Here is a 286,102-nt window from a genome sequence, read left to right on the forward strand (position 1 = left end):
GAGCCTGATGACACACGCCTGTAATCTCAGCTACTAGGGAGGCTGACACAGGAAAGCGGCACTTCAAGGCTTACCTGGGCAACTTAGTAAGACATCATCTCAAGACAAGATAGATAGATAGATAGATAGATAGATAGATAGATAGATAGATAGATAGATAGATAGATAAAATAAAAAATAAAAGGAAGGCTGGGAATGTGGCTCAGTGGGCAGGTTTCCCTAACAGGCATAAGGCCATTGCTTCAATCTCAATTCTAAAAAACACCAAAAAACTGGGTTATCTTATTTCTCATTCAGACCAGTTTCTGGGCTCCTGTGGCTTGCCCCAGATCTCCCTCTCTGCTGCTGGTAACCGGTGGGAGGGAGCATGACTTTCTGGGGAGACCTCCAAGAATGCCACAGAGTGATGGAAACCCAGCACAACAACGTGGGAAAGTGCCACAAAGTGTCTTATGTAATATATATATGCTATGTAAACATGTTTTATATATTGTATAAATATGCATGCGCACTGTATAAAATATGTATTTTCTTAATTTCGGTTCTCTGGTTTGAGAGAGAAGCAGTGTAGCGTGTGTGTGAAGTGGCGAACGTGGAAGGAAATGAGTTCAGCACGTAACAGCGTGCACAGAAAACCTGCCACTCAACTGCCTTCCACCCCTTCATTCAGCATCTACTGACACCCGCTGTGTCCCGTCCAGGGGCTCAAAGACAGACAAAGGTACGAAAGTTCTGCCCTTAAGCATTTGGCATCCAGTATAAACTTCCTCTCAAACTTTAAACCCAGAGAAAAATCCAGTAATTTCTATAGAGTCCCAACCCCCCTCTGAGTTAAAGTTCATGGGGTCATGGGGTTCATGGGGTCATGGGGTGATAGTGTACAAACGGAAGCCTGGCTGGCCCTGGCCCTTCTCTACAGAGGGAGCTCTCTGGGAATTTTTTTTCTCCCTGGATCACCAGGCTTCACAGTCCTTTGGCAGCCTGGAAGGTTCTATAGTGTTTAAGACCTGGAGAGTGCAGGTGGTGGCCCAGGTGAGGGGCAGAGAGAGGGGCAGAGGGGCAGAGGGGGGGTGGGCAGAGAGGGGCAGAGAGAGGTAGAGAGGGCAGAAGGGAGTCTAGGGGAGAAGTGAGGGGCAGAGGGGGCAGAGGGGGCAGAGGGGGGGAGAGGTGGAGAGAGAGGGGCAGTGGGGGAGGTCCTTGCATGCAGAACTGGAAAAGCAGGGACTCTCATCTAGGGTGGGGATGGGAGGTGGAGGTTGATGAGAGTCGTCAAACTGAAGTCTCTCCAATTCACTTTCAGGAAGGAGCTCCATTAACAGGAGCGTTTGGGGAAAAAGACAAAAACACTAATCACCATCCGAAATGTACATGCTATTTCCCATCTGGTGTGCGGAATTGGATCGTCTCGGGAGTCTCGGGGAAAATGCGGCAGATGGGCTGGGCTTGGAGCTCCTCTCCCCACAGGCAGCGGGGGAAAAGAGGAAGTGGCTTGGCACAGGAAGCTGGCTGGAGTGAGGGGTGGTGGGCCTCTCACAGGGTGCCCATCTACTGTGGCCTGGGGAAGCTGCCCCACTCTCTGATGCCCGATGCCTGCAGCAGCTGTGCTGGCTGCCCCGTGGATTTGGATCCGATCTGGGAAGGGAGCTCCAGGTTTACTGAATCTAGACTTAGTCTGCAGTGGTGCTGGAAAAAAGATTCACGGGCGTCAAACACCGCTGGTGTGCTTTTCTCCCTGTGCTCCATCACTCACCATGGGTCATAGGTGTTTGTCAGTCTCAAAGAGGTCCCAATGAGGCCACTGACAAGTGCTCTGTGCCTGCAGGTCACTTCCTGCCTCAGACACCCTGATCAGGACATCTTGGCGTTCTCCATAGAGAATGGAGCCTAATGACTGATAGACTCCAGCAGGAAGAAGACCCACTCTAGAACTCCTAGCCTGCCAGGCCAAATGAAGAGCTGTCCAGGGTCCCCATGCTGTGCCACAGACTTGTGAGTGGTATGAGGCAGAAAAGCCTCACTGGCAGCGAGCAAGAGACCGGACCTTTTCCTGGCAGGTAGAAAGAGAGAAAGTGGGAGGAATAAGGAGGGTGGAAAGCAATGTCTCGGGCAGGAAGGACCAGAGAGAGTGGAGGCTTCTGGGACTATCTACTGCTAGGGCCCCATCTAGAGAGGAGCTGGCCCCTCCTATGACTCACTCATGACTTCTCTCCTACCAGACAGCAGGACACTACCAACACTCTTTCTCTCTGCTGTGACTTTCACTCTTTCTCCCCTGGGCACCCCTCCTCCAACATCTAATTAAAGGGAGGAAAGTAATTAAGGAAGGGCATGTAACATTCCCTGTAATGCTGAACCCAGTAACACCCCTGGCCCCTCCTCCACTCCCAATCCATCAATATAACGTGCAGAACAACTCAACCCAACACCGTGTTGTTTATTGCTTGCTAAGCTGGAAAGCACTTGAATTAACCTCCTGAATAAGTGGAGTTAGGAAAGATCCCAGCGTCTTTAAGTGGAAAGAAGATGAGAGCCAGCCAGCCAGACTCCTTTAAGGGAACTGAGGATGGGGCCCCATTCACTCATTTACCCCAGTGTTTTTCTCAGTGTCCACTATGGACCAGATCATGTGTTCACACTCAGGATGCTGAGGAGATGAAGAGATAAATTAGCATGGCTTCTACAGCTGGAAACGTGTGGTCCTCTGCAGTTTGAAAAATGGCAGCTCAAGCCCTGGGGAGGGAAGGGGCTGCTACATTGGAGAGGAGAAAGACACTTCCTCCGTTGGATCTAAAATGAGATGGATGCATAGCCTGCTGCATTCCCCCCCTCCCCCCCCCCCACCACACACACACACACACACACACACACACACACACACACACACACCCTGCTCCTGGCTGGGCCATGGCTCTTCACCAATCCTATCCTACAGTCCAGGCACTGTGGGGGCTGTGGACACTGGGTGATCATTGCCCTTGATCTGGAGGAGATCATGGTCAAACTGGGGAGCTAGACAGCGGCAAGGCATTCATTGTCATATAAGGAAATCCATTCCTTAATTGAGATGCCTGCAAAGCACAGGGGGAAGGCGGGGACTGACTTTGTCTGGGGAACTTGAAGAAAGGATCACAAAGGCACTGACATTGAAGCTGGAGTTTGAAGCATCAATGGCAATTCCCGGTGGAGGAGAGGGTGTGGGGAAAGCTAGGAGGAAAAGCTTGTGCAAAGGCCCAAAGGCATGAAAGGGTAGGTGGCTTGTTTGAGTAGCAGTGGGGGGTGGCGGCGGGGGGGGGGGTGAGGGGGGTGGAGGACCAGTGGACACAGAGCCATGGAAGATACAGGGCAGTCTGAAAAGTGATGTGTCTGGGTAAGAGCTGGGATGATCACTCTATCTCTCTGTATTATCCATCACATGAGACTCTCAATAGGACCCACCCCAGAGGAGAATTGTGAGAACTTAAGAACTAATTTATGCTAAATGCTTAGAATTGTAGCATGAATCTTAAAAGTTCTTATTAATAAAGTCAAACCTGAGCCAGGTATTGGGGTGACCTGGAAGATCAGAGAACCAGAACAAGCCACAGCTAACCTCACCTGGCCAACTTCTCAGCTGGTCTTGTTTCCTCAGACTGGATGCTTCTGTGTCCTCATCCCAATGGTTCTCAGATGAACTGCTGCTCGAAAGCCTGAAAGCTTAACCAGCCAAATGCTTCTAGTTTCTGTTCTTCACGCCTTATATATCTTTCCTTTCTACTATCACTCCCTGGGATTAAAGGCTCGCTTTCTGGGATTAAAGGTGTGAGTCACCATGCTTGGCTGTATCCTTGAACAGATGGATTTCTGCCTCTGGAATGCTAGGATTAAAGGCGTGTGCTACCACTGCCTATCCTCATGTTTAATATTGTGGCTGTTCTGTCTCTGATCCCAGATAAGTTTATTAGGGTTCACAACATTTTGGGGAACACAATACCACCACATTTGTATCTGACTATGATTACCCTTTGTGTGTGTGTGTGTGTGTGTGTGTGTCTGACTGCAGGGCCCATGGGTGCAGTGTCGTGATCGACAGAGGCAGAGTAAAGCTTGCTCAACGCTATCCAGGAATAACTGGAGGGTTAGGAGCAAGAGCACTCATCTCTCTCTTTCTATTTTAGAAAAGTCCCTCCAACAAGCCTTTCCCGGGCTGATCCTGATCAAGGTAGCCATTGGCGTTTGCTGGGGCCTGTCTCTTCCGCTCCCACAGCACCAGCCTGGGAGTGCTTGGTCCAATATATGGAAGCTCTGTTGCCAGGCCTGGCTCTTCAGGTGTCCTGAGAACTCCTGCAGGACAGACACCCAGAGCTGTGCACAGAGTGGGTAGCCACAGAACACGTACTGGGTACCCTAGCAGTATACTGGCCCCAGTTTCCCATGTGGGGCACGGATGGTGCTACCGACGCTTCATGGGACCCCAGGTTTCTGGACTGTCTGCATCTTCCTAGGAGAAGAAGAGAAGCTTGGTCTGCTGCTCCTGCTGTCTGCTGCTCCTGCGGTCCACAGCAGCCGCCCTTGGCAGGACCATCTCCATCTTCCTTTTCTTCTCCACTCATGCCAGCGTTTCCCTTGCTGGGGGCTGAGACCTGCTTGTGCGGGAGAGGCCGTGCCTCTGATGCCCCAGTCTTGGGCTTTGTTCCCTCTGCTCTCCTCTTGGACACCAAACGCCCACCCGTCTTCCTCCTGCACTGGCCTGGGCTCCAGGCGTTCCTGCTTAGGCTTGTCTTCTGTCGTGAGATCACAAGTTCTCATTTGTCCCCTGCACGCAATGTCTTTGTCCTTTCCTCTGTCCCCAGGAACTCTACCCGCCTCCCTTCTACCGTCGCCTGTGCGCCTTGGCTTGCCCACATTGATCTCTTGAAACCTCAGTGACTCTCCAGCCTTCCCGTCTCCGCTCAGCCCGCCTGAACTGTGCTTTTTCCTGTGATGCTTGGACTCCAATAATGAATGGGAGAGGGAAGCAGCTGGGCAGGTTTGGGAAGTAAATTGTACTGTGATTGGTGCTAAAGTGCTCTCCCTTGGATGATCTAGAAACTCGATTCTATTTTTACTCAGTGGCGTGTGTGCCGATGTGGGCATGGCCCCAAGCTTCCCAACATGGGCCTCAGGATTCTTTCTCCTTCACACCTCTGCCTTTCGGTTCCTGCCTCTGGTCAAAAGAGTAAGAATCAGCAAGTCCTTTAGCCAGGGATTCTTGACACCCCGAGACAGGTGCCCTGAGGCTCTCTCGGGGACACCCAGCAGAAGAATGATGGCCGAAACCATCCTAGGTCTCTGCTGTGTTCCTCTCCTCCCTGAGGCAGGGAGGGTAAGCAGCCTGATGAAAGCAAACCGCTTCAGCAGGGTGGGTCAGTAGACTGTGTCAGAGTTCCCTGGATGCCTGAGGGGTGAAGAAAAGACGCCTGTTCTGTCCTCCAGCCTGGCCCCCACCTGGCCCCAAGCTCTGAGTATCCTGGGGCTTAGAGGGAATGTGTGTGCACACACAAGGGGAAAGAGACTAGGCTGGCTGAGTTTACATAATGAAATGGAGCCAAATCAGAGAAATGAGCCTGTGTACCCAACCGAACCCAGGTGGAGGGTAGATCCTGAGATTAACTGATTGGCAGAGCTCTGTTCGCTGTCACTCTGTCCTCCTGCTGCCTCAGAGATAACGGAGCTGAGCCTGGCTCCAGCAGCCCAACCTCCTCCATCACGGTCCCAGGTTTGCCTCCGGGCTCCTCTCCACTGCCCCTGCAGCTGCCTCCATTTCTTCGGTCCCTAGAAACACCGAGGGACATCACATTCAGCAGCCTGGCCTTCTGACGGCTGTTTGGGGTCTTCCAGGCCTCCATCCTAGGGACAGGGACTTCTTCTCTTTCTAAATGGCTCTTCTGAAATGTCCCTTCAGCTCAGAGGTCTGGCAGCTTCCCAGGGGAGGAGTAGGTCTTGGGCTGAGACAAAGGGAGACAAAGGGAAGGGACAACAATGGGATCAAGAGGAAGCCCATGGAGGTGGGACCAAAGGCTCCACATAGAGGGAGCTAGAGAGATGTCCAAAGGTGACAACCTGGTGTAGTGGCACTTGCCTTTAATCCTAGTGCTGAGGAGTTTGAGGGCAATCTGATCTACAAACTGAGCTCCAGCTTAACCAAGGCTATATCGTGAGACTCTGTCTCAAAAACAAAACACAAGCCGGGCAGTGGTGGCACACGCCTTTAATCCCAGCACTTGGGAGTCAGAGCCAGGTGGCTCTCTGTGAGTTCGAGGCCAGCCTGGTCTCCAGGGTGAGATCCAGGACAGGCACCAAAAACTGCACAGAGAAACCCTGTCTCGGAAAAAAAAAAAAAAAAAAAAGGTGTAGCAGCTGAAAGGCAAATGCATGTGTGTGCATGTGTGAGTGCATATGTGTGTGGTATGTGAAAAGTATGTATAAATGTGTGTGTGTGTATAATATATAATGTGTGTGCTGTGTATGTAGTGTATATGTATGCTATGTGAACATGTATGCATGTGGTCTGTGTAGTATGTATAACGTGTGTAGTATGTATAATATGTATATGTGTAGTGTGTGTAGTGTGTGTGTGTGTGTGTGTGTGGTGTGTACATACATGTAGGAGCACATACAATAATACTGTTCTTCCTACTAAAGGTTAGAGAAGAATGTTTCACCATGGACCTGACTCTGGAATCTGACAAGTCCAAGCAGCCAGGACAGTTGACTGCCAAGTGCTACTTGCCTTCATAAAGTGCCGGCACAGTCCTAAGCACACTGCACATATCAACTCACGTAATCCTCCAAACGGCTCTGCAGGAAAGATCATATTATTATTCCCGTTTTACAGACAGGAAGCAGACGCATAGAAAAACCCGTCCACAGCTGGGGATGCTCACCTAGGAAGGGATTGCAGCCATGCTATTGGAGTTTGTGGTTTCTTTCATCCTGGGTGGGTAGTAGAACTTGGTAGCATGTGTATGTGTGCAGTAGCATAGGCATGCATCTGCACCTGTGTGCTGTGCATGACAAAACACAGCTCTGGGGATGGATTCTCTTTCTCACACAAGTCTGTTAGTTCCCTTTAAAGAAGTCTTTGAGGGATTTCCTTCTGCTCCCATCCCCCACCCCCACCCCCGCAGTGAGACTGTCGCTTTCCCCTCTCCAGACTGTCTCTACCTCTGGTCAGTTCTACAAGGCTCCCTGGCCTCCTAGCTACAAACAAACAAACAAAAAACCAAGGCACATCTGCACGCAGAGGTACTTGTGTGTGGAGTGGGCATGATTCCCATCATCTGCTGTGGCTGAAATTTTGGCTGCCTTCAGCCCTATTCTGGGCACAAACCCCAAGTGTTTTCTCCAGCGTTCGCCCATTGCTAGAAATCCCTTCTTTCCCTGGAGCAAGGTGGGACAGGGGGTGGATGTATCACAGGGGATCTGCTATCCATGACAGTGGTGGGGTGCACAGTTAGGCCTGCAACCCAGTGGGGCTGCAGCAGCATCTCCCTCAGCCTGCTGTCCCAGCCTCCTCCTTCTGAGTGTCCAGGGCACGTGCTTGTCTCCACCGGCAGCCTGGCTGCTTGCCTCCGAGCCTGTCTTGCGGGCAGAGAAGCACCATACCTGTGTGCCAGAGAGGCACAGGTGTGCCCGCGCCACGCACACAGTGTACCACCTGCTGGAATCTTGGCGGAAGGCGGGCTTGGGATGGGATCCACGGGAGAGGCAGTCTGTGGCATAATTAAGAGGGAGCAAAACAGAAAACAAAACAATGTTTTCCTTCCTCTCTCTTTTCTACCACTTGCCCTAATTATTTTCCCACTTTCAAATTCTACATCAACTTTAATTAAGCTGGCCTCGGGCAGGGAAGTCTGGCAAACTTGGAGAAGTTCACTTGTTTATTTTCTTATCACTCAGTGATTGGATTTTCACAGTGCACTCTGTCTCCCTCTCTCTCTCTAAGGAGGGGTGGTGGCAGCCTCCTGCCTACAGAGGGGGCGAGGATGGCAGGTGCAGCTGAGAACTGGTTCTGCAGCCTTCCAGGAAGGTGCTTCTCCACCCAGATCTACTGTTGGCTAACTTATGCTTTAGTTCTGCCTCCTGTCCCTCTCCCGCCCCCACCCAGCCTGCCTCTGGCTTTGCCCTGCAAGCCCATGAAGTAATAGAGAATGCAATCTCTAAGCAGCGGAGACAGCACTGGACTCGGGGGTTAGAGATGTAGGTTGGAAATTCTGTTCCGTTACTTACTGGGGTGGGGAGTGGAATGTCATTCATGCACTAGTTCATTCATTTACGTGTTCATCCGTGTACATATCAACTCATTCTTCACGGCTCTCTCCCTGGCACCAGCAAAGGGAATGGCCTGCTTCCCCTCCTCACTGCAAGTTCCAGGACAGAGGTTCCTTGGCTCCTCTGGGCCTGTTTCTTTGTCCCTGTGTGCTTAGGTTATTTCAAGGACAAGAAGAGAGAGCTGCAACTGGAAGCCAGTGTGACTCCTGGCTCCGTATGGTGGCACTACGTGACCTCGCTAATGTTCCATCCATCACCAGGCACAGGCGCTGGGTCTTTCTGGACCTCCCTCATCTTTCTGAGGAGGACAGATGCTGAGACCATTCCCAGGCTAAGATGCAGACTGAATCCTGAAAGTTGCTGAATTCTGTAATACAGTGGGAGGCAGGAGGACCAGGGCTCTAAAGGATGCCTTGATGGGGAGCTCAGCACATTTCTGGGGTGTCTTGGGTTGGCAATGTGGCTGAGGGTCAACCCCAAGTGACTGGGATAAGTAGCAGGCAGGTGTCTTTGCTGGGTCCGCTGGGGAAGCAGTGTGAGGGAATGAAGGGGTGTGTGAATGGGCGATGGGACAAAGGACCAGTGAATGAGTGTGTGAGTGGACAAGTGAATGAATAAAGGAGCGGATGAGTGAGGGAATGTGTGAATGAAGGAACTGGTGAATGTGTGGGAATGAATAAGGAGGCAAGTGAGAGCTCTAGTGAGCAAGTAAACAAGCAAAAGCCTCATGTAAGTGGATGTCTAAGTGGATCAATGGGGGGACTGGATGAATTAATTAGGGATTGACTGTATGAATGGGTGAGGGGAGAATTTGGTAAGGGATTTTAAAAAAACAATCAATGAGTGAATAACTAGGGGGATAGAAATGAATGGATGGTCTTATGAATTAATGAATGAATTATTGCATAAGTAAATTAATTAGGGACAGTGAATGACTGGTGGAGTAAGCCAACTAGTGGCTGTGGTCCCCATTGCTGGAGTCAGGAAGCCAGGAGGTGCTGGTTCCTGTGGGCACTCAGTGCCTTTCCCTCATCTCACATCAGTGGCGCCCCCCCCCCCCACGGTGGGGCCTCTTACCCGTCAGCAGCTGTTTTGTTATGTACACACATAATAAGGCTCTCCGTGTATGGATATATGTGTATCGTTTACTTCTCCGCCAGAACTGTGCCCTAACCACTGAAAAGCAGACGTCAGTAAAATAATGTATCTCCGGTGGCTTGTCTACCTGTCTCCCTCGCCGCTGAGAAACAGCTCAGCAGCAGCGGGTTAAGCTGACAATAAACACAGGAATTGACTTCAGTGGGAATGAACTTGCTTGACGGTTGACAAAAATCTAAGGTGATGCCCCTTTCCCTGGCTCACCGCTTGCTCTGATGGCTCTTGACCAACGCTGCTTTCTCCCTTCTTGGGACAGGAGGAAGGCATAAAGGCCCAGGCTGACGTGCCTGCCTCTGAGCCTATAGGTCACAGTGTCTCGCGCAGGGCAGAGGAGTCTCGGCTTTTGTGGTGGGCATGCATTTGGCTCACTGAAAGGCTACGGGTAGAGTGAGGACTGGGCACAGAGGCCTCCATCCCCCTGCCTCCTGCTTGAGCAGTCTGCAGAGATCACTTGTGGGGGTGGAGGCGTGGGGGCGGGGGTGGGGGGTTGGCAGCCGCCTTTTTCCAAGCCTGAACCCCTGGGGCCAGAGGGGAGAGGTATTCCTCCCCCGTTCTCACTAAAGCACCAGGAGAGTGGATTGCAGAGCACAACCCCAGGAGACCCTATTCTGAGACACAGAGGGGAGGGTCTGGAGCCCCCACCCCCAGGGCAGGGTGGCCCTGCAGTGTCCAGCCCATTAGCACCTGCGGGCAGCGGGCGAAGGAGCTGACAATAAGCAGGCTTCAGCAGAGGGCACTCAAGTCCTAGGAATCTGCACTCAGGAACTGCGCGCTCTGCTCAGTGGCTTCCCGGGGAACCGGAGTCATGAATCTCAGTAACTCGAGCCCAGGGCCTCATCACTCACAGTGATTGTGGAGGGACTGAGAGCTGAGTGGATCAGTCTAAACAAAACACGCACACAGGGGACTCATTCAAAGGAGCTAGCTTGGCCACCCCTGGGGGCTCCCCTACTTAACCACAGAAGTAGGGAGTAGAGGGAGGGACTGGAGGGCTCGGGAGCCCTGAAAGTATCACCCCCTTCTTCCAAGCCTTATCCACACCCCCACCTGTGAGCCAGTGGGAGGCATGAATCTAGCTGGCAGCGGCTTGGGCCAGCTCAGCCGTTTTAGGGGATGTTAATGAAATTCGGGAGTACTTGTCCTTTCAGACAGCAGCCCCTTTTATTTGGGAATGAAAAGCTGCATTAGTCTGAATGAGGTTTGGAGGCCTCATAAATCCAGTGCTGGCTGCCTCATGGGGGAGCGGGGAGCTGAAGCCTGGCTGGTGGATAGACTTGTTTACCAACAATTCCAAAAGCCAGGATTGGCGGCTCCCAGTCTCCAGAGATGGGGCTTGAGATCTTGCCAATCCTGCTATCTGCTGGCTTTGGGGTGGCCCGAAGAGGCATGTGAGAGGGGGCTTCAGAGCTCTCTTAAGATTTGGGGAGTAAGAGCCCTCCAGTCGACTCCAGCTAAGGACTCCATTCCATTCTGCTTTCTGGCCTGCCCTCAGGCAGCCAGAGGCTCCAGGGGCTTCTGCAGGGGTCAAGAGGCTCGGGATGGAGCTATTCCTGCTCAGTCAGTCCAGGTGGTGAAGGGCACCACAGGGGCGATGCTGTCAAGTTAGCAGCCTGCTGGGTCTGTGTTTGAACCCAGCCTGGCAAACAGTGATGCCTAATAAATATTAGTGGAAGGAAGGAAGCCGGAAAAGAAAGAAGCAAGGGAGAGAAGGAAGGATGCTAGCCGTGTGTGTGTGTGTGTGTGTGTGTGTGTGTGTGTGTGTGTGTGTGTGTTTGGACTTCTTAACCCCTCCCAGCTTAGATTCTTCATCTGACGAATGGAAAAATAGCAGAGACTATCATGGTGCGTCACAGAGAGGATTGGATGAAGTGATAGGAAAGGTTGCGAGTGCTTTGCCTGGAACGCAGAGAACATGTAATAAACACAAGAATCATGGCTGTCATCAAGGCTGTTTGTCGTTGTGCCTCGAGTCTCGCCCTTCCCCCGTGGCAGAAAGGGATCGACGCCGCCATCAGTTTGGAGCTGTTGGATTATACGATGACTTGCAGTTGGGGCAAGAACAAGGGTCAGGCCCTGGGCTGGGAATAGCAACTCCTACCCAAATCTATCCCAGGGTTCCAAGAGGGCGTGCCGAGTCCTGCCTGAGCCTTACAACCTCTGCAGCCAGGAGGCCGGAGACAAGCCTCTATCCTTAGCTAGGAAAAGCCACCTGCTTGGGGAGGCAGCTGGCTGGGCTGCCTGCTTCCTGGGGGTGGTGACAAGGCTTTGGTGACAGAGCCATACTCTCCCCTTTGGGACAGCCCTGATTTCCTTCTTCATCCATTTACTGTAATGGTGCTACTGCAGCTAGCTTTTAGGGAGCCTGCTCATCTCCCCGACCCTTTAGCTCTCCCTCCAGCTGGCCTCAGAAGTGTCCCTCCCTCCGGCCACGGTTCAACCTTTCTGCTACTTCTGTTTCCTGCCAAGCCACTTGTCCCAGCCTGCTCAAGTCGGGGGAGGGGGGGGTTCTGCCTGCAGAACAGGCAGCCTATAGAATTAGTCAGCCTGGGGCACTGGTCGCTGCACGCCTTTCAGCCCTCTCCCTTTCTCCATCGGGGCACAGAATTATCTTCCAGGAAAAAAAAAAAAAAAAAGAAAACAACAACAAAAAACACAGCCAAGTCCTTTTGGTTCCAGGAACCAACCAAACCTAGCTGTGGAGTCCGAGCTAGCGCACAGGCAATGGGCTGCCTCCGTGTGTCTCCAATGAAGAGGCTCCCAGCTGTGTCCAGAGGTTCTTAAGCACGCCTCCACGCTGGGTCCTTGGGGCCTATCCTCTAAGATCTCCACTCCCCGTGAAGAGGTGACAACTTCGGATTTGTGTTTTCCCCTGCTTCTTTGGGCAACACTTGTTCAACACGAGCCATTCTCGATCCAGGGAAGGCCCAAGTATGGCAAATTCGGAGGCCTCCGTATAATACCTACGATGTCCGCGAACAAGGCACACAGCCTCTCTCTTTCCTCGGGCAGAGTCCAGAAACTCTTTGCTCCCAAGGCCACTGGTGCAAGTTCAGATGAGATGGAGTCCCTTCCTATTTGCCAGTTGGCTATACTGCCCCATTCACATCCCCACACAATGCCTTGGTCCCCTGCGCTCAGATAGGGCGGGAAAGAAAAGATGGGAAAATTAACAGGCGGGTTTGGAGCGCAACACATTATCTATTTGTAAGAAAATTAAAGATTTGCTCTTCAGATGTAGGGGGCATGCTCTTACCAGACAGCTGGCAAATGGAAGAGATTGGAAGTGATTGAACAGATCAAATTATTTAAATGAGAAAAATAAATTCGCACACAGCCTAGCCGCTGCCCGGTGACAGATCCGTTTATTTATCTACTGTATCGGTACCGCTTTGTCTCTGTCAAAAAGGTCATTAAACTCGCCTAGCTGCGTAATTCGCTGCCTCCTGCTCCTGCCTCGCTCCACAGCCCTTCTCTTCCCTCGACACCCAGCGCCACTTGAAAAAAAAATTATTATTGGTAATAAACAACATTTATTTTTAACCCTTTTAAGGCTTGCTCCCTTGCGGGTCCTACTCTGTCCCATGGAAAATCAGTTTTTCTGTATTGTTTCTCTGGAGGAATCCGGGAGGGGGCTCCAGTTCCTCCCGCATAGTTGCGGAAGAGGACTGAGAAATCAGCCGGCTCCAACTCTAGCGGCCCTCGGAAGCGAAGGCTTTGGCGGTCCTTCTCCGCAGCCCTCCTACTGACCGTGCGTGGTCAAGTCTTACCTTCCACGCAGAGAGTCTGGCCTGGTCTCTCCCTCCGGGTTAGTTCCTGAAGCTCCGCACCCCCTAGCCCAGCACTGACAGTTCTCTGAATTTTATCCCCCGCCCCTCATCCTGCCCTGCAACCTCCAAGCTCAGGGCCAACCCCGCTATCCTGTGGGCTGGAGATCAGGAGGGAAACCAGCTCCGGGTCAGTCTCCTGCCGCTGCCGTCCGGCCAGCTCCGGCCTCGTGGGAGCTGAAAGGCGAGGCTCCGCAGACGGCAGGCTTCGGGTCTAGCCGCTCCCGGCGGGCGCATTTCCTCCAGCTGGTCCGGCCGCTGGGCTGTCGCCGTCTCCCGGCTTGCGGTGCCAGCTCTGGCGCTCCACGCTTGGCTCCCCGGCTCGGATCCTTGCCCTGGGGGCGGCAGGGTAGACGGGGGACGTCTGAGCTGCGGAGGAGAGTCTCCATTCTCCGGGCGTACCCCCCTCCCAAACCCAGTCCAGGGTCCCCTTCCCCGCCCTCTGCGCAGGTGTGAGCGCGCGAGTGTGCACCCGGGCGAGTGTGAGTGGGAAGCGTGTGTGCGCGGGGGAGTACGCGGAGGGAGCGCGGGCGGCGGGCGGCGCGGGAGGCGGGAGGCAGGGCGCGGGGGAGGGGGCTGGGAGGGAGTGTGTGCGCGCGTGCAACTCCACTCCGGGGCTTTGTGCGAGCCCGGGCGATAGCATCGGCGGCGGCTGGAGGAGGAGCGGCCGGAGACGAGTGCAAGCCCGCCCGGCAGCCGGGGCAGGTGGGAAGCCCGCGCGGGAGCCGAGCTGACACGAGCCGGAGACGCCGCAGCCGAGTCCGAGCGGAGCCCGGGCGGAGCCCAGGAGCTCTCGCTCGCGGGCGGCCCGTGGGCGGCAGCCGAGGCGGGGCGGGCGCCGGCGGGGCGGCCCCCCAGTAAGATGTGCGCAGCGCCGCGGGGCGCCCCCTACTCGCAGAGGCGCTCGGGAGCCGGGCGGCTGGGCCAGGCGGCGCCTCGGGGGCTGCTGCGCGCCCGCGCCTAGAGCTGCCGCCCCAGGGAGCCCGCCACGGCCGCGCCCCGGGCACGCTCGGTGGCGCCCAACGATGACCGCTCCCTGGCGGCGCCTCCGGAGTCTGGTTTGGGAATACTGGGCCGGGCTCCTCGTGTGCGCCTTCTGGATCCCAGACTCGCGCGGGATGCCCCACGTCATCCGGATCGGTAAGGGCTCCCCTGGAGCCGGGGGGGGGGGTCTCTGCGCGCTCGGGTGGGGACAGGAATTGGGGTGGGGGTGCTCTGAACGTGATCTGCGAGATTGTCCCAACCTCCCTCTGGGCTGCAGGGCTTGGGTGTCTGCTGGGAGCTCTTGGCAGGGAGGACAAAGTTCCAAAGCCCGGGTCGCCGGCCTTACTTACGGGGAGGAGGCCACCGGGCCGCGGTGGGCGAGGGGCCCTGGGCACACTCCGGGGAAGGCTACGCGGTGGAGTGTGGCGAAGGTTCCAGCTCCAAACCCCGCGCCACGGGGGAATTTCGTCGCGACTGTCATCACGGATGGCCGCAGACCGAGTTCTGGGACAGGCTTCCGCGCAGAGTGGGAGCCCTGGGGAAGGCGCCAACTTCTCTCCCCTAGTCGCCCCCCATGGGCGCCTTGCCGGAGCTCGGGGACAGTCACGGGCAGGGGTGCAGGGGATGGATTCGCCGGACGAGGGCAGCTGATCTCCTTGCTCCTGACTGGCCAAGGAGCGGGGCAGGAGAGGGGTAGTTCCCTGCATGTCGCTCCAGAGGGTCCCCCAGGCCCAGGCCTCTTTCGACCAGGCGTAACCGAGGCTGGGGAATGGGAGAGCCGGAGGCCGCCTAGCGCTGCCAGGGACGGCGCCCGAGGGATGCGAGTGGCTTTTAAAGTTAGCCGAAATCCCTCCGCAGCTGGCGGCGGCTGGCAGTGTACGCGCGGCTTCTGGGGCTCTGGCTTCTCCGCTTCTCTCACCGCCGCAGATTTTTTACTCTGGGCTTTAACTTTGTTGTGGCCATCCGAGGCACCCTGCGCGGCTGCTCTCAGGGCTGGGCTGGAACCGGTGCGTGTCCCTGGCCAGCTGACCCGCTGGGCTGGGCCAGGCTGGGCTACCCAGGAGCCTCCGTTACCGCGGGCCCAGCGCCTGCGCCGGGCCAGAGACCTGGGCAGCCCGGGTTCGCGAGGCACCAACATCTGGTGCGCCGTCAGCCGAGAGCTCTACCCAGCCAGGGCCACCGTCCTCCTCCTCCTCCTCTTCCCGGGCTCCCCTCCAGGAGCCGACTTTGCTCCTGCAAGAGCGGACTTTGGGGTGACGAGCGGTTTGATAAGGATTCAGGAAACTCGGGCCAGGCTTGGTTATCTGTACTTGAGGTTTTCCCTAAGATGCATCCCTCTCGCTCACTCTCCCTAGAGCCACGTCCTCTTGAACTCAGCTTCTGAATGGGGACAGAAAACATTCAGCTCTGCAGATGTTGAGGTCTTCCAGTGCATGCTCAGGACCCAGGACCAAGCTGGGCAGGCATGCACCCAGAGGGAGGCAGAGAAGGCCGGGCACCTGAGGGGACTCTGGGGACAGCCCTCACAGTCAAGCTTAACCCTTTGAAGTCTAGGTTTCTCTAGGCCAGCCAAAAATGTTTTCTGTCTGTGTTCCTGCCCCAGTACTGGCCTGCTCACCATTTCAGCTAGTCCCTTAGGAGTGGGCCACTGTTTTCTTTATTCCTGCTCTCATTTCTTGTGGTTTTAGGGGACCTTCACGGTAGTGTCCTTGAGATAGAAAGGTAATATCAAAAGGGGCTGTGTGCCCCTTTTAGGCTTTGCAGGTCTGCCTTTCTTGGTCTTCCCTCTATAGAGTGGGGTAGTTGTGTTTCCAGACCAGTTTCACGAATGGAAATCTTTGGAGGCCTAGAGAGACAGGCGCAGATAAGAAGAGCCTCAGAGGCGTGGGTTGCAAATGGGCAGGGTATGTAGTCCTCACCGGCCCTTGTCACCGTGACAGTACATAGAGCTGCACTGGGGTCTCCTCATTGGCCCGAAGGGGAGCAAATTCCAAACCTGCGGCCCTTTCTTGAGCCACGGTATAATAGCGCAATTAAGGATGGCAGATCCCCCCCTTTCTAATCTTCTTCATATTAAGCCCCAGGATTAATTAGCGTGTCGGCCCAGGCCATTTATATCCAAGAGCCCTGCCCTATTTGACTCCCAGCCCGAGGACTGGGGTGCTGTACTGATGCCAAACGTGACTACTGGAGCAGGGCCAGCTTTGGGTGGAGGATGGAAAGGCTCTGAGGCCTCTGGGCTTCTTTGGAGCTGCCCTGGGAGCTGAGCTTCTGTCCTTCCGGAGCTTGAGGTTGAACCCCAGCTGGAGTCAGGGCACGGGAGGCTGTGGGGTGGGGGGGAAGGAGGGTAGCGGGGGGGGGGGGTGAGACGCTACAACCCAGAGATACTGCCTTGACTAGACTGGATGCCATCTCTCCTTTCCCATCTCTGGGATCTGAGACCTCTTGGCTGGAGCTGCAGGGATTGAGGCCCTGGAAATTGGCCTCCTCTGAAGCATGCTGGGTGCTTCTGCCAGAACTGCTGGAGCTTGGATCCCGAATCCCTTCTCCAGCAGCCAGGCGTCGCTGAGCACACCGGACCAGAGAGGGTTTACCTGCAGGTGCAAGATGGGCTCTCTGGCCTGGGGAGCATGGTACCCGCCCCTTCTCTTTGTGCCTCTTCTGGGGGCTGAAATTCCTTCTTAGACAAGGAGATGGATAGCTCAGCAGTGTGACAGAGTGCTCAAACAATCTGTCTTGAATAGATGAATTGCATTGCTCTGTCTTTTTGTAATTGTGTCTATCAGAGGGAGAGGTCAAGGCATTGATTGCTTGGATGGTTTGCAAGTAACAAAGGAGAGTGGGGGAGAGAGCGAGGGAGAGAGAGTAATTGGATTGTAGTCTGCGGGGGGAAAATGATCATTGATTATTTTATATGAATATGTGGAAGATGTATTCTGCGTGTGATTATCAAGGGCTGCCATCGAAGCCTTGTGAGGCAGATTGTTCTGCATTGTATTATTATTGTTGTCCTTGTTATTGTTGTCCGAATGGATCCTGGTCTTAACTTAGGATAGGCAATTAGATGCAAGGTCTTCTCAGCCAGATGAGCTTTAGCGACCTTCCCTGGGGACTTGAATTTGCAGGTTCATAACCTTAAGCTGAGGAGGAGAGGTGATGGACGTAGAAGCCAGTGGCTTGGGTTTTCTCTTCTATTTGCTCTTAGTGGACTGGATCACTGTGATACAGTCCTCTTCTTCCCACTCAGGTGCTCAGTTTCCCCAGATGCACACCATTTGATTGACATAAACTGTGATGTCAAGTTCCCTGGAGAGCGGGCTGGCAGGAGATGGTTATGGTCCTTGTAGGTTTCCTGGTTGTATCTTCCCTAGGACTACAGATAAACTATAGGATTGAGGGCTGCTTGGGATTTGAGAAAGGACCCAGGCCGTGGTGGCAGCCGCTGGAGAAAACTGGCGAGTCTTCCTTGTGATGAGGAGCCGGGTGGCTGGTAGTGAACCCCGGCCAGCCAGTGGGGAAGTTCAAAGCCAAATGACTGCAGAGACATAAAGCAGGTGTAAAGGGGGGTGGGGTAGGAGGGAAGGGCGCACCCGGCTCTGCGTTCTTGGAGCATCCACAGACTGGGCAGAGCTGAGCAGTTTCTGAACGTACAGGGATCCAGAAGCCCTTCCCAGGGGAATGAAGCCCCCCCCTCCCTTGTGCCACTCCCCTGGTCAGATCATCCAAATTGTCCTGAACACTCGCCTCTTGAGTTGGAGAGTCACTGCATGTAAAACAATGAGGGATTCTCCTGACTGGCGATGTGCGGAGACATTGCGCCTTGTAGGAACAGACAGCCGCTGAATGAAGATCAATAGGGTTTTCCCCCCAGAAGTAAATAGCTTCAGACAAAACCTGGGAGTGGCCCGAGGGGCCTTAGAAAGCATTAACTTGAGGAATTTCTGCTCACTTTTCAGCCCAGCTGCTCTTGTCAGCTCAGGCTTCCCCCCTCTTCTCCAGCTGGAGTTTAATTTCTCCTCGATGCTCGCACTGCGCTGAGCAGTCTTTTGACGCCAGGATGACCAGGGGTTTTTAGGGATGGTTTATGTGGGGTGAGCCAGGCCTGGTTAAGCTTTTCCGAGGTCATGGGCATCCCCCTGTGGCTGTGCATGATGGGTTGAGTTTAGAAGTCTTGACCAGTAGTGCTGTTTTAAAGAGGTTGATCTCTGCTCCGCACCTCTACAGAGGTGCAGGAGTGTTTGGCCCCCTTTGACATCCTTTGTGACCCCCGCGAGCCGCCATGTTCACACAGGCACAGTGTTCTAGCACTGGGAAGTAGAGCACCCTGCAGAGACAGAAGGCCCAGGTCAACCTGTAGGTATTAGAACTAGAACTACCCTTCCTTGGGAGGCAAGGGCCTATGGAAAGGGAGCTGCAGACTTCGGGTAGTCTTGGAGAGGGAGATTTGTGCTTTATGGCTAGGGCTGTTTCTAATGCATTGAGGCAAGGCCTCCCCTATCCACTCACAATCGGCCACCCCTCTCTCCCCCTTACAGCTCACCCTGAGCCCTGTCATCTTTGCTCAGGACCTTCTAGAGGCAAGTGAGATCTGAGACTTTACTGGGTCATGCAAAAGCAGGTAGGGAATGGAGGTCTCCAGGCCCTGCCTGGCAACAGAGAGGACTGAAATCCAAGAATAAGGACCCTGGAGTGTCCTCCACAGGCTGGAGTGGTGAGGTAGGAGCCCTGGGTGGGTAGAGTCCCCCAGAGGATCAGATGGAGCTGGCGCCTTGGCCTTGGCCTTGTTTCCCCGGAGCGCTTTTCTTCCAGGTGCTGATTCCTCAGCAGCAGCACCAGAGGGCAGTGTGTCTGTGCTCAGATGGCCACCAAGCCTCCTCCTGCCTGGGGCCCCACTGAGTCTGGAGCATAATCAAAATAATAAAACAGCACCAATACCATGGCCATAGTTTATTGGGCACTTAATAGCTGCCAGGCTGTTTGGAACGCTCTCCAAACAATGACAAGAAGCAGAGAGATAGTAAGTGCTCAATAAAGGTTGCTGCAGCATTTTCTCCGTTATCTGATGGAGCCTCTACGATGCTGCTGGTGCCCTCCCCATCTTTGCAGACAAAGAAACGCAGCTAGGTGAACTCCTTACTCAGGAGCCTGTGCCCAGTGCTTGGTGGACAAGGGACTTGGACTGCAGTCAGCCTCCAGATCTGGCGCTTGGAGCTGGTTACGTCGTTGGGAGATATCAGCAATTTATAAAGGGGTGAAATGCAGGTCTCATGCCCGTGGTTCTGGAAGCTGAGCAAGGTCGTGCTGGGTGGTTCTGGGGCTCTCACTGGCCCGGGATGGTTTCTCCACCACGGTTTAGCTCCAACAGTGTTCTCGTGCAGCATCAGGCTGGCCTTGCTGATGAGCCATGTGGTCAAATGCTTCCTTCAGTGAAAAGGGGTGGATATCCAGGGAGACACACACTCTTATGTTTTTCTGTACCCCACCTAGCCTCGGCTTCTTGACGGTCCAGTGCTTTCATCCAAGCCCCAGGCTGAATTCTTCCGTGGGTGAGGCCACTCTAGGCACAGAAATCCCTCTGCTTGGAGTTTTCCAGGATATCCTCAAAGACGAGGAATGTCAAAGCTTTGAGCTCCAAGGGCCCTGTGTGTATCTCACCTCCATCCTTTATCACCCTTGTGCTAGCAAAAGAAGATGTGTGGTGGGTGGGCTTCTCTTTGTTCTTCCTTCCCGTGGTCTCGCCTCCCTTTTCCTACCCTGGTCTCATTCCCTCTCCGCTCCATCATCCTTTGCAGGCTACCGATAGTTTTTATGTTGTTCTATTTTTAAGCAAGAATCACATGCCTATCTTCTAAATGGAGCCTATTTGGTTTGGAACCGAGACTGGTGGGCAACGTACAGGGCATGGTGGTTGCTGTCAGCAACTGCCACTCTGCTGGTAAATGGAGCTGTGTCACCTACTCACTGCAGCAGTGACACTTTCAGGACTGGCTCGGACAGAGGGGTCGGCATCTCCTGTACTGTCCAGTTTCCCTGTCTGCAAAGTGGGGAAATAAAAAATGCCTGTCCCCCAGGGTCAGACAGTTGTGATGTCTTTCCAAACAAGCTTAAGTGGCTCCAAAGACTGACATTAGTTCTTGGCTGTTATTCTTGTAGCCAGAGACCTGGACTGGGGTGAAACTTCCAGGGTGTCAGGATTTAAGGAAGCTCCCCAAAGATGAGGACCTTGAGCTTGCCTCGATGATGCGACAGTGAGTGCTTCCTTAAATCCTGGCTCTGCCCATCTTCCGGGTGGGCTTCTGGTTTTACAGTTCTTGGATGTAAAGATGCATAAGCTGGAAGACACAGCTCTCACCCATGGGGTGTGGAGAGGGGAGACTGGAGGAGCGGCCAGGGAACTGCAGAGGAGGGCAACAGGCTGCTTGATTTGTGTTTTTCTTCCCCCTTTAACACATTTTACTGCAGCCAGGCCTCAGAGCCCTCGGTGCCCGCACCCTTCCCCCCACCGACTTGGCTTTGTTTCTTTGGAATTGCCTCCAGAGTCCAGGCTTGCCTCTCCTCTACCTGCCTCCCCTCCCGCTGGCATTTTCTTCTCCTCACAGCTCATTTACAGCGCACGTTCCTGTGTCTGCTTCCCTTGACCTTTATACCTTGTTTGCTAGTGTTATTGACCTTGACTGTGGTTAGGCTTGGGGATGGATTTGGGCTTTCTCTAACGCTTGTGATCCTGCCACCTGCTTTAGACAAGGATCTGCCCAAGGTTGCCCATAGCCATCTTTGCCACATCGCTACCAAAAATGGATGTTTCATGATGATGTATTCTGTGGATGCTAAGCTAGCTTTTTTTTTTTTCCTTTATGTTTTCACATAGAAGCTAGCATGGGCCTCAATATGCCATGTCTGTGTTAACTTAGGGATTTTTTTTTCCTGGCACCTCTAAATAATGATGTGTCTGGGTTTGATGAGATGTAGCTGACTGTCATTTCAGTGTGAGGCTACTCATGTGTGCTTGCTTCATGGCCTCGGGTGAGTCTCTTCCCCTCCGAGCCTCCAGTTCTTCTTTGGCTGAGAGAGAAGTATTAACATGTAGGGTGATTCTTGTCTGTTGTTTTTGACCTACAAGCACTTTGTGTGGTTGAGCCTTGTAGGACTGCCTTCACAGGACTGCCTTATGGATTAAAGGAGATCAAGTCTGTGGAGCTCTTTGTACAGGGCCTAACGTTTAATAACTGAGAAGAAGGAAGGGTTCCCCAGGGTGGAGGCCATGCCTCTGCCATCAGACGAAGCTCTGCTCGGTGCTTTGTGTTTACCCTGGTGCTCATCCTCCCACGCAGCTCCCTGTGTGGCATTGGTTCATTTCACGCATGCCAGGGTACCCTAAAGTGGAATGGGCAGGTCCAACCTCTGGGCCAATTACAAGAGCAAGAGAGGTGCCCTTCCTAGGACACTCCTGGACCGTTGTTTATCACACACCTGCAGCCTGGGGCGTTGCATTTGCAGCGGTTTAATTGAACTGCATTTTAAAAGCATGTGTTCAGAGCCGGAAAGACCCAGGGGATGGTAGTGGGATGCTCTTGAGGGATTAATCTGGGGAGTTCTGGCTAGCCCGCCCTTTTTAAGTGGGGTGTTCAATGTTTGTTTCTTGGACAGGTCAGGGGGCATGAGAGATGGTCTGTGGCTAGGTCAGAGGGACAGACCCCGCTCTTGGGGGGAAATGCCAGGTAATGAAGGCTCCAGCATGAGCTGGGGAGAGGAGTCCCCATCCCCGTGGCGATGGAAGGATTGGAGATAATGAACTGGGTGAGAACAGGGGGGAGTGTCGGGAGCCTCTCCTGCAAGTCCTTTGGTGCTGTGCTGAGTGGTGGTTAAGGACTGCAGATGGAGAAAAGGAGCGAAGTAACCAGATTCCTGTTTTCTGTCAAGAGGGTTCCAGTCCATAGGAGACAATTAAGTCTCATGCTATTCAAGAGGCGATACAGACAGGCTGCTGGTGGAAGGGGTTTTATAGAGTTCTCAGAAACACTGCAGGACGAGCTCTTTAAATATGGCAACGCCAGGGACCTCTGCAACAACCCCCCCCCCCCCTCTGCTTTGCAGAACTGAATGCGCTATTCCAAAGAGCTGCCCAATTGGGCGGAAAAGCGGGAGCGGGAAGCCAAGGACTTCCCAGGGCTCCAAGCATCCCGGTTTCCTGTCTACAGTGAAGAATCGCAGAATTCAGGCTGCAGAGAACTCCAGGGGTTGTTCTGGGCTTCTGGTTCTCCAATATTAGCTTTCATCAGAATCATGGAGAACTCCTTCAAACACTGACTGCCAGGACCCCAGCCCCAGAGGGCTGCCACTCAGCCGGTCTAGGGTGAAGCCTTTGGGTTTTTTGTTATGGGTTCCCTGATAAAGTGAGTGTTGCTGACCTGAGATATATGTCCTTCCTTGTTTCCTTCCTTCCTTCCTTCCTTCCTTCCTTCCTTCCTTCCTTCCTTCCTTCCTTCCTTCCTTCCTTCCTTCCTAACTCTCTCTCCCCCTCCCTCTTCCCGCCTCTTTTGTTTGCTTGCTTCTTTGAGTCAACGTCTCACTTTGCAGTCCTGGCTTGCCTCAGATTCTCTGCTATCCTTTTGCCTCAGCCTCTGGAGTGCTGGCATGCTAGACCTCCATTGTGCCCACCCTGAGTGCCACCCTATGAGACACCGCTGTTGCAACACGGTGGAGGATCTCCCTGGAGCCAGCCTCTAGCTGAATACCTACAGTCTCGGGAGCTTGCAGCTTTTAGCTCCCACCCATCCTTTGGTGCAGTGTTGGCTGCAGATGCCCACCTTGGAAGCAGAACTCCGTCTGCTGGCAGTTCTGGGAAGGCAACAGGACTCCTATCTTGGGAACGTGAACTCTAGCATCCAGCTATCTGGGCTTAAAATCCCTTCCTTCCTGGCTATGTGAATTTGGATGAATCCCTTCTTACAGTCTAGATTCCCTCACCTGTGAAATGGGAACCAGTAGCTTTCTCCTCGAGGGATTTTATGAGAACCAGCAGGCTTGGCATGAAGCAGAGGAGGCGGGAAGCACAAAGACTTTTTCTGTTGAGTGCCGTGGATAAGTTTACAGGTTCTAGAATCCGACAGACTGACTCTAAAGCCTGTCTTTGTGATTCCCCACCTTTGCAGTCTTGGGCAAACGGTCACATATTTCAAAATACTACTCACAATGATCATACCTGTCTGCTGACATTTGGTAAGGACTGGGCTTGTTAATACATAGGAAGTGCTTAGAATTCCTCATGTAGGTACTCCCGGGGAGCTGCTCCCCATTGCTCTTGCTGTGAGATCACCAGGACACTGGTTGAGGTGGGCTTCCTATCTTACAAATATAAAGGAATCTCTTTGTTCCAAAGATGCCCAGCTCCATCACCTCCATGCCTTCCATTACACTGCTTATTTACTGAAACTAGTAAAGTCACCATCTCCCTGGATCTTAGCCTTTGCCTCTAATAATGCATCTCCCGGTTATATCAGTCGGTTAAGCGGCCATTTCATTTTATTGATCTGTACCAAGCTTTTGGTCTTCTGAGATAGGAGGTGTGGCTTTTTTGTTGTTGTTTGTTTGTTTGTTTTTGTTTTCTTTTGATACAGTGTATCAAATGATGTAGCCTAGCCTAGAATATACCATGTAGACCAGGCTGGCCTCTTAACTCATGGAGATCCATCTGTTTCTGCCTCCAGAATGCTGGGATTAAAGGCATGCGCCAGCACACCCAGCTCCTGAGGTCTTTGCCACAAGATTCACTGCCAGTGTATGACTTCTCTCATCCTCTTGGTGACAATGATCTTCTAAGCTTTAAGGCAGGACCTGCCATTTATCTCCAGGGAGTTCTGTCATTGAGTCTCAGTGTAGTTTTTCTTCCTTCCTTTCTTTTTTTCTTTTTTCTTGTTCACTGTTAGTGGACCACCCAGGCCTGTTTCCACAGCCCCATCTCAGAAAGGGGGTATAATTTCACCATCCCCTCCTCCTCTGGCTTTCTTCCTGGGGTCTGTAGAGATGAAATGCCTATGGGCTGGAGCCTGGGACCCCTCTGCGGCAGCAAAGCTTTGGGGACCGCCTAGCACGCCTCATGCGGGTCAGAGCCTGGGGTGGACAGGTCTTCCCTACAGCCATGCCTGTTTTGCCTCAGGACATGGCTGACATCAGTGCCTGATGGATTCATCATCTGACCTTGGATTCTCCCACCCTAAGTCACCTTAACCAACTGCAAATAAGCATCTTGTTTAGGCCTTTGTGTTCTCCATGGCAGTGGCCACAGTCTGTGGACTCAGGCTTGGCCCATCCTCACCTCACATCTTCTGTTCCTCTCTACCAAATGTTTAAGGCTTCCCAGAAGCCTCTGCTCCTCCACTCTCACCCCTGACTTCTGCCCTGCTTTTCTATCTGGCCAACTTCTACTCGTACTCAGCTCTCAGCAAACACGTCTTTTCCTCCAGGAAGCCTTTCTTGATCTCCACTGCCTTCTGCAAGTCCCCACAGCCCCGTTCACTGCCCCGGGTGTGATGCTCATTGCATTGCTCTCGGTCACTGCAGAGATAAGTGCAGGGAAGGCCTGGAGCGCGTTGGGCTTGCCCTCTGCTGGACTTTGTATACTGTGCAGTTTGTGCTCGGCTCGTCATAGACAGTGAGTAAACACTTGTTGATCAAATGAATACACCCGTGACAGTGGTCACGGGGACAGAAGGCCACTTCACTGCCTTGTCATTCAGTTCAGCACCTTTTCCACGAGGACTTTATGAACGTGCGTTCTTCTCTGAAGTCAGGGGACTCACGAGGCCTCTGGTATTCTCCCACCACACAGGTTGGCCTCTTCTTTGCCAAGACCTTTCCCATCTAGTCTACCGGGTTACACTGGAGTGGCTGGAGGTGGTGAGCCCTTCCTTTCCAAGACCAGGATTATCCCATTCTTTGTCTGCTCCATATCGTGATAGCTCTCCTCTTGAGAGAGACACAGCTGTCCGCTCCCTGAGGAGACTGAGGATGCAGTCATGACCCCTCGGCTCTTCTGACCTCGCCTCTCCCCTTCTCACTTGTTCTTCAGCATCTTCGATGCTCTCTTGGAGATTGGTCCAAGGACAGGAACTTGTGCCATCTGGTCCTTAATAGTCTGGTTAATCAGGATGACTGTCGGGCAGGGCTGTGATTGGGCTGCTTGCAACTCTGCCAGTCATAGATAGGCTACCCCTTCTTCTTCTCTTTGCCACCTGTCTGGAGTCTGCTAGGGTGTGTAGACGTAGATTGACAGGACAGCTGAGGTGTAACATGGAGGTCTGCGCATCCCCACTGGGTACTCACCTGCTATCTACTTGCAAGAGATGTCCCGGGGGGGGGGGTTGCTTCTGTAGAGCTAGATTACCAAGTTGGGGCTTTGTAGGTGTTCTTTGTCTGAATGAGTGACAGCAGTCTTCCCTTTTGGATTGCTGGGGAAACTGAGGACATTGGTGATGGTCTCACTTCCTGAGTGTCTGGATGACCTGTCCACCGCTGTGGTATAGCTGAGAGTGATATGAGATCATGAAGTAGCCCTCCCCACGCCCCTGTAGATATAGCAGAGGGAGGCAGCCGCCTACTGAAGCCAGGCACTCCGATTTTCTCATGTCCTTCCGTAGGGAAATAGGTGACACTTCCTGAGCAGCAGGAGCCTGTGCTGACAAGGCCACTTTTCCTCCAGTTTAATAGAGGTGACAGCCGTCTATTTTACTTGTCTCGCAACATCCAATCAGTAAATAAAATATGGGGGAACTCTCGGGTTTAACTGAATTACAGCTGATCCCTGGGGAGTGAGGCCTGGGGGAGACTCTAACAGGAAGATTAAGTCCCTGACTTCTTGTAAGAGAAGTAGAGCCTGGGTATTTCTCCTGAATCCTGGAAGTCCCTTTTCTTGTGGGAGGGGACCAGGTCATAGTGTTCAATGTTGTCAGAGTCCATGGAAGAACCAGAGTTCCAGTGGGGGAATGGCCAGTGTTGGGGACCACATGGCCAGTGTTGGGACCACATGGCCAGTGTTGGGGACTACATGACCAGTGTTGGGACCACATGGCCAGTGTTGGGACCACATGGCCAGTGTTGGGACCACATGGCCAGTGTTGGGACCACATGGCCAGTGTTGGGACCACATGGCCAGTGTTGGGACCACATGGCCAGTGTTGGGACCACATGGCCAGTGTTGGGATCACTCTCATTTGTCACTGGACACTGAGGACACAAGAAAAATGACCTGGTCTATGCTTTTTGGTGAGCTGTGGGGGAAAAGTGGGGCTAAAGCATAGACTCCTGGTCCTGGCCTCTTAGCACGCACACAGTCACACATATACACAGTCACACACAGACACACACAGACACACACACACAGTCACACACAGACACACACAGTCACACAAGACACACACACAGACATACAGACACACACACACACACACACACACGACTTTGAAGCTTTAACTTCATAGGTTTATTTATTAGTAGAGGCAGGATTTCACTTTGTTGCCCAGGCTGGCCTTGAACTCTTGAGTTCAGGTGATACCCCTGCACCAACGACCTGAGTAGCTCTGGCTACTAATACAAGCCGCTATACTCGACTAGACATGCAGTCTTTAGAGATCTACACAGACGAGAGTTTTCCAGTGTGGAAAAAAAAGCACCTCTGAAATATCTTTCCACAGAGAGAGAATGCAGATTGGCTCTGTATGTGTTTATAAAAGCTCCCAGATAATAGTCCTGCTAGACTTACTCAGAGGCAGGGGGATGGAAGGCTGCCCTGGAGCCACTGCTGCCTTCAGCACCACGGAGAGCAGCCCGTTTCTGGGCTAGGACGCTTCGCGCTGGGTTGCTCTTCTTTCTAGCCCTGGTGTGGCTAAGGTCACACTTGAACAGGTAGTCTGCCTTCCAGTGCAGGTCCCCTAAGGCTCTGGTAGTCACATAGAGGACAGAGGTCCCTAAGAAGCCCACAGCTGGTGAGGAAACACTAGGAATTTTGTTAAGTAACACATGGTTAAGGGAGGTGAAGCCTCTGGGTAGAATTTCTCCTTTTTTTCCCCTTCCACGTAAATGCTTCTTAAATCTTTGGTGCCGTGTACGACTTGTCTGCTAGGGAGCGGTAGCAGATGACAAAATGCATGAGCATCGCCTGTCAGATAGCACACCTGATAACCACGAACCGCCGCCTGGCCTGCCGCCGTCATCTTTCACATTGCATTTGGTAAGTGGGCTTCCGTAATGTAGTTTTATCCTGCTAAATGTGATTTCTTAAACGTGTTTTCTGTGTTATTGTTTCCTGAGCTGTGGAGCCCTGCACACCTGTAATAGAACCTTATTTACTGCTAATAAATAAAATTACTATTCATTCAGGTGATGGGAAGCCAGTGTGTCACAGCTTCGCGGTGTTCCCTCAAAGAGCCCCAGCTCCAGGTGCATCGTCACCTGGATGTGTCAGAGAAGTCTGGTGACGGGGGGTGGGTGTGACAGAGGCAGCTCCTAGACAGGAAGATCCTGCCACGAGAGAGGGTCACATGTCTCAGAGGACGGAGGATGGGGGAGCTGTTGTCCATCACTAGGGGACTGAGAATTGGCTGGGAGCACTTGCATCAAAACCCAAAGAGACAGAGAAGGCCACACAGGTCAGAACAGCAGAGGAAGTGCCATTTGGACTCTTGGGACTTCAGAGGAAAGATGGCCCCAGAGGCTGACAGCCTTAGAAAGACCTAGAACGTGAGCCGGAGAGTGGGCTGTGGCAGCTGCAATTAGAGCTGCTTTGGGGGCCTTGGCTTGAGAAATGTCAGCATCAAGGGATTGGGGATTTTTGTTGTTGTTGCTGCTTCCCTGAAGAAAGCAGCAGCAGAAGAAAAAAAAAAAAGCTGCTTTAGAAATGTGGCTATTTTTATGCTGTTTGTAATTTTGTGTTTATTTCCTGTCTTTTTCACATGGATTCTGGGCTGACTCAGTGATTCACCAAACATTATCGGAGCGCCCACTCTGTATCGCCGAGTACACAGGACAGGGAACTGCAGGGGTGGGGTGCAGCTGCATCCTGAGCTAGGGAGCATCTCAGGGCCCTCCCTGGTAGATCCAGGCAGTGATAACGCCAAGGTCCCTCACACTGAGGTGTGTGGGGCCTACATAAAAGCCCTGTGCTTGGAGCTTCCTTCTTTTCCTGTATCCTGGGGAAGAGTAACAAGCTCAGAGAGGCTCAGAGCTGAGCTGCATGCCACACAGCAGACGTGAGAGGAAATCCCATCTTTTCCAGCCCCCTTTGTTTCTGCCTTCCTAGCATCCCTTGCCTCTTCCCGATCATTGTTTTCAGTTTGTTTTCTGCCAGGAACTATCAGGCCTCACCTTCCCCTCCAGGATTTATTGTGGCTCTACCCTTAGACAGAAATCCTTCTAACTTTTCTAGATGGGAAGAGATCAACGTGTGTGTGTGTGTGTGTGTGTGTGTGTGTGTGTGTGTGTGTGTGTGTGTGTGTTGGTACTTGAGTGTGTGCAGCTTGGGGCTAACCCCTGCAAGAGTGCTTGAATGTCTCCTTCAATTGCTTCTCCACCTTAGTTTTTGAGATCTCGTGTCCCTCACTGAACCTGGAGTGCACCATTTTGGCCAGACTGGCGGGCCAGCAAGACCCTGGGGTTTGCTCGTCTCCACCCTCCAGCTCTGGAGTTACAGATCTTCACAGCCATCTTACATATATGCTGGGCTTCTGAACTCAGGTCTGCGTGCTTGTGAAACAGACACTTTACCCACTGAGCCCATCTCCTCAGCCCCCACCATCCACCTTTTGAGTGTCTCAGGGATGTGATTCTCCATTATTTCTAGCTAATCCAGATTCTTCCTGATGCAGGGCAAAGCTCTCTGGTCCAGGGCATGACCTGGCCTTTCCTGAGGGCATAGGAACCTCTGGCTCGAAACACATTTATTTTCAGGGCTCTTCTTCCTGGAGTTACAGCAAAGAGGCTCGCAGACAATTAAATTGAAATGGCTACACACTTTCCCTCACAGGGCTTTGGACAGATTTATAATATTTTCTTTTTTAAAAAATTGGGCCTTTTTTCATGGAGACACTGATTTATGGAATAATCAATTTCTTTATCTACCTAATACATTGGAGTGATCTGTCAGTTCGGGCATCAATCTCCCTGGGGCTGGGGAGGGCCGACGGTCTAACAGCCTGGCTCATCAGGCAAAGGGCAGGTTTCCATGTGAGCTGCTTTGCTGCCGAGACTGGACAGAGAGCCTTGGGAGGAAGGCCTAAGCCTCCTGTAGACTCCTCTTCCAGATAACAGGTAGTGCTTTCTTCTCATCAATCTCTGCCACCCCAGGGGAATGGGCGCAGTGCACACTGTTCCCATTACACAGATTTGGAGACTGAGTACCCGAGGAAAGAGATGGCTCAGCTGGTAAAACGCTTGCCTGGCAAGCATGAGGGCCTGAGCTTGATTCCCAGAACCCATATAAAAATGCCAGGTGTGGTGGTGCACACTGGTAATCCCAATGCTGAGCAAATGGAGACAGGAGAGTCACTGGCCCACTGGCCAGCCAGCCTATTCTACTTATGGAGTTCCAGGAGAGCAAGAGACCCTGGAGATAAATTGTCTCAAAGGAGGTGGATGCCTGTCCTAAGGATGACACCTAAAATCATTGTTCTCTGATGTTCCATGTACATGCATCTGTGCATGTACACCTGCACATGCATATGTGAGTGTCCAGCCTCACACACATGCACGCATCAATGCACACACACACACACACACACACACACACACACACACACACACACACACACACACATTCACACCACAGAGGGACACATAGGAAAAGGGCAGGAACTTGAAGACCTGAAGCCGAGAGTGACTGCCTATAAACCTCTAGGTTCAGGCTGGTGAGATGGTTCAGCCAGTAGAGCCATTTGTCAGCCAGTTGACCTGAGTTCAATCCCCAGGACCCACGTGGTGGTAGGAGAGGACTGACTTCCACATATCGTCTTCTGACCTCCATGTGGTGGTATTGTGTTCCACAAAATATTGTGTACCTTAATAAATTTATCTGGGGTCAGAGAACAGACAGCCACTAGATACAAAGGCTAGAAAATGGTGGCACTCACACCTTTAATCCTAGCATTCCAGAGATAGAAATCCCTCTGGATCTCTGTGAGTTCAAGGCCAACATTGGAAATAGCCAAGCATGGTGACACGCCTTTAATCCCAGAAAGCCAGCCTTTAATCCCAGGGAGTGGTGGTAGAAAGTAGAAAGAGATATAAGGCAAGTGAGGACCAGAAACTAGAGGCATTTGGCTGGTTAAGCATGTGGCTGGTTAAGCATTCAGGCTTTTGAGCAGTAATTCAGCTGAGACCCATTCCGGATGAGGACTCAGAGGCCTCCAGTCTGAGGAAACAGGACCAGCTGAGGAATTGGCAAGGTGAGATAGCTGTGGTTTGTTCTGTCTCTCTGATCTACCAGCATGGACCCCAATAATTCGGCTCGGGATTGATTTTATTAATAAGAACTTTTAAGATTCCTGCTACACCTCCACGTGTGCGTGCCCCCCACCAATATAGAAATGAGAATGTAATTTTAAAAAGTCTCTGAGGTCTATAGAAAGAGGGAGGCAAAGCTGGCCTGAGCGGTCCCTGTAGGACTGAGACCAGTGAGTGCTGGCCAGTACCAGCCACTTCATCTTTTGTGCTATTTGAAGATGCAGTAAACTGTCTCATGGGGGTAGTGGGCTTCCTGTAATGGAGACACACAGCTTGGCTGCCGACGTCACAGAGGAGCCCGGGATTCTCTCCCTGTGAAACTCTAAGTCTGCCCGGCTGTATGTCTAAGGCTGCTGAGGACATCCAGGTTTTCTGAGTTCCTGAAAAGGCCAAGGCTATGCCAGCTTCATCTTCTGCTCACCCCATGGAGGCCAAACTCAAGGCGATGTTTGCCGAGAACACTCAGAGCACAGACTCCACTGCCTCCATGGCTCATCTTGTGGTGATGCCACGCATGGGTCAGCGAGGACACCGGTTGCCATAGCCTGCTGGAAGCCACAGCAAGCGGCAGCTTGCTTGGTTCCCGTCTCTGATGTGTGGAGGTTCCTTCTGCAGGGGTGGAGACTGACATCTGAAACAGAAGGTCTGAGGTCCGGCACAGCGTCGGAGCTTCATTCACAGGGTGATGGCTGACCACAAGTGGTTTCACTGCATGTTCATTGTGGGTCAGTATAATGCCAGATATCAAGGTGAACAAGGCAGAAAGGGTCCTTGTCCTCCAGAAGCTCACAATCTGGCAGCAGAGGCAGATATCAAAGCAGGTTCCAGGAGGAAAGTTCGGGATTAAGAAAATGCCATGAGACTTCAAAGCAGCAAGGTGAAGGTGAAGGGGGAGGGATGGGGAAGAAGAGCTCTCGGTTAGCAGATGTAATGTGCCCAAATGCCCAAGGGACTGGTAGTGGTGTAAGCTGCACAGTGTGAGACTCCGAGCTTTGTAGGCAAACACAATCAAATACTAGCAGTTTCACATTGCAAATTAGTGTTGAAAACCTCAAGGAAGTCCAAGTGTGAGCAACACTCATGGACAAGTGGTCCAGGTGACCCTCCTGAAGGATGTTTGGGTGACAGTGATGGACAGGTGGTCCAGGTGACCCTCCTGAAGGATGTTTGGGTGACAGTGATGGACAGGTGGTCCAGGTGACCCTCCTGAAGGATGTTTGGGTGACAGTGATGGACAGGTGGTCCAGGTGATCCTCCTGAAGGATGTTTGAGTGACAGTGATGGACAGGTGGTCCAGGTGACCCTCCTGAAGGATGTTTGGGTGACAGTGATGGACAGGTGGTCCAGGTGATCCTCCTGAAGGATGTTTGAGTGACAGTGATGGACAGGTGGTCCAGGTGACCCTCCTGAAGGATGTTTGGGTGACAGTGATGGACAGGTGGTCCAGGTGACCCTCCTGAAGGATGTTTGGGTGACAGTGATGGACAGGTGGTCCAGGTGACCCTCCTGAAGGATGTTTGGGTGACAGTGATGGACAGGTGGTCCAGGTGACCCTCCTGAAGGATGTTTGGGTGACAGTGATGGACAGGTGGTCCAGGTGACCCTCCTGAAGGATGTTTGAGTGACAGTGATGGACAGGTGGTCCAGGTGACCCTCCTGAAGGATGTTTGGGTGACAGTGATGGACAGGTGGTCCAGGTGACCCTCCTGAAGGATGTTTGGGTGACAGTGATGGACAAGTGGTCCAGGTGACCTTCCTGAAGGATGTTTGGGTGACAGTGATGGACAGGTGGTCCAGGTGACCCTCCTGAAGGATGTTTGGGTGACAGTGATGGACAGGTGGTCCAGGTGACCCTCCTGAAGGATGTTTGGGTGACAGTGATGGACAGGTGGTCCAGGTGACCCTCCTGAAGGATGTTTGGGTGACAGTGATGGACAGGTGGTCCAGGTGACCCTCCTGAAGGATGTTTGAGTGACAGTGATGGACAGGTGGTCCAGGTGACCTTCCTGAAGGATGTTTGGGTGACAGTGATGGACAGGTGGTCCAGGTGACCCTCCTGAAGGATGTTTGGGTGACAGTGATGGACAGGTGGTCCAGGTGACCCTCCTGAAGAATGTTTGAGTGACAGTGATGGACAGGTGGTCCAGGTGACCCTCCTGAAGGATGTTTGGGTGACAGTGATGGACAGGTGGTCCAGGTGACCCTCCTGAAGGATGTTTGGGTGACAGTGATGGACAGGTGGTCCAGGTGACCCTCCTGAAGGAATGTTTGGGTGACAGTGATGGACAGGTGGTCCAGGTGACCCTCCTGAAGGATGTTTGGGTGACAGTGATGGACAGGTGGTCCAGGTGACCCTCCTGAAGGATGTTTGGGTGACAGTGATGGACAGGTGGTCCAGGTGACCCTCCTGAAGGATGTTTGGGTGACAGTGATGGACAGGTGGTCCAGGTGACCCTCCTGAAGGATGTTTGGGTGACAGTGATGGACAGGTGGTCCAGGTGACCCTCCTGAAGGATGTTTGAGTGACAGTGATGGACAGGTGGTCCAGGTGACCCTCCTGAAGGATGTTTGGGTGACAGTGATGGACAGGTGGTCCAGGTGACCCTCCTGAAGGATGTTTGGGTGACAGTGATGGACAGGTGGTCCAGGTGACCCTCCTGAAGGATGTTTGGGTGACAGTAATGAGGCTGGGCCAGATCCTGAGGACACTGGGCAGCTACTGAGGACTTTGTGAGGGAGAGGAACAGAACCAAATCGACACCTCTAAGAAGTCATCCTGGTGGCTGTGGGACATGACTTCAGTGGAAGCTGGAGGCCTATTGGATGCTGTTTCAGAGGTCCAGGTGAGAAAAAAAAATGCCTTTGTGGGTGAGTGGAGGGCTGTTTTAGAGAGCTAGCATCCTGAGTCACTGCATTGAGTTCTCCCATAGGCCTGACTGTCCCTTTGCTCTGGGCCTAAGCAGTGGATGCAGGCTGGGTATGTATGAGGGGCCTGGACCTTCTGAGAGCTCTGTGTCCATGTCTCTAGACCTCTTCAATACGTTGTACAGCATGGATGTCATCGGGTGCAGCTGGGCCTTCAACCCTATTCACAGCTCTCTCCTCTGAACTGAAGATCTACTTTAAGTTCTGTCCCGACTGCCCAAGGAGCAAGCCCTGCTCAGATGGCAGACTACCCATCTCACAGCCTCCTCTGGGTATCACACAGGGCCTGATGCATCTGGCCACCACCTGGACCTGCAGTGGATCCCAGGGCCTCCCAATGACCTGGCAGGGAGGTCTGAAAAAGAAAGTGGCAGGGTCATTGCCCGGCTTAACCCTTACCGTCTTCTTGGGGTCTGGAGCCCTTCTGTGTGCTGAGCGTGGAGCAATGTTCTCGTTAGCAGATGGAGTGGAGGAGGGGGAGAACAATCCACAGGGCAAGTGTAGGGCAGTACCGAGGATGCTGGGCCAGGGCATCAGCTCCGTGAGACCTGACTGTGTTGGGCTTTCTTCCCTTCCACTTTTAATTTCCAACCCTCTCTGTGAACACAGTGCCACTTGATGAATCCAGACAACCGTGATCCGTTAACAGACAGTAGTGACCCATTGATAACAGCGACCCATTGACAGCAGCAACCCATTGCGGACTTAGCACACGTCAGGCGCTGGGCTAAGAGTGTTCCAGAGAGTATGTCATGCATGCAGCACCTTTAAGAGGCAGGATGCATCTCTGCCTCGATGAGGAGCATGTGGACGCAGGCTAACTCATGTAGAGAGGACTCAGTTCATTCAGCCCACATGGACATTGTATTCCTTATCACCATTGGGGCAGAAGCTTGGTTACTTTTGAGGCAAAGTACTTTTATTTATTTCTTTGTTTCAATGTTTTTAGCTTCTAATGAGAAATCGTGGCTGTCTATATTACACGGGTGGAGACACAGTGCCATGTTCTGATACATTGTTGCTATTGTTATATCCAATAACAGCAGATGTGGAGACTCACTGCCCTGCTATGCCCTGCTTGGGGTGCTCTGTGTGTGTGTGTGTGTGTGTGTGTGTGTGTGTGTGTGTGTGTGTGTGTGTGTGTGTGTGTGTGTGTGTGTTTCCTTGGCAGGAAGCTGGCTGAATGGTCCAGTTCAGCACCAGCTAGAGAAAGAGCTATTCTACACACACACACACACACACACACACACACACACACACACACACACACACACACCAGTGCCCTAGTGGTTCCCACTTTCATTCCCCCTGCTCATCCCTCTCTCCTGGTCCAGCCTGGCCCCTTTCGCAGTTACAGGAGCTGGCCCTGGGAGGGCAGATGTTGCAGGATCCTGCTCCTTCGGGATTTCCCTGCAGTCGCCTCACCCCCCACCCCACCCCACCCCCAGCCAGAGGTCGCTAAGATCTCCCAGGAACCACTTCACTTCGATGGGAGCAGCTTGGCTCCAGCACCGCGGTTCCAGTTCTGTCTGGTACTGTGCCTTGTGGACGCCCCCACGTGCAATGCCGTCCTCTTCTTACTCCTGTTGAACCACTTCTTTCTCTGACTTCATGCCGAGCAGAAGCCCTAGCACCTGCTCTGGGAAACCCTTAGAGATGTACATCTCGCCCCCAACCCCTAGCCTGTCTGGGACCGTCCCCCAGCCTTCCCTGGGGCACCCTGTCCCATTGGTCTTGCTGGACGTCCTGGATCTCGGGACTCTAAGGCTTGTGGGCCTCATGCTTGCCTCAGGCTGTTATCATTTTAGGCTTTTTTGAGTTAGACTCATATGTTGAAGAGATGTAGCTTTCTTTATTTGGTTTTTGGAGGTCTTTTTAAAAAAAAAAAAAACTTTATTTTATGTGCATTGGTGTGAAGGTGTCAGATCCCCTGGAAATGGAGTTACAGACAGTTGTGAGCTGCCATGTGTGTGCTGGGAATTGAACCCGGGTCCCCTGGAAGAGGAGCCAGTGCTCTTAACCGCTGAGCCATCTCTCTAGCCCTTCCTTTCAGGCTTTTTAAAATGATATTTTTATTAAAACAAAGCAACACACCCACTGTTTGCGGGGTCATGCAAACAATTCTCCGTGTGGACCTAATTTTTTATCTGTTCCCCTCTCATTGATTCAGTTTTAGGTTCCATTGAGATTTTGTTTGTTTGTATGTTTGTTTTCTGAGTCAGCCGACATTCAGACATTGGGACTTGTCCACACAGTTCGGGTGTCCATCTTCTTTCTTCACCCTCTCCAGAACCACAGCCCCCCCCACACACACTTTCTGTTTATCCCTCGTGACAGGATGTCCCCTGTCCCGCTCCAAACTGGCTTTTAGTCAAGTTCAGAGAGAAAAGGAATGTTTTGTGGACCTCTGTTTTTATTTCCAGGAGGAAACAAAGGACAGAGACAGGACTGGTTTCCTACCTGCCCTCTCTGGCCTTACCTGCTTCTGTTTGGCTGACTCCTGACCTCCCATGTGGACAGGGACTTCTCTAAGGTGGGGAGGAACTTGGTCTCAGTCTGTTGTCATTTTCACAGCTAGGGAGCCCCCAAGCTTTTCCAATCTCCTGTAACCCTCATGGTCTCCTCTGGTGAATGGAATTGTTCCTGTAGGAACAGGAGCCTCAGATAAAGAAAGCCAGTAAGATGCCCAGGCTGGGTGTCCCCAAGAAATGATTCCTGGTCTTCCTGGATGCAGTGTAACCCCTTTGCTCGTTCCCAATGGCTGCTCCAGCTTGGTTCCCAATGAGTGATTAATAAGTACTAATAAGTCAGGTTGAGTGGCAGTCACAAGGGAGATGGACCAGACAGGACCTGCCCCCTCCCTGAGGAAGGGAGCAAGCGGCATGTGTCTGATGATCCCAGCTCTACCTCCCTTCATCGGGAAGCGTTGTGCCTTTCTGGGGTGGTGGTTCCTTAAGTGAACACGTGCTGGGTGGAGATATCCTGAGAGTCCCCCAAGCACTACCATGTCTTTGAGGCAGGAGGACATGGTGCAGGTGTCAGGCTCGGCAGGAGCATTTTAACAACCCCTGTCCTTGTTCCCTCTCCTTAGTCCTCGAGGTGGCCGCAGGCTCATCACTCTAACACGGTCTCGGCCACTAATTGGGCCCAGATAATAGGCTGTGCATGCACCCTTTCCGATCTCCTTCTGGACTGGAGCGTAGTTCTGCAAAGCACAGCCTTCTGCTTGGACAGGAGTTGAGGAGGGCTGCGGCTGGAAGGCAGATGGTCCCTTGTTCCAAGCAGGCAGAGGAAGGCTGCTGGAGACCTCACATGACCCAGTGGATTCTCTGTAACAGGAGTAGAGGTCGTCTGTTGTCAAGAGTGCTCTGTAGACATTGTCAGAAGGTGACTGCTAGAAAGGCTTTCCCCGAGCAAGCATCTGTGGATGTGCCCAGTCCTGCCATTATATCATCCCGCTGGCCCCTTGGAGCAGGTGGCATGGGGAAGCTTGGGCAGTGTTTTCCCTGCCCAGCTCTGTGCAAGTGGATTAAGTTCTGGATCAAATAGGGCCTCTCGCTTTCTTGGCGCTCAGGGCTGGCTTTGCTTTTCTGCCTGCTGGGATACATGTTGGATGTGCGGATTATCCCCCGTATCTAAACTTGGGGATCCTGAGCCTCCAACTGTTCCAGTCTGGGATTCTAGACATCTGGCCTTGCTGGCCTAGAAACAAGTCCCACTCTGGGGATAGTGTGTCCTTGGCTGACGGTAGTGGATGTCATGTTAGAGATGTGGAGTAAGCATCCTGGTCCTGATGCCACTCAGGAGAATCCCTTCTGCATGCTGCCTAAGCCCTGTGTTCTTGGTCTGTGCTATGACCACAACCCACCATAGGAAGGGAGGGGTCCTGACTCCAGGGAAGTGACAGTGGCCTGTGAGATCAGTGGAGGCTCAGCTTCTGGGAAAGTCCGTCTCAGTGTCCCTCACTGTTCCCAGTGTCTGGGAGTCATGCTGGGGTCACTTACCCACCCAGGAGGCAGCCCATCTGTATGGCCTCCACCTCCCAGATGCCTTCCCTGGGGCCTACCCCCCCTTCCTGCTGCTGCAGCAGCCAGTGTGGCAGGAGGTGCCAAGCCCTTTCCTTGGTCCCCTCTAGGGATGGAGAGGAAAGGAGTCCACCCAGGTGGGGGTGCCCCCTGGGGTTTCTGCTGTAGCACATTGTCCCCAGGGAACTGGGGTCTTGCCTTTGTCTTTCACCCATGGTGACAGAACTACCCGCCCTTATCGGCCCAGTCCAGGCTCCAGACCAGCACTCCACCCAAGCGAGCCAACAGAAGAACTGTACTGAAGCCGGCTGTATCTACTGGAACCACCCATGTCTCCTGAGCGTTTGCGACACACTGGCAGCGTTTCCCCACTTTCCAGTGTGTCCCCCAAATTGGCACATGAGGAAACTGAGGTCCTGTGAGATCAAGTCAAACTAGATAAAGCTGTGTCAGGAGAACCCTCCGTGTGGGGACCGTCCCTTCACTTGTAATTGCCTTGTCCCTCTGGGAACACAAAGCCAGCCTCATCTGAAAATGCACAAAAGTCTCCAGGTGTCAAAATGTCACATGAGGGGTGGGGGCTTGGCGAACAGGTGCTTCGTCCATGTAACCCCTCTTCTGCTCTGGCCTCGGCCTTGGGGAGTGGGGGTGGAGCAACTTATTTTCTTCTACCCGCTCATCTTTCCAGCCTCACGGGCTCTAGGTTTGCTCTCGTGACCTTGTTCGGGAAACGTCTTGATATTTGTTACCAGGTAGACAACACATCTGGAAGATTGACCCATCTGTTTACTTCGTCCAAATGTTTTGGTGTCATGAAGATAAAGCCACAGAGATGTAACTGCCAGGGCCCGGTTCCCAGAAGGCCATAAAACATGGGTGATCCTGCTGGGCCCCGAATGCCACAATCCAGCAAAGTGCTCCTCGTACTCAACACATGGTGATTTTTTACAAAATCGCTGAACTAGCCATGTTCTCTGTATTGATCAATAAATTACTTTGATGAAAACTCAATAGGCAAAGGCCCCTGGCACTCATTCCCTCGCCAAGGAAGGGCCTGTACGCTTTTCCATCTCAAAAACCTTGCAGCTGTTTCCAGACCCATATTTTCTTTTCTGGGTGTCACTCCCAGGGACTGCCGTCTGGGCCAGTACCTACTCAGACAGGACTCTGACGGTTTGGGGGGGTCACAGGCAGGGAGACTCTCTGACCTAGAGCATGGAGGCTTAATGGTGTGAGAGTTGATCCACCTGTCAGGCCCCCAAAGAACTGTTTTGTTTTTTTTTTTTAATTTTTTTATTTTTTGCTTTCTGGGACACTGGGTGTACACACTGCCACTTCTGTGTCTTGGCATTGTGAGACCCATGTCCTCCTGGGCTCAGTAGGTACCATGTCACTGGAAGAGCCAGGAGTCAGAATGGACTCACGGGCTGCATCTAAAGTCACCTCCTCATTCATTTATTCGTGTCACATCCTTTGAGCCCCTCAACCTTGCTGGAACTTTCTGTGCATCTTGCAGAATTTGATACCCAAGATGAACTTTGTACTCCTGAGACACAACAGCCTTCACGGTGTGCATATGAGGCAAGAAGCCCTGTGGGTTGGAGGGGGCCACAGAGCATGGTGGTTAAAACCCTGGCTCACAACCTTCCTCAAGTTCTTAACCTTACCAGTTCATCCATCCATGAATGAGGCTACAGTCTGTGTGTGTGTTGGGGGAGGGGCAGAGTGAGGTCTGGGAGGGGGTACCCCCCATGGGAACTGCGTTGGCCAGCTAGGACCAAATGAACAAATGCACACAGTTCACAGACCAGTGTCTGTCACCCAGAGATGATGCACAGGAGCCAGCCCCTGCTCATGGCGCCATCACACTGCTACACGCAAGTGCTGTGAGGCTCCCTGATCTGCAGATGGGAAAACCGAGGCTCTCGGAGGCCAGGTGGGTGTCTCAGATTGCACAGGCCTGCCTTGACCTCAGCTCACAATTTCTCCTGCGTGCTGCTGGGACCGTCATCGCTCTTCGGAGCTGGGAAGGGGCTGGAGGAGGCTGAGTCAACAGCTCGAGCATGGTACATCTGCACACTGACTCCCAGGGAGACTGAGCATGTAAGGTCGCTTCAGGGCCTCACGCTGCAGTGGGCACATCTGAGTGGCAGACCGTTTGCCCTGGTGCCCCAGGGAGGTGTGAATAGAGCCCCCTCGGCTCCAGGGCATCTTTTTCTTTGTTACAGATGTGTGCCACCGTGCCAGCCAGCATCGGCTTTACCCCGCGGTGGCGTAGCTGTTAAGAGAATAGGTTCTTGAATCAAAACCACTGGATTGAAATTCTGAACCCCTCACTTCGTGACTTTGTTTCCCTAGGGCTATAGCAAGGGTCCAGGGGCTGTGATCCAAGCAGATAGAAGTGTATAGAAAGCTCTCACTGTCTGCTGATATATATATATATATATATATTTACTTATTATTTATTTATATACACAGAGTCTTACCATGTAGCTGGGCTCACCGTGAGCTCTCGGCCATCCCCCTACCTCAGCCTCCAGCATGCCGGGATTCCAGGCGTCCGTCACTACACTCAGCTTCGTTTATTCTCCCACTAAAACGAAAACAGTAATTGTCCGTTTTTGCAGCTCTAAATATATTTCTAGCCCAGTCTGACCCCAGATAACACTGGGAGACTGAAGGGTAGAGCTTAGCTTTCTTGGGGGATTCATTCTAAGTTACACAGCTGGCCAGTGAACTAGGCAAGACTCAGGCTGCCAGCTGTGGGTGTCTTCCTCCTGCGCCACATCTATCTGCCATGTCAAAGCCCCGGGCTGCAGGGGAAGCCCAAGCCTCCACAGACAGCTGGTATCTGCAGCGGAGTTGGCCTGGTCCCGTCTCCGGCCCTTGCCTCCGTAGGGTGACTCTTCCCCTCCACTGCAGTCCCCACATTAGCCACCCTCCTCCCATTAAAGGGACATTAGCTGCCCCGCCAGGCCCAACACCCGTGCCCTGCTCCCTCCCGCAACATCCTCAGGACTGTGGCTTTGGGCCAAGGGACATTTTTCCCAATTACCTCGATAGCCTAAGTTCCTGCTGCAGCTGGCCAGGCCCGGCCCCATTTGCATACCATTAGCTATGATGCCATGCATTATGGATTCATATTTAATTTTAGTACTTTTTGGAGGCAACTCTAACCTAATTAAAATCTCCTTCTCCAAGAATCTGACATTTCCCCGAACTCTGGCTCTGCACGAATGGACCACACACACACACACACACACACACACACACACACACACACACACACGCACTCCCATCTTGGTTTAGCCGTAGATGTAATATTGCTACTTCAGCCCTGGCTCTTTAGGTTCTTTTCTTAAAAAAAAGGAAATAATATTTTCCTCCCAAGGAAATTTGCCAGCCTGTTTCCCCTCCTTCTGTAAATAGTAAGAAGACAGCGGTTGTAGCCCACACCATACTCATATCCTTAGCTCATTTGCATGTGGAAACGATGAATTGAATTACTTTTAAGCTTCTTCCTTCCTCAAATCAAACCTAATAGCTTAATGTTTTCTGGTGGTTTGCCACATGTTAATCAGACACCTTAATTCTCACAACAGTTTGAGGTTAGCATCGCTGGTTGTTACATGCCCATTTTAGAGATGGGAAGACTGAGGCCCAAAGGTGTAAGTTCTTTTCCAGCACTGGTGGAGGCTGGAGTTGACTGCACACTGCTTAAGAACCTGAGCCTTAACTAGCCTACAGTTTCCCCCTTCCTTTTGAAAGAAAGGAATGGGATAGAGGGCTGGAGTTGCTGTCCTGTTCCCATCCCAAGATGATGACGTCACTGCCCTCGGATGCAGACCAATGTGTGACTGCCATTCTTCTCCCTGCCGTGTCTCAGCAGTTAGCTGGTCAGGGTCAGCATCTTCTCACCTTAGCATCCTGGAGCAGCAGAGCTTGGGCGGCGCCTGGTGAGCTGGACAGACCCCTGGGTGAGGTACAGAACATGCAGCGCTCCCAGAGAGAGGGGTCGGGCCACTGCCCACCTGTGCCCAGGGCTGCCTGCCCATGCTCGAGTCCCCGCTTCTTCATGTGGACAGCAGAAGGCTGGGGGGGGGCAGGAACTTCATCCGGGCCTGATTGGAAGGAAGAAAATAGGGTGTTCATCACCCCCCAGTCTCCATGATCCAGCACGGTCCCAGATGACTCCAAACAGCCCCTTCAGTCCTCACACAGGCTCGGAGCGGTGTGGCTTCTTGCTCCCATCGTACCGAGGAGCAGGTTGGGGCACAGCTGACCAAAGGGATGTGTTCAGAGGGTGAGATCCACAAGAGCCAGGGCCAGGAGTGGCCCCAGAGCTCTCCACCCTCAAAGCCTCGGTTCTTCCCTCTTTCCCATTCTGTTGTCAATGCAGAACACAGTCCCCAGTGCAGGAAAAACCCTTCCTCACATAGACCTCTCTGGAAGCTGGGTGCAGCCTGAGGAAAGATGTGGGTGCTTGTAGTACTCTGTTCACGGAATGACGCATGGCTTGGGAGGGAAGGCACACCTCAGCTTGGGCTGGTGGGTTCCCAGAAGTTCACCCCGGCTGCTGCCACGGTGAAGGCCTGGCCTGGGCGGCATTCCAATCGCGCCCTCCTAAGCCTTCCATGGCTCCCTCTATGGCCACCCAGGACCAAGTCTCTTCGATGCTCCTGGGGTGGCCATTCTTCTGCTGTGAGCCAGATAGGTGGTTGACAGTGCTGAGAAAATGCCTCGGAAGCGCTGCTTCACCTGTGGGGCGGGGGGATGCTCAGTGGGCAAAGTGCTGGCCGTGCAAGCACAAAGACCCAGGTTCACATCCCCGGCATGGAGATAAAATCCGAGTGTGGCAGTGTGTGCCTGTCACCCTGCTGCTGGAGGGGGAGGGGGAGGCGGGCCGATCTCAGATGCACACTGGCCCCACCAGTCTAACTGAAACAGCAAGCTCCGGCTTCAGTGAGAGACCCTGTCTCAAAAGGATGTGGTGGGGAATGAGAGGGGAAGAGACGCCTGAAGTTGACCCGGCTTCCACATGTATACACACAGGGGAGTGTGCCCGCACGCGCGCGCACACACACATAGTAAAGGAAGGAAGGAAGGCGTGAAGGGGTGGTTCACCCAGAGCCTGATGCACAGTAGGTACATGGTGAGTGCTGTCCCTGTGTTATCTTCCAGAGTTTCCTAACAGAATTCTGCCCCAGGCCCCACGGCTGTCAAATGACGTCAGGTCTCCAGGCGTCTGGTCCTTCTGTGATCAAGGTCAGGCCTTCCCTCCTCCCCTCCTCTTTACCCCAGCGCAGAACCCAGAGGTTAGCAGCGGAACCTGGGTCCCATCTGTGGCCTTCTGTCGGCCCTGAGTCAGCTACCTGTTTGCTCCGTGCCTCAGTTGCCCCATATGCAAATTAGGTCTGATCTTGTATTCCCGCAGTGGGGACTGAAGAGCATTGGCTTGCCCTGCTCATGTGACACTCTAGGCAGTGATACCTCCTGCTTGCATCGTCTCCTCCCTCTTTGCCTAGAAAGCCTCAGAGACAGGGATGTGGACCTGTCCCTTTGACCGTCTCCTTCACTGTCTTGGAGCCTCATGCAACTTGTTCAAGAGATAGACCCACAGGGCAAGACCGCAATGCTTGTAGCTCAGAACCACGGACAGTGTCTTCCCCCTAAGTACTGCTGGGGGTACCAACAGACTTTAGTTAAATCTGGATGGTCAAACTCTTGGATACGGTCCCTTAACCAGCCCAGGCCTCAGTTTTCCCATCTGTGGAGGGGGCACACCAATGAGTTTCAGCTAGGATGCTGAGACGAGGCTGTGGCCTGCCCACATATACTGGCTGAGTGGTTCACGGAAGGCAGAGGCAACCAGCCTCCCCCCATCCTCTGCCAGGGACTCAGGGAAGGGCCCAGCATCCACATCCCCACAATGCTGTCTGCCTGGTGACTCCCCTTGCCCAGGGGTAGCAGCACCCGGGAGTCCCTCAGGCCTTTGACCATGGAGGCCTTTGCCCTGAGACAGTCCTCCTTCCCCAGCTTAGCCGCTGCCTCCTCTCACAGTGAGGCTTCGCAGAAAAGTGTTTCATGTTTCCACATGTAGAGAAAGATCCGTGGCCCTTTCTGGCCTGGCTGCTGTGATGTTGAAGGCATCAGTCCCTGTGGGATCCACCAGCCTCTGCTCCTGAGTGGCTTCAACCGCACGTGGCCTGGTGCTATATTTAGATCTCGTCAGGCCTTTGAGTCCCTCTGTCCCTCCAAGCATTATTAAGGTCACTGATTCTGTTAAAAAAAAATAAAAAAATAAAAAAACCCAAAAAAACTAACCTAGAGGGCTGAGGCAAAGCCCTTACCCTAGTGAACATTAGAGGGTCCCTCCAAGGTCTGGGACTCGGAGGGGGACAAGAGAGAAAGGACAGGGCCACAGACTGTGATGGACAGCCTTCCATGAGAGGGCAGCTTCCAGCCTTGGGCCGCTGTGTCTCCAGGTCACACCCATAGGCTTATGTCCACCCCGTTTGCCCCCTCCGTCCACACTCTTTCACTTTTTCTGCCAGCACATCCTGACATGGCTCTGTGTGCATCCTACCCTCATTCCAGAATCCTCAAGGGCTCCCTAGTACCCAGAAATGAAGCCCAGCCTGGCATTTTAGGCTTTCTATGATCCGATCCAACCTACTTCTCCATCTTCAGTAGCAGCCCTAAGCCCCTCCAAGAGCAAACCTTCACGGGGATGTAGGTTTTATCTGTCATCGACCACAGGCTTCCTCAGAGGGTAAATAGAACACCAGTGATCTGTTCATACCTGTTGACCTAATGGCTAAAGAAAGTGAAGTGTTGGAGCCCACCGAGGTTTCCTAGTGGCTTTGCCCAGCAGGACTGTGTAGGAGGATGATTGGACCACGGGCCTGGGTACCAGGTGTTTGGAAGGGTCTGTACTTGGTCGTATCTAGCAAGGGGGAAGTCTTTTGCCCCTCCCCTTGGCATCGTTATAAAAAGCCCTTTTGAATAAAGTTCTGGGCCGGTTGGGTTTTGACCCAGGCCCCCCTGAGGCTATCCTGTGTTTCTGTCTTCCCTCTTGTCGTCTAGGTATCTCTTTCTATCTAAATATTTCCCATTTCTCCCTGCTCAAAAGTACCCTGGTCGTAAAAGTGGGGACTGGTCTCCCACAGTCAGGTATGGTGTAGTCATCTACAGCTTCCTAGCCCCATATACCGTGACCTGCACCCTGCCTGGTCCTCTGTGGTGGCCCAGGTCAATGCCCTATTTGCTGGGCATTTCTATGGCATAGCTGCTTCTACGTATGGCTGGCACTCCCTGAGGTCTGTGGAGAGATGATACCTCGGCCTGTGACCTTCAGCTCCTCTGTGGCTTACGGAGGATAAGGCAGAACTGGCCCTGGTGGATCAGAGGGGAAGAGATGCCACCCAGGTAGGGGACAGTGCATGGTCTGCTCAGGACAGATTGAGGGGTTCAGAGGAGTTAGCGGCTGGCATCAGTAGGACCCCAGAAGATCGCAGCATGGAGCCTGGAGGTGGTCGAGCTCAGAGATGGAATCATGGGAGTGGGAGGGGATCAGAGGCCCGAGGCAGCAGGTGAATGTAGCTTCTGTCATCATAGAAGCTGTCTTTGGGGGCGGGGAGGAGCCGCTAGGCAGGGGTCTAAGGTGAGCCCTGGGACCTGGAAACAGGGCAGGAACTGTGTGCCACACCTGGGGTCAAGGTTAGGCCTCAGCCAGCCATCAGAGGTTAGGTCTGGCCATCAGAGGACTTTGATGGTGACTTTCCTCTGTCATTCTGGGGACAACGGATCTGGGTCCTCCTACCTCAGCTGTGCTGCACCAGCAGGCTGGGCTTGAGGGTGTGTGTGGGGGTGTTACCAAATATGGTCTGTGGTCACTTAGATAATGGCTGTTTCCACCGTTGTCACCATGTCTGAGGCATGCATACCATCTCCCCAATGGAAGGCAACAGAAGATGCATGCGCGCGCGCGCGCACACACACACACACACACACACACACACCAGAGGCAGGGAGAGGAAAGACCAAGGACCCCTCCATGGCCCTGGAGACCTCTTGTTTCAGACCTGGCACCTGCCGATTTGAGGGACAGGAGGGAGGGGTTGAGAGCCTCGTGGTGGGGCCTCCACCCCAGTCATCCACATCCTCTCGGTTCACTTGGCTCTCAAAGGGACCGTTGCAAGAACGACGCCGTCTGTGCCTCACCCCTCCCCAAGCCTTTTGTGTGCTGCCTCTCTGTGCACCTCTGTGATATCCAGATCACACAGTATTATCGACTGTGCTTTATAGATAAGGAAACGCGCTGGAGAAGGTCCTGTGGCTTGTCAGAGAGATCGCCGAGGACGAGGATTAGTCTAGAGCAGCTGGCTTCCCTCTACTCTGATACGTAGTAGTTTTCATATGGCCAAACTGTCCGGAAGTTACAGTATGGCAGACAGGAACAAGGAGGAGGCAGCGTAGGCCACGCTCTTTCCTCTTCCCCTGCTGTCCCTCTCACGTTGGCTTTGGGGTCCTGACAGTCGGCAGGTGCCACTCAGTCCCTCCCTCTTCCTCTGCAGGGGCAGTGTGGGGCAGAAGAGCAGGTTCTGGGGAGCCTGTGGGTGAGGAGGGGTGGCAGGAGGATGAGAGACAGTTATGGTAGTTCCTAGGTACCCAGGTGGCTTGTTGGAGGACTCCAGGCGGAAGTTAGGAAGAGCCTAAGAGGAAGACAGGTCTGTAGGGAATTGCTCAGGAAGCCTCAAAATGTGTGCATGCGTGTGCGTGTGTGCGTGTGTGCATGTGTGTGCGCGTGTGCGTGTGCGTGTGCATGTGTGTGTGTGTGTGCCAGAGGACAACCTCAGGCGTTACACCTTCAGAAAGCCTTCCATCTTATTTTGAGACAGGGTCTTTCATGGGGCCTAGAATTGGCCAGGTATGCTAGACTGGTTGGCAACCTCAGGACTCTCCAGTCTTCACCTTGGAGTGCACGTGCCAACACACTTGGCTCTTAGGTGAGTTCTGGAGATGGAAACCATGTCCTTGTGGTTCCACGTTAGGCACTTCAGCTATCTCTCCCAGGCCACAGACTTAAGGGAACAAATGAAAATGGGGAGAGGAGGGCTTCCTCTAGACCGGACACTGAGGTTTCCTGAGGGAGCGGCTCAGAGACCTAAGGCAGATTCGTCCACATGCCACACCCAGGAACTGGCTGGGATACCAGGACGCCGACCTGGGAGGGCGTCTGTCTCATTTCCTGTCTGTGCTTCGGCTGGTGACTGGGCCTGGTTGCTAACTAATGAGTTGGTAACCACTCCATTTCACTCCACAAAAGTAGTAGGAAGTTGTTCACAGGAATGACAGTTCATGAGCTATAGGTAACCCATGTGAAGAATTCACTGCCAGGAAAAAAAAAATGTTCCTCAGGAATAAAGCCAAATGTCATGTTTTAGTCATGGTGACATGAAGGTGCTATCATTGGGTCACAGGGACAAGGGAAATATGGTTCCTTAAATTTTTTCTCAGATTGAAAAAGCCATCTTGTCAGTTCTGCCATTAACCCCTCATTTTAAAGGAAACGTTCACCCTGGTTTTTATGTGGAAGACTCAGAGAGGCAACATCCTTCCAACACATGGCTAGATGCTGTAAGGCACAGTCTGAGGGAGGCAGCTTAGTGGGAGTGTGACGCTGGGATAGGAGCCCTTCTTCCCTCCAGACCTCTGGCTGACACTGGCCAGTCGATGGTTGAGGCTGCCTCCTGCAGGACTTGACATGCATGCGACTGTGGGGCCATTCCCAGTCAGTCACCAGCAGTGATTGCCAGCTTGCTTGATGACAGGCCCTGTGAGAGCGGGCTTAACATTCAGTCTAGTAAACATGACATTCTTTATAAGTTACACGCCAATACAGCCAGGTTAATCTCCATACTTCACAAATAGTGGTATTGAAATAAGTAATTAAAATTCATGATATTCAGAGCCTGGTGTGGTGGCTGAAGAAGGAGAATCTTGAGTCTGAAGCCAGCCTGGGCTACACAGTGAGACCCTGTCTCAAAAAAGCGGTGAGATGTACATCAGCCAGGTAGAAGTAACTGGTGAGTTCCTCTCCCCTCTTGCTCCATCCAGCCTCTTTGGATCCTTCTAAAGCTTCCCACTGTGACTGCTGAGCACATGCTATCACTCAGGAGCATCATGCTGGAAGGTTAATGCCTCATCCACTGGCAGGTGGGGACAGCCTTTGCAAGGACTCCTCGAGGTTCCCAGGAAATGCACCTTCTCCTGGCTGCCCTCCTGCGTCCGCCTCACTTTCTCTTTTCTCACCTGTGCATCCTGAAGTCACCTCCCAAGTGAACTACATGATCCCAGTGCTCCTAGCCTCTGAGATAGGGAAGCCCAGAGAGGGTGGATCTCCTTAGAGGAAAATAAGAAATCCAGTAAGGACATGGTCCTCTGACCAACCTAAGAGGAGTTGGCTTTTCTTCCATGGAAAAAACCAGTCCTCTGTCTCTTTGCCCTCTGAGAATGGGCAGGCCTGTGCTGTGTAGTGACTCTAGCCTGGATGGTTTTCTCGTGAAAGGTTCTGGGCCCTCACAAAGATCAGGGAGAAACTCCAGGATGGTTGGGGCTGGAGCTGTGTGGCTTCCCACCCGCAGATCTGGGTAGCGTGCCCTGGGAGTAACTGAGTCAAGTTGAAGGCTGACGGGAGCTTTGAATATAAGCTCATTAAATTTGCAAGGACAGCTGCCAAATGCAATCGATTTTTGCTTTAGGACAATTGATCCGAGCCAATTTTTTCTGACAATAGGCAGATGAAGGGCCACTTGTCTATTGCAGCCATTCTGGGGTTGTGACAATAAAATAGAGAAATCAGCCCGGAAGCTCATCGTTCAGAGTCCTGGGGGCAGTGATACACAAGCATGTACATAGGTGCATACACATAGTCAGAAATAAATACATGCATACACAAGTGTGTACACACAAACACATACATAGGCACATATACACATAAACACATATACTACACACAGGCACACAGATGCAGTTCACATGTATGTATACACAGACACACATATACCATATACATATACACATACACAATTCACATGCAAACATAGACACATAACCATGCATGCATGGACACATATACATACATACATATGTGCACACACATACAGATGCACAGCGCACACACACATATACACCATACATATACACATATGACATATGCATATATACACCTATGCATGCATACATGTGCAAACATGCACACACTTGTACACACATAAGCATACACATATACGTACATACGTTTATGCATACATACATGCATACACAGGCGTAGATAAGCACAAATATGCACACATACACACTCATGTACACACACATACACGTACATACATACAGATTTCTCACATTGATCGAATCTGACATTTAATTCTTCGGGTTGTTGCATCGAGATTGCTGGCTGGCGATCTCAGGAGAATGGTGGAGAAGTTCCTGGCAGGATCTGGCATGGGAACTACCGGGCCACCTCTGCATATCACCCCTACCTGCATCAGGTCTGCTCTGTCTCCCGGACAGGTGTTACATGACTTGGGTGCCATGCGATGTAGCCACTGTCCCTCAGATGTGCTTCTCAGAGCATGGAAACCCTCACAGGCTTTTCACACCATGAAAGGGTTTTAGATTTGGCCACGCTTTCCAAGGCTCCCCTTCTCCCTAGTGTGACCTCAGGCCCTTGAATGTCACCTCCGATGGGCTCCTGCCAAGCAGCGAGCGTAAGGAGAAGGAGACAGAATTTGGATTCGGATGGCTGAGGGTGGCTTTTTGGCCCTGCATCCTGCTCGTCTTTGAACAGTCATGTGTCTTTGGACTGCAGTTTCTTTTTCTGCAAACTGGAGTTATTGCCTGATAATAAAAAAAAAAAAAGTCACAGGCATCCGTGGTGGAGCTCACATCAAGTGCTCAGCATGGCGTCAGGCCCAGGGCTGTGTGAGCTCAGATATGGCATTTTGTTTCTCTGAACTTCATTTTCTCCATTAGGCAAATTGGGTTAATAGCTTTCACCTTCTAGGGTGATTGGGAAACATCGGTTAATTAGATTATGTATGAGAAGCCTTTACTGTGGGACCTGGCATACAATGAGTGCTCATTACTGCAGGACCTAGCATACAGTAAGCGCTCAATAAAATCCAGATATTGGTACCAAAATTATTCCCTCATGTATGCAATGGAACGAATAAAAATAAGTTTTCTCGTCTGTCTGGGCAGTAGGGGTTGAAATGGGCCAGCCTGGGGTGGGTTTGGTGGGTTAACAGTAGCTGGAGAGCTCCCTTGGGGACCTGTGGGTGGGAAGAAGGGGATGGAATCGGGGTGCTTTCCCAGGAGCTGCCCACAGTGTAACCTGGAAAGCCAGGCACTGAGGCCTGAATTCTCCAGCTATCTCAAGGCTCACCGGGTCGCCATACCTGGCTCCTGCAGTGTGGTTTTCTTCCCACTGAGAACGCAAGGTCTGCCCGAGCTGGGACAGACAGTGTCTGATGTGCCATCCACTCCTCAGGTGCCTCTTCCATTCACGGTACCTGGGCCCTCCCCGGCCCCACCTTCCCGACTCCCTGCCCCATTGTCGGGGCAACAGACTCACCCTGCCTTCCACTTTATGCACTTAGGCCTCCAGCCTTGGACCGCTGAGCTTCTACCTTCCCACATCCCCACATTCCCATTAGTCTCTCAGAACCTCTCATTTCTGCCTTCTGTCCCCAGCTCCTTCTCCTTCTCTCCTTCTCTCCTTCTCTCCTTCTCTCCTTCTCTCTCTTTCTCTGTCTCTCTGTCTCTCTGTCTCTCTCTCTCTCTCTCTCTCTCTCTCTCTCTCTCTCTCTCTCTCTCTCTCTCAGCTCAGCAGTATAACACAAGGCTAGAGGGAACTGCAAATCCTGCCAGATAGATGTATGAGACTGCAGCTGGAGCCTAGGCTAGACCTTCACTTACCCTGCCCACCCCCCATTGCCTTGAGCTGAAATCCTAGCTGCTACTCACAGGCTGGGGGAAGGGCTCCCTCCAATACCAGGGGTCCTGGGAGACCAGGGCAAGGGGGGCTTCTCTGAGCTTCAAGCTCATTTTCTGTAAAATGGTGACAATATCTCATGTCACAAAGCCATCGGGAATGTTAGGTGAATAAGAATGGTCCCCATGGGCTCGTATAGTCGAATGCTTAGTCACCAGGGGGTGCACCTATGTGAGAAGGATTAGGAGGTGTGGCCTTGTTGGAGGAAGTATGTCACTGGGTGTGGACTTTGATGTTTCAAAAGCACACCAGACCCAGTCTCCCCACATCTCTCTTTCTCTCTCTCTGCTTGAGGATAAGGATATAGCTCTCAGCTACTTCTTCAGCACCATGCCTACACTCCGCCATGCTCCCTGCCATGATGATAATGGACTAAGCCTCTGAAACTGTAAGCAAGCCCCAATTAAATACTTTCTTTTATGGGTTGCCTTGGCCATGGTGTCTCTTCACAGCAATAGAACACTGATTGGGACAGGTGAAGAGTCAGGCAGAGGCTCCCTGACTGGACCCTGACAAGAGCCAGCCATGGAGGCAGAGGAGGCTGCTACTCGAAGCAAACACATCACTCCTTAAGGGCTCCTGACGCCCACGGACACACACTGGTGATCTTCCCTGCGGAGGCCTTGTCTGCCGCTGGAGATGCAAATAGACTAATCCGGGGCTGGTTCCTGGGGAGGCTGCTGTCATCCGGAAGCTCGAGGTCCTGTGGTTAGCAATCTGTCAGGGTGATGAGGAGCCCAGGACAGGACAGGGACAGAGAAGGGGTGTAGTGGATACCTGTTCTACCTACCTACCCTGCAGGCTGGTATTTCAAGGTCATAGGTAGGTAGAACAGGTATCTACTGCAAAGCGACCTTATTGGTTCTAATGGAGAACCATTCTTGTTGGGTGAAGTTCCAGAATGCCTGGCCAATGGGACACATCAGCTAGCCCAGCTTGGGCTGTGTCAGATGGACCTGGACTCCACTGCCCCTTCACATTCATTCATTCATTCATTCAATCAATCAATCCTTTCTTTATTCAGCTAGACCTACTACATGCCCAACGTTATCTTCTACTTTGAACTTCATAGCGGGGAGCAAAACGTACCCCTGTTCCTGGTTGGCAAAGCTTAAATTCAGGTGGAGCGAGAGGTAGCCATTAAAATGGGTTGGTCATTCCTGCCTCCTCCAGACCCATTCTGAGACTCAGGCCTGGCTGCCCTTGTCACTGCTGTAGTTAAGCCTGATCATTCCTGGTTCGTCTGGGGATTTGACCAGGCCTGATCCTTATGGCATCCCTTATGCAGGTAGGGTCACCCCAGCCCCTCGTAGGCTGAGCCTAGTTGCTCATTTCCTTTACCCTGCCTGAGAGGCAGAGTCTAGCAGCGGTTTTTCTTCTGAGGCTCCCTGCCTGGGACTCCACGGCCCTGCACAGCTGGAGTCTGAGCCTGGGTTCATCCTTCCAGACCACACTGCCCCCCTACCAGGGTCCTGGGTGGAGGGGTGGGACGGAGCTCCACAATGACATCTCCTGCCCTAACATCTGTGTGTGTTCACTGCAGCTTTACTGCCTTAAAAATGTTTTCTAATAATCCCCAGGTGTTTCTCTTGCATACAATAGCCTAGCTTGTTACAGCCCAATTAAATCCTTATTTGAGACGCTTAATTAAAACTCGGAACAGAACAAGCCATAAAGCTTGCTCCTTGCCAGCCTTTCGCCAAAAGTGCCTGTCCCTGCCCCCACTGCGGGCTCCTTCTAGGACATGCTGCTGATGCTTCTCTACTTCCAGTTTTGACCTGGAGGGGTGGAGGCATCCAGCTTGTTCCCTGGGGTGGCCCCTGGAGGCTGAGCTCCTGGAACCTGCGAGTTCCCAGCTCCGTTTCTGGGATCCATCTCAGGCAGTCAGAAAATGACCCAGTCTCTGGGACAGTGCCCTTTGGGGCCAGATAATTTCTTGTTGGAGTTGATGTCTTGAACACACCTGGCCTCTCCTATAGAATGCTAGTGGCCTCCTCCCTGCCAGTGGTGACAACCAAAAATGTTTCCAGACATTTGCCAGATGCCTCCTGACAGGGCGGGAGGAAGTCACCCTCTCTAGGGCACTACTGTCCCAAAGGGAGGTACCATCCTTTGCTTTCCCATCAGTATCAACAAATACCTAGCAGAGACAACTTAAAGGAGGAAAGGTCTGTTTTTTCCAGAAGGTTCTCTGTACTCACAAGGCTTCCTGTATGTGGGTGGAATGTCCCTGCAGGGAGCCTACAGCAGAGAGTTTCCTTCACTTCTCAGCGCACTGCAGGCAGAGGAAAGGGGCAAAGGTCGGAGCTTGCTTGACTTTCTGTTTCCCGTGATTCTATCCGGACCTCCAGCTCATGGGACAGTGACACCTACATCCAATTCAACTTTCCTGGGAATGTCCTTACAGACATACCCAGAGGTGCGCCTCACCATCTCGCTGGAACTGCTAAATCCAGCCAGGGCTGCAGCCTGAGCATCAGGAAGCGACAGTGGGGATTAACCACTGTTCCCGCCGTTGGATTGCCCGCAGTCTCGGGGAAGCAACTCCTCGGAAGTGGATTCTTGCTACCTCCCCTGCAAACTGAGAAAATTCTAACAGTTGGGGGCCACAGAGGTCTGTACCCCAGTAGAGGTTCCCCAGAACCCTGGGAGAAGTACCAGGGTGGGAAAGTTGATGAGCAGGGCAGGAGGGGGCCCATACCCACCTACAGACCCCCTTTTCTGCCCACAGCCTTGGTCTGCCTCTATTCCCACCTCTCCTTAGCCTGGGATGAACTGCAGCCAAGTCGCTTTTCCATACCCTCCCGTAAGTCAGGCCCTGGAAATCTGGGATTCTGATCTGGGAGCCTCCCTAGCCATGGAGACAATGGATGGTGCTAACCTCAGGTCCAGAGATACAGGAGGAGGGCACTTTGGGATAGCTCATGCCTCAGACAGAAGCATCCCTAGTTGTCCTGGTGACAGACTGTTTCCCAGAGTGAAGAGAATGTGATGGGAGGAGCAGCCTGCCACTGGATTCTGACTGACAGGGAGGGGATGTGAAGGGATGTGACTAGAACATGGGAGGGAAGCCACCTTGGTTACTTGTAAGGTCCATATCTAGGAAGGGTGTAGCTTGAACATCAGCATGAGACATGAAGGAAGACACATGGCCAGGGGCCTGTGGTCTGGAATGGGGGGGGGGGGCTCATTTCTATCAGTGAGCACTCAGCCTTGTGCATCTGAGTTTTAGTGAACCGTGGACCAGAAGTAGTATTTATTTATTATATTTTAAAAAGTGTGTATGTGTGGTTACCCACTGAGGCCAGAACTGGGAGTTGCAGGCAGTTGTAAGCCACCCAGTGTCGGTTAGGGGAACTGAACTCCACTCTACTGCAAGGGCAGTCTGTGCTTTTGACTGCTGACTGTCTCTCCGGCACCAGTGGAACAATTTTAAAAATTGAGCCTGCACTGAACTTGCACACATTCCTTTATTATTATCTTATGGTAATCCTTAAACAATATACTTTCACAGCACGTATATTGCCTTGGGTGTTCTGTCCTCTGGAGGTGACTTGAAGTGGGAGACGTGTGTCGTACCACATAAGTATGAATACTATTGCTTTTTCGGTAAGGGTCTTGGGCAGTCCTGGATTGTACTATCCATGGGTATCCTGGGACCAGTAGTTTGTTGCTTTTCTGTCTCCATGAGGAACTAGCTGACAGAAACATCTTAAAGGAGAAAGGTTTACTTGGCCTCACTGGCACAGAGAGATTTGACCACAGTCCCTCCACATAACACGAATTGCTAAACAGTCTTATAATAAAAAACCCAGAGCCAGATATTGGAGTAAAGCTGAAAGATCAGAGAGGCAGAGCAGCCAGCCACTAGTTCTTACCCCTATGAAATTCTCCCCTGAAAGAGAGCGAGCTCTTCTCTCCACCTTGCCTTATCACTTCCTCTCTCTGCCCAGCTCTATCACTTCCTATCTGTCTGTACAGACCTCCAGACCTCTATGGTTAACTAGTGGCTAGCTCCTCCTTCTGATTTTCAGGCAAGCTTTACTTGTTAGAGCACAAATAAAATATCACCACACCTCCATCTCACTAGCTTGAGCGGAATATCGTGGCAGTGGGTATGTGTGGCAGAGGCAGACAGGAAGCAGAGAGTGTGACAGGAAGCGGGGTGGGGTAAAGCGTTCTCAAGGGCCTGCCCCTCCATCTCAGTGACTTATGCCTTTAGCCAGGCCTCAACTCTCAAAGTTTCCAGAGCCTTGCAGAATAATGCCACCATCTGGAGACCAGTTGCTCAGAACTTGAGCCTGTGAGGGATATTTTTTATTCAGGTCATCAGAAAAGCCCTGTGGATACCTAGGGCCAACTAGTAAATTGATCTAAGAAAATCAGGTTTGAACTGAGTCCTGAGGAACTTGTTTGTCTTTTTTTTTCTAGGAAGCTCTAGGGAGGCTGGATCTGTAAACGGTACATTTCAAGGATGGAAAAGAAAGAGGGTTGATCAAAAGGGTACATGCCTAGTGACATGATTCCTGGCCACACCATTTACCAGGAGAACCTTGAATCTATTGCTGGAGAATATTTTGACACAGTCATCAGGAGTTGTTGTGTGTTGAGCACCTACTGTGTGTGGTACTGAATGTTGAATGGATCACAGCTAGCCAGTCTTCACATAGCCCACAAGGAGGAGGAAGTGGGTCTTTTTTAGCTCTCCAAGTGACCTGTCCAATGTTACACTCTGGTCAGTGGTAGACAGCATGGGAGTATCTCCACACTGACTCTGGCTCCCATCATGGTGGGGCCCCTTCCTTCTCTGCTGTTATTGGTCTTTCCTTTCTAGACAGGTGGCAATGGAGTCATCTGTGTGATGGGTGCACACAGTGATGGGTGTGCAGCTTGTGCTCAGCCCTTGTGGGGTCTCCTTCCTTTTGAAGCCCCATCAGCTAACTGCGCAGGGCAGGGCCATGGGTGGGCTGAGGGATGGAAAGAGAATGCAGCAGAACTGGAAACAGAGATGGTCAAGGGCTTCCCATTTCCTACTGAGAACAGGCAAGGGGCTCCACGTTGATGGTGACAGGTGCCACTGAGGTATTCCATTTTCTCCTGCACCGACTCATGAGGAAAGGATGGACTGAGCTGGCCCTGAGGAAGAGAAGTGAATCCCAGGTGAGCAAGGTGGGAACCCCTGAGCCTGGGAACCAGTTCGTTTTCCTGAGGTTGTTGAGTGACCTGTGACCTCAGAACAGAATGGGGCTTTCTGGAAGCCTGAGGATAGGGGGAAAGAAGCTTCAACAATTCCAGACCAGCAAGGCTAAGTGTAGCTAAAAGTTTTTCTGTGTCCGGCCTGGTCCACAGCCACTCAGACCCAAGTAAACACACAGAGGGTTATATTAATTGTAACTGCGTGGCCATGGCTCAAGCCTTTTGCTAGCTAGCTTTTATATCTTAAATTAGCCCATAACTATTCATCTATGGATCACCACATGTTCCATGGCTTTACCTACATCCCATTACAGCCAAGGTTTGGAGACACTTAGCCCCATTGACAGAAACACAGCTTTGTTGAAGATCCATCTTGCACCACAATCTATGTTAGGTTCACAGCCAAATTATGCTAGAATAAACTTGCTTTTGGGAGTTTAAGGAGGATGCTAAACTTTAGGCCAGCAGGTGCAGCGTGCCTGGATGCAGAGAGAGATTTGGAAAACCTGTCTCTGGGCTCTACTGTGCACAAGATGGAGACATGCCAAGCACCCAGGACTGAGAAGACAGGAGATGTGGTTTGTGTGGTAGAGCACTTGTGCGACATGCACAAGGCCCTGGTTTCCTTCCGTGGCATCATGTAAAACTGCATGCGGTGGCATGTGCCTGTGGTTCCAGCCTTTGAGACCCGGAGACAGGAGAACTAGATGCCATCCTCCAGTGGATGACTGCATAGGGAGTTCAAGGCCAGCCTGACACAACTCGAGATTCTTCTTAAAGAAAAGGGTCAGTGAGATGGATCAGTAGCTGGCCCAACTCTGTCTCCTAAGACAGAGCTGTCAGTTCTGTCTGTGTGTAAAGGAGTCAGAGTGCCACAGGGCGCTGTGAGTTTTGGTTGCTAGAGATAGACTTCCTTTTGTTATCTGCAGAATGAGGGTTTGCAGCTAGACATTTGTGCATAGCACCCCATGCCAATGTAGAATAGAGGCTGAAAATTCAGATTGTCCCTGAAGCGCCTACAGACATGGCTGTCTGTCCTGCTTCCTGCCCAAGGCCTTTTTACTTCTCTGCCGCTGAGCCTGTACTCATACACTGCAACCTTTTCCTTGGGCCTGACATTTGGGCCTGGTGTGTCAGGGCCTCTCTACCTCTCGTGGAATGATCTCCCAGCTCCCTTGGCCAATGTCACCACACTTTAGATTCCGAAGAGAAGGATTTGGTGGGACTATCCACTTTTTCCATGGGTCTCGGTCAGCCAGTGGATGACAGCCAACCTCAGGAGATCCTGTGAAGCCTGGGCGGATAGGGAGGGTAATAGGAGGCAGAGAAAAGGCATACGAGGACTGTTCTTGGACGGAGCTGTGGCTGGAACATGACCTGTAAACAGTGGTGATAATTAGTGGTTTTGCTTGCAACATGCTTATTAAATTCACGTGTGAGGCAAAATGGTGGGAAATTGCCGTTTCTCTGGATGACAGCAGCTACATGTCCGAGCGTCTTGATAGCTCTGGAGTCTGCAGGAAATCACTCTGTCCTGTGCCCAGGCACCTGTGAGGCTCCAGGTTTTCCACTGCTTGCTTGCTGTCTGGTCCCCTCAGCTTAATACAGGTCACTGATGGCAACTTTCCATGTTCTGCTTGTCGGGGGGGGGGGGGGGGGGGGGGAGCCCATCCAGGCTGACCACATCGTGCCAAGTGATGGTTACAGGTGGAAAATGGTTCCTATTCCAGCAGGAATCAGATGTCTACTGGGAAGAACTCTGTCTCTGTCTCTGTCTCTGTCTCTGTCTCTCTCTCTCTATCTCTGTGTGTGTGTGTGTGTGTGTGTGTGTTTATAACTGATAAGAATTATTCTCCAAAAATGCTAGAGTTGTTAGAAATAAATAATCTAAAACAGGGGAGGTAATGGTACCTGCACTGCATTAGTCTTGGTACCACCTGATGAAAGGAGAGCTCTGAAGGTGGCAGCTGACGTCTATGGAGATCTGTGTTCAGGACACTGTTCCCAGTGTAATATCATCACACCAACCCTATGGGATGGATGCTATTTTACAGAAAATGAAACTGAAGAATATGAAGGCCAAGGAACTTCATTGTACTGGGGTAGGTGGGCCAGGCCCAAGTCCGTGCAGGGTTGAGTGGTCTCCTGTAGGAGGAGTGTGACTTTGAGGAACCCCAAGACTGTGCTGGGTAAAGGCTGACCCACAGCTCTGAGGGTGATCTCCAGGTCATCGTGGTGCCCACCATGCCCCTGCCGTCTCAGCCTTGGCATCCTCACGTGCCTTATCCAGATGCATCGCATCCCTGTAGAGTAAGGACACCCTGGAGCTCCCGTGAACAGCCAGCCTTGAATTCCTGTTTCGTCTCATGCTCTCCAGGGCCCCTGGGGCCTGTGTTTCACTCATGTCCCCCTTTGTGGAAGAGGGTGCAGATGCTCAAGAGTTCAAAAGGCTGGTTCAAGGACACACATCTAGTCAAACACCACGTGTGAACTCCCAAACCCAGCTCCTGACCGGGCGGTTTGCAGTTCACAGCAAGTCCCCGAGTCCCCTGGGCAGGTGACACCTGGATTCACCGTGCTGATCGCCTTGCCTGGTGGGTTAGCCACGAATGCTCCTCTCCCCTCACCAAAGCCAGGGCCTCATCTCCCGGTCTGTGAAGATGAAGAACACCTCTTTTCTCCCAGCTTTCCCACCCTGATGTCCAGGATCGCATTAGATGACATCTCTGGCACTGGCGCATCTGATCTTCGTGTCACAGGAGGTAAAAGTCCTGATTCTAACGCTGGCTCACTGCGCACTAGCTATGTCCTTCGGGGGTACTTAGTACTTAGTCTGTAGCTATGTCCTTAGAAGGTATTTAGCTTCTTGTCCTCAACCTTCTCAACTGTAAAATGGGGATAGTGATGGTCTGCCTATCCCATAGCACTGATGACTTACCTATCCCACACACATGAGCACATGCATACACCTTTGCATGTGTGTGTGTGTGTGTGTGTGTGTGTGTGTGTGTGTGTGTGTGTGTGTGTCAGTGTGCGCGTACACACAGTGCTTAGGACAGGCATGATTTTTGCCCCCAGTGGTTTTAACAGTCCCAGGCAAAAACAATCAGCAGGTACTCCCACATCCTGTGCCTCCCATGGGACAAGTGCCTCCCCTTAGTCTTCCTGTGTCCTAAGCTTTCACCCTCAGCCTCCCCCATCACCTCAGTAATGTCCCCATCCTTCTCTGTTTCCTAGGAGGCTGTTCTATCCATCTTCTGTCAACTGGCTCACAGAGTTGTGTGGTACCATAGGCATTTCCTTGTGGTTCCCAGGAGGAGGTCCAGCTTGTCCAGACAGACCCTGGAGGCCCCCCTCACCCACCGAACCTTCATTTCAGCCTGCTCTCAGGCCTGGCCTCACTGAAGCCCTGGATTCTTCCTCTGATCCCACTCTGGGATCTTTCTCATTGATGCTTTTCCACCTTGAAGGTCAACCTTCTTTGCCCACATTCAGCAGGGAGTGGAAGGCAGTTAGCTCCTCCTCAGGCCTGTGCTCCCGTTCCTTAGAGATCTGTAAACTGTGACTCTCCCAGAGGCTCCTGGCACCAGCTAGACCTGGCCTTGGGCCTGCAGTCAAGTGTCTTTCCTTCTCTGAGACCAGCAGCCCCACCCCAGGGCCACCACCCCAGGCCCTGCAACTCTGGCTGCTACCCCAGGGCCCTGGCTTAGTTCCACTGCTGCCTAGCTGCCTAGGATGTAGGATCAGTACTTTTGATGTGCCCATGCAATGCCTCTTACCCTCCTCCACAAGCTCCAGATCCCATAATGCCTCTGTTCCCCTTAGAGATGGAAGGCGTTTTGTTTTCTTCCTTTGTGAGTTGGGTTCCAGCCCAGGCATCTTCCTGGAACTCAAATATGATAAACAGCACATTCACGAGAGCTTGCCTGGGGTGCAGCCCTGGGAGTCCAGATGCTCCCCTGGAACTTCTGGCTGGTCCTCCTACCGGCTTGAGCCAGTCTGGATCTGGCTTCTTCTAGGAATCCTCCTGGAGTCTGAGAGTTGGGCACATTGCTGGTCCTGATGCAGGGCCACTGGCCCTTCTAGGATGGAAAGGAGGCAAGGGGAGATCTCATGATGGAGGACGAAGGTAGTAGCCCAGGAGTGGTGTACAGTTGGTTGAGGGAAAGCTTCACCCTGGAAGATCCAGCAGGATGACATAAGGATGGATAGGCATGTCATCTTGACATTCCAGGCTTCCTCACCGTCAGAAGCAGGACTCTGAGGGGAGGTGGGGTTGAGAGCTGGGCGAAGTCTTAAGTGTGAAGGCAGGTGTAAGGATCTGAGGGGCTGCGTCATGAATGACCAGCAGAGCTGAGTTGGGCAGCTGGCTGCCTTACTGGCATCTGCCCCTCCCCCAACACATACACCTGGACAAGTTACTTGTCTCTCTCGTCTGCAAACTGCATAAAGATCTCAGCATCTGCTCATGGGCTCTTAGTGAGGTCCCAGGGGCATTGATGATGTCTGCAAGGGCCTTGGGCATGGTGCCCGGATGCCTCATGAAGAAACTGCTCAGTAAAGGGGGTATGGTTATTGCTGCCTGTATATGCCCGAGTGAGGAGGACTGAGTTAGACTGCTCTTTCTGGCTGAGCCATGGCAACTCTGGACCCTGCATCTCACGCAGGAAGAAGACCCTGTGGTCCCCAGGTGGCTGAGCTTAGCCAGGCTGGGCTTAGGCCCTTTGTCCCCTGTGCTAGGGGTGTGGCCGGTGGGATAGAAGGGGCCTAGCCTTATCTACATGAGGATCCCAGAGATGCAAGCATGTGATTCACGGGGCCATTTCGCTGACAGCTTCTGCCTCACCAGACTCCAAGCAATTAACCAGCCAGGCCCCAGGGAGGGACGTTTGGCGGCAATCAGGGTAACCTTGACCTCCTTTGCGATGTACAGCCGGGCTCCAAGATGCTCAAGTGCTGTTGAAGGGCAGCTCCTCCCAGCACAGAGAGAGAACTCCTCCTTCTGGGCCAGCTGGAGGAGAAGCCAGGGTCCTCTGACTCCCTGACTCGGTCACCGACGCTGACACACAGGTCTCCCACAGAGACAATTGACCTTATTTGGCCTTTACACAGTAAAGAATTTCTCATGGTCCCGCAGGCTTTGCTTCCTTGGAGAAGCGCCACCTCCTGAGCTCTCTCTCTCTCTCTCTCTCTCTCTCTCTCTCTCTCTCTCTCTCTCTCTCTCTCTCTCTCTCTCTGTGTGTGTGTGTGTGTGTGTGTGTGTGTGTGTGTGTGTACACATGTGCTAGGCTACAGGATATAGAGAGCATGGTGCAACAGGAATGTGAATGGAGATGTGGGCGTGTCTTGTGAGAGTAGGAGGCGTGGCCTGAGCTTGGGGAGGGGGCTGCCGTGTTCAAGGAGCAGAGAGCATAAGAGCCCAAATGAGTGAGGCGGGAGGGGCCGTGACTGAGGGTGCGGGGAGGCAAGTTTGGGGATGCAACGACAGCCCTCCCCTGCCAGCCCCTCCCCAGTGGCTCAGGCCTGTATGTTTCAAATACTTCATTGTCGGCCCTGGTAAAGCCTTTATTTATAAAGCGCGGGTGTTTCATTCAGCTTAACTGAAAAGGCCTTTAAATCACCGCAGCTGGGAAGGGCTAATTGCAGTTGGAGTTGTCAAGGACTCTCTTGTCTGCTTTCGCCATCTGTGACATAGTGAATGCAAAGATCATTTTAAACATAGGCAGTTAATGTAGAGAATAATTTGAGAGCTTTAGATATTTATGGTAAATTATTTAACTTTATAGTTGAGTTTTATTGCCTCATTATTCTATGTGTGAAGAATCTTGGCGTTTCCTGTGACTCGGCACTTTGTGGAGTTTTACTTTGCAATGCTCTGGAGGAAAGTTACCCTGCCCTGCTGAGCTCGGAGTGTATCTCCATACCACCCACGGAGAGGCTATGGGTCATGAACGACTGGGCACAGACCATAGCTGCTTTTTGCCTTGGGTTGGGGTCATTAGGTGCTCCATAAGGACTTCCCTTTCTCCTGCCCTATAATGTCCCTACCTAATGCCCCTTGGCCATGAGTTACTGGGATCCTGGGAGGACAGTGCCCAGGCCAGGCTTTTCGTTTCATTTCAGCCCTTCGGACCCCAGGTCCACCCTTTCATCCCTGGCCTGAGTTCGAACCATCAGGGCAGATGTTGGTTATTCGCTTGTGTTGTCTTTTGATCATTGCTCATAGTTGAGCCTTCCTAATTACCCAGGTTTCTTTTGAATGTCCCCTAATCCTGAGTGATAGTCCCTGACTCCCTGTCACTCTCCCTTCTGGTGACCCTGGCCTGAGTACCATTTCTGCAGCCTGTGGCACTTACATCCCAGCAGGATTTTGCTACAGGCACTTAAGACCCCACTGAGGACTTCTGCTGGCCATCGGGATCCCTGAAGCTGTAGGGGGATGACCCTCAGCCAGTGATGTGCATGACTGGGAGGACAAACACCCGATCCCTTTGCCTTCTGGCAGGGTTAGCTCAGAGTACTGTCAGGGTCAGCGTGTGTGGTAGTTCTGATGGCCCCCGAGGGAGTTCCACTATTTTTGAGTGTGGTCTTGTTAGAGTAGGTGTGGTCTTGTTGGAGGAAGTGTGTCACGGTGGAAGCAGGCTTTGAGGTCCGATATACGTTCAAGATACCGACCAGTGTTACAGACTATTTCCTGTTCCCTGCAAGATGTAGGCTCTCAGCTACTTCTTCAGCGCCATGTCTGCCTACACACCATCGAGTCCCGCCATGATGATAATGGACTGAATCTCTGAACTGTAAGTGAGCTTCCCCAATTAAATGTTTTTCTTTATAAAAGTTGCTATGGTCATGGTGTCTCTTCACAGCAATAGAAACCCAAACTAAGACAGCGTGTCTCCAAGGTTCCCCTACTTAACCAAGCCCACCCTGTCCTTGGCAACACTCTTCTCCCTTCTCCTCCCAGTCTCACCTCCCTTTTTTCTTCATCAGTATTTTCTGGAGTAGCTCTCAAGTAAATGGCTTGGACTCAAACCTTGTCTCAAGCTGTGCTTCTAGGACAGTGGTCCTCAACCTTCCTAATGCTCTGACCCTTTAATACAGTTCCTCATGTTGTGGTGAGCCCAACCATAAAATTATTTTGTTGCCGCTTCCTAACTATAATTTTGCTACTGTTATGAATCTTTCTGTAAATATCTGTGTTTTCTGATGGCCTTAGGCAACCCCTATGAAAGGGTCGTTCAATTCCCAAAGGCGTTGCAACCCATAAGCTGAGAACCACTGTTCTAGGGAATTCTTTGCCTAGTGGTTGTGGAATTGAACCACAGTACTGTTTATCCGATGACTTTAGAATTGAGACATTGAACTCTGACTCTAACCTAACTTTAGAAGTGGTAGTCCACTGTGCTGGGCTGTGTTCCTGGTGATTCAGCCTTTGCTAGACTTTCCTTGATAGGGCAAAGGGGTGTCCAGCCGGCCTGAGGTAAGCACAGCCTCCTGTATGAACATGCTGGGGTTCTAGGGGAAGGATTGTCTTCAAGAGGTTTGGGTAATTATTTTCTGTGAGGCTCTGTTCCTAGTCCAAGGTCTGAAATGACTGACTGAGGTTTGAACTTGAAGTCTGGAGTGGATTTAGTTGGAACGCTCGCGTTATTAGTTGTGGAACTAAGGCTGTCACAGGACACCTCTGAGGTACGTTGGAATGAGCTCTCTCCTCTCCCCAGTTTCCACACTGCCACCCATTCTTCAGGACTCAGCTTAAATGTCACTTCCTTTGCGGAGCCTTTCTGAAGTGCTCCTTTAGGCTTGGGCAGAAGTGTCTCCACAGCTCTTTGTTCGTAGCTTGGTAATTGCGCTCCTCACACTGGCTTGCCATTTATCTGTCTCTGCGTCTTCTTCCTGACCATGCTGGGAGCTCCTTGAGGGCAGGGACAGTTTGGATTCATTTTATTTGTTCTAAGAGCCTAATGCCTGACACAGCCCCAACTCATAGAACGTGTCCTGAATTAACAGATAGGAAAGGGATGGATGGATGGATGGATGAACAGATGGATGGATGGATGGATGAATGAATGAATGAACAAATGGATGGATGAGTAGATGGAAAGTGGATGGATGGATAGATGGATATGTTTACAGATGGATAGGTGGGTTGTGTTTTTGTTTCACTTCTCTTGCTGTGATAAAATACCCTGACAAAATGCACCTTAGGTGAGAAAGTGTTCATTTTATCTCACAATAGCAGTTTACAATCATCACTGTGGGGACATCACAGTGGCAGGAGCTTGAGTCAGCTGGTCACATATCACACCCATAGTCAAAAATCTGAGAGAAATGAATGTATGCATGCTTGCTTGTGCTCGGCTTTAGTTCTCAATTCTTACTCAGCTCAGATCACAATTCCCTGCCTAGGGAATGGTGCCACCCACAATGAACTGGGTTTTCCTACCCCCAATCAATCTAAGACAATCCTGCACAGACATAGCTACAGGCTACCCCATTGTAGACAGTCCTTCATTGAAACTGTTTCTAGGTGATTCTATGTTGTGTCAAGTTGACAATTAAAACTAACAATAGATGCAAAGGTGTGTGGATGAGCAGATGGATAAACAGATAATGTATGAACGGACAAATGGATGGATGATACACAGAATGATGGGTAGACCGACAGATGTGCGGATGAATGCAGACTGTCATAGGTGTTACAGAATCATGGTATTCTGTGCTCATGTCAAGCTTCGGAGCCCCGAGGCACCAGCTTCCTCCAGTGACTCTCCTCCTGGGCAGTGGATGCCTTAGCATTCTCCAGGGAATGAATGTCAGAGATGAGGAAGCAGGGAGTCTGGGTCTCTGGGTGTAGGACCCTGGGTTGAAAGCTCCTCTAGCCTGAAGGGACCAGCGTTCTTCCCCAGCACAGGGGCCCCACACTCTTTACAACGTTGCTACCTGCTACCATGAGGAGGGAAGGGTGTCTGCCCACCCTTCATTGCTGGGGCTACTCTGTAAGAGATCAGACAGGGAAGGGCCCCAAGGGGGATGCATCACAGATGGGAGGAACTCAAACACAGTTCTAGCGTTGCAGCAGGAGGCCTGAGAGGTGGCGGAGGCCAACAGCAGCCCCGAGGGGCAGGAAGCGCCAGGGCCTTTGAGGTTTAGTAACAGCCCTGATCCCAAGCCACTGAAAAGCCTCTTTCCTTTAGCACTTGTGGCTTGTAAGTCGGAAAGTATGTCCCAGACTTGTCCCTTGTCCCTCAAGGAAAGCTCATGCCGCACTGATATGGCTCCTGGGACACATGGGGAAGGGACCACTGCCTTTGGTCAGCAGGGAAAAGGAGCAAAAGCTTGAGGTATGCACATTCCCTTAGCCACAGGGCCTTCCTCAGCCATAGGGAATGCTGGGAAAACTCGTTTTGAGACCTGTGTTCTGAACATGGCTGTGTGGGGAAGTGGGTGGACTTGACATTGTTGTGGGCTGACTGGTAGGAAGAGACCCAGCTGCTGGGGAACACCAGCCTTCCTGGGCTTCTGGCAGCATTACTAGGGATGGACAGACAGCTCTGGGGCCTGAGGAGGGCACATGATAAGCAGAATCACAGCAGCCTACCTAAACTCTGCCTCAGTTTCCCCCTTGAAAGCTCTGATGAGAAAGGTCCTGCTTTGCCATCTCAGGTCTGTCCTATGTCCCCCAAAGTTGGGACCACCTCAGTGGTCCTAGACACCGTGGTGGGGTGACTTTCAGAGCATGCTGAATGTCAGGGGCATTCCCTTCCTTCCTTCCTTCCTTCCTTTCTTCCTCCTCCTCATCCCTCTCCTTCTTTTAAGATAAGGTCTCTCTATGTAGCCCTAGATGGCTCAGAACTTGATTTGTAGACCAGGTTGGCCTTGAACTTTCAGAGTTCCACTTCCTCTGGAGTGCTGGAGTTAAAGGCATGCCCTGTCACACCTGGTCAAGAATGTTCTTTTTCTTCTTGCTACTGATGTGCAGAGCCCTGCCAGCCTGATCCCCCCTAGCCCCTCAGCTGCCCATTCTGCACGTGCTAAGCTCCTCCTGAGCTGTCCCCGAGGCGTGGCTTGTCCTGATTAACCCTCAGCCTTGTGCTTTGCTTGTTCACGACGGCCCTTCTGGCAGGGCTCCATGCTCATAGGCCATATGGTCAGGTGATGCTGCTGTGAAGGTGCCCCTTCATCTGGCAGAGGAGGGGGCCTGGAGGGAAGGGTTCAGGCTGTCCCTCAACAGTAACTCGCTACCTTCTCCCTTCTGTCCTGGTCACTAAACCCCGAGGGTTTGTAGCTGTCCTGCTCCCTTCCATCCCCATACCCCTCTTTGCTTATGCCACAAGTGTGGATGTAGTGTGAAAGTGTGCATAGGTAGTTAGTGTCCAGTGGTTGTGTAAATGTGAGTGTGGATGAGAGTTAGCAGCTGTGTGTGAGAGAGAGCATATGTGGTGTGTGTGTGTGTGTGTGTGTGTGTGTGTGTGTGTGTGAATATGAGGATCATGAAAGAATGTGGGTGTGTGCAAGCATGTGAGAGTCTGTTATATCCTTACTGTGTGTGTGTATACTTGTGCTTGCTCATGTGACAGTCTACCTGTGAGAAGGTGGAGAATGAGGATGGCACATGGCTTCCGGTCAGTGTGTGAGGCTGGGGACCCAAGGCTCCTCACTTGCATGCTCGTGTGTGCAGAGGTAAGAATATTACAGTGTGGCTGTGTCGTCCATTCATTCATTACCCTGCACTCTAGATTCTTATGTGTGGGAGCTCATGTTAAAGGCAGAGTCCTCACCCCACAGTGGGCAGTGGGGGAGAGTCAGAGACCGTGGTGTAGCACCCTGGTACCTGGCAGTACTGGCACGCATTAGATGCTCCACACAGGCAGAAGTGCAGAGGTGATCTGAGACCATGTGTCAGAGGAGCATAACGCAAACTGGAGGGGCAAGAAGAGCCTCTGTTATGAAGGTTGCGTGCTGTGAACATTATACAGCCAAGTGGTAGAGAGAAGTGTTCGAGAGCTTGGATTGTAGGCCCAGCTCTACTGGTTAATAGCTGTGTGACTTTGAGAAAATACCTCCATACCTGTGTGCCTCCAGATGAGTGGAATGAGAATGGCCATGGCCTTCTCTTCCAGGTCACAGAAGACCTGGAGAGCCCTTAGAGCAGAGTCTGGGACACGGGGAACTCTCACCAAGTGTTCACTGCGGTTATTACTTCCCTGTGCCTGGTGCTAAGAGAGGTTAGCAGAAGCATGTGGGAGAGGGTGGGCCGAGTAGGTACTTCACGCACCCCATAGTAGAGTGTGCATGTAACGGGCAAGGCAGGGTGAGAATGTCATGTTTGTGGGGAAGGGTGTGTGCATGTGTGTGTGCTCATGAACACCAGGCCCCAGACAGGTAAAGTCCCAGAGCACAGGTGATTGTAGGGCCCATGAAGAGAGGACTTACAGGTGAATGCATGCTTGTATGTATAAGGATTACAGTGAACATGTGACTGGCCGTGTGCAAGTGTGTACAAGGGCAGGCATGTACCACATGCAGGACTGGAGCAGGCACCTCCACAGAAGCATGTGGGGCAGGGTCTGCTCGGACCCATTGGGAGACAGTGGCTTGGGACTGTCATGGGAATGGCAGGCCCTGGGGGGCTCTTGGTTGTCCCGGGCCCTCTGAGAGTGCCGGGGATCCTTGCTCTGCTTGTTAACCAACAGCTGCCCCCTCTCAGCCCACTTCCTACCCTCCTCCCTCCTGCCCAGCCTCAGATCTGCCTCCCCCAGCTTTCCTTTCCCTTCCTCCTCCCACGTGGCCTCCTAGGGCTGTGCTCTGCCCTTCACCCTACCTGACCAGTGACTGGCCTGGAAAGGTTAGTGACTGTCCCTCAGTGACTCTGCCTGGACTGGGGGCAGGGCACTGTCTAGTTCCTGCATGCCCCTGGAGGTCCCTTAAATAAATGGCTTCAGGCACTTCTCCACCACTTGATCCCGGAGAACGATGTGTCAGCCTTTCTAACAAGACCCTGGATGCACACTTGGAGGAGTAAGAAGAGCCCAAGGCTTTTGGCTGAGGACTCAGTGGCCTTTCTCAAGGACTGCATCTCTTCTGGCTATCCTTCCTGGGTGGTGGGCTGAGCCCTGTTTCCAAGGAAGTCATAGGGGCAGGTGGAGTGTGAGACTGGGTGGAGACTAGAGGATTACACCCAGCACCCCTGGTCCAAACCTTGACCCCCTACCCAGAGAAGCGGGGATGAACATGTATAGAAAACGTGGCTTTGGGGTACCGGCAACCTGTCCTGTCTGGGCTGGGGGAGCTACCAATATCAAGGATTGAGGAGCTCAGGAGAGTGGGGAGGACCTGGAGAATCTGGGGGACAGAGCTCAGCTATAGTCACGTGCTGCTCAAAATACGTCCTACTGCATTCCTGGCTGTCACCAACTCTCTGAACTGGTACTTATTCTCCAGAAGGGACTGTTTAGTGTGGTGTTCTCTGTGCCTGAGGCACCTTGGCACCTAGTGGGCACCCAGTGAGTATGAGAAAGAAGGGCTTAACCCTCCCCCATCATGTCTCTCATGTGGTGGCACAGCCAGACAAGCTTGTCAGACAGGAAGCCACAGGGGCAGGTGGAGTTTGAAACCAGGGCCTGGTCTAGGTCTGGGTGCACCACCTGATTTGACTGAACCATCCCCCCGACCCCCCCCCCCCCCCCGCTTTGTCCTTTTAAGCATCCCTCTGGCTGCTGGGTGGAGAAAAGGCTGGGGGGGCCCTAGCATGATTCTTCCCTCAGCTGAGGATCAGGCTGAGGAATAAAGTGAGACCCTGGAAGGGAGCTCTGCTGGGAAGCCTGTGAAGAGAGGCTGGGCATGTGAGTGTGTGGAGCGCCGTGTTGGACTTGCTGAGTGGTGGCTCAAGAGGCCTTCCTCTCAAGATGTGTGCAGAGCTGGGCTGGAACTACAAAGCCGCTGGAATCCAGGAGCTCTGGAAAACAGACTCCCTCTCTTCCTCCATCCCTCCTCCCTCTGAGCACTGTCACTTCGGAACCGGTGGTACGTACTCCTTGTCCTCTACAGGTCGGGGCTCTGGGCCCCATCACTGCTCTGCACAGGTGATGCATCTTGCCCTCTGTTGCCTGGCAATGCCTTGGGATCAGCAGCAGCTCCTGCCGCCACTGGCCAGCAACTCCTTTCTGTTTCTGAGTTCATAGTCCCAGGAGATGAACTGATTGACTCAAGCATTCTTTGTGAGCCAGGCCGTAGGACATTTGTCTTTAGGTCAAGAACTTGACCTCTTTATTCATCAGCTGAGCCCAGGAAGCATGGGATGCTGAGTGCGGCCGCCAGACACTAAGTTCCCTTGGAGAGAGGGCACATGCAGTGCAGGCCCAGCACTAGCTCTTATAGACTGGGAGCATTTCATTTCTGAACCAGAGCTCTGAACTCCGACTTTTCTTCTACATCTGATGGTTCGGTGGCTTGTTCCAGGAGACCTAAACCTGGCTTTGAGTCTCTAGTGTGTCAGAAGTGGGCCATGACCCCCAGTCATAGTCCTAACGCTGTCCTGTGGGTTCACTGGCCATGCCATTGGTCCCCAACGAGAGAGTAAATGGCTCTTCGAGGGCTTACCACAAAGTCAGGGCTCTGTTGTAGCAAAGGCAGGGTGTCTTCATCTCAGTGACGGGTGCATTTGACCAGACCCTGCATACCACACTGTGACCATTGGTAACTCCTTTCTCTGTGCTGCTCCAGCTGAGGAAGAGGTCACTGGAGACTGGCTAGCACCAGCCTCACTGGGGCTTTGGGTAGGTGTGCTCACATATCTCCAGCAAGGGGGTTACAGCATAAGGTGCAGATCCTCATTCTTCTCTCTGCTCAGGGTCTCTGTATTGTGTCTGAGTGTGTCCTATCAAAAGGAGGAATCTAGTTCCCTTCTCCGACAGGGCTGCCCACTGACTATTGGCTGACTTGGCCAACAGAACGCAACAGAAGGGATACTGTGCCGTGTCTAAACCCAGACTTTAAGAATTCCTGCCCGAGGGCTGTGGAGAAATGGTTCAGTGGTTAAGAGCACCTGCTGCTTTTGCAAATAACTGGGTTTGATTCCCAACACCCACGTGGTGGCTCACAGCCATCTGTACCTACAATTCCAGTGGATCTGATGTCTTCTTCTGACCTCCATGGGCTCCAGGCACACATGTGGTGCATGTATATAACATGCAGACAAAACAGTCCTACACATAAAATAAAGATTTAAGAAATTAAAAAAAACAATTCCTGCACGCACATGAGCTCTCTTGGAATCCCGCTACTACCACACAAACCAACATGGTATGTTAGATGATAGGAGACAAAAGGTCACGTCATCCCCTGTGGTGATATTGTGTTCCCCAATATATCGTACACCCTAATAAATTTATCTGGGGTCAGAGAACAGAACAGCCACTAGACAGACATAGAGGCCAGAAAATGGTGGCACTCATACCTTTAATCCTAGCCATCCAGATCTCTGTGAGTTCAAAGCCACACTGGAAACAGCCAGGCATGGTGACTCATGCCTTTAATCCCAGGAAGTGATGGCAGAAAGCAGAAAGGTATATAAGGTGTGAGGACCAGGAATTAGGTCTTGTTAAACTTTTAGGCTTTTGAGTAGCACAGTTCAGCTGAGAGGCATCCAGTCTGAGGAAACAGGATCAGCTGAGGAATTGGCAAGGTGAGGTGGCTGTGGCTTGTTCTGCTTCTCTGATCTTCCAGCATTCACCCCAATACCTGGCTTCAGGTTTGATTTTATTGGTAAGACCTTTTAAGATCCTGCTACAATCCCCCCATCCCTGCTCTGTACCCTGATTGATATCCAGCCCATGGTTAGGCACTAAATGAGGCCATCCTAAACGTGATAGTGGTCCCTTCAATCCACAGACTAACAGCCAGGGTATTAAAGAAATTTCTCTTGAGGAACAGAACTGGTAGAATATAAAAGAGAGCCATTAGATAGGCTCATGTGACTCAATCTGGGTAGTCCAATGGTGGCTGCACACCACAGAGGCTGAGCCTGGTAGTTGCTCCATCCATATGCTTCAGCAGTCAAACACAGTGGTCCCCATCGTATGCTGAAGACTCAGAGGGTTCCTGGAGAGCCACTGGTCTTTGGTCCACACTGGAAACCCAAAGAAGTTGGGTTTTGAGATCAGTGAAGGAATGTAACAGCAATGACAGCAGCAGCAGCAGCAGCAGCAGCAGCAGCGTCAATGAACTCACCAACGAGACACAAAGGCAAGCAGGCAAAAAGAACAAAGCTTTTTCTTCTCTGACCTCCTTTATCTAGGCTGCAACCAGAGGTGCTGCCCACATTTAGACGGGAGTCTCCCTGATTAAGAAAATTCCTCACAGGTCTGCCCAGCAGCTTGCTTCTTAGCTGATTCTTGATCCAACGAAGATGACAACCAAGATTAGCAATCATACTCCTCAGCCTACGTCTACCTAGTCTGGCCCAGATCCTGAGCAATAATGCATGCTTATATCACTATAAGCTGCTGAGTCATAGAATGTTTGTTATGCAGCAATAGCTAACTGATACACCTCGCCCATCCCGAGGCCTCAGACAATGTGTTAACACTTGCATTCTAGCTCCGTTCCTGAGACCAGGGTGGTCTGCTCTGGAAGGCAGGACTAAAAATGTGTTTGGACCCAAGATGCAATGATGACTTGGTATATTGATAGATGCCCTGTAATCTGGGTGCGGAGCGTGCCAGGCAGCTGCACTTCCTGCCACTTACAGAGAATTTGCTGTAATGCATTGTGAGGCATTAGCATAATAATTGCTAAGCATTCGCAAATGAATAGCTCACTGACTGATGGATTTTGTACAGAATCTGTGAAGGTTACATCGAGGGTGAAAACATTTCACTGTGTCAATGAACATACTTAATTTCTCTGGAAGTGCTATTTAAATTGCGGCGTGCTATGACATTAGCATAACAAAGACATAATGCATTCGTTTATGCTGTAGTAGGGAACACTGCCATAATCAGCGGACATGACGGAGGCAGGGTGGAGAGGGGTCTGGGAGCTGCGGAGGGCAGTCCCATTGGGTCTCTTGGCCAGGCGGGGGAGGTGCTGCCCTGAGGGTGCCGCCCTCTGACTCAGCTCCAGATGGGGCTCTGGGGCTCACTTGGTGGGTGGACTCTTGTTTATTGGCTTGTTTCCTTTTCACTGAATTTTCTCTTCCCGCTGCTCTGGCCACCAAGTCCTGCTAATGAGTGGGTGGGTCTTGGCTGTCAGCAGAGAAACCCTCAGGAGAATTAGGAAGCATTCAAATCTGGCAGGATTCATCCGCCCCCTTCAGCAGGGCAGGACAGCCTCCCTGGAATCAGCCAGCTGGTCCAGAGAGCTGTGCCACGGGACCTCCATCTCTCCAGACCCCCCCTCCTGAGAGTGTCATCGGAGCTGTCACAAGAAGCCTCACAGGGGATGGCTTTATTACCTCAATTTTCAACACGCTCTGCGTATCTGGCTCTTGGAGGGGGGGCGTTGGGTGAAGAGAGTCTGTTAATTGAGCATCTACTGTCTGCCAGGCACTGAGCTATTTCTGTTCACATCAGCTCAGCTGGCTCCTCAGACAGCTGTGTACAGGACAGGGGCAGATGGGTGAGATCAAGGTCCAGCACTGGCTTCCTTTTATGCAGAACTTGTCCGAGCCTTTAGGACAATCACGATTTACAGGTCTCCAAGATGCAGGCAGAAGGGGGTTTTGAACCTTGAAAAACCGCGTAGCCTGGTGTGGGAGGCGCTAGCATGATTCCGTTTGTGACTTGGTTAAAAACTGAACGAGTTAAGGGTTCTTAACCCCTTTTCGGAGCTAAGAAAGTGGAGACCCTCGAGGACATAGTTTGTAGAGAGCAGGCCAACGACCCGCATAGGATATGAGTCCTTGTCTACTTGACTTCAATGGCAGAGCTGGCTTCCTAGGAGAAAGGAGAGTGACAGCCAGCGCTATTGGGCAGGACATTTGGCAGCAGTGGTGGAAGCTGCTGAGCAAACCTCCTTGGACTCTTCATACCTGGTTGGTGAGGGAGACGATTGTAGATGCTGGAGATGTGGCTCACAGGAGTGCTCAGATGGAGGAGGATGGACTAGTCCATGCTGCCCAGGAAGTAGGTCTCTAAGGAAAGGTCACAAAAGGTGCCAGCACTTTAGGACTGGGCTGGTACGGAATAGAAGGGGTGATAGGCCACTCTGGCTTAGATGTGGGTAATGATTCACACTCCAGGAGGGAGGAGGGAGGAATTGGGAGATCCAAGGACCATGGTAAGGTGATGAGGGTACATTGAGATGCAGCAGGTTTCATACTTTCTGGGTTCCCATCCTCATTAGGGGGTCATGGGTTCTGGAGAGTAACTGAATTTGGTGGGTGGGCTCCTCTACCCTTTCTGGCCAAGATCCCAGGTCTCTGGAAGATGGAAGAGTTTGAGGGGTACCCTGTCCACCTGATTTTGACCCACCCTAGCCAGAGATTCTTTCTGTCTGAGAGTGCATCAGGTACTTTTCAGGAAAATGTGCATTTATAGAGTTAGTTCTGTGTAACATGAAAGGTTGTAAATGCCTAGGCGTGCAGCCCTGAATGCCCTCTTGATCTGAGACCCTAGCAACGGAGAAAAGGCAGAGAACCCTCTATTAGTTTATAGAGAGTCACTCCGAAGCGTAAGATGGGCCAGCAACAGCTCATCTTCTCCATCCAGCATCCTTCCTGACCACCTCACCACGTTCCTCCCATTCCCCACACCTGCACGCCCCCCCCCCCACTTTTGAGCTTCCTGCTTTGTGTCTGGCCTGAGGCACTTGCTGACTTAGCATAGCTGAAGTAACTCTTGTCTCTCTTGGACTCCCCGTTTCCTAGAGGTCTCCATACTCACGCCTCCTTCCTTTGTCTTCAACTGGGCATTTGTTTGTATTTACTGGACATACTCTGCTCGCTGAAGTCTGAGGCAGGGAGGAACAGACGTGCGGGCTGCTGCTCTCCCGAGACCAGTGGGGAAGCAGTCAGGGAAGCATTTGGTATCACTGACATGACCAGAGGCAGGCCAGGGTCTGTGTGCCCACAGTGATGCGGTTTCAGTGTCTGCAGAACAAGGCTTCTCTGATGCTGTTCACCGGGATTCCCACCATCCCGGTTTCCCTGTATCAGCTTGCCATCTGTATTGTTGTTTACTTCCTGTTGTTTGCCTTTAAATAAGCCTCAGGTGGGCTTGTTGATTTGCTGTGCTTGGCCTAAGCAACACCGCCTGTGAAGTAGTGGGTCTTGGTTTATAATTTTTAAACAGAAACTTAAAGTTTTTCGTTATAGAAAAAAAAAACATATGACATGAATTTACTATTTTTAAGTATACAGTTCAGTGGCACTGAGGGTACATTCATGGTGTATAAGAGTCACCACTATCTATTTCTAGAACTTTCCCATCATCTCAACCAGAATCATCCACTCTCCTCCCCCTTCTACTCCCCCTTCTTCCCAACACTCAGCCCCTGGTAACCTCTGCTCTGCCCCATCTCTGAGTCTATACTAGGTACTTCCTATAATTAGACTAATCCAATACACATCCGGTGTCTGGCTTGCTTTGCTTAAGATGTCTTTAAGGATAACCTGTGTTATAGTGTATATAGCATGCCATCCTTTTTGCAGGCTTAATAGCATTCCACTGTGTGTCTGGACCACATTGGCTATCCACTGGTCAGGAAGGGATGTTTGGACTACGATATACACAGTTTGCATTTTAGCCTATGTTCCCACGACTCGATAGCTGTTGGGAGTCCTGTGTGGTTTCCTGTGATCATTGCCTCTGAAAGCAGAAGTTCAGATGAGGACATGAATGCAGGTAGCTTATTTGGGAAGAAACAGGAGTGGAGGAGTGGAGACGGTGACAGGAGAGGGATCAAAGCCAGTAACATACTGAGCTGGTTATTGCTGTGGGCAATTGGGGCTCAATCTTAATAAGGTCTGAAGAACCGAGTAGACACACCTCAGACTCATCCCGCTGGAGGATCGGAGGCTGACACTCATCCCCAGTCCCCAGCCCCCGCTGCTGCACGGCCTCCTCCTCCCCAAACTGAGAAAAACAAAAGAGCTGGATGCAGGGAGCTGTCCACTACAGCTGTGCTGAAATCAGGTGAGTGCAGGCTGCTGCTCACAGCGTCCTGAACACCTGCTGTGCTGTCTAAAAAACGTTTTGACACCTCATCCCAGGTTTGGAGAGGGTTGCTCCTTAAAGTGACAGGCTAATGGCTGAAGACAGAGCAGGGGCTGGCCTGACTGTGAAGGAAGGAGCATCTCAAGCAAAGACCCCAGGACAGACATTGAAAGCGTGTGCCCTGGATGGGGGACAAGTCCTACAGGGAGGTCCTGGGCTGTCCCCAGAGCTGTTGGAATCCCTGAGAGGATTTTAAACCTAGGAAAGGAACACATGTGTGATGTGATCAGTCTTGTAGAGATTGGTCCTTCTTCTATTGGCTTGGGGCAGATGCCAGCCTTTCAAGGGTGCTGATTTTTAACTTGCCTCCCAGGGGACCCCAGTGGGAGTCCCTCTCAGACCTTGGCACTTTGAGGGCTGATGGACATTTGATACTCAGAGTTGACATTGATATTGGTGAGAACCTATCTGGACAAGTTAAACCCTTTGGGGCTCCTCAGCTGAGCTCAAGCTCTCTTTCAGCCCACAGTGTAGAAGTCTCTCATGGAGTGGAGTCCTACCTCTACCATCAGCTAGCTTGAGAAAAATCACATTTCTCCTCAGACTTGATTTCCTGGTCTAGTCAATGTGAGTAACAATGCCTAGTTTACATGGTTATTGGACAGACACTACAAGAAAAATCTTACTATGTGCTCAAGATATGGGGCATGCACCTTCTACTATCCCCACTAAACTTGGCTCCCTGAACCTAGGCCTGCCTGCCTGCCTGAAGGAAGCCCTGGAGGTGGTATGAGCCTTATTGGGACTGATCCATTTCTTCAGGTCCTGTTCCTCCCCTGGCCCTCCCTTCTGCCATGGGATTACCAGGAAAGGCTACTGAATATATGCAATTCTTCATCTAGGAGCTGACTGGGGTAGGATGTACTTGCTATGTCTTTCCAGATGCTGACACTGAGAAGGCCTAGGCCACCCCAATGGCATCTGCCTATGTCTAACCTTCCCTGGATCTTGGGGCTTGGGAAGGGTGGAGTCCTTGCAGCCTCCAGAACATTCCAGCACCCGTGGAATGCCTCTAAGAGTCAGTCCTTGGGGCTCTTGGATCTAGTAAGGTTTCTTCTGAACTAGCCTTGTTGAGTGCCAAGCATATGGAGGTGCCCCTGATGAGGATGGATCAGGAGCTCTTGAGTGTGGTGTGTTTGGGATGAAGACTGCAACTAAGTAAACTGTCCATGTTTCCTCAAGTCCTCTCCTGCCTGGATCCCTGAGTCATTTCTGTTTAGAGAAGCTTTGGCATTGGTGAAGGGGTGTGTGTGTGTGTGTGTGTGTGTGTGTGTGTGTGTGTGTGTATTGGGGGGGTTCTGAGTGTGTGTGTGTATTGGGGGGGTTCTGAGTGTGTGTTCTGAATACAATGGTGCCAGGCCCTGGGAGGGATTCCACTTTGCAGAGAGGTACCCTGTATTCCCCTACATGCCCCCAACAATGTCTTTATGTCTCTGTGACTCCCATCTCCATTTACATAATGAACAGAAGAAAAAGAGGGGGCAGGTGGGTGCTGGAGACTTGTCGGAGAAGATGTGGCAGTACTGTCCTTTGCTCTACCGTCCACCTGGAACTCTGGCATGGAGGGTCAGAGCTGCTGAGGGTCACCCCAGGAGCCTTACTGGAATTGAGGCAAGGTTCTCGACCTCCAGGTGTAAACACCCCTAGCGAAAGCAGAGCTGCTTGCTTGTTTCTCACCTCTCCTCGTGGTACAAGTAGAACTCATACTTTGGTTTTAGAAGCCCACCTCAAAACAGCTTAAGTGAAAGGAATTAGCAGGCTGTTGCCACTGGACATGCTAGGTGCAGACTGCTTCAAGAGTAGCTGGAGCTCGGAGATCAGGCCTTAGCATGCTTGACTTTGTTTCTGTTCGACCCAGATGCTCTTTCTATAGCATGGGCTCTCTTCCGTTGTAGGAGACTTTCCCTCTGCCAAGCCTCATGTAACACTCTCCACACTGGCCTGGGTTTGGTCACATGCCTGTGCCCATCCCGGAGCCCATGTCTGGGCATGGAAGATGACTGCTGACTTGCCAGCTTGGACACTTACCCATCCCCATGGCTTGGAGAAAGTGCACTGCGATTGACAGCTCCAGGTATCCCGGGGAAGGGCTGCAGAAGAGCCAGAGAGCATGTCCTGGAGGTCCAGAGACAATCAGCCAAGATCACTCAGCCCATGCTGGTGTACAAATGTTAGGCTTTATCAGGCTACTGGTTTTTGTTTTTTTTTTTGTTTTTGTGGCTTGGTTCTTCTCCCTTATCACAAGCACCTCACCTCCTCGTGAGTTCCTCCTGTGGCTTTCCCAGTGGTCCAGGGCCACCCCGGGGGAAAGAACAGCATCTTTCTTAGGGCATTTGTGGGCTGCTTGAGGGGGGAAGTCATGAAAAGCCATCTGTAAGACTAAAATCCTTATAAATGGCACCACAGGGCAGTCTGAAACCAGGCCCAATTTGTCTCCAGTGAGCAGGCAGACCCATTCCCCAGGAACTAAGAGGCATGGGTAATCATTGTGGTGCAGTAGACCTGGGGAGAAAGGGTCCCAGGGGAGAAGTGTCAGGAGCCAGTTTGCAAAGATGAGGTGGATTTGGGCAGGAGTGCCAGGCGAGCAGATGGCATGCCACTGGATTCAGTTGCCTACCCACCGGATTTATCCATCCACCCTTCTCCCATTGTATAAGACATTCATCGACTGTGACTTATGTGTCTAGAATTGAGCTTACCATGGTGAGGAAGGGCCATAGAACCTGGGGGACAGATGATGCTTGGATTGAGCCAGCTAGGTGACAGAGTACTCTAGTGAGACAGACTCTAGGAAGGTGGTTTGGGACAATTTCAGGACCTTTACTGCCAGGCTTGAGTGTTTAAAGATCTTGAAAGGGCACTGAAGCCTGGGAAGTCCCTGATGGTTAAGTTTTAATTGTGTGAACTTGACACAATCTAGACTCACCTGGGAAGACAGTTTTAATTTAATTGAGGGATAGTCTAGATCAGGTTGGCCCATGAGCCTGTCTGGGAGGGATTTTCATGATTGTTAATGGATGTGGGAAGACCCAGCCCACTATGGGCAGCACCATTCTCTAGGCATGGTGTCCTAAACTGTGTAAGAGAAAAGAAACAGACAAGCAAGCAGCAGCATTCATGCTGTCATTTCTCCCCGCTCTTGACTAGATGTGATGTGACTAGCTGCTTCCAGCCCCTGCCATTGTGACTTCTCTGCTACGGTGGCCTGTAAGCTAAAATTGTAGGACAAACCCTTTTCTCTCCTACATTGCTTTTTTTGTCAGGATTTTTATCACAGCGACAGAAATGAAACTAGACTAGTCCTCCTGGGTCAGACAAGGGAGTCAGAAGCAAAGTTTCAGTTCTATATTTCTAATCAGAGGGATCTTCAAGATGCAGAAACTGTGTAGTTAGTTAATCTATACACTCACCTCTGTCCCTGTGTATTCTTACCGCATCTCTAAGAACACTGGTCCTTAGCAAGCAATAACAGCTGACATGGCCAATGGCTGTCTTGTCTTCCACATGAAGCATCTCTGTCCACCTTCTCACCCTTACCTTTCACACTGTCGCTGGGGACAAGGTTCCTGGTCATGGTTTGTCTCAGCTGAATGGTCTTTGGCTCACACAATAGAGTTATATCCACATTTTCATGGGTTTCTGAAGATGGCTTTGTGACTTTATTGAGAGTACTGGACTCTAAATGTGTTTGTGAAGACCAAAGCCACGACCCAAGACTTTAGACACTGAGCATCCTTGAGAAATCTGTATGTCTGCTTGTCCATTCCACTGTCTCTTCTGCAATGAAACCCTTCCTGACATCCTCAGGAAACAGTGAGTCTCTCTACCTCCACTCCAGGCACAATTGTTCCTGGTCGCCTAATGCAACCCTCACCCTATACTTCCCTGACTTGAGGGGTTCCATTTGTCTACTAGTAAGGCTTATCAGCATACCTTATCAGCATTAGAATGGCTGATGCTAACAAACGGTGAGTGAGTGAATGAGGAATGGATGAGGAGACAGGTCTTCCGAGGACTATGTGTGGGAGCCTGAGGAGACAGGTTAGTTAGCAAAGTGCTTATTGTACAAGATGAAGACCTGAGTTTGTACCCTAGCACCTGTGGAAAAGGCCGTATGTGAGAGTGTGCATGCATCCCAATCCTGGAGAAGCAGAGATGGGAGGGTCCCTGGGGCCTGTTAGCCAGTCTAGCCAAATTGGTGGGCTCAGAGTTCGGTGAAAGACCCTGTCTCAAACTATAAGGTAAAAACACTGGATGTTGACCTCTGGCCACTACACTCACACATGCACTAGCACGTGAATATATACCTGTACATGTGCACAAATGCCTACACATATATGTTCACAAAAAATAAATAGAAACTAAGAAGACTTTATGTGGGGGAGGTTAGCTTGTAATTCTGTAGCCAAAAGCAAAAGACCCCAGACTTGCTCCCCTCTCCTGGTTACCCTGGAGCTGGTCTCAGAGTGTGTAATGGTGTTATCACCACTAGAATAAATCCCTTTTGATAGTTTTTGAGGAGCATGGTGGTCCCCTGAGTTGTCTGTGTCTGTTTCTCCCTCTTCCCTGTGGCTGCCTTGGCTGGCTCCTTTTTAGACCCCAAGAAGACCCTCCTGTGTGGACTGAGTGGTTGAACTAGGGCGTTTTTTAGCAAGGTCCTTTTGTCTTGGGAGTCAGAGTCATTTGGGGCAAGAGGGGGTGCCATTTGCTGTCATCCCATGACTCTGGTCTCCCGAGGGAAGCTGAAGGAGCAGGCTTTGGGAGCTGGCACAGTAGTGGGCACTTTGATGAGGTAGGTACTGACTTAGCTTGCTCCCTGGGAGTGGGCAGGACGGGCTCTGCTTGGCTTTTGTCTCTGGGATGAGTCACTCTGTTTACTGACACTGTGGACTGTCAGCAGCAGGAGGAGTGCTTTTCAGGTGCAGGTCTCTGTGTTGCCCAGTGGTACATCTGTCCCAGGGCACCTGGGGTTGGAGAAATGGGCTGTGAAGCTTTCCAGTTAGTAGCCTAGAAGTCTTGGCAAGAGCCTCATGAGAGCCTGGCTTCAAATGGAGCTGGGGCTGGGGCTGGGGCTGGGGAGTGGGGTTTGTCCAGAGTGGAAGGAGGATGTGGCTGTAGGGACCACAGGGATGCTGACAGTTGGAGGAGTCAGAAGCTGGGCCTTCGGAAGGACGGGGGACAGTTTTATTTGAGCTGCCCACAGTTGACCATAGAAAAAGGTTCAAATGCTTGCTGCTGAGGATGAGCGATGTTTTTTTTACCTGGGATGAGGCTACCCAACCAAACCCTTAGTGAGATGGTCCTGGCTTGTCTCCTGGTAACATGCACCAACCCCGTAACAAACAGGTATTCTGTCTTGTGGGTGATGGTGATTTCCAGCAGGGGACGCTGGAAATGAAAGGACAAGGGACAAAAGGCGAGCAGGAGAGTTAGAACACAGTCATAGAGAAGAAAAGGGAGACAGGGAGATAGGGATGGAAGGAGAAAAAGGGAGGCAGGAGACAGAGGGGAGAAAGAGGAACCCGCCATGTCCCATGGTAGGAGTTCACAGGGGTGCTCTTACCTGAGATGCTGAAGACCATCTCTGTCAGTGTTGGGGCCACCTCCATCATGCTTATCCACTCCTATAGCTGCTGAGCCTCCCAGGCATCCCGGGCTGACTCTGGTGTGGGGCGTTTACCCACCACCCCCACAGCTTCCCAGAGTTTTCTTGAGTGCGAGCAGCAAGAAATATTAGATAGAAGGATTTATAGCGGAGAATCTTGCGGAGATAAACAGATAGAAAATAAAGGATAGCCTCGAGAGGGCCTGGAACCTATTCCAACGGGCCCGGACTGTCTCTGGTCCAGGGTTTTTATAGAGACGCCAAGGGGTGGAGCAAAAGACCTCCTCCCCCAGCACAGCCAAGTGCAGACCATCTCAGACACCTGCACTCAGGCCCGTGGTCCTGATCATCCTCTATTCGGACCTGCTGGGTAAAGCCACGAGGAACCCCAGAACGGGCTCCCACACTCTGGCCTCTGCTCCAGGTTCTCGGTCCAGGCAGTTCAGGACAGGCTCCCTGACAGTGGAAGTCATTACCACAGTTGGGAATCGCATCTGCTGAGAGCTCACCGTGGCTCCCAGGTCTGCCATCTTGATGCTCTCTAGTCCTTGTTTTCATGATGGAGACAAGGAAGCTGAGCCTTAGAGAGTCTCGGTAACCTGCCCATGAATGGCAAAGCTGGGCTTCTAAAGACACGCTCCTGAGCGTCTGCTTGACCCTTCTGCCTGTCAGTTCCTAGTATATACCCCTCCACCCTGTTTCCTATATGCCAAGCATCATCCTTCATCATTCTCGTGGCCTCCTGTGTTGTCAGCTTTCCAGGCCTGGGGCTGTGGCCTTGCATCCTGGTGCTGATCTCTGCAGCTGACCACAGTTGACCTGCACCTCATTCTCCCCACTAACAGGGGGCCCTGGGCTGCAGGAGATAGAAACCCCCACCAGGCTGCAGCTGGGTCCTGCCGTGCTTGGAGGTGGGAAGATGGCCAGGCCAGAGGACAATGAGTGGGAACTGCTCAGGGCTTTGTGGGGCCCAGGAGGGAGTCCTGGGCTTCGGGGGCCACATTCCCTGATCTCTTAGTTGTCTGTGGAACAGGGAGGATAGGAGCTGGTAGTGAGAACTTGGGCCTCAGAGGTTGATCTGTGTACCCGCTGGCTCCTGCATTCTGTCACAGTGCTCATCTAACTGAGTCACTTTCATCCGGTGGTTAAGGCAGGCTCTGGGATCAGGATGGCTGGGGCAACAAATTAGTGTCCTCTGCTAGCTGGAGTAGGGGGCAGATTTTGATTTGCTTCCCATTTGCTTCATGGGGTGTCTGTCTGTCTGTCTGTCTGTCTGTCTCCGTGTGTGTGTGTGTGTGTGTGTGTGTGTGTGTTAGCATGCACACAGGTGTCACAGAGGCCAGAGTTGATAGTTACTTTTTTTCTGTCACTCCCTACCTTATTTTGGGAGACAGAATATCTCACTAAGCCTATGGCTCATCGATTTGAAGAGACTGGCTGGTCAGTGGGCCCATGGATCCTCCTGTCTTCACTCCCCCACCTCTGATATTACAGGCATGTGCTTCTACCCCTGATCTTTTATGAGCATGCTGGAGACAGAAGTCAGGTCTTCATGCTGGCATGGCACGCGCTTTACCAACCGAGTCATTTCTCCAGCCTCCATGTTGGCCTTTCAGTGTCTTTAGCCTCAAGCCAGAGAGTTAAAGGGACAGTCTTTTCAGAGGGGCCAAGACCTGACGTTTAGCAAGAAGTCAACATATATTAGTGGCAGCTGTTATCCGCTTACTTGTTCTCATCTATTCACAAGGCAAGGGTTCTGTTCAAGGTCAAACCTGGTGTGGAGAAAGTGCTGGGGTGGGGACAGGCTGGAAGAAGGTCCTTAGTCGTACGCCACCATTGAGTCTTTGAGGGATTCAGTGGTGTCTTAAGACACCCAGCTTCGAGAGGAAGGGGGTAGGGCTCTTGGGTGGATGAAGGATCAGCCCTTCTAGAGGTCATCTGCCTTTCTTTCAAGAGAGGGACTTCTCTAGCCTTCACGGCTCAGGTGGGTTGAACTTCTGTGGTGGTCTCTGCCCCTGCAGCATTTTAGGAGCTATCCTCGGTGGCTGACCTCCTTGCCCATCTTTGTCCTGGCACATCTCTAAAGCGGCCTGACCCAGTCCAAGCTGGCTGCTGAACCTTCCCAGGCCCCTGTTGGCTTGGCAGAGTCTTCAGCCTCAGCCGAGGCCAAACCTAGGTCTATGTGTCAGACGCTTGGCTGCTGCCTGTCTGACTCCATCTGCTGCTTGAGATATCACACGTCTACTCTGAGCTGCCACAGCCCTTGAGGACCTCGGCCCGTGGAGAGGGGCGAGGTGCTCGTATCGGAACGACAGACCAGGTACACAAACACCAATGCTTACGTGACTGGGCTCGCACCCCGGGCTGTTCCTCTGGTCTCGTGGGACCTGGACCATATTTTTCTTCCAGCGCAAAACAGGTGTCCCGGGTGTGGCTGAGAAGTTGCCGTCTCAGCAGGACGCTTCCCCTGCTAATGTAGCACTGGGCAGGCTCATCCCTGGAAGGACAGATTAATCATTTCCTCCCAGAGTCACCATCCAGGCCAGATTTACAGTGTCGGGAGCCCCGGAGCCCCCGGACTTTATGGTCTTGTAAATTACAGGGCTGCTTGTGCAAGAGGCAGGCTGGGCTGTAAATCATGTGTAATTGCTTGTAAATTGGGAAACAAATAGTATTTTTCCTTAAATCACCTCTTTGTAGTGGTTCCTGGGGAGGGAATTGAGGTTGCATAGAGACCTTTTAGCTTCCCTGGGGTTGCAGTGCCCAATTGCAGAGTCTCCTGGGCCATATCCCAGGACATCTGGAGGCCTTTGGGTCAAATGGGATTGACTGTGACTGTCATAAGCCCCTCTTGTAGGTAGGTTTAAATCACTTTCTCCGAGGTCTTCCTGCTCTCTCCCCTCATCTCAAATTTATCCCAAGGGTCCTGTTTTGCCCCTGGCTATGACCTGCTCTCTCCTAGGCTCTGGGGAGACAAACATAGGTACTCTCCGTCCAATTTCACTCCCCCCCCTGCAAGGGCAGTGGCTCACTGTGGACTGGTAGGCTTGGCCTCTGCACCAAGATGCTATTTACTTGCATTTTCTCATCTTCTCCCATTTTGATAAAATTACATTTGTAATCTTTTTTTTCCCCTGCCGTGGTCAACTTTGAAGAGTCATTAAATTGGCTGATAGTCAGTCGGCTAAACTTTAATTTGAATCACGAATCACCAGCTCCTAGAAGGTTCAGCCTGCTGGGGACCTTGGGGACCATATAATTCAACTCCTTCATTTGACAGACTAGAAGTCTAGGATGGGTGAGAGACTTGCCCAAGGTCAGTCTCTGAGTGAGAGCAGCTCTGGGATGAGTGTGGGCCTCCCATCCCAGGTACGTCATGCTCGCCCCCACATCCTGGAGGGCAGCTCTGGGATGAGTGTGGGCCTCCCATCCCAGGTACACCATGCTCGTCCCCCCATCCTGGAGGGCAGCCCTGGGATGAGTCTGGTCCTCCCATCCCAGGTATGCCATGCTCGCCCCCATATCCTGGAGGACCCTTCCACTCGGCTGCCACTTCTGCAGCTCTGCTGTGTGATAAACCTTAACGGGAGCAGCAGGCGTTGGTGTTACGACTGGGAGAATCAGCACCACTTCAAATCCTCTTTGAAACTGACTCATTTAATGAGCTTGGTGGAGCTGGGGGCCTGGAAGCCATGAGCCTTCCTGGGGACTCCTTGAGTCCCTGGAGGATTCCTTTTTTCTTTGTCTGTGTGGGATATGTGGGGTGTGTGTGTGTGTGTGTGTGAGTGTGTGAGTGTGGCGTGTCCCAGAGGTTGGCATCAGGTGTCATCTGTGGTTGCTCTCTACCTTATTTTTTGAGGCAGAGTCTCTCGGCTGAATCGGAAGCTCACAGATGGCCCTGGCTGATCAGCCAGCGAGCTCCAGGGATCTGTCTGTCCTTCCCACAATAGTGATGCTACAAACACGGATGTACCCAAGTGCTGGGGCTCTGGACTCAGGTCCTGAAGCCTGAACGGAAAACATTTTACCGACTGAGCCACCTCCCTAGTTTGGGATTACCTTTTTAAGTGATACTTGAGACTCTAGGTTGCTGCTGCTGCTGCTGCTGGCGACGGAAACACAGCATACAGACTGTGGACGCGGCAGGACAAGGAACACACATGGCGTTGATTCCAGGCTGCTGTGGATGTGCGTTTGAACAAGATGTCCCTGCCCACCAACTTTCTCATCTGCCAAGGGGCTGCTTTATGGGGAGTGGCCACGATGGCTGTCAGTGATGGGACATGAGCGAGGTGTGAAGCCAGCCTGTCACGCCGGCAGCCCTGTCCAGGCTGTTTGTAGCAGAAGGCCAGAGATGCCGGCTGAGTCATGTAAGCATTGGGGCTTGTCCCCGGGTGCCATATGAAGAAGAAAACAGAGAGGCAAACTATGCTGAGGCCACCTTGGGTCACTTGGAATTGTTGGAGCTGATTCTCTCCCCTCAGTGTCCTCATTAGTCACATCGATATGGCTGTCAGGCTCATAGGTACCCTCTCAAATCCTGAACCCTCAGATGTGCCTGCTGAAGACAGAGGGTAGAACCACAGGGGGAGATGGGCAGTTCTGTACGGGCAGCAGAGGCACAGCAACCCCACACACGGCTCCATCCCCGCCAGGCCTCCCCGCTGCATTCGGCCATTCATGCAGAGGTACAGGTGGGGGCATAGCAACCTGGATAGCGTGTGAGAGGTTGTCTCCCCCGGGATGATTCTAAAGGCCCTGGGCATTCAGAGATGGGGATTTCCCACAGCGAGGCCAGCACCTCCTCACCCTTCCGTAGAGATCACAAGGAATCTAAGATAAAAGCCGAGACTCAAATCTAGTTTCCACCACTTCCAGCTTTGCAGCTTTGGGTGAGTTCCCAAGCCTCTCTGAGCCTTAGATGTTCAAAGGGAATGAACACCGGCGCACATCTCAGAGCTCTGGTGCGTAGACTCAGTAAGATAATGCTTGGAAGAGCCCAGCACGGTGCTGGACAGGAAGTTGTCCTTGACCTCATGGCTAACTCATGAAACTCAACTGCTAAAGGCTTCTTCCAGGTGCACTGGGTGGGGGGGAGGGCATCAGGAAGCATGACAAGTTTGACTGCTATGATCCACCTGGTGTCCCGAGTGTCCTGGTCTCAGAAGGCTGAGCAGAGGCTGTGTTTATTCCTGGAGCTGTTTTCTCTACTGCCTGCCTCCTGCCGCCTCCTCCAGACACATGGAAAGAGCCAAGTGGGCAGGAGGCAAGGGCAAGAGCCCTGCCAGCCTGATGGAGTGGAAGGCCGAGATTAGCTCCCGTGGACAGACAGATGGGTGAGGGGGACGCTGGGCACGCTGCCTATCCCCACCCCAGGCTTCTCGCCCAGGGCCCTGACCCAGGGCTGGCTTGGCCCCAGTTAACATGGCCCCTTCCTTCTCTTCCCTCCCCAGATCCTGCCCTCTTTCGCGACACCCTCTGGCTCTGTCCCTTCTCCTTTCTGTCCTTGTCACTGTCCCTTCCCACCCCCAGCTCCTGATCTTCTCCTAGCCGGGTGAGCCTGGCGCTTGGTGTCCTTTTCCTGCCCTCTCTCCAGAATCTAGAAGCATCATCCCTAAAAAAAGGGGGGGTGGGCTGGTGGGGGTAGACCTACCTCCTGCTGCACATTCTTGGGGGACATTGAACCCTCTGGAGGAGAACTAAAGGAAGGAGGGGGCCGGAGCCCCTGTGTCATGTGTTCTGTGAGGCTATGTTAAACTGGCTATGTGCTCAGGGCAGTGGCCAACAGGAGTGGAGAGAGCCATGTACTGGATCCTGTGACCTTGCCACGGCGTCCAGCATCACCAGGCCCAGACCCCAGTTCCCACTGGGAACTGTCCTCCTCCAGGTCCCTTCTTGGGGCTCCTTGCTTTGAGATATTCCCATGTCTTCTCACCCACAAACCTGGAACAACTGTCCTTTGTCTGAATTCCCACAGTACCCTGCCCTGGTCCATAGACCAACTCTTAGTGTGGGAAGTCCCCTGGCCAGGTTTCTCTGCCTTTCTCCAGGTAGTGTGCATCCTGAGTAAGGACTTAGGGCTTCTACCAAGAAGCTGTGTCTCAAGGGCCTTACATGGTGCCTGGAACAGAGGAGCACTGGACAGGTCCTGGGCTGTTGCCAAAGGGAAGGGGGAACAATGTGGGACTTGCCTTAAGGAAGGCCAAGGAAGCAGCTCGAGGCTGCTGAATCCTTGGCACCTTGGACCACCAGCACCTCTCCGGTCTGATGTCTTCAGGCCTGTAAGGTAGAACCAGCAGGACCTTGGGGACCACTCGGCTAGCTTCCTGGGGTGTGAATGGGCCCGGAGGCTCACACGGAGTCCTGGGGTGCTGGAAGGGAGGGGTTTCTTGCTGCCTGGGTCCCTGGGTGTCCCTGTTCATGCTTCTACTGTAGCCTCCTTGGAGGCTTTCATCTCCCAGTGCCTGTTGCTGTCTTTGGCTCTGCCCCTGGCTGTCTCTCTCTCTCTCTCTCTGCCACTTCCTCGTCCTGTTTTTTTTTCCCCTTCTCCTCTGATGGGATAATTATGCTAATCAGCCTGTCAGAACAAAGATAATTTGTGGTGGGCTATTTCAGACTTTAGAATTCAGGACGAGGTCCCTTTTCCGCTCGCCTTTGAATGCCCCTTAACCTTATCCCAGGGACTGAGCCAGGCAGGTCTGTTCAGGGAGGGATAATGGGTCCTAGAGGGCAGGTAGGAGGGAGGATGTGTGTGTGTGTGTGTGTGTGTGTGTGTGTGTGTGTGTGTGTGTGTGTGTGTGTGTGTGTAGGAGGGCACATGTGCTCAGGTGCGGAATATTGCCTGAGGTTCGCGTCTGTGTACAGGAGACATCACAGCACCAAATGTCTCCTGAAATCAGTGGAACATGGAGGAGATGGCAAGTGAGCTGCTGTCCCTGGGATGTCACTACTGAGGATGGGGCTTCTTCCTGTGCCAGCTCCAGCTCGGGAGGGACCACTGACCCCCAGCAGCATAGCAGTGGTGGTGACGTGGCTGTTGTGGTTCCCTGACAAAGGCCACATCAGTGCCTTTTATTCTACAGGGCTGCATTCTGCCCCGGGCCAGATCCCAGCTGGTCCTGATGCAGAAAAGGTCTCCAGTGCTCACTTCCTAGGCCCGGCTGGTTGTTGAAGGGCGAGCGAGGAAGGGTGATACTGGGTAGGCACCAGAGCTAGCTGGAAGGGCAGCGTTGCGCCCAGGAGCTTGCCAAGGGTGAAGAGCATGACCCAGGAGCCAGGCTTCGCCGCAGAGTCCCAGAGATGCTGACTAGAAGGGTCTAAGCGCTGGACAGAGGTTCTCAGCCGCCTCCCTCAGACAGTCAGCTCTCCGAGAGCTGTCTGGGGGAAGTGAGGGAATGGTTGAAGCTATACACAAACCACGACTGGTGCCATCTCTAGACAGAGCGTGCCAAGTTTCCTTCAGAAATGCAAAGAACAACAACTGAAACAGACCTGATAAAGCCATGTCATCTCCCAGGGCCACCAGGCAGTGCTTGGGGACAGCTGTGGTTGTCACTTCAACCAGAATGGTTTCCTTTGCCTTGGAAACTCTGCCCTGGGCCTCTCCTGAGGTTGCCTGGCAGGGTTGGCCCCAGGGCCTTTCAGAGCCTTGCTGGGCAGAGGAAGAAAAAAGCCACCGAGGGCAGTACGGTCCCCATGGCCCTGAGCAGCCCTTTTCCTGTGCGTCTGCCTGTACTGAGGAAGGGCTTAGCTTGTTCTCCCCCTCACGGCTGTGTTTGGAACGCTGCCTCTGGGCCACCGCTCGGATAAACGGTGGCAGTTGCACTGTCGAGGCTTTGAGTCATTTAAATGGCTGCGGGGAGACATTACATTGACTGATTTAATCTTGCGAAGGAACGCTCTCCTCTTCTGGGCTTCTGCTTACACAGCACCTCAGCCCCTTCAAGCCTGTAGCTGAAGCTCCCGCCCCAACGCACGACGGTGCCCCCACCCCTCTTGCTTCTGGGGCTCAGCTCTTCACAGCCTGCCTCCTGAGGCAGCCCAGAGGTCTGAAGGAGGAGGTGTCCCAGACGTATGTATGCTCAGTTCTGTCCCTTATCAGCTCCCAGTTCCGAGAATCCTTGTCTAGATGCTGCTGATCCCGTCACGGAAGGCCTTGGCTGCAGGCCACATCCACCCTTTGTGGCCTACCAGGCAGAGCTCAGCTCAAGTCTTGTTGGCCTGGAGCGGGAGGGGAGGCAGTGAAGGAACCCTAACTGACAGTGACAGGGCTGAGGCTGTGAGCCAGAAGCCGCCGGGGTACCTTGGATGTCTGTGTGCACGTGTGTGCGAGTGTGTGTTAGTGCACCGGGCATCTGTGCCCGCGCAGCATGTGTCAGGGTCTTTACCAGCCACCTGCTGTCATGCCGTGCATGTGAGCAAGCCACGTGCTGCCGGAGGGTGTGTGTGTGTGTGTGTGCACGTGCGTGTGTGCACCCTGTGTCTGGGCTCTGTTGGGCGAATCAGTACTTGTTCCTCTCTATGGTCTTGGGATTGTATTCATGCTAATGCTGTCTATCAGTCTCCATCCATGTGTCTATACGTGTGTGTGTGTGTGTGTGTGCATATCCACCATGCCCACATGTGCACCGTCCACCTGGGATTGGAGCCCCTTGCCTGTTCCTTCCTGCCCTGACTTGCCTGTTCCTTCCTGCCCTGCTGACTGGGTTGATGATAGCATCACAGAGTCTTCATTAGCTGTCTATCCCTTTTAGGAGGGGAAGCCGCCAGCTGGCGTATCCCTGGACCTCAGTGAATGGATGAGTTGGAAGCCCCTTCTGGCCACCTTGTTACTCTGTTTTTGGGGGCTGTTGCGTTTCTGGGAGCTGAGGCTCAGGTGGGTCAAGCCTGTACCATCCTGCCTGTCACAGCCTGAGGCACCACCACCCAGGGGAGAGCTGGCTGGGGTTTCCTGCCTGTCCTGGAAGGAATGGGCTACCACCTGGGACACCTACAGGCCTATGTGCCCGTGTGGATACATAGGGATGTCCTCCCGTCCACACCTGCATGTGCCTGTCCATTCTGTACTTCCACTTGTGGGTCAAAGGGCCCCTCTGCTCAGGGTGAGCATGTGTGTCTGTACTTGGGTGTCTCTCTGGGGTGTCCGCACTTCTGTTTGTCACTTTGCACGCAGACATGCATTCATGGGTCTCTGTGCTTCATGTACGGGGACACACTCTTACATTCTTCGGGTAGGACCACCTGCCCTTTGTCTGTTGTCCTGCCTCTGGCTTCAGCTCTCCACCTTCGAATGCACTACAGGTCTCCATGCACCACTCAAAGCTGCTTTTACGCGACATCCTTCTATGGCTCCCGATTATTTAACTCAGTAAAGGCTACATGCTTGCTGCTGGCCTCCAGGATCCAGGGCTGCTCCAGACTCTGCTTGTGCTTCTTTCTCAGAAGAGCCGTCTGGCCTGTTGACCCTTAGCCATCTCTGAAAGGCCAGGAGAGCACAGCGGCAAGACACCAGACCTCGGTTACAGCGAGTGTCACAGACAGTCAAGGTGGGGAGTGCTGAGGTACAAAGTCCTCTGTCACAAAAACAATGCCCAGTCTGCACGTGGGCCAGAGAAACCCTCCCTGACCTGAGTCCCTTGCCCGGCTCCTCTTCCCAGAACCATCTTTCTGTTCCCTAGCCAAGCCTGACCTCTGTGCAGTCTAAACACTCAACCTTGAGCCCTGGGGGCTCCCTCTCCTGCCTTGGACTGAGCTTGACCTGAGCAGAGGCGTGGGCCAGCATCCAGTAGAGATGGAGGCCTAGGGTAGCCTGGTGATGGAGGGAACCTCTGGGAGACAAGCCTCTTGCATCCTCTCCCCTGGGCTAGCCTGTCCCAGCAGTCTTTTCCTTTCAAGCCAACACCTCTCAAGTCCCTTTTGTCCTCCCCCTGCAGAGAACTCTTTTAGGCTCTTTTCGTTGGCAGGGGAGCTGGGGATGCCCAGAACACAGGTCCTACCACTTGCCCCACATCTCCACTGGGATATCTCAAAGCCACAGAGTCCCCAGAGATGGCCCCTTTAGGTGCCTGGACCCCAAGCTTGCAACCCACAGGCTCACTGCCGATGCCTTCCTCCCCACCCCACCTTCCTGTGGCTTTATCTTCTGCTCCCCCCCACCTCCTCTCCCCCTGCCCCCCGGCACATCCTGGCCACAGTCACTGCCATCTGAGAAGTTCTTGGGGCCCTAGCCGGCACCCCCACCCACCCTGCCGCATGCACAATCTTTCCCACCTGCAGATTCTGAACATATGATTGGGATGCCCCTCACCGCCCCAGCTGGTACAATCTATAGCTCACCATTGTTCTTAGGATAAGACTGGAGTCCTCAGCAGGGCTCACAGACTCCCCTGTACCTTAAAAATGTCTCAGCCCGGTGGCTTTTTTTTGGGGGGGGGGTCTTGTAACCTTTCATGCTTCCTCCTGGCTTGTGCTAGGACAAGTCCGTGTTCCACTCTGCTTGCTCATGCTGGGCATGTCTTAGCACCTGCCAGAGCCCAGAGCCCAGTGTTGATCATCCGGGCACTGTTTTTGTGGCGTCTGTAAGCTCTGAGAGTCAGTGCCACTGTAAGTGAGGCACACGGTGAGGGCAGAGCTGAGCCCAGGCTGAATGGAGGCGAGGCTCTGGGGAGAAACGCACAGACGTCGGCTCTCTCCTCTTTCTTCCTTGCCACCACCTCCTCCTCTTCCAAGCAGTCCTCAGTCTGCAGGTCCCCTTTGGAGGACCGAATGTGGACGCTTGAAGGTCCAGTCTTTGCCACCCACCTCACGCTGTGTGGCTTGTGCCCTCCTCTGAGGTGGCTGGCCTTCCCTGCCCTTTGTCAGCTTGAGCTGGTCCACCCTGAAGAGGTCCCCTGCGCTGCACTTGAGAACTGCACACCGAGAGTCTTCCATCCCATCCTACGCCTCCCTTTGGCTCTTCCGGTAGTCGGACTTTCATTCATCCCATGTTTACTACTGTCTCTTGTTCCCATCAACCCAGTGTCCCAAGCACAGGGGATATGAAGGAAACAGGGCTAAGGGGGAGGGAGGTTGATGTGGGAAGAGGGATGGGAGGCTTAGGGCAGAGGAGGGGGTGGGGGACGCGTAACTAACACTAAGTATGTTTGAAAAAAAAAATATGGAAACCCGTTATTGTATAGGCTTCTCTCTCTCTCTCTCTCTCTCTCTCTCTCTCTCTCTCTCTCTCTCTCTCTCTCTCTCTCTCTCTCACACACACACACACACACACACACACACCTGCTCTTGAAGTAGGGCTTTGAGGGATGAATAGGGTTTCACTTTGTGGTATTGTGCATCAGAAAGCACAGGCCGGGCTCCAGCCATCCCTGTTGCCCTGCTCCTCATCCTGCTGAGAAAGTCAGTTTCCCTGGGGGTCTGACTGTGTTCAGAAGCACCAGGTGCTTAGTCCTGCTTTGGCAGGGTGGGGGCTAACGAAGCTCCTTAGCGGGAATGTTCCTCCTACAAGAGAGAGAGGTTACAAAGGCCCTGAAAGGGGGTTTTCCTGACGGGGGTGGGGGCACTGCTTAAAGCAGCCTCCTCTCCCCTCCCCCTCCCGTCTTCTTACACACCCCTCCCCTGCTTCCTTCCTCCATCTTCCTTCCTCTTCTCTGCCTCCCGCCCTCCTTCCCGCTTTCTCTCCTCCCGCCTGAGGAGGAGAACACAAAGGGAGTCAGAGTTAATTTGGGCTCAAGTATCTGGTCACCTGGAAACAGGGCCAGTCCCCCAACGCAGGGCCTCAGCCTGGCCTCATTAATCTGCATGTGGCTGCCATCGTGGCACCGACCGACATAAGTAGGGCAGAGGCGGAACTCTGAGAAGGCCTGGCTCTGGCCGCTCGGCCCCCCGCAGTCGTGACCACTCTCTAAGTGTGCGCTGGGAAGAGAGGGAGAAGGAAAGAGAAGCCAGAGACCCCAGGGTCTGCAGCCCCTTTGTCCACGCCCCTCCCTCCAGCCCGAGGACCCCGGATCCCGCCTGTTCTTTTCTGGAGTGTGCCCCTGGTTAAGGTCTACCCTCCCTCACCCCGAGTTCAGGCTCTGCCGGTTCATCCCGTTGCAGGGTGCTGCGACCTGGCCATCACCTGTGTCGGGCTCAGCTCATAGGTACTGACCCTCAGAGGATGCTGAGATGCAGTCTCCCTGCCCTCAGATTGCACAGTGAGCATGCTGGGTGACCCGGAGCACTCGAGACCCTAGCCCAGGTGGCACTGCCACCTCCTGGTGTTTACTCTCATTCTTACCCTCTCCTCTGCATTCTGGGAACTCTTCCCCTTGGATTTAAGACGTTTGTTTTACTCCATCTTGGCTACCGTTTTGGAGACCCTCTGGCTCTACGGTGGAAGCCTCACTCCAGACTTCCTGCCCTCCTCCTGTCCAGTTTCAGGCCTCTGGTTGTGATTGGTAGATGGGAACATGGGCCATTTGAGATCATCTCCCAGCTCTGACACCCACCCCGCAAAGTGACATCTCCGCTCTGCCACAGGAACCCGTCAGTCTTGCATGGAAGCCATCCTGAGGATAAACAGACGTGCCTTGATCCAGGCAGACCATGCGACAGCACCTGGGGGCCACCACCCTAGCTGCACTGCCCCTGTTTCTTAAAGCCGCTACCCCTGAAATCTGATTTATCCAGAAGTGTAGGAAGATGGATCCACACTCGAGATGTGGCCTGACTGCCAATCTGTTAGGCCCTGTCAAGTAAATTAAGGAGCATGTGCATTTTATTGGAGAATATTACTTTATAAAGAGAGAAGAGTGGAAGGACCTGTGCCCAGACACTAACAGGATGGTGCTGGATGGTGTCGTCACAAGTGTTAATATCGTCCCTTATGGTATTCAGGAGATGTGTGTTTAGTAAGGACTGATTACATTTAAAAATCTGAGTTTGAACGTCAGTTCGATGGTGTCTCAGCTATGCTAACTTTGGCAAGCTACCTCTCCTTTCAGAGTTCTGATGTCTGCACCTCTGGGGCTGTAATCATAACTCCAGAAAGCACGTGTGTGTGTGTGTGTGTGTGTGTGTGTGTGTGTGTGTGTGTGTGTGTGTGTGGTGTGCACATGCATATATGTGTTCACACCCTGAAGCAAGATCTATACACACTTGGATGACTCCGGCATGAAGGGCACACATGTACTCTGGAGTCTGGAGTCATTGGTGCCTGAGTTCAAACCCTGACCCTGATACTTACCAGCTGTGATTTTAGGAAGGTTGCTGGATCATTCTTTTCCTGTATCTTGTCTGTAACATGGAGTCGTGATCAAAAATAAAGAGATTAATATATGTAAAGTATCTAAGATGGTGTTTGTATACAGTAAGTGCTCCCCAAAAGCTAACTGTTATTGTTATTGCTCTTATTACTTTTTATTTGTGTGTCTGTGTCTATATCTGTGTATGTGTGAGTCTGTGTCAGTATCTATGTGTATGTATATGTGTGTCTGTGTATGTGTGTGTGTGTGTGTATGTGTCTGTGTCTATATCTATGTATGTTTGTGTATGCATGTGAGGTACCTGAAGAGGTCAGAACAGGGATTGATCCCTTGGAGTTGGAGTTATAAGCAGTTAGGAGCTGCCAACATGGGTGCCAGAATTGAACCCGGGTCCTGGAAGAGCAGTAGGTGCTCTTAACCACTAAGCCATCTCTCCAGCCCCCTATTTTCTTTTTGAATGCATGGGTGTTGTTTGGTTTTTGCTCTCTTCCCAGGCCATTGATATCCAAGGTGATCCTGTGGCTGACTGCCTATCTGTTTTAGGGTGGAGAGAGTATCAGGCAGGCCTCTAGCTCCTTCAGTCCATGGGTTGGAGGCTACCATAGCATCTGGGGTTCTGCTAATACTAGGGTCAGAGGTCAGGTGAGTTAAGGTCACCATTGAGGCCAAGATCAAGACTAAGCTGGAGAAAGACTCCCCTTGCTGTCCGGGGCTGGGCTCATCTTGGTCTCTTGCTTCCCAGTAGGGCCAAGCATGGCCCAGAGCCTGCTTCGCATGGCTGAGCTGTGCACTCAGAGGGACTTTTCACTGGGTCCTTCACTTACCCTTTGTCTAAAGCCACCCTTGGACCTCCAGCAGACTGTCTAATGCCTTTTGCCCATGCAGTCTGAGCCAGCCTACAGTGCTGTGAACTCACATTCAGTGGGCTCCGGGAGCTGCCTCTGGCCCTGGGCCCTAAATGTCTCCCTTTCCAAGGAGCCCCCAGCTCAGCTCAGGCACCCTCCCCCACCACCACCACCACCACCACAGCACATGTGTCAGACTTTGGCTGTGTTCAGAACAGCTCCTGGGCATCCACCTGGAGGAGAGTGGACTGCAGGACTGGAGACAGGCAGGTTGGGCACACCTCCCAAGCACCGACAGGTTGATGGAGGGCCCAGCTGCTCCCTAGAGCCGAGCTGGGTTCCTGCTCCGGGCTGGCTGGTGAGGAGCTGTGTGCACAGATGGCCCTGTGCACACTTGTAATTTGCCAGAATAAATAGTTATTATTAATCTCTCCTATGCTCCCTTCTTCCCCTTCCTGTGCCGTTTCATGCTGTTGCTGAGGCCTGAAGGTGGAGCACGTTCTTCCTCATCTTGAGGAATGATCTAGCACACAGTAGGCCTCCTCTCAGCAAAACACTAACTGCCTCTCCATCATAGGAACTCACACAAGCAAGGCCTATATACAGTGGTCCAGGCTGGTACACAATGGATGCCTCTTGTGTATGGTGTCTAGCACATAGTAGGGGTTCTCTCAGTGTAGAACCGGACTGCAGTGGGTGTTTATCAGGCACAGTATCGGGGCTGGACTCCAGACAAATGTTTGTGGGGTTACGTTTTGATTCATGTCTGCTGCTGCGAAGGAATGCTAATCAAACATCTGCTCTGTGGTCTGGTTGGTGCCAGGCGCTGTGGAACATGGATGGGTGAGTCAAGTGAGATTACAGACCTTCCGTTCTTGCTTAAGGAGCCCAGAGCCAGGTGCTGAAGTACAGGCCCTTCAGAAAACAGGGCCATCAGGAGGTACAAGGTATGGAGAGCTGGCTGCCTGGAGGAGGTTACCTGAGATGCATCAAGGTTTCATTTCATCCAAATGCCACAGGCAGAAGCTGTCAGGAGTTGGGTGTGGCAGGATGGCTGGGAAGCATCAGCAATGAAGGGAGCGAATAACCCACACTGTACAGGGGAAAATGAACCCACCCTGTGGGGAGGTGGGGAGGTCGCATGTGTCTCTGGCAAAAAGGGCTGCCGGGGCTGTGGGCAGTGGGGAGCTCCGCACTGTGGCTCCGATGTAACCTTGACTGCTTTGGTGGGGGTGGGAGGACAGGAGAAGCAACAGTGTGTGAGATGGAGGCTCCTGGGAGTGCCTTGAGGAAAGGTGGGGAATGGTGGACGGCGTGAGCGCTTTGGGAATTCTCTTCCATCGAATGGCCTGAGCCCAGCGTGGAAAACTCAGCAGGGCGGGCAGGTGGACACTGAATCTCAGAGGGTGAGGGTGGGGACTCGGTGCTGTAGGTGGCAGCCAAACCAGGGCTTCTGAACAGCAGAGGGCTGGGAAGGCAGGCACTTGTGAGCAGTGCCGAACTGGAGGCTGGGACCAGTGGGGAAGGGCATGGCTGGTAGGAGGGAGAAGGATGGGCCTTGTGCTGATGCAGTAGGGGAGGGGAAGAGGGGGCAGAGGCCACAGGGTCTGAAGGTGTGCAAGAGGGAACCGAGCTCTGGAGTCAGAAGCATGCACCCCAGAGTGGGTGGGGGAGCAGATGCTTGTTGCCCCCCCACCCCGTCCCCACCACAACGTGCCCTTGTTCCTCCCTACCTCTCTGTACCTTGAGCAGCCTCTCTCTGCCCTGTACCCCCCTCCTCCTCCTTCTGCCCGACCACCCCTCCCAGCCTCAGAAACACCTCTCTCCAAATCCCCTTCCTCAGCTATACTGGCCTCGTGTCTTGCTCTGTCCTTTCTCATTCCTTGGAGGAGATATTGAAAATCAAATCGCCAAGTGAGGTCTCAAGGTCTTCACAGGCTAAGTGACATTTTGATGGGCAGGAGCAGTGCCCGGGGCAGCCAAGTGCCCTGGTTTGGGTTTTAGCTCTGCTACCATAAGCAGCCCAATGTCTGGGGAGATGTTTGATCCACCAGCTATCACACAGGCTTGTGTGAGCACAGGGTGGGGCACAGGTGAGGGCTTGTGAGTGGCCATTGCTGTTGCTCTTGCTAACCCTGGTGTTGCTGGTACAGCCCACAGTAAGGCTGTTTGCCCCCATGGGCTTTGTGGGCAGCAGAACCTCTCACTGTCACTGAGGTATGTGGACTTCAGAACCGGACTATCTGGAAGTCACTGTTGAGGACATCACATCCAGTATCTAAGAGTCCCACTCAGCTTCCCAGCAGCCTCTCTGGCCACCATTTCCACAGTCACAGAAGGACCAGACCCTCTCTTTCCCTACAGAGACTCAGAGGGTGCTTGCAGACTCTACCACCCGCTGGAATGTCACACTTGGGGTTGCCTCAAGGCAAGGACCCCTTTCTGTGCCTTTCCTGTGTCCCCCAAACCAAGGGCAAATGTCCTAACTGCCCTTCTGGGACAGAGCAAGGTCCAGTGTCAGGGTGCACCCTGGCGGGCCTCTAGATGCAGATCTTGCTCTTGCCCCTGGCTGAAGCTTCGCCCTTGGCTGGGGCTGCAGCTTTTATAACACCTAATAACACCTGTTCTCCTGGCTGACCTCAGGCCCAAGCCCCACCCAGGTGGCACTTTCTCTGGTTGCATTTCAGAGCATAGTTCCCTTCTCGCTTCTGTTGGGAAATCTACCACATAGAGACAGGGTCTGGCATGTGTCATCCTGGGGAATCCAAGGTACCCCTGAAGTTGGGTCTTTTGGGAGTACCAAGGGCTGTGTCCACCCTCTGGAATACATGGAGGATAAGAAATCTGTTGTCATCTAGCATGCAGTGGTGAGAAGAGCAGGACATCCAATGCTGTTGTCCATCAGCTGTGTGGCCTTAGATGTCACCTACCTTCTCTGGGCTTCTCTTTTTGGAACTTTGAAGTACAAGTCATACCTCTACCTTTTCAAGGGAAGGAGTTTATACACACCCAAAGCTCCTCTGGAGCTGCGCGTGCTGAGAAATATACCTACTGACACTTGAGTTGGGAGGCTCAGTCTGAGCCCCTGACTTGGTGGACAATCTTGAGCCCTCTGGATTTTCTCCTGAATCTCCAGTGTCCTCCAATCTGTCCTCATGAAGGATCAGTCTAAATGATGTTGCAGGATCAGTGTAAATGATGTCGCAAGTCCCTGCCGGTTTTGAAGGTCTGTGATTGACACTTGGATTTTTCCATTCCCTAGTGGGAGCCCAGATGTCTTACGAACCCACCTCTGCCCAAGCAGAAGGCCCAGACCCCAAGACAGGGTCATACCCATCTCCAACAACCCAGTCTCACTCCCCAACACCCCTCTCCATCCCTTCCGCCTTTTCCACCCCAAACTGGCACATGGTCCGGAAAACTAATAGCTTTGACGCCACTGTTTATTTGGAGACAATACAAGTCGATTGGAACTGCCACATCAGGAAAAATATGTTCCACTTACGTCTGGAAATTGCTCGGCGCCCGCCTTTGATGAGGCCTGCTCATGTCCACCTCGTGCTCCTCTCTGTCATTGGCCACTGTGGTCCATTTGCTTAATGAACAGTGTGGCGGGTGGCCAGGGTGTGGGCCAGCTGAGTAGACCCACTGCCCACTGGCCAGAGTGGCTGGGCAGCCTGGCAGGGTGCTGCCTGGCCTACCCCACCCCCAGCTCAACAGCTGACCCTTTGGGTCAGAGAGGGCACTGGGGTCAGCCCAGTCCCTGCTAATGGCTTTAATATAAAGATGGCAGCAGCCACGGTGTACTAGACTCTTCCTGGGTCGTGTGCCAGGCCTGGGCTAAGTGCCCTGCAGACGTCACCTCCTTGAAGATGAGCCACCGTGAGAGGTGAAGGGCACAGCTCTCCCATTATGCAGATGAAGGAGCAGAGAGGCCCGTCTCTGAGTCCAGAGCTGGTGTTCCTAGCCACTCCACTTCGTGACCTGGAAAGCAACCACGGGGCAGTTGCGGTGGACGGCTATGGGGCAACAGGGGAGGCGGCTTCAGCAGGAATGGGAGACTGCAGGCAGGCAGGAGCCTTCACTTAACGTCTCCAGGACCCAGGCCTCCCGTCTGATCTGGTTCTGCTTTAGAATATGAGAACGAGACCACACACACACACACACACACACACACACACACACACACACACACACACACTCCTTCCATCTTGTACCCCTAGTCTCCTGCTCCAGCCCAGATCCCAATACAAGGGGATTACAGAAGCCAATGGGAGGTCTGTAAGCCCTCCAGCCTAAGCAAGCCTTCCAGAAAGGGTGCTCCTTGGCGGCCCTAATACCTGTCTCCAGGGAACAGCATTCTCTAGTGCTCTGAGTGCATCCTGCCTGTGCCTTCCAGCTGTCCTGTTTACTATCAGAGCAAGCCCTGGGAAAACTGTTTTCCCTTCCCCTCCCACCTCCCTTCTCTAGCTCCTCTCCGCCTGTGCCCTGGGGACTCCTAGGGCTGTGACTGCAGCCCTCTGAGGAGCCCCGCCCCACCTGCCTACGCCAGCTGTGTGCACCGCAGGTGGAAGCTGCCACAACATGGTCCTGTCTTCTTGTTTCTGCCGTCCCGATGCCTCATGTGAGATGCTGGGTGACAGCCTGGAGAGTAGGTATCCAGGGTAGGGGCAGATGTCTCAAGTACTGCTGCATCCAATGAGCCAGGCAGAGATCAGCTTTCACCCTGAGCCAGATCCCTGACAGCTGCCGACAGGGCTAGAAAACACAAGGTAGAGCTGGTACCCAGGAGACCAGCTTGGTGATGGCCAGCTCAGGCCAGAGAGAGGCTTCCTCAACATCACTGGTTCCTCCCTAGTCTGCAGACACTCAAGGGTATGGCACATTCTAGATCCTCGAAGACGACTGGCCTCAGGATGCCTGGCAAGAGCAGATGATGCATGCCATTGAATGAATGAAAGATACTATCGTTGATTCAGCGGCTAATCATTCATTTTTCTTTCATTCACTTTGCTCACTTGTTGCCTACTCCTGCCAGAAATTTTCTGGTCCAGATTCTTAATGTGTAATTATCTCCAGGGCCAGGTCAGGGAGGGACTAATGAGATGCCTCGGGCACAAAGTTGAAGGAGCTATTCCCTCTCAGGGTCACATGGGTGATTGGCCAGCTCAGCTGCCTGAGACAGTCTTGCTGGTAGGGATGGAGATTCTCTTGTATGGATGAGGAAAACAGTGGTGAATGCTTGTTCCCAGATCTGGGTGACTTCTGTGTCTTCCTTTCTGCCTGTGGGTGGTCTTCAGTTGCCCCGCCTCACCCACCTAGGGATGGCAAGGCCCCTGAGCAAGGCCCTGGCCTAGGGGAAGAAGGAGGAGTTAGAGTGACTTGCTGCCCTATATTGTACAGCTCTTCATCCCATGGCTGGCACTAGGTGCCTGGATTGCACTGTGTTCAGGACCTCATCCTTTCTACCCTGGAAGGATGTGGCCTCCATCAAGTCACTCAAGCTCCCAGTGCTCCAGTGTCTTCTCAGTAAAATGGAGCACAGTGATCCTCCTTACGTGGTGAGTTTCAGTGAGGACCCTGGGGAAGATGGCAAGTAATGATCCCCCCATCAGGACAGTGCCTGCCACACGGTGAACTCCATGGAAATGTTACCTGTGCTCGCCTGGTTATCATGTAGGGGCTCGAGGGGCTGCAGTGATCCCCAAACTCTTAGCCTCTGAGCCCCCAACGTTCAGTCCCCACCTTCCCAGTCGGAGAACAGAATCCCATTGCTCAGGACTGGCAATCTCAAGATACCATCTCAGCCCTTCTGGGAGGTGGATAGGGGTGAGTCTGGGCTCTGGCTCCCTTATCCTCTCCAACTGTGGGCAAGGGAGACTCTTTCTTAGCTCCTTCCTGCAGCCTGAGCTCTCCTGGAATTCACGGGAGGTTTGGAGAGAGAGAGAGAATTCACACTTCAGTGAAAATGTGTTTCAAACAATTAGCAGGTCTTTACCGCGGCAGCCTTTGAAGTCGGAGCCCAGACCCATCTCTGTGAAGGATTTCCCCCGGTACTGACAGGCTGGCAGACGCTGACACTGCTCGGCCTTTGCTTGAGTGCCAGGGGCTTCTGTCTCTGGGCTGGCAGTTCCAGCGAGTCCCTCCAGTGGCTCCAGTGTGGTCCTCTCTTGCTGTGTGATGCAGAGGAGTCTACATTACTGAGACCCGAGGTCATGTAGGGCAGTCAGCCTTCAGGGCAGCCTCTATCAAGAACACAGGATGTCCTGTTTTCTGAACCTAACCCTGGGCTAGGCAGCAGACGCCCTTGACTGTGAACTTGGAACTCCTGCATTCTTCAACGTTGCCTGGCCGTTTATGCTATTAACAGCTGAATAACTTTGATGGGTTCCTGGAAGGACACAAACTGGAAACAGATGGGCTCAGAGAGGCCTGAGCTAACTGCTCTTAAGCCTCTGAACCAGCCCAGGCTTTCCATGGAAGGACTTGTCTTACAGCAGACTAAGATTGGATCCTAATTCTCCTGTGATTGAGCTGCATGATCTTGGACAAGTCACTTTGCTCATCTTAATTTCTCCATCTGTGAAATGGGAGTGCAGTCTTCATTTCACAGGGCCATTGTGGATCATGTGACAGGACCCTAGAAAGTGCCTAGCACCATAAGTGTGTGAGACTAATTTGCAAGCAATGTCTCTGCTGTGTCTGACCTCAAACAGAGCCAAATTCTACCAATGGCCATGGTGGGAGGGACTCTTGGTACAGTATCCTATCCTGGAGTCCTAGAGTGAGGACAGAGAGAGAGGGAGGGACATCCAGAAAGGCATTGGAAGCGGCTGCCCCCACCCTCCTGTCCCGGGTAGTGCCTGGCCCAGCCCAAGCCTCTATACTTTTGTTGGATTCCTTTCCCTGACATTTCCATCCATCATCATAATTGCTTCTCCCGAAAAATGAATTTGTAGTTGATTTCTTCAAAAGAGGGAATCAGCCAACAGATAAAAAGGTTGTTTTATTTAATTTGCATGAAGAGGCTGCCTGCTGCCACCCAGCTGTGCCGGCTGGGCTGCAGGGAGGGCCTGAGTCAGCAGTGGGTGAGCACAGGTAGGTACTGGCTGCTCTCTTGATCTGGCTTCCTACCCAGGTTGCCTAGGTTTGAGTCCCAGCTGTAATCCAAGGTGCCCATATTGATCATTCCACCAGGGAGATCTGTGCCTGTGGTGTACCTATCATTGTTGGGGCAAGTAAGGCTTCTAGCCAAAGAGCTTGGGGCCCAAGAAGTCAGATACTCATGGAGGCAGAAACTCAATAGGCCAGACCTTTGTCCAATGAAAGACCCAGTGCATATGGTAGCCCTTTAGTGGAGTTTTCTAGGGAGGGACTGTGCCCAGGAGGGAGAGGCCAGAGGACTGCTGCCAGTCCACCTGGCAAGTTCTAGGCCAGCCAGAGCGATACAGCAGTATAATGACAATGACTAGCCTGTGCATTAAGGTCAAGTTACAAGCCACAGGCCTCTCCCCAATGAACTTCTCTCTCTTCTTCATCCAACGCTGTTATCTTGTCTTCCTTCAGATGAAAAACTGATGCCCCCTCTTGCCTAACTATGACAGGAGCTCCTAACATGACAGATGGGAATCCATCTTCCTTAGAGATCCTTGGGACAGCAGCATAAAAGGGCAGGAAAGGCCAGGGCTCTGTGAGGAAGTCGGGGGTCAGGCAAGTGTAGGGGAAACGAGTGGGAGATAGCTTGCTCTCTGGGAAGCCCCTCTGGAATGGGGTGACATCTGGGGAGGAGGCCCCCAGGACTTCTGGACAGAACAAGCACGTTTCTAGTATTACGCAATACCAGAGAAGGTGCCACACAACATTCTGGCACAAGGTGTTCCAGGAACCCAGAGACTTGGGCACCTACCCTCTCACCACGGATGCTTCTGTGACCACGGGCTCTGTTAATAATTCCTCGGAGACGTACAGGTGTCCCCAGCAAAGGTCTCCAGCAATGCCAGCTGGGCTGTTACTCTAACCATCAACCAGAGGCTGCCGAAGTAGAAGCAGAGGAGGCATCCTTCAGGAGCCACCCAAAAGGGTGTCGGATGGTTTGGAATTGAGCCACCGAGCATGCCTGGGGCTTTCGGGGCCTTGGGAGGGTGGTGGAGAAACAGCTGGGAAGTAGCAGCTGGGGACCCTGCTGGGTTCGATCTCCTGGGGCTATTGCACCCTGGGTTACTCAGCCACCCTCTCTGGGCCATTTCCTCTGTGAGATGCTGAATAGGAAAGTGTCTTCTATTTTTATTACAGGCTATAATTGCCTTGTTCCTTTATTTGTTTACTCTTTATTGCCTGTACCCTCGCCTGTCATTTATTCTTTGAGGACAGAGGCCTTGTCTGTCACGTTTCCAGCTATATATCCAGCTCCCCAAACAGCAGCTGGAACAAGCAGACACTTGACAATGGATGCAGACTGGAGGGGTGGCCCTGGGACCTCCTTTCCTGATGCTTCTCTAATATGATAGGGATGACTGTGTCAGGAGGGTCCAGGATGGTGTCAGGGGAGGCAAGTGGACCCGGTCTCCACCTCCCAGGAAGTGGATCTGCTCCTGCATCTGCTGTGCTTATCACCCTCTCAGATTTGAATGAGATTCATCTGCCCACATTCTGTAAGAAGGGCACTCAGATTGAGACCCATGATCTTGGCTGCTATGGTGTGTGTGTGTGTATGTTGTGTGTGTGTGTTGTGTGTGTGTGTATGTGGTGTGTGATGTGGTGTGTGTGTGTGTTTGTGTGTGGTTTGTGTGGTGTGGTGTGTGTGATGTGTGTGATGTGCATATGTGTGTTATGTACCTATGCTCATGTGTGTGCTGGGATATGCAGAAGCTAGAAGACAACTTTGACATCCTCCTGATTCAATATTACATCTTTGAGAGAGGTTTCTTGTTGACATGGACCTCAAAGATTCATCTAAGCTGTCTAGACTGTGAGCTCTAGGGATCCACCTGCCTCCACTTCCCCAATGCTGGGATTATAGACATGCGCTGCTGTGCCTAGCTTTTATGTAGGTGCTAAGGATCAAACCCACATCCCCAGGCTTGTTTGGCGAGTGCTTTGCCTGCCTGTTCCTCTCCCCAGTTCCATGACTGAAGTTATTAAGCTAGGTCTGGAGTGAGTGAAGCAGGACATTCACTGACTATAAACTTTATGACGGTGACAATTGGATTGTTGGCAACAATAGAATACTGCTTATAACTTTATTCTAGCAAACTCAGAAAGCGTTGTGGGCACCAGCTAGCTCATTGAGGTGGGTGGCGATAATTCGCTTCTCTGGCTTCTTCCCTGGGTGACTCACATTGTTGCACCATTGGTTTTTTTGACCTTGTCCTTCCTAAGAGGCATGTCTTCCCTCTAATCTCCCCTGCCTAGTCCCACCTCATCTCTGAAGGCTTGGTGTAGCCAGCATCAGTGGTCACTCAGTCTTAAGAAGGGACTGAGTCTCTGCCCACAAGGCCAAGTCCACGGTTCTCTCTCCAGTGTTTCATTTGGGAGGTCTCTTCTGTCCTCTTTGTCACAGCCCTCTGGGAAAGGGCTTCTGCCTTCTCTATAGGCTGTTACCATGCCTGGGGACCAGATCTTCCCCTCAAACTCTCCTTGGGACATATGATCTCGTGACTGCAATCCCAGCACTGGGTGAATGGAAACAGGATCAGCTCTTCATGGTCAACTTCCATGGTGTTGAAAGGATCTTGGAATTTTGGGCTGCAAAAAGATTGAAACTGTGTTACGAGCTCATGTGTCAGTCATCATGGGTAGTGGTGTATACAGCCACATGAGAGAAGGACAGGGATGGCCTAGCTTGGGGACAGCCAAAGGCAGCAACTCAAACACTGAATCTTCCATCATCCTCTCTCTGGGGCGGGGGTGGGGGAGGGTGGGGGTATCCTGCTTCTCCATGAGCCAACTTGAATCTCTGAGAGTCAGGGCCTATGGGAGCTCCAGGTTTTCATCTGTTGTACTTCCATGCCAGAGAGGACGTGTTTGGAAACTCCAGGAAAGGATGCAGTTGGCTGAACTTGGGTCATCCATTGACCCCAACCCATTGCTTAAGTCAAGAGATTTGGGACGCAGTGAGAGGATATGAGTTCCTGCTCAGAACACAACCTGAAGCAGGCAAATAAGAGGGCTGCCGTCCTAAAAGAAGTGTGGTCTGGGAGCGACACAGGCCTCGTTGCTTAAGAATGGTGTGAGCTGTAAAAAGTCCTTCCAGGTCATGGACGACATGGGGGGTGCGTTTCATCTCCTGGCCTTTCAGCATGAAAAGAGAACTCTGAGAGTCAGCGTAGGCTGAAAGACCCATTCCCCTAGTGAGCAGAGCCACAGCCCCGTGGCATTCCTAGCTGATACCCTTGCTCCTTCCTAAGCAGCCAGGGTCAAGGTCTTCCTATTTGATCATTGCAGACATTACAGACTGCAGCATGGCCCAGGATTCACTGCAGTTCCAGGGATGCTGTGTTTAGCTGAGAGTACCACTGTACTCTTTATGAAAAAGGAAATTAGGTGTCTATCCCACCCCATTGTCCATCCAGCCTGGCTCCTGTCCCCATCCTGTCTCTCCCCTTGGCTTGGATTAGAGCCACCATTGTAGACCTAGGGATAGTGCCATCATTTTCTCCCTAGGGACCCCTGCTCCCAACCCTAGCTCTTGACCCAGCTCTTCCTCCCTTTTCTGATTGTTGCCTTTTCTACAGCCCCAGATAACACTGAGATGGGGTGTGTTTTTCTGTCTTGGCCCATGAACATCTGAAGAACATGGGTTAGCATTTGTCTTTAACTCATGACCCGGGCTGGGCACACAGCTGTCCTTAAGGGAATGCTTCTTGAGCAGTGTATGCAGGCCGGTGAGGTCAACAAAGCTGGGATGTACCAGACTCGGCTCAATGCAGCCCAGCCAGCATTCATTGGCAGGCCCTCCAGGCTGATGATGGGGCATCTTCCAGCCACACGAGTTCACGGAGATAGTGGTGGTCTCTCTGTTGTTATGACAGGACATCTCTTCCAACCACACGAGTCAATGGAGGTGGTGGTCCCTCTGTTGTTGTGGACTGATGTGGTACTTTATCATTCGTTTATTAATCTGAAGTGTCCCTATCAGAAGGGCTCGCTCTAAGAGCTGTTTGCTTTCTTTTGATCCTTTGTGTCTGATCTGCTTCTTCAATTGGGATGGATGGTCAATTCCGAGAGAGCAGGAACGCGGCCTCGGTCGTCTCTGCTCTGTACCTCTAACCCCTCCCCCAAATCACACAGGGACGAGGGCTCATCTCTCCTCCACCATTTCAGTTTCTTTGACTCAGGATAGGGACGACCAGGCAAAAGGAAACTTTGAGCATGTATCTAATTCCTGGTGGACCCAGGCAGGTTCCAACCAACCCTCCCTCTCTCCCTTCCACCCCCCCCCCTTTTCTTTTTATTATCCGTTTGTCTTCCTGAGACAAGGCCTCAGTATGTAGGCCAAGCTGTCCTCAGACACTCAATCCTCCTGCCTCGGCTCCCAAGTGCACACAACCACACCCCGTTGACTCCTTTCTTAGGAGCTGAAAGAGTCTAGCCTGTCGGGGAATTAACCCACCCCAGCCTCTTCTTAGCTGTCCTCAAATGCCTTGCCACCTGTCGACTCTGCCCTTGGACCACGCTCCCGCCTCCTGTTTCCCACCGTTTTCCCCTTCCTCAGAGGCTCCCCCATGACAAGGCGTTCCTTCCAGCTGAGGCCTCAGCGAGGCAGGGCCTTGTGTTTTCTTCACCTGCTCAGATTTCCTCATCAAAGCGTGCTTAGTCTCTCCCTGAACATACATTTCCCTGATTAAGAGTCAAGAAGTTTCTCTTGGCATTATTTATCACCCCACCCTCCACCCCCACACACCCCTGACCAAACTAGTCCCATTCCTCGGCTCTGAAATCTATTTGTAGTTTTCTCCACCACGTCTCCCCTCCCCCGGAGATTCAAGTTTTCAGGAGAGGATGTTTAAGAGGGGAAAGACAAGAGAAATGCACTGTAACAGCACTTTTCCTTTTAAATTTTCGTCCTGCAATCTGGGGGAGTCGGGGGTGGCGAGTCTTCAAGCGCACCATCAATTTGCAGTTAATTGGTTTAGAATTCATTAACCACGTTTTCCTGCCTGCCGCTGCCTTGTCTTTGGAACGGTGCTTGAGTTTTCCGATTCTTTGAGTTGCCAAACTAATAATTCACCTACTTTATTTCCTGACTCGCAGTTAGTTTGTTTTAGTCTAAATAATGCATATTCAGCTTCATTAGCATATATTTGGATCATTTCCGACTTGAATGTATTCAATCCCATCAATTTACCATTAGTGAGATCATCCAGGAGGGAAGTTTCCAGATCTTTAATGCTTGTGTCAGTCATTCCCATCTTTCCTGGGTATGGGGGAAGGGCAGGGGGGAGGCGATGAGGAGGGGAGCTTGTTTTCCCTAGACATAGAGATGGTACAGGGACCCCAGTACTCCAGTCTCAGAAGAGCCCTCCTCCGCCAGAGTGGAACAGACCTATGTGAATGCTGAGGCTGGGGATTCCAGAGGCTGAGGCTGGGTGGTCAGGAGCTGTGTAGCCGGCAGTGGTGATCTTCTGACTGGGCCCGGGGAACCAAGCATTGCACTTGTAGGGGATTTAGACATTCCGGCTGAAATTAAAAACACGTTCCCTCATAGAAACATGTGCCCTGGCTGTGCACAGTGCCAGATATCCAGTAGCGACCAAAGCGTCGATGATGTTCCACATGTGGAACGCACAGAGAACATTGGGAATGTTAGCAAAATAAATGCCCGTAATAAAATTCAAATCAAGTCATTGGTAACCTGCACGCACCTTTCTATCTTGCCTTTGAAGGATGGGCAGTGGAGAGGAAGAGACTGAAGGAGTGAAGAGAGCCGAATCACTCCACATACAATGGGGAATTACAGACATCAAAGGGAAGGTCCCAGATGGGAGGAGAAGGCTGCCTCTGAGCTTGGGACTCTGGGGAAAGAGAGAGATGGCAGAAGAGTTTAGGGTGCTTTTGCTGGGGAATGTGTACAGACCCACTACACCATCTTTGCCTGTTGAGTATCTGTGTCTTCCTGTGGGAGGGAGAGTCTGGTGAAGCCGAATCAAGGTGGCCCCGGGAGAGATCTGTCACCTTCATATCTTCTAAATATAATTACAGTTTGTACTAAGCGTGATGGAGGGAAAGAACAAGGGCTGGGAGGTCAGGGAAAGCCGAGCTGAAGATGTGACATTCAGGGTGAGGCCTGAAGGTGAGAGCGAGTCCAGAAGAATGAGTAGGACGTCCCAGCCACAAGCCCAACACTGTGGGATTCCTGAGTTGGGGAAAAGCCCACCTTCTTCAAGATCAGGGTGTCCTGGGAAGAAAGAAGCTGTGGGTTTGGCATGTGAATGAAGGTGAGATTCAGAGAGACGTGTAGGTAACCAGGAAAAGAGAGCCTCATCACTGGAATCTGCCAGCAGGCAAGTGGGGTGAGCAAAGAGGCCTTGAGATACCAGCACGGACTGTGTGCCAGGAAAGGGCACGGAGACCCAGGGCAGCTGCAGAGGTTACTCGGGGGCAATCATACAGACTTTTGTCCAGAAAGTCCAGGATGTGAGAACCTTGCTTTCCCACTACCCTACGGCACTGATGCTACCAGGTCCCCAAGGCTGAACTGCTGTCCCCATTCGTCCATGCACTCACAGATAGAGGCTCTGAGACAAGTGAGCGGGGAGGGAGGGGCTCTGGGAGCAACAGTCCTCAGGTCATGGCCGGTGAGGCATGTGTCCCTGTAAGTATGGTCCAGTGGACTGCATATTCAGATGAATGATCTCTCATTCTGTGAGGGGACATGAAGATGGGTCATAGGAAGGGAGAAGCTCCTTGGAGAAGCAGAATTATACAGGGAGGGTTGAGGTCCCCCCCCCCCCGACTTCCTGAACACTGAAGACCATTCATTCCCTCTCATCAACGGAAGACACAAGGCCTTTTCACATGTAACCTCTCTTTATCATCATCCCAGGCTAGAAGTTCTAACATTCAGGTACACACACCTTCATGTAGAACTCACAGTTGCCCCCAAGGAATGTTGAGGAAAAGCATGTGAGGCACATGAATGCCTCAAGTCAGCCAAAGTAGCTAGACATATTGCACTGTTCCTCTGATTTCAGTACAGACACCCAGTTACCATGAGTGATTAATAGGACTGCAGATAAACCGTGAAAAACAAATAAAAATAAAGGAGCTCAGAAGCAGGGCAGAAGTTGTGTGTGTGTGTGTGTGTGTGTGTGTGAGAGAGAGAGAGAGTGTGAGTGTGTATGTGAGTGTGTGTGTGAGTGTGTATGTGAGTGTGTATGTGTGTGTGTGAGTGTGTGTGTGTGTGAGTGTGTATGTGTGTGTGAGTGTGTGAGTGTGTGTGTGTCTGTGTGTGTGTGTGTGTGTGTGTGTGTGTGTGTGTGTGTGTGTGTGTGACTGGTTCTTGTCAGTGGTGGCATCTTTACCTCAGGCTAACACTTTGGAACTAAATAGAGCCTGTTATTAGGTCCACATCATGCCCTTCCTTTCATCAGTCAGCCGAGGCAGCACACGTGGCTGGGAGGGAGCACGTGGCTGGAAATACCTTCCTAAGTGGCTTGGCTGTAACTTATGTGACCTGAGAGCTGACATTGAAAGCCAAGTGCAGTCACCCAGCCCAGAGGTGGTATAGGACAGGGAACGGTGGGTCTGAAGCTGCTGGACTTAGTCATATCGGCCCACATGGGCTGCCAGAATATTAGGAAACAAAGAGCTTAGCTTGCTGGGTGACAAGCCCTGTTAGTGTAAGCTTTGTTCTCTCCTCATAGAAAAAAGGGAAAAAGGATGCTATCTCAGATGGAAGCCGACTGTAACAGACTGCAGAGTGAATGGGAAATGCAGTTCCACATCTCCGTGCTTTGGCATGCTTGGTTATTAGTGTGAGCAGTGATCTGGGGTTTTCCATGACTCCCCCTCACCATTATCCGAGCACGTGCATTCACAGTAGATTTGTGGATGAGACGCTGTGTCGGAGAGTCTATGGTGGGTAGCCAGATCCTGCCTCACATCCCCACAGCTGGAGAGACCGCTCATCGGTTAAGAGCATATTCTGTTCTTCCAGAGGACTCAAGTAAGTTTCTCAGTGCCCACACCAGGTAACTCACAACCATCTGTAACTCTGGGTTCCAGAGGGATCTAACTTTTCTGGAGTCTATGGACACCTATACACACACACATCCTCATCATCATCAACATCATCATCATAATAATAAATATTTTAAATAGAAACTGAGACTGGCCAAATTGGAATTTTGAACCATCAGCAGAAACAATTAGCAACAGAATTCATGGCCAAGCCTAGGGAACAAAGGAACAAACCGAGAGGCCAGCAGACCTGGAGGTTTTGGTCCTCTGGGAAACCCAAAGAAGAACAAGATAACTCAGGGACGGGGAGGTACCAAGTCCAAGTTGTCATAGCAATTATCGAGATCAGAGAAGGATCATGAATCAGGAGACTGGATAGGACATGGAGGGACAGAGGATCAAACAGAAAGGTTGAGGCAGAACAGAGTACTCAGGAAGACCCAACTAGGGCCAGGGTGGACAAAAATGCAATGAGCAATCCACACCCGAGAAGCAGAGCTAGCAAGGGGCAGGTTGGAGGTCAGTGCCAGCCAGCCAGCTGGGAAGCAGACGGGGCTCCATGCCAGATGCCTGAGACATAGCAGCTGACAGCCAGACAGAGGGGACACTTGGGACAGCCGATGGAGCAGGCTGGGGAAGGGCTCACTGAGTGTAATGCTGAGTTAGGAAGATGGACTCTCCCAGAAAGGTCTCAGCTCTCCAGCACTATGGCCAGGGTTAGAGATGCTCCTGCCCAGACAAGGACAGCCTGTTTACTGAGTGCTAGCACCATATGAACACAGGAATGGAGAGGAGGATAAAACAGTCGTTGTGGGCCTGGGATATAGCTCAGCGGTAGAGTGCTTGCCTCCGTCTCTGGCCCTGCAAAATCAACAACAGCAAAATAGTCACTGTTCATTCCCATCCTGATGAAGCACGCAGTCTTTTAAGGGATGGGGTAGTAAGCAGGTCAATACATGCATGTCAAAATGCAAAGTATCTTCAGTGGTAGGAATGAAACAAGTCAGATCGCGGTGAAGAACAGAATGAGGAGACCACAGAGAAGATGCCTAGAGGAGTGGAGCCAGAGGCCTAAGTTGAAAGGCCCAGCAGCCCTCTCCGCAGGGGACAGCAGACTGAGATGGAGTTACCCTGAAGAAGGAGCCTCGGTTGTTATGCAGTTCCCCACCTTCCGAGTTCCCCTGTTGCTTCTGCATTTATCAGGTGTCATCTCACGCCTGCCAAGATAGCTTGACAAATTTACTTTGTGGAGATAGAGCATGTCGCTACAAAACTCGGGATACATTGAGTTCCGACAATCCGGAGGGAATGGGAGACTCCACTGAAATAGGCCCGTGGTGACAAGACTCATCCTGGACCAAGGCTAAGATGGACAGAGTTCCTAGGAATGGGCTGTGTCCAGTCAGGCCAGTCCAGAGACACAGTTCCTAAGAAGGAGCTGTGTCCATTCAGGCCAACCCAGAGACACAGTTCCTAAGAAGGAGCTGTGTCCATTCAGGCCAACCCAGAGACACAGTTCCTAAGAAGGAGCTGTGTTCATTCAGGCCAACCCAGAGACACAGTTCTTAAGAAGGAGCTGTGTCCATTTAGGCCAACCCAGAGACACAGTTCCTATGAATGAGCTGTGTCCATTCAGGCCAACCCAGGACTAGCAGGGTTAGCAGACCTCTCAGGTGTGCAGGCTTTTCTTTCCTAGCCCAGAGCAGCAGATTCTGTGACCCATGTAGCTGCTACAGCTCATGCAAGGAGAGGCAGGCGGGTCGCAAAAGGCCATTCTGAAAGAGAAAGCTCCTGGCTCCTAACATTCCTTTGGATGGTGATGGCAGAGTCACCCAGGAGAAACAATTCAATCACTGCGTGCAGTCACTCATTCATCCAAGAGATTTCTGTTTAGCACTGGCTGGAAAAATGGCTGCCAAAGAGAGAACAGGAGACTGGACTCTAGTTTCTGTCACTGAAAATGAGGTATTTGAGAAAAATCCATGTATATATCGTCATTGAGATCCCGGTCACTTTCCCATACAATAAGAAGTCTGTGACTGCATAGACAAGGCTGTGAGTCCTGCCCGCAGCAACAACAACTCTAATAAGGGGACTGGAGAGATGGGTCAGTGGTTAAGAGCACTTTCTACTCCTGCAGAGACCCGGGTTTAGTTCCCAGCACCTACATGGTAGCTCCCGACGGGCTGTAGTTCCCAGGGTTTACAGCGCCCTCTTCTGACCTCCACTGGTGTGGCATGCATGTAGCGGCTATGCAGCCAAATGTTCATACACACAACACAAACATCTTTTAGGAAAGTAATATTCTATCCAGACTAGAGGGTATAGGGCTAGTTGAGCTTATTTTAGTTGAGGATAATAGAAATCCATCTTAGCTAGCTTTATAAAGAAAATGAGAAGGGTGGGCTGGGGCTGTAGTTTTAGTTGGTAGAGTGCTTGCTTAGCATGCATGAAGTCCTGAGAGCTACCCCCGCCCGGCATTGCATAAACCGGGAAACAGGAGGATCAAGAGGTCAGAGGCCGCAAAGGGCCTGTTCCATAAAATCTTTGTCCTACTCGACCGGCACAACAGATCCACTCCTCCAGTGCCTGATCTGGAGCCTGACTTGTCCTCGGCCCTGGGTGGTCAGCTCTGCAGGTGGTTTCGGGGTTGACAGAGGATGAAGTTGGAAGAGGTAGATTTTGAGGAGCGTTATTTTGGCTAGGGTGTCTCCTGGGCTGGATTCCTGGGTAGTGAGCAGCCACGAAGGCTTTTGTGAACAGAGAGAGCCGTGCTCAGGTCTAGTGCAGCCTTTTACGGCTGGGATGTGCCGAGTCACACGTGCACACACCCAGCAGAGTGCTGCTCCCAGCCCTGTGTGACAGGTAGTCCGCAGGGGCCGAATCCAAAGCCAAGGACTCCAGAGCATCCGCCTCCGTGACATTGTTCTTCTGTCCATACAACCCTGGCACACTGCCTCATGCTCAGTTTTGTTTACCAAGATGACCCGTGGAGAAAGGTATGAATGGTGATATTGAGTCAGCTAGATCCTGAGGCTAGATCTCCAGGCAGCTGTGGCTGTCATCGCGGGAACCCCTCTGACTGCGGCTGCTTTGCACACCCAGGGCGGCAGAGGCCAGCGGAAAAATTCCTGAGAGTCTGCCTCCACAGCTCTCGCCTCCGTTGGCCTCTTCACTCCTCCACCCACCGCTCAGTGAGGGGGCCATCCTGCTTTCTTCACTGAGGCACAACCTTGAAAGAGCCCTGTGGATGGCCCCATGGCCTTCCCAGCTCCCTTCTGGAAGGCTAAATGGAAGGCACCCCAACTCCCCCCCCCCCCCAACCCTTTTCTTTACACATCACAAAAGGGCTCATACCAGCAGGCCTGAAGGAAGCCAGGCAGAAATTCAGACCACCTGTTTCTTCTTGCATCTGTGAAATCGGGAATCGGAGGGCAAAGTGGGGCTTGGGGGTCTCCAATTATCTCTCTCCCCCTGCCTATCGAGGGGCTTCACACTCCCCCACAGCTCAGCTCAGTCAACAGCTCTTGGAACCTGTTGAAATCCATTACCGACCTTTGGTCTCAGCCGCCACAAAGGAGCTCTGCACAGCGCACAGGCGGATTAAACAGAAATGAATTGGCCAGGGGAGGCTTTGCGCCCCTCTGTGCTCCTGCCTGCCTCTTCCCCTTCCGCTCCTTCTATCTCACTTTTATTATTATTTGTGTGTGGGGGTGGGGGTGGGGGAAGCCAGCTGGGCAGAGCCAAGATAAGGCTGAAACGGTCCCGGAGGTCACAATCACCTGAACCGGATTCACTTTGTTCCTTTTCCAAAGTAGGTCACGGTGGTGCCTCTGCACGGCGCCTGTTAGTGTGGAATTCATCGCAGCTAGCAAAAGTGAAAATAAAACAAAATGAAAAGCCCATAAAGTTGAACCGTTAAATATTTAGGGCTCGTGATGAACGGGATGTCATAATATTTGTTGAATTGCATTTGCTATTCAATGCATCTTTACCACTTAAAGCCCCAGTTTTCGGAGGTAGACCGAGGAAGCGACAAGAATTAGGCTGAGTCAAAAATGAAACCCGGGCTTTAATTTAACCTCAAAAGATGAATCTGGCTGTCTGTACGCCCTGGGCTGCATAGCTGTTAGCGTTCCCGGGCAGGGGTCTTTGCCTCCCCTGGAGTCTGTTTCACTGTTCATGTGCTGCTCCCTCCGTGTGTAATTAAGCAGGTGCCCTTCGACGCTGGATTTAAATTATCAAATGTCAAGACACAACACTTTATTTGTGTATGTTTTCCTTGCTTAGCAATTCAGGCGGTATCTAGGGAACAGGGATGTGTCTACTGGGCTCCCAGGAGGAGTTTCCTCCTGTGACTCAGTAAGGGCTACAATTCCTCTCCTAGGAGGGGTCACTTGTACTTCTTCATGCCACCCTCCCTCCCCCAGGAGAACCTGCAGAGCCTCCTAGACCCTACCTGTTCAGAGGGAGGGCCAGGATCTTTTCTTGAGATCAAAAAAAAAAGGGGGGGGGCGTGAGTACAAAATCCTGGAAGTCTGAGCTTGAGCTGTGTTCGTGGCCCCAGAGACGGTGTGTGTGGCGCAGGGGAGGGGGTGGGAGTGAGAGAAGAGGTGATGAGGAAGAGAAGGGAGGGAGAGAGAGCAAGAGGAAGGAGGAGAATGAAGGGAGGGAGCGAAGAAGGGAGAGAGAGAGGGATGAAGGAGAAAGCCTGGTGTGTGTACATTGTGAGGACGGCCACAGTCTTCCAGGCCCTGAAGCCTGGGTCCTCTCCTTGCCAATCACCTCTTCCCTGTGCTTTTTCCCATCTCTGTCTGATCTGTGATGTTGACCAGAGGATCACAAAGTTTACTCTAAGGGGAGGTTTGCTGCCTTGTCAAGATCACCAAGTGGGGGAGGGGGGGAAGGGCAGAAGGCAGGGAGAGCCTTGGAAAAGGAGAAGTGGGGCCCCAGGAATCTGAGAGTCACTGTGACCTTAGAGGTCATCCGGGAATGGTCTTGAGGACTTCTAGCTGATGACTTCTGAGATCCACATGCCATGTCTTAGGGTGTCAGAGGGCAGTGACCTCGAAAACTTAATGCAGCTCATCTGGGTAGAGCGTTAACCTTAAGTGACCTTGGGAACTAGGAGACCGTGACCTTGAAAAGCAGTGCAGTGGTGGACCTGTAAGTGAGACTCCTGGGGGGGGGGGGGAGTTCAGTACTGGCTGGGAGGCTGCGGACCTGGCACAGATATGTAAGTGGCCAGGCCACTGGGGGCTGAGAAAGCGGAGTGTTGCTCAGGAGTCCTCTACCGGATGCTCACCTCAGCACTGAACTCGCACTTCCTCAGGGCTGCCAGGACCCAAGTCTCCCCGAGGGCCTTGGGTACTGGGCTCTTAAGAAATCCAGATCCCAGAGTTGAACTCTCCCTTGCCTGTTCTTGGCTTACGACAGTGCCACCCTGCCTGCGTTGTGGCAGCGTGTCTCCAGCCTTTGGAAGGGCCACTCTGTGGGGCCAGGATGGAGCCAAGTTCTATTTTAGCAGGCTTGTTTGTTTCCACACAACATCTGGGGCTTCCTGCCACCATCTGGACCTGCTCCCCATTGGCGTCTCCCACTCCATGGTTGCCAGGAGCTGTCATAGACGTCAGCTAAGGTAGTCTGACCAGGGGCTAGGTAGCTTTCAGAAGGGCCCTAAGGACATGTTTGGGAGACTGGACAGAGGGTCCAGGGGCTGGGAGGGAGAGCTAAGGAGCCGTCTGCTTGTTGCGCAGGGATATGAACATGTGCCTCTATGAGAACATGTCAGTGGATTCACATGTGTGTGAGTCTTAAGTCTGTGCTTGTAAATGTCAGCGTCCATGTGTCTGTGAGTGAGCAGACGTGTGTCGGTGTGCTCGTGGAGAGGATTCCGACACGTAGTGACTGCTTCATATGTAAGACAGTGTGCTATCGGTCTGTGTGTCCACTCACTTGTGTGTCCGTGGCACTTGTGCCCCCCTCCCCCACGCCCCGGGTTCTGTGTAGCTGACTAGTAATTCTGTATAGCCTGAGACTCTGTGCCGGCATGCACACCCCCTGTGAATAGGTGTGTGCGTGTGCACTGGAGAGCCAGGCGTCTGCTAAATATTTGCTTTGCCGGGCCCTGGGGAGCCCCGTTGGCAGAGCTGCCAGCCCCGCGTGCTGTGTTTTTGACAGCTAGCAAGCGAGCGAGCGTGGCCTCTGAATGTGTGAACTTTCTCAGGGTAAACAGCTAATGACACCACCTCTCCAGCCTGCACTGACCCCCTAGCAGGCCTCCTTGCAGGCTGGGAGTTGTTAGGCCGCTCTCTGCTGGCGCCTCCCTCCCTGCTCTGTCACTGGAAACCCCAGGCCAGAAAGGCCTGGGATAGGGTCCTGGGACTCCACATTCCCTCTCCTCCTCTTCTCCCAGCCAGCCAACTTAGTAGTAGAGGCGGGGGGGGGGGGGGGGGGGGGGGGGACACAACAGCTTTCCTTGGCCAGTCCCTCCTTGCCCTCAGACACCAGCATCTCCACCTACTCTTGGGGTGGGGCAGAAGCTACCAGAGCAGCCCGGCATCTGCCCCTCCGTTAGCACCCAGCGTGGGCAGGTCCTCTGGGCCTTGTGGGACTCCAGCCACTGCGGGTCTCTGGATCAAGGAAAGCCTTGGTTAGGATACGAATGCCTGGCTAATGAATGCAAAATCTCACTCTTGCTGGAATTGGGTCACAGCTTCCCAGAGCTCCTGAAACCCTGGCGCAGAACTGATGCCCTTAGTCCATCGTGCCGGCAGCATCCTCCCTGTGCCCCTCAGGCCTAGCACTGTCTCTGAAGGGCCGCCACCTGAGTGTGCCATCCTCTCGTCCTCACACAACGGAGCATCATCTCTGTACTCAGCTATGTGAGACTCTGAGATGTGTGTCTGGGTACAGGCTTGCTTGTATTCATATGTGTGCCTGGAAGAATCAGTCAGAGAATAGGAATGAGTATTCAGCCAACTGCTAAACCAACTGCTAGACTCACAGGAGTGTTTTCTTGTGCCTGTGTTAACACGGAGGCTTCCTCAAAGCCATTCAAGGGCAGAAGATATCTGGGTACACACATCTCCCAAGGGACTCAGCTGCCACTAGGGTAAGGACAGAGAGAACACTGGGTTCTGGCCTAGAAGCTACACGAGACAGCGAGAGTTGGAAGAGGACATTCAAGATGATCACACTCTTTCCCTTTTTGCAGATAAGGAAACTGAGGCCGGCTGAGCCAGCTGACTCATATAAAGTCACCAGGGACGCACCAGGCCTCAGCCTATCATGGCTCTCCGCAGGCACCCTTCTGCACCTGATCCAGGCCCACTGCTTTGAGCCCCCTCTAGGCCTCAAGCAAAGCAAGAAGCCTTGAGTGGCTCCCCATCAGGCTCAAAGAAGCTCTTGGTTCTCTCTTCCCTGCCCTGCCCAGAACCAGTCTAGCAGAGGTCCCTTTAACAGACGGATCCGGCCTCCTGCCCCCAACCCCCTGCCGCTGAGCTAACTTTTCCAGACAGCCCCTGTCTGTGTCTCATTACAGAGAAACAGCCATATTCCATTAATTCCTCATTTGCTGTGGGCAAAACGCTGATATGTACGTTTTTACCTGGGGTGGTTTTAATCAGTTAATTTAACCAGAAACATTAATAATGTATTTCTTTGCCACCCGACTGCCCATCTGTTGAACAACTTACCTGTTGGAGAGCAATGTCACCTCCTGTGACTCAGAGCCCTCGGCTGCCCAGGAACAAGATGAGATGTTGCATAGTTAATGGTTTCTCGGAGCAAGGGTGAGGGCCAGGGGTGCCACGTGGGCTCCCAGGCTGCCATTCTGAAGCATGGCTTCTCTCCACCCTGGGGCTCGGACGAATGCCGCCTCCCACCTGTGCCTTTGATATCTGCTTTGTTGAGGGTTGTGGCTTATGAGAAAAGCTGGAAGACTGTTCACAGCTCCAGGAGGGGAAAGAAACTGGGGGAGGAGCTAGCTGCTAGGGTGGGTACCGGGAAGGTTCAGGGAGAAAGACCATTGGTTTGCTCGTTCTAGGAAGGGTTCCTTTCTTGGTCTCACATCTTTGAGTTCCATCCTAGGAGGGCTGCAAGTCTGAGGGAGCTTGGTGAACCAGGGGTCATACTCAGTACCAGTTTGGAGGGTAGGAGCCTCAGGTAGACCACACTCTACTCACGTGGCCTGGCACACTAGCCATCTAGTTGCTGGGTCAAGGGTGTTCGGGGAGGGGATTCATCAAGAGGGGGTTGAAGCAACTGTGGTAACAGAGTTTTGGGGGGCGGTTAGAAAGCTGCTTGGTTAAGGAGCAGAAGGCATCCCCAACCCCCTTTACCTCTTCTCTCCTGGGGTATTCATTGCCTACATTCTCCAGAAACCATGATACAACAAAGCTCTGGGGGTCTTTGGGGATCCCCTTCCACCGCCAAACCCACTTTCCCACTAAAGGGCCGAGGGCTGCTGGGATGGGCCTCAGCCCACGTGGCACTACCATATTCTACAATCTGGTTCTATGGCCATGTGGCCCGGCAGAGACGTGTGAATGTAAAGCAAGCTTCTCTCTGAAGGTTCCCAGTGTCCCTGCCGAAGTAAGTGGAGGACTTGTCCCGGACAAGGTCCGTGGTGGGTACGATGTACACAGGACACAACAGGTCAGGTCCTCTGTGGCGTGCCTCCTCCTGCCGGGGGCTGGTTTGGTTTCCTGAAGCCTGAGACATTGTCAGCCGTAAGCAGAGACTTTCATGTACTTCCCTAAGGGAAAAAAAAATGCCACCAATTAAACTATGACACGGTGCCTTCTTATCATCTATTGCAAGACCCATCTCGATTTCAGGGATGTTAAAGTGAAAACAGAAGTGTGATGCGGGATCAGTGGAATATGGAAATGAAAATAATGTTGCTGCAGTGTATCAAGGGTTCTGTGTGCTGGGGACTCTGCTGACGGCAGCGGCTCATTAGGTCCTCGTGGAACCCTGTGGTTGGAGACAGAGCTCCGAGAGGTTAAGCGGTGGTGGCGAGGTCACACAGATGATCCTCCGAGAGCTCTCGAGTATGATCGTGGACTCTCAAGATCGCTTCCGCTGTCCTCAGTTAAGGATGACGAGGCTCACATAGCTCGCAGGTGGCAGAGGACTCCTCCTTGGTTGGCCACTCCACTGTCCTGTGATGATCGGCTAGCAGGGATAGAGCTGGGCTTCCAAACCTGCCCCATTTATCTCTAGCTCATGCGCTAAAGAAAGCAAAGGCAGCCGATGAAGTGGATTCTGTCTCTGGATCCCCCGCCCCCATGGGACCGCTCATCTCTCAGGCCCCTCCATTCATTCCTCTTCAGGCTGCCCCCAGCCCAGCCCAGCCCACCTCTAAACAAGAATCACTTTTCCCTGCCAACTGCCTGGTGGAGGGTGATCCCCACCTCTCCTACCTCCTTCTGATTCCTAACAGCCAGGATATGTGAGCAGAGCAGCAGGCAGGCAAGGACGAAGCAGAAACTGAGAGCGAGAGCCGCCGCTGAAAATTCACAAATTGGTCCCAGAGAGCAATGGAGCCTCTTCTTTTGCCCATCAGCTCACTTCCCCAACCATTACCAGGCAGCTAGCATGAGGCCGGTGGCTGGAGCAAAAGCCAGGCGTGGGCGGGCATGGGGAATGGTACAGGGGTAGAGTGGCTGATTTCCAGAGGAGCACAGACCTGGGGCTGCAGCCTAGCTCAGCATCCTCCAGTAAGAACTGGGGCTGGAACAGGGGAGCTGGGGTGCTAGGGAGGCGGTACCAAGACATACTTCAGCTAAGTCTGGATGGACAGAGGAGGTCGGGACCTAATGATGCCTAACCTGGGGCAGGTGGTGCCTCTGGCATCAGATACGGACAGAAGATAAGAGTTGAATTCAGGACTTGCAGATTCAGAGACCAGCCTTATTGTGTAGAGTGGTATGGAAAGAGAGCCTGTAGCTGGCAAGGTGCAGCCATTCTGAGCCAGGCACAAGGACATCTTCTTTTACCCTGCCCAGCAGTCTTGGAAAGTGAATTTATCGTTTCACAAATGTAAAAATGAACTTGCAGAGGGGATAAGTAACAGCCGGGGAGTAGCTGAGGTGTAAACTACATCAAACCAGCCAGGTGCCAGGCCACGGTGTTCTGGTCCTTCTGGGGAAAACAAGGCATGAAACAGAGACGCCAGGCAGGGTGAGCTTGTGGAGGATGCCCAAAGAGAAGATCAGCCTCAGAGATGTGTCTGTTGTAGTTACTTGGATCCATGAAGAGCCTGGGATGGAACATACCTTGCTGTTGAGAACTGGGAGCCGTGTGTCACCCACTCAGCATTGGTGGCTGCAGCCTGCTGTCCAGCCAGGAGGGATGTCACTTCATTTCTCCTCTACCGGGTGCTCTTCTGAAGACCTTCGGATGCCCTGGCTGTGGGAAGGTCTGAGAGGCCACAGATCTCTTTGAAATACTCCTCTTGTGCTCATGTGCAGAGCCAGCGCTGCTTAGAGAAGAGGTACCATTGCTGTGAGCTGCCCCCCCCCACACACACACAGCATGGCCACACTGTGGAAGGGAGCTGAGGTTCCCGAGGCAGAAGAGGATTTGCCCAAGGGGAGATGGCTAGGCAGGATGTGGCTTTCACACCCAGCGACACTGCGCTCCCTCTTTGTTCCGCTGCCCACTGGGCAGGTTCTCTCCTGCTCTGTCCACTTCTCACCCTTAAAAGGCCTTGCCTACATCCTGTCCTCTGAGGAAACTCTTGGACCCTCCCCTCCACCCTTCCTCCTCAGAGTATTGCATCCACAGCAGAGGGCCGTCTTGTTGGTGGTGATTGCTTTATTTCACCCCATTAGGCTATAAGCAGAGTGGTTGAGGGCAGACACATGCCCATTCGCCTTCTGTCTTCAGTGCCGAGGGACTGGATGTGTTTGCTGTGTCAAAGCTCTCTTGCCTCTCTCCAGAGCCTCGCCTTGCATACTCTCCTCTCAGTTCTTGGCACGAGAAAATGCCATCTTGAAAGCATAGTCTGACTCGGCTCGCTTAGCTCCATGTTACATTTCCCATGCTTAGAATAGTGTGGTAGAGCAGGCGTTTGGTGACTTCTCTGTTATCAATAAGGTAAGGTACAGAAGAAGAGTTGAGTCGCACAGGGCCCGAGATGGGAGCTTTGTTCACATGGGTTCTGTGTACTCGCTCCTGTGTCTGGAATGAGCGGCTCATTCCTTGAGGGTTTTACTGTCTAGTTCGGGGGTTGACATGGGCAGAGTCATGGGGCAAATACACAAGGTCATTAATTACAGTCAGTGATGTCCAGGGGAAGGAGACACTTGGCACATCTGGCTTCTAGGTGTGAGCCATGAGCGAGTTACAGCTTCGGTGAAACCTCAGCTTCTTCTCCCGCGTCAGTGAGTGCTTAACACTTAGAGACATCGCCCAGATGAAACAAGACGGTGTGTGTGAGGAGGCATCTGGCATGATATCCGATGTGTGAAAAGTGCTCCGATACGTTGTCACTACGGATAAACAAAAGCAAGGTCGAGAGGAAGCGGCAGCCCTTAGCCTGGCTGAGCAGAACTCGGGTATGACTAAATGGCACATGGCATGAGGAGGTTGAGGGGGGAGGAAGGCAGAGCAGGGCTGGCAGCTAGATTCATGAAGGACACCACCCGCCACCCTAGTCCTCTGGGAAGAGGAGGGACAGGGAGAGAGCAAGAGGAAGCAGGGCAGATCCCAAAGCAAGGGGTGGATGGCACCCTGCTTTCCAGCTGGAACGTGAAAGGTCATCAGTGTCCTCGGATGGAAGGCCCAAGTAGGTCTGGGAAGCAGGTCCTGCATCTGATTGTAGAAATGGGTTGGTGACATGGTGGAGGACCTGAATGTACACAGTATTAGTCCAGAGACCCTGACCTTGTGAGAGCCTGTCCCTCAGCCACAGCCCAGAGGTCACAGCCTCCCGTGGAAGGCCATCCATGTGTGGGAGAGCAGGAGCTGGACCCGTGACCACCCAAACATGGAAAAGTCCTGTTCTTCAGGGGGCTGTCACCCAGCCTGTCCTTTTGGGGAAAGGCCTGCCTCTGGTTTAGTCTCATGGCTCCATTGCCTGGACTTGGAGGTAAGGTTTTATCTGCTGTTAATTAGAACCTTGTGTGGCAATGAGAGAATTCATTGGAAATGACTGGAATGAAAGCCACACGCCATGTGCAATACAAAGGAGAAACTTGGGACAGCCTCTGGCAAAGAACCTGAAGTTCCAAGGACTGTGTGCTGCAGGGCCGACTTCCAGGGGATAGCCTTCCTCAGGTGGGGCTTGGGAAAAGCTCACCTGGGCTCTGGATAGTCCTTTCATCACCGTGGTTCTCCAGAACCCATGGGAGTCCATGGGTTGGCGTGAGGATTAAATGAAATCACGATGGCCAAGATTCAGAAGGCAGGCTCCATGGGCGCTACTGATGATTCTGTTTGTCTGGCTCCAGCGTTGCCTTGGGTCTTCCTGCTCCACCTCTGCTAGGTGGAGATGCAGGTATTTCAGCCTTAGCATTTGTTCAACGTGCAGGTTTTAAGACTGCCCCCTGTAAACCTCAATTTTAAAAAATCGAGACTACTTATTTTCTCTGTTGCTGCTGACAGTTCATGTAAATTTGGAGACTGTCATTTAGTTCCGGCCCTGCAGACAGATGCCCCTGCTGCCCTCCCGGTCCTAAAGCACCTTGGGCTCTCTGAGTGGCTATGAGCTGAAGGAGTTTCTGGCTTTGGGCTAAAGGAGTTCAGCTTTCTGATCTCGATGCTTCTGTGAGGAGTCCCTGTACCCCACCCCCATCCCATTGCCTAAAGACCTGGGTTATATTCTTACCTTTGAACAGTGTCCCTTTCTGCCAGCCTGAGACAGAAGCTCTGGTTCAGAACTGCTGCCCATTTCTTACCTGTCTGGAGTTTTGCTGGCTAGCCATGGCATGCCTACCTATACAAATCCATATATGCCGTGCATATTCATTTATATCTAAGAAGTGTTTATGGAATGACTCCTCTGTTGTGGATAGACTAGACACATAGACTGACAGAGTTTATATCCTATTGTGCAAGGTGGAGGACAAACAGAACAGAGTAAGAGCAGATCTTTTACATTATCATGAACTGGGGCTGGAAAGACAACGAAGCAGGTAAAGGCACTTGTCACAGAGCTTGGGGACCTGAATTCGATCCCTGGGACACACACTGTGGAAGGGCAGAACTGACCCCCACAAGCTGTCCTCTGGCCTCCACACGTGTGTGATGGCGCACGCAGTCGCGTACGTAACGTAATAGAAATTTTTTAAAGCGAGCACCTGTGAAATACATTATAGATTAGGGGAATAGGCCAGATGAGTGGAGTAGAGGTCTCCTCGCCATTTTAGCAGCTTGTGGGTCAGGTGCCTGATACACGGTATTGGCTTCGCTGAGTGTTCAGTGAGGGGAGAGCCGAATGGCTGAACGTCTCCATCACTGGTGTTAGTGGACGACAAGGTCGCTGGGGATTCCTTTGAACAGCCGCAAGCTTGTGAAGACTCAAGCAGCCTCATTTGCTAATGATCATAATTAAGTCAGAATCTCTTATTTCAGCCAAGGGCCCTGGGGAGAAAGGCACAAAGCGTGAGGCTGATGAATTGCCTCCCCATGCTCTCCTCCCTGCTGGGCTTACACCTCGGCAAGATGTGTGCCCACACCTGCCCAGGTGTGCACACACATCGGCACACTAATGAGAGCCGAGTGAGTAATCATTCCTCGAAGGCTGTATTTAAAGCAGCCAGCCTCCTGGCTCTGGGAATCAGCCCAGGAGAGAGAGGGACCTGTCTCTCAGAACCCCCTGGGGACAAATAGACCCCTTGCTTCATCTTTCCTGCATTCTTTCATGTTCCTCTCTAGTGCCCAGGGGCTGAGCACCGGGTGTGTGGAGCAGACTGAGACATGGAGAATATAACCCTAGACTTCCAAGTGTCTCGTGCCTCAGAAGCAAGGGGAAGGAAAACTTTTGCCCAAATCACTGGAACACAGCGATTCCCAAAGCGCGTTTCCGGGGAAATGATCTGCCAGAAAAGGTTTCCGCGGTTGTCAAGTCGGTGTGGCAGGGTTGCAGACTCCCATCATAGAGGTTCACTGCCTAGTAAGCGGAGCAAAGGCCCTGAAGAGCCCTGCTTGCTCATCCCCCCCCCCCCCCCGCCGCCATCTGGAAGTCAGAGTCACTCAAACTCTGCCCCACCCCAGGGGTCCCAGGTGGAGTCAGAGCCTGGGGTGGGATGGGAAGAGAAAGCCAAAGGACCTTGACGTCTCCCCAGCAGGACAGAAGAGAGGATGTGCCCTTGTGCCTCACAGGTTGAGTGTCCATTATTCAAGATGCTTAGGACAGGCAGTGTGTCAGAGCTCTTCACGATTTAGAAATCTTTGCCTGAATTGTCATAGAGCATCCCTAAGTGCGAGAAATGGATGGCTTCAAACGCTGAGATTCTTGGAGCATCACAGCACAACTTGAAAAGTTTCACATTTGTGGATCTCTGTTTTTTAACTTCCTCATAAAGGACCGGAAGCTCCCGCCCCTGCCCAAGCAACACTGAGTTCCATTGGCCTCTCAGGCAAGCCCCTCCCACACGGGAAGGTGAAGCCTGAAGGATGCTGGGCAGAGGACAGAGATGTTGGTAGATCCTGGCTCCAGACAGCTGCACTGACGTTTGTAGCATCATACAGTCCCGCCTTTGAGGGCGCCTGTGTGGGAACAGTTTGCAGGAGATCCCTGCCTTCGGGGTGGGGCTCCTCCTCGTCAGGAACCCTGTTGGAGGAGGGAACCATGTTTGGATACGATCAGGTAGTAAAAACAACATGTGTTTTTTCCGCTCCCCCAGGCCCATTTCTGTCGCTCCAGCAGCATTGTCAGAAAAGAACAAAATAAAACAGAGAGTGGAAGCTGGTTCTATAATTAGTGTAGTTTCTTCACTGTTCATTCTCCATCTCCAGAGATCAATTAGCTTGCTTTTAAGCTAAAAGGCATCTGAATAAGTATTTAACCTGCATAGCAATTGATATTTAAAACAGACGAGTGATAACACCTGACACTGTTCTCTCCACTGATCATGCCCACCTCACCTCTGCCCACTCCTGCTTCCTAGTGGCCACTGGGGTAGCGCTCTTTCCCCAGGGCTGGCCCCTCTCTCCAGCAGGTGCCTGTTTGGAGATCTATGTTACTTGGGTTATAGAACAACTCCCTCCATCGACCACCAGGGACTAGCAGGGCCTCTCTGCAGCCACCTGCCCACCCGTCAGTCAGTAGGCCCTGACATTCTCTCTGAGCACAGGTTGGTCGGGGCATCTTTCCAAGGCATCTTATCCTCAGTTTCCTTGTGTAGTAATGTCTAATCAGTCCTGGGGAGGGGTGAGGGACTGCAGGCCCCCGGATCCTCCTGGCTGGGCGTCTTCATTGCACATGGCCCTGAGGGTATTTCTGTGTTGTCAGATTTGTCATGTAAATATCAAAGTCTGAATTGGAAGTAGCTTCTTAAAGCAAACAGGTGTGTGTGTGTGTGTGTGTGTGTGTGTGTGTGTGTGTGTGTGTGTAAGCAAGCATTTACTTAGCCATGTGCCTCAACAGCCTTTCTACTGTTGTTAGACCCTGGGAAAGATGGGAGGTACTTGAATGCCAGAGGTGCAGGCCCCACCCTGCAGACAACAGATAACCACAGAGTCAATGGGGAGGGAGGGAGTGGGACACACACCCTGTCTCCACAGAGTGTCACCACATGGGGGAGACACCCTCAGAGCTCAGGAAGGGGGAATATGGTTGGGGGGAGGGGAACGGGGACAGACCATAATTCAGACATGAGCCAGGGTGTGAAAGGTTATCTGGGGAATGGCCCCAGGAAGCAGCACCCTGAGATTCAGGGAAACCAGAACGGGAAAGAAAGGACACCAGGACGGCTCATAAGCTGTGGAGCTGCACTAGGGACTCCTGCTGCTTTGGGTACCATCTTGCTGGAACCTCTGAACAACTGGGTGGACTGTGTGTGCTCAGCACAGAGCTCCCTGGGGACTGGAAGCTGCTGCGTGGCGGTTCACAACTTCCTCCTCCTGGCTGAAGCTGCTCCTGGGCTGGTCACTGGCCGGCACTTGTAGCCTGTCCCCTCACTGGCCAAGCCTTGTGTTTCTTAGAGGATGCCAAGAGTTGGAGGATGCTGAGGGCTGCAGGTTGGATGTCTGTAGATGGCCTCCGGGCGGGACAAAAGGAAGGCAGTGACTGCCATCCACGCTCAGAACAGAAGCTGGAGCTGGAGTAGGGAGGGTGAATGGGAGGCTGAGGAAGGTCATGAGCAAAGGGCAACTGGGGGTGGGGATAGTGACGACGACTGTGAGAGAGGATGGTCTGGACTGTACTGAAGGCCTGGGGCTACAGAGGGGGTCCAAGCCATTCATGAGAGGCTTAGCCTTTCAGCTCCTTGCAAGCCTGCAGGAGGGTGGGCTGTGGGGCTGTCCTGCATTCGGGGGAGGAGGCAGATACCCTGCTTGTCTCCGTGCAGTAGCTCTAGATCTCCGATCCTGCTGCCTTCTGGCAAGGACATTCCACTGCTCCCCAGGCCCCTCCACAGCACCTGGCACAGCCCTCTCCCCAGCAGTCAGGCTCTGGCTCCTCCGCCTGATGACAGCCCATCCCTCATCAGGGTCTCTGGGCAGCTCAGGAGCCTGCAGCCATCCTCCTGACACGGTCGATGTCGCAGTATTTGACTTGCATGTCCCCGAGTGGTAATGACAAAGCTCCACATATAACCAGATCAATTAAAACCACTACCACCAGGCCCCGGGACTCAATCCGGAGATCCCCTTGGGACCTCAGGGGTGGGCACAGACCCTCCTCAGAACTGAACTGCCGCTGTTCTCCATAACTGCATCTCAGGTGAAGGCCTGAAGCTTCCCTATCACCCCATAAGTGTAACCGCCCCTTACTGAGACCTGACCAAGCCTGTTTGCTGATGCATGCTGCTGAAGCTTCAGGGTACCGTGTGAGTGCAAGGTGAGATAACTGTGCAATGCCCTTGCTTAAGCCTGGGGGGTCTTCTTCCATACATTCGTTTCCCCTTCTCAGAGCCCGCTCAGCTCACCACTGGCCAACCTTAGAATAGCAATCCCTGTAGCACACACCTCCATCCTCCTCCCTTCTCTCCCTACTGGCCCTGCCCAAGCACAAGTCCTTCTCATCATGACAGACCAAGGCCAGTCTCCTGCACCTGCCTGTCATGCTTCTGCCACATCTAGGCTCAGGGCAGGTCACAGGTTGGCTCCCCTGTAATGCCCATGGCCCTGTCCCTCCTAGGTCTCCTGCTATTTCAAGTGATCTCATCACAGAAGAGTTAGAACTCTTATAGTGCTTTTTTTTTTTTTTTTCAACAGCCCACAGTCATTTCCTGCCAGAGCCCTGAGCTCCTGCAGTGCCAGGATGCTTCTATGGCTCATACTCACCTGGTACCTGCACTATGCCCTCCTGCTCGTAGTCGTGGTCAGTAATTGGCTGTGTAATGAATGAGTATGCAAATGAATGAATGAGTAAGTGAATGAAAAGAGAGACACGCATCCCCTGTCTCCTTTTCCAGGAGAGCAGAAAGCCCATCCCTGGGCCTCTCTGCTGGGTGCTGTTCAGCCTTTCTAGGCCATATACAGATGCCCCTCTACTTCCAACGGGTCATGTCCTTCTTCTGAACTCATCATAAGTTGAAAATGCATCTCGCACATGCAGCCTCCTGCACTGAATTGAAGTGGAGCACACAGGGCACTGGTATATCAATCATTTCCCTCTTGCCAGTGGGTGCAGCTGACTGAGAACTGCCACTCAGTGCTTCCAGCATTGCAAGAATGTGATCCATGTACCACTATGCCAGGACAAGGTCAGAATTCCAAGACAGTGACTACTTAATATGTCTTGCTCTCATACCATCACAAACTTGACAAACTATTGTAAGTCAGGTTCATCTGTGGTGTGTCCGGCAGGGAAAGCTAGTCACCATATCTTTCTGCCTGCTACCTTCCTCCCACAAAGGTCAGGGCACAGAGAAGCTCAAGAAGCAAGTTCAGAGGTACACACCCCCTCACCCCACTCCGTGTGCGCATAAAGGGTTGTCTGAGTGAGATCAGAGCCAGAGTCTCCCAGGCCACGGTGGGTCGAGGCGCTGCGGGAGCTCGAGCGGGGAGGAGGGGAGCGGAAGGGTCTGAAAAAGAGGAGTTAGCCAAAATCTCACAGATCAGCAGCATCTCAGTTCATCTCTAGGACCCGTGAGAAACTTCAGAAAGAGAACAAAGTAGACTGGAAAGAAAGAGCAGGGCCGTCGCCTGAGGACAGGCCAATCCCAGGGCGGGTACTAGAACCACGAGCGTCTCTCCTGGGCCCGGCTGCTAGAAAACTCGCTGCAGGTCGCGCCTGCATCTCAGGCTCACTGTGTTCAGGGATCCGTTGGCTCAGCTGCTTCTGCAAGGACCAAATTAAAGAGAAACCTCAGCACGAAGGCCAGCTTTTTGTCCCACCTGCCTAGAGACTCTCTGGTGCCATCTTGATTACAAGGAGTTGGAGATATGGGATAGTGGTCCTCCTCTTGGGCCGTAGTCTTGATAACAGAGTGTGCGGAGCCAGCAACAGTCTTCTGTGGTGGTATTTACAGTTAGAGCCAACTTGACTATGCTATCATAACATCTTCATTTGGAAGACAGATTCTACCCCATGGGTACGTTCCTAGGGGTTTAAAAAGCAGTCTTGAAAACCTAGGAACGGGGCTGGCCCGAGAGCTAGTCAGTAAAATACTCGCAACACAAACATGAGGAACAGAGTGTAATCCTCCAGAACCCATGTGAAAAAGCCAGCCTGGTGGCGTGTACTTACAGTCCCAGTGATAGGGAGGCAGAGACCAGCAGATCCCTGAAACTGGCTGGCCAGCTGAGCCTACTTGGTGAACTCCGGGTCAATCTCAAAATAAGGTGAATGGTGTTCCTGAGAAAGACACCCAAGCTTGCCCTCTGGCCTTCATGTGCACCCACATACATATGCACACAGACCCACAAACATGCACACACAAACCTAACCCACGATGTTTCTGAAAATACGCTCTCACATACTGAAGGAGAAAGGAACAAGATGGAGGTCTGTCCCGGGACTCAGTGAGTTCCGTCGGTCCGTCCTTCCCTTCCTGCCCTGGATCAGGTGTGAAAGATAAGCAGCGCTTTGCATGCCTGCAGGGTGGAGCCCCCATAGCTGCAGACTCCTCGGAGGCTGTGCCTTCTCAGAGCCCAGGCAATGAAACCCATTTGAACAGCGTCCTGCTGATAAAGCGCTGTCCACAGAGCAAGCCCCTGTGGACGTTTCTGCTGATTTCTGTGGTGTCAGATCTCTGGCTATGGCCACCTTCAAGTCCTCACCAGCATAAGCTCTGGCTTCAAAAGACCCCGAAGATTTAACTCCTGGCTCAAAAGCGGGCAGGAGCCAGCCCTGCAACATCTCTGCCTTTGGTGGCAGGAGAGAATTTGCCGCTTATCCATACTCACAACGTGCTTAGCGATCATGGGCCTCTCCTCGTGTATAAAATGGGGCAACAGTAGTTTCTGTCTCTCTGGGCTGTAGAGGTTGTCAGGTGGGTTGGGACTCAGGGTCTTCCTCTTGAACATCAAGTTTCTGTCAGGTCTGCCATTTGTTTTACACACTAGGCTTTCCGGAAAGGGTTTGTTTGAAGAAAGCGTTCCAGCTGTGCCCCAACCCTCCCGTGCTCACATCTTCTGGGACACCACACACACAGACACACACACCCTATCCCATTTTCTCGGCGGCCCTGGTGTCATTGCTCCGTTTTATTAAAGCAGAAAGCAGTGACAATTATTTTCATAATGAACTGGCTCTTCAAATTAATGCCAATTACACTATGCAATCATGATTAAGATTGTGCATTAATCAACGGTGCCAACCTACTTATTAGCCTCTTTAAATACAACTCATGAGGAATGTATGGGAAGGGAGAGAATGGAGATGAGCCAGGGGAATTGAGGAGCTGCCTCCAAGTGGGGCAGGAGCGTTCTCCAGAAGTCAAAGCCCAAAGGAGCCTGTGCTCCACAGGGGCGGGGTTTGTGTTCCACAGGGGCGGAGCTTGTGCTCCATAGGGGCGGGGTTTGTGTTCCACGGGGGCGGAGCTTGTGTTCCACAGGGGCGGGGCTTGTGCTCCACAGGGGCAGGGTTTGTGTTCCACAGGGGCGGAGCTTGTGCTCCATAGGGGCGGGGTTTGTGTTTCACAGGGGCGGAGCTTGTGCTCCATAGGGGCGGGGTTTGTGTTTCACAGGGGCGGAGCTTGTGCTCCAGAGGGGTGGAGCTTGTGCTCCGCGGGAGCGGGGGGTGAGGGGTGGGTGGGGGGGGTTGTGCTCCACAGGGGCGGGGTTTGTGCTCCACAGGGACACTGCTTGGATCAGAACCCAGGCCATGGGACACCTGGGCTTCTGAAACTGAGAACTGTGCAAAGGGTGGGAAGACCAAGGAGGGAGAGAGTAGAGCAGGACCCTTGACTGTGTATCCCTGAATAAGATTAGAGCCCTTTTTCCTCCCCCAACTAAAGAGAAAAGTGCGGTCGGCACCTCCCCTCAAGGTATCACTGGTGTCTTAGGTCAGATGCCATGGATGCAGGTCTGTGGCGTTTCTAGAGAAATGGGGTGAACAAGGTCGGTTAGAGGAGGAGGCAGGGCTGGGGGGGGGGGGCGGGGATGATGTAATCTCAGCTAAGGATTTTTGTCAGATGCCAGGTGGGAGTGGAGGGGAGCTCTGGGATGTGTGCTGTGCCACAGGGCTATTTCACCATGAGCAAGGGGGCCACAATTCAGAGCATGAATATGTACCAGGTATTGGCTGAAAGCTGGCACTGCCACCCTGGTGAGTGGCCTCAATTTCCAGGGAACTGGGCTGTCCTCTGAGTTTTGTTGTTCCAGGAATTTCCCAGAATTCCCTTCCCAGACCTATTGAGTGAATTCTCTAGAGAAGGGACAGTTTTCAAGTGAGTTCTGCCTACACCCAGAACCTATTCTGTGAACCTTTGGGACTGGGAGACAGGCAAACTTTGGGGGTCACCTTGCCCTTCCATGTTCACTCACAATGTCCTTCACCCTTGCATTGTGTTCTAGTCTCTAGAATTCTCTAATGCTACAACCCTTTAATACAGTTCCTCATGGTGTGGGGACCTCCAACCATAAAATTATTTCATTACTACTTTGTGATATTAATGTTGTCAATGTTATGAATCATAACGTAAATATCCGATGTGCAGGATATCTGACGTGTGACCTCTGTGGAGACCCACAGGTTGAGAACCGCTGCTCTAGAGCATCCAATGATCACCTCTTTCTCCAGTTTCTCTACTGGGTTTCTGTCTCCCCGCCCCCCATCCCTGCTGCCCTGGTCCTTTTTCTGCCCTGATTCACCGATGCTGTATGTTGCCATTTTCTCCAAAAGAGCACGAGCTGCTGCTGTCCGTTTGCTGTGGCCAACGTTTCTAATTGTAGGCCTCCGGGAGGGAGAATGGCAAAACACCAGTGCCGCCGTCTCAGAAACACCAGACCTCATGCTGCCTCAATGGCTTCCCCTTGGCTTTGCCTCCTAGAGCCCTGGCTTCCAGTTCCCTCCTTTCTCCCTCTGAGGCCCACTTCAAGTCCCTTCACTTCTCTGGGGCTGTCTCCATCTCTCTGGTGCCTCGCTGACGTCAACTCAGTATACCCCCTGTTTCTTTGGTACAACAATATGTTACCTGCTGGTTTAACTGCCGCCTCCGTAGTGCTTTTCTTGAGGAAATAATCTCTACAAGATGAAGGCCACCCTTCCTGAAAATCGGGATATAGGCCACAGCCCAATGGTGAATCTGCTGTACTGTTTTTGTCGATAAAGTTTTATTGAAACTTCCATTGATTTATATGTTCTCTGTGGGTGTCTTCATGTTACAATGGCAGAGTTGAGTCACTGCAACAAAGATTAGCTGGCCCAGGAGGGCAGAAATGTTTACTCTCTGGATATCTACAAGAAAAGGCTGTCAGCAGTTGCCCTGGGATATGGAGGCGCAAATTAATTCCATTTTTCTAAATCACACCATTTCCTCCTGTAATGGCTGCCTTTTGAGACCTCAGCATGTCAACACACTCAGCTTTGCTAGTGTAGTTCTCCCTCGGAGCTGTCAACCTTTGGATGTTTACCCCACTCTGAGCATGGACAAACAAGTCTTGGAAACCTGGAGGAGCTTCCTCTGGTGGAGATGGCTAGGTCTGAACCGAGCCACACTGTCGCTGAAGCCTGATGGGAAATCTTTCTATTGTTGTGTGTAAGAATGGAGCCACACATTGCTGGCACCCGGTAGTCATGGTCAACCAGCCTGCTGGACTGAGCACTGTTGGAAAACAGTATCTATGCTGATGAGGGTCCAGTGGCAGGTTGGCACAGGGCAGTGGGTTTGCATGGAACTGAATGATGTAGGCTAAGTTTCAGCCCGTGTGGAGTTCTGTGTCCCATAGCCTTGGGATGCACAGGGAGTGTATGAAGCAACCAGACTCCAGGAGCTCTTGGTTTTATTTTGTTTTATTTTTTTGGTCTTTTTAATTTGCTTTAAAATTTTTATTTGGTGTTTATCCATTTCTTTGCTTGTGTATTTAGCATAGATGTGCATGTGTGTGCAGAGGCTGGAAGAGGACTTCCCGTGTTCTGCTGTCAGTCCCTGCCTCTTTCCCTTGATACAGGGGCTCTCACTGAGCCCGGAGCAAGCTCTCTGCAACCCCCAGCCCCCACATCACTGGGGCTGCAGGCACAAGGACTCCTAGCTTTTTACGTAGATGCTAGAACTCAGATTCCAGCCCTCATGCCCACACAGCAAGTGTTCTTACCCACTGAGCCGCCACACACACACACACACACACACACACACACACACACACACACACACGTTTTTAAAAAAGTATTTTGAAGCAGCAGTACATATTTGCTATAAATAATTTGGAAAACTCAAGAAAATATGAAGATCAAAATAATCCATTAACCTCTTCTACCCAGACTTAGTCTATAGTAACATTTGGATACAAATCCTTCCAAGTTTTTTTTTTCCTTCTGTAGCTATAATATTTTAAACCCACTTGATAAACAAGGATCGTGTGATATTATTTGCAGGTTTTTGAGGGAAGAAGATGGCTGCTTTCTATGCTATTAAATATTCTTTAAGAGCATTTTAAAACTTCCCTCACTTCCCAAGCCTTTCCTCGCTGTGGAAGGCTTGCCTAACAACAGCCAAAGCACACGCTCCCTTACGCTTTGACTTTCTAGAAAGTACCACTGTTAACATTTTGGTGTGTGTCCTTCTGGTGTGTCCTTTTTGATTTTAATTGGAATTGCATTAAATTTATAAATTAATTTGAGGAGAGCTGACATCTTTATAATATTGAGCCAGCCCTTCTGGGAGTAAGTTATGTTTCTCCATTCATTCAAGTCTTCTTTTATGTCCCCCAGTAAAGTTTTGTACTTGGCTTGATGGAGGAATTGCACATTTATTGTAAAGCATTTTATTGTTATTATTATTATTTTGCTGTGGCTTTTGTGAGTAGGGTCTCTTTTATTCCTTTCAATTCCTTACTGTTTATGGCTGATATGTAGGAAGGCTATATGTTTTGGGTTATTCGTATGCTGGCCCTGGAGTGAGCTTTTGACTTAGTTGCTTCCATTTTAATCTGATTCCCTTGAGTTTTTAAGGGAACATTAATAAGCATCATCTACAAGCAGTGTGTGTGTGTGTGTGTGTGTGTGTGTGTGTGTGTGTGTTAGAGATATGCATGAGTATGCACATGTGTGTACATGAATGCATGGAGGCCAAAGTAGGTTGTTGAGTGTCTCTCACCAAACCTGGAACTCAGAGAGTTGTTTTTTTTTTTTTTTTACTTTTTTTGGCTAGGCTGAAGGCCAGCAAGCCTGATCAGTCCTACTGCCTCCCGCCTGCTTCCCTTCACCTCTGCTCCAGTGATGGGGTTACAGGCTGTGGTAGTTTGAATGTAATTAGCCCCCATAAGCTCATAGGGAGTGGCACTATTAGGAAGTGTGGCTTTGTTGGAGGAAGTGTGCCATTGTAGGGGTGGGATTTGAGGTCTCATATATGCCCGAGCCACCCCCAGTGTCTCAGTTCACTTCCTGCATATCAGCACCGAGCAGCTCCTTCCCCAGCACCATGTCTGCCTGCACACCGCCACGTCCCACCATAATGATAATGGACTGAACCTCTGAACTGTAAGCAAGCCACCCCAGTGAAATGTTTTCCTTTCTAAGAGTTGCTGTGGTTATGCTTTCCCTTCACAGCAATAGAAACCCTAACTAAGACACAGGTGAACAAAGCCGTGCCTGGCTCTTTTTGTTTTTTAATTAAAGACAAGTGCTTGGAATCTGCACTCAGGTCCTCAATGCTTGCCCAGCAAATGCTGTCCCCACTGAACCATCTCCTCGGCCTCTACAAACAATGTTCATTATGTCTTTTCTGATGGCGACTCCATGGGTCTTTTGCGTCTTGTCCGTACCACGATCATCCCAAAAAGAGCTTTGTTGTGAAGACTGTATCACGATTCTAGGGAGATCCATCAGCTACATCTGCATGTGCCCCTCCTGTGGCCCGCCTCTCTGGACCCACGTTCCCTCCCATCCTATGCACACCCCTTCACTTCAGCTCTTCCTGTTTTTAAAAACAAATTCACTGTATTTCATCATTCCTTATCCTCATTGTTATGCTCAGGACCTGTTCTACTGTGCAGGTGAGTTTTAATGTATTGAGCAATCCTTTGCTTTGGGACACTGAGGAGACTGTATTTTTTTTAATACTGCTTGAAGCTATCCTTACATATAAATGGGTTTAGACATGGAATTACCATGTCATGTGGTATTTTGATCATTTATTTCCCATTAAGCACATAAACACAGTGGTGTGATGACTCTCCTCATTAGAAATGGTGTCCATGCTCAGTGCAGAACTTTCTGGGGCACACAGAGAAGGAAATGAGTCATCCAGAGATGACCACTCAGAGACAATGACTCTTCACCATCTGACACATTCTTCTCATCGTTTTTACGCTTGTTTGAGAAGGTTTATGCACACCCACACAGGATCACAAGCATGTGAACTCAGGCGTTACAGCTAGGCTAAAGTCCTCTGGGAAGGGATGGATTTGCTTTTTACTTTTTAATGTATTCACTATCCTCCCCCATTTCCCTTTGTCTTGGATTATTTTTATTTATTTTAACCTGTTTATGTTGGGGTGTGTGTGTGCGCCCCTGTGCTCACACACACAAGCACATGTTCACGTACACACATATGCACATGCTTGTATGTATCTGTGGAGGTCAGAGGACAAACTGAGGTGTTGGTCCTCAGGGGCTATCCACCTTTTTTTGACAAGGTTTCTCACAGGCCTGGAACTCACCTAGTAGGCTGGGCTGGCTTGCCATGGAGCCCCATGGATCCTCCTCTTTCAGCCTCTCCGAAACTGGGGTCATAAGCACACACCATCAGGCCTTTAGTTTGGGAATGTAATTTTTGTTGTTTGTTACATGGTGTCCAGGGATCGAACTCAGATCCTCATGACTGCAAGGGAAATATTTTACTGCCTGAACCATCCCTCCACCCCTTCGTTTCTCTTTTTGGTTTTTCGAGGCAGGGTTTCTCTGTGTAGCTTTGCGCCTTTCCTGGAACTCGCTTTGGAGACCAGGCTGGCCTCGAACTCACAGAGATCCGCCTGCCTCTGCCTCCCGAGTGTTGGGATTAAAGGTGTGCATCACCACCGCCCGGCCCCGTTTCTCTTTTCAATAGCCTTAATTTGAGGGAGGCAGTTTTAGGCTCGCAGCAAAAAGGAGCAGAAGGCACGGAGATTTCCCACACGCCCTGCTCTTACACATTCATAACCCCCTCCATTGCCATTGTCAGGCACCAGAGTGAGTGACACGTTCCTTACAGGTGCTGAACTTGCATTGACACACTGTCTCCCAGAGTGTGATTTAGGGTAAGCTTCACTCTCAGTATTGAACATTCTGTATCTTTGACAAATCCGTGGAGACTGGAGTTCACCATTGCAGTGTTATGCAGAGTGATCTCACCGCCCTAAAATGCCTCTGTGTTTCCTCTTACACAGCTCTCTCGTCCCCAGCCCCTGGGGACCACTGATCATCTTACTGTCTCCATACTGTCCCTTCCCAGAATACTGCTGGAATATCTGGATTGCGGCCTTTTCAGGCTGGCCTCTGTCTCTGTGTAAGATGTACCTAAGTTTCCTCTGTGTCTTTTCAATCTTTCCTTAGTCCGATGTCTCGTTCATATAAGTCTGGGCCAGTATCTCACTGTGTGGATGTACTGGGTTGTTTGTCCGTTCACCTAGTGAAGAGCATCACGGTTACCTCCCAGTTTGAGCAATCTGAATTAAACCTGAAGTAAACACCTTTGTCCGGGCTTCTAAGTGAACTTAAGTCGGCAGCGGCTTTAGGTAAATTCCAAAGAGCATTACCGCTGGAGTAAATGACAAGGACGTGTTTGGTTTCCTTGGGAGGCTAAGGCAGGAGGGTTGGGTTGTTATGAGTTTGAGACCAGCCTGGGCTACATAGTGTGTTGCAGGCCAATCTGGGCCATGGAGTGAGACCTTGACAAAAAAAAAAAAAAAAAAAAAAAAAAAGACAATGAGTTTAATAAGAATCCGAATCGGGCTGGAATCCTAGTTTTGCCTTCCCAGCAGCGGTGACTGTTTCTGCTGCACGCCTCAGCTTCACCGGCATTTGCTACGGTCAGCATCTTAGTTCCCTTTTGCATCTCTGGGACCAGACACCTGCCAGGAAGCGGCTTAAGGGAGGATTGTGATTTGAGGAGATCCAGTCCATGACGGCAGGGAAGGCACGGCAGGGGCGTGAGATGGGTGGTTATACCGCACCCACGATCGGGAAGCAGAGAGGTGAATGTCAGGGCTCAGCTCACTTCCGTCATCTTCTCTTTTGATTCTGTCTGGGACTTCAGCCTAAAGATGGTGTCACCCACATTCAGTGCTGGTCTTTTCTTCTTAACGCCCTCTGGAAACACTGTCACAGACACATCCAGAGGTGTGTCTCCTTGGTGATTCTAAGTCCAGTCCAGCTGACAGTGCAGATGAGCCATCCCAATCGGTGTTGTGGATTGAGGCTATTCTAATGGACATGGCATTGTTTCAGTTAACAAGGATGCTATAGGACGTGGAGCATCTTTTTATTTGCCTGCTTATCTCCTGTGTGTCTTCTGTGATGAACTACTTGTTAATGTCTTTGGCCCACACTCATGTTTCTTCTTTTCTTTCGTTAAGAGTGTTTTGGATAACAGTCCTTTACAAAAGCATCCCAGCCCAGAGCTTGTCTTCTCGTTCTTCTAAGCATCTTTTGCAGCACAAACATTTCAATGTTTATCAAGTCCAGCATATCAAGTCTGTTTCCTGGAGCATGCCTTTGATACTATACTAAAAAGTCATTGCCAAAGCCAAGGTCCAAACTTTGTTCTTGTGACCTTCTAGGGTGTCATAGTCCACAGGATTTATCTTATTTTGTGAAAGATGTAAGACCCGTGTCCAGATCTTTTTCTTTTGCATGTTGATACCCAGTTCTTCTGTCCCCATCTGTTAGAAAAGCCCGTGTCTTCTCCATCACCTTTGCTCCTGCGGCAAAGATCAGCTGGCCATACTTGATGCTCATCTACTTGGAGCTTCCCTGTGCCTTCTGAACTGTATCCTCCTGCCAATACTGAGCTGTCTTGATTATTGTTGCTTTATTGTGATCTGTGTGTGTGTGTGTATGTGTGTGTGTGTGCGCGCATATTCATGTGTGTGACTGCAAGTGTTCGTGTGCCACAGTGCACATGTGGAGGTCAGAGAAGAACTGTGGGTGCCCGTCCTCACCATCCAGCTTGCTTGAGACAGGGTATCTTTGATGCTTTCCCCCTCTCTATGCCAGATGAGCTGACCCGGAAGCTTCCGCGGGTTCTCAGTCTCAGCCTCTCATGCTTCCATAGGGGCGCTGGGATAACCGATGTTCATACTCTGCCTCTAGGATTCTCGACATTCAAACTCATGCTTGCTCAGCAAGCGCCTTTATCCACGGAGCCGTCTGCTCAGCTCCCCATCGTCAGTCTTGAAGTGGAGTGGTATCAGGCCTACGGCTCTGCCCTCTTTCAATTTGGGCTACCCCATGACCCCTGCTACATAGTGTTATACCACAGCTGTGCACCATTAAGAAGAGTGCCTCTTGTCTCTCCGTGCACAGTGTGGACGCGTTCTGCTAACAGCCACAAAATAACTTGCTGTGGGATTTTGATTGAGACTGCATTGAACTTATAGATTAAGTCAGAAGCGCAGTAACAATATTGACTCTTTCTATCCGGGATCATGGGATCGTTCTTCGTTTTTTTAAGTTATTCCTTTGATTTCTTTATCAGAGTTTTGTCATCTTCTTCAAATAGATCCTATACAACTATTTCTAGATTTATTAACTATTCCTTTTCTCTGATTGCTAATGCAGATAGTAAGTATTATGGGTTGCTAGGGTTTTTTTTTTTTTTTTCATTTATTTTTCAAATTGTCCTTGCTCCTTGCTGGCCTGTTGGAAAGCAATTGATAGTGTTTGACTTCATGGGCTAATATCACTTAGCATGATGTCCTCGTTGTCCATCCATGTAGTAGCATATGTCAGAATTTATTCTCTTTTTATAACTGAATAATATTCTCTTGCATATATGTGCCATATTTTGCTTAACGTCTCATCTTCTGATGTACACCTTGGCTTGTCCCTGTGTTTTTTCCGCTGTGAGTAAAACAGCTATTCACATGGGTGTACACATACCTGCTTGCATCCCTGCTATCTGTTCTTTGAGTATATTCTCATATATATAATATAATATATATCCTATGTCAGTATATGTATTCAATATAATTCTATTTCTGCTATGCTGTTCTACAGAGTAACGAGATCATTTTATATCTCTACCAACAAGAGTACACGAGTCCCAATTTTCCAAACGTTCATCTAAATTTTGTATTTATTTTATTTTATCATTTTAAATTGCATTTAGATCTGTATTGTCTATGAGTGAGAGGGTGTGTGTGTGTGTGTGTGTGTGTGTGTGCCACAGTGCACACACATAGACATCAGAGGACAACTTGTGGGAGTCAATTCTTCATTCCACAATGTGGATCCTGAGGATTGCACTCAAGTCATCAGGCTTGGTGGCAAGCGTGTTTAGCAGCTGAGCCATCTCACCAGATCACTCGGCAGCCTTTTTAATAGCGTCTGTTAAGGGGTGCCAGGCAGTTATGTCGCTGTGGTTTTCATTTGTATTTCCCTGATGATTGGTGATGTCGAGCGTCTTTCAGGTACTTGTTGGCCATCTCTGTATCTTCTTTGGAAAACAAAGTGTCTACTAAAGCTTTTATCTACTGTATTGGTCAGATTTTCTGTCTTATTTATTCATAGTTTTTTTGAACATTTATTTTTATTTTATGTGTGTCTTAATTGGAGTTTCTGTTGCTGTGATAAAACACCATGACCAAAAGCAACTTGAGGAGGAAAGGGTTTATTTATAAGTCACAGCTCACTGAGAGAAACCAAGGCAGAAACTCAAACAGGGCAGGATTGTGGATATAGAAGCCATGGAGGAGCGCTGCTTACTGGCTTGCTCCTTGTGGCTTGCTCAACCTGCTTTCTCTTAGAACCCAGAACCATCAGCCCAAAGTGGCATTACTCACAATGGGCTAGGCCCTCCCCATCAATCACTCATTAAGAAAATACCCTCCAGGTCTGCCTACAGCCTGATCTTATGGAGGCATTTTCTCAGGTGAAGTTTCCTCCTCTCAGATGACTATAACTTGTGTCAAGCTGACATAAAACTAGCCAGGACAAGGTGTATGGGTGTTCTGCCTACCTGTGTGCTTACACACTATGTGCATGGAGGCCAGAGAAGGCATTGACTCCCTAGGGCTGGACTTACAGACAGTTGTGAGCGGCCATGTGGGTGCTGGAAACCCAACCCAGATCCTCTGGAAGAGCAGCCAGTGCTCTTAACCATTGAGCCATCTCTCCGACCTCCTCCTGTCCTTCTTAAATGCCTAAGGAAAACACCTTAAAGAAGGAAGAGCTGTCTTGGCTCCGAGTGTTAGAGGTGTCAGTCGATGGTTGGTGGGTCCTGCTGCCTTGAGGTGACACTGAACAGCTGGTGATGGAGCAAAGCAGCTCACTTCCTGGCTGACAGGAAGCAGAGAGAGGGGCCAGGAAATGACAACGGCAAGATAAAGCCCGAGGAGTCACCCCAGTGACAGTCATTCTCCAGCAAGGCCACACCCCCTCAAGTTTTCAGCCAGATTAGTATCACCAGCTGGAGATTAGGCTTCACCAGGGGAACCTGATGAGGAGGGCAGTGGGTGTGTGTGTGTGTAATATTAAAATCACAACATCAGGTTTGGTTTGGTTTGGTTCTTTTGGTTTTAGGAGGGTTTCTTTATTTGTTTTTGTTTGGTTTTTGAAAACAGGGTTTTTCTGTGTAGCCCTGGCTGTCCTAGAACTCGCTCTGTAGAACAGGCTGGCCTTGAACTCACAGAGATCTGCCTGCCTCTGCCTTCTGAGTGCTGGGATTAAAGGCATGGGCCACCACAGCCAGGCTAACACCCAGGTTTTTTTAAAAAAAACGATTTATTTATTTTATTTCGCATATGAGTGTTTTGCCTGCAAGCTTCTATGCACACTATTTGTGTGCCTGGTGCCCCTGGAGGATGGAAGAGGGCATCTGATTCCCCGCTGGAACGAGAGTTACAGATAGTTGTGAGCTGCCTTGTGGGTACTGGGGATTGAACTCAGGTCCTTTGGAAGAGGAGCCAGTGCCCTTAACCACTGAGCCATCCCCCAACACTTTAAAATTAGGTTTTTGTTATTGAGTTTTAGAACTTCTCTGTATATCCTAGATATTAATCTTTTGTCAGTTATGGCCAGTAAATACTCGCCATGCTCCAGGTTGTCTTTTTTTACTCTTTTAATTGTGACTTTGGATGCACACTTACTCCCTGCCCCCCCCCCCCCGCCCCGTGAAGCCCAGGTTGTCTGGTTTTTCTTCTCTTGCCAGCGCTTTTGACGTTTGAATCCAAGAAAACCACTGCCAAGTCCCCTGTCATAACGCTCCTGCTTCTGCCTTATTTCCTTCTATGAGTCTGTAGTTTTAGACATTATATTTAGTAAGTAGAAAGTTTGAAATTAGGAACTTAGAGCTTTCTAAATTTATTCCTTTTCAAGATTGTTTTGATTATTCGAAGTTCAGTGAGCGTCTGTGTTGATTTTAGGATGGAGTTTTCTGTTTTATATATATTTAAAAAAGCATCAGGATTTTTACTAGATTACATTAAGTCTGTAGATTGTTTGGAGCAATATTGATACTTTGATATCATGTTGTCCTACCCATACCCATAGGATGTGTTTTTATTTATTTATATTTTTTTAAAAAAAGACTTATTTTATCTGTCAGTGCTCTATCTGCATGTACGACTTTATGCCAGAAGATGGCATCATATCCCCCTATTGATGGTTGTGGACCACCAAGCGTTTGCTGGGAATTGAACTCAGGACCTCTGGAAGAGCAACCAGTGCTCTTAACTGCTGAGCCATCTCTCTAGCCCCTGTTTACATTTTCTTTAACTTTGTTCAGCAATATTTTGTAGTTTTTATCATGCAAGTCTTTTCTCTCCTTGGCTAAGTTAAATTTTAAGTATTACACTGTTTAAAAATTATTACTGTTGGAACTGGAGAGGTGGCTCGGCGCATACAACTCTTGCAGGGGGCTGGAGTTTGGTTCCTAAATCCATATGAGGTGTCTCACAATCCTGTAACTCCAGCTCCAGGGGATCTGACAACCTCTTCTGGATTCTGAAGCCATCAGAGCGCGTGCTCGCGCAGGTACACACACACACACACACACACACACACACACACACACATACACACACACACACACACACACAAACACACACACACACACCACATGCATATACACATAATTAAAAACTTTTAAATCTTAATGATACATTTCCGTTCTTTTTGATGTTGTTATAAGTGGAGTTGTTTTTATAATTTTCTTCTAGATCATTCATTATTAATATATAGAAATGCAACTGTATCATTTTGACTTTGCACTCTGCTTTACAAAACTTGCTAGTTCTAAGGGTTTTTATGAATATTCAGAATTTCCTTCATATCTGTGAATAGAGATAATCTTATTTTTTCTTTTCTAGTTCAGGTGTCTATTTCTTTTTCTTGCCTAATTGCTTTGGACAGAACTGTCACTAATACGTTCAATACTAGAGGCAAGAGTAGGTATCTGTATTAGGTTATTTTATAACTGACAAAATACCTGAGAAAAGTGAGTTAAAAGTAGGTACATTTATTTGGTTTGTAATTGTAAGGAATTTCAAGTCCTCTATGACAAAAACGATTCTGTGGCTGCAGTAGGTCATGGTCCTTACTAGGAAGAAGATGCAGGGCCAAAGCAGGATACAACCCCTCAAATGCCTGCTCACATTCACCTACCTTCACCAGCCATGTGTCCCAACCCCAACGGTCCCACAGCCTCCCAAACAGCAGATGTTCAAACACACAAGCCGATGATGGATATCACATATTCAGTCCACAATGGCATCCTTGTCTTGTTCCCGGTTCTTGAGAGAAGCGTCCATTCTTTCACACTGACTGTGTTTGCTGTGGGTTTTTTCAGATATGACTTTTACTCAATTCATAGTTTCTCAAGTGTTTTTATAAAAAAAAAAATGAGCTGAATTTTTCAAAATCTTTCTCTTTGAGCCTTGATAATCATATGAGGTTCTCTGCTTCATTTGGTTAATGCAATGTATGACCTTGATCAAGTTTTGTGTTTTGAACTATCCTTGCATTCCAACAATAAATTCCACTGACCATCAATCCGTTCACTCTTACTCTGCATGCCTTTGCTTTCTTGCAGACAATAAGCAGCTCGGTCTTATTTTCTTTAATTTAATGACTTTTGTAGATGCATTTGAGCCATTGATGTTTAGAGCCAAAGTTGCTATGGTTAGGTTAATACATCCATGTTTCTCACCGCTTTCTGCTCTTGTTGTAGTATTTTAGTTTTCTACTTTGTCTCTGCCTTTTGCTTTAGTCAAACAGATTTTATGGTTCCAGTACCTTCCATCTTTTAGAGTGTCAGGTGTACTTCTCTCTCTTTCCTGGTTGCCCCACAGTTTGTAAAGTACATTTACAACTAACCCAAGCCCCCTCCCCAGTAACGTTCCATCTCTCACAAAGCAAGTGCCAACCTTGCATTGGTGAGGCCACTGATTTGGCTTATAAATAAGTGTGTGTGTAATTTTAACTAGTATTTCAAACAAGCAGCTATTTGTTAAATCAGTTCTGAATAAGAAACACATTATTTTGCCTTCACTTAATTTCTTTCTAGTTGTTTTTCATTCTGTGTTTGGCCCCCATTTCCGACCAACATCATTTTCCTTCTCTCTAAATGTCTTCTTACATTTCCTAAAGTGCAGGTCCACTGGAAATAAATTCCTTCCATTTTTGTTGTTATTTCTCTTCACATTTGAAGGATAATTTCTCCAGGTAAAGAACTCTAGGTTGGCATTTATTTCCCACTCACTTTAAATACTGCATTCCACTCTCTTCTTAACAAGGTGGTCTCCCGGACAAGTCAGATATAACTCCCGTCTTCTCTCGTCTGTAGGGAAGGAGTGTTTTGCCTGTCTTCTGACAGCATTCTTTTTAATCTTTCACTTTCTGCTATTGGAAAATGTTAGGCTTAGATGCGACTGGGGCAGGTAGCCTACCTGGTGTTTTCCAAGCATCCTAAACCTGCAGCTCAGTGTTTGACATTAATTTGGGAAACATTTTCAGCAGTTACTGTTTCCGTTATTTCTTCTTTTCACAACTCTCTTCTGCTATTTCCACTTTGTTTTTAATTAGAAACAACCTGAAGCTCTCGGTTATTAATATTGTGTCCTGTTGCTTTCTCCTCCCCACCCCCCACCCGTCCCGCTTCAGTTTTTGCTTTTGGAGATTTCTGTTGAGATTTCCTCAAGCTCATGGTCCACCTGCTAGGAGTCCACCACTGGCATTCTTCGTTTCTGTTACAGTGCTGTGCTTTCTAGCGTTTCTTTTGTCTCTCCTTCTCAGAAGTTCATGGTCTCAGAAGTTCATGGTCTTCTATATTGCCCACTTTGCCCCCAGAGCCCTTAGCATACTGACACAGTTGTTTTAAATTCCTGTGGGACAATCCACCATATTTAATATCTCTGTGTCTGAGTCTGCTATCTGTCTAGATGTTTTTGCTAGTATGTGTGTATGAGAGAGAGATAGAGACAGAGAAAGTACTAGATAAAGGAACTGATGTATATCATGTATGTGTATGTGGTGTGTGTGTGTGTGTATGGTGTGTAATGTTCTCTAGTCCTGTGATTAGGATCAATCTTTTCTTTTTCTTCTTTTGTTTTTTGGGGGTTGTGCTCATGTACCTTGCACATATGTGCACACACATGTGGAGACCTGCGGCTGATGCTCGGTCTTTCTCAAGCACTCATCTTATTCCCTGAGGCAGATTTCTTTAGTTGAATCTTGAGCTCGCTGGCTCTGGATACCCAGCTTATTCCAGGGGTCTCTGTCTCTGCCTTCTAAGTGCTGGAATTACAGGTGCCTGCCCTTCCCACCTGGCTTTTATGTGGGTGCTGGGGAATGGCTGAGCCTGAATCTCCTCTCCCTCAGGTCTGTTAGGGTCTGATCAAGGCTCTAGTCAACTAATTTCACTTGAGACAAACCTTGTGAAGAAGAAAAATCTTTAACATGTTTTAAAATCAGTTCTGTTCCCGTCAACTGTTGAATACACATGGGGACCTCTCCACCCCAGGATTCACTGTAAGAACCTAGAAGGGCTCAGAGAGTGAAACCCAGAAGTGTGGGAACCTGATAAATGGTACTCCCTGGAGAATTTGTCCCTTAGGCTTATCTACAGTGAGTCTCCAGCAACTTGTCAATTCCAGTTTGGGTTTTCCTACTGGATCCCATGATGGTTTCCTGCTTCCAGGTCTCTACTTCTGCAGACTTTCCTCACAGATAGAACAAAACACCCAACAGAAGCAACGTAGTGGGAGAAGGCTTTAGAGTTTCATGGTGGGTGAGGTTCAGCATCTGGGACTCCATCTGCAGCAGCAGGAACTGGTAGACGGCTTGTTATGTCTTAGGTCAGGTCGGGAACCTGGAAGCTAAGACCTCCAGCTGAAATTGGGGCCAGCTATAACCTTCCAGCCCATCCTCATGGTTTTATGCCTGATAGCTAGACCCTATGTCCAAAAGATTCCACAGCCTCCCAAAACAGCGCCCCCACCTGGGGACCAAGTATTCAAGCACCTAAGCCTGCACGTCCCCATTGTACTGGGATTCTTATGTTCTCCAGGCGTTCTGGCCAGTTTGGGGGAAAATGATTGCTCTATGACTTCATGCTTTCAGACTCAAGAAAAGTTGATATTTCAGTTGCTTCTTAGGTGGAGTGATGGCTTACTTCCAAGTTTTTCATACGGCAGACCAGAAACTAGAAGCCATTTTTTTTTCCTTTTCATTTCCCCAAATAATGAAAACAATCCAACCCCCCCTCGACTGGCATATGGGTAAACGAAACGCGGCATATCTATGCACAGTAATGACAGTTAACAATAAAACAGAACAAAGTACTCAGACATGCTACACATCGATAAACCTCAAACCTGCTGAGCACAAGAAGCCAGACCCAGAAGAACACCCAGGATGTGATTCTATTTGTATGAAATGTTCAGGGGAGAAAAAAAAATTTTTTGGAGACAAAAAGCAAATTAGTGGTTCCCTGGGGCTGCTGGCGCCAACAGTGAAATAGTCGCAGGGGGATTATTGGAAGATGGAGAAGTTCTAAAATTAGGCTATGGTATGCTCACACGAATTCCTCACTTCCTCCAAACCACCATATACGCAAAACAGGTCAGTTTTGAGGAGTACAGATAATATCTCAAGAAAGCTCATTACTGAAAAGTATGAAGGTTTATCTGTAAACGTGTGACAGTATTAAGTAAACAATGGTTCCCTTACCCCAGTGCCTCAAGCCTACCCACCCACCCCCATCTCACCCTTCTTTCTTTCCTGCATTTCCTCAGTGACAACAACACACCACACGTCCTGGGCATCTCCCATATCATTGCAGTTCTTGAAAACAGCCACACAGGGTGGCGCACGCCTTTAGTCCTAGCACTTGGGAGGCAGAGGTGGTGGATCTCTGAGTTCGAGGCCAGCTTGGTCTACAGAGTGAGTTCCAGGACTGTTACACAGAGAAAACCCTGTCTCAATAAGGGGGGGGGGGCGGTGAAATGTAATATAATTACATCATTTCCCCCTTCTCTTGCCTCCCTTCTCCCCTCCCCATGTACTTCCTTTGCTCTCGCTCAAATTCATGGTCCCCTTTTCTTTCATTGTGGTTACACACACACACACACACACACACACACACACACACACACACACCCCTAAATATAGAAATATAACCTGCTCATTCTATGTAATGCATGTATATGTCTCCAGCGCTGGCCATTTGATACTGGATAATCAGCCTGTGTATGCGTCCCTGGGGAAGACTGTTTCTCCTGTTATCAGCATCCTTGGGTGCCTGTGGTTCTTGTCTATGGGTTGAGGCCTGGTGAACTTTCTCTCTTCCCTGTTAGCATCTCTGACAAGGTGGCATCCTTGTTCAGGTCTTGTCTAGGCAGCCCTGTGGGTGAGACTTCCTGGATATAGCTTCTCTGACATTTCTAGGAGACACAATCTCACAGCAAACCTCCTGGTCCTCTGGCTCTTTCTGCCCCTTCTGCAATGCTTTAGGTACAGGAGCTGTGGTGAGGTGTCCACTGGGACTGAGCTCCACAACTCTACATTTTCATTGGTTGTGGTTTTCTGTAATGGTCTCCATCTGTCCTGGCTGATTTTATGTATCAGCTTGACACAGCTAGAGTCATCAGAGGAAGGAACCTCAGTTGAGGAAATTCCCTGATGAGATCCAACGGTAAGGCATTTTCTCATTTAGTGATCAATGGGGGAAGACCCAGCCCATGGTGGGTGGGGCCATCCCTGGGCTGGTGGTGTTTTGCCTGAGTAAGACCCCCAAGCAAGACCACCACAGAGCCATTATCCTGTGCAAGCACACAGAGGTCTTTATTAACAAAACAAGCTAGCTTGGTCCGCCCTCCAACATCTAACACAGCGGGAGGAGGAGAACAGCCCTGAGCACTCACTTTAAGGGGTTTATATAGGAAAGGTTTACATGCAGCTTGGGATTGGACGAGGGGGCTAGGGGTGAGGCAGTTCTTTGAAGTTACTGGCTGAACTATAAGCATGAGGTTACTGATGGCTAACAGGATTCAGGGTATCTACAGAGACATAAATTTTTACTCCCTATGTCCTGCTTTTGTTGAACCCAGGATAGATACATTCAGATTTATTGTTCCAGTTCTACTCTCCTCTAAGGTCAACTTCTGGTCAGCTGAGTCCATTCCTCCCCATATCTTGTTCTGCCAAGTCCAGGATACATAGATTTATTGTCCCAGCCTTAAGTTCAACTTCTGATCACTTCTAAAACTGCTGGTCAGCAAATACCTTTGGAGGAGGGGAGGGGGAAGCATCTCTCAAGATGGCTACTGATTATTCCCTTTCAGTGGTACTGGGTTCTATTTAAAAAAAAAAAAAAAAAAAAAAAAAAGCAAGCTGAGCAAGCCACTAAGTAGCTCCCCTCCATGGCCTCTGCATCAGCTCCTGCCTCCAGGTTCCTGCCCTGCTTGAGTTCCTGTCCTGACTTCCTCCAATGATGAACTATGATCTGAAATTGTAAGCAAAGAACGCCCCTCTCCGCACCCCACCCACCCCCCGCCCCGCAACTTGCTTTTTGGTCATAGTGTTTTGTTGCAGCAATAGAAACCCTAACTAAAACACCATCTGTTACAAAGAGAAGTTCCTCTAATGAGGAGTCATACCATGAAATTTTTACAGTTCCATGGCTGTTCACGGCTTTCCGTCCCCTGGTTGGGTGTGTCTAGATCTTCTCCATACATGGCCATTAGGAAAAGCAGTGTGAGAGGACCCCAGTGCCACCAGGACGAATGGAGAGGTGTGGGGAGGCAGGAAAGAAGGAGAAGCAGAGAGAGTTCTTGTTGTTGTTGTTGTTGTTGTTGTTGTTGTTGTTGTTTTGTGTATTTTTTGTTGTTGTTTGTTTACTTGCTTGCTTACTTTGTTTTCTTTTGTTGGGGGGAGCTGCAGGGTTGAGGGGAGGATATGGGAGGGACCAAGAGGTGCGTGGAATTGAGGTGCATGATGTGAAACTCTCAAAGAGCCAATAAGGACGTTAAATTAAAAAGAAAGGAAAGGAAAAGCATTGTGTGCCATCTCCCCCATCTGCCAACAAGGAAGCGGGGCCCCTGTGTTCGGATCCGCCTTCTCCTGTGCCTACAGATGAGCTGAACCAGCAGCTCGCTGTTGATTTCAGTTGAGTATTTAGTCTCCACGGAAGGTGACCCCTCCCTCCACCCGCTGAGAGCTTCTGCTTATTTTGTTGTTGTTAATGGAGTGCCCATCCTTTCCCTTTGCGCCCGCTTACACTGGCGTATCTGTCTCTTTGGCTCTCAATCTCAGTGCTTTTTATAACATTAACTTTTATGCTGCTGTCTATGGTGCAGATATTTCAAGTTAGCCTCTCGCCATTCAGTGTTGTCTGTGGTGATTTTGGTGCCTAGACATCACTTGCTTGGCAGTCTTTCTCCCACATTTTCTGATTTCATTGAAATACTTAGGCTTTTTCTAGCCCAATATTATATACTGTTCGCCCCTATTTTCTATTTTTGGCAACTTTATAGTGTTCTTTTTCCCCTTTCTCTCATTTTCTTGCTAATCTTTAATTCATCTGGAAATGGTTTTGATATGTGGAGTAAGATTGGAATCTGGAGAGCCAGGCATGGGTCTCAGTGGTAGCGTGCTTGCCTAGCGTGTATGAAATCCTCGATTCAATCCTTGTGTCAAAAAAAAAAAAAAAAAACTGAAATCCCAAATAATAGAATAATTGTCAGGACACAATTAATGAATAATTCATTCTTTTGCCACTGCTGCGAAACATCTTCCCATTCATGTTTTAGATACTTGTCTCTGCTTGAGCCTCTTTCTAAGGCTTTTTATCTCATTCTCTTGATCTCATGTGTTTTCAGACGCTATTACAACATGGTTTTAATTATTTTGGCTTAATGATATATTTTAAAATCTGATAATACAAGTCACCTTTCATCATTCCTGTAAAGACATTTTTTTCAGTCATTATCTTATGTTTAGCTTTCACATTTTACAGTCATTTTGTCTGAGTGAAAGAGAAGTCTTTTGTGGTTGTGAATGGAGTTGAATTAAACTGAAAAATCACTGGAGAAAACTGAGACCTGAAATTTTACTTTCCAAGGAACAGCAGCATTGGAGCTATGTGTGTATGTCTCTCTGTCTCTGTCTCACTGCCTCCCACCAGGATCTCACTCTGTAGCCCTGGCATGTCTCTGAAACTCACAGAGATCCACCGGCTCTGCCTCCTGAGTGCTGGGATTAAAGCCATGTGCTACCACTTCTGGCTTGGTTATCTCTCTTGCTTAAGATGTTTAATTTGTTTGCACCATAAGCTATTAGAATTGCATCTTTGTATTTGGGTTATTATTTGTTGTTTAATATGTGTGCTGACGTTGTTAAGGGGGAACCTTTTGCTGTAGGGTGTCCTTATGAATTCTCACTGATTGAAAGAGGCACTGTTAATATGTGCTAACTAGTTATTTAACTCTCCCTAACCATTCTCACCTGTCTTCATGGCTGGGGGTTGATTTTTTTTTTTCCATTGCACCCATGGATGCAATAGTAGCATTGATGTTCCAGGCATAGCCAACCAATTCCTGATTGGATCTGAGGCCTACTCCATGAAAAAGAATCTGTGCCCTATGCTATAAACTTGCTCCAAAACCTATAGCTCGGCATATACCGGGCCTTACAGAGAAAAATTTACTACTGATGATTTGATAAATTCTCATGCAGTTAAGCTGCCTTCTAATTTTTTCTGTTTATAGCCCTAGGTTAGGGCAACCTTGTCAGAAAAGCCACAGTGGGCTCTATGCAGTGGTCAGAGCAGAGATTCATACTTGGTCAAAGTGCTAAGAATAAGTGTGTGTTGCATATTCAGCCCTAAACAGGACATCCACATTAGCCCTGTGAGGCCCAGGGAACGTTGCAGAAGACGGGGTGGAAAGACAGGAAGAGCCAGAGGCTAGGGAGGAGTGCCAGGAGATGCTGACTTATGGGTGTGACATGGTCACCACAATCACTAGCATGCAGCAACCACGACCATCCACACAAGACTGGTATATGCGTGAGAAAAGAAAAAGTCACAATAGAGACAATAGAGGGGGAGGGAGATAAGAGACGTATGGGGAGTGAATACAATCACAATATATTAACATTTATACCATGTGCAAATAAGAATTTGCACCTTTGCAGAAGTCATGCCTCTCAATTCACTTTCTGTCTCGTTTTACGGGTTAGTGGTGTAGTGTGAATCTTTACCAACACTTTTTTTTTTAATTCTTCCTTTGACAAGAACGCCTCTAGTGTTTCATTAGATATTAGTTACTGCAATATTAAGGCTGATGTGAGCTAAAGTTGCTCGAAGGAAGTGTCTTTCCTTCTGCTATCTTATTAAACATTCTTTATGGCAGTAGACACTGGATTTCATCAGATGCCTGCCTGAATTTTGGGAGTTGATCGTATTTTTATCTTCTTCGAACTATTGATGTGGTGGAATGGTATTCACAGATTCCTTTATATTGAACTGGTCTTGCATTCCTGAAATAAAACTATGTGGTCATGGTATGTTAGCCTTGTAATATTCTGGTAGATTCTACTTGCCAGAACTCTATTAAGAATTTTCATAGCAGTATTAAGTTGGTAATCTTATTTTGGCCTGTCAGATTTTGTTAGCAGGAATTTGCTAGTTGGGTAAAATGTATAATTTTTGAACATGGAAATTATCTAGGATCTTATTGAACACTGGGGTGGGAAGACCTTGTCTGTATAACCTGAATGGAGCATCCTTGCTCCAGCCCCATCCTTCCTTCCCACACACAGCTCTGTCATCTCTCACAGGAGGAATCTTTGAGTATGCGGACGGCCCCAACGCCCAGGTCATGAACGCCGAGGAGCATGCCTTTCGATTTTCTGCCAACATCATCAACAGGAACAGGACTCTCCTGCCCAACACAACCTTGACTTACGACATTCAAAGGATTCATTTCCACGACAGCTTTGAGGCAACCAAGAAGGGTGAGCATGCAGATCCTCACTGTGCACTTCCAAATTGGGTGGGTGGGGGATGTTGAAGCCTTTCCTGCTTGGTTTGGGGGCCTGATGCTTTCTCTTGCCTAGAGCAGCCTGAGCTAATCCCCAAGGAGTAGGGGTGGGGGCTGTGAGGAAGTCCTAGGCTAGCCAAGCCTGGTGCTGTAGCCTGTAATGCCAGCAGCCAGGAAGCCAAGGGAAGATCATGAGCTCCAGGCCAGTCTGGGCTATACAGCAAGTACAAGGTCAGCCCGAACTACACAGCAGGACCCTGGGAGGCTATGAAGGGTGGCTGACAAGTGGAAGGAAGGTAGGCAGGGGCTGGGATTGCCGGAGAAGAAGCCAGCCAAGGTCTCCAGGACCTTTGAACCAACATGAACATTTCCAAACTTGGGTTTTCTTTTCTATTAGTTTTATTTTTAATGGACAAATATTATTTATGGTATAGGACGTACTGTTTGGATACATGTATGCCTTGCATATTGCTCAAATCAGAGGACCTCACACATCCACCACATCTAACATTCATAATTTCTTTATGGTAAGAACATTGCAAATCCTCTCTTTTAGCTATTTCAAAATATGCAATACATTATTATTAACCATAGTCACCTTGCTACGGAACTTATTTTATCTTTCATTGGTATCCTACTCAAGTAGCAATAGGTAACATACATATAAAACAGATATAGTATTAGCCAGAGAGCACACCATCTGCCTGCCATAAAAAGACCTCATGAACATAGCACACTGCTCAGGGCCTGCAGCAGCTTGACCACAGAGCTACAGATGATTCCTGAGTCTGACCTGGTCCCGTATTCAGTGTGTGTCTGTGGTTTCTGTTGTTGTATTTGGTGTGTGTGTAGTTTCTGTTGTTGTATTCGGTGTGCATCTATAGTTTCTGTTGTTGTATTCGGTGTGTGTCTGTAGTTTCTGTTGTATTTGGTGTGCGTCTGTAGTTTCTGTTGTATTTGGTGTGTGTCTGTAGTTTCTGTTGTATTCAGTGTGTGTCTGTAGTTTCTGTTGTATTCGGTGTGTGTCTGTAGTTTCTGTTGTTGTATTTGGTGTGTGTCTGTAGTTTCTGTTGTATTTGGTGTGTGTCTATAGTTTCTGTTGTTGTATTCGGTGTGTGTCTGTAGTTTCTGTTGTATTCAGTGTGTGTCTGTAGTTTCTGTTGTATTCAGTGTGTGTCTGTAGTTTCTGTTGTATTCGGTGTGTATCTGTAGTTTCTGTTGTATTCGGTGTGCGTCTGTGGTTTCTGTTGTATTCAGTGTGTATCTGTAGTTTCTGTTGTATTCGGTGTGTGTCTGTAGTTTCTGTTGTATTCAGTGTGTGTCTGTAGTTTCTGTTGTTGTATTCGGTGTGTGTCTGTGGTTTCTGTTGCGGACATCATCACTAGAAAGTCCTGGCTCGAAATAACAAGTTGTGGTGAGTCTAGTTCAAGTTGTCCCACACCTGAATTCTTAAAAGTAAGGTAAAAACAGATTAGAAGAGAGTGAAATACCACTGTTCACAGGTACACACACACACACACACACACACACACACACACACACACACACACCAGTAACTAACTTCTCAGTTCCTGGGTGAGTAGCCAGTTGCCAGTGTGCTACCCAGCACACCCAAGTGCACAGTAGGTTTTAGTTTGTTTGTTTGTTTTGTTTTGTTTCTATGTTCTTTAGAGATTTACTTACCTTTGTTTTATGTGTATGAGTGTTTACCTTCATGTGTGTATGTGTGCATCACATACGTGGAGTGCCTGCAGAAGCCAGAAGAGGGTGTCAGATCCCCATGGAAATGGGGTTTGATTGTGAGCTGCTGTGTGGGTGCTGAGAACTGAACTTGGGTCCTCTGCTAGAGCAACCAGTGCTCTTAACCACTGAGCCATCTCTCTAGCCCCATTTTAATGTCTTTTAAAAGACAGCTCATATACATAATCTCATGTATGTGTGCCAGCCCTCCAGGCCCATAGGCTCTACGTCTATGATTTCAACAAACCATGGACCAAAAATGCCAGAGGAAAAAAAAGAATTTCTTCTGTACTAAACATATATAGACTTTTCCGTGTCGTTTCCCCTAAACAATAAGCACAGCGCCTATTTACATAGCATTTGCATTGCATTGTGGGATGAGGCATCTTGAGACGATAGAGCATAAGGCGAAGTATGTGGAAGATATATGCAAATACCAAGCCCCTCTGCGCCAGGGACCCAGCATCTGCGAGTCTGATATCTGCAGGGGGTCCTGGAACCAATTCCCTGCGGATCCCGAGGGAGACTGCATATCTGAACTATATTTTTACATATATATTTAATTCAAATTCAACTTAAAGGCTTAGATAACTGGAAATAGCTTCCATAGAACCTTAGATTTCCATGTAACCATTTAAAGATCTCAAGCCTAAGGAATCTCATTTCCAAAATGACTAGGTCATCCTTTCCGAAATATGATATCATAACCCATCAAAGCTCATATCACAATTTTTAGTTAAATCATTGGGTTTTTAATGTACTTTATCTTCTCCCTCATATGACTGAAGGGAAGACTCTCTTGATATTTGCTCTATTTCTGGGGCACCTGAAGGATAAGGAACTATACTAACTGCTCAGTGAAGTAATTGTTGAATGTATCGGTGAATGATGAGAACCTAAGAGTCATTGTCTAGGACCCCTGTAAACTGAGGCTAGGGGTTAGCATCATCCATGGCAGGCTGAGACTTGCCCACAAGCTAGCCTTGTCTCTCTAATGAGTTCCTGGTTTCTAACTCATTTGATCTCCTGGGCTGCCAGGAGCGGAACCGCTAGGATGTTACCAGGATGTGGCTCTGTTTTCTGCAGTCCCACTGTGGGTTAGCTTCTGAGCTCAGAGAGTCGGCAGAGGATGGACACTGACATCCCTACAACTCTGACCTCAGCTGTGTTGGAGAGCGTGCCTCTAGTAAGTACTTAGGACTGTGTCGGACACTCTAATAATAAGCAGGACTTGGCTCTAGGTGCACTCGGCTCCCCGGCCCTCCACATACTCAGCCATCAAGGCCAGGCCTGACTCCCACAAGGACTTTCCCTCTTCTCCGGCTCCATGAGGTTGAGCTCTCATGTCTGACATTCATGAACCTCACTCCACCCTCCCTGGCTTAGTCCTGAACCCTGCCTCCCCAAACTAGTCTTTTTGATTATTCCCAGCATACCCTGCAGCCGGCACCAGGAAGCAAACATCCATCTCCCTGCCATGCTGACACCCATGTGCTAAAGACTGCACTGGATCAGACCTAGCCACAGAGATTTCAGGGCTCAGCAAATGCCTGGAGTCAGATCAGAGGCCCTCCGGGGTTCAGTGAGCTCGGAGGCTATGCTGTCTGGCTAGTGATGCTTTGGGACCCAGCATAGGCACCTTCCCCAGCCTGGTGGCAGCGTAGCACAGTTTGGGAGCCTTCCCAGGGCACTTCCTCCCAGGACTTACACTTCCTATGCATTACTGCCAGGCGTCCACAGAGACCAGAGGCAGAACCATCCACTCCCAGAAGCCAGCCAGAGGCAGAACCATCCACTTCCAGAAGCCAGCCATTCTCTCCCTCCATATCAGACCACACAGCTTACTCCCCTAGAGCCTTAGATAGTGTGCCCCATCCTCAGGTCATCAGTAGATCCTGGCCAATGTAGCCCCAGCTTGGCCTTCCTGCTACATCTGGGCACCCAGTCCCTTAGACTCCGTTATGCATTCTAGCTCTATCGCCCTCCTGGGGCTTTTGTACATCCTGTTCCCCTCGCTTCACATACGCCCACCCTACCTGCACCCAGCCTTGCTGGTGTTGAACTAACTCATTCTTGTCCTTATATTCTTGATAAGATAAGGTCAGGCCTCCTCACCTCCATCTTTATAACCCTAGACTTTTTTTTTTTTGTAATCTCAACTCCTAGGTGTGTCTCTCTGTCTCTGTCTGTCTGTCTATTTCTTTCTTTCTTTCTCTCTCTCTCTCTCTCTCTCTCTCTCTCTCTCTCTCTCTCTCTCTCTCTGTGTGTGTGTGTGTGTGTGTGTGTGTGTGTGTGTGTGTGTGTGTGTGTGTTTCTCTTCCACCAGACTACAGTCCCTATTAAAGTCCCTGTTACTGTACTATGTATCCTAGTTTGCTTCATGTTGCTGTGATAAAACACGGACCAAATCCAATTTGGAGGAAAGCCAAGGCAGGGACTGGAGGCAGGAGCTGAAGCAGAGGCCATGCTCACTGCTTCTCTTCCCCTGCTTGTGCTCACCTCCTTTCTTATATGATCCAGGACCACCTGCTAGGGTGGCACCACCCACAGTTGGCTGGGCCCTCTTGCATCATCAATCAAGTCAATAGCCCACAGGCCAGTCTGATGGGAGCAATTCCTTAGTTGCAGTCCCCTCCTCCCAAGTGTCTCCAGTTTGTGTCAAGTTGACAAAACTAACCAGCTCACCTATCATGGACCCGAACCCAGAGTGCACAAAGTCATCAGTGAGGGTCTGACCTGATATACAAGGGAGAGACAGGATGAACGAATTCCCGGTATGTTGAAGTCACTTTAAATTTCTCCTGATAATCCCAGAGGGAGACGAAGCTTCACCCCTGTACAGGTCACAGCCAAGATATTAGGAAGTTGGGTCATAGGACCAACAGCCATGACAGCTAGAGAATGGTCATGATCCACACAGTGGAAGCAGGAGGGCTTCCTGGAGTAAGGGGAATCTCAGCTGTGTTCTGAAGGATGGTGGGAGACAGTAAGGACAAGGGTAACATGGACATCAGGGATGGATTTGCAGGAGGACAGGAATGCACTTGAGTAATCCTGGTGGGCGTTTGCTGTGTGACAGAAGTTAGGGGTCACAAGGTGAGAAAGGAGGGGGTGGCCAGTCCCTGCCATTGCAGAACTTCCGGTTATCGAGGCTGGGAAGATGGAGCCAGGCCTGGGAACCACAGAGAATGATGCAGAGAAGAGTCGAGCCTGGGCTTGGCCAGGGAGTACTCAGAAGAAACAAACCTGTCTAAGCCGGTTCAAGACAGCATCCCTAGCACCCAGATGAAGCCAGCGAGCAGGCAAGCCCTTCAAGGGCCTCTGGGAGCCCCTGTGACTGTGCGGTCTACTCATGGCTGCCGTCACTCCGTGCTGCTGACGTGCACTGCTTTGACCTGGCCTCAGAGGTCCTGAGGTTAGGCTCACTCAGCATCTCCTTCATGAGCTTTGCTTATTGGGTCCCACAACCCATCACCTGCAGTGTCGAACCCGGCAGTACTCGTGGGTCGTCTCGAGGGATGGCCCTTTGAACAATGCCATCTCGCTCCCCACAAGCCCTTGAGTTGCTCCCACTCGGGAGTTCCTAACGCAGTGTTTCTGTGAACGGCTGTGTGCTTGTCTTCAGGGGCACGGGTACCCAGTTTCGTTGAGTGTGTTTTTAGGAGTTGAAGCATGGGCTCACAGTGTTCCGCCAAACAGTTTCATAGGTGGTTGCACAAATTTGCACTCCCACGGCCGCGCACAAGGCTGGCAGGTGTTCTACACCTGTGCTGACATGCAGGAAGGTCAGTTAGACTTTCTAAGATTTTTTTTTAAAGACTTTAAGCCATTATGTTGATTTGTTAAGTGGTTGTCTTATTGTGGTTTTCTTTTATATTTATCAGATGATTAGACAATGGAAGTCCCTTTTAATGGGGAAAGGCCTCGTAGGGCTCAGTGCAGGAGGAAGGACTAATTCAGCCAGAGCCGGTCGGGTAGGTGGTGCCCGGTTTTGTGCTTCTGTGTCCCATTGCCCCATAAGACCTACCATGCCCCACTGTGCTAATTTGAATATTGAATAGGTCGTTTGAATATTCTTTTTCTCCCTTTTTGGAGTGCTTTTTTTGAACCTTTCAATGACCTTTTAAAAATTGCTGCTTGTTATTTCCTTGTTGACTTAAAGGAGTTTTTTTTTTTTTTATATATTCTAGAAGAGTCATTTTGGGTGTGTGTGACTTTATGCATTTCTATATGTATTATATCCATTATATGTGGGATTGCCTTTAGTGCTCTCTTAGTAGTCATATCTCATGAGAAGCAAAGCTTTTCATTGTCACAAGTCTGATTTATTAACAATTCCCATTGTGTATTCTGGTTAAGAAGTCTTTCTTCGTCTGTCCCAAAGACAGTCTCCCCCGTTTGCTTCTAAGAGTCCTGTGGTTGTGTCTTTCATGGTTGGCTCACTGATTTGTCTCTGTGTGTGGTGAGACGTGACTGCTGAGATTTGTTTCTTGTACACAAGGCTGGTAGGATGGATTCAGCTTCACCACAGCATTGTTTGCATGTATTTATGTGTCTTAGTTAGGATTTCTGTTGCTGTGAAGAGACACCATGACCATGGCAACTCTTATAAAGAAAACATTTAATTGGGGCTGGCTTACAGTTTCAGAGGTTTAGTCCATTATCTTCATGGTGGGACATGGCGTTGTGCAGGCAGACATGGTGCTGGAAAAGGAGCTGAGAGTTCTACATATTGATCTGCAGGCAACAGGAAGTGACTTGTGTTCCACACTGGGTAAAGCTTGAACACAGGAGAACTCAAAGCCCATTCCCACAGTGACACCACACTTCCTCCAACAAGGCCATACCTACTCCAACAAGGCCATATTTCCTAAAGTGCTGCTCCCTATGGGGGCCAGTTTCTTTCAAACCACCACACTGTCCATCTACCAAACCTTTTGCACAGAAAGATATTTCTATCTAGTCATTTTTCTGTTAGCAACCATAAGCTAGAAATGGATGAAAGGACCATCTATAAGAGAACAGACAGATTGGCACATAATTAAACAATAGAATTTTAATCAGCCGTAAAGGTATACGCTCAGGTAGGAGTGTGGCCCAGTGGTAGAGCGCTCACCTGGCATATGCCTTGGATTCTATCTCCAGCACATGCACACACAGACGTAGGCAGGGGGTTTAGTGTATGGCACTGTATCTCAGGTTTTCAATTCTGGCAGGTAGCCTCCCTCTTCCATAGATGGAAGCAACGCTGTCTGATCCTCCAGGCTTTCTTCTGCTGGGCCTGATCCCACTGAACACTCCCGTCTTCCCCAGGAGCTGCACACTCTCCTGGTCTGTGCTCCTTTTCATCTTTGATTTTCAGGTTGCATTCCTTAGGAGCTTCGTTAGGACCCTTCCAAGGAGATGCACTTAGGCCCATTTCTGAGGAATCCAGTGATAAGTAATTGTTTCTAGATGGATGTTACCACCACCACCACCACCACCACCTCCAAGCTGGATCCAACCCCCTTAGGTCACGTGGGGCAAGGGGACACAGAAACACAAAACCTGGCACCATCTACCCCACCAGCTCGGGCTGAATTCGTCCTTCCTCCTGCTGGAGGCCCAGGAGGCCTTTCCCTATTAAAAGGGACTTTCACTATTGCCTTTATTTTGAAGTGTTTTGTGGAAAATTAAAAGAAGAATGTCTGCCAAGCAGGATCTGAGCCAGCAGCTCAGAAAGCACTGTGTTTTCTTCCAAGCCTGGCCAGAGCAGGCTGGAATCGACCCAGCACTCCCCAGGCTCCTCTGCCTGCACTTATTCTCTGGGTGGCTCAATTCCTTTTAAGACACAAATTGATTGGGATAATTTCAGCTATAACTACAATTGCCGTGGAAGGGAGGGTGTATTCAGGCTGGGGACTCCTACAATGACTGTGAACCATCGAGTTACTGTAAAATGACCAGAAAATGGATTCAAAATTGAAGCCACAAATAATGTAATTACTGCAGTGTATGCACAGGACTGCCAGGACAAGGTTGGCTGCTGCCCTGGAAACATCTGGAAGGAAGCAAGGCTGCTGTTGTTGTTGCTGCTACTGCTCTGACAACCTCTGTCCTGGGCCTTGTTGGTACCAGAGTTCTTCCATCCTGGAAGATTCTTAGAGGTGGAAGAAACATGGAGGGACTAGAAAACAGATGTAGAGAGGGGACGAGGAGAAAAAGGAAGTGTAAGTCAGGAAGGAGCCCAAGTAGGTCTGGACTCTGCATCCGTGGGAGAATGGAGTTTAGTGTGGACATTGCTGTCATCTATCACCACCGCAAACGTCAGAACCACAATTCTCGTCATCCCTACCCATGCTGTCACCTCCATCCCTACCTCTACCGCCATCATCTCCATTGTTGCTATGACAACATCGTCATCACCACCAGTCTTGTCAACACCAGCATCATCCCTGCTTCTGTCAACACCATCATCTCCCTGACAGCATCTTTATCAGCAGCACCATCTCACTGATGCAATGGTCCACAGAAGCCCCGATTTTGTCTCCTTTTCTCTCTCCACTCACGTCTCTCGCCATCCCTGCTGGCTTCGTCTCCATGACTGCGATGCCACAGACTTTATCACCAGCCGTGCCCTCCACACCAACATCAGCATCTCAACACTGTCTGGAAGCTGGGATGCCACCTACAAAAACATCACCGTTGTATAGCGTGCTAATAGAGCCAGTGTCCTCCACAGCTGGGCTTATAATTGTCCCTCCTTACTTCTCTGGTGTCAGATGAAGGAGAGACTGTTACAGCCCCATTGCTCAGATGAGAAAACTGAGACTTCATGAGTTGTACTCACCCACCCCACCCCCCAGCTTCCCTCTGGACCTTTTCCCTATGTGTTTATGGGATTGTCAACATCACTGCCCACTCCCAGTGTGCATAGCACCTCACTGACCCCTGTGTTCCCCGCCACTTTGTTGCAGCCTGTGACCAGCTGGCACTGGGTGTGGTAGCCATCTTCGGACCATCACAGGGCTCCTGCACCAATGCTGTCCAGTCCATCTGCAACGCCTTGGAGGTGCCCCACATCCAACTTCGCTGGAAGCACCACCCCCTGGACAACAAAGACACCTTCTATGTGAACCTCTACCCCGACTACGCCTCCCTCAGCCACGCCATCCTCGACTTGGTCCAGTCCCTCAAGTGGCGGTCAGCAACCGTGGTCTATGATGACAGCACAGGTGAGTGGCTAGACCTGCCGAGTCTGGGGAAGGGGTGGGGGAGCAGAGCTGCCTCCGAGGAGAAGGTCACGCCTGACACCAGACACCAGCGAGCAGCCGGTTCCACTCACACTTGCCCCTAGGGCCTCTCGCACCCATACACACCAGCCACACACGCACCTTATTCAACCCCAGCCTGGCTCACGCCCGACTCTTCCCCGCTCCCCAGCACGCTTGCATCATCTTCTGCAGCGGAGTACTGAGCTCTGCGATTGGCACCTGCCAAGCATTGGTCTGTGCTCGAACTTCCACAGCCACCTGCCGCTGCCGGCCTGCACCCCTACACCTGTACCCTCCCGTGCGCAGGAGGCATGTCCGGATTCTCCACACCCATTCACAGTTTATGCATCGTGTGGCCTGGCGGCAGTGTGTTTGTGCTGTGTGTAAATCCCTGCTCTCCCGCCTGCTGGCTGGGCTGCTACTCCCTGCCTCCATCTCCTTCCTCATGGGGAGGCTCCGGAATAAAGAGGGAAGAGTAGATATAGAAACCTGGCTCGGAGTGCAGGGGAGGTTAGTTCCAGATCCTTGGGACACCTGCACACAGCACCCTTCCCCCATTCTTTGCCTCCCCTCAGGCACCCCTGTTCATGCCTCTCTGTACTCAGATACCTTTCTACTTATGTGATTGCCGGCCCCAGCCAGGGCCAGGGCCATAGAAATGAGCTCTGGGCTTGGGTCACGTGCTCCAGTGAGGAAGAAGGAAAAGCCTAGGGTGGACCCCCTGGTGCAGAGGTGCCCATCCTACGGTCATGCCTTGCCCAACTGGGATCACATCAGCATCCATTCACAGGGCCTGCTTTAGCCCATTCCTGCCTAGCCATCCTAATCTATCATGGTACTCACCTTCCAGAACCCTCTTAGGATAGCGTGTTACCCTTGACTTCCCAAGTCCTGGGCCCCTTGGTGTAGGCCCAGAGCAGATAGCCACTACGAGCTCCATCGAATGTTCTGGACCTTGCCTTTGGACCTTGTGACCTGTGACAACTCTTCAGCCATGGTCTTGACGAAATGTTTGTTACGAGTGAACACAGAGTGTCAGAGGAAGGGAGAAAAGAGTGACCGCCAGACCTGCCTTCGCCTTCTGCTGCCCTCAGGAGGTTCGCTCTCTGGAGACAGAGCAGGCGTTCCTCCGGGGGAGTGTATGGGAGAGATTGCTCAGTGTACCAGGAGTCAAGCAGTGCCAGGATAGTCTCTTTTAATTCCACAAGTCTCTCAGTGACTCTATGGGGTGGTGAATCAGAAAGGCAGGAACAAAGATTCAGCAAGGTAACAGACCCCGCCCACTGTCAGCAGATGGTATCGCAACCCACACCATCAGGCAGGCCTGTCTGAGCCCAAGGCCACTACTGTTAGCCAGCACGGAGCTGGTTCCTCTTTCTTTCCCAAGACTTGAATCTCAAGACAATTCTTAGCCCAGCCTCTTCAGCAACAGTGACCTTGGCAAGTCACTTAACCCGTCTGCCCTGGCTCTTCCCTCGTGTCTCGTGTCTCGAGAGGTAGCACATCCAGCCTTGAAAAGCCCTCCAGCTCTCAACTACCTGGGCTCCATGTCAGCTCTTGATTACCTCCTAATGGGGGGCAAGAATAGCAGGATGAAAGCCCACAGGCAAGATGAATCAGGATGCTGTTTATCCATCTCAGGGTTCTTCGAACCGCTACGGAGCTCTATGTTACTGGCAGTCCTTAAAAGGCAGCCCACCCCCTGAGACCCCAGCAGGAGGCTCTGACACCATGGGCCACTCCAGGGTGCCCAGTCCTCTCTAGTGTCTCTGCAACTTGGTGGTCTTTCCTTTCTAAACCAGTGGTTCTCAACCTTTCTAATGCTGTGACCCTTTAATACAGGTCCTCATGTTGTGGTGACCCCTCCAAGCATAAAATTATTTTCGTTGCTACTTCATAACTGTAATTTTGCTACTGTTGTGAATCGCAATTAAATATCTGGTATTTAGAATATCTGATAGAGGACCCCTGCCAGGGGTTGTGGCCCACAGGTTGAGAACTGCTGTAAAAAAAAGTTTATGAGCCCATTTCTGCTTCCAGATCATAGGTTCTCTGTGCCTCTAGAAGTCAGCACAAGCTTGGTACAATGTGGGCATTTTTAAAGCATTGGTTGAACTGACTTGGGGTGAGTTGAAACTCATGTTGAATTAAACTCTAAGTCTTGCAGGAAAAGGGTACAGAAATGAAGATACCCCTACCCTATTTTTTGAGGAGTTACATCATCTTCTAGGAGACAGGTGATTCACTATGGGCCAGTGGTAACTCTCGGCCATTAGAGCTAAGAATCAAGTGGCAAGGACAAGTAGTCAGAGGTCCAGGTACCTGGGTGCAAGAAAGCTCTGTGGCTTTGGCCAGTGTGTGCTGGTTACCGGAAGAGGAGAGAGTTTTGCCCTGGGCCTTGAAGATAAAGGGACAGAAGGACAGAATCGGGCCTGTTGTGGGCATAGCAGATGAAAGGAACAATGTGAGCCAAGGAGAGGAGGTGGGGCAGGGTGGGGCAGTGTTCTGGAGATGCCAGCCTGGCTGGGAAGAGGATTGAGTATGGAGTGTGAGCGGGGGAAAGTGAGACAGACGGGATTCGGCTGGCTGTGCAGGGCTGACATCCAGCCTCAGGCTTCAGACTCTACGTTGTATGTAACGGAGCACCACTGTGTGCTGTCAAGCGTAGCCTTGGAATAATGAAAGCCGAGTTTCAGTAGACACCCGGGAGAGCCGAGTGTGAGAAGGGTTGGAATGAGAGCAAAAAGCTGGGGGGGACTGAATGGTCCCCACAGGAACAAAGGGAGCCAGACTTCACCTCAAGGAGTTACCTGGAAGAGAACTTGGGAGCAGCATGGAGGAGAAGAAACAGATACAGGGGGATGGCTGTAGTGTCACAGGTGATTGGGCAGAGCAGAGTCTAGCTTGAACCGTTGCCCAGGGGTGCAGGGCCTCCAGGCGGGGTAGGGGGTTGGGAAGACACAAGGCTTTGCAAGGACATCTGCCAGCATGACAGGCACCATGCTAGTGCACTGCTCAGAGCTGATGCTGAAGTCTGCAGCTTCCTGTCTTTGAGTGCTGGTCTACCCACAAATCCAGGTTGCTTGGTCCTCGGCTCTGATGGCCTGGAATTGCCAGTGACCTCCGGATAGTACCATTCCCTCAACTCTTTTTTTTGTACAAGATGCTAGAAATCAAATTCAGGGCCTTGTGCATATTGGGCCAGCATCTTACCACTGAGATACACTCCCACCACCCTGACTCTCCTATAATCTGATTAACCATTCAAAAAATATGGGATAACCATGCCTTAATTTCTTCACCTTCCCAGTGCCTCACATACTCTTTCTTGAAATAATTCATTAGCGTTTAATTCAGTTTGATTTTCAATTTGTCTCAGTGTAGTTTAGTTTAAAAGGTACTTAGAGTGGAGGCAATAAGAGATGGGGTTGGGTCAAGAAAACAGTGGGCTCTAGGATTCAGATTTGCATTAAACAGGAACATAGCATTGAAAACAGGTGGTGGGAAGCAGAGGCCATACTCCTCCGACCGAGACATTTCACCAGGCTGGACCACCACCAGGTGGGAAGCACAGCGTCTTTAGCAGACTCAGGCAGGGCTACGTCCAGTAGCACGTTTTGGCTGATGGGCCAACCCAATTCAAATCAGCTAAAGCAATCGCCACTTACTTTTCTTGTGGATAGAGGTTATGGGCCGGGCCCTTCTCAGGCTCCTTTAGCAGCTCGACTAGGTCAGAGTGCCGTGTGGGTATCTTGACACCCTCTTGACCTTCACTTCCTGGGCACAGTAGTGTTGCTGCAGCTCCAGACGACACCAGACACTGACACCCCAAGCAGGAAGGAGACAAAGGGATTTGTCCTAATGTGACCCACACCCCTTATCAACAAGAAAGGTCTGTCTGTGAACCTTCTAGAAGACGGTCTTCTACAGTTCATGGAACCCATGCCTACTACTCCTCGGTGCTGTCAAACGGGAGTAAGATTGACACTGACTGGCTCCTAACCGTCATGAGGACTGGCACATTGCCACCCTCCTTTTGGCATGCCAGCCAAGGATGCATCTGTTAGCTCTTTCTATAATAAGCTGTGTAACAAACCACCCCCCGAAATCCAGTGGCCTAAAACAACAAACATTGCTTTAGCTCCTGAGTCTACCAGGTCAGCGGCTTACTGGGCCTGGCCAGCTGCTTCTTTGGTTTCAGCTGGCTTACTCGCCTGCCTGCTGGTAGCTCTAGGCTGCCCTTGGCTCTCTTCCACGTGTTTCTGTTCTCCGGCAGGCTAACCCAGGCATTGTTGTCCTAACCACGGCCAAGGAGCAAGAGCATCAGCCAGTGTGGAGTTCCATCATGCTTGTTAATGTCCCACTGAACAAACCAAATGACAATGTGGAGCCTGGTGGGTGGGCACTGCCCAGCTCCATGCAAATGGGCTATGGATCTAGGGAGGGGTGAAGAGTTTGGCTCATCCTTTTCACAGTGGTAGCCTCAAGGAGAGTGGCTGTGGAGGAGGTGACCTTTGGGCTGTGCCATGTTTCCACCTTCCTAATCCAATCTGTGCACAAACTCCTGCCAGGGCTGAAAGGAAAAGGTTTAGGGAGGGGAAAAGCCCTAGGGTGGAGAAAAGGTCTCTGCCCAGAAGGCAGAAGAATACTGCTTCTCAAAACCTGATCCTAGTTGTGGCATGGTTCGGAATTAAGGGTGGTCCCTTAACCTCTCTGGCCCTCTGATTCCTTATCTACTCCCCCAGCGTGAAGGCTCCTGTCCTGCGTGCCTCCCAGGATCCGGAGATGGTTAAATGGGGCTACGAGCACAGAAGTGCTTCGTAAGTGAAAAATGCCATTCCAACAACCGTGATTCAGTGCGGATATTCTGGGAGGGATTGATTAAGGAGGCAGGCAGAGGAAAGCTCGGTCGCAGGCAAACACAGACAGCCCGGTCCTCTGGAGGTGGGCCAGAAGGAGCCTCGGTCTCCTTGGGGACTCCACTGATGGGAAGGAAGTCTGACATTTGCTGCTGGAGAATGTGGGTCGTTATGCATTACACAGGGTGATGTGCTTGGCTGACAAGACGGCCCTGGTGGCTTCCACTCCAGCATCCAGCCTGTCCCTGTCCTCACGATCTGGGTCTCCAGAGCCCACAGGCCGGCTAATGCTGAACAAGAGTCAGAACAATGAGTGGGCACGAGTGAAGTGGACGCGGAGGGCCTCCAGGGAACGCATGGGAGAGGCCAGCAGTAGCCACGGAAGAACCCAGAACTACTGGAGAAGTAGGGGTTCTGGGTATGACGGGGTGGGGGGTAGCTTGTGGCCCCTCCCTTGCTGAAGTCTGCTGCTCCCCTCCCCTCCCTTATCGCCTCTGGTGGCAGGATTCCGAGGCCCGATTGAAGCAGAGTTCTTCCATCTGTGCATCCAGAACTCATGAACGTTTTGGAGCTCTTTGGGAGGTTGGGTTACAGCCTCCCTGGCACAGGAGGCTGGTGGAAGCCAACCCCCAGGAATGGGAGCGCTAATAGCCTTATGCTGGGTACGAGGGATTGCTTTGGAAACTGGGGTTCCATTGGAAGGGTCCTAGAGTTCAATAACAGAGTGGGGAGATGGTGTCCAGATAGGAAGCATTGTAATAGGTGACTACGAAGTTAATTCGGTGCACGTTAGCTTAAGAAACACAGGTATGAGTGTGCGTGGGTGGTTCTTTAGAAACAATATTATGTTGTTGTTTGTTTGTTTGTTTGTTTGTTTCGAGACAGGATTTCTCCATGCAGCTCTGGCTGTGCTAAAACTTTCTCCGTAGACCAGGCTGGCCTCGAACTCACAGAGATCCGCCTTCCTCTGCCTCCTGATTAAAGGCGTGTGCCACCACTACCCAGACTCTTGTGCGTGTGGTTCTTATTGGTAGCCTTTACTAAGACATTGGAGGACAGCATCAGTTTACAGTGCTGTTTGACCCAGGGTCCATTCAAATGCTGTCATTAGGACATGCTTCCCTCCCCCCACCCCCGCTCAATCTTCTCTGACATCTGCCTCGATGGATCCTAACTCCAGTTGTATGTGTTGACCCCAGACTTACATCCTCCTTGCTTGCGTAAAACGTGTTGTTTCTTACCTGCCACTATAATCACAGAATCCCTGTGTTCCTATTCCCAAGGAATATGCTGATTGGTCAGGTCGGAGCCGTGCACTTTGTTCCCTGAGCTGGGCCGGATCCTTCTTGAGTATATAAACTCGGAGTGGGGAAGAGGTGCTCCCCGCAGGAAAGTTGGGATAAGTGAGTGGGGGGTGGGACATGGGTGTGTGAACCGTGTACAGCTACTGAGCCTGTGCTGAGGGCACCATGCAGGAGAGGACACCTGCTGGTTCAGCCGTCCTTCGGTGGGCCTGGGCAGGGGCAATGGAGAGCAGCAAGCAGCCTCCCTCCCAGAATCCACAGAGGAGTCAGCAAGAACAGAGCTTGAAATAGGGAAGGAAATGAACTTAATTAGACCTAAGCAAGCCATTTGTCTCCAGGAAGTGACATTCCGTTTTCCCTGGAAGTCCCTCCGATTAAGTGGTTTTACAAAATGCCAAGGTGGAGGATAGATTTTTCAGTGCGGGGCGAAGCAAACAGTAAGTCAATCCAATTACAGAAATGTTGTGTGAGTACTCCCTAAGTGTCAAGGCCCTGGGCCAGGTGCTATGGGGCGCTAGTCACGGCAGAATGAGGAGGCAATAGAGGGGGCCGAGGGAAGAGCCCTCGAAGCTGGCGTGGATATTGGGGGATGTTTGAGGGTAGGGAATCGTTTCTGAACACAGAAAACAAGGAATGCTGCGTAGCGGTATCTGAGTAGATGCCTGAGATGTTTTATGCATGCATGTACATGTGTGTCTTCTGTGTCCTGCCCCCCCCCCCCGCGCCCCCAGGTCTCATCCGGCTGCAGGAGCTCATCATGGCCCCATCCAGGTACAACATTCGCCTGAAGATCCGCCAGCTCCCCATCGACTCCGATGACTCACGGCCCTTGCTCAAGGAGATGAAGCGGGGCCGGGAGTTCCGCATCATCTTTGATTGCAGCCACACCATGGCAGCCCAGATCCTCAAGCAGGTGGGTGAACACTGTCCAAGCTGAGGGGTTAGGGCTGGGCCTGCCATGGCTCTACCTCCTCTTTTCCAGGTACAGAGCTTGACCTCAGTAAGCATCCTAGCTGTCTCTCTGGATGCCCGTATGACCTTGGGGGCCACCATGACTCTGCCTTAGTAGCACCAGCAGTATAATGATGGTTTTTTTTCTACTCCCGTTGTGTTAAAGGTGGATCATCTGCCCCCATGTCATGTCCTAGTATTCAGAGCCCCCCAGTAAACACTGCCTCCTAGCCCACCTCCACCAGGCTGGTAAGAGGCATGAGAATATCCCTGGTGGAGTGTAGGGGATGCAAGGCGGGCCTCGGCTTCTCTGTGCAGTCCCCAGATGCCTCGCTGCCTCTCCCGGTGACTAATCCCCCACGGCACCTGCCTATGACTGGGAGATTGCTCTTTAAACAATCTGCTGAGCTTTGCAATTATGGCAGAAGAAGAGCATGGGTCTCCAGCCTGAATGGTCCTCCGTTCCCAGACAGGACTCATGCTGGCAACGAAAGCCAGGCTCTGCCAGCCACTTAAAAAAAGTAACAGCAGCCAGGCATGGCGGTGCATGTCTTTAATCCCAGCACCTTTGAGGCAGAGGCAGAGGGAATCTCTGAGTCTGAGGCCAGCCTGGTCTATAAAGTGAGTTCCAGGATAGCCTGGGCTACAGAGAGAAACTGTCTCAGGAAGGAAGGAAAGCAAGCAAGCAAGCACAAAAGGACCTACAACCGACTCCAGGCCACCACAGTGAAACCCCAGCCATTGGATCGAGCTTGTGCTCTCTGTAAAAGGCCATTTGTTATCCTCGAAAGTGTTCCAGGTGACTGGAGGGACTTTGACACATGAGCAAGAGAAACCACGGGAATCCAAGACACAAGGTGATGCAGGTCTTTCAAGAGGAGGGATTGCCAAGCAGGAACTGGGACATTTTCAAAGCCCTGAGGGGCTCAAGTACCACCCTTCATTTGGAGTAGCCATCCCGACTGGCAGCCTCCATATCCGTACCCTGCAAAGGAAGTGGAGGCAAGAGGATCATGGTTCAAGGCCAGCATGGGTTACAGAGTGAGTTCAAGGCCAGCCTGGGCTATATAGTGATGTTTGGTGTTAAGAGATAAAGAGAAACCTGAGTTCTGGGGATATCATTCAATTGGTAGAGTACCTGCTTAGAATACACAAGGCCCCAAGTTCAATCCCCTGTACCACATAAGCCACGGGTGGTAGTGCATGCCTATAGTTTCAGCAGTCAGGAGGTAGAGGCAGAGCATCAGAAATTCAATGTCATCTTCAGCCATCCTGCAAGATCAAGGCCAGCTTGGGGTACATGCGGCCCTGCCTAAGAGGGGAAAAAAAAATTCTTATTGTCTTGCCCCTCCCCTTCCATATTACATCATGGAGTCACCACCATCACCACCACCACCTCTTCTGTGGGCAGAGTTTATCCATAATCCCTCCTCAAACAGCTCTGGGGGTGTCAATGAGATGGGACAGCAGAGAGGGGGGTTCTGATGTTGGGCCTGCAGAGGTCCCTGTGGGGACATCTATGCAGAATCCCTGTAACCTTCGCTGTCCTGGGGCTTCCCCTCTCTTCCCTGCATGTGTGACAGAATGACAGTCATAGCATTGGTTCCCAAAGAGTCACTCAGCAGGGATCTGTCCCTCCTCGTTGACCCGGGAAGTAGAGGCTTATTACTACAGCCAACTGACAGGTGAAGAGACCAAGGCCAAAGAGAAAGCAGCAGGCCTGAGGTCATCCAGCTAGGAGTTCAGATTAGTCCCAGGTCTGTGTGCCTGCAAAACATCGAGAGTTAACAGATGAAGACCCCAGGCTGAGCTCAAAGTGGATTAAAGGGGGTTGAGGCCTTTCCCGGCTGCTGGCCTCTTCCCAGCCCTCCCAGCATGGATGAGGGTGACAGAGGACACGCAGCAGTTCAAGGTATATTTGGCCCTGTGACATTTTTCCTCCAGAACCCTTGGTGGGCGCTGCTTTCTGAGGAACTCTGTAGAAAATGCATTAATAGTCATTAGTGTTATGGATTACAGACCTTTAATAAAACACACAAGATACATCACACAGAGAGACCTCGTACTGCTGTGCAAGAATATTCCCAGAGGGGCATGTGGTATGTTGTGTGGCCTGATGGGATCAGGGAAGTATGGAGGTTTCGTTGCTCCTGGGAGACACTCATGCTAAGGATGTCCCCCTCGAGCCTGGCTTACTGGGAGAGCCCCATCATGTAGAGCCAGGCTCGTGAGGCGCCTCAGTCTTCTGTCAGCATGTCTGAGTGACAGGCCCAGAGACACGGACTGAAAAATCCAGACAGCTGGACATCTCCCTGCTGCCCCGCAGAACTGGGGGCTTTGAGAGAATGTGACCCCCCCAAACCCCCACATTGGAGACTCCCCCAGGTGCTTTTGCTACACACTGGAGTGGGAACCCACGTTGTCCACCAGCCAGTCCGTGTCGTAGTCCCAAGGTCTCAGTGGACACCCTAGGTCTGAGCAGACAGCTTCATGCAGCCCACGGCCTGTCCCATCCCCCAGCTCCCCTGGCCCAGATGAATGGCCGGTGAATGGATGGAAGGGTGTCCCATGCCCCCAGCTAACACTCTGCTTCCCCACAGGCCATGGCTATGGGCATGATGACGGAGTACTACCACTTCATCTTTACCACTCTGGTAACGTACCGCCGGGTCCCGTGAGGAAGGGTGGGGCCTCTGTTGGTGAAGGTTACTTGAGATGGGCCTGGGCCAGCCTGCTGGGAAGTGCTAGAGCTGGAGCAGACCCAAGCCGTCTTAAGGTTGTGGCTGTTGCTCCAGGGGAGACGACAATGATATCGCTGTTAACTGCCCGCTTTTGAAAAGTCCCGGGCCTGGGCCTGGAGAAGAACAACTTCTCTGCTGGCTAGTATGGGGACCCTGAGTAAGTCACCAGACCTCCCATGCCTCTGTTTCTTCCTCTGCAAAATGGGTTTCCTACCTCCTTGGGAGGCCTAGTAATCTGGTCAGGCCTGGGGGTGAGAGCAGAGCTTGGCTGGTTTAGAGCTGGAGAGAGCGGCTATTAGTACTCTTTAGACTGCCCTCCCACACACACCTGTCAAAGACCTCCCATCACCCCTGGAATGGCCACCTTGGATCCTGCACCATCCATTCTGAAGTCAGCCCCTTGTGGTCACTGGGGACAGCCCACCTGCTGGCTCCACATGGGTCCTGTCCAAACTCTGAGAACATTTAGGGCCATTTAAACCCATTAGAATAATTAGTTGTGATCTGAGATCAGCAGAACCATGGCGTCCTGTGCCAAAGAGGGCACCACTGCTGAGCTGCCTGGCCTTGGAGCCAGCCGCACCCTCCCTCCCTGCCCTCCCCACTTCGGGGACCCGCAGTCCCACCCCTGCAGCCCAACCCCTGCACCCCCACAATCCTCTGGGTGATTTCTTCATTTATAGAGCACCAGTCACCAGTCTTCACCCAGCTTCTGGGCTAAGCTGGCAATTTCAAGATGGTAGGACTGAGGCCTTCCAGTCCGTCTTCCTCTGACACAGCTGACCTTTGACCTCAGGCAGACCGCCCTAGGGCACAGCACACGGAGATGTTAGGGTTTGTAGGGCTGGTAGCAGGTGGGAAGCTTGAGGCAGGCTTTCTAGAAAAAGCGGGTGTTTGAGCTAGGCTTTGAAGGATCCATAGGCGCTCACTAACAGGTCGGGGAGAGAGGAAGGGTATTCTGCACAGAAGGAAGAGTGTGGGCAAAGGCAAAGAGGCAGGTCGGCTCTCCAGTGATGCGTTGGAGTTGGCTCGCACTGGAGTTGGAGAATCAGCCATGTTCTCACAGCTCCATGCCGTATTCGTAGCTTGCAGTCAGCCATGTGAGCACTTCTACCATGGCAGGGGGCCACTGCTGCCAGCAAGGGTTTCTCTCGGGCACAGAGCAGTCACCAGCACACCCTGATTGTCACACAGCCTCCGTTCACAGCACCCTGTGCCCAGGCAGCACTTGGGGCCCCTTCTGCTGCTTATAAATCAGACCTGGGCACCTGATGAAGATACCGTGGGGAGACAGAGTCCCTACGAACTGGGGACTGAGGCCGGGCACCTTCTCCCTAAGGGCTCACCTCACCCTAGTCTTTATCTGTCATTCTGTGTCCTGGATAGTCAGCAGGAGCTTAGGGCAAGGTGCTCGATCCCTGGCAGCATTCCAGACCAAGACTAGAGATGACAGCCCCTTGGCCCCGGTGTCTTCTGCAGTGACGCCCCTTTCCATGGCGGTCGAGATCAAAGGTCTCAAAAACAGCATCCTAGCACCCCAGACCTCCCCTCCAGCCTCATGCACCCCTCCAGCCTCATACAGTGCCCATTTATCCTAGGCCTTGCTTCCTTGATGTGGCTGTTCCTCTTTTCACTTACCCATCCACAAATGCTGAGGTCCCCAGCTCTGAGCTGGGAGGATGAACAGAGGTGGACCCAACACAAAACTCACACACAAGCTCCAAAAACTTCCTTCTGTGAGCAAGGCTGTCTGTCTGTAGTGCCCACGGAGTGCCTGGCCCACAGCAGGTGCTCTGTGACGCCTGAGTGGGAGATGAGTGGATGAAGGACCACCATGTAAATTAGATTGTAATCAGCACAATCAGTACTCATCATCTCTTGCAACAGGCAGTTCAGACCATGGGCTCTGGTGTGTCTGATTGGGATTAAGATACTTACTTCATTGTTTGGGGTTGTGGGGATGGGAGATGGCTCAGGGGTTAAGAGCACTTATAGCTCAAGCATGGGAACTGAGTTCAAATCCCCAGGACCCACATAAAAAGCTGGGTGTGGCTACACACACTTACAACCTCAGCAGCGGCTGTGGCGTGTGGGGACAGAAGGTCCCTGGGGCTTTCTGGCCTCCAGCCTGGCTCCAAGTTGGGTGAGAGAGCCTGTCTCAAGGGGGTAAGGTGGAGAGTGACAGAGCAGATCACCCAACGTCTTCCTCTGGTCTCTGCACAGACATGTGTGCACACACTATGTACATACCACTCTCACACACACCACCACCACAAAAAAAGATACCTCACCTCCTTAGGCAAGGTGCTGCCTTCTCTTTGCCTTGTGCCTGTGTCTGTAAAACAGGGACAATGCTTGAGAGGGTCAGTGTTAAAAGCATGGAGAGTGGCAGGGTGCTTAGAACTACATCGGAACTTACTACCATGTACGTGTCAAATAAACTCACTAAGCACCTCCTGCTTTTGCTTCCTGTGTGTCCTCATCCCTCAAAATGAACATCCATGGGAGCTGTGACTCTCCCGTTTCCCCCCAAAAATGGAAACTGAGGCTCAGAGAGGCGATTCAGCAACAGACAACAGGGGTGTTCCACACAAGCTTTCCAGCTGCCCAAACCCTCTGCCGCCAACTGCCACTCCAGGGTCCCCAGCCTCCTCCAGCAGGTAGACTCTTCATGATGCCTGGCCGTAATGGTCCAGCATGGTGATTGACACTAACGGGGTAAACAGAGCCTTCGTGAATTCCCAGCGGCGCCCACACTTATGTCCTTTGCCTACATCCTCTAATTTTCCCTTCGAGGCCACAACGGCAGAGTGTGCTTTCTACTCCACCCCAAGAGAGATCGCATGACTCTCCCAGAGTCTCACGGCAGATCAGTGATCCCGGCTTAGGCTCTCACTCGGGCTCTTGCCCATGGCTGCTTCAGGGCACTGTTCTCCCTCTCTCCCCTTTCCGAGGCATAGGAGACCAGGCTCTTCCAGGAAGATGTGGCCTCCATAATGCAGACAGCTTTATGGTGGAGTGTATATCGGCAATCCCAGTAGCCCCCGCGCGCGTCACGGCATCCTCTGTGTCCCCCTCAGTCCTCTTCGCTGGTCACAGCCTGTTGCCAGCTTCAGGATCTTCCTTCCAGCCCCGTTGGCTCGGGGCTCTACCTCGTGACTCTCCCTTTTCATGCCCATTGGTCAGTGGTGGCTATATTGGGAAGGGGAATGGCATTTGGCATTTATCTTAGGAAATGCACATCATCAACCCTTCCCCTCAAAAAATGTCTCCAAAGTCGCTTCTCCCATGCAGAAGACGTTTTAATTACCCCAGCTGCCATTATCGGTATCAGCCAGCTTTGAGCCATTCCCAGATAACCCCGTGCTAATCAGCCCCAGCTGAGCCCCTGGTGCATGTCATGTGTAGGTAAGAGCCTGGAGGTGAAAAAAAAAGAATTATAATAAATTAATAGATAAGCAATCACAATTAATGCCACTTCCCGGCAATAACAGTTACATCATGGGAAAGATATTTTCATCTGTCGTTCCTTGAGGCCATGTTTCCCGAGCATCGGCTTCTTCCCATTCAGACCCATGGGGTGCTAATGAATTAGTCTATTATGTTATGCTGAATGTTTCTAAAAGGTCCCCAGTCGACACTGAATTCAGTGTGTCAACATTTGGCATCGGAAATGCAACTTTTTGCCAAGCTGCAAAGTTGCCCACAGTTCACCGTGTTGAGCACTTAGGGTCTTGGCCCAGGGCAGTTTGAACAAAAAAACAGTAGCAGGAGCTGGACAAAGAGGCCTCTTCACCAGCTCCTCACTGTCACTGCTCTCGTGTCACAGGGGTGGGGGTACTCAGCGTCACTAGCCCCTAGGAAACTGTAGGAAAGCCCAGACCAGAAAACGATATGAAGGGAAGTGACTGCAGCCTCACCACTTAGAACCTGTTATGAATTCAATCTAGAATGTCCCCCGACTAGCTCAGCGTGGGCTTCGGATACTTGTTCCATACCTGGGGACAGTATTTTTTGGAGGATGTAGGACCCTTTTTAGGAGGTAGGGCCAGCTGCTAGACATAGGTACTACAAGGTCATACCCAGCCCTTGGTTCCTGCCATCCTTTCTGCTTCCAGGTCTAGCGTGGTGTGAACAGTTGTTGAAAAACACTCTCTCATCTTTGTGGTGTCAACTGCTTTTCCATCCGTTCCCCTGACTATGGATCTGCTACTGTGATGAAATACCCTGACCCAAAGCAGCTTTGGGAGGAAAGGCTTTGTTTTCACTTACACTTCCACATCCAGTCCATGGTGGAAAGAAGTCAGGGCAAGAACTCAAGCAGGGCAGGAACCTCCTGGAGGCAGGAGCTGATACAGAGGGCATAGAGGAGTGCTGCTTACTGGCTAGTTCTCTTGTGACTTGCTCGGCCTGCTTTCTTAGAGAACCCAGGAACACCTGCCAAAGGGTGACCCCACCCACTGGGGGCTGGGCCCTCCCACATCAATCATTAATCCGACAATACCCCATGGAGTTGCTTACAGGCCAATCTTGTGGGAGCATTTTCTCAATTATTGTTCTTTCTTCTCAGATGATTCTAGCTTGTGTCAAGTTGACATAAAACTAGCCAGCACAATGCTCAAATCTCTTGTATACAATTGCATCGTATTTACATATTATTAATACATGCTCTTATCTCCCTTAAGTCAACTCTAGATAACTTACAATGCTCAATACAACGAAAATGCTGGGTAATTCATGACATTGTTAGGGAATTGGGGAGAGAAAGAAAGTCTGCATGTTCAATATAGATAGGCAATTAAATTATATATACACACACATACATACATACATACACGGTTGGTTGAATTCGTACATGCACAGACTTGGGAGGCTGGTTGTATTTGTTTGAGTGGTTTAAGATGAGACTTTCTTGCCTGGGCTCCAAGCCTTCCTCTTCTCTGCAAAGGGGACATGAATGCACACAGTGCCTTCGAGAAAGGGTCCGTGTGGGAATGCAGAAGAGCAGGAGTTTTTTACCAAGAAGGAGCGTCTCAGAGACCACAGGACACCCAAGCGTTGTGCGAGATCTGCTCTATGGGCTCCAGCCGGTGTCCCTTTTGATTATCTGAGGTTGGCACCAGGCTAAGGGTAGAGGTGGGGGTGTGGCCTTCAGGTTCAAGATGGAAGGCAGCTCAGTGAAGGGAAGCGGGAAAGTATGGACAAGGGACCTGATTTCCCCAGTCCCAGCTGGCAACCAGTCTACATTGTCCAAGTTATTTATTTTTGAAAATCAAAACATTAGTCTGAAGCAAGTGTAGAGTGGGACATGTTTCTAAGTCTGGAGGGAACAGTCCGTTGGTGAAGCAGAGCATTTGAGGAGCAGGGTTTTAGGGGGGGAAGGGACGTAGAGTAGAACAGTTACACACAAAATAGATTAATCTCCTGCAAAGCAATAAAACCGCTGCCTTAGGGATGACCTTTTGTGCCAGACACAAATCTCATGTTAAGCAGAAGCTTGGGCTTTACCCAGCGTTAACAGCAGTTCCTAACCCAGCGGAGTTAGGAAACCCCCAGAGATCTGAAAGCAGCCATCCTGCGTATTGAAAGCACATGATGCTTCTCTTGTGGCTCCTTGAGTTTGGAGGCATCTTGAGCCTGTGGTGAGTGCTCTGCTTGGCTCCTGTGAAGGCTAACTGCCCCTCCACACGCTGTCTTCTCTGCTGAGGGACAGCTGCCCATTCCCACTGCTTCTCCTCTTGACTCCTCACCTCACCAGCCCTGATCTGGGGCTGCAAGAGAGGCCAGGGCTGGTTGGGCTTTAAGACCCTTTCTCCTGGGCTGTCAGCCAAGGCTTGCCCATCAACCAGGCTGCGTGGGACCTGACCATGGAGAGTCCTCTAGACAGATGTTCCTAGGAGACAGGGTAAAAAGGCCCTGCCTGTGACTTCCAGAAGAGTAAGGGGGGGGGAGGGGCGGGTAGTGGATTTCTTTGGTCCTCATTTGGACCCCTCTGTGAAGGGGGGAAAAGGTACTCTGGCTTTTTTGCCTCCTTCAATGTCACTTGGAGATGCCCAGGCCCAGCACCCTTTGTCCTCCCAAAGTGAGAGGGGGTCTTCTGGGTTCTGTAAAGAGGAGAAATCCCCATTTTACAGATGAAGAAACAGGATGATGGCCCCCATAGTCAGCATGTGAGGTCAGTATCAGGAGATTCAAGTGGTGGACTCTGCGTTCAGTCCTCCTGTGGACACTCCGGGCATCTTTCATGCACAGGGCTCTGCAGGGAGCCACAGCTCAGGCCCAGGGGTGCCCAGGTCTAGAGGGTGAGGGAGGCGAACTGGGCTAGCCCTTAACCACATCAAGCTCTCTTTCTTCAGGATCTCTACGCACTAGACCTGGAACCCTACCGCTACTCGGGGGTGAACCTGACTGGGTTCCGCATACTCAACGTGGACAACCCCCATGTCTCAGCCATTGTGGAGAAGTGGTCCATGGAGCGACTCCAGGCAGCTCCCCGGGCGGAGTCTGGCCTGTTGGATGGAGTGATGATGGTACAGTGGGCCGATGGATAGATAGGCCCCCAGGGCTCCCCTCCCTCCCTCCTTCCTTCCTTCTTTCTTCCTTTTCTCCTTCCTTCCCTCCATCTCCTCATACGACACTTCATTTTGTAAGATCTGCCATATATCAGCCAGAGCCCTGGGGACAACAGTCCCACCCTAAGGGCCGCCTCTAATGGAGCCATAGGATGGTTAAAAATGGATCACATTAAAAACAAACAAACAAACAAACAAACTAAAGACCATGGGGACTTAAGCTGTAACTGGCAGGTATGAGGCTGAGGAGGCAAGAAAGGAGTAAAGAGTGGGTGAGATTAGGTAATGGGTTGGGTGGGAGGTCTGGAGAGAGAGAGAGCCTGAGCAGCAGGAAAGAGGGGGGCACTGGGGTGTCCACAGACTCATAGGGCCACACCGAGGCTGGCCTCTCTTCACATAAAAGGACAGGGCTCCCTCTGGGCCTAAGGGCCTGTTCCCCCCTCAGGACACCATGAGCTTGTAAGTGGTGGTAGGGCAGGTGGGGCAGGAGCTGGGGACGCCACAGGCGCAGCCCTCAGGCAGGCCTGTGCCCTCCGCAGACGGACGCAGCCCTGCTCTACGATGCCGTCCACATCGTGTCTGTGTGCTACCAGCGAGCGCCGCAGATGACCGTGAACTCCCTGCAGTGCCATCGGCACAAGGCCTGGCGCTTTGGTGGCCGCTTCATGAACTTCATCAAGGAGGTGAGTCCAGGCCCCTCCGGGGATGCCCCCTGCAGCAGAGAGCTGGAGGGCTCAGGTGCGGGAGCCAGAGAAGTGGTTTCTCTTACGTACTACACACTTGGGCAGGTCACCTCTCTGAGCCTCAGTTTCCCCTGTCTCAAAGGCGATTGAGAAGCCCGGGTGGTCAAAGGATTCTCTCTCTGTCACTGTCCTCGCTGCTGTCACACTGGATGCAGCAGGGTTTATGGCTCCCCTCTGCAGACAAACTCACTCAGTCCGGGCCTCACTTGCCAATGTGTTGCCCCTGGCTAAGTGGCTTGGTGAGATGACCGCCTCTCTGATCCTCAGTTCAGAATTGTGGAAGACAGAGTGAAACTCGGGGTCAGACCAGGATCTGCTCTCAGTTAATAGCAAGAAGAAAAGGCTATAAAGGATGAGGTCTAAGCAGGGCTATCCTGGGCTAAAGTGAGTGGTAAGTAGACCAAGACCAAGACCAAGGGGCTCAGGTGAAGCCCTCTAGGAAGGTCCAGACTCTCTCTCTGTTCTGTGTGTGTGTGTGTGTGTGTGTGCACGCGCGCGCGCGCGTGCGTGCGTGCGTGCGTGCGTGCGTGCGTGCGTGCGTGTGTGTGTGTGTGTGTGTGTGTGTGTGTGTGTGTGTGTTTTCAGAGAATAGAATAGAAGCAAGCAGTCTTGGAGTTCTTTCATCTATGACAGCCATTGGCTGAGGGTTGGTCTCAGAGCTGGGCACAGCAGGTATGACAACCCTGATTTTTTAGTCACCATCATCTGGAGTTACTCTAACTTCCTTTTGGGTAGTGGGTTCCAGCCATAGGGCCTGCAGCCCACCCTGCTTCAAGGACCCTACATCTTCACCCCTTGCCCCTTGGAAAGCTTGAGGCCCAGCCATGAATGCCCGAGGGGAGCGGACTCCCCACTGCCCAGCCTAGAAAGAGAGGTCCCATTCCCGCTCCTGGAACTCTCCTACCCACACTGGGGCGGACACTCCCCATCCCTTGCAGAACTCCTTCTGTTCGTAGGGCCATGGAGGCCAGGCAGGAGTCGCTACAAAATGCTCGTGGTCCATAACTGGCCACTTGCAGAACCCAGGTACCCTGCAGAGTCCAGGCTTCCCTTTGTCCGTCTCCAAGTTGCCCATCTCCGTCTGACTGCGTGGCAGTAAATCATTTTAAAGACTTGGCATTTCCGAGAGGAGCTGGAAAATACCAGGCCGGAGTTCAGAGCGTGTGAAGCATCTTTCATTTAGCAAGTCCTGAGCTGCGGCTAGAGGGGGCGGGTGGGCTGGGAAATGTCACGGGGAGGAGCTGCCCGTGGCTCCCTGCCCTGCCCCGGCCCACCCGCCCACAGACAGGCCGCACCTGCTGGCATTTAATTCCTCTGGCACTGACAGGGAGGAAAGCCTCCTCTGTAGGAGCAAGGCAGCGGAAGACACCTGCTGAGATTTCCCTGGGGGCCCGCAGATAGCCAGAGGGTGTGGGCTGCAGCAGAGAGATGGAAGCCCGAGGGGTGGGGGAGCCAGCCTGAGGGAAGGCCGGCCTCCCTGTGAAGTCATAAACAGAGCCCTTCACCTTCTCTGATGTGGCTTTTAATCTCTGTCCCCTTGGCTCCGTGTGTGTGTGTGTGTGTGTGTGTGTGTGTGTGTGTGTGTGTGTGTGTGTGTGTGTGTGTGTCTGCAGGTGTACATTCATGTGGAGACCAGAGATATCTTCCACTATATCTCTCTGCCTTGGTTTTGGGGAGCCTGGCTCTCTCACTGAACCTGGCATTCACCGATGAGGTGTGCTAGAGTGAGAGGATCCACTCACCCCCACCCCACCCACACCCTGATGCCTGCAGCCACACCTGACATTTTTATGTGAGCACCAGGGATCCAACTCAGGACCTCATGCTTCCGTGACAGGCATTTTAACTAACTGAACTATCTCCTCAGTACCTCAGTCCATCTTTGAACCTCAGTATTCACATCTGGGAAATGGAGACAGTGATGAGTCCCACTTCGCAGGGTCACAATGGAAGTTCAGTGGGCTTCTGAAGGGTGGGATTGTCACTCTCTGCTGTAAGTTTCCTCCCTGGGCCTGGCCTTGTCTCTTCCTCCATTGAGGACCACCTCCATTTCCAGGAGCCCCGGGGCTCCAGAACCTACAAAGGAAACATGATAACCCATAACACTCATCATGATCATACACACAGGCATGGTCCTGGGCACTTTACCCACCTCATTAAGGGCCTGCACACCAGTGGAGTGTTAGATAGATTGAGCCTCTTTTGTTCTCTAGCCTTCTGGGGCTCCAGGATGTTGCCTCTGAGTTAGGACACCTTTTGTCTATCTACTTTTGGGGGGGAGCAAAGGATGGCTTAAGACAGAACCTCAGTAAGCAGCCCAGACTGCCTAGAGCTACAATCCTCCTGCCTCTCACCCAGCTATCATCTTCCATTATCTGTGAAAGTCTACAGGGACTCCGAGCTGCCCAGGAGCAGGGAGACGCTCTAGGTCTTTAGATGGGATCCAAAGACAAGCTTCTGGGGACCAGGAATTTGAGAAGTAGTGACCATGTGGTGGGTGCTGATGCTCATTCCAGGGAGAGGCCAGGAGCCTTGCTCACAATATAGGGTGAGCAGGAACTTGTTGTGCCCAAACCAGAATTAGCCCTCCTGCAGTCCCTACCTCTCCTCTGGATACCTCATTCATCCCCCTCCACTCACTAACCCCCAATGGCTGTTTCCCTCCTATTTCCCAAGACCCCAGGATGGATGGTGGGTCATCTTCTCCCAGATGCAGAAATCTAACTGCAAAATACCCACCAGCATCAGCCCCACCCAAGGAGAAAGAGGGAAAGGGCCCAGACCAAGTAGTGAGGCCCTGGGACCAGGGGTCTAGCTTGGCTCTGCCTGTTGTGTAGAGGAAGCTTTGGGGCTCCCAGGACCATCTCCCTCCGGGCCTGTTTCCCCATCTGTAACATGGAATCATGATTCTCACTGGGCCAGCCCTCAAGGCTGCTGGGAAAGTTGGGTGACATCACCTGTGGGGTCGTGACTTATGGATCACCTCTCTGGCTAGCGCCGGGACTCCACTAGTGATGGGCCCGCTACTCAAGCATGAGAATCGAAGTTCGAGTCCCCAGCACCCACATATAAAGCTGGGAGCGGTGTAGCTCTAACGCCAGTGCTGGGAAGGCAGGCAGATGGGTCTTTAGAACTCCCCGGCCTGCCATCCTAGCTGAATCAGTGAGCTCCAGATTCAGTGCGAGATACTCTCTTAAAAATATAAGATGGAAGGGCTGGAGAGGTGGCAGATAAGAGCTCTTTCTGTGCAATGCTAAGGACCTGAGTTCAAACCCAGCACTCACATAAAAGCTAGGTGTGGCTGCACCTGTCTGTAGCTCAGGTGTTGAGGAGCAGACAGGTAGATCCCAGGAGCTTGTTCATCAGCTACCCTAGACAAGAGGGCAAGCTTCAGGTTCAGTGAGAAACCCTGTCTGAAGAGAATATGGTGGAGAGCAATACAGGAAGACAACTCTCGTCTCTGCATGGCCATGGGCACCCACACATGTGTATGCAACACACATGTTTATATTATTTTTGCTACTTTTATTTTAAATAAGATGGAGAGTGACTGAGGGGAACATCCAACATTGACCTCACACATCAGCATACACATGCACACATTTCTACAGGCACACATATACAAACCCACAGGAAAGGTACAGCACACACCCTCGTGTGCACAAAGAATGACTACTCTGGACCCCCAGAAGAGAGACAGTCTATAATATCTAATACTGGCAAATCTGAAGGTAGCAGGACTCCACAACAGATGGGTAGGAATGGTTGTGGACTCATCCAAGCACAGGCCATGGCCAGACTGGCCCACCCTGGCCTAGAAAATAGTCTGTACCTGGGTGGTGGTGGTGCACCATCCAGCACTCGGGAGGCAGAGCCAGGCTGATTTCTGTGAGTTCAAGGCCAGCCTAGTCTACAGAGTGAGATCCAGGACAGGCACCAAAACTACAAAGAAACCCTGTCTTGAAAAAAAAAATAGTCTGCATTAAGTCATACCTGCCTCTGTCTGCATTAATGACAACAGAATGACAGAACTTGCCATTTATCCAGGGCCTGCATTAGCCCAGGCTCTTCTCTCTGTTTTCCCTGGCTTATTTCACTCTCACATTTTGGAAATATGGATACCCTGACTAGTTCCATTTTATAGCCGAGGAAACTGAGGCAGAGAGTACTGTAGGTCACAGAGCCAGTGGAGTTGAACCCAGAGTTTGGACCCCAGAGTTCTCAGCCGTGGCTTGGGGCTGCAGCAGCAGGTTGAGGGGCTTTGCCCAGCTCCCTCCCTCTCTGGGGGTAATGCTCCAAGGATATGGCTCTGTAAACAGCCTACTGGGCCTGTAGGCATTTCTATCTCTTGGTGGGTCTCATGTGCTCCCGCTCTGCTCACCTGCCTCCCTGGCCCTCCCCAGGGATCTGACACGGGCTCCCCCTTCCCAGGGCTTCGAGGCGGGGGCTCATTTGAGCGCATCCGAGATCGATGTTGTACACGAGAAGGTGCAGATGTAGAGCTGGCTAAAGAGCGTAATAGAATTTATGGAAATCGCTGGCTCGCACCACAGCCCGAGCAATGATGGAGGTGATTATTAATTAATCATGGTCTTGGGGGAACAGTATCAGTGCAAGGAGTAATTAAAATGAAGCATTGTACAGTTGTACCGAATGATGATTTATGAGCCCGAGGAATTGCCGCTCTGCCCTCTCCACTCCGCAGGCTCAATGGGAAGGATTAACTGGACGGATTGTTTTCAACAAAACCAGTGGTTTGCGGACTGATTTTGATCTGGACATCATCAGCCTGAAGGAAGATGGCCTGGAGAAGGTGCGTAGGCTCCGGAGAAGGCTCCGCAGAGGACCAGGGATATTGGAAGTGCCTTCCACGAGCTCCAGGCAGAAGGGCAAGGTCCACTGCAGGCATCCCCTGGAGACTGAACCAACCCAGCATGACCTCTGCAGAGCTGTGGGTCCTGGTACACCTGAAGGTGCCAGGCTGAGTGGCCTAGCTAGAACAGACACCTACGCCATCCCTTGTGAGCTAGGCCAGTCAGGGAAACACAAAGACGTGGCACAAACTGACTGTCTCTAAGATCCTGCAGGGCTGGGTCAGGGATAAGGACATATGTGTTCTTAAGTTAAACTTTCTAGCCTCCACAGATTGCCTGACTTGGGTTAGTAAACTCATGGCCCCTGGAGACATTCAAGCAAATGTGGAGAGATTGCTTGTCTGGGGGACTAAAAAAATCCTTACCCCAAAGAGATTTTTAAATTTTGGGGGTCTGGACTCCCCAACAATTCCAGCTTCTCAGACCACTGATTCCAACATTCAGTCCAAGAAAGCAGTCCTATCTAGACTTAGGGCCTCTCATCTGGCCAACATGGGAATGTTCTAATGAGGCCTTCTCTGGCCTCCAGGAACCTTCAGCGTGTCTGTTAAAGTCAGGCTGTTGTGCCAAGAAGGGGCTTTAACCTGAGGCCCCAGTTTTCAGCATCTGGAGGAGCCGGCAGCTCAGCCACACCCATCCCACTGCATCTGGTCCCTGGGAGCCATCTGAGTTCCCCTCCAGCCCTGAGATACAGCATTTATAAGATACGGAGAGCAGTGACCAGGAAACTAGAGGGTCCTTCAGGGTAGACTCCTATCCTCCCTCCCTGTATGCGTGGTTCAGCCTCTACTGAGGCCTCTTCTAACACTCTTTCCGCCTCCCTCATCCATCCTGAATGTACACACAGACGGAGCGTCACCAAACCCAGCTCTGCCCTGCCCATGGCTCCCCAGTTCCAAGTCAGTATGCTGCAGCCCTTCCTTGGGGCCTTTGAGACTGAGAGTTTCCTCAGCTGGCCTCCCCACCCAGCCCAGTCTCTTCTGCTCCCTGAAATGCCCCGAAGTTGACTCACGATCCGGCCCCCCCAACACTTCTGAGTGTGATCCCACCCTGGTGCCCTTGCTGTGAAAGCGACATCTGTTCTCCCAGGTATGGACCTGGCTCTGCTTGGCCTCAAGCACTGGCCTCCATATACCCATTGCCATGGCTCCTGGATCCTCTCCTGTGTCCTCCCATTCACCGTATAGAGAGGGGTGGCCAGGAATCCTCATGATTCATCCACAACTACTTCATGCCATGGTGGCATTAATTCCCAAGGACAGGGGCTGAGACCTCCGTTTCTAAGATCACCGAGGCCATTCTTCCAGCCTCAGGCACACTCCACGAGTTCCATCAATCTTTAAGTCCCCCAGTGATGGAGAGCAGCCCCCTCCCGGGCGGTGGCTCAGCTGACATGGCGCTCACAGGTAGCTGTCCTGCTGGTTTTGCCCTCTCAGCCACTCATCTCTAGGGACAATGTCAAATTCTAGGGATAGTAGATAGATAGCACACATGCCTTCGCTTTCCGCTCCTGTGCCCGTGGCAGGCATCAGTAATTGATCACTGGAGCACTCTTTCATCTGAGCCCACCCTGCAGCATCTATCTCCCAGCAGCCCTCCAGGCAGCTGGTACAAATTGACCGTAGCTAATACTCAAGGAAAACTCTATTATCCCTGGATGGAGGTTGGCCTACAGGGTGCCCACCAGAGGCTCCCAGTCATAGCCACCTGGGCCTGTGAGCAGACAACCACTTCACTCCTGTTCTTCCATTCCCATCATGCCCGGCATCTATCAGGGCTTAGAAGAGCTTGCCGGCCTGAAGCTCCCTGCTGTTCACACACCTCTGGACAGATGTTTGCTGAGTGCCTCCTGTACCTAGTAGCCCTCTTGCTCAGCGCCCAGCCCTCGGCTCAGCATCCCCGCACTGAACTTGGCCCACTTTAAAGAAGAGCCTCTCCAGTCCCATCTGCCCGTCTCCTCTCCTCGTGGCTCCAGTGGTCCGCGCAGGCAGAGAGTGCGCTGAACCCCCCACCACAGCCACGGCCTCTCATTGCCTTGTTCTGTTTGCTAAGCTGGGTCAGAGCTGATCCAGCTAGCTCCAGCCGGTGGCTTTGGGAGGATTAAGGCAGAATTACCCAAGCATAATTACGTATCTTCTTGCTATCTGTAGTGCACAGCTCTCTGAGTGGGATGTTTGCTCTTGGCCTCTCTGTTTAATTGATTAGGTTTTCTGAGTACCCCCAACTGGGCCAAGGACAGAGTGGGCGTGCTGATGCCTTCCCTGAGAGAAGAGCCAAGACGAGGCCCAGCTGGGCGGTTTGCTCAGAATGCACCTGCAAGAGGCCCCGGGGCTTTAGAATGACTTATAAAGAATTTATTGCATTTATTTATTCATCGTGTGTGCATGTATGGAATCATGCCACTGTACCCCTGTGAGGACCAGAGGACAACTTTCAGGAGTCACTTCTCTCCTCCTACCACGTAGGTCCTAGGGATCGTGCTCAGGTCATCAGACTTGGCAGCATGAGCCTTTACCTGCTGAGCCCTCTCATCCCCCGGGATGACTTTTAAACCCTACTTCTCCTTCCTTGACTTTAGCCTCTGACTTGATATTGGTAAGGATGCTGTGAGGAGTTTCCCATGGCGGCCAGGGTATACGCCCATTTTAGAGGGGAAACCCCAAAGCCAACTGCCTTCGCCCTTAGTGCAGCTCACAGGACTTCCGTTATCACCCAAAACAGCTTCCGAGGCTGGCCTGCTGCCCGTTCACCCAAAGCTCCCCCTTCCCTAAGTCCACACACGTGGAGCACGTCCCCCTCTTCCCAATGGGGGCATCACCATCATTCCAGGGTGAGCGGGCCTTTGCAGGTGTCTGGGCTGGAAGGAACCCGTTGAGTAGGCAGCTCTGTGCCCAGTGTCTTGTCAGGAGGAGGCCCTGGCCTAGCCTGGGACCCTTGGCCCTTCTGTCCCTGCTGGGTATCTGCTCTGTCTCCCAGCTCCCTGCAGCTCCTCTGCATGTCTCCTTCAGCTGAGCCTCTATCAGCAAGAGGAAAAGGAAAGGTTGGCACCGGGAAGTCTCCTCGGAGGAGGCATGGCACCGGGGTTTGTCATCAAAATCGTTCACTCAAAACACATCCTTACGGTGACAACAGTGATGGCCGTGATGGCTGGAAGCAGATGGCCTTGTTGGTGTGGAGAAAGGAAGGACTCAGTACCTGTTTTTTTGTCTGTCTGTCCATCCAGGTTGGGGTGTGGAGTCCAGCTGATGGTCTCAACATCACTGAGGTTGCCAAAGGCCGAGGTCCTAATGTCACCGACTCTCTGACCAACAGGTCGCTCATCGTCACCACTGTGCTGGTAAGCGCCTCAGGCCCTGCTGGAAAGGCTGTCTGACCTAGACGTGGACTGGCCTGGCCATCTGACCTAAGAGACCCCTCCATCCCCCACCTGTCACATCTTGGGTACCCCTAAGGAGGCTCCCAGGAGAAAGCAGCAAAGTGGATCACAGGAGAGTTGAAATTTCCAGGAAGGTTCAGAAAGCTCCTAGAAGGAGGTTGGAACCCGGGACCTCTCCCCATCCCCCAAGAGAAACCTGTGTTTGCCGTCTCACCTACCTGCACATCGGAGTCCCTGCATGCTCAGTAGGACCACAAAGGAGTGGCTGCTCGTCACAGCTAGGGGGCTGCTCTCCCACCTCAAGGCCCTTCGTGTGAGCCCCTCCAGCTGAGTCAGGTGCTGTGGCCACAGCAGACAGCCCCAGGAGACGGTACACATGCCACAGTGCACAGGGCTTATAAATCCCGAGAGCCGGAAGCTGCATCCTCTCCCCTTGGATAGAGCCACATCCCATCTTCTTTTTGTGATGAGTCAGTGGGTCTCATCTTTCCGGGGTACTTAGATGTGGGCAGCTCCCGCCTGCCTCCCCAGCTGAGGCAGTTTAGCCAGGGTTCCCCACGCCATCCATTCTTTTCCTGCCCTTGTTCTCCTGAGGACTCCAACCAGGGAGTGGCTCATGGACTCTCCCAGGCTCCCTGCACCTTGCAGCTGTCAGCCACTGCCCTCCCCTTACCCATGTCACAACACTGCTCTTGGGGACAATTCCCTACTTCCCCCAGGGCTACCCTTGGAGAAAGGAGCCTCGCCACAGCCAAGCAGAAGCTGACCCCTTTGAGAACAGTTCTGACCCAAGTCAACCTTTTAGAATATAGCAACTAAATCTGTAAGACCCATACCTGGATACCTGGCCTTGTTCCTCTACACAAAAGCGGTGTTGCTGCATTAGGATTAAGGAAGCCTTCCGTGGAGGAGGCCTGGAACCAACCACTGGGAGCTTTCCATGGTGTTTGGAGGGAGGTGGCTGTCCCTACGTCCCCTCCTGAGGCAGTTCAGCCAGGCCAAACTAGACCATCCTCCCCTCTACTGTCATGATGCCCACCAGGCATAGATTCAGTGGTTGGGTGGTGGGCACCATGAAACCGTGAAGCAATTATAAAATACCCCCATTCTTCCAGGAATCTCAAAGACTCTGCAGTACTATACATGTTGAGGGGAATTTTAAACAATTGGTCTCATCTGCAGCCCCCAGGGTCATGGTCACTGAGAAACCCCATTAAAGCCCATAGAGATTGAATGAGTGTGGTGGACAGGCTGCTGACAGAGCCACACAGGAAGAGAGCCAGGGAGGGGTCATCACCCCTTTAGGGGGGGCAGTGAGAACCCCGGGGGTCTTCCAAATAATCATATAACCTTCTAGCCTTTAGGGATCCGCTTTTTATTAAGGAGACAAATACTAAAGCCGTAAGTCAAAAAGAGCTCAACAGGAACAGGAGAAAAACTAACGTAAAAGATAAATGATAAAAATAAACAAAAAGCATCCAGGGACTTAAGGGAGACTGATGAGCAATTAAAGGAATGTGAATGTGGATAAAAATAGGAAAGATAAAGGGCAGAAAGGGGGGAGCTAAATAGAAAGGTGGAGGGAGAATAATGAAGGTAAGGAGAGAGATAAAAAGGGAAGATATTAAGAAAAATTAAATAATTTACAGTGCTGGCTAGACAAGGTAAAAAATGTTCAAGCAAAAAAAAATGTCAGAAAGCAAAGGGATGAAAGTGTGGCAACGCTAAAATATAAAAGGGTAAAAATAAAATAATAAAAAGGTGGTAAAAGATTAAAAGCAGAATTGCATGAAATGTGAGATATAAATAAAACACTTTTTGCAAGGCAAGATTAAAACGAGGTGAGAGAAATATGATTGAAGAGATGAGGAGGAGAGATGATTAGAGGAGCTGAGGGGAGGCAGCCACCAAACAAGACTCCAAAGGGAGCATGCGCTAAGGACTCCCCAACAGGATGCAAAACCCAGCCGCCCTGGAAGGCCACAGGGTCACATTTCACTGAGATGGCAGCCGCTCTGTCTCAAGGGTGTGGAACTGGCTGGGACTTGGTGGTGAATGCACTCAGGAGGCAGAGGCAGGTGGATCCCTGTGAGTTCAAGGCCACCCTAGCTATATACTGAGTTCCAGGATAGGCGCCCACCTCCCCCCCCCTCCACCCCCCACACAAAGAACATATTCTGAAGAGGCACAAGGTCTTTTTTTTTAAGAGCTGAGTCGGGCAAACAACCCATGCTCTTGACCTGTCAGTCTTCACCATAGTAGCATTGGTCCTTAACTTGCTGGGCTCACTCCATCACCAGAGCTCCCATCTCCAGAACTGGCTGGCTCCCAGGAACCCGAGGAGGACATGGGGGGACATAATCCCCTCTTGAGTCTTGACTCATAGCCTGGACACAGTTCCATCTGCCCCACTGCCCCTCAGCCTCAAGTCAGCTGGGTAGAAATGACCCAACAGCTCTTGCGCACCTGTAGGAACAGGGAATGAGCAGTAGCGAAGAGCAGAGACTTTGGGGTTGAGTCCTGGCTTCTCTGTTGACATAATGCATGGGCCTGAGACAGGCAGCTTCTTGCTCTGTGCCTGTGGCCTAGCTGATAAGGAAGACGTGGAAGTGATCACACCTACTTCCTAGAGTGCAGAGGGTGGATGTTGGATAAACTCGTTGCGGGGTGAGTGCAGTTATTGTAATGACTGCTGTTCATCCAGGACCCGGTGAACTCAGGTTGGCTACAACACACTAACCATGTATGGCCACAGACTGAGCCCTGAGCTTCACCAAAGGCAGCACAGTCAGAACGGTGATTCCTGGCAGTGGGGCACATTGTGTTATGAACTTTCAGTTGGCACTTGAACATTTTTCAAGCCCAGCGAGCTCTCCTGTGTAGACAAATTTCTAAACGGTCTTATCAATAGAAAACACAGAGCCAGATCTAGGGATGAAAACCTGAGAGATCGGGGGAAACAGGGAAAGCCACAGCTAACCTCACCTCACCAACTTTGGAAGCTGCAGAGGTTAGGAAATAGGTTTTCCTATTTCCCTGATCTCTCAGGTTTTCGCCCCTATATCTGGCTCTGTGCTTTCTATTAATAAGACTGTTTAGAAATTCGTCTACACTCCTGGGCCTACCCGCCATCCCCCACTCCACCCCCATTGCTCCAGGTTTACACTCTGCTGTATAGTTTTAAGACTTACCACTTCCACCCAGGACCTTCTCAGAGCTCTAGCCTCTCAGACACAATGCCCCAGCTTGGCCTCTGTGTCCTCCCCTCCCTTGGCCACAGTCTGAGCTCCTGGCCCTAGGATCAGGCTAATTACCTATCCCTGGGACAGCTACACACATCCTAGGGAGTGACTCAGCCTGGCGCTGGCTGAACTATCCTGGTTGAAAACTTAGCCCCTTGCTTGGCTTGCCTATATGCGGGGCCGGCACCTCCTGCTGAGAGCACAGGCCCCTGCCTGTCTTGCCTTGGTGTTGTCAAGGCAACCACACTTTGAGTGATAGGCAGGTACCAAGGCACAGGATCAGAACATCAAACTGTTCTGCCCCAGGGGACCGGACCTGGAGGTGAGAACCCTGATGAGAAGGGCACCTGTCTTCCTGGGATGTGGCAGGCCACAGCAGCTCCCCAACCCCATCTTCTGCTCTCACTGTTCTAAACCTCTGGGGTTAGGTACTCAGGGTGCCTTGCCCTGAACGGACAGACAGACAGGAGCCTGACTGTGCCCTCTGGCCACCTAGAGCACGGGACAGATCCCCATTCCAAAGCTGGAAGCCTACCCCACCACCCTCCCTGCAGGCCTGGCCTCTCTTCTGCCTCTGCGCTTCACAATCTCATGAAAAATGCATGCACCCAAACCTCAGCTCACACCGAAAAAGCTCAGGCAGTGTGTGCTCCTGGGGCCCTGCTTTTGAAGGTTCAAGGTACTTTCGGCTGTAGATGTGAGTGGTAATCGGGGTGCATGTAGGTGGGTGTGAATTCTTGGGATGGGCCACGAATGGCCTCTGGGTACACACCAGTGCAGTGTGCACATTGTGACCCACATAGACTCAAGTGCCAGGCAAGCTGGCCCCCAGCACCCAGGGGCCGGAGAAGGGGAAAGCCAAAGCCAGAATGTGGGCCAGGAAGACCAAGCCAGGCCAGGGGCCAGTCTGGATCCTCCCACTCGAGAAACGTGACTCTGAATGCCCTCTTTTCTGTGCTGCAGCAGCCAAGCCCTCAGGTCTGGGTTCTTGGTCTGTGTCTAAGCAGGGTCAGATAGGCAGCAAGCACACAGAAGCATATGGGCCATATTGCCAGTGTACATACATGTGCACGTGTGCATGACCGTGGGGAGACCTGGCCTAAGTCAGGGCACTCGGGCCCAGCTATTGGGTGGCTAATCCCTGAACCCCTCTTCTCTCGGGGTTGCCCCCTCCCTGCCTCCTCTTGCAACCTTGTGGCCCTGTATCTAGGAGAAGCTTAGCTCTAGGCCTGGCTTCTCTATTGCTAAGTGATTGTAGCGAGCCCAGATGGAGAGCCTTGTGACAGAAAGTGGGGAAAGGTTATTTTTCTGGACCCCTGTTTTCGGTGACTTGTTGAGGAGAAATATTACCCCTGGTCCCACGGCTCTTCTCCCGGAGCAATAGGAGAGCGTGAAGTTATGAAATTGAGGGCACCTTCACTGAGCAATCGATTAGCAGCTGAGGAGCCGGTGAACTGGCTGTCTGGACATTTCCAGTAATAAATTGTGAAATAGTCCATGAATAAGTAGTCTCAGAGTTGAGAATTACCCCCTAGGAAATGTTGCTGGGCTGGAGACGCATTACTAAGGCGAGCACCATTTTAATGCCCTGGGCTTCAGCTGTTAAATATGTATGCCATCCGCAAAGCACTTCCCGAAATTAATGGCATTTTGCAGCTGCTCCGAAGGCAGCGTATTTAGATGGAGATGTATAGATTCTGGGGCTGTGGTGGCTTCACAAATGAAGTGCTAATTTTAGAGGCTAAGGCCAAGGAGAGGCGTGGAGGGGGCAGGTCAGGAAGGGAGCCGTCTTAGGGGCTTTTCCCAAATGATTCCCGCCACTTCCCCTGGTAGCCATGATTGTTACTGTTTGATGACATGGGGTGTGGTCTCTAAGAGGGACTGGCCACTGAAGTAACAGGCCAGTCAGTACACAGGAAGAAGGCATGAGTGTGAATAGTAATAATAAGAACAATAACAGTAATAGTGGCAGCTGGCATGTGCCAGGCACTGAGGGCTTCTCCCAGGTGGGTTCATCTTATCCTTATTTCTGTTAGGATAGGTTCTGTCAAAATCTCCATTCTACATAAGAGGGTTGGGCATCTCTCCCCATCCGGGCAATTTCCCTGGGAAAGATAGTACCTTCTCTCTAATTCTTTGCCTAATTTAAATAAGGTCAGGGCCAGCAGGTACAGGGGTGCAGCTTGTCCACTGCACAAGAGCGTCCATCAAAGGGGTAGGTGGACTGACAGCCCACCCCAAGCCCCATGCCCGGGGTGTGGGGGGCACTATTACCTGGGGAAGGGTCAATGTTCCCTTGCCTCCATTCAGCCTGAGCCCCTGACCCGGGTCCACATGGGCTTCCCTCCCCCATGTTTGAGCTGCTTGTCTGGCTCCTGGCTGCGGGTAGCACCAGAGGCCCTGAGGTCTAGGATAGGGCTAGCCCAAAGGTCCATGTTTCTGTGTGATGAGACCAGAAAGCATTGTACTCAGACTCCCTGGGCGGTCAGAAACCCCTTCAAGATGCAGGCGCTCTCTGGCTCTTTCTCAGAAGCCCCTGTAGGACCCCTGAAAGCTTGAGTAGATGGGTCACGAGGTTGGATGGCACAATGGGAAAGACCAGAGCAGAAGGACAGCCCACCTGCCACAGCAGGAGCCTGGGTTAAGGCACTGGTGGGTCTCTGTCCCTGAGGACATCCAACCACAGTCACCAGAGCCCTCCACTTCCCACCCTATCCCAGGGGCTCCTGGGGTCAAGAAAAGTGCCCAGTCAGTGGGGAGAACAACGAGACACCTCTCTAAGTACGCGCTTGTGTTATTGTGGGCGTGTGTCCCATCAGTGAAGGGCTCTCGGCTAGGGGTAGAGGCGTTTAAACAAGAGCAAGGTGCCTCAGTGGGTGTGGGGAAAGGTGGCTCACAGGCCAGGGCCAGAGGATGGGTCAGGACTGAGGTCCGAGAGATCAAAGCAGGTGAATGGATGGCAGCTCTCAGCCTGAGTTCAGGACCTGCGAGAACAGGAGAGTCTGAGCCTAGGGGGCAGAAAGAAAGGAGCTCGGGGGAGTGCTGATTGGTTGGGTAGGTCAGAAACTGAACTATTTATTGTCAACGGCTGTGTGGCTTTGGGTAATATAGTGACCCTCTCTGAGTCTTTCTCTTCCCGTATCAAATGGGGATAAGACCATCTATTTTGCATGCTAATAAGACTTAAAATGAACTGGAAAAGTTAAAAATGGTGCATGGTACAAAGTAGTAATTCAACAGATGTGGAGTTTGCAGGTGGCGGGGGAAGGGGGTGGTGGGGGATTCAGATCAGCCATGCCCAGACTTCACCGTAGGGAGCTGTGGGTGGGGATGGGTGCTTGAGGCCCACAGAATTCTGGGCTTGCATTTTTTCCTGGGTTCTGGGGCGTCTGGATCATGCCACATCTGAGCATCTCCAACTGGATGCTATCGGTTCGGTCCTCCCCATGGGCTTCCTGCCTCTTCCCCTAGTTTTTCGTTTGTGGTGCAGCCAGAGCTGTGTTTCTCAGAAGTCAGACAGTGCTAAGCCTTACTCTATGCCTCACACTGGCTTCCCAGCACCTGACACAGGACAGGCATCTCTGGACCCACAAACTGCCTTCTTGAGGACCAGCTAACCCCTGGGAGAGGCACAGCCACATGCAGAGGGAGCTACTGCTGAAGTCAGTGTTGACTCATGGCCAGGTCCTGACTTGGGGCACTGAGGGGACCTTGAGGACAGAGCGGTGTCGGGAGCGGTGTCTGATCCGCAACAAGTCGGGAAGGCGCCATACCTGCTGAAGGGCTTTGGCTGCGCCGCCCCTCCAACTTGAGTGGACACTAGGCTCGCCACAGCTCCTGCCTCAGTGGGTCTACTGTGAAGCCCAAGAGTGATTTCCTAACAGGTTCTAAGGTCAGGCTGACGCTGGCCTGGGACACTGAATCAGGTAGTTCCTGCCCCACCACTTGATAGCTCTGGGATCACTGGCACTTAAGTTAGCACCAGCAGAGCCCTGTCCCCTCCTGCTGGGACCGTCCCTGCAGGTGACATTGCAGGGCACTGAGTTGGTTTTCAGAAAACGGACTTGTCCTCTCCTGGCTTCCGGGCTGTTGATTCAAGCAAGCCATTTGAAATGTTTTCAGAAACAAGACTCCAGGGCCAGAGGAGATGGATGGCTGTTGGTGAAGTGCTCTGTGGTGTAAGCAGGAGGCCGGAGTTTGATCCTTAGAACCACATAAAAAGCCAGGTGTGGTGGCTTGTGCTTGAAATCCCAGTGCTGGGGAAGCAGAGGCAGGAGGACCCCTGGGATGCTGCAGCTAGCCAGTCTAGCTTCCTCAGCAGGCTCCAGGCCAGTGATAGGCCCCCTCGGCCCCCCATCCCTCCTCCACTCCCCACCCCGCATCACATAAACAGGGTGCATGATGGTGTGTGATAGCCACTCCATCCCACTGAAGCAAAGTGAACGTCAAGTGTTTAACTCCGATTACATGAATATGTGTAACTTTCTTTTTACAGGGATTTTTCTTTTTTTATGCAGGGTCTCACTAATGTCACCCTGCCTGACCTGGAACTCTGTGTAGACTAAGCTGGCTTCAGACTCACAGAGATCCTCCTGCCTCTGCCTCCAGAGTGCTAGGATTAAAGGCACAAACCACCATGTCTGGCTAGGGGAATATTTTAAAACATTTTCTACATTTAATGCATGTTAGTTTTTTTTATTATTATTAAAGTGGAAGTAAATTTTAAAAAAAGTGGATGATACTTGAACAATGACACCCAAGTTTGGCCTCTGTCCTCCATGTGTCCTTGCACACACATGCACACGGACCCATACACACACGTACCCACTGAACGTGTGTGTGTGTGTGTGTGTGTGTGTGTGTGTGGTGTGTATGTGTGTGTATACACAAGAGCCTAGACCAGGTGTGGGGCACATGCCTGTAATTCCAGCGTTTGGGAGGTGGAGGCAGGAAGATTAGGGGTTCTAGGTCACCCTTAACTACTTAGAGACCCCGAGCTCAGCCTGAACTACAGAGCCTACCCCGACCCCAGCCACTCTGCCTAGCACCCTCTCTCCCTTCTGTCCACACAGGAGGAGCCCTTCGTCATGTTCCGCAAGTCCGATAGGACCCTTTACGGCAACGACCGCTTCGAGGGCTACTGCATTGACTTGCTCAAGGAGCTGGCGCACATCCTGGGCTTCTCCTATGAGATCCGGCTGGTGGAAGACGGCAAGTACGGGGCACAGGACGACAAGGGCCAGTGGAACGGCATGGTCAAGGAGCTCATTGACCACGTAAGCCGGGGCTCGGGCCTGGAGGCCGGGGTAAGGACAGGGTGGGACGTTCTAGCGAAGCGCCATTTGAACATCTGGGCACCCCAGCAGGTGAAGATCTAGAGGCTGGGGAGAGGGGGGTGAAGGGTGTGTTCTTGGGGACCGGTCAAGGTCTTGCCTGGCCTGGGATGTCCACCTCCCAACATCCCCACTGCACACAGATTGGCCTCTCTGATGATGGGCCCTCCCCAGGCATCTTTGGTGAGGTTGCTGTGGAGAGAATTCCTGCATCTTCTCCGCCTTCTGCTCCTTGAAGGATGTCCCAGCCCTGGGATTGAGGAACCTAAGCAAACATACTATCCAGCTCAAGGACATGGAAACAGAGCTGTCACGTCTTCTGGTCACTGTGGGTTCATTGGTGACACAGATGACTCAAGGCGTGGGCTTAGGACTGGCATGAAGGGGTTAGTAAGACTACACTGGGCAGCACCAAGAGCCTTGCACTCTGCCTGGGATAGGGAAGACCTGGGGAGTAAGGAGCCATGCAGGCAGGGTGAAGGGGGCGAAGGCCATGGGAGGAGCCTGGGTTTGCAGAACATGAGGGAAAAGATGAGGAATTCATAGGCCAAGAGAGGAATTGGGGCCCTCAGCTGTGGGCACAGGCACAAGTCACCCAGCCTCTGAGCACCTTCCTCAGCAATATGTGCAGGTCACTGCAACACCCCCCCCCACCTCCACCAGGAGCACTGGAACAGTGGTGCAGGGCCACAGGTACCTGTGTGATGGGAACAGCAAACGCATCCTCCCCCTTGAAGTCCAGGCTCAGGACCAGCAGATCTGAGGTTTGAAAACTAGCTTTTAGGGTTAGCATGTGTATAACCTAGGAAGTTCTTCAGTACACACACACACACACACACACACACACACGCACGCACGCACGCACGCACGCACGCACGCACGCACGCACGCACACACACACATACACACACACACCAGCTCCTTGTCTTCCTTTTGCCTACAGGAGTAGTTAGTAGCTACCAAGGCCACTAAGGAAGGTGTGGGAATCTAACCAGGTACTGTTTGTCAGGCTCACAGGGCACAGATGAACGATTCCCCACCTTCCATCTCAGGCTCCTCAGCAGCACAGAAGCAATAGCAAGAGAGCCTGCCTGCAGTTAAAGGAGGCAAGGACCAGATCTGCCCTGGATGCCCCAGACCTGCTCTCCCCCATCCTTAGAACAGCCCACTGAGGCAGTTACAGAGACTGAGGCAGAGGCAGCAGGGAGATAGGATCCAGGCCTCAGATACCCAGTCGTGGACTGGATTCAAAGCAAGAGAGTCTTAAAGGCGATGTGCCTAAGTGGTCCTGGACTTTGATCTCTCTAGAGAGACCACACTGGCCCAGAGCCCGGAGGGAGGTGCACTCACGGCTGGCACAGTCTCCAGTGCCCTGTAGGGTCCCTGGCCTGGCAAACATGGTCTGTATGGAAGCCTGGTGGGAGGGAGCAATGCTGAAGAGCCCATACTGACGCTGCCACGTGGTAGTTACGTGTCCCTGGACGGTCTGAATGTGTCTGTCCCCTTACCTGTAAAGGGGGGTGACACGCACAGAACTTGCCTCCCCGGGGTACTGTGAGGACTCAGTTAGCAGGTGCGCCTGGTGTAGTTGGCAGGGCATCCGTCCTCGATGCCACTGTTTTTATTTTTATCCTCACAGTTGTTCCTTGGAGACCGAGGAGGGAGTTGTTCAGGACTCCTTTTGTGTCCCCAAGCTCCAGTTTCCTGCCTCCACAGTGAGAAGGATGATAACTGTCTCCACTTTCCCCTGCCCACTGTGAGGCTGGAAAGAGACAATGGGTGGGGAGGGGCTTCTGAGCTACAGGCTTCCGTGTAAATGGGGAACCGTGTTGTCATTGTTATTAGTAATAACTGTAATTATTATGGAAATGAGCCAGCGGGACCGGACGCACCTTCTCTTACCCGCTCCCCCAAGCCTTGTGAGTGGGACTCTGGAGCCTGGCATTTGCAGAGGGAATATGAGCGGAGAGGACAGAGCTCCTGCAAGAGGGATGGCTAAGAGCACATGGAGAAGGGGCTGAACAGTCGGTCCTGCCGCCACCGCTGCGCCTCGGTGGCCCACAAACTTTGAAGAGCCGACTTTTTAAAGGGACATGATGAGAAAGGCCAGCAGCAACCAGACCCTCAGTGCCCCTCTGCTGGGGAACCACTGGGAACCTCCATCCACAGCCTCCGTCCTGCTGGGCAGTGCTTTGGAGGTTCAGTACCCATCAAGGCCAGGAGCCTGGATGGGACATGCAGGGGACCTTGTTAAACCCAACTCCCTACAATTGATGAGCCTGTTAATCCTAGCTTGGTGCCATTTTTAATAACATCATAACCATTTATTAGTGTCGTCAGATAATTAGTCTTCTCACTAGCTCATAGAGAGCGTGGTAAAGACTTGGCAATATTATTACTTCCTTATTAGGGATCCGAATGGCAGTGTAAAGATGATGGATTCCCACCTCTGGAAATATCTGCCCCCCGAGGTCCATTTGAAGGTCCTGGGCAGACCCTCCAACCAACAGAACTTAAAACATCTTTCCCTGGCACTCTGCTAGCCTCTGGTCCCTGCCACATGGCTATTCAAGGAGCTGGCACTATGGGAGGTGGGCACCAGGAGCATGCAAACCCCTCTGCAGACACACTCCCCTTCCCTGAGTTTCCGTTAACCACATAGCAGCAAATGCTATTCAATAGCAGTCTCTACTGACCTCTCCATCACCGCTACCTGCTCCCTCTCATCCCCTCCCAGGTGTCTCTGCTCGCCTCCCTGCCTGCAGTCCTCCATGACAACTCTAGAATCTGATGGAAATAGATTCAGATTCCAGGCTGGGAATTTCAGCTCACACGAGAAGATTCCTTCAACCCGTCTAGCTTCCATTCCCCCCCACCGCTGCGCCCCCACCCCACCCCCTCCCGGCGCCCCCCACCCATACCCCCCACCCGCCACTGTAAATGCTTACAGAGCCTCAGTTTTGGTTCATGCTCAGTGAGCGTTCATATGTGAGAGGCATCCTACTCAGTCCTAGCTGTACCAAGTGCAGCCTCCCCATCTTTTTTTAATGCCGAATGCTGTTTATTGAAGGAGGGAAGAGGTCTTAAATACAGGCTCACAGCACAATGGGAGAACCCCAGAGAGCAGAAGTTCACTATTGCTATATTTTACAATCTTGCATCTAAGCTGTTAATGCCCATTATGCAGGATACACAGACAAGGAACTTCCCTTAAGCATTCAGGAGGGTGGAACCTGGCAGGGAGTTAGCATAGGGAGGATATCAAGGTCAAGGTCAGCAAGCAAGGCAACAGTTTCCCAAAATGGGGGCCAGGGTCCTACAGGTCCCCCTTTTACTAAAAAATGAGCTTTCTGATTTAGGTTGTGTGGGACATCAGCAGGTCACCTTACCCGTCATGAAGACACCTGCTCAGGCCACACAGACGCTCTGTCTTAGGTTGATGAGTGTCCCCCAGGCATTACCTGTCTCTGAATACTCATTATCATACAGGCTCAATCGTGTGTGAGTTGCAGAGTTAACTGCTGCCAAAGATCTCAAAGTGGCACTGGGCTTGCAATCTGTGTGTTTGACACAGAAAAGACCAACAGAGGTCCTATCCCACCCATAGCCAGTAGGCTAAAGGCAACTGAGCCATTCCCTTCCTTAACGAGCCTTACTGCTTGGAGTAAGGAGTCCTTGTGAGATGGTATCCCAAAAGCAAATGGAACTTGAGTTTATAAATTTATAATTTTCAAAGCCAATCGAAATGTATATAACTATTGAATTAAATTTATCATGCCCAATAGAATGAAAGATTAACTAACTGTGGTAGCTACTTTTGCTGCCAGGGTCTCCACTGTGCTAGCTGTAGTAAGCAATTATGAAATGGTAACCCCAGAAACAGTAGCCGCAGTGGCCGCCAATGCTATAACAGCAACAACGGCAGCAGCAATATCAAATTCTCTTCTGGAGCGTGTGGACATCTACTCAGCCTCCCCATCTTATGTGTCTGTGCTCAAACATGGTAGCAGTGGGAGAAGTAGCCCATTAGCCAGTCATCCTACTAGACAAGATGTAACCAAGCCCGACTAGGACCTCAACCCTTCCCACCTGACTCTAAACAGGAAGTCTTGGAAGCTGGCTGACATCCGTCCAACTCATAGGGAACTGAGGCATACAGTAAAGTACCACTCTGCTTGGAATATTGGTGTTTTCTTACACCAGGAACCCCCACCTGCCATCTAGAGCTTCCATGGCCTGCTACAGGTACCCAGGAGCCTACTTGGGAGGTATGAAGGAAAACCCCAGGAAGGGAGAGCCCAAAGCCAATGGAGGGCCACAGATGGAGAGAATGATGAGATATTAGCCTTGAGAACTGAGTTGTTTAATGTTTTTCCCATTCTGGGGATGGATCCTGGGACCTTCCACATGCTAGGCAAGTATTCTATCACTGAGGTACATACCCAGCTGAGTTATTTGACTTTGAGAGCTACAGAGCACCAGTAGAGGATGTGGAGCCAGAAGGTAACATCAGCCTGTCTCTAGAGGAACAGTTCTCCACTCTTGAGTCAAGCTGGAGCCGGCCTGGGCATGTGGCTGAGGCCTGGATCAGAGGGGAGGGTGCAAGGGGAAGGAGGAAGCTGGAGGCCCATTGAGGAAACATGAAGGCTGCAGGCTGAGAACTGGTAAATGGAGGGGTCGGGGAAGGGTGGTGATGAAGGACCAGGCAGTGGATTCTAGTGTAGACCTCTGGGGAGACACTGGTTCTTTCTCCAAGTTTCAGGCCTCCTAGAGAAGTCACTTAATGCATGTTAGGACCCTATTCTCAGCAGGTGGCTAACCATAGGCTGTGAGGAGGGAGCCAGATCATAGTGAAGGGGGAGACTGTCCAGGATGCCTAGCCTGGCAAGGAGGAGAACCAGGAGAGTGTGATAGGGAGGTCACTGAGACCAGGCTCACGCCTGAGATGTATGGCATAGAGTTTTCCCTGGTTTGTAGATAAGCTTACACCAAGACAGGGGACAAAGAATGATCATGGGTGACCTTGATACGTCACCATTCCTTTGTGAAGAAATAGCCATGCCCAGACGTCCCCTCTACCCACCTATCGCAGAGTATAGTCAGGGAAAGTGGTACAGCCATGAGGGTCAGTGTCTTCTGCTGGACTCTTCAGACAGAAGTCCCTGATGCATTTAGCCTGGCCAGTGCCCAGCACTTGGATGCAAAGCAGGCATTGGTGAATGAAAGACTCAGAAGTGGGCATGGACTGCTCACCCTGCCTAGACACATAGCTGTGGGTCATGACTCAGCTTCACATCCAAAATGTACCTGAGGAAGGTCTGGTGTCAAAGCTGTGACCTCATCACCTAATGGGTCCATTGTTTTCCTGCTAGTGTTGGACCCAAGCCCTATTCTTGTGTCCAGAAGAAGCTCTGCCCAACCTACCTCATTCAGGCTGGGCAGATGCACTTGAATACAAGGCATGCTGGGAGATCTCCTGGGGCAGGTCAGAATGCTTCAGGGACAGGACGGTTAGGGCAGGGGAAGCCAATGGCGAAAGTGGACTGTTGTCATGGCAGCAGATTGCCCAGAGCTGGACCTAAAGAGTGTTGGAGAAGTTCAAGAGGTTGTCCGAGTAAATACGGGGAGGACCAGAGGGTAGGCGGGTCAGGGAGGCAGGAAGGATGTAGTATCCTGCTGAGATTTCCCATATAACTGTCAGCTCTAGAACTCAGCCTAGGAAGAGGCCTGCAAAAGGGTCGGACGAACAGGTGCCAAGGAGGACCAGGCAGAGGATAGCTTCATAGACAGAGGGAAATCACAGGATAGCTTCATAGACAGAGGGAAATCACAGGATAGCTTCATAGACAGAGGCAAATAGGTCCAGTGGTTGAGACAGGAAAGGTCCCCTGCAGGGGATCATGGACCTGTTCATCCAGCCCAAAGATCTTCAGTGACAGTGTCACCCTGGGCTCGTAGAGTGCAGAGCCGCACAAAGGCCTGCCCTTACTTATCTAGGGCGGGAGACGCTGAAGAAGATGGAGTCAGGCAGGAGAAGCTCCAGCTGTGAGGCTGCGTTAGTTATTTTTCTCATCACTGTGACGAAATACCTGAGCTTTCAGGCTCATAGTCCGAAGGTGTCCACCATGGCAGGAAAGACATGGCATCGGGAGCTCAGGGAGTCATAGGAGAGACCACTGCCAGGCATTCTCTGCCTAGGAGGCCTGGGCATGCCCCACAGATGGAGGGCTTGACAGTTGACATTTGGGGATTTTCCAGAACCTGTCCCTCATCTAGTTAGATTGATGTGAACTGTTCAGAATGCCAGTTCTGGGGTTACTGGTGGCCACAGTGCTCACTGTCAACATTGGCAGCTGGTTCAGGGTGTCACAGCAGACACCATCCACGACTCAGTGCACTTCTGAGAGCATCATCGTGTTGCATCTCAGGAGGGGCTTGCTGAGTGGCTTTTTTGAAGCCTTCCCAGTGTTCACAGTGGTCAAGCCATTTGGCAAATATCACCTGAAGCCTCCTGCTAGATGCTGTGGATACAGGAGAAACACAGGCAAGGCCCCCCCACCCTCCAGCCTCAGGATCTTGCATTCTAGCCTGGGAAGTGAGTAGTAGACTATGAATGGATAACTGGATGTTCATCTCCAGCCACAGGAAGTGTTCATCTCTAAGCAGGAGGTGGGGTTGAGTGTCCAGCCAGGCTGATGCTGCGGATGCGAAGGCAGCTGGTCAGGAAAGCTTCTCTGGCTCCCAGACAGGTTCTGTGGACCAAAAGAGTGAGGAGTTGCTGTGACCCGTCCCAGAAATCCCTAGAGCTGTGGTTCTCAACCTTCCTAATGCTGCAACCCTTTCATATAATTCCTTATGTCGTGGTGATCCCCAACCATAAAATTATTTGCGTTGCTACTTCATAACTGTCATTTTGCTACTGTTATGAATCATAATGTAAATATTTTTTGGTGATAGAGGTTTGCCAGTAGGGTTGCAGCCCACAGGTGAGAATCGCTGCCCTAGAGGAAGGTCTGAGAGACTCAGGCAAGGCAGAAGGAGGTCACTGCTGTCCTCTTGACCAGCCGTAGTTAGATTAACACAAGGAGGACATGAGGTCATTTCTGGTCCCTGATGCACAGACTGTGGTAATGAATAAGGTGAAGGAACACAGGACTTGGGAGGCTATATTCTGCAGAAGTCATGGCTGCAGGGCTATAGGGCTGTGAGCATTGCTCTCCCAGCCTCCAGGTGTGAAAGGAGAAGCAGCTGACAGAGACACACGCTCACTGCCTGGATTGTATGCTGTCCCTTACCTCCCCAGAACCAGACCTTGCTGCTGGCCCGTGTGCCTGAGTCCCAAGCCCTGTTTGCAGGGCCAGGGAGGGCTCTACCCAAGCCTGTCCCCAGCCCTGAACCAGCACACTTCAAAGCAAGTCATGATGCACTCTCACCCAGAGGTGGGACGGGCAGGTGGGAGCAGTAAAAACAGATAACACCGGACATCATTGCAGACGAAGATTGTCTGTGGTGGGATCCATTGAGTGGTCAGGGGAGAGGAACCAAGTGCAGGGTAGTCCATCAGGGCCAGCACATAGGCAACAGTTCCCACTCTGGAAAGATGCAGCAAATGTTCAGAGTTAATTTGACATCAGGAGAAGTATGCATGCTAAGTGGGGAAACTGAGACCAAGATCAATCCATTAGACTGGGGGGAAGGGCAAAGTAGGACCTTTGGCAGGTAGATCTTCCATTATTTTATTTACAATGAGAGAGAGAGAGAAAGATAAGGGGGAGGATTGAGTGTCTGTATGTGTCCATGCACACGCTCATGCATGCACACACAGTGTGTATGTGGTGGTAGTGGTGGTGTGTCCTGGGGATCGAACTCAGTTGGGTGGGTATTCTATTTCCTGGAGACTCCACCTTATGTTGGGCTTTGCACTAATCCTGAGAGGTACGTCAGGGAGGGGAACTAGCTTAATCCTTGCCCTCCTGGAGTTTGTATACTGACGGGAAACCAGAGATTAAACAATAGCTTGCAAAGAAAAATTCTGTTGTGATCAGAGCGGCAAGGAACAAGTAGGAAGGAGAGCTGTGGGATGTATAATGGGAACCCGACTTACTTCAAAGGGGGCGGTCACAACTCCATACCCCTTGGGCTCTGCTAGGGCAGGTCCCACCCTGTCCTGGTTGATACCACTATCAGGACTTGTGGAGTTTGGGGACAGGGCTCCAAGTGACAGAAAATGGGTCATCTATCCCAGGCTCTAGTGACTGGGAGGCAGGCTGGACCTGCCATTCTTTCTGATGGACATTGGCGCAGGATGAAGCCTGCGGGGCAGCAGGAATGGGGCCTCCCGGGCCTTGGAATGGTATACACATCATTGCTCAGTCAGTCATCATGGCTGCTGTCAGTTCTGAAAGTGGACAGGTGGATCATGGAGGCTGGCCTGGCAGCTCTCCGGGTCTGTACAGATATGCGGGGACTCAAAAGATGTTTTGTCAGGTTGCTATCCATGCTTTTCGAGAGGTACCTTGTTTTCCTCCGCCCGGATGGAAAGCATCTAGTTAGGGAAACAGCACTTGAGAGACAGTGCAATAGCTGAATTCTGAGAATGCCCTGTGTGAATCAAGTTTTTCATCGCGGTGATAAACAGAGAAACGCATTTCTTTAAAAATCTGCATTGTGTGCATGTGTGTGCGTGCGTGGCTGCTGGCACTCTCAAGCTATCGGTGTGCATGTGGAAGTCAGGACAACCCTGCATGCTGGTCCCACCTTCCACTTCGTTTGAGACAGTCTCTTGTTCATTGCTGAATACACTAAGCTGGCCCATGAACTTCCCAGGATTCTCCTATCTCTCCTTTCCATCCCACGGGAGGAGCACAGGGATTGTAGATGTCTGCTACCATGCCTGACTTCCTGCGGGCTCTGAGGCTTCAAACTCAAGCCCTGGTGCTTGCGTGGCAAGTACTTGAGAGAAACCCTTTAGTGGGGGATTACAGCTTCAGAAATTTCAGCAGCTTGGTCAGCTTGGCCTACTGCTATTTGTCTGCGGTGAGGCAGGACATCTTGGACGCAAAAGCATGGAGCAGAGGTGGACCTTCACCTCCTAGCTCCTGCTAAACAGAAAGCAGAGACAAAACACCCTTCATAGGCACACACCCCCTCCTGGTGACCTACTTCCCTCAAGGTCTCCCTTTCTAATAACTCTATTGAAGTGTGACTCTGTCAATGGATTGGTCCATTGATATGTTCAAGGCATTCATTTTCCAGTCATGAGGATCTCGATGACTAGATCCACCAACTGGAGACAAGCATTCAACATATAGACGTTTTGGGGGGATGCTTCATATCCAAGCCGGAACACCCAATACCAGAGACGTGGGAGGGAGGGAGCTCCTGGGACCAGTCAAGTCCCTTCTTGGTTATCAGAAAGGGACTTGTCATGGGTGGTTTTCTTGGGAACTGTAGAGGCAGAAGAGGGATCTGGAAGGCTTTAGGACTCCAAACCCCATCAAGTGCTACAAAAGGAGTCCCGGCGAAGCCCTGGTGACAGGCGTAGTCAGAGGCCAAAGTAAAATCCGGGTACCTAGGAATGCAGCATGGAGCTTGGGACAGGGCCCAGTGGGCACAGGCAGCAGGGCTGAGAGCAGAGTGGAAGGAGCTCTGTTCTCCACAGTCTCTAAGTGACAGCTGTATTAGTCTTCTTGCTATAACAAATGACAACCAGGGGCCGTAAAAACACAGAAATTTATCCTCCTATGGGAGAGGAATGAGAAACCGGGTGTCAATAGAGGCTTTGAAGGTGAATGGGCTCCGTGCTCCCAGGTTCTGATGTGGCCAGCAGCCCTGGGTGCTCCTTGACTTGTGTCTGGGCCCTCTCCGCCTCTGTCTCCATTGTCACACCCCTCCCTGGGTGTATCTGCGTCTCCTCTTAGAAGGGCACTAGTTGTTGGGAGGAGGCCATCCTAATTCAGCATGATGCCGTCTTAACTCTTAACTTGTTCTGCAAGAATACTATCTGCGAGACCTTATTCCAAATTAGCTCACAGTCACAGAATTGGAATGTAATTAAGGCTATATGCCACTGCCGCATCACACCACTCTACTTGGCTTGTACAACCGTGTGGTAAAATGTTGGATTTTAAAGTCATAATGAATTGGGTACTAGAACTGGCTCAGCCACTCACCAGCTTGAACAAGCATCCTGCCTGCTCTAGCCACCAAATCAGTCATCTAAAATGTGGTGATGCCTGCTGCCTCCTGGGGCTCTAGGGAGGAATTCATGAGGCACTTGACGACGCTTGGCCTGTAGGCAGCATCCTGTGATGATGGCAGCTCTTAATATTTTAATATAGCAGTTGACTGTCTGGGCAGGCAGGCACACTGAGAGAGCATAGAGATATGGAACCAGTGGTGACGGTACTGGAGAATCCAACAGGAAGTGCCAACAGAACACCAAACCCAGGGAGCGAGCAGGGGCCCTGGGGACTAGACCTTAGTCTCCAAAGAAAATTTCTTGTCCTAAGGAAAGGCCAGTTGGTGGCCAGTGCCAGCACTAAGACCATGACATCTATCCCATTCTTAGCCTGATGGGAGGTGGCCCAGGTTTTATTATAGGAACAAGTTCAGGGTCCAGACGGAAGTCAGAAGTACTGAATGTCAAGGGCCAAAATACAGAGTTGGAGTTGGGTAATCATGTCATCCATGTAGGATGGATGGAACCAAGTAGACAAGATCAAATGGCTTCATGCATGGAGGGGAGGTTGAGCAGGGCTGGACTGGGTGCCTCTCAGCAGAACTTTGGCAAGTGGAAAGCTACCTATAGGGATAAAACCATGTCTTCGGAAGGCATCCTGCCTGGCCTAGATGTTTAGAAGATATACAGAAAGGAAGTTAGTTAGACAGGAGAGGAACAATATCATCTATAAGTTGTTGAAGGTATCGGGGGACAAGTCAAAGTTTGGTTTGGTTTGGCTCAAGGTCATGATTTTTGTAACATGAGAGGAATGAACACACGTCTCCAAGCCTCAGTTTCCCTCTGTAATAAAATGTGGGGTTGGAGCAGATGTTCCTGAAGGTCTCTCGTCCAGCTCTGACAGCCTGTGATTTCATGAATCACGCTGGAAGAAGTATGCATGAGTGGGAAGAGCCGCCAAGACTGGGCCTTTCATTCTGAGTAATGAACCGAAACCGCGAAGGCCTGACATCTGTTCCAATCTTTCAAGGGAAGTTGGACAAAATAATGCCTTTTTCAGGGAAATCGTTACCAACAGTGAAATATAGTATTTTCTGCCTAAGCCAAAAATGAAGTGGAGAATGCCAGCTTTCTTGAAGCCCAAGGGAGAACACTCATCTGAACTCCCAGAGAAGGTCACGTTGGCCAATTACCTTGCTGCCGTAGGCACAGAATGCCATGGACGTCTCTGCTGCCCAACCCCATTAGAGCCAGAAAGCAGGAAGAGTGGAAGGGAGATGCTGAAGGCCCTGAGAAAGACCGCTCCGGGGCCTGTGGCTGACTTCTTCCTCAGCCCCTGGGACATTCTTACAAAATAAACATTGTGCACAAACACCTTGATCTCATGCATCTTGCTGTCAAAAGTCCAAGGAGGATCCTCCACCACCGACTTAGAGGTTCTGTCTAAGAAGCCACTGCAAACCCAGAGGCCATTCTCAGAGACCAGCCAGAAACCAGGGCATTCTACTTTTGGAGTCAAACAGAACCTACCAATTCAGCGTCCTCTGAAGGGACTAGGCTAGGGGAGGCAGGAACCTAGACTCAAATACCACTAGATCCCTCTCACACCATCATTGTAGATGATCCTAGAGCTTCAGGACTGTAGGAGGCCTTTAGGGTGCTCACCTCAACTCATGTGCTACCCAGGAATCATGTCTATATCTAAAATAAGAACTCACTGTACCAGGTCTCTGGTTCATTCTTGTATCCCAGCTAGGCCAGTGTCTGAGTATAGTATGTCTTGATCAAGTATGTACTAGACAGTCTAATTAGAGTGTCCCTGAGCATTCTTCCCCCCATCCATCTGTTCATTCCCTGAACTGAGAGGGGTCCAGTAGCTAAGGTAGCTGCCCTGTCCCTTTTTCTGTGGCTATAAAGCCAGGCAAGTTCTAACTCACACACTCAAAAATCTATAAAAGTATAGGCTTCAGTGTAATGGGTCTTTTCTATAGCTTTACCTCCCTCTATCCCTCCGTCAATGGGGGTTGATTTGTTTCACACTTATTTGTCTGTTTGTCTATTGCATCCGTGCATGTGAGTACATGCTCATGTATACATGTCATGTCTCACGGCTGGAGATTAGAGAACAACTTTGGGGACTTGGTTCTCTCCTTCTGCCATATAGGTTCCAGGGATCCAACTCAGGTCATCATTAATCTTCCTGGCAGGTGCCTTGTACTCCATGGGCTATCTTTCCTGGATTTTGAAGTTTACCAAATCCTTTGGCCCCGAGTATCCCTGTTGGGGAGTAGAGGTGGCATTAGAAGGAGAAACACTGGGGATACCAGTATCAGAGTATCTCCTAGTTCCTCTAAGCCTGGGGTACTCACAGAGTGGTCTAGACTAGGATTTCACACATATTAGCCTTCTCTCCTGGTGGGATTTCTATTGAAATACTTGTTCCTATTCTGAGATAAGTGGAGTCTGAGTTAGTGCTGATATGATAAACAATTTGATTGATACCCATGTTCCCTACTAGACCTTAAGAGCCACGAGAGCAGAAACTGTGCCTGTGACAACTCTGTCTCTCTAGTTCCTGATGGATCTCATTAAATAGTGGGTGGGTGGAAAAATGGGTGGGCTGGTGGATGGATGGACAACTGATTGGTGTCTAGGTTGGTAGATATATGGATAAACAGATAGATGATGGATAGATAAATGGATAAGTGGGTGATGGGTGGTCAAGTAAGTGGGTGGACAGAAGAATGGATAGAGAAATAATAGGTGGATGGATAAATAGATGGATCGGTGGGTGGATGGATGGGTCAATCCATCAAGTGGCTGTCTTAGAGGTATTGCCTTGGCAGAGTCTTTCAGAAGCATGCTCCTTCCTGGCTAAGGGTCTTCACTGCTGGCCTTAGCATCCCTCTTCCCCTCAGTTATGCCCATGTATGGAAGGGAAGTGATACCTTGATTCATAATTGAGGCACAAATACCCATAGGAGCCTAAGAGGCAGCCTTTTCCAGGGAAACACTGCTAAATATTGCAGAGTCTAAGGAGGGGCTTTGAGATGAGGAGAGAACAGTGGGTCAGCCACAGCCCTAGCATGCAAGGAACCCCCTGAGGATGTGTATAAGCAGATGCATGCTTGCTGACATGCAGCCATGCACACTGAGCAGTGCAGACCTTCCCTTGGGAAAGAGCGAGTTTCGTGAGAATCGAGAATTTAAGACTGCCAGGGAGGGATCTCAAAGAGGCAGCATGTGTGAAATAATATGAACAATGGGAAGAATTAGACAAGGAGAGGGGACTGTGGGCCACCATGGAGGCAAAGAAAGGGGCATAGGAACAGGACAGTGTTTAATGGGCCCTTGTGTTATGAGAACCACAGACAAGATGCAGAGGGAGGATTTTTTAATTTTTAATCAGGAAAACCTCAGACCAAATTTCAGAACACCCCTCCTTAAATGTGTGAGGTAATGTCCTGTATTAACATATCGTTTCTCTAGCCTCCCTTCTCCTGCCTCCATGTTAACCCCTGCTAGTGAAGCCTTGGACTTGCTCATTCACTTTCTTGTCCACCCACACCCTCTAAGGAGGGTGCTTTTGTTTGTTTTGTGTGTGTTCTGTGTAGTGGATGTGTGTACATGCTTGTGTGTGTGTGTATGTGCATGCATGTGCACATGTATATCAATAGCAGTTGTCTTCTTCAATAACACTCCACTTTATTTTATGAGATGAGATCTCTCTTTGAACCTGGAGCTGACCAACCAGCTAGACTAACTGGCCAATGAGCTCTGGGGTCTGGTTATGGACTCTCTTGGTGACCAGCTTTGTGCATGAGCGTTGGGGATTCAAACTCAGGTCCTCGAGCTTGCACAACAAGCATTTGGCTGACTGAGCCATCTCCCCGGTTCCCAAGGAGAGCATTGTCTTGGTCTAAGTAGCTTTGGAGCAGGTTTTAGGATCCAGGGACCATCCTGGATGGGCTAAAGTGGTCAGGAAGTGATTGGGAGGGGGAAGCTGACTTCATTCGACAGTGCCATCTTGAGAAGGGGCCTCATAGGTATTCATTCTCTCTATGCTTTTGTCCCGGCCCTCTTCTTCATCCATCAGCTCTTGAACAACAAAGCTTAAGTTGTCCTGTATTACTGTATGTACATCCTTGTCTCCCCCACACCCTGGACACGGACCAGCCACGGGAGTCAGTCAGTGTTGAAAGTGAGCTGTGAATAAGCGGGCTGCAGAGAAGTTTCAGTCAAGGGCCTGTGTTCTGTCCCCAGAACCCATGTGGGGGAAAGGGCCCGGTGTGGGGGCAGTGCCAGGGAGGCAGAAACAGGCAGATCCCTGGGGTTTGATTGCCAGCCAGCCAGCAATACCCTACTGGGGGAGTTCCAGGCCAGTGAGGGAGTCTGCCTTAGAAAATAAAGTCAGGGCTGGGGAGACAGCGCAACGTGAAAGGCTAAGGCTCACAATCAAAAAATCAGGTCAGCTGAAACTGAGAAATGACACTAAGGTTGTCCTCTGGCCTCCACGCTTACACACACATACACGCGTGCACTCACACGCACACTGGACATACACAGGAGTGGTTAGGTCACCTGGGATGACCGGCACCCCTTCAATCTGCGATCCATGAGGGGGGTTCTCCATCACCTCTAGCCCAAGGTTTTGCTCATTGTCTGTCTGCCTGTGGTCTTGTTACAGAAGGCAGATCTGGCCGTGGCTCCCCTAACCATCACCCACGTCCGAGAGAAGGCCATCGACTTCTCCAAGCCTTTCATGACCCTCGGCGTGAGCATCTTATACCGCAAGCCCAATGGTACCAACCCCAGTGTCTTCTCCTTCCTCAACCCCCTTTCCCCAGACATCTGGATGTACGTGCTCCTCGCCTACCTGGGTGTCAGCTGTGTCCTCTTCGTCATCGCCAGGTAAGGCTGTGCCTTGGGCCGAAGCTCTGGGCTAAGCTGGAAAGCACAGGAAGCTAAGCGCGTGCCCCCTGGCTCAGAAGGCCCAAGGTCTGGATTACTGTGGCACCTGACATCCTTTTCCTCCCTGTGGCAATGATCCCTTGTCCCTTCAGGGGGTGTTCCTTGACTCCCTGGGTGTGAAGCATCCAATCGTCCCTCGGGTCCATGTCCAAAACTCAATTATGGTCATTGCACCCACCCTGGTGCCCAGAACAGGCTGGGAGAAGCCTGACCATTGCCCAGGATAGCACCACCTGAGCCAGGCACCTTAGCATGGCAGGCCAGACCCAAGGGCCCTGCATGGGCCTGTTGAGTGGCTTAAAACATGGAAAAACAAATTGTACCTAAGCGTCCGTCCACACCACCGCAGGAGAACCAGTCGCCACCAGCTGTGTGCATGCCACATGCAGAAACATCGCGCGCGCGCGCGCGCGCGCGCGCGCGCGCACGTATGCCGGGGATCCATGCTTATGCACCGCCTCATTCACACGTGTGCCTCATATGTGAGAATCCATGCTTGTACCAAGGCTACCCTTGTGTTGTTCATTGGAAACGGATGAAGTACATCCTTGCTGGTGGTTATTGGAAATGGGTCACGAGGGAAGCAGATTTAGCCCATGTTTATCCAATGCTCAATGTTGGCCGAGCACCCTGTTCTGCACCTTGCCACCTTTCAGTTTTCTCTGGCAGCCTCCCTTAAAGACACCCAAGACCCACTGAGGCCGTACAAGCGATAAGTGACACATCTGGGATTCGAACCTAGTGTCACTGAGCGTTTGTCTGTGATGCATGCCTCTGGCCACTGCTTGACCTCCCGCCTCCAGCTCCCCAGCCCCTCACAGATATGAGCTCTCTGCCCCTCCCTCCAGGCCCCATCCTTGCCTCTGCCCTGGGTCCTTTCTTCTCTAAAGGCTGACGTGGTGTAAAGAGAAACTTCTCTGGAGAGGCAATTTGAGATCCAAGGGCCTGGTGTTTCGCCTTTTTCCTCTAGAGCCTCCTTTGAAAGCCCCCCTTTCCCTCTGCACCCTCCACTCTCCGCCCCCTCCCACCCAGAGAGAGACCAAAGGAAAAATGTGAGAGGCGAAATCGCCGGCCTCCCTCCCGAGCCTCTGCATGCAGAGCGGAGTGCTGCAGCCGCTGCCCTGCCTCCCCAGCCCGGCCAACAGCCAGCCGGCACAGAGAGGCCTTCATCACGCCTCTCGTCACTAATGGCCTAACAAGCCTTTGAAAGCAGCGCTGCGCTCTTGTGCTCTCAACGTAATTTTCTCGAAGCTCCAGTGGCCTCTCAGCCACCCATCCCTCCGAGACAGGAGCATTTCCAGCATTAGTCCTGTCTGTTTGATGTGTCTCTCCCCGCCCGTCAGATATGAGCCATCTCTCCGCTGCGGGCAGCGGGCTACATGTCCAGCCTCTCCCTCCTGGCTAGGGAGACAGGAGGAGAGCGCTGCCCCCCCCTCCCCAACACACACACACACACACACACACACACACACACACACACACACACACACACACACACACCAACGCTAGTAGGGGATGCTTAGGAAAACTGAGGTTTTCTACAGTGGCCGGGGTGCCATGAGGGTACCCTCAGAGGAAGGAGAGGGATGAAATTCTGGGCCGTAGAGCTGACAAAAGGCACTGGTCACCCCCATGGAATGCTCACACAGCAATGACTCACAACCATCATGTCTGCCCTTTACAGTCGTCCTGTGAGGTGGGGAGCACCATCCCCACGGTACAGAAGCAGAAACTGAGGCTCAGAGAGGTTAAGTCAATATCCAAAGTCACAAAGCTTTGCTTGACAGGGTCCTGATTGAAATCAAGCTCAGGACTGGGTGTTAGGGAGCTGCAAACTGCAGTGCACACAGATGGGTTAGGGGGTGCCACTGAGTACCTAACCGCATATGGCACCCTTGCCCAGCGGTCATCCATTCCCTCTTGTCTTCTGCACCGTCAAGAAGTTCCAGTCCCCTCCTACACTGTAAAATGGGTGCCTGGCACTGTGAACCAGGTTGGGGAACCTCAGCCTTTGAAAACATTTTGTTACCAAAAGGCCGCTTCTGGAATCAGCTACATTTATCAGAATCAGCAGTTCTGTCTCTGGGAACTTGTCCTATTAAAGCTTCACCATTGAGTGACACTTTGGAACCTAAAATGCCTCACAGCAGAGCTCAGAGGACCCAGCTACCCTTTGGTGTCAGTGACCACAGAGGTGTGCCAAGGTTGTTTTGGGTTTTGGGCTTTTTCTCCCAGTGGTGGGAAATGGGTCAGCTTCAGTGCCCACCAGTAGGGAGGTGTTGAGACACATGTGAGTGGTCGGAGGGCACAGGCTGGTTCAGAGGGGCTGATCTGGAAAGGGGCAACGTAACAGCTTTCTACATAGAAATTTCTATGACAGGGTCTTGGGGTGATGTGGCATTTTTTATGTTAAAAATTAGCGTGTGTGTGTGTGTGTGTGTGTGTGTGTGTGTGTGTGTGTGTGTGTGTGTACGTACATCTGTCTTGTCTATCTGTGTCTGTGTGTTACATTAAGAGTAAGACCTAGGGCCCACAAGCCGGCTCAGCTGGTCAAGGCACACTTGGTACCAAACCTGAAGCCCTGAATTCTAGTCCAGGGTCTGACATGGTAGAAGGAGAGAACTGACCCCTGCCAGTTATCCTCTGACCCCCACACGCATGCCGTGGCACACACGCCCACGTGTGTACCGTAAACAAACAAATGTAATACAGATCTTAATACTATAAATAAAGAGCTGAACCCCTGAGCACTGCTCAGAATTCATCTTTCCTCTGATCCCAGCCCTCCAGGCAGGAGAGGTCCCGGAGGAGCCTGGTCTCTTGGTCCCCAACACAAACCATCGCAGGCCATGCGTGGCCTTTGGTTCCCTGTCCTGTCAGTCCCAGGTGTCCCTGGGCCACACAGCTTGTTTGTTTCTATCTAGAAGCTGAAGGCTGAGGTTCCATAGACTTTGTGAGATTCCTACCTTAGCTCCTTTTTAATTTCTCCATTAGCCCCAAACTGGGCCTCCCAGGGCTGTGCCTCCTTAGGTAGTCCATTCCTCCCTCTGCTCTGGGTTTCCAGTGGCCTGTGGCCTCTGCCTGCTGAAGTCCATTGCTTTCCTAACAAGGAGCCAAGGCAGACCTGGACTAAGTTCCAACCTGTGTGTGCTCAGTGGGGAAGCATTGTGTAGCCAGTACCCCTAGATCTTGGTGGACTCTGGGCCTGGAGCAGGGTCTCTTCTAACCTACAACGCAAGCACCTACCAGGCCCTGCCCTCCAGACAACTCAGTTTTGTCTGCTGCACCACAGAAATGCACACAGCATCCGTTCTGGGCACCCAGCTCTCCAAAGGTTTTCTCTTACATCCCCTCCCCCAGTGCCCTCTCCCTGAACCTCAGCCTCTTCCTTGGGGATTGTAGAGCCTCTAACCAGCTTCTGCTCATCCCTTTTGACAATCCTCCACTCGGTTTGAAGTCTCATGTGGAAATTTCCTGTCTGAGGGAACTGTCCTCACCTGAGCCCTGGGAGTAGTGGGTGATAGATGACACTCCTGCTTTGAGAAGGCATGACACAAGGTGCCATAAAGGGCTTCACACTACAAAGTGAAACAAAAATCTGGCTTTGTTAAGAAAGAAAGGGAGGGAGGGAGGGAGGGAGGGAGGGAGGGAGGGAGGGAGGGAGGAAGGGAGGGGGGGGGGAGGGAGGGAGGGAGGGAGGGAGGGAGGGAGGGAGGAAGGAAGGAAGGAAGGAAGGAAGGAAGGAAGGAAGGAAGGAAGGAAGGAAGGAAGGAAGGAAGGAAGGAAGGAAGGAAGAGACTGTCTATCTTTGCTTCCTATATCCTACCCCATCCCATCCCAATATACATACACAGCTGCCCCATCCAGGAACTGCTCAGTCTCTCCATCTCTCTGCATCTCCAAACTGACTCATTTGTAAGCAGAATTCAGCCAGTCAGCCAGGCTTCCTTCCCTCAGTTGGGAATCCTCTTCCTTAGAAGGGGGTGGTGTGGAATGGGGGCTTTCAACAACTTTTTCCTTTAGACATATGTTCCCATACTCAAACACAAAACTCTGAAATGAAATCGCACATTGTTCTCCCCATGGGGTAGGATTCTGGGGCATTTGTGCCTTCTCGTTGTATTCTTGTATACTATTTGAATATTTTATAATGAATATCTCTTCACTTTTTTATTATACAGGAAATTCACATGCATTTTCTCATTTTCAAAAAATTCATGTAGGCAACAGGTTTGGCTAACATTCCTTTTGCCTTCTTAACCCCCTCCCCAGAGGCACACACTGGTAATTGTATAGATGGAAACTTCCAGACCTCTTAGTGTACATTCACATACACATTTACCTGTGGAGCTGTATGGCTGTCTTAAGAAATCTACAGAGATGTGACTGTACTGTTTTTTTTATTTTTGATCACCTTTCATCTGATAGTCTGTGATGAAGATCGTTCCCTGTCGAGGGACACCTGGAATCATGCTGTTCTCTCTCACAGCTGTGTGATAGTTCGATGTGGCTGTGGCATGGCGTGTTTAATCATTCCCCTGCTGAAGGACATTTGGGTGATTTTCTGGGGTTTTTGTCATTGCCAACAACACTTTGATAAACATCCTTGAGGACTTCCTTTTATGCGCCTGTAGGAGCGTTTTCCCTACATAGATAATGACTTGCAGCTTCCCGGGGTAGAAGGGCATCTGTGCTTTTCATTTGACAAGGTGCTTGGGAAGCACTTCATAACCGGAAAAGGGTTACTCTTCTGCACTGGCATTAAAGGACGGGAAGAAACCCAGTCCCAACCAGCCCTGGCCCATCACTCCAGCCAGACAGTAAGGAAAGGGCCCCTGGAGTGGTTGGCAGTCCGCGCTGGTACTTGTTACTCCCTGGCAGCCTCCTGCAGCTTGGACTCTTCGCTTCCCTCTGCCCTGCAGATTCAGCCCTTACGAGTGGTATGATGCCCACCCTTGCAACCCCGGCTCCGAGGTGGTGGAGAATAACTTCACACTGCTCAACAGCTTCTGGTTTGGAATGGGCTCCCTCATGCAACAAGGTGAGTGTCTGCCCTCTCCGGGCCTTCTTGTCTGAGGAAGGTAGTTTTTCCTCCCCAGTGGGGCCTTTGGCCTCTCTGGAGTCAGCTGCCCTCAGGAGGCAGCCTCAGGCCTCACTAAGCTGACAGAAGGTTAGCGACACTGAGGATACCCTGGTATGTGCCTTCACCCCAGATTCACACCCTGCCCCACTGCTCTGGCCCAAAGCCAGCTCAGGATGTAAAGCAGGTCAGCCACCCCAACCTGTGGTGTGTGAGATGCATTCCCAGTACCTTCTACAGTTGTTGGGATGGACCAGAACATGCTGCCTACTGGACTGACCCTGAAGACTTCTCCCCAGCTGAGCAAAGCCGAACCAAGCAAGCTGGGGGCTGGGACCACAGAGGCAGAGGGTGGGCAGGAGGCTGCCGAATAGTGCTGTGAGGGTAAATGGCTGGGGAGACTAAGAGAACTCCAGCAGTTAGGTCAGGGCTAGGTGAGGTTGACTGAGGTTGGGACTTCTGCCTGAGTACATCCGAGACAGGGCCCATGGCAGAAGACTGTCTTCCATCTTGGAGAGAGGGCCCCAAGATGACTGGCCCTGAGCGTGGATTCAGCTCTTTGGAATGTCTGGCAATGCTTAAATATCTCGGAAACAGTCGAGCATGGTAGCGCGCATCTGAGATTCCAGCATTTGGGTGACTGGGACTGGAGGATTACTGTGAGTTCAAGACAAGCAAGGCCCTGTCTCGGAAGGTGGGAGGGGGCAGCGCGGCGACTCAGTGGGTGAAGACGCTTGCTGCCAAGCCTGATGCCCCGACGGGAAGCCGCACATCGCCTGCTCTACCTACAAGGCCCTTGACCTTCACGCTCTTATGTGGAGCCTCAAGACCCAGCACAAACCCTGGTCTTCAGAAGACATGATGAAGAGGCCAGATGAATGAGAGAGAGAAGGAAGGGAGGCAGGGAGGGAGGGAGGAAGGAAGGGCATTCTCCTTAGTGCCCATCACACAGCCGTCCACTGTGCTGGGAGCTGGGATTGTAGCCGAAGAGGAAAAGACCTGTTTCTCCGCCCATCAGTGGGTTCCAGCAGCTGGGAAGTGACAGGCAGCTTCTTCCATGGCAAGTGCCTCCGTCTGTCCCCGCTATTAACAAGCGTCCTGAAGCCTCACCTTCCTTCTCTGCCCATCGTCTTTGTTCGGTGACAGTTGAGAAAGACCTGGAAGCCCCTTCTCTGCAGTAATAACTTCTCTGCTGCTGCCCTGCTGCTACTCAAGTCCAGGGCCCCCCAACGCATTCCCCCGCATGGTTTTGATTAGGAGGGGAAAAAAAAAAACTAGGTATGTATTTGAAAAACTCTCCCTTGAGTGACTTCTTTGAGAAAGGAAAAAAAGTCATCCATATCAAAGCAGACGCTTTCAGATTGCGAGTCCAAATATTCCAGAAAGTTCGGGGGTCACTCACTATTTAAATCTCTTGAAAGCCGTCTAGTTAATTACTTCAGTTAGAAGGGTTCATCTGAATTGTGCTCCGCACCCAAGGTCGGGGAGGAAGAGTGATGCATTTCAGCAAAGAGCTTCCAAAAATGTTGATTTTTCTTCTCCTTCCAAGTGCCTCGCAGCAATCTCATCTTTGTATACTGCTCGTATTTCTGACGCATCTCTCTTCAAATTATACCACTGCGGCATCGCAGTATTTCTGTGAGGCTGGGGCAGAGGAAGGACGATTCTTCATCCTTTGCAGAGTCCAGAACAAGAGAATTGTCTGGCCGAAGATCACCCAGAGAACTGGGAACAGGATTTTCTTTTAGAACCCGTGGTTTCGACCCTTATACTGTGGTCCATGGATAGGCATCAGAGGGTCTGAGGAACCTCTGAAATGGAGTGTGTGTGTGTGTGTGTGTGTGTGTGTGTGTGTGTGTGTGTGTGTGTGTGTGTGTGTGTGTGTAGAATGTAAATTATTAAATATCAGCCTGAATCAGACTCACTTGAAGTCTGAGTGCACACACTGCTCATCCCTCCCCCTCCCCTCCCTCCAGTTATTGACTCTTGAGGTGAATCAAAAAAATCTGCCTTTCAATCAAGTTTCCAGTGATATTGAGGGACCCTGGGGCTGATCTGCTGCTCTCAGGAAAGGGTCTCAGCGCCTGTGTCAGTATCCAGGTCAAGTCATGGTCTACACATCGTAAGGCCTCTCCTCCCTTCTCCCAGGCTCTGAACTGATGCCCAAAGCTCTGTCTACCCGAATCATCGGTGGCATCTGGTGGTTCTTCACACTCATTATCATCTCATCCTACACGGCCAACCTGGCCGCCTTCCTGACCGTGGAGCGCATGGAGTCACCCATCGACTCTGCTGATGACCTGGCCAAGCAGACCAAAATTGAGTATGGTGCTGTCAAGGATGGGGCCACCATGACCTTCTTCAAGGTGAGATTCTCTTCTTCCGTGTGTCACCTGGAGCTTACCTGCCTGAACTCTTTACTGAGTAGAAAAGGGGAGCTCTGCCCATTCCTCCCTCCCTCCCTCCCTCACTCACTCACTCACTCACTCACTCACTACTCTGAATCCAGGGTCCTGAAACCACAGGTCTCAGCCCCTCCCTGTTGAAACCAGTTAAGTCTAAGGAGCTATGATGATGAGCCATGTAGATTGGTCTCAAGTTCTGAAAGTTTCTGGAGCAAGCCATGTGAATCATTGGAGGAAGATAAACAGAAAAGATTGGATGAGGCAGGAAGAGAGAGATGGCCCAGTCCCAGGCAGTTCTGGGACCATTGGTACCCCGCTCTTGGCTTGGGGTCCCAATCCATCCATCTCTAAGAGGCTGACTTAGGGTGGATGAGCTGCCCACTTCCAATAGCACAAGGCACGTTTCCTCCTCTTAGAAGGCCGGTTTCCTCAGAGGAAGTCCCCGTCACTTGCCCATGTGACAGCTTTCACAGGAGCCATGGCTCCCCCAGCTTTGAAAGTGTTGGCTCAGTTCCACTGCTTACCCCTTCTGTCTTCCTAGTTGAGGTCAAGGGGACTCTGCCTGACCCCGAGAAGCAGTGGGTTCAGCGTGCTTTTAGATAAGTAACAATAGCTGTAGCCCTGAGCACTCACAGTGGGCCAGACTCTGCTCCTTGCTTGGTCTCTATTAACCTTCTCAACCCCTGCGAGATGAACACCGTAATTATTTCCCATCCACGTGTGGCAACTGAGCCCCCCGACAGATCAATGGCTCGTCTGAGGATTCACATCTGAAGGACCTGGGCCCCATCCTCATCTGCTTCTCTCCAAAATCTAGCTGCTAAACCAGTGGTGGTGGGGCTTGCATGTGTGTCTGAATGGCACGAGGCCTGTGTCATCAGAAAGGACTGAGCATCGGTACACACACACACACACACACACACACACACACACACACACACACACGCGCATACGTGTCTGACTCAGGAGGCCTAGGGTGGACTCATAATGAGTCTTCTGGGCTGAGGCTACGTCTAATTTGGCACAGTGCTTGCCTATTGTGCAAAAGGCTCTAGCTAGGTTCAATCCCTGCAGAGCAAAAACAGTATAGCGGGACACACCTGTAATCTGAGCTCTAGGGAGGTGGGAGCAGAAGGGTCAGCAGCTCAAGGTTATCCTCAGCTACACAGGAGCCATCCTGGACTACATGAGGCCCTGGAGAGAGAGAGAGAGAGAGGGAGGGAGGGAGGGAGGGAGGGAGGGGGAGAGGGAGAGGGAGAGGGAGAGGGAGAGGGAGAGGGAGAGGGAGAGAGAGAGAGAGAGAGAGAGAGAGAGAGAGAGAGAGAGAGAGAGAGAGAGAGAGAGAGAGAAAGAGAGAGAATATTCTAACAGGTTTCCAGATGCTGCTGGAGCTGCGGCTGGGGATGTTTTGAGAAGTGGTCCTCTAATTACCCCTTGGAAGCATCAGGCTTTGGGATGGGAACTGTGCGGTGCATCCAGCCACCCTCTGCCAGTCTGGAAGCCTGTGTGTCTCCCTTTACTCTGGGCTCTGCTTCTTCATCCCTGAGCCCTTGCCTCTTTGGAGACTTCAAGAAAAGGAATGAGCCCCAGCGGGGCTGGAGGAAATAAAGGAAGATGTTAGAGTGTAAAATGCCTCCATCCCATGGGTGCTCAAACCCCAGCACTTTCTGCCAGCTCCCCGTGTCTCTCCTGAGGCTGGGGGCAGCTACTTAGTGAAGAGGGGGGAGGGAGGGAAAGAAGCTTACCCTTGCCCATGGCTACTGCCACCGGAAGCCAGTCACATCATCTGCTGGGGAGGGCTCAGTGTGCATTGAGGTCAAGGGGAAGTAAAATGTCACATTAGGCACTTGAAACTCCATGAGTGTGAGCAAGGCTGACAGTATGTACATACAAGTATGACTGTGTATAGTGTAGATGACACATGTAAATGAGCGTTTTGCTCATGTACATGTGACATGCATGCGCGTCTGCCTGTATGTGCACAGGTAGATCTGTGCTTGGACATGAATGTTTGCATCTGTATGTGTATGTGTGCTAATGAACAAATTGCATGATCACCATCTAGGAACACAGATATGCATCTGTGAGTACACACAAGTACATGCCACAGTATCTGTGTGTATGTGTGCACAGAATATCATATACTTCAATGTTCGTGTGTGTGTGTGTGTGTGTGTGTGTGTGTGATGACCTATGTACACATGTATGCCTCTATCTGTATATGTGTGCCTGCGCACGAACCTGCCTGCTCACACTCCTTGTCCTCAGGCCACAGCCCAGCCCTTTGACTACCAGAGTTTCTCATGAATTAGGCATGAGCCCGTCTCTAAGCAGGGCTCCCGATCAAAGCGAAGAGGCATAAATAAGCCCAGTGCAGGCTCATCTCGGCTGATTGGAGGCCCCCGCCTTCCTCCATGCAGAGATGCTCAGATTGCCTTTTCAGAGCCCAGTCCCAGCTCCCCACCGAGCCTCAGTCCTCAGCATCAAGCAGCCACTGCACCCTCACCCTCCTCTCCTGCAGACGGCCCAGGGAGGAGGGCAGAGGGGGGACACAGATCCTGCTCCCCAGCCAGCACTCTGGGGCTCCAGGGCCCATCCGCCAGAAATAGCAGCTGAGTGTCCCCAGGCAGGACCAGCCCCACATCCATGCTCTCCTGACATCACTTAATCCTTCTCTGCAACCAGTCACGTGGTCCTAGGTGTGTGCCCACGCTTCACCTGTTTCTCTGTCGTTCTCCTCCTGACAACCCTATAGAACAGATGAGTATCATCCCCTCCATGTTACGCACAGTGGAAGGAAGGCTCAGAGAGGCTAACTGACTTGTCTAATGACACACAGCTAGAAAACTGCAGAGCTGGGATTTGAACCACACCTTACTGTAAAGCCTGTGTTCTTTGTCCTCTCATTCGGCTTCTCTCAGGATCCCACCACAGTCCTCAGCAGTCTCCCTGGGGGAAGAACAAAGCCATGGTGGGTTGGGCCATGGCCAGCACCGTCTTGACACATTGTAGTGGCTCAGTGGATTAATAAAGTTGGGTGCTTGGTGCTGTGAAAGGGTCGGCATTGAAAGGTGGCAAAGCCAAGAGAAGCCAGTCCAAGAGGCAGTGGTGAGCACAGGCACCAAGCAGGCGGCACCCCACCCCGACCCCAGATATCCCAAGTTTAAAACAAGTTAACTTTGTTTCTGTGGTTCGCGTACTCCTGGTTAGGCAGGACACAGGGGCCAAGAGATGGCTCAGTCAGTAAAGAGCTTGCCGTGTAAACTTGAGGACCTGGGTTCATATCCCCAGCATCTGTATAAAAGCTAGGCATGGAGCTCGAGGGATGGCTCGGCGGTTAAGAGCACTGGCTGCTCTTCCAGAGGACCTGGGTTCAATTCCCAGCACCCACGTGGCAGCTCACAACTGTCTGTAAGTCAAGTTCCAGTGGATCTGACTCCCTTACAAAGACATGCAGGTCAAACACCAGTGCATATAAAAAAAAAAAAATTTAATTAAAAAAAAAAAAAGCTAGCCCTGTTGGAACTGACCTGTAACCAAGCATTGGGTATGGGGTAGATATTGAAGGACCCCTATACCTCGGTGGCCAGACTGCCTAGGTGAATCAGTAAAGCTTCATGTTCAATGCGAGACCTTGTCTCAAGAAATAAAGAACAACTGAGAAATATACCAGATATTGGCTTCCAGCTTTCACAAGCATGCATATGTGTGGTATGTGCACTTGCGTGCATGGCGCGCAGCGCGCGCACGCGCGCGCGCACACACACACACACACACACACACACACACACACACACACACACACACGAGCATGTAGATGAACCCCAAAACAAATAAGTAAATAAAACTCCCATGGCAAAGAGTAGAACACAAGAGAAGGAGCCACAGGAAGCAGGATATCCAGCTCTTGGGCCCCAGGCCCCTTGAGCTCAGTCAGCTTTTGCAGGAAGCTGTGAGGCTAGAGTCTGCCCCTTGGCTCCAAGGGAGGTTTGCTGGGAGAATTGTCAGGGAGCAGCAGACATCACAAACACCGTCTCCTGTGTTGTCCTCCCTCCGTCTTGGAAGATAAAAATTAATTAGGAGATGAAAAAGGAGGCCTTTGAAAGCACTGTTTGGCTGTAAAAATATGTAGGCAAAAAATGTAAAGGAGGCTGTGGGGGAGGTGAGCTCCTTGCAGGGGAGCTGGGCGGCTTTGAAGGGAGAAGATGCTGGAAGAGATTCTGCAGGGATTGTGGCCTCTATGAGTGGTAGAGCTAGGAGCTCAGCACAGTGGGGCTGCTGAGGGAAAGCATGGGAATCTGGAGCCTCAAAAGCCGGGCTCCCCAGCCCGAGGTATGGCTGAGCCCTCCCCCTCATGTAGCCTCAACTGTAGCGTCCTACCTGGAAGGGGCTTGGAGGGGCTGTCCTGCATCCCTAGGCGCCAGCTGAACAGTGATGCTTCTTCCCCAAGCTAGAGGGCTCAGGAAGCTACCCAGTATCTCCAGCCCCCTCCCTCTGCTGCCCCCCCTCACAGCCCTCGACCCAGCTTGCAGCAGAAGCAGGGTGGGAGGACCAGGCAGCAGCCAGTCTGGTCCAGCCTGGTGCAATCAAATGCCAGGCTTTAAAAGCAGGCCCACCGAGATGTGTCCTGGGTGGTGTCTCTGATGGGTGACTTTGAGCAAGTCACCTCATTGCTCCAAGCTCCAACTTGCTCACCTGGACATAGTAAACACTGATTCCTACCTATGACTGTTCCCTAGAGGATTCAGCCAGCTCCTAGACCTTCAGTGTTCATCAGGGGTCAGGGGAGATCTTGTCCCAAAGCCCCTCCCAGCACCCCCCCCCCCACAGGCAGGCAATTCAAGCAGAAAGCACCTCTGACACCCGGAGACTCCCCTTTCTCCAGGTCCTCGGGACTGGGCTTTGGGGTAGATTTCACTGCCTCTTTTCATGACCTGCGCTTTTGCACAGAGAACAGAGGAAACTGGGAGTCAGCTCCTAAAACCAAAGGATTCTATCCCTGGGGAGGCAGAGACAGGCAGATCTCTGTAAGTTCAGGCTTAGCCTGGTCTACATGATGAGTTTCAGGACAGCGAGGGCTACATTGTGAGACCCTGTCTCCAAAACAAAAAGAAGGGATCCTAGAAGGACTTTGCAGAAAGACAGCAGCAGGTACGGGCCAGGTTCAGGGTGATAGATAGGGAAGTCACTGAAGATGCCTAAGCTTCCGAAGAACTCACTGGGCCTCAGTTTTCCCTTCTGTGAACTGGGTGTGATGTCCTCAACGTTACAGAGTTACTGAGATGATTAACTAGGGGGATTCCTAGTTGAGCTTAGAAGGGTTTCTGTGCTACAGGAGACGTCCCATGATGCTGAGTAGCCTTATTTACTGATGCAAACTGGTGGCACAGGCCCGTCTGCCCTATAGACATGATTCCGGGGCCATCCGTTGCTTGCTTTGATGCAGAAATATTTTTTTAAGCTGGTTGTCGGCATTTTGAAATCTAGAGACTTTTGCATTTGAAACATTCACAACTCCAGTCTCTTGGAAATGTGAACGATCTGGCATCTCCAAGCCGGCTCTCCTGCAGAGCAGCTCCTGGAGCACGAGGCAATGGCTGGCTCTGGCTTCCAGTCTCTAGCCTCGTGCCATTTCCCATGCTGGGGTTGACCCTGTCAGCACCTGAGTTATGTGTGTGTGTGTGTGTGTGTGTGTGTGTGTGTGTGTGTGTGTGTGTGTGTGTGTGTGCAGGCGCACCTCAGACAGATTCTTCCTAAGGCTCCATCCATTTCATTTTGAGACAGGGTCTCTTGCTGGCCTGGAACTTACCAATAGGCTAGGCTGAGACCAGTGAGCTCCAGGATCCACCGATCTCTGATCCCCTGGTGCTGAGATTATAATAAGCCGCATGCCGCCATGCCTGACTTTTTTTTTTTTTTTTCTTAATGGTCTCTGGATGTCAAACTTGGGACCTTGTGTTTGCAAGGCGAGCACTTTCCCAACTGAGCTATCCCCTGCAGTCCCTTCCCCTCTGTTTTGTGTCATTTCTTTCCTGTAACTGCCCTGCACTATGAAGATGACTTCCTCTTTCTAAGTGGGAAAACTAGGCTTTACAGAGAATTGGGGATCGGTGCAGGCCACATGGAGAGCCTTCCGGTCAGGCTCCTGTGTTCATTAGTGCCCCCATGCCTTTCCTCTGCTGACTTGGATGGTAACCAGGTACAGTAGGCATCCTCAAAGGCCCATTTGACAGACATGGGAGGTGAGGCTGGGAGGGGTGATGGGATGGGAGGAGCTGTCATTTGAGCACAGGCCGCTGTGACACCAGGGTCCAGGCAGAGGAGCCGACCCCTCTGTGGTCTCCCCTCTCCACCTTCTGCCCTACTCCCCAGAGTCCCTCTAAAAGGAAAGCTGCAGGCTCTCTTGGGACTGTAATAACAGAGGCTGGGCACCTCCTGGTGCCCACAGGAATAAACCAGGAGGTGTGATTAACTGCTCCAGGACATGGTTCTGATGGGGCCAAAGACGCCTCCCCCCCCCCCTCCACCATCCTGGGATAGGCAAGCTAATTAATCTGGGAAAAGGTCTCTTCTCCAGAATGGAAAATAACCGAAGTCTCACATGGAGCCACGCCGCAGCTGCCTCTCTGCACACTTTCCCTGAGATTTAGTTGCGTTCAAAGCTGATAGATATGTGTTTATATATGCATATATAGCCCCATATACATTCTCTTGTACAGAAATGTTAAATTCTCAAGATTAAGTGTCTTCGGTTGGGGAAAATCAATTCACTTCTTTGAGGAGGCTGAAATGGAGAGTCGTGAGCCTGGAACTCCCTTTCTTGCCAATTTTTCCTGATATAAAAAGCATCTTCATCCTGGCAGATCGCCCTGTGTTGGCTGCTCCAAACGATTCCATTAATTGATTTAGGTGACTGGCTTTGCTGTAACCCTTATTAAGGTTCCCACCAGAACCAGGACAGCAGATGACTCCGGAGCCATCCGTACACGGGACTCCACTCCCAAGGGAGGTGACTACAGCTCAGCTAGGTAGTGGGAACTCGGGCCTCTGGTGAGGAGGGCCTTGCTTCTTTCTATGGTGGATGTGTCAGGGGTTGGGGCTGTGCTCCAGAATCTCTGAACTGTTCGAGGATAAAAAAACATAATGGGGAGAGACAGTGAGCAGGTGTATTTGACAATGGGGCCCAAGGTCTGGGTCAAGGACGATGGGGGACATCCAAGGGAAGCAGGGTGTGTACTCACGTGACGACAAGCCAAAAGACACTGAGTTTGGAGCCCTGGAACTGGAAGGTGGGACTCTGGAAAGGCATGTCACAGCGGCTTCTGCTTAGTGTCCTCTCCCATCTTGACTTGTCCGTACTCCCTGGCACCCTTCCTTGTCCCCTCACCCACCGGTGATCTCTGTGTGTCTCCTCAGAGCCTGTCTCCCTCAGTCCACCCTCCAGGCTCAACTGAACCCCTGCCTTAGACTATGATCCAGGAAAAGCATCCCTGTTGTCGTTAGGCAGAGAGAGGCCTGTGGGTAGGAGAAATGGGAGGGTAGAGGGTGCAAGGTGGAGCTGAGACAGAAAGGTATCAGGCATGGGGAGGAGGGGAGGCTGACAGAAAGGTTCACTGGTCATTCTTGCCAAGACCAAGAAGCTATAGATGACTAGTTGCATGGGCGAGTAAGTGGATATGATGGGCGAGAGGGGAAGAGCGGCTGGGTGGCTAATGGGTAGATGGGGAGGAGGAAGGATAGATGGGCATATGTAAAAAGAACAGAGGAATAAAGTGGTTGCAGGTCGGATGAGGAGGATGGTAGTGTGGGGTAGGGAAAATGAGCAGATGGTCAATGAGAAGAGGAAAGGGGTGGATACATGCATGAGTGGATTAGTGGAGTGGATAGATAGATGGACTGCTAGGTGGCTGGACTGAAGGGTACGTGCATGCATGGGTGGGTGCATGGATAGATTGTTGGATGAATGGATGTATGCATGGATTGACGGTGAACTCATAGGTAGTGCATCAGGAGGTAAAAGAGAGTCTTGGTGCCCCATCCAACCCTGGTTCCCACCTCTGTAGAAAACAGAATTTGGGAAGCAGGAGGCAGGAGTGTAACGCAGCTGAGGAGCTGGAGTCTTGGGAGGGAGAACGGCAGTTAGATCAGAATGCCATCGAGTCTGGGGAGCAGTGCGTCTGGCAAAGTGAAGGTGGTTGGACTTGGACGATTTGATCACAGGAAGAGCTGGAGTTCATGACTGTACAAGCAGCTGGATTGGAAACAGTGCAGCTCTCGGGAGCACGCGTGTGAGAGTGTGTTAGTTATCCACTGCTTGACAAATTACCCCAAACTTCGTGTCTTAAAACAAAATCTGTTGCTTGGTGGTTTGTGGTCAGGGACCCAGGGGGGCTTTGAGAGTCCTCTGGTTCTAAGCTCCCAGAGGGCTGTGATCCAGCTATCATCCAAGACTGCAGTCACTCTGGGGCATGGCTTCTAAGCTCAAGGCATGTGCACATGCTCAGTTCCTCTGGGATTGTCGGACTGAGCAAGAGAAGTACTGTTTTACTAAGAGTTGGCCAGGTGCTGTCCTCTGCCCTTGCCGTGGGGACCTCTTCTTAAGGTAATTCATAGTGAGACAGTACCAACACCACCACCTGGGAGAAGAGCTGAGGAACGCACGGGGAGATGAAGACCAAGTCATTCGCTCAGGCGTGGCATTCCAGCCCTTCCAGAGAGTGACACAAAAGCAAGCCGAGAGGGCCAGTCCACACTTAGGAGGAGGAGACAGAACTAGGGTGTGTCTGCCAGGAAATGGGGATCGTTAGAAACTGTGCAGCGCCCAGGGAAGAGGTGTGCAGAGCAGGCAAGAGGGGCCAAGAGAGGCTGACAGAGGAGAATCTGCATATCAGAAATTATCTGGAAAATGAGAAACATCTGGAGCAGAGCAAAGCCAGTGATGAGAGTCTGGTGGAGGGAAGAGGTGTTAGCGGGTTAGCGGGGAGGGGGGGGGAGCACTTGGGGATGAGCTGAGGTAGAAAGACGACTGGAAGGCGGCAAGCTGCAGAGGCGGGCAGGGAGCAAAGGCTTTGGAGGGGGAGCCGCCGAGAGCAGGGATGGCTGCGGGCAAGAGCAGTTGGGTGAAGCCCCGAGAGTCAGTGCGTCCGAACCCTGTGTGCGTTGGCTCTGAGGCAAGTGAGGTTGCAGGCGAGGGAACGACGACTCTGTGAAGAGTTTCATGCCCTGTAGCACTCAGTTGACTCCATCTAAGATGGAGTCCAAAGGCTCCTGCCTACTCCTCCGATGCCCTCTCCTGTGCCATGGCCTCCTCCCCTGGGGGCGTGCTGTGGACTTCGGCAGCCAGTTTCAGAGGGCCCATCCCTGGCCAGAGCCAAGAAGCACCCAGAGAGAAGAAAGTACACATTCCTCTCGGGCTCCCTGCCCCCTTCTGGCAGGCATGGCCTGATTCCCTGCCCTTCCCCCAAAGCCTGTGCCAGCCTGTGGGAGTGCACCCATGTTGTCACGTGAACCAGAGCTGGGCTGGGTGCCAATCAGACAGGCTGACATCACAGAAAGCCACAGCCAGACTTGGAAACTGCCGATACAATGGGGCTCTCAGAGCCACCTCTCCCCCTGGGACCGAGGCAGGGCCGGTCTCTGTTGGGACCAGGCAGCTGGCACACATTAAGTTCCCAGGAAGGTTCATGAACACCTAGCATGCCCAGACAGCAGGGGACGCTCATGCTCAGCCCTCTCTCCTCTCTCCTGGTCCCGAGGACCCCTTGAATCTCCGGGGCAGACACAGCAGCCCACCCACCAGCCTGCCCATCCTGCTCAATGCCTTTGGTCTCAGGCATGGCGCAGTCACAGGGACCTGCAGACCACTACTTCCGGAGCCTCGCCGTTCTCTCCACCTGCAATTCCCACTGCGCCTCTCTCAGTACTGATAAGAACAGACCAGACCCATGCTTAAGTCCTTCCCTGACACAGAATATGAAAAGGGGGGGGGGCAGCTTTGCCTGAAGTGAAAGTGGGGTGTCAAAAGTCCGCTGAGCTTTGCCTTCATGCGTGCCCCCTAGTGGTTCCTGGGATACAATGCAGCTGTATGGGTAGGCTTGTCTCCAGAGGGTCTGGATGTAAAGCCTGCCTGGCTCTGCCATCTAGTCTCTGGACAGCCTTGGGTGAATTACTTAACGGCGCCTCAGCTTCCCCATCTGCAAAATGGGACTAATTAACACCTACTTGCTGTGGTTTCAGTGAAGGACCCATGAGTGAATGCAGATAGGGCCCTTAGAACAAGACCTCTATTTGTTAATTGCCTAACAAACGCTGGGGAAAACTCCTCTCGAAGAAGTCAGTCCTGGAGCTGGGACTGCAGCTAGGTCGGTAGAGTGCCTGCCTCATGCACGTGAAGCCTGTTCAACCCCCAGCACCACAGAAACCAGAGGCGGTGGCACACACCTGTAGTCCCAGCCCTTGGAAAGCCGAGGCAGGAGGATCAGAAGGTTCAAGTCATCCTCAGCTAACATGTGGGAAAATTAATTAATTCTAAAGACGGTGTGTGCTCTGGCTAAAATGCAGGGTTACCAGGAAGTGGGCCAGAGTCTGAACCTCAGCTTTAGGACCCTCCAACGGTGCACTTCCGCACCTTGCCTCCCAGGGCCTCAGTCTCTATACCCATGCAATGGGTGGTGCTCCCGGGCCCTGCAAAGTAGACCCACCCCCGAGTTGGATAACTGGAACCATGCTGAGTGAGCAAAGGGAGCGGAGTACTCGGGGGAGGGGCATGCTCCATAACTTTGGTGCCAACATTCCCATCCCTTGCCACCCAGAAATCCAAGATCTCCACCTTCGAGAAGATGTGGGCCTTCATGAGCAGCAAGCCCTCGGCACTGGTAAAAAACAACGAGGAGGGGATCCAGCGAACACTCACAGCCGACTACGCTCTGCTCATGGAGTCCACTACCATAGAGTACATCACACAGAGGAACTGCAACCTCACCCAGATCGGTGGCCTCATTGACTCCAAGGGCTATGGCATCGGCACACCCATGGGTGAGCAGGGGGGCCCAGGGAGAGGGGTGTGGCGCAGACAGAGGTCCTCAAGCCCCTTCCCCTCCTGTTACACACACACACACACACACACACACACACACACACACAGTCCTGAGGATCATTCCACCAAGCCTGAGAAGGTGCTGTTCCCTCAGCCAGGAGCAGAGGGATGGAGCCACACCCCTGGCTTGGTTAGCCCTATCCTTGAGCAGTGAGAGCTGGGACAGCCTCCCCTTGCCCTGTCCCCGTTGGTACACCCACATACTCAGGGCCCCCTGGGTAGGGCCAGAGGACCCATGCCCAATGAGCAAGGCCTCCTAACCAAGATACCTTACCTGGTCTTGGAGGCGGGCCTCAGTGAGAGGAACCCTTGTTTTAAATTGGCAGAGGCACAGTCATGGCGGCCCTCACTGACAAACCCCCTGCTCCCTCCACAGGCTCCCCCTACCGGGACAAAATCACCATCGCCATTCTGCAGCTGCAGGAAGAGGACAAGCTTCACATCATGAAGGAGAAGTGGTGGCGAGGCAGCGGGTGCCCCGAGGAGGAGAACAAGGAGGCCAGCGCCCTGGGCATCCAGAAGATCGGCGGCATCTTCATCGTCCTGGCTGCCGGCTTGGTCCTGTCCGTGTTGGTGGCAGTGGGCGAGTTTATATACAAACTCCGTAAGACAGCGGAGCGGGAGCAGGTGAGGCCCTGGCGGAGGCTACGTTGGACAGGGAAGGAAGGCAAGGGCAAGATTAAACTGGTTTCTCCCTCCTAAGGGCATGCGCTGTCTCATCTCACCGTCCTGACCACCATCACAATCCAGCCATGTTTTCCCGTCAACCCCTGCTCCACTCCATCCCCAGCCAGTGTGCTGTCAAAGCAGCCTCCACACTGATGCCCCCACCTTCCCTTTTGCCTGGCCTGGAAGCCTCCACGCCTCTCATCTACCTGGCCTCTCCACGTTAGCCTGCCCTCCAGGTTGGCTTTCCAACCTCCAGTGTTTCCTGCCCACCACATTTCTCCACCCCCTTCTACAAGCTCCCTGGCAGCCAGTGAGTGCCCTGTTTCAAACTTAATTCAAACCATGTCAGCTTCCTAAACCCCCAGGGTAATTGTTGAAGCTGGGTGGCAGAGGCACGGGGATTCATTATATTGTACCCTCTACTTTCGCATATATTGGGAAATTTCCATAATGAAAAGTTTAAAAAAGAAAAGTTCTGAGGGATGGCCCGAGTGTGCAAATAGTGTAGCTAGTCTTCTCCTGCCTGATTAATTCAAGCGTGGTCGGGGCAGGAGCCCTGGGTCCCGTGGCAAATTAGAAGCATGGAGAGAGAGTTTTAAGTGCTAATACCCTGGCCTCACTCCCAGAGACTCTGTTTAATTGGCCCACGGTAGAGCCCAGCTCTAGAGTCTGCAGAAGGCCCACGGGGTGATTTAAGCGTGCACCTGAGCCAAGAGCTTCTGGGCTGGGGAATCGCCTCTCCGGCGGAAGTTCAAAAGCATCCAAGCCCAGTGTGGCTGACAGGAGCCTGCCGCTGGGTCACATGTGGAGGGCCCATTACAATCAGGGTCTGATAGATCCATCAAAATGAACTGGAGTTGTTTAACAATCAGCAAGCCTAAATCAGCTGAGAGAGGGGAGAGACTGCCCTGGCTGTGTGAGTTAGCCACGGCCTTAGAGAAGCCTGAAAAGGTAGCATCCCAGACGACCGCCCCACTGGAAATCAGCTGTGCAATTGACTAGTTGTGTGACGTGATCAAGATTATGGATTGTTTTGCTCACAAGGAGGTTTATCTAAGTGTGAGCCGCACAAAAAAAAACACTGAGGAAATACCAAATGTTTAACAGGGAACAGTTAAACATTAAATTTCAAAAAAGAACACCTGCCAGGGTTTTTAAGTGTTCCTGTTAAGAATGAAGTAAATTCTGAATTTCACTAAAAAAACGTACAGGACCCGGCCCTGGCTCACCTCTCAGACCTGCTCTTTCCCACCCCTGTCCTTTGCTTTCCTTCACACATGACCCCTTTTGAGTCCATGACACACCAACATGTTTCTGCCTCAGGACCTTTGCACATGTCCACTTACCTGGAGGGCACTGCCCGAAGTACTTGGGCTTCCTCTGGCCATTAGATTTAAACTCGTCACCTCCTTAAATAGCCTTCCCTAGTCTCCACGCCCCACACTTCCCTCTTCCACATCACGGCTTTAGCCTCTTAAGAGCGGGCATGACTGGCTGGAGGATTTCCTTATTCACATGCTTGTTGTCTGTTCCCATCCCATTGCTAGACCGTGGGCTCCCTGGTCAAGTTCTCACCGGCTTTACCACTGTTCTGTGCTAATTCCCAGCATGCAGCCTTGTGTGTAGGAAATACTTGTGGGATGCAGAAAGACCAGCTGGAGAGAACAATGTTCTACATAGAGCGGGAAAGGTGGGGGACCTCCCCGGTGCCACAGCCTGTGTGCCTCCTCCTGGTGCTGATGCCCCATAGCCTTGCTGAGTTGGGCCATCAGCCTGCCTCACTGTGCACCGTCTACGTCCAGGGCCACCTCCAGTAGTTGGTTTCAGAAGCCACTAACTAGATACCTGTGGGAATGGCACACTCCTGCTGTCCCTCTGGCTAGCTGCAGGCACCATGCTCAGAAGGCCCTTAAAGGGACCTATTCACTGAGTACCCACCTTAGACACAGGCTGGACTCCTGAACAGGAGGCGGCAGTTGGAAGACCCATCAAGATGGGTTCTCCATGTGTGTCTCAAGGGTTTCTGCAGCCCTAACTCCAGGCCACGCCTACTATTGGATTCATAGAAACAAAACCTTAGAGTTGGGGGGATCTCCCAACCGGTTCTTAAAAGCCCCTTGAGCTCTGTGCATATGGCATTTGGGGTGCTATGGGCGCCTCTGTGAAACAGAGAGGTGATAACCACCTGCCCCTCCGCCCTTGTCTCCCGAGAACTTTCCCAGGCACCTTTCTGGGGCTCGGGAGGTTGGTGACCCTGGTGCAGGGTCAGGAGGAGGAGAGGATCTGTCTCACTCTGCCCCTTGTCCCTCCCCAGCGCTCCTTCTGCAGCACAGTGGCCGATGAGATCCGCTTCTCCCTCACCTGCCAGCGCCGTCTCAAGCACAAGCCGCAGCCTCCGATGATGGTCAAGACTGACGCGGTCATCAACATGCACACATTTAACGACCGCAGGCTTCCAGGCAAGGATAGCATGAGCTGCAGCACTTCGCTAGCCCCTGTCTTCCCCTAGACCGTGGGTACAGCGGGGACATCAGGCCTGGTCCACGCAGAGGAAAGCAAAGGAGACCGGAAGGGACATCCTCATCTCATGCTGGCCTTGGGAATGGAGCTGCTGCCTGCATCCAGCTGTGGACCGTCAGCTCTTACCTACCAGGAAACCAGTGGGCCCTAGGCCAGCTGCTTGGGCTTCATCTCCTCTTGTCTTTTCTGTGGCTTTCTAAAGCTGTGAAGGCCAGCGGAAGCACATGCCTCTCAGGCTCCCACTCGCCACCCCTCTCTTCTCCATAGCCAGGTATCTCTGCGAGGCCTCAGAAGATAGCTCTTATACTCTCTTCCTTTCCCGCAAGCCTGGGACCTTCTAGCACGCAGCCATGAGAGCAGAGACTCCAACTTTGAACACCTTAAGGATGTTCTAATGAGGCTGCCAGTGGGAACCCAAAGGCACCATCCATCCTTCCATGAACAGAAGCAAGGCTTCAGCCTTTAAGGGTTGTTCACCTGGGTCTGGTCTTCGCCACCTGGCTTCACCCACAGCAGCCCCTTGACAACATGGAAAGCAGTGTGGGAAGGAGGAGTTTGGTATGGGAGAAGAAGAGCACACAGACGGAGGCTGCAGTCTCAGACGCTTAAGTCCAGTGTCCCACGGCACGAGTGTTTAGGAAGTCTCCGAGAACGTGAATGAGGTAGCAACCACGGCAAATTCTTCTCCACTTCTGAAACAGAGAAGAGAAGACACCCTCTCTCATAAGGAGTGTCCAAAGACTCAATTGGCATGGGAAGGTCAGCCGAAGAAAAACGGATACTATGAAAATCCCAAAGGCCCTTGATCTAATAGACCGACTTGGCGGGTAAACAAGCCAGCATTCAGGAACCCTGGGTTTTCCACCGTCTACTCATTGGCAAGTCCCTGTCCCTGCTCATTTGAATTTGGCCTCCTTCTGTCATCCCGAAAAGAGAAGAGCAGCCCCAACTGATGGGCAAAAGAGGGGTTGGTGGCCCCCCTCCTGCGCAGACAAACTTTGGGGTAGGTGGAGGAGCCAGAGAGGACCTGAAGAACCTTCTGGGCATGCCCAATCTAAAGAGCCCCCTAGAGAAAGAAAGCTTTCAGGTGGAATATGAGACCTCCTGAGGCCCCCAGGCTGGGGAGGGAGAAGCTGCCTCCTGGAAAATTAACCAAAGACCCAACACAGAGACACAAGGCCATCCTGGCCCCTAGTCTCTTTTCTGGGGCAGCTATGGTCTGAGGGGATTTGGGGGAGAAGAGAAGAAGCAGAGGAGAAGCCAGGGAGGGGACAGCCAAAGGGGTGAGTAGATGACCTGTGGTTCCCACTCTGGAGGTTTGAAACTATAAAAGTCTTAGGAAAGATTCAGCTGTGAGGGGTTAGGCAAAAAGTGTCCTTACAGAGAGCATGACAGGGCCATCAGGGCCCCCACAGCTAAGGGTGGAAGTTGGTCTCTGATGAGGGACCAGGGTGGGCAACCTGGGCTGAGAACTGGGGGACTCTAGTCCCACACTCCCCCACTTTCCTGGTGCTGCCAGGCCTGGATGAGCTACATCTAGAGCTCAAGAGCCCTCTCAGCAGAGGTGAAGGAACCCCTTCAACCAAGCACCCTTCCACACTGGCGTGGGTGATGAATCTCGTCACGCTGGTTCTCGGGAGCTCTGGCTGCACTGGAGGGAGGGAGGAGAGACTGGCAGCCAAGCCCAGTGCATGCGATGATAGGAAAAGCCATGCTGGCAGGAGGGAGGAGCATGCACATGTCTGTGTGTTTGACTTTGTATGTATGCGTTTGGGGGGGGCTGATGATGAAGGACAGACATGATGGATATGTAACATAGTCCATAGCAGGCAATAATAGGGGCCTCCTTTGGGACCTGTGTGTGTGTGTGTGTGTGTGTGTGTGTGTGTGTGTGTGTGTGTGTGTACATGAGTGAAATGGGGAGGAAGGAGCCCAATCAGGACCAGCAACGGAGCCTCATCTATGTAAAAACAGGAGAAGCCATGTTGAGATGGGGTTCTGATGAATATATGGATGGATGCAAGTGTTCATGAATTTGTGTGTGTGTGTGCACATACAGTCATGCACACACACACATATGCACACATCTGTGTACTGAATGACAGAGGATGGGGAGCAGGATACAACCTGCAGCATAGCCAAATATATGTAAAAGGAGAAGCCATGTCATCAGAGGTCCTTGTATGAGTGTGTGCGTACACACACACACACACACACACACACACACACACACACACAGGTGTGTGGGCTTGTGTGCCCTGAAGACAGCAGGGAAGGTCAGACGAGACTGCTGTGCCCTGTGGGTGGATGTGTGCTGTGCAGGAGGAGTCGTATGAAAATGGAGTGTGTGTGTGTGTGTGTGTGTGTGTGTGCGTGCGCGCGCGCGTGCGCGCGCTTGCTCATACCCATGCATGTGCAGACGTGTACCTAAATTCCAATTCCCATCATGAGTTGAGGCAGCAGAGCAATCAGTAAGGCAGGACACCAGGGTTTGTTTGCATGTCTATTGTAGGAGGGATCATCTGCCACAGCTTTCCTGAGGCTCTGTGGGAAAGTGCGCAGGGACTTTCGGGGCTCAACTGGTGACTCCTTTGCTGTTCGTAGTATCCTGTTGAGAGGAAAACATCCCCTTTTTCTTTTCTTTCTTCCTTTCTTTTTTTTTTTTTTAAACCAACCCTGCTGTCAGGAATCTAACGAAACCCTTCTCCAGTCTGTTCTCTTCCACTGCATTCATTACCCCTGTCCTATGTTGTCCAGTACAGTTTTATAACACACACCCACATCCATGTTCATATCACACATGTGCTTTTGTGCATGACACGGCAGACGTGTCATGTTCTTCTGAGGCTATGCACATACGTAGACTGTGATGGGAAAAGGAACGGGACATGGTGGGAAGGGTGTTCATGAAGGATGGAATGACGCATGAGGGTGGAGGCACTGGGTTGGTTTATAGACTCCTAGGGGCAAGAGGGGGGGCACGCTGCAGGATCTCCCCTTCCGCTCGAGCCTTACGTCCAGAAGTGTGGCTAACGCCTGCCCTCTGGCTGAAGCCCTGTGTTTGTCCTAGAGACCAGTGCCCAGTGCCAAGCACCCTGGAGACCACTCTGCCCAACTGCGCTGTGTCTCTCCCAGGGTAGGGATGGAAGTCAAGAAGGAGGGAGATCAAGTGGAAACCTGTCCCAACCCCCTAAGGGGTGCACAGAGCTGGGGCTGGAGCACACAGAGGCACTGGGGAACCATGGGAAACACCAAAACCGGTTTGGATGGAGCAAATGGGGTATACCTAAGCAGGTGCCGGCTGGTTGTCTCTGTCTGGTCCTATAGACCAGCCCTGAATGGAAGAGCACCTCATGCCACCATGTCTGGGCCTGAGCTCCATCTCTATGTACTAGCCCAGTGGAGGGGCAGCACCTACCTTGTCCAGGCGCTGGGGGCTATTATACAGTGAGCCTCCTTCTGCAGGTACCATGACCTACGTCCAGTTTCTCTGCTATGGACAGATGATGAAACCCGAGCACTCTGGGTGCTCAGGTGGCTCCCGTCTGCAGATGTCTTACAAGAGGAGAAAATGAGGTGTTGGCCAGTGTGCTACACTTAGAGTCCCTGAGGTAGGAGATTGCCCCTCCTCAGCCTGGACTGCGTCTCAGCAGGAAGAGCACTTCCTGTGCCCTGCCCTTGTAGCATGCAATGGGGGAGGGGTGAACAGATTAAATATATCCATGGGGGAGCAGAAGTCAGACTGGGCCCACAGTCCCCAAGTATCGTCTGTCCCTCCTTACCTTTTCTTTCTGGTCCAGGGTGGGCTGAAGGTGGGATGCAGCTGCGGCTGCTTCATGCTGCATGAGGTCATGCCACACACACACACACACACACTCCAGAGACATTCCCTACTGTAGGCACCAGCATCTGAACACGACAGCTCCACGGTCCACCTCTGGAATTGCCCTGCGTGTATGCCCGTCTGAAAGGGCCCTCATGTCATGGACAAAGAACTGTATGGCATTAACAACTGGAACCCACCCAGCCCAGTGGACAGATTCGAGAATTGGGCCCAGCCCTGTGGGCAGGTCTTTAAGTAAGATATATCTGGACATCCCAGGTTGTTGGGGGCAGGGTGCACATCTGGAATAGGCCTAGCCACTTGCCGCAGTGGAAGGGGCCTTGCCCTCTGTCTCCATGTTCTGGAGTTGAAATTCTAGAGCTGAGGTATATGTGAAGTCACAGAATTGTTTTAGGTAGAAGGCTAATGTTCTGTACAATATATATATGAATGTAAAATATATATATGCTTATATATATATGCACAGTGTATATATGACCCACGACCCCTGTGTATAAAACCCTTCCCTGCACGTCTGCACACAGTGTACAGAACCCAGCCAGTGTGGGTGGGGACCCAGTGAGAGATGGGAGCTGCAGCAGAAAAGTCAGGTTTACTTATCCAGCCCTCTGGAACAGGCTTTTGCCGGCATCAGTATTATAGAGCGTGGCAAAGAGGACAGACTAGTGTGGAGCTGGCAGGTGAACCAGGGAAGGGGCAGCCATGGGTGAGAGTCTCCACCTGCGAGTCTCTAAGGCAGGGCAGCGGGCATGTCTGGGAACATGGTCCTTGGTCCTTTTGGTCCTTGATCCTGAGCCAGCATCACAATCGATCCTCCGTATCTAGTGCTAGGGAGAAGAGTGAGGAAAGGGGGGGAGTCCGTGCCCCAGGCCTACCCTTACACCTGCCTACAGAACGGCCTGGAAGGCGTCAGGCTGCATCTGAAACATCCTAGATGTCAGAGGACCCTGGGTGGCCAAGGTATGCAAGTTACCCACAGCTCATGGCGAGAGTGAGTCTCTTTTGAAGAGAAAGGCCCGAGGGCACTGCTGACATGCCCATTCAGCACCCTGATAGCCCAGTTATGGATCTGGCTCTCGTTCTCCTGCCTTCTAGAATAACGGTCCTCAAATCACCCCATAGCTTTCTGTTGTACTTTTCTAGACCAAAATTCTGAGGCCTCCCAGTGGAAGGAAGAACTATAGATTCAGTAGTTAGAGGGTAGCCAAGAGGCTGCCCCGTTCATTCTGACACAGTACAAGATGTGAGGGAATTATCAAGGAACCAGAGAGACGGGAGATGAGAGATTCAAGAAGGTGGCACCTGACCTTGCACAGCCCCTTACCGTCTGCCGGTCCTTCTCTCTGTTGCTTCTTCCAAAAGAGGGCAGCTGGCAGCGAGCCCTTGACAGGCAGGCCACAGACCTCTGTCCCTGCCTCACCTGGATCTGTCTATTGCCGGTAATTTGAGGCCTTCAGCCCCTTCCTGGGTCCAAGCATCGGCGCTCGAGTGTGCTGGGGAGAGGAGACTTGGGTTTTGCTTCTGTGTGGTCTGCAGCCTGCCCTCTGCTTCAGCCCCAGCCCTCAGGCCGCCTGCACTTAAAGGCCAGGCCCGCTCCTGCAGCCACGGCCAAGCGCATCTAAATCCAGCCGCTGAGGAGGGTCCTGACCTGGCTCCATAGAGACCAGAGGCTCCAGGAGCCCTCACGCCACTGTGCTCTGAAACCCCAGCCCATCCCTGCCTGGGCTGACTTCCTGGCTGGGCCTCCGTGGTGGGGACCTCAGCTCCCAACTCCTGGGCTGAGCCCCCAGACAGCACCATGGGACTCCAAGAGCCCTGGCCTGTCCCACTACCCAGACCAGAGTGCCTGGACGCCCCCCACCCCCACTCCCACTCAACAAGGTTCCCACACACTGGTCTCTGGGCCATTCAGGGGGTGCCCTTTGTGGACATGCAGAATTTCTATGAATATAGTTTTTTGTAAACATTTTGTAACAATTTGGGTTTCATAGTAACTGTGTTACTTGCCAATCATTCTAAGCTGATGTAAATAAATTTCCAAACAAATCTGATTATTTTCCTTTTTAAGACACTGTGATATATCAAAAGTGCACAGTTTGCTGTATGAAGTAATATGGTTTTAAATTTTAAATAAATGTTTTTAGAAAATGGGTTCCTCCTGAGGTATGTTTTCTGTTCTTCATCTCCCTTCAGAACCAGAGGTCACAGGCAGTTCATGCTGGCCATCTTCCTCCCAGGAATGACAGTTTCCAGGGAAGGAGATCCTGTGCTGAGCAGGTAGCTGTTTCCAGCCCAGGCTCCTGGTTCCATTTCAGACATCAAGGCCACAATGTCACCTGGCTGATCTCTGTCATGCCACCCACCCCCTACCCCACCCCCGTCTTGGGCATGTGCCTCTACAGCTCACCATCATCACAGGTTCTGAAGGAGCCGCTGTATCCCTAGGTGACCCTGTCCCTTTGGTTACAGTTGATGAGGTCAGATGAATGAATGAGTGACAAGAGGTTTGCTAGTCAGATCTCACCCGAGCTATTCTCGGCTGGGAGGGAGAAGACCCTGTAGGTTACTCTCTAGGAATGGAAATGCGATGTACAAGTTCAGAGTGATTGTTTTAAGCAGGAAGAATTGGATGTCAGAGGAAGAGATGAGGAGCAAGACCAGCGTGGGGGGGCGGGGGGAGGGGGTAGGAATGGTTCCCAAGACAGCACAGAGCTGGTCCAGGTGGAGAGCCATCTCCTTCCTCTAAGCCTGGCACAAGAGCTTGGAGGAAGAGACACAGGAGTCACAATCCAGGCTTCTAGAAGTCTCGATTAAAAAGATGCTACCATCACAACCCTGTTATAATTGCATCTCACTGTCCAGGAAGCTGGAGGTGGGGAGTGGACGGATGCTGCTAACACTCTCCAGTTCTCAGGACAACACATTCCAGATGGGAGCGAGAAGGGGGTGTCTGCACCCCCTCTGCAGTGAGAAGGGGTGCCTCTCAGACTCACACAGATAGACTCACTTAGAGACTGAGTTCCCTCAGAACCCTCCACATTGCTCGATGATGTGGTCAGAAAACAGCCAATGCGTGCCGAGGGTTTCTCACTGGGCAGGCCTGCCCTAAACTCTCCGAATGGGTAGGCTCGTGTTAAGCAATCAAGCCTGTGTAATTGTAATTCCCAGGAGAGTGGCTATGATTGAAGCAGTTGGCTCAGGTGGCCACTTGTGGTCCCAGCATCTGTGCCCTAAGGAAAGAGAGAAGTCACTGAGTGTAGTCATGAGACATAGGCTTATAATTTTAGAGGGACTGGAAGATCTGGAGAATCCCAGAGGCTGTGTGGACTGGCAGCATCCTGAAACATTGGCCCTCCTGCCCCATGACCAGGCAAGGGTCAGGCAAGACCCCAACAATCTCAGTGGAAGGAGAAGCACCTGTTACCTGTGGACTACAGTACCAGAGAACTCTTGTTAAACCTGGAGCTACAGCCAGGCAAGAAGGCACAGAAAGATCCTGGATCGAAGGATGTCTGTCCATCATCGGGAGAAGTGAGCCTACCAGGGGTGAGCCTACCAGGCTTCGAGGAGGGCTCTAGGTCCAGCAGAGAGTGAGGAGAAAGGAGGCCATAGTAGGGGTAAGGGAGAGCAGTGACTACTCATCCATCCATTGAAGACTTTAACATTCCACGCAAGATTTCTGGTCCTACTGCACGTGTGACCTTGAGCAAACAGCTGCGTACCCTCAGTTCAGTTTCCTCGTCTGTGAAACGCATGATTATAAGGACTGTCCACTCGGAGTGACGGTGTAAACTGCTTGTCACAGGCCCAACCTGCCAGAAGCCAACAATATACGAACCTTCTTCTCTTCGCCCAAGGCAGCCAGGACAGATGGCATGGACTCGGAGTGGGGTGTGAGTCTCAAATCCTCCCGCCCCTGCCTTGATTTTCACAGGTGGCTGCACAACTCACAGCTTTGGGGTGGTTCTCCTGTGGAATGTCCACTTTGCTGCCTTGGGGAGCTCACGCTGACAGGAAACAAAAGATTCAAAAGCGGAGTTGAGAGTGAGCTGTGAGAGGGCTGTTCTCACGGGCCTTTCTGACCCTCAGCCAGGCCCCGGTTTCTTGCTCCTGTCCCCTGTGAATGCCCAGGAGCAAGCCAAGGAGAGGAAGTCAAGGCTGGGCCACTGGGACTACAAGCTGGCCTGGATCCTGCCCGCAGGGCCTTAATGGTTCTTCCTCGGAAAACAGAGGCTGAGTGTTTAAGAAGCATCTGTCATTATGGAAACAAAGTTGCCAGGCCATTTTTTTCTTTTCCTATTTTTACTGCGGGTTCATTATCTTATGCAAATGAGGCCGCTGATGAGGCCTTTCTGCTGGGTGGCCCATGCTGGGACCAGCTCCACCAAGGGGATTTATTGTCTGCCTCAACTCCAGACACAGGATCCAGAGTGTGAAGACCCACAGAGATGGTTTCCGGAGCAGCAATCCCAACCTGAAAGAAGCCTTCCTCTGTACCCAAAGCAAGGCCCTGGACAGTTCCTGGCATGTCGAGATCCTTAACCTGCAACAGCCCAACTGTCAGTCGTTGGATTGACAGGATTCTGAGATCGCTCAGACTCACCGATATCCAGAGCCTAGCAGACTGAGTGGCCATCCCCAACACAATAGCAGGAAGACAAAATACCATGAGAAAGGTGCAGTGTGAGCCTGTCTCTGGGACAAGGCCTTGGGCAGACAGCATAGACCATGTGACATAAGAGTTCTCAACTCCAGGGCAAGAGAGCTGGGGTGTGCAGCCACGAAGGTCCTTACCGTCTTGGCTGGCCCCCAGAGCCCGCCAATCCCAAATACTTGTGGCATACCGTTAGGTGGCAAGGGAACTCCCTGAACCAGGACAATGCCTCAGGCAGGGCATGGCTGCAGGAACTGTAAGCACAGGAGATGTGTGCTGACGGCATCTGCTGTGGGGTCATTATATTGATGAAGAAACTGAGGCTCAGAGAGACCAGTGACTTGCCCGAGTCTGGGGAACAGGTTCAGAGACTAACTCAGGACTCTCTGCCTCTTCAAATCGAACGGCCCACAGCACCTCAACCCCCTTTAGGCTCCCTGCTGCTCACAGCTCAAGCATTGGGTCGCTTGCCTGGCCCTCCCCGACTCCTACAGTGGCTGGCTCTAGGCTGTCTCCCGGGCCATCTTCTCAGTGATAAACGTGTTGACAAAGCACACATTCTCCCCAGGGAGCCCAGCAGCTTCCATGTGCAGAGAACATTTTCTTCCAGAGACTGTGAGCCTCTGTCGGGTCCCCAAGCCTCCAGCCCTGACTCTCACTTCCTCATGAAGACCAGCTTCCTCTGTGTATTCAATGACGTCGTCTCTACCCCTCATAACACAGCTGAGCCAGGCTAACTTTATAATGAAAAGAGGCTTATTGGTCTCACAGTTTGGAAGTTCAGAGGCATGGTGGCTGTACGGGGGGGGGGGGGGGGGGGAGGTGCCTCACCCGGCTTCAGTGAGGGCCGGTCAGCTACATGACATCATGGCCAATGGCATTGGCGGGAATGGGGGTGGGGCAGCAAGGAGTCACACTGAGCACCAAGGCACGGAGCTCTTAAAACAGCCCACCCATAGGAACTTCCCAGGGATACGCCCCCCAACTGACCTACAACTTATCTTTTAAAGGTTCCACCCCCAACATAGCCACCCAAACCCTGACTCCCAACACACGACCCTCTAAAAACACATTCAAGCCGTAGCACCCTTCTTTGCTACAACTCAGTCTCTAAACTGATAACTCGTGTCCCGGAACAGGAACACAGGCAAGTATTTCCCAGGAGCCTTCTAAGCACTGCACCCTGGGTGGACACATTCCTCTGCCGGCAGCTCAGACCCTCACCACATTTCCCAGAGGCTGGGCAATGGTGAAATGAAAGACAGGAAAAAAACAGAAGTTTCCCGATCCTCCAGCTGAGGGTGGGGGAGGAGATTACAGCAGTCTCAAGACCCAATGAATGCCACCAGCTCTGTGCCCTCTGCCTGACCTAGACTTCTAGCCCTGAAGATCCAGGGACACTCAGAATCCCCTCCCGTCTGACGGTAGATCTAAGAGCTCTTAGTGCCTAACGCGATAGCAGGAGGGCTTGTCACAGATGATAATAATAAATTAATTTTGTGGCCACTAGTTGAGGCCCCTGCATGCCACCACTCACGAGATTTTCACATCACTCTGAGCTTTGGGATCCCATCCCCATACCGCAGATGTACAAAGGGCGAGAGAAGAATCTCCCACAATAAGAAGGGGACCTCCAGTCCGAGGCCTCTGTTTTGTAGACGTGGCGAAGGAGAAGCTAAATGAACAAAGGAATGAGCTGGAAAGCGGTCCCCAGCAAGGCTGTTTCGATACCATACAGAGGAGGGGGGAATAAAATCCAAACTTGATTAGGCCCAAAAATGTGAATTACTAATTACAGTCACTCACAGGAACGACCTACCATTTATGCCTAATTGCAGTGCAACCCAATAACAATTATGCACATCAATAAATGTGTCAGATTAACTTGGTTGCAAGTTTTATTTGATCACTGACACTAAACCCCATTTACTGGTTGTTACAACTTGGGTGGCTGTGGCCACCCTGCCTGGTCCTGCCGGTCATTTCCAGCGCACCGAGAAGGACATTGAGGCTGGAAAGGAAGTAGAAGGTGAAAGGGGAAGGAAATGGTTCCTTCTTTCTCTACCGAAGCCGGTCGGGTCTGGCGAGCTCTGAGAGAGCGGTTCAGCAGGGGGTCTTTGCAGGGTGTGCAGACCCGCATCCCAGGCCTCCCCTCCCTTCCTCGATGCCAAAGGCAGCTTCCTAATTAGAACATCCATAACCCTCAGCATCTGCTCCAAGAGAATTCAGCTGCTGCTCCGAGACGGAGAAGTCCATTAACTTTATTGCACAGAACGTCAGACGTGCTTCTAGACAGAGCATCACTGCCAAGTGAGATAAACTACCCGGACTTGCCAGAGGGATGGGCCTCAGCTGGGTCCTCGGGACTCTCTCTTCACTGTCCAATGCCCTAGGTAGTCATATCATGCTACCCTGGGAGGAGGCAGCCAGGAAAACGGTGACTTCCAAACACAGGTGCAGCCCACGCACCCAGCCATCACTGCGCAAACCCGCAGTCTGCTGGATGACAGCCCCAGACAGCTCCATCGGACTCCCAGAATGCACCGGGCTGCCACCCAGAGCCAGGCGGCTCGTTCTACCTCAGCAGACATTGGAAGAGCCCTTGTCACCAGAAGCAGAAGAGCGCGGCGGCTCAGAGTGGCACTTGGAAGCAGATAACCCTGTGACTATGCAAAATTGAGGATCATCCTGAGCCTGGCCCATAAAACGGGCCAGCGCCCACCTCGAAAACGAGGGATGCCTGGAACTTTTAGTGCAATGTCTGGCGCATGCGGAGTGGAGCTCTTTTAAATGAGAGCAGTTCCTTCCCTGTCCCCGTGTGGTAACCGAAAGGAGAGACAGCCACTTACAGGGGCGAAGCAAGCGCCACTGTAGACTCAGACAGCCTCGCTTACAATCCCGGCTCCTACCATGTGACTTCATCCCCTAGGTCTTCAGCTTCCTCATCTGTAAAATGGAGTTGGTGTCCCCTGGCCGCTCTTCCTCACAGGCAAATCAAGAAGATGGAGAAACGCTTGGAGACCACCCAAGGGGTCCTCTGGCGAGAAGCCTTCCCGCTCCAGTTACTAAGGCTGGCATTCCTAATGTCTAATATTCCCCGGGATGTGCCAGGCCCGTGTTAGTTGGGCCATTCCCATCTCTCCAGCCTGGAATCCATCTCTCTGTGAACACCCCACACATTGGGCCTCCCACCTCCTCCTAGGTGGCCCAGATCCTGGCAGGAAGCAGCCACCAACTCCTACTCCTGATGGATGACTCCCCCAGTGGGCCTCCCAGCCTCCCTTCTCAGACTCAGATTCCTTCTTAATATGAATAATTAGCAGAAACACTCAGAGGGGGAGACAGCAGCCATAGCAATCGACCCCAGTGATTTCCGAGCCTCGGGGAGAGCCCAATTTTGCTCCAATCCGGGTGCTGTAAATTCCCATCAAGCTAAGAAAATATAGTGCAATTTAGAAACACTGATACGGCAATAAAACACAGATCTCCAGCAAATGGAATTCGGCAACATCTAAAAATGGAGCCATACATTACTGGGCCTGTGACTCCCTCCGGGGACGTGGTGCTGGGAGAGGCTGGGGGAACTTCATGCTCAAGTGGATCTTTCTTTTCTGGGTGAAGGCAGGGCCACCCACAGATGGCCCCTGCTTCCCCTCAGGCAGGACCTCTGTCTGGATTCAGCAATGGGTCCCAGAGGGTCCCCTCAGAGGGAGAGGACTTAAGGCTCCTCCTGTCTCCAGTGGCTGTTACAGGAGCATTCACAGAGTGGGACGGCTGGGAGAACTCACCAGGAGTCCTCACAAGTGGCTTTCCAGGGAAATGTGATTGTTTCATTTATCAAATGAAGACACACAGCCAAGACTTGCTCAAGGTCACTGTGGGAGAACTGGCTAAATCTGGAATTGAACATGTTTCTGTCTGCCTATTTTACCCAACTTGGGACCCAGCTCTTGGATTTGCAAAAATCAAAACCAAGCCCAGAAGCGCCGCTGTGTTCTGGGCCAGCAGCGGTCCTGGGGGTGTAGCAAGTACCACAGTGGGTGGGGTCCTGCTGAACTGTGGGGAGGGGGAGCCTTTGGAATGGATGAGGAAGACCAGCCATGCTCAACACCTCCACTTGCCCCTGGTTGGGGCAAGTATTTGCTCTCTCTCTCTGGTCCTCTCCGTCTCCCCCTTATCACCTTCTGTTTCCTCGTGGGCCTCTCTGCACCATTCTTTCACACACATGCACATTTGTGCCCACACATACCTGTGCCATGAGGTCCCGGCTTCACACCTATGCCCGGCTGCGTCCTCCACCCGCGTGACAGCTCCACAGAGCAGCGACTCATCACGTGCCTGAAGTCCTCGATTCCCTCTTCCTCCTCTACTCAGGTTTGGAACACTTATGGACAACTCCCATGTACTCATGGATACCTGGAGCCTAACGGGGCAGAAAAGCCAACAGGCTGGAATTGGTGCAATTAACAGTGGCTGTTCTGGAGTCCGGCTGACCTGGGCTTCAGTTCCAGCTCTATTACTGACTGGTTGTGTGACGACTTGTGGAAGGTTGCTCCAAGGTCTTGGGAGATGGTGTGTGATGAGCATTTAAGCATGATATAGTCATTCCTGGGGTCCATGGCTATTGCTTCCAGAACTTTCCCAGTACAGCCTGCAGATGCCCAAGTCCCTCATGTGAAGTGGCAGAGCATCTGTACAGAATTGGCACAAACCCTCTCTTGGCTTTAATTCATCTTGACATAACTTATAATATCTAATACATTATGCAAATTCTGTGTCAATAATCATGATATTGTATTGCCTGGGGAACCATCTACATGTTAGGTTCAGACACTATTGTTTTCTAATTTTTCAATCTGTAATTGGGTAAACCCATGGGTGGGGAGAGTTGGCTGAACCTGGCACATGATAGGTGATTAATAAACAGTAATTGCATTAATTGGGATAGGGTGGGCTATGCTGAGACCACCGGTCCCTCTAGCGGTTTAACGTAGACATCTTTATTTCTTGCATGGATTTATCCCTCTGTGCTCTATTGTGAAGAGCAGCCACGGCAGGTTTGGAAAGCTAAGGCAATCTTGTGTCTCTACCATCTCGACGGGGAGTCTTCTTCATCATTGCCTAACTAGAGTGGGAGTAAATGTGCTGAAGAGCCATGCTTGTTTCTGCCTCTGCCTAGCAGAGACAGCAGCCCTTCCACCTAGGCCTCGGAGACAAGAGCTGTCTATACCGCCAGGTAGCACCAGGAAAGCATCTCCCACTCATCTAGGAGGGATAAGAGGCTGGTCACAGAGAGGCCCCGGTGGACTCTCCCTGCGAGCTCACTGGCATAAGCCCATTCACGCACCTCTCTGAGATCCACAGCCAGCTCTCAGCCTGACTCAGGCTCCCTCACTCCTCCCTTTCCTTCTGCCCTGTGTTCTCCCAAAGTGCAGCAGAGAAAATAACCTATGCTGGCCTCCAAGAGATGCTGCATTCAGAGGGGAGCTATTCCCGAAGCCTCTCCTTTGGCTCCTGTCCTGTGACTGAAGGGACTGTCATCAATTTGGTGACACTCCAGCATGTAGTCTTCTAGTATCTGACTGTAGTATAGCCTCTGAGAGTTGGAGACAAATATCTGTCATCACCAGGATGCACATGGAGGAGGTGTTGGCCGAGACCTCAGAGGATGTAGATCTCTCCCCATTGAGATGCCCCCCATGAACTTCAGCTTGGGTAGTTGATGCTCCTGGTGGCTGTATAAAGACTCAATGGGTACAGGGCAGACCAGAAACCAAGAAGGAGGGGCTTCCTGTAAGGAGGGTGTGTGCCATGGAACCTCAGCCCACAGGTGAGCCAGCATCTGGCGGCTAAGAGCTGTGCACTCTTGGACCAACAGCACAATCTCTCGGAGATCCTTTCATGAAGAAGTCTTGTGAGCTGGTGATGTGCACACCCATTTGCTTTGGCTCACAGTTGATTAGCCTGGGGAAGAGGAGGCACCATTCCCGAGGTGCAGAACCACCATAGTAGGCTGGGTGCCACCTTCCCCAACCTGATCCCTTCAACAGCACACTTACCCTCTACTGCTCTGGAGTGTGGGCTAGCCAGGATTCCCAGCAGTCCCCTCACAGGCACATTTGTCCCCATGAGATTTCACTTCCCTTTCCCCATCTGCATTGTTGAAGGAGGCTCAGCCAGTGGGCTTAGGAGGTAGCCTTAGGAAGGCTCCTGCTTCCTGAGATGAGATGCTGTGGGCTCTTCATTCTAGAGCAGTGGTTCCCAGCCTTCCTAATGCTGCGACCCTTTAATACAGTTCTTGTGTTATGGTGACCGCCCCCCCTCAACCACAAAATTACTTTGTTGCTACTTCATAACTGTAATTTTGCTATTGCTGCGAATCATAATGTAAACATTCCTGTTCTCCGATGGTTTTAGGCCGCCCCGCTAAAGGGTCATTCCACCCCTCCCCGCAAAGGGTCACCACCCACAGGTTGAGAACCACTGTTCTAGAGCCTGGTGGGTGGAGTCCGTCTGAAGCTACTCCTGCCTAACTTCCTCCTTGCCTAGCTTCTGGGTCAGCCTCTTGGGGTTTCCCCCAACCTCTTCTTCCTGAGAGCCCTCCCTCAAGCACGACAGCTACCCTACCCCATCTCAGGCTCATCATCTGGCATCTAGAGAATAGAATGGGCTGGCTCCAGGGATGGGTACAGAGGCTCACAGGTGACCCTAAATTCCAGTCATGACTCAAGGCTGGACTTGTTGAGCAACGGATAGGCTTGATGCCCAGATGCTGAGGCCTGTGGTGACCCCTGACCCCTGAATGAGGTCTGTGGTGACCCCTGACCCCTGAATGAGGGACTTGCCCCAGCTGCTGTGAGTTGGAGCTTCCAGGGGAGAGAGGGGGAAAGACAGAGGAAGAGGAAGCACACAGCTCCCCAACTCTTCTATTTATTGCTTTATTCATGGAAGGCTTATCCCCATGTACTTAAACAGGATTTGAGGGGCTTAAAACTAAATACATTTAAAAGGAAACGATTGTGAAAGCAAAATAGCATGGAACCGTGTCGAAGGAGCGCAGTGTTTTATTTCCTGGGAGGCCTGCAGAGATAACGAAGCCAGAACCTCTTACCCAGGCCATCAGGAGAGCAGACCACAGGGAATGGGTTTCTGAAGAGTCAACAGACCCCCTGGGTTCCCTGGGAATTCCATGTTGGTCTCCATCTAGAGACCACCATCCTGAGTGTTTTCACATTCTGGAGCCCATGAGGTACCTCTGATTAGAGGGCAGCCCCCAGTGTTAAAAGCGAGCATCCTGCTACCATGCTGGTGCAGGAGAGACATGGATGCCTGTGCCACTTAAAAGGCATTTTGGGAAATGCTGGGGCAGGATTAGTGGGTGGTGCCTGTTCCCACTGGTGTCCAGCTCTCCGTGCTCTCAGACAAATGGCATCTCCTGAAGAGTACCGGGAGAATGTTCCAGATGTTGCTGTACTCTGGGGGTGGTCTCAGTGAATCCAAGGCTCATTCAGGCTGGCATCAGAAGCTTCAAGAATAGTGTTTGTACACCCTGGCATTTCCAGAGCCCCAGAGAAATCCTCAGCCCTGACCAGTGGGTGATGGTGCTGCTGCTCATTACTACCCTCCCACAGCTGGGTAAAGGAAGGCTTGAAGGAAGCATAGGCATAAAGAATACTGTCAGGAAGGTGGTGGTGACTCACACCTTTAATCCCAGCCCTCGGGAGGCAGAGGCAGGCGAATCTCTGTGAGTTCGAGGCTAGCCTAGACTACAGAGTGAGTTCCAGGAAAGGCACCAAAACTACACAGAGAAACCCTGTCTCAAAAAACAAACAAAAAAAAGAAGGAGGAGGAGGAGGTGGGTGCTGCTGTGCGTGTTGCTCACATTTGTAATCCCAGCACGGGGGAGACTGAGGCAGGAGGACTGAGAATTTTTGTTTGTTTGTTTGTTTGTTTGGTTGGTTGGTTGGTTGGTTTTTCGAGACAGGGTTTCTCTATGTAGCTTTGCACCTTTTCCTGGGACTCACTTGGTAGCCCAGGCTGGCCTCAAACTCACAGAGATCCGCCTGGCTCTGCCTCCCGAGTGCTGGGATTAAAGGCATGTGCCACCACCGCCCGGCGGACTGAGAATTTTGAAGCCAACCTGAGCTATATACTGAGATCCCATTTCAAACAGAAGAAAATCGAGAAGAAAGGGAGGGGGAGAGGTGCTGAACCACAGTCAGGGTCAAGTCACAGCTCTGCCTTCTTCCGTGTCAACCCCCGCAGTTTCTGTGACCCCCTTCTCTCTCCTGTGATACGAGAGAAATAAACTGGGCACGCTGGTGCACACCTACAATTTCAGCACTCCGGAGACTGAGGCAGGGGGATCCTCATGAGTCTGAGGCAAATCTGGACTACACAGTGCCTTCCAGGCCAGCTTGAACAGCCTGGCTAAAAAGTGGGGATGAGACAGAGAACAAAGGAGAGGAGGGTGGGGTTCTCCAGGGAGAGCTGTGTGAATTAGATGGGGAAATACTGCTGCAGTTCAGACGCTGGGTGCTCAGCTGACAGCCAGTGGCTTTGATTATTGGTGAATTGTTCAGGTCAGTTCAGCCCAGGATTAACTGACCACTCGATGGAGTCATTAGGGAACCTGGTCAAAGAGCCGGTTCTCCGCTCCTGGGGATGATAACGGCAGGCTTTTCCCAGGGCCGGGTGACCTAGTAGAAGGTGTAAAGGGTACACAACTTTGGGCTCTTGTAACACCTGGGAAATCAGAGTCCATCATTCTGCCCCGCTGGCTTCAGAATGTCTGCAAAAAGCCTGGGGAACAGAGCGGGGAAAACGAGTAGGAAGAAAACATCAGGATCCCAAGGTGACCGTGGCAGGTTGGGATTCCGAAATGAACCTCAAGAGGTAAGAAATGGAGCTGAGTTTCAGAGGTACCAAGTCAAGACTCAAGGGGTGAAGTCTAAAGAGAGAGCTTCGATGTGCCCCCACAAGGTCCGCTACTGCAGGTCAGAGCCAGGCTAGCGCTGGATAGTGGGGCGCTGGGCCCATCCTAGGAGGTGTGGCAGCTTCTTACTGCTGTAGTGAATTACCACAGATGTACTAACTTTAAAACAATTTCCCTCCCTTTGGGTCCGGCACCAGAGATTGAACCCGGGGCCTTGTGCATGCTAGGCAAGTGCTCTACCACTGAGCTATGCACATTCCCAGCCCTATTTTGCTTTTTAAAAAATATTAGCACCGTCGGTTCACTAAGAAGCCCAGGCAGGCCTTGAATTTGCAACCCTCCCATCTCAGCCACGCACCAGGCTCCACAAAGCAACGCAAATTTTGATGATTTGGGGGCTGTTCCTTTCTTTAAACATGTACACATGCACACATACACACCTGCTCCCCTGTGTCTTACAGTTCTAGAAGCCAAAAGTCCCAGGCTAGCGTCACAAGGCCAAAGTCAAGCTATCGGGCACTCTGTAGTTATTTCTGTTTCTCCCCACCCTGCCTCATCCCTCCCACCCCTCCCTTCTCTTCCCTTATCCCTACCCCTAACTTCATCCATCCCAGCTGCCCCTTCTTCCTCTTCTTAGGTGGGGCTGACATGGCCTGGTATCTGCAGCTCCTGGGCAGCGGGCAGGCGGAGATTCTTGGCTTGAAGCAGTCCTGTCGTCAGAAAAATAAATTGCCAGGGACATTTCCTGCCACCTGTTATTCATAAATTCCAGGCTGTTTTACTAAGTGTTGAGCTCTGAGCTGGGGACAAGGACCCAACAGCAAGTCCAACTGAGCAGGTCTTGTGGGTGGCTCCCAGACCCCCTCTGTGGGCTACAGGATCAGGCATAGACTGCCCCATGGGAGTCCATCATTCATCTTCCTAGGATTTTCAGGCCAGCTGTTGAAGGCACCCATGACTAGAAATCCAATTATATTAACTTACAGTTAAATAAATGGCATCAGAAACAAAGGTAAGGAAAAAAGTGCAAATCCACGACGATGTCTTGGTTGTGTCGCTGTACCGTCGTCCTGTGACCCGTGCCCTGGAGGTTCTGCGGAATCTGGAGGCTGGAAATAGCATGGCACCTGTGCAGCGTTTCGTCTCTTCCCGACTCTGTGCTCGGTGGCATCACCACTGCTACTTTGAAATTGCAAGTGTTTACTGTCTAGAGCCTGGCAGACACCACACATCAGCCTTTGCTTGGAGAGCCCGTTACTAAACATTTACAGCACGCTGCCACCTGTTCCCACTGCAGAGCCCAGCCCGTCTTAGACCCTCCTCCTCAAACTGGAAGCTGTGAGGCGGGTGGGGGTGTCCTCCTTACTCCCCCTAGTTGCTCTCTGAGTCCTCAGTTCTCCATCTCCCCTCGAGGGCTGCGCGGTCTCACCTCCCCCAAGGAGGAGCCAAGGCTTGCTGCTCCATCAGCTAACAGCTGTTCCCCCAAAGCTTGCAGGCCTTAATTCCGATTACAGACACAGCTGGACCACAGCTCCCAGGCCGACATGTAACTAACTTTCACTTGACTCACATTCTCAGGAAAATTGACGATTTTCTGCCGTTTTATTACACACGGCGATAATTTAAAAGACAGGTTAGTGTACCCATAAAACCGACTTTGCAACAAGCTTGTGGTGGTAGAAAAATACATTTGGCCAAGACTTATTGTTTGCAGTCATAAAACAGAGGCCAGGGGCTTCTTCCCACTCCAGTCGGCCCCCAACCCATCATGCTCCTGGCAAATGGAGGGCTGGGTCTTTCTCTGCTGTCCCCATCTCAGGGGACTGAGCATAATGACATGGACCTCATTCCCGAGGATGCCTATGGACCATGGCGGCTGGGAAAGTCCCCAGAGTCCTGGGGCCTGAGGGCCAGGACATGCCACAGAAGGCCTCCAAGGGCAAAGCTGGCTTCCAAAAGGGAGTTTATAGCCGGCTAATCAAAGCTTAATTACAGCAGCTCAGCCGGCTCCAGCAGGGACTCGGGCCATGGTGGTTTTGCTCAGAAACTTTTTACAAGCTTAAGCAGAAGCAGCAAATTAGCAGGAAGGAGAGGAAAATCATCCTGCCTTCACGGTGTTCCCGGAGCTGGCAATCTGCATTCACCCTGCAGAACAAGGCTCTGGTGCAGTGGGGAGGGGTCAAGGTCAGCTTCTGGGCGCTTCCCTGTGGTTAGTGGGCTGCTCTGTAAGGCCTGGTTCTGTCCCGCTGCCTGGGGACAGCCTGATACACCTGCTCCCCTCTCAGTGGTCACTGGTCAAGATTACACTCCATGTAGTGTGTGTGAGTGTGTGTGGTGTGTGTGTGTGTATCTGTGTGTGTGTCTGTGTGTGTATATCTGTGTGTGTATCTGTGTGTGTCTGTGTGTGTGAGTGTGGGGGGGGTGTGGGTATGTGTGTGGGTGGGTGTGTGGATGTGAGTGTGGGGGGGACTGTGTGTGTTTGTGGGTGTGTGTGTGGGTGTGTGTGTATATCTGTGTGTGTATCTGTGTGTGTGTCTCTGTGTGTGGGGGGGGGTGTGGGTGTGTGGGTATGTGTGTGTGTGGGTGTGTGGGTGGGTGTGTGGATGTGGGTGTGGGGGAGACTGTGTGTGTTTGTGGGTGTGGGTGTGTGAGGAGGGGGTCTGTCCCACTTCTAAACATCTCAGTGCACCCTAGATTCTGGGCTCCTCTGGGCTTCTGATGAACAAGCTCCTACCCCTCCCCTGCACGCTGCGGAATTCCTCCGCTCTGTGTAAAGCCCAGCTCCCAGCTCCACTCCTCAGGTGGGGCCTCCAGGTTCCCCCTCCACACCAGGCAGCTGAATGTTCTAGAATGCGCTACCTTTCAGCCTCCCGCACTTCTCAGAGAAGCTAGTCTGTGGCCCTTTAGAATCACACAAATCTGGGTTTGAATCCCTGTCACTGCCCCTTAATTAAAATGTGCTAATAAGCAAGTGGTTCAGCCTGACTGGACCTCAGTGCCTCTGTCTGGAAAATGGGGACAATGAAATCCATAGTAGGAAGTGGCTGGGAGGCATTCCATTAGGTGACCTGTGGGCAGGGAAATGCCACAACCGGCCCAGTGGCTTTAAAACAAAAAGGAGAGGTCCCGGGCTGACAGAGCTCAGTGGTGGAGCGCTTGCCTAGCATGTAGAAGAGCTTAGATGACCTTCTCAGCACATAAAAAAGAGAGGAAGAGACAAAGGAAGCGAGAGGAGGAGAGGTGGGGGTGGAGGGGAGAGGGCTCATTCTGTAAAGTGCTTCATGTACTAACTTGGGGGTCTGAGTCTGGATCCCAACCCCCATGTAAAAAGCCAAGTATAGTGAAGCATGGCTGCATTCCGCTGGGGAGACAGAAACAGCCAGCCTAACTGAACTGGAGAGCCCCGGGTCCGAGTGAGAGATCCTACCTCAAACACCAAAGCTGAAAGTTCCTGAGAAACAGCACCCAAGGTTGGTCTCTGGCTTCCACACGCACCTGTACACATGTACATATGTACCTGTACACATACACACCTGTACACATGTACATATGTACCTATACACATACACACCTGTACACATGTACATATGTACCTGTACACATACACACCTGTACACATGTACATATGTACCTGTACACATACACACCTGTACACATGTATATATGTACCTGTACACATACACACCTGTACACATGTACATATGTACCTGTACACATACACACCTGTACACATGTACATGTACACATACACACCTGTACACATGTACATATGTACCTGTACACATACACACCTGTACACATGTACATATGTACCTGTACATAGACATACCTGAAGTGGAAGAGGAGGAAGGGGAGGCCGAAAAGGGGAAAATAAAAACACTTAAAATCCACAGAGCTCTCACTTGCCCCGGAAAAGAAGACCCGGGGTTCTAGAAACAGGTAGAAGAGCTCCCCACCTTGCGTTGTCAACAGTTGTAACAAAACTCCCCCAGCCTGGAGGCAGCTTGAGAAGAGAGTCTCCTAAAGAGGGTGTGGGTGGGAATCAGCATGGAAAAGAGCAGCCGAAATCTGGGGGCAGGAACAAAAGACCGCAGGTCCTTGTCTGCTGTAGGGGCCCCAGGGCAGGGGATTCCTGCTGAGGATGAGGAGGGATGGCAGAAAGCAACACCCCGGGGTCCAAGGCAGGGGGAGGGGCGAGGAGCACTGGTTTCAATTGCCAATTCAAGTAGGCCTCTGCAATTCATCATTTTATTGGTGAGTTACAGACTGAATGCTGCTTTGTGCTCTCGCAGCCCACGGAGATGCTCCCTTTCAACTTTATGAACTTCGCTGACAATGAATAAAAGCGCTCTGGCATGACAGGCGCCTGCATTATTCTGTGCGATTCCTGGTTCCTAATGTCATCAATTACAATAATCAGATCACCATAACACAAGGCTGGAGCGGGGAGACCACAGCGGGGCAGGCGTGCGCGACCACGGCTGTTCCGAACGGCTCACTCCTGTTTCCAAAACGTCGTAGATGGCTGGGAAATATGATTGCCCTTAAGTTTCAAATTACCTGCAATCATTAAAATAATCTAGTTCATATTCATAAAGCCGTGATTATATTTCGCATTCCCAGTAAACACTTTATGAGAAAAACCCACAATTCTGCAGCGAAATAAAGAGGCGCGATCTGGCGGTGTCAAAATGGTAAATCGTGTTGGCGTGAAATGTGTTACACAAACACAGAGCAGGGACTTGAATGCTGTCCACGGAGCACATTCCAGGCCACGGGGGGGTGGGTGGTAGGGTGCGTTTTTGCATGCAGAGCAAGCAGGAAAAGGAAGGAGAGGAGGAGGAGGAGAAGGCAGCCATATTCAGGACTCCTGGCGTTTTCCTCAGCCTGTGCCTCTGTTAGATGGCCACTTAATCCACGTGGCACAGCAGGCAGAGGTCACCACCCACCCCCAAAGGCAGTCTCAGCATTCTGAGGTTCATATGACCTTCCTAGGAACTGAACTATTGCTACACTTACCTGATGGATGGGCAACATTGATGGCTGAGGCTCAGAGACGTTCAATGACTTTCCTAAGATCACACAGCAAGAAAAGCAGGCTCCACCTCAAGAATGGGATTCCCAAGTGCACCCCATGACTGTTGAAGTGCCTGATCTGAGATCCCGTGGCAGTGAATGTCACACTGGTGTCCTGCTAGCTAGGGGATGTGTTTGACCTTGTTACCTAACCATATCCAGATTCGAAGACTGGGTTCCAGTCACCTCGTGATACAATCTGGTCATTGTCAGCATTGACCAACTATTTGACACTGGATGGGAAGCCAAACATTTTGCAAAAAACCCCTCATTTGAAAACATAGCTCTTTATTTTTTAATGAAATGCTTTTTAACACCAGTGTGTGTCCCATATATGTGAGGATGAGGCTGTATTGTCTAAGTGGGTACACATATGAGCACATGCATGTAGAGACCCAAGGTCAACTCTGGGTGTCTTCCTTGGTTGCCCTCCACCTTATTTGCTGAGGCAGGATCTCTTGCTGAACCTGGAACTTACTTGCTAGACTGCCTGGCCAGTGAACTCCAGGGGTCCTCCTGTCTCTGCTCCCTCAGCACTGGGGCTGCAGATACAGCCGGCCATGCCCAGCCTTTATGTGGGTTTAGGGATTGAATTCAGGTAGGTCCTCATGCTTTGCACAGCGAGCATGTTACCAATTGGGTTGTCTCCCCGTCCCCTAACACCAGTGTTCATAACACATACACACACACACACACAAGCACGCACGCACGCACGCACACACACATGATAGATGATAGACAGATAGATAGATAGACAGACAGACAGACAGACAGACAGACAGACAGATAGATAGATAGATAGATAGATAGATAGATAAAAAACACATCCATTTCTTCCAACTAGAAGCACATCAAATGAAAATTCCCACTTTAGTGCAAAGGTGAATACAACCCAGGAGTAAGAGGCTCCTATCTTTAAGATGAGCCCCATTGAAACCAACCTACTTCCTGAAAATGCAGCCCCACCACCCTTGGGCAGGCCACACCCCCAAAGGAAGGAGAAAAGATGGCAGCAGGCTGGTGGAGCCCAGAGGGGTGGGACCCGAGCTGAGCATGCCCAGTGCTTTCTCCCAAGCCCACCAATCAAAGAAGTACCTGCTCTTCCCAAGATGATTAGAAGGTGAAGGAATGCAGATCCGGGTCCACCCACGCAGCTCTTGCTGTGCAAAGATTCTCCCTGGAAACCAGTGGCTTGCATGGTGGCCCCTCCCACCCCACAAACTGAAGAAAAGCTGAGATTGAGAGAATAAGAAGAGAGGGAACCGTTTCTAACCCCTTGGCTCCCCAGCATTGCCTAGTACACCCTCTCTTGGCCCCTCTGCATATTTTAGATGATGATACAGCCAGTGGTCACATTCATGGCCTTCGGGCCAGCTGCCATGGGGCTTTTTAGGCGGGCCCAGAAGCCATCCTGAGCGTATCCATCGCTGGTAGAAACTCCATGGCACAGAAGCTCTTTCATGATATGCCCTTCACTTCTTGACGACAGCAAGCTTGTGGTGATATTTTAATTGTGCTGAAATGTGATTTTATTTGTATGTTAATAAATAAAGTTTGCCTGGAGATCAGAGGTCATTAGCGAGCCAGGAATAGAAGTCAGGTGGTGGTAGCCCACACGTGCAGAGTCTCTCTGTGGTCAAGGACACATGGTGACCCTTGAGTCTTTAATCCCAGTACCAACTACAGAGACCAGGAGGTCTGTATTGACAGGCAGTGACAATGAAGTCATGTGGCTGGGCTTAGAGCCAATGAGAAGGCAGAACAGGAAAGCAATAAAACACAAGACACAGGAAGAAGGTCTCTCTGAGGGGAAAGACAGCAGCAAGTAGTAAGATAAGGTGGTCTTGGCTCTTCGCTAGTGCTCGGCTCTCTTGGGCTTTTAACTCTGTATTCACTCTGTGTTTCTTATTTAATAAGACTGTTTAGAAATTCGTCTACACGAGCTCTTTCAGAAGGAGTGGTTATGGAGAGCTCTGTGGCTATCACTGGAATCCCCAGAAGTTAGGGGCTCACCCACCCTGGCCTCAGTTTATCTTTCCCAGGTGCACTCTGTACCCAGCTTTGCACCTGGTCTGAGGATAACTTTGGCTGGGAAATTACCAAGATTCTGGGGAAGTCTGAGGGGCAGAGGTGGCTTTGGCCTATGTGCACGTATCTGGAGAATCAGAGAATAATGGCTGCTCTTCCAGAGGTCTTGAGTTCAATTCCCAGCAACTACATGGTGGCTCACAACCATCTGTCATAAGATCTGGTGCCCTCTTCTGGTGTGCAGGCATACATGCATACAAAATAAACAAATAAATCTTTTAAAAAAAAAGAAAGGGAGGGAGGGAGGGAGGGAGAGAGAGAGAGAAAGAAAAGAAAGAAAGAAAGAAAGAAAGAAAGAAAGAAAGAAAGAAAGAAAGAAAGAAAGAAAGAAAGAAAGAAAGAAAGAAAGAGAAAAAAAGTGTTAAAGTTCCATAGAAGGTCAGAGTCTGTGCATCCTGCACTGGAGGCCCCTCAGGAGTCTTCCACATCCCTGCAGCCAGCTGTGAGACTCTAGGGCCCTGGGACTGACATCCTAGGACCCCAGAGCAAGTGATAGCAATGGTTGTGGTGAATGGTGGGTTCTCTCTCCTCCATCCGGGGGTTGAAACTTAACAGTCAATGAAGCAATATTAAGAGGCGGTCTCAGGAGGTGATGGAGTCCTGGGGGAGCCCTGGTGCCTGGGTTTAGGTCCTCACTGCAGAGACTTCCCACCACACCCAGTCATTCCTGCCCTTCTGCCTTCCACCATTTGGAGGCGTGATGACTGAATCATCACCTTGGAAGCAGAGAACAGCTCTTATAGACAATGCCAGCCCCTTGACTTTGAACTCCCAGCATTCAGAACTGTGAGAACCAAATGACTAGTAATCACAAGTTACCCATTTGGCAGTGTTTGCTTGTGGAAGCACAACAGAATGAGACATCCAGGTCGCCTCAAAGGCAGCTGCCAAGTGTCCTGACACCCACCCACACTCTCCTTGGCTCAGAGGCAAATTGACCCTGCTCCAGGGTGACAAATGCAGTTGGTCTCTGTGCCACAGCCACTCCATTAGTGATGGCTGCCTCATGGCTGTGTCAGGAGGATGCGGAGACTTCCCAAAGCACAAGCTGGCCCAGGTTCTAGGAAAGTCTCTCAGGCTGAGAGTAAGGCAAGAGTATCAGATGGGATCCTGAGAGGACAGAGAGCCTAGCCTCCCCACCCCCTAGCTCCTCTACCAAGTTGTAACCGCTCTCTCAGGTTCACCTGCCCTTCCCTGTACTCATCCACCATCTAAGCCGTCCTCTCCGAATGAGACCCCGCCAACTGCGATCTCCTAACTGCTCTCCCAGCCTCTATTCTTGTCTTCCAGAAGGACATCTAAAACCACAAACAGCATGTTTTAAAACTCTCCTGAACATAATCCAATCTCTGGCCACCCCACCCCCACCACCTACCCCACCCTGAGCTAGCTACAAAGCTCCCTGACTCCCTGTCCCAGGGAAAGGTACACAGTAGCTTCTTGCTTTCTGAGTTTAGGCCTGGGATTCCTAGAGCATCTAGAGAGAAGAAAAAGGTGAAACAAAGCAAACCCATCCAGTCACTCCTCAGGGAGGGGTGGGGTGGGCAGAGTGATGAGGACCTTCCCCCTGCAGGGCCACTTCTTGGAAACAGGGTTCTCCCTGACTCCCTTCCCACCTCAGCGACTCCATGTACCCTCTTCCCACCACCACCACCCACTTCCACTGACCCTTCGCTTACTGGGTTCCCATGTGCTTGGCACTCAGCTTGAGACCCTTGAGCCCCAAGTAGCTCCCCGTTTCCCATGCCAAGCACTACGTAGCCATGCCATGCTCCTTCCTATCACCCACCATGATCCTAATTAAACACGTGATCGGGAAAGTCAGGCCTTGGCATCAGGATCTCCATTAGGAATGAAGAACCACACAGAGCAGGGTCCTTCCTCACTAGGCTGTTTCCCAGGAGAGTTGGAGGCCTGGCTTTAGGAGAAACCATTGGGTACTTCTGGGTGACAGGTGGGCAGTCTTTGGTTCAAGGTCAAGTTACAGGTGGTGGCAAGCAACTCCAGGGTCTCAGGAAGCTAAAACACCAAAGAGCTGTTCATGCCACAAGGTCCGCCTCTGAACTCAGGGGGCTGTGCATGCACCTGCCACGGCTGGCCCCTGTGACAAAGGATGGGCCACCAGAGTCAACGGCACACTGGCTCATAAAGTTAGGAGGGTGGGTCTCAGGTGAAGCGCTTGCCATGCGGTCGTGAAGACCTGAGCTGAGATCCCCAGCATCCACAGAAAAAGGTTGGACATGTTCTTTTATGTTCTTGCAATGCAGAGGCAGGAACCAGGACATCCTTGGGGCTTGCTGGCCAGCTCATGTAGCCAAATCAGCCAGCTCCAAGTTTAGGGCAATACTCTGTCAAAAAAAAAAAAAAAGAATATGAGGTAGTGGATCGTGATTGAGGAAGACACCCACTATCAAATTCTGGCCTCCACACACGGATGCATGCCCATGTACACGAATGCACACACATGCGCGCGCGCACACACACACAGAGGGGGAGAGAGAAAGAGCTTCATGCACCCCTCTCTGCTCCATGAGTTATATTGGTAAATTGTCATGTGTGGTCAGACCTCAACACGAAGCTGGCTCCGGAGGCAGGGTTGATCCCACACACTTCAGACCTGCGCGTGTTTATTTTCTAGTCTTCTCTAAGAACCCTTGTCTAGGCACAGGCTGGCCCCCATGGCTCTGTAACTAGGAGAAGGAAGATGAGCCAAACAGCCCAAGAGTAAAAAACGTTGTCTCCTGAAGACAGCTAGAGAGCAGACCATTGCCAACAGAGGTTACTATTATTTATCCCACGATATTACAAGTGTCTGCAGTGGGAGCGCATCCACGGCTGAGAGAGCCCAACTGAAAACTCCAGCTGCCTGCCTCGACTTCCCCAGTCGGTCTTCACCGGATGCTGTAAACACCCCATTTGCTGATGATCTTTCTGCTGTGATTTGTTGTTTTACTTGGAAGCCTCATCCGAGGGGACACTCTGCTCTGCCCAGACTCTCTCAGTCCAGCTGGAAGCCTTCATGGGGCTTCCCAGCCAGGGTAAACACCCATGCTGGGTGTTTACCTGCTCCTGACTGGATGCTGTTAGCTTTCGTTTGCTCTCTCAGTCTTTTGAAGGGCAAAAGACTTCCCCCTTTCAAGATCAAAGCACAACGTACACCCAAATGCAGACCCTTCAAAACACCTGGTAACCACGCTCATCTTGTGATTAGGCCTTGAAATATAAGACACCTGGTAACCATGCCGTTGCACCCTATGATGCCACCTTGGAGAGCAACATAAACTCTGACCCTCTGACCACAAGTTGGAATCTTTGTGGGCTCCACAGGAACCTAACCCAGGTCCTCTTCAAGAGCAGCGAATGCTGTTCACGGCTGAGCCCTCCCTCCAGCCCACTTGCATAAAGTTTGCTTTTGCTAATGCATTTACTAGAGCCTGGTCAGAAAAGTCCCGCACAGGTCCACGTGGTGAAGGCTTGCTTATGCTAAGAGGCGGGGCCTCATGAGAGGTCTTTAGGAAATTGGTGGGAGGGTTGTATCCTCAAAGGGGGTAGTGGGACCTTGCTTTCTTTTCCCTTCAGGCCATTCTGGTAAGGGGCTTTATTCTGTCATGTGCTCTCCTCCATGGAGGTCTGGCACAGCTTACCACAGACCTAGGAAGACTCAATGTACCACATCTACAACCTCCAAAAGCAGAGTCAAACAACCCTATTTTGGTTTCCTTCCTTCCTTCCTTCCTTCCTTCCTTCCTTCCTTCCTTCCTTCCTTCCTTCCTTCCTTCCTTCCTTCCTTTTGTCTTTCCTTTTTTGTTTGTTTGTTTGGTTGGTTGGTTGGTTGGTTGGTTGGTTGGTTTTTGAAAGGTCTCATGAAGAAGGGTCTCATGTCTTAAATTCACTATGTAACCAAGGATGGCTTTGAACTCCTGAGTACTGGGATCCCAGGGATTCATCGCCATGCCTGGTTTATGGGATGTTGGGGATGGAACCCAAAGTTTTGTTCATGTTAGGCAAGCACTCTTCTAACTGAGCCGCATCTCCAGTCCCAAACCATTTCTCTTGATAAGCTGAGATTTCAGGCATTGGTGATAGAAAACTCCTAACACAGTGAGGTAACACATGGGATGCCGAGAGTTATGGGAGGGACGTTGTTACGTTCAGTCACAGGCTGATGTGACTTTTGAATGTGGCTCCCAAAATTTTTCAAGTGACTCAATGGCTTGCCTTGGTGGCTCACCCTGGATTTCTGTTGTGATATCGCTCCTCAGTCCAGCAGCTCTGGCTCTAGGCCTGGAGTGTGGCCGTGAGGTGCCTGGAAGTCCTCTGCCCAGCTGTGAGATGGAGAGGAGCTGAGCACAGTGTCAGATTCCTTCCAGACCACAGTTGGTCCTTCGTCCCCCACAGGGTCACAGCCTCAGCCTGGGGCCCCTGGCTGTGAGAGCTTCTCGGCCACAGCCTGGCTGCCTGAGGAGTTGCTGCCAAGGAGGCGATCTCGCCTCAGAGAAGTGTTAATAAATATTTACTGAGCCCTTTGACAGTGCCCAGGGAGCATACAAATCAGACCCAGCAGGGGCCGGACCGGCCTCCCCTGGGCTGTGGTGAGGCCCCAGCAGTGCAGGGTCTGGCAGTCTGCTGACCCTGCCCCATGTGGCCCCGCAGCTCCGTTTACAGAAGCTGTGAAATAGGACCATCTCTCTCTATTGATTTTTGTGGCTCTCCACACAACCGCCGCCCTCGATAACTCACACCATATGGATTTTTCTATAAACCCCCAAATTAATATCTGCAGTGGGTGGGAATATACTACTGCCGGATATGGGGAAGTCTCCTGGCTGGCATGCTGAGGGCCGGAGGACATAGTGCTTGTGGCTGCCCTGCTGTGCCTGGGCTTGAGCAGGCTGACCTTGGCTTTATAGGCATGGGAACAGGGAAATGTGTACTGAGTGTGAATGTATGTACAGGGCACATGGGCCTCCCGGGGACCCTACAGTCATTGAAAAAGAGACTCTTCAAGATGGCAGAGAGCCGATAAGGGCTGTGAAAGAACATCCATTCAGTTCACACCGAGCTCTGCCGCCAACCTTCTGTGTGCCTAATAAGGCTGCTTATAACCTCCCTGTGCCTCAGTTTCCCAATCTACAAAATCAGGCTAGTCTAATAGAATCACAGGGTTATTGTGGAGATCTCTGACTTATCCAGCAAATGCCGACCATAGCAGTCTCCACTTGGATAAGGTTTAAGTGGGAAACAAGCAGGGTGGACTCCCAAAGGGGAAACCTGGGAAGGCCCCCCTGAGGTGGGTGCTCTGGAGGGACAAAGAGGAGACACTGAAGCTCAGACATGGAGGGTGGAAGATGCCACCCAGGCCAAGGCTGCAGAAGGATGTGCCAGGCAACATAATAATAGCAAGTGCGGAAGCCAAGAGGATGGAGATCACAAGAAAGCCAGTCATGGAGCATGCCCGTACCTTCCCTACGGGAAGCCAGAGGTTGGAGATCTAGAGAGTGATGTCCACTTCATCCCACTTCAGCTTGGTGGTCAGTGGATGAAGTGAGATTCGGTCTCACTGTTCTCTGGCCACACTCTTCCACCCTCCTGCTCTTCCAAGCCCAGACACAAGCATCCTGGGACCTGTGTCTCCTGGGTAAGGGCTAAGAGGCAAAGCACTGTCCCAGGGCCGTGGAGAGAAGGTGATTGGGCAAGCTGAAGAGGAAAGCCGAGCGTGATAGCCAAGGATGGCTGATTGAGACAGGAGCAGGGGTGGATGAAGGATTCAGCTCCCCCCGCCCCCACCCGACTCCTGCTTAAGCCAAGTCAACACTGGCAGCAGACGCCTCTAATCCAATTGTCTTTAATAAAACTGCTAATTGGGTTGGGGATCTCCATGGGGCCTGGCCACGCCAGCAGGCTGTTCAGCTGCTCCTGGGTAACCCCACCCGTGGTCCCTCTTCTGCTGCCTTGAATTCATCCAGCCTGACATTCCAAGGAGCACAGAGGCAGGTCAGAGCCAAGAAGTCTCATGGATGGGCAGGCCTGAGTACAGGCAGTTTAGGCATTCACAGGTGCGTTCTTTGGGACATAGATGTTTCTCTGGATGCATGGGCGATTTATATGCCCATGAGTGTGCCTCTAGGTGCACAGGTATGTTCTGGAGCCAGCCTCCTTGGGTCCCATCTCGGCTGTCCCACACCTGACACTGCTTACCCTGTTAGGCTCTGGTTTCCTCGTTTGTAAAAAGAAAGGACACATACTGGAATGAAGGCCCACGAGGCCATTCATACCAAACCCATAGGCACCTGCTTTCTGGATGGCTGTCTTACCCTGCCAGGTATGGTCCTGGGCCTCAGTGTCCTAATAAGGACATGCATGCTTCTGTGCCTGCTCTGTTCGGCCTTAAACCCTCACGGCCTTATCCCCGCCTATTCTCCTCACCTTCCCCGAGCAGGCCAGCCTCTGCTGCTGTAGCTATGTTCCCCAACCAGGCACTGGTGCCCAGCTGGTACTCTGGGAGACTCTGAGCTCCTAGCCTCAGAGGCAAAAGAAGCGGGCTTTCTCCCATGGGACACGAGACCCTCAGCCCCTGTGCTGCTAACCCTGCCTTCTTCCCGCCCCCCCTCCCTGCTCCTCACACTCCCTCTCCTGATCTACACCCGAGATTGTTCCCATCCGTGTCCACTGCACCCCCTGTGTCCGGGTGTGAAATGGCACACGGGTGTGATCCCTGAGTGTGTACAGAGAATATCCAAGGAGATGGGAACAGGGTCGGGAGGTGGGTCAATTGGCAGACACAGAGTGGAAAGAAGACAACCACCACGCAGTGTGGACGGGTCAGGGTGGCCTAGGACAGAGGCACTCTGCTGGGCAGGAGATGTGTACCCGGCACACATAAGGCTGGTGAGGCAGGGTGGGTACCAAAGCAAGAGAAGAGGCTGGCAGAAATCTGGCCGTGGAAGGAGGGCTTCCACGTACGTAACAACGCCCCACACTTCAGCGTTGCTGGGGATGAGGACAGACTGGACTGGACTGAGCTGGTCTCAGCATGAGTGAGAGGCAACTGGGCCCCAAGCAGGAAGTCTCAAGGAAGGGCCCTGATGAGCAGTGTCTGTCACCAGGAAGGTAATAAAGACGATAAGGGAAGTGACAGGGAGGGAACACAGGTTTGGGGAGGAGGCAGACATGGATGCCCTGTGCCTAAAAATCAAGCAGACAAAAAGCCAGCCTCCCCAAAGTACAACCAGAAGACCGTGGATTGGAGCTGACGTGGGCAGAGGCCTGGACCTTGCTCCTATGGTCCCCGTGAGACTCGGGATTACACAGATGAGGGGTGGGGGTGGGGAGTGGACAGTCTTGTCTGGGTGACGGGTAGAGGACACAGGAATCCATGTGTGACTAGGCTTCCCCAGTGTAGACGAGACAGACAAAGGGAATCAGGGCAGTGAGCAGGTGGCCAGGCGACATGCTCAGTGGCTTTAGGCTGAGTGAGGAGAGGTGACAACCTGGAGGACACGGGACCGAGCGCCAGGAAGGTGGCATCTCTAGGATGCCATGCTGAGCACCTGGCATCAGCAAAAGCTCTTCATTAACAGGTTCAGCCTGCAGCCACCCCCTGCAAGGCAGGCATCCTCAGACCCCTGCGGAGGGAAGGAAGTGAGCTCAGGTGACCCACGTGGAATCACACTGCTCATTACTTCTACCAAGTGACTAGAAAGGACACTTAAAGGGCAGGAGACATGGTCAGAGAGGGTAAACAGCTAAGGTCCTCGAGGCTGTATCGGTTCTAAGCAACTAGAAGGTCTAACACAGATAGTTCAGGGACTCGGAGGCTGGAGAGACGAGGTACATGGCTGCTGAGCCCCTGATGATATAGGACTTTCTGTGATCTTCCTCCCTCCTCCCTCCCCTCTCCCTCTTCCTCCCCCCCTCCATTCTCTTCCTCTCTGCTTTCTTTTCCTTTATTCCTTTTCAGCCACTCAGCATTTTATCAAGCACCAAGGTTCTACCCACAGCCAGCTGCATCCGTCAGCCCCTCTCACTGAAGAACTTATATGTGGTAGACAGGGGCAATATGAAAACAAGCCAACAAAATAATTCCATTTGGATTTGACCCATGAAGACAAGAGAATGACTCACTGAGAGAGAGTGCTCAAACTGCATGCCTAGCGAAGTCTCTCCTGCTTAAGAACCAGCTGGGGGAAGGAGCTCACTTTGTGGGGACCTGCGGGGAGTGCATTGTAGACACAGGAGAGGGAGCAAAGGCCAGGGAAGACTTCTGGGAAAGAAGCTCGGGACAGGAGGGCTTGAGGGTTTCCAGAGCTGGTACCCGATCAGGGGCCACTGCAGTGGGAATCCACTGGAAGCTTTTAATTAGGAAAGAAAGGGAGGTATTGATCTGCCTTTTAGGAAAGCCACTCTGCCTGCTGAGTGACCAAAGTATCTCAAGACGTTTCTCCTGGGGGAGTGCTAGGCAACATCTACCTCCCTCCTCACAAGGTCCCAACGACAAACCAAAGTTCTATTTCATCAAAGTTCATCCTGGGGAACCAATGAGTTTAGTAATCTTATTTACAGAGCAGTGGGTGAGGGGTTATGGGCAGGAGAGTGGGTGCCTTTAAAACGGCCATATTGGAAGTTCAGTACACAGAATAAACGATGACGCCCCTATGGGAGGGATGTGTGTGTGTATGGAGCCATTTTCCCAGTCTTCCTAGCCTATATCCTTTAGCCTCCCCTTCCCACAGACCCTTCGGTGAGGGTCTCAGATCCTCCCTGCCCATCCTATGAGAGCAGGTCAGTAGTCATCAATCTCAGCTCTGATGATCTTATGCACAGATGTACTCATGAGGATGTGGTAGATTGGCTTGGGGATAGTCCTGAACAGCAGAGGGCCAGTGGAGAAGACAGAGCTAGCAACAGGCACGCTTGCATGTTCTGGTCCACCCAGGGAACAGAGAGGCTGCTGTCTGGGACAGGGGTCATCGAAGTGGAAGGAAGAGATGTCCAATTTGGAAGACACGTGACCACTAAGAGGCTGTGAATTTCTGCGTCTTCCTAGGCCCTCTGTGTCCACGCCGCTCGTTCATTCATTAGTGTCTACTATGACCCGGAGATTGTGGGGGACACAGCATCCAACCAAAGAGACAAGGCTCTCTCCAGTCTATAGGAAGTAGAAACAGGTAGCAAGAGCTGAGGGAGAACAAACGAGACAGGTGAGGGGGGAGGGAGACGAGAGGGATTGTCATTTTGAGCCAGATGGCTGGGAAAGGCTCACAGAAATGGGGACACATGGTGAAGACCTGCATTTGCTGAAGGAGACAAATGTGTGGACGTCTGGGGAAAGGCATTCTAGGCAGAGGGAACAGCAGGTGCAAAGGCCCTGAGGTTGCAGGGTGAGCCTGGCATGCTTATCCAGCAAAGTGGCTAGTGTGGCTGGAACAGAATGAGCGAGGGGAAGAGGCTTCAAAACGTGGTGGGAGATGTGGAGGTTACTCATAGAATCCCCAGATACACCACTGCTTCTCACTGTTTGTTTCACAATGGAGTGTGGGGAAAGATTATTCCCTATGGTCCATACAGCAGGCAGAGTAGGTTTCCTAAAAGGCTGATCAATGCCTGTCTTCCTTTCCTAATTAAAAGCTTCCAGTGCGTTCCCACTGTAATATCTGCAACTCTGGCCCTGCCAGGGGCCAGCTCTGGAAACTTCCCAAGCCCTCCTGTCTTGGGGTCCCCACAGTCTTCCCTGCAGTATGACCCAGAGGCACATGCTGATTCCCAAGCCAGTTCATACAGGAAGTACATGCTGCTGTCATCACTATGGGCTCCAAATAGGAGGGGACAAGATGAGAGATGCCTCCATTGAGTATCAGCCAAGTGCTATGACTCTGGCTTCCCAAGTTACAGCTCAGAGAGCTGAAGTGCATTGCCTAAGGCAGAGCTGGGCTTCATGGGAAGCTCTGTCTGACTCCACCCACACTGGCCCTAGGTCCCATGATAGCTGATGCCTTCAGAAGGACAGAGGAGGACCTCAACCCAGAAAAAGAACTCACAGGAACTAGGTAGCCTCCCTATGCTCTTGTGTTGGGATTTGCCTTAGGGTTCAATCCATCCATCTGTCCAGCTGTCTATATATCTGGCCAACTCATTCTTCCGCCTATCCATCTGTCCATTTATCATTCATCTATCCACCCATCTATCCATTTACCCATCTGTCTAGCCATCTTTACATCCACATATGCATCTAGTTGTCCACCTAGCCGTTCTTCCATCCATCCACATATTCATAACTTGCCCATCCATCCATCATCCATCCATCCACCCATCCATCCACCCACTCATCCACCCATCCACTCATCCATCCATCCATCTATTCATCTGTTTAGTCACCCACTCATTTGTGCATCTGTCCATTTATCTTTCCATTTGTCCATCTATCCATCCATTATTCCATCCTTCTATCTGCTCACATGGTTGTCTGGCTCTGTTCTGAGAATCTACTCACCGACCATAGTTAAAAGCTTCCCTGTAGTTGATAGGGCACGAGTTGGGGCTGACTGACCCTTGGGTCACCTCCTTGCCATACTCTAGAGCCAGTTAGGTGGCTCCACCCACCATCTGCCCATCAGAATGACACGTCTTGGGACTTCTTGTCATTTCCCATCCAAGATTCCATTACGAGGTGTGATTGCTGAAGTAATAGACAGATAGCGGATCTGTGTGAGCCCCGCCTTCGCACCGGGCAGCTGCCGAGTTTTTCCCATTAGCCACGGGGCTTGACGGACAGTAATGGATTTCATACTGATGCGGAGCCTGCAGCGGATAATTCCGTGATAACGGTTTATCAGGCACTGACGGGAGTAATAGGTAATCACCAGGCAGAAAGCAAACCCGTCAGGGAGCCTGGCCTCCGCCCAGCCAACCGCACCTCTGTTGTGCCAACTGCCACCTTGTCAGTCTGCGGTCAGCTCCCGTCTGTGTCCCGAAGGATGGCTGAGTGGCTGGTACATGGCCAAGCCCAGCTGGGGCCTCAGAAACCACTTTCAAAGATTTGAGCTTGAGACATCATCCCAGGGAGCCCCTCCACCTCCTTGGGACTTGCAGTCACCTTGGAAGAACAGATGGAGGAGTTAAAGACACCACGATTCAGGAGGCCCCCAGCCCTCAGTTCGGTCACGGTCCTCTGCATGGATAAGGATATGGAGGAAGACTGACTGCAACATCTATGTGGCCTAAATAACTGTTCCTTGGAGCCTCGGGGCGGCCATAGGCCCCTCTCGCCATCTCCCCTAGCCCTTCCACATCCTCGCAAACACTTGACTGTGCCATCTGTGACTTACTAAGGCTTCACACAGCATCAGTCTTACAAAAATCTATAGCAAAAGAAGAAAAATTAAACGATAATCCCTTTGAATTTCTTTTAAACATCTAAGTCCTTCTCTGTCATTTGACTGTCCAAAGAGCATTAAGCCAATAGCCAAGCAGTGAATGATACAGACACTCACAGATCTCTCCTTCCCTGTCATGTGTTCTGTGGGCTTCTTTCTTGCTCTGTATTCTCGTGTGGGCTTCTTTCTTGCTCTATATTCTCGTGTGGCTGGGCTTTTCCAGTATTTGGGGAAGTTGTCCATCTCTTTAAACTGAACAGATAGGTTCCAACTATTTCTTTTTAATTTATCATCATCGTCGTCGTTGTTGTTATATATTGTTTGCATAATATATGTATGGGTATGTATGTTGTGGTCAGAGAACAACTTTATGGAGTCAGTCCTCTCCTCTTACCTCTATGTGGGGTCCAGGGACTCGAACTCAGGTTGTCAGGCTTAAGTGGCAAGCACCTTTAGCTGCTAAGCCATCTCAACAACGCTCCATTTAAAAATTCATGAGTTACAAGTTGGCATGAAAACCCTGTTCTGAGTGAATTTGAGTTATTGGGAGCTGGGCTGTTTGGGGATTTCCAAGCTGTCTCTTTGAAGAACTAGATCGGGGGTCCAGATCTGGACACAGGGAATGGGACAGCTCTAGCTGCTGGTCATAGACACAAGAGTGCCTAAGAGTCCCAGAGGGTCATTCTAGAGACCAAGGGAGTCAGGATAGTTGGCTGAGCTCAGGAAAGGGATGAGCCTGGGGGTGAGTGTCCAGAGTCCAGAGGGGGCTACACTGGCCATGAGGGATAGCTATTCTCAAGGTCCCAGCGGGTAGTATGAGACACTTCCTGTGTGGGGACATCATCCTAAGGCTTTACAAGCTGGCCTGGTTCCACCTTCCTGCCTTTCCAGGATGGAGTTGCATTTGTTTACCATTTCTGCCCCTCCACACAAATGAGGACATGAGGCATGGGTCAGAGATGTGACCTGCTGCTGTGGGATGGTCTTTCTGTATGCTGTGAATATGTGTTGCTACCATTGGTTAATAAAAAGGCTGATCTGGCCTATGGCAAGATTGGGGGGCGGGGGGAGCAAGAGGTAATGGAACACAGGTAATACCACAAAGCCACGTGGCAAAACATAGATGAATAGAAACGGGTTAATTTAAGATGAAATGGCTAGCTAGCAAGAAGCCTGAGCCATAGGCCAAACAGTTTGTAATTAGTATTAAGCCTCTGACTGGTTATTTGGGTACCAGCAGGCAGGAGAGATTCATCCAGCTACAACCTGCCCACAGTCACACAGCTAGTGAGAGCAGGTTCCAACCAGAATTCCAACCCAGGAGGCAATCCCCTGGAGCCCTAGCTCTCAGCTTGAACCAACATCGCTTATCCCAAACAGCAGCCCTGACCTCAGGCCCAATGTGATACAGATGAGACCATGAGCCCCAGTTCTATCTGGTTCTGGTCCCAGTGGAACATTTCCAGGAGTAGGGTGCTGGAGCTGACCCAAATGGCTCTCAGGAAATGACTGTGTGTTGCTACACCCGATCTGCATTCTGTCTTCTTGGGTGTGCAGCTTGGCCAGCTACGTGGACCTGGTGACTGAATTGGCCCACATCACAAGGGGGCCTTTTCTCATCTGGGGAGCCCAATGTTAGCTGTTTGTTAACATACCACCGGCTCTGGAGTCCAGGAGAGAGCAGGTGTCTGTGCAGGGTGTGCGAACAAAGAAGAGGACTAGGTAAACCTGAGACCTAGGCTCCGTCAGGGCCCTCAGCATCACAGGGATGCATTAGCCAAAGGCTCTTCATGCCTCCACTCACTCACACATTCAGAGCACACACTGAGTTAGTTCACACAGTACCAAGGGAATCCCAGGGATGGGAAGATGAGGATGGGGGAGACGGGTTAACACTGAAACAGATGGAGCTCTGCTGTCTTTAAAACGTAAAGCTGATCCAGACTCAGATGGACTAGACACCAAGGAGGCCCTGATTATCCGGCCAGTGGTGGTTTGGCCTCAGCCGGTGCTGGCCCCCACCTATGCAGCCTCCTTCCAGGGCACAGGTGCTATGTTCCCTCTCACCGCCCACCTTCACCCAGAGTTCCCTCCGCCTTGAATGTCACACCTGTACACGGACATACAAAACACACGTACACGTGCAAACACATTCGCCTAGCCGTCTCCCATCCCACTCCAAATCTCAGGTCCAATGCCAGCTCCTGGGGAGCCTTCCTTGACTGTCTGCACTCCACCTCCAGCAACCACATCAAGACCCCCTCACCCAGCACCGCACATTTCTCAGAACACATCTCACAGTCTACGATTAAATATTCCTACACAAAACTGTTGGATCAACATCTGATGCCCACCCATGGACCAAAGCTCCAGAGGGCAGAGCTTTTTGTGTCTGAAACTCCACCCAGCCAACAGTGGGTCTCAACAGTTGTTTGATAGGTGCATGGATGCACAGATGAACAGACAGACAGAATGGTATGCGCCCACATAGATGAAAGCCTGAGGCAGCGAAGGAACCTGTGTGAGCACCCAAGGGTGTTCTGGGAAGAGGATGGATTCAGAGCTCATTGAGAGCATGAGGCCCTGATCCTATCCTTTATGCTTGAGAGAAGGGCTGGGTCAGAGGGACAAACAGATTGGACATACGAACTGATGGCCCGCCCAGCTGACGTGGAGAGGTCAGAGGCCAGTGCTAGAAGAATGCTGCCCTCCCCGCTTCCCTCTCTGCCCTGGGCCAAGCACCAGGCCTAATTAAACTGGGTTTGCTCAGCCAGGCCCTAGAGGAGTCAGCTCCAAGCATTCCAGATGGGCTCTGTTTGTCAATTTGAAAACTAATCTTTGACTATTTAAACAGCAGCTTAGCGGGCCCAGACCAGGATTAGCATTTGGCACCTTGACTGCAGAAAGTAGGGAGTACTCCCAGGTGTTAGAAAGGGATTGGGGTGTGCTTCCTATAGAAGGAGGGGGCACCCAGTGACTCTTGGCCCTTACTTCTCGTGGTCACATTTCCGTCCTCCAGCCCAGGAGGCAGAGTCTCCCCTAGACCTAGCCCGGCATGAGAACCTGCAGACATCTTGATTTGTGCCTCAAGCCCCTTGAACAGTAAGAGAATAAACTGCTGTTTGAGGTCATCTGTTACAGCAGCTCTAGGAATCTGACCCAAGCCCTCTACTGGTTCTGACCTTTGAAATAGCCGGAGAAACCAAATGAGATGATTGACACCCCAGAGGCTGATGCGGACAGTTTATGGGGCCCAGGCCTGAGGCTTCCCTCTTCTCTCTCCTCCTTCTGTCCTAGGGAACCGTATCCAGGAATACACCACTAGGCGCTTTCTATAAACCAAAGACACCCAGCCCCTAGCCCCCTCTCTGGACCTTGAACTCAGTGAGGCACCTGACTACTGGGCAGTTCCATGGGCTGAAGCATCCCAGACTTCCTACCTGTGTGAAACTGCTGGGCTGCTTCCCAGCCCCTCTGCCCCAGACCTTCGACCCCAGTCTCTCTGCCTCAGTCCTCTCTGGTTCAATGCATGGCAACTCAGGATCCCTGGCCAGCTTTCCTCCCTGTCTCCGGACCCTTGGCAAACCCTAACGACCCCATATCCAGAACATCCCTTCCCCCACTGCAGCAGCCACTGTCCCGGCTCTGGCTATGATCACCATCGAGTCTGCCTGGACTGTTGCCCGGCTTCCTTCCTTCCAAGTTTTTCTATACACTTCCCTCCCCATCATCCTTATGGTGGCCAGGGGAAGCTGGTAAAAACGTGAGTGGAATCGTACCACACCCTGCGAGCCATTAACAGTGTCTCCGTGCAAAATCCAATGAGAGCCAGGTGTGGTGGCACACACATGTAGTTCTAGTATGTAAGGGACAGAGATAGGAGGATTGCTGTGAGTATGAGGTCATCCTGAACTATAGAATGAGATCTTGTCTCAGAAAAACAAAGCACAGACAAAGAAAAAAAATATCTTCAGTAAGTTCCAAGTCCCTATAGGGACCTAAAAGGCTAGGCCATCCCACATCCCTGTCCACACCGGGGACCCAGCTCCCTGCCACACTGTCGCTTACCAGCCATTGCTCCTGCAAGCCAGCTCTTCCTCACTACCCCTGCCTCCTCTCCCCACATCTGCAGCATCCCCTGCCTGGAACCCTCCTGCCTCCCTGCAGGTTCCTCTGTCCTTCTCGGTTTTCAGTGTGTGCTCACAAAGGGGCCTCATGGGCATTCCCACCAGGCAGCCCGAGACTCTGAGCTTCACACTCAGCGGCACGGGGCTGATGGGCAATGGCCTGTACACACTTGGGTATCTCTGTGCATCTGTGTGTCTGTGTGCCCTAGTTGTTGAAGATGCGTTGTGTGTCAGTATCTGTGTATGTCTCTGTGTATCCGTGTCTATCCATGCGTCTGTATGTCCTGGGTCTGCATCCATATGTTTGTATGGATCTGAGGATCTGGGTCTGTCTTTCTTGTACCCATGGCCATGTATGCCTGAGAAAGAGAGAAATGGGGGGAGGGAGAGATAGGAAGGAAGGGAGGGAGGGAGGGAGGGAGGGAGGGAGGGAGGGAGGGAGGGAGGGAGGGTGGGTGGGTGAGAGAGAGAGAGAGAGAGAGAGAGAGAGAGAGAGAGAGAGAGAGAGAGAGAGAGAGAGAGAGAGACCCATCTACCCTGTGCCAGGGACATTATAAGCCCCAGATACTTTCACAAAGGAAAGTGTCGTGTATGTATTAGTGGCCAAATGACATTTGTTGAATCATTGAAGATAGGTAAAAAAGCATTTGCTGAGACTGATATTTAGGCTGAGGCCTAGGTGATGAGGGGATGATGAGGCCAAGGGAGGAATGAAGGTGGGCACTGCTGACACATTCCAGAAACAGGGAAGGTCCACATGGCTAGGACCTAATGGAGACCACACCATTTAGTGAGGAGACAGAAGGGAGCCTTCCAGCCTCCCTGACTATGCTGTCCTGAGGCCGCCTCAGGTGCCCTCTCCTAGATGTCTCCTGATCCTGGATACTGCAGTTCTCATGTATTACAAAGAACAGGGGTACCAGGGTTGGCCTGAGGAGCCCTGGCCCTGCCCTCTCTAAGACAGATGCAAACACTATTGTCACTCATGAGCTGAGCCTGTCTGTGTATGACCTGAGCACCACACAGAGTCGAGTGAAGTCAAGGTCCACAGTGGGAAATCACCCTCTCTCAGCATCTTCAGTGGTACAAGAACCACTAGAGTGGGGTTCAGAGACCTTCCTCCATCCCTGTCCTAGTTAGGATTACTATTGTGATGAAACACATGACCAAAGCAACTTGGGGAGGAAAGGGTTTGTTTGGCTTATGCTTTCAAATCACAGTTCATCACCGAAGGAAGTCAGGACAGGAACCCAAGCAGGGCAGGAATCTGGAGGCAGGAGCTGATGCAGAGGCCATGGAAGGGTGCTGCTTATTGGCTTGCTCTCCATGGCTTGCTCAGCCTGCTTTCTTACAGAACCCAGAACCACCAGCCCAGGGGTGGCCCCACCCACAGTGTCCTGAGCCCTACCACATCAATCACTAATTAAGAAAATGCCCCATAGGCTTGACTACAGCCTGTATGAACTTCCCTGAGGCTGTTTCCCCATCTGTACAAGGGCAAGTGAGATCTCTTAGCAAAAACAGCCAAGTTCTACTTGTTTCCTCAGAGGAGATCCAAGGCTGAGTATTGAGGCTGAGTTTCACAGCCCCCAGCATTCCTGAGGCCCTTTTGGTCGTCGTTGTTTCAGAAAAGAAAGTTGCTAGAAAAGCTTCGGGTGTGGCTCCATCCAGGTCTCAAGGGGGATGGAGAGCCATGGGACATTTTCATCAGGGAGTGATATGGCTGGATTCGAGCCCCCAGAGCCAGCAGTACTGCTTGCCACCATTACCATGGACCCAGACTGAGTCTTCTGGATGCCTACCACCTGACCTCTAGCCCTCCATGGTAGGTTTCTCCTCTGACCACTGTACCACCCCCAGGCCTGTGCACCTCTGTCTGGCCCTATGATGACTCAGGACAAAGCTACAGGCCCGGAGTCTGGTGTGGAGGGCTAGGGGGAAGAGGTAAGAGGAGAGAAGGCTGGTAGAATGGAGGGCTTAGGGAGCCAGACATGCACCTCATTACCCGCATTTGGGGGTTCTGAGGCTATGGGACAGAGAAGCCACCTGTGACAGGTCTTCCAAAGTGAGTGAGACCTCGAGAGAAAGAGACAGCTTCGAGAGGAGGGCAGAAAGGTATATAATACAAGTACCAGGGCTCTCAGGACAGGGGAGCTGGTCTCCCAGGGGAGCTGGTTAATTTAAGACAGCACCGAGCTCTTTGATGCACCTCCTCTTGGGAGGTGGACTCTGTATTCTTTCTTGCTTTGGTACAAACTAAATGACACCTCTGATCGGAGTGGGGTGGTAATGTAAGTGGTCCAGTGCTACTTCATCCATGTCTTGAGAAATTGGCAACATCCAATTCCTGGCCCCATGGAATAGTCAGTCTTGGTGCCTGGAGTTGCTATGAAGGTGTCCAACAGCCAAGACTGTAGGAAAGAGGAAGGGGGTATGGCTTGGGCCTCTATGCCATCAAACAATAGAGCAAAGCTGACCTTGACCCTTGAGCAGGTCATTCACTAGCCAAATTCCCGCCCCCCCCCAAAGAATCACAGCCAAGGCTCCATTGAGCAGAAGAACCACCCAGCAGAGCCCTGAGCAGTGAGATACAGTAAAACAATATTGAAGTCACTACATTTGCTGGAATCTGTTACCTAACAAGAAGTATACAGAACACCTACCAGCCTTGATAGACTCTAACAAATGGTGTTCACTTATAAAATGATCATGAGTTTGTGATATTAATCAGAGAGGTGACTAAACAGCCTGGCATCTAACACAGAGTTGGTATTTGTTAGGTGAACATATGCTAATATGGCTATCATGGGAATATAAGGGCACAGGCCAGCCAACAGAGTACCAACTGCGAATGGGTTGGCTTTGGGGGGTCCCCATCCAGCGACATCATTTACTCAGTGAGCAAGGTGATAGGCTCTGGAGTCACACACCTGAGTGTGTATTCCCAGCTCTACCTCCTCGTACAGGATGAATTTAATCGGTTTCACCACCTCTCTGAGATTCAACCTCTTCATTGGTAATGTAGAGAAAACTCCCTTATAGGATGGCTAGGATGAAGTGACTGATTCCATATAAAGCTGTTAGAACCATGCCTAATATTCATTCACATCAAATATTGTGTGTGTGTGTGTGTGTGTGTGTGTGTGTGTGTGTGTGTGTGTGTGTGTGTTATGATCACTTTAATTATCTGAGTGAAGGAGTCTGGGACTCTGCGGAGCATTTACCCACCAACCCCACAGTTCTCCAGAGTTTTCTTGAGTGTGAGCAGCAGGAAATATTAGATAGAAGGATTTATATTGCGGAGATAAACAGATAGAAAATAAAGGAGAGCCTCGAGAGGGCCTGGAACCTATTCCAACGGGCCCTGACTGTCTCTGCCCCAGGGTATTTATAGAGACGCCAAGGGGTGGAGCAAAAGACCTCCTCCCCCAGCACAGCCAAGTGCAGACTATCTCAGACACCTGCACTCAGGCCCGTGGCCCTAATCATCCTCTCTATGAGGACCTGCTGGGTAAAGCTATGAGGAACCTGAAAACGGGCTCCCACAGAACTCCTAGGCTAAAGAAAGGAGACAGGAAGAAAAGCAAGAAGCAACCTCATGAGTCCTACTGTTCCAAGCTGGTGTCCTCAGAGACTGGGTCTGCACTGGGGGCCTCCTGGCTCCCTGAGGCGGACCCTGAAGAAGTGCAAAATCCATCCTTTAATGAGCCAGGATGAGGATTTGAAGGACCCTCCCCTGAGCTCGAGCTAGGCTGGGGGTGTGGCTCAGGGGTAGAGTGCTTGCCCAGCACCTGGAAGATCCAGGTTTGATCCCCAACACCAAATTAAAAGAAACAAACAAAGACTGGGTGAAGCTCACTAACCCTAGTTGTGGTACCTCGGGGACCTACCTGTGTCATCCTGGCCTGCACCGTGACCAGCGTCACAAGGAGGATAGAGCTCACTTGCAAGCAACTGTAGTGGACCCTGTAGAGCGGTGTCCATGTCCCAACACTCCTTCCCCTCATTGCTCCAAGTGTTGAGGGAACACTGGTAACCAACTACTCACGGCTCAAGGCATTCTTCAGAAATTACCCTCAAGGAAAACTACCACACCCAAGGCTAGGCGGGCTCCAGCACGCCCAGTGAGATACAGGTCAATGCTGCAAGGTAGGGTGACAAGTTCATCTCAGTTTTCCCAGTAATTTCCTAGTCTAAGCACCCAGAGCCCTGGGACGCCCTTGGTGCTGTACAAACTAGGTCATCCCATCACCTGACTGCTGGTGTATCCCAGCTCTGCTGCTCCTAGGGGCTGAGGCCTGCCGCAACCGCAGCACCAATAAAGGTATTTCTCTGCCCAGTTCTGCCTACCTGCCCCTCCACTGCCTGAAACAAGTTCATCTGACAGTGTGTCTTCCTGGGACTCCCACCGAAGTCTGCACTTCCTCCAGGCCACGTACTGCACTGGGCTGTGCTCTGCCCTGCTCCATCGACATCAGTAGCCCCGGAAGTGGGTAATGCTGTCCCCTAGGACACCAAGGCTCACAGACACAGGGCTCTCTTCAGTCCTTTCCGCATGCACACAGACGGCTCTGATGCCTTTGCTAGTTAACATTTCTCCTCGACACTTTGTCCAACCGTTCTTTACCTGTCTTGAAAATAAGTCAAAGCATTTGGGATTGAATGTCTCCTCTCTTTGGCTCCTTTGGCCTGAAATCGGCAAGAAAAAGCAAGCATTTGCCCCCTGACACCCGGAAGTGAGCGAGGGTGTCTTCCTGGTCTGCCAGCAGAGTGGGGGTGCTAAGGGGGGCTTGGGAAGGCAGCTGCAGGCTGGGCACACCCAGTGCTTCCTTCTCTATGGCCCCCTGAACTGGGTGTCTCTCCTTTCTTTGGAGGAAAGGTAAGGTGCTTAGCCCTGGTGAGTAAGCAAGCCCCCTGCTTTCAGCCGCAGTCACAGGGGAGCAGCTCACCCCCTCGTGTGCCCGTCCCGTTCTCCCCTAACTCTCGTTGCCCCCTTGAAGATCTAGGAGCAGCTGTTCTCAAGGGGCAAGAGTGGTGTCTCTTCCTTCCTTCCTGTCCTCTGCCCTGCCCTTATCTTGTCTTCCCACCCCTCCTCCAATACCCATTCACCTCCTACTCTCTCTCTCTCTCTCTCTCTCTCTCTCTCTCTCTCTCTCTCTCTCTCTCTCTCTCTCTCTCACACACACACACACACTGCTTCATCCTTCTCTCAATTCTTTCCTCCTTTCTTCTTCTCTCTCCTTCTGGTCCATTCCGTGTGTGTGTGTGTGTGTGTGTGTGTGTGTGTGTGTGTGTGTGTGTGTTTGCAGAAGCCAGAGGCAGATAGAAGATACCCAGTGTCTTGTTCTCTCTGCCCTATTCCCTTGAGGCAGAGTCTCTCACTGGAACTCATGGTTTCTCAGCTAGGCTAATTAGCCAGCAATCCTCTTATCTCCCCCTTCACACGAGCGCATCCCCCATCCACCTCCGTCTAATGCTAGGGTTACAGGCCTGCATGGCCATGTCCAGTTTTAAATGTATGCTAAGGATCTGAACACAGGTCATGCTTGCACAGCAAATGTTCTTATCCACCAAACCATCTCCACCATTACCCAGGTCCTTGGAGCCCTGAAAGGGGACCTGAAGCTTACGCGCCCCAGTTCCCGCTGCCTCTGTTTTCTGTAAACCCGAGACAGAGCAGACCTACTTCTCAGGATTGTCATGGGAATCCAGTGCCACTGTGTAGGTGGCAGTCTTGCCTGGGACACAGCACATAGAAGAATACCCTCTAATTCCGGTCCCATCTTTCCAAAGCGCATGACACAGGCCTGGAGCCTCCTCGAGAGGGAGAAGGTGACCCAGAAAGGTCCCCTCATCTCATTAGCTTTCCTCAATTTGCTGAGAGAGAGGCTGCCCCCCAGACTCCACCCACCCTTCTTCAACACTTCCCAGCCTTTCTCCTGGGGTTGGGAGGAACTCCTGGAATAGGCTCCTCCAGCACCAGCCATAAAGTGCCACCAGCACCATCTGGTCTACCCACATCCTCACACGGGATTTATTACCTAGTCCCTCCATTAGCATAAATAATATGGAGCTTGGTTTTCATGATGGTTTACATAATAAATAAAACAGGTCAATTGCCCACAAAACTAGTCTCTGTGAACAGTAACAGATTTAATTAGATTTATTTTACCCTGGGTTTTCTGGAGTGAGGCGGATGTCTCTTGTGCCAAGGATAAAACTTTCCCATCAACTTCTATTTCTGGGAAGGCAGCTCCCATCCTCCAAGGAGACAAGAGGGAAGGGGAAACAGAGGAAAGAGAGAGAGGAAAAATAGACGATAGCCAGGAGAAGACGGCACAGGAAAAGAGAGGTGTGGACCTGAACTACCTGTCATGAGTCACCTGGTCCCTCCATCCGCTAAGTGAAAGGCCTCACCTGAGTGGCCCCAGCTACATGACCACACCCTGAGGGAGCCACACAGAACCTTCTACTGGCTTCTCACCACCTAAGATCATGTTTAAGACTCTCCTTACCAGGGGCTCTCCTTCCCTATAATTCTTTTTTTTTTTTAAGATTTATTTCATTTATTTATTATGTATACAGTGTTCTACCTACATGTATGCCTGCACACCAGAAAAGGGTACCAGACCTCATTACAGATGGTTGTGAGCTACCATGTGGTTGCTGGGAATTGAACTTAGGACCTCTGGAAGAGCAGCCAGTGCTCTTAACTGCTGAGCCATCTCTCCAGCCCCCGGCCCTTATAATTCTTCATAACCAACTCCTTAGACCTCATAAACACCATCCCCTCCCGTTGTCTGTCTCCATGGAGACACTCAACCTCATGTCTATCTGTGCAAGGAAAGTTACCAACTGGTCTCTGCTCCCTCAGCCATCTCCTGTTGGGAACATTGTCTTAGGGTTTCTATTACTGTGAAGAGACACTATGACTATGGCAACTCTTACAAAAGAAAGCATTTAATTGGGGTTAGCTTACAGTTTCAGAGGTTTAGTCCATTATCATGATGGTGGGACATAGCAGTGTGCAGGCAGACATGGTGCTGGAGAAGGAGCTGAGGGTTCTACATCTGCACAGGCAACAGGAAGTGAACTGTGACACTGAGTGTAGCTTGAGCATAGGAGACCTCAAAGCCCACCCCCAGAGTGACACACTTCCTCCAACAAGGTCACACCTCCTAATAGTGCCACTCCCTATGGGGGCCATTTTCTTTTAAACCATCACAAATATCCACCTCTGAGCCTCTCCCTAGGGTCCCAGCCACCCTTCCTGTCTCAAAGCTGCTCTCATTTCCAAAGACCTTCCAGGTGGCCTCAGTGGGAGCCCTTGATGTTGTGACCTCCCAGCTCCAGTGTTCACTCTGTCTACACTTGTGCCCTCCCACAGAGAGCAGAAGTTCTTGGAGATAGCCACAGTGCGGTCACTGTTTGGTCACCTGGACCAACATAGAGTTTGGCCCTTATGTTAGATCTCTATCTGAGGTACCCAACAGCCAGTGGCAGGCCATGGCTTCCAAGGTCTGTGTGGTAGATTCATGACTCTGCCTGGGGTGAGCAAGCTGTGGGGTCCGCAGCCACTGAGGGACTGACGAGGAGACGGTCCTGAGGTGGACCAGCACCAGGTCCCCATCACATGTCTCACTTTGAAAAGCTGACTTGAAGGATTTCTGTCACTACAGCCCAAAGATGGTAGCTGATAACGTCTCCTCTGACAAAGAAATTTCACTTGCAGAAATACATCCCGAAGAAAATGTTGAAGCTGGCTATTGATGTGGCCTCTTAGAGCAAGTCAGACTATGGCCCTCTGCGGATCTTTCCTCCCCAGAGAGAACAAGGTGATCTTCCCTCATGTCTCGTGTCTCTTCCTGTGCTGGCTGGTCTTCTGTCAACTTGACACACAAACTAGAGTTATCTGAAAGGAAGGGATCTTAATTGAGAGAATGCCTCTATATGATCCATCTGTAAGGCATTTTCTCAATTAGTTACTGATGTGGAAGGGCCCAGCCCATCGTGGGGAGTGCCACCATGGGCTGGTGGTCCTGGGTTCCATAAGAAAGCAGACTGAGTAAACATGGGAAGCAAGCCAGTAAGCAGCACCCCTCCATGGCCCCTGTATCAGCTCCTGCCTCCAGGTTCCTGCTCTGCCTTCCTCCAGTGATGAAAAGCAATATGGCAGTGTAAGCCAATTAAACCCTTTCCTCCCCAGCTTGTTTTTGGCTATGGTGTTTCATCACAGCAACGGAAACTCTAAGACATCTCCCCAATAGCCTCTGTCATCAGCATGACCCCCGCTTGTCAGCGGCATCCTGCAAAAGGAGACCACATGGCCGGGAAGTAGTAATTACTGTAAGCTGGATGACCCATCATTGTATTCTAGTACGAGAGCCTCGTACGCCTCCAAGCATTTGCTCTGAACACACCCACCGAAGTCTTCCCGAGCTCCTTCCCTGGGCAGCTGTACCACCTCACCTCCAGACTCTGCTAGAGGTGCCAGCTCCTTCAGGCCAGACAGAGACCACCAGGGGAGCCTCTTGGAAGCAGGGTCCATCCTTTCTCCATTAAGTCCCCAGAAATTTTAGTCCCCTCTAGCTCTTCCAATTTCCACTCACTCTTCACTGTCCTACCCTGTGCCCCCCAGGATGGTGAGCAAGGTTATTGGAGACCGGAGGCAGCAAAGGAAGCTCCAAAGAGTACCCTTCAGCCACTGTAAGCTAGGGCGCCCCTGGCATACAATCCCAGAACACACATGAACATGACCTTGAGTAGGTCTCCTGCCTGGCTTCTGCCTGCTCCACAAGGCAGCGGTCAGTTCAACTCAGTCCAGGCCCAACAGAGGGAGGCACGGGGAAGAAAGGACTCTCCCTCCTAGTACTCCAATCCTTACTTCTCCTCCCAGGCTTGGTCACTTTCCAGGATAGTTGAGAAAGGAAAGCCGGGAGCTAGGAGAAAGGACTTTGCCAAGATCACACACCAGCCAGGCTGAGCCAAAAGGCTTGCAGGAAATGCCGACAAGGCTGTACCTGCAGAGAGACTTGTGATGTCCCAGGTAGGGTGATTCAGGCTCCGCTCTAGTCCTGCCGTGCGTGACCCTGATGTTGCCACTGCCCTGTGGCATCCTCCCCACAAAGGTTGGCTCAAGGAGACCAGCAGGATGCCTGCCTGTGCAGCAGCAGTCCTTCGGTGGCAGGAAGTTACTTGATTGCCCTGAGATAATTTCAGGAATGAGGGGAGGAAGCCAAGGGCACCAGCCAACCCCAGCAGCTTCCTTTGGGGTGCTTGTCTCTGCAGAACAGTGCATCCTTCTTAGCCATAGCTCTGCTGACTCCTCAGGGGCGCTCGGCCTGTGAGGGCCTGAGCTGGGTGGTAGGAAAAGGCAAGGAAGGCTTGGGGTAAGAAAGAAATTGGCAGAGTGGGGTCTCTGGGGCTGGCAAACCTGGATAAATCACCCATTCTTCCCACCTCTAACACATTCCTAGACTCTCTTCAGGGCAATTAAGGGTACAGAATATCCCGGTTTGGACTTCTTCAGTCCCGTCTTCTCTGTCCTTGTCAGCACAGCTGGCTCAACATCTGGAGGCCTGGCCCTTTTTCTGGAGTAGAGTTTCTTCTCTAGGCTCTCAAAAGACATGGGCTATCTCTTCCACCAGATTCCCCGAGGCTGTGAACTGTCCCCTGGGTACCTCAACAAAATCCCTTCATGTTATTCCGTATGGTAACTAGCCAGCCAGGCCCAGTCAAGAATGACATGAAAAGCAAGGTAGAACATGAGTGTCCTTGTTTGAAATCAGGTAGAAAAATGGTGATCAGATAGACTGAATAATACCCACTTTAATTATGGCTAAACACCTGATTTATGTAGAGATTCTTTTCATTCAAAACTGGAAAGGAAAAAAAAAATCGGGCATGGTGGTACACAGCTGTAATGCCAGCACACTCAACTTAGGCAGGGGTGTAGTGAGTTTGAGGCTAGCCTAGGCTACTTAGCAAGAATCTATCTCAAAAATACAAGCACAAACCTGGTGATGGGGAATTCCAGCAGGCACATTTTAGGTGCTGTGGTACAGAATGGCAGCCAAGTCATTGCATCCCCGGAAGGGCTCTCTATGAGAACAACTCCCTGAAGGAAGCAGAAGGCATTTTTTAGAATGGCCTTCACTTTTGCTTTGACCTAATTTTTTAATTGACACATCTTTTCTCTGTCCCCCGCCTTTCCTTTTCCAGAGTGCCATGTGTATTGCTTAAATTGTCCCTTCCCTCGGGTGACTTTCTGGGTGCTATGACAGATGAATATTTGACTTCATGAAATTTGTCTGTACTGTTTGTGAAAGGGGCTGTACCATTTTTGGTCTCTAATCTGCACATACCAGAGTGCCAGAGTTTCTGCAGCCTCACCAGCACATGGTATTATCAGTTTACTTTTTTTTTTTTTTATAACCTTAGAGTTCTAGTAGGTTTGGAGCAGTCTACCACAGTGATTTTATAAAACATCCCCTTAAAACAAAAGATAAAGCAATGAAGTGACAAGACTCCACCAGCTTGATTTGAAGTTTGGTCATATTACCAGCTCTGGTCAGTGGTTTTCAGGCCTCAGCGACGACAGATGAGTCTTGAGCCTCAGCTTTTGTGTTGTGGTGTTCCTTCTTGCCTGCCAGTGAACTTTGACCTCTGTCATGTCTTAGGTGGGCACTGGCTCTGAATGAGACATGGAGCCATTCCAATTAACACATAAGCCCACAGCCTGAGACAAAAGCACCCCAGCCAATCTTCAGACTGTGAGCCTCAGAATCAAACTTATATTTCTCATGACATTTTGGGCTGTTTGTTACACAGTTTACCATGGCACAGTTACACAGTAGCTCACTAATACACCAGACAGCTCAAGAGTATTTCAAAGTTGCATTTTATGAGTTAAATGGATAAGATTATTTTTATATTCAATAAACAGAATTTAAAATGGAAGAAAATCAGTGCCAAAACAAGAAATCTAGATTTAAAAGGATCTTATTGGCTGAATGGCAGCAGCAATAAAGCAGAAAGCTAGATAAGGAAACATTGTAATAATCCATCTTCATTTTAATCCTGTAAGGATCAAAAAACAACGTAGTGCAGAAATATGGAATTAGTGATGTAGAGGTTAAACTTTAAAAGTTGCCCCAGAGCGCAAAATAAAAAGATATTAAAGCATGAAAGCAGGTAAAGCGCTTGCCATGCAAATGTGAGCATCTGAGTTTGGATCCCCCAAACCTTCAGAAAGCTGTGCACGGTACTGCATGTCTGCAATCCTGTGCTCTGACCTAAAGGAGGGAGGTGGAGACAGCTGTCCTGGCACACACAGTATATGTCTTGTCTCATATCAAGATGGAAGGCAAACACTGACACTTGGGGCTGTCTTTTCACCCTCACATGTAGGCTGCGGCACACTCATACACAGCAGAGTGCACACACGAAGATTAAAAATACAAAAGAAAACAAAGAAGTGAAGAATAAGGAAGACAGATGGCTGAGATCCCATCTACTAATAATTAGTATTTCTAAAGAGCTGTGGGATGCTCTGTATGCTGTGAATGTGTTGCTCTGATTGGTTGATAAATGAAATGCTAATTGGCCAGTAGCCAGGCAGGAAATATAGGCAGGGTAAGCAGAAGAGGAGAATTGTGGGAAGAGGAAGGCTGAATCAGGAGTTGCCAGCCAAACACAGAGGAAGCAAGATGTGAAGGCAGAACTGAAAAAAAGTTACCAAGCCACTATACTAAAACACATCCAAATAGTGAACTAAAGCAACAATTGAAGATATAATAGAAGAAATGTGTCATGTATTAAAAAAAACCATGGATCCCAGGACTGGAGAGATGAACCCATGCTTAAGAACACTTGCTGCTGTGACAGAGGCCCTGAGTTCTGTTCCCAGCACCCACATCAGGCAGCTCACAACCAGCTGTAACTCCAGCTGTGAAGGATCCAATGCCCTCCTCTGCACTCCTCAGGCACATGCCCTCGCTCACGCAGTTACACATAATTTTAAAATAAAAACAAATCTTTAAAGAAGGCAAATCCACAGTTTGAGATGAACCACTAAATAACAGACAAAAAATTCTGAAAACTATAGTATTAAGGCTTAACCACATCCCAGCTCTCTCTCCTTTCAGGTGCTGGAGATCAAACCTGGGCCCTCACACATGCTCAGCACAAGTCCACCGCTGAGCTACATCCTTGCTCCCAAATCTAATTTTAAAAAATATTTTTATTATTTGTGTGTGTGTGTGTATGAGAGAGAGACAGACAGAGAGAAAGGCATCCTCTGGAATAGGAGTTACAGCAATTGTGAGCTGCCTGATGTGGGTGCTGGCAATGGAACTGGGGTCTTCTGCAAGTAACTACTGAGCCATCTCTCCAGCAGCCCCCGCCGCCCCCCCCCCCGCCATTTAAATTTTTAATAGAAAAAAAATGATTGCTTCTAAGAAACTGTCTCAAAGAGCAGCACTGAGGGTCCCTGCGCACATGCCGTCTGCTCTGAAGGAGAAGGTGATTCATATCAGGTTGTGATTGTGGCCCCGATCATCCACTGTGAGGTAGTTCAGTCATTCCCATGTCAGTTGTATGTTGAAATGTGTTGAATATGTCGACTCTAATTGAATATGTTAATGTCATCTGTTCCCTTTTTTACCGTGGGCACCAGAGCATTTAGATTGTGTTCATGGCCCACGTTGTGTGTTTAACAGAAAATGATGGCCCTGAAAAGGGCGTGGCAAACTGGGAGTCAGAGATCACATCAGCTCGCCACTTGCTTTGTAAACAAATCACTCTGGGACATCGCCACACTCATCCATGGGTGTACCAGGCTTTCTTCTGGCCACCAACCAGCTCCCAAATCATGACATGGAGACTTATTATTAGTTAGGAATGATTGCCCTTAGTTTAGCTCTTATTTTAATATATTTCTCTTTATCTATGTTTTGCCTCAGGGATTTTTACCTTTCTCTCTGTATATCTTACTTGCCTGCTGTCTCCATGTCTGGCTGGCAGCTGCCTGACTTCTGGCCCCAGGCATACCCCTCTCTTTCTCCCTCTTCTTCTCTCCCTTCCCTACATTTCTCCTCCTACTTATTCTCTCTGCCTTCCAGCCCCGCCTTTCCCTCTGCTGCCTAGCTATTGGCCACTCAGCTTTTTATTAGACCAATCCGGTGCCTTAGGCAGGCAAGGTGAAACAAATGCAACACATCTTTATGTAATTAAACAAATACAGCATAAAGAAATGTAACACTCGGCCGGGCGGTGGTGGCGCACACCTTTAATCCCAGTACTCGGGAGGCAGAGCCAGGCGGATCTCTGTGAGTTCGAGGCCAGCCTGAGCTACCAAGTGAGCTCCAGGAAAGGCGCAAAGCTACACAGAGAAACCCTGTCTCGAAAAAACAAAACAAAACAAAAAAAAAAAAAAAAAAAAAAGAAAGAAATGTAACACACCTTTACATCGTTAAAATAATATTCCACAGCACATGGGAACAAATATTGTCTGTCATCTGTCACATGCTGATGGCAGAATGGACAAGCTTCAGTGGAGGCCAAAGGTGGGAAAGGCAGGAAATGTGTGTCACCTCGTAGGTCACAGAGTGTGCTCGCCTCTGCCCAGAGTCACAGATGACACTGAAAGACGAAGTCAGAATTTCAAGCTGGGTTTGAGATTAAAATGTTGGATAACTTCACAACAGTGTCAAAGTCTCGATTATGGGTTTTTATGGTTGGGTTTGGGGGTGGGATGGGGGTTTTGCTTCCTTCTCTTCCTTCCTTCCTCCCTTTCGTTTGGTAGAACTGGGCGCTAAGCCTAAGACCTTGCCATATCTCAGCCCCGCCCCTTTCACTTTTATTGTTGTTGTTGTTTTGAAACAGGGTTTCCCTAAGATACCCAGGATGGCCTTGAACACACTCTGTAGCTAAAGCAGGCCTCGAACCTGTGACCATCCTGTCTCAACTTCCCAAGTGGCTGGATTATAAGCCTGCGCCATTCATGCTTGTTCAAATGAGTAGAGATGTCCTTCATTCCTTCTTGATGAAAGCCTGGCATGGAGAAGAGCTGATGGAAGTGGACACTTTCATCCATGTCTGTAGAGTGGGAGTGCCCTGCCCTTCTGGGTGGCCATCAGTATCACCACTTTAGAGTTCACAGGTAGGACCTACAGCCATGTATGAGTGTGAAAATTCGGGACCTTTTTGTTTATTTATCTACAAAAACCTTTGTTGTAATTGTGTGTGTACACATGTGTGTGGAGGCAGAAGACCCCCAATCTACTCTTCCTCTGTTTCTGTTCAGAAAGGAGCAGTCCTCCCATGGATATCAACAAAGCATGGCATATCAAGTTGAGATATGACTAAGCACCTCCCCTTGTATAAAGGCTGGGCAAGGCTGTCCAGTATGAGGAGTAGGTTCCCAAGACCCAACCAGAGCTTTAGGGACAGCCCCTGCTCCCATTGTTAGGAGTCCCACAAGTAGACCAAGCTACAAACTGTCACATATATGTAGAGGGCCTAGGTTGGTCCCATGTAAGCTCCCTGGTTGTCGTTCAGACTCTGTGAGTTCCTGGGAGCCAGGTTAGTTGTTTCTGTTGG

The 286,102-nt window shown here is 51.4% G+C and overlaps 1 protein-coding gene and 1 long non-coding RNA gene across 3 annotated transcripts in view; both read left to right on the forward strand.

Annotated features, from left to right (window-relative positions):
- Positions 1-1,710, forward strand: part of LOC121827360 (uncharacterized) — an 8,134-nt gene extending 6,424 nt beyond the window's left edge. The window contains exons 3-4 of the long non-coding RNA XR_013049326.1: positions 1-721; positions 1,301-1,710. The exon at positions 1-721 is cut by the window's left edge and continues 1,623 nt beyond it. This is a non-coding gene — a long non-coding RNA (uncharacterized LOC121827360). The remainder of the gene's footprint in view (positions 722-1,300) is intronic.
- Positions 1,711-14,068: 12,358 nt separating this feature from the next.
- Positions 14,069-234,070, forward strand: Grik3 (glutamate ionotropic receptor kainate type subunit 3). Of its 2 annotated transcripts, none has more exons than XM_076565053.1 (16): positions 14,069-14,411; positions 151,295-151,471; positions 160,194-160,451; positions 167,385-167,566; positions 170,205-170,258; positions 176,702-176,875; positions 177,457-177,600; positions 182,366-182,473; positions 185,758-185,871; positions 194,225-194,428; positions 209,353-209,576; positions 214,559-214,677; positions 216,865-217,082; positions 227,933-228,155; positions 228,593-228,843; positions 231,200-234,070. In XM_076565053.1, the coding sequence occupies exons 1-16, from the start codon at positions 14,297-14,299 to the stop codon at positions 231,392-231,394; spliced, it is 2,760 nt and encodes a 919-aa protein (XP_076421168.1). In that variant the 5' UTR covers positions 14,069-14,296; the 3' UTR covers positions 231,395-234,070. The 2 variants fall into 2 exon arrangements, with proteins under 2 accessions (XP_076421168.1, XP_076421169.1); XM_076565054.1 differs by lacking the exon at positions 14,069-14,411 and adding an exon at positions 111,865-112,002.
- The last annotated feature ends 52,032 nt before the right edge of the window (positions 234,071-286,102 follow it).

Source organism: Peromyscus maniculatus, chromosome 2, assembly GCF_049852395.1.
Source record: "Peromyscus maniculatus bairdii isolate BWxNUB_F1_BW_parent chromosome 2, HU_Pman_BW_mat_3.1, whole genome shotgun sequence".
Classification (NCBI taxonomy): Eukaryota; Metazoa; Chordata; class Mammalia; order Rodentia; family Cricetidae; genus Peromyscus; species Peromyscus maniculatus.

What these genes read in the sequence shown, in the direction of transcription:
- Grik3 (XM_076565053.1), top strand. Translation starts at nt 14,297, where the DNA reads ATGACCGCTCCCTGGCGGCGCCTCCGGAGTCTGGTTTGGGAATACTGG. An exon ending in GGTCTATGATGACAGCACAG is followed by an intron (nt 160,452 to 167,384) that starts GTGAGTGGCTAG and finishes CCGCGCCCCCAG; the next exon opens with GTCTCATCCGGCTGCAGGAG. An exon ending in ACTTCATCTTTACCACTCTG is followed by an intron (nt 170,259 to 176,701) that starts GTAACGTACCGC and finishes CTCTTTCTTCAG; the next exon opens with GATCTCTACGCACTAGACCT.